This window comes from Mangifera indica, chromosome 18 (genome assembly GCF_011075055.1).
Source record: "Mangifera indica cultivar Alphonso chromosome 18, CATAS_Mindica_2.1, whole genome shotgun sequence".
Classification (NCBI taxonomy): domain Eukaryota; kingdom Viridiplantae; phylum Streptophyta; class Magnoliopsida; order Sapindales; family Anacardiaceae; genus Mangifera; species Mangifera indica.
In genome coordinates this window covers 8,775,203-9,056,776 of record NC_058154.1, presented here as the reverse complement: position 1 = coordinate 9,056,776, position 281,574 = coordinate 8,775,203, and the positions used below count along the sequence as shown (strand labels likewise).

The 281,574-nt window shown below is 32.7% G+C and overlaps 20 protein-coding genes, 3 long non-coding RNA genes, 1 other non-coding gene and 2 pseudogenes across 79 annotated transcripts; 10 read left to right on the top strand and 16 right to left on the bottom strand.

Moving 5' to 3' along the window:
• Nucleotides 1–256: 256 nt before the first annotated feature.
• On the bottom strand, nt 257–3,675 carry LOC123201376 (trifunctional UDP-glucose 4,6-dehydratase/UDP-4-keto-6-deoxy-D-glucose 3,5-epimerase/UDP-4-keto-L-rhamnose-reductase RHM1-like). 2 transcript variants are annotated; one of them, XM_044616854.1, is made up of 3 exons: nt 3,520–3,675; nt 1,118–2,696; nt 257–1,023 (listed from the first exon to the last, which is right to left on the bottom strand). In XM_044616854.1, exons 2-3 carry the CDS (start codon nt 2,681–2,683, stop codon nt 580–582), a joined length of 2,010 nt encoding a protein of 669 aa, XP_044472789.1. In that variant the 5' UTR covers nt 2,684–2,696; nt 3,520–3,675; the 3' UTR covers nt 257–579. The 2 variants fall into 2 exon arrangements, with proteins under 2 accessions (XP_044472789.1, XP_044472788.1); XM_044616853.1 differs by having other exon boundaries at nt 3,516–3,666.
• Nucleotides 3,676–15,962: 12,287 nt separating this feature from the next.
• On the top strand, nt 15,963–18,756 carry LOC123202432 (protein SRG1-like). Its single transcript, XM_044618371.1, has 4 exons — nt 15,963–16,220; nt 16,306–16,553; nt 16,990–17,314; nt 18,375–18,756. The coding sequence occupies exons 1-4, from the start codon at nt 15,984–15,986 to the stop codon at nt 18,636–18,638; spliced, it is 1,074 nt and encodes a 357-aa protein (XP_044474306.1). The 5' UTR covers nt 15,963–15,983; the 3' UTR covers nt 18,639–18,756.
• Nucleotides 18,757–22,141: 3,385 nt separating this feature from the next.
• Nucleotides 22,142–27,131, bottom strand: LOC123202108 (mitogen-activated protein kinase 19). Its single transcript, XM_044617854.1, has 10 exons — nt 26,827–27,131; nt 25,722–26,130; nt 25,304–25,431; nt 25,118–25,177; nt 24,459–24,608; nt 24,171–24,326; nt 23,831–24,042; nt 23,621–23,722; nt 23,230–23,393; nt 22,142–22,755 (listed from the first exon to the last, which is right to left on the bottom strand). Exons 1-10 carry the CDS (start codon nt 26,848–26,850, stop codon nt 22,325–22,327), a joined length of 1,836 nt encoding a protein of 611 aa, XP_044473789.1. The 5' UTR covers nt 26,851–27,131; the 3' UTR covers nt 22,142–22,324.
• A 9,752-nt stretch (nt 27,132–36,883) lies between these two features.
• LOC123202265 lies at nt 36,884–41,516 on the bottom strand. Of its 3 annotated transcripts, XM_044618091.1 has the most exons (9): nt 40,652–41,516; nt 39,855–40,058; nt 39,673–39,745; nt 39,482–39,580; nt 39,101–39,412; nt 38,725–38,997; nt 38,527–38,628; nt 37,836–38,015; nt 36,884–37,759 (listed from the first exon to the last, which is right to left on the bottom strand). In XM_044618091.1, the coding sequence occupies exons 1-9, from the start codon at nt 41,162–41,164 to the stop codon at nt 37,065–37,067; spliced, it is 2,451 nt and encodes an 816-aa protein (XP_044474026.1). In that variant the 5' UTR covers nt 41,165–41,516; the 3' UTR covers nt 36,884–37,064. The 3 variants fall into 3 exon arrangements, with proteins under 3 accessions (XP_044474026.1, XP_044474024.1, XP_044474025.1); XM_044618089.1 differs by having other exon boundaries at nt 39,101–39,580; XM_044618090.1 differs by having other exon boundaries at nt 39,101–39,580; nt 39,909–40,058; nt 40,652–41,514.
• Nucleotides 41,517–48,260: 6,744 nt separating this feature from the next.
• LOC123202297 (receptor-like serine/threonine-protein kinase At1g78530) lies at nt 48,261–50,561 on the top strand. 2 transcript variants are annotated; one of them, XM_044618149.1, is made up of 6 exons: nt 48,261–48,536; nt 48,649–48,790; nt 48,874–49,212; nt 49,371–49,637; nt 49,734–49,867; nt 49,950–50,561. In XM_044618149.1, exons 2-6 carry the CDS (start codon nt 48,655–48,657, stop codon nt 50,148–50,150), a joined length of 1,077 nt encoding a protein of 358 aa, XP_044474084.1. In that variant the 5' UTR covers nt 48,261–48,536; nt 48,649–48,654; the 3' UTR covers nt 50,151–50,561. The 2 variants fall into 2 exon arrangements, with proteins under 2 accessions (XP_044474084.1, XP_044474085.1); XM_044618150.1 differs by having other exon boundaries at nt 48,263–48,536; nt 49,383–49,637.
• Nucleotides 50,562–50,773: 212 nt separating this feature from the next.
• On the bottom strand, nt 50,774–53,479 carry LOC123202298 (fatty-acid-binding protein 3, chloroplastic). Its single transcript, XM_044618151.1, has 5 exons — nt 53,107–53,479; nt 52,071–52,172; nt 51,525–51,680; nt 51,229–51,443; nt 50,774–51,107 (listed from the first exon to the last, which is right to left on the bottom strand). The coding sequence occupies exons 1-5, from the start codon at nt 53,315–53,317 to the stop codon at nt 50,949–50,951; spliced, it is 843 nt and encodes a 280-aa protein (XP_044474086.1). The 5' UTR covers nt 53,318–53,479; the 3' UTR covers nt 50,774–50,948.
• An 8,957-nt stretch (nt 53,480–62,436) lies between these two features.
• LOC123201812 (glucan endo-1,3-beta-D-glucosidase) lies at nt 62,437–64,065 on the top strand. The gene is made up of 4 exons (XM_044617374.1): nt 62,437–62,563; nt 62,703–62,752; nt 62,820–63,054; nt 63,691–64,065. The coding sequence occupies exons 1-4, from the start codon at nt 62,491–62,493 to the stop codon at nt 63,714–63,716; spliced, it is 384 nt and encodes a 127-aa protein (XP_044473309.1). The 5' UTR covers nt 62,437–62,490; the 3' UTR covers nt 63,717–64,065.
• Nucleotides 64,066–78,074: 14,009 nt separating this feature from the next.
• On the top strand, nt 78,075–82,001 carry LOC123201391 (solanesyl diphosphate synthase 1, chloroplastic). The gene is made up of 6 exons (XM_044616874.1): nt 78,075–78,702; nt 78,908–79,032; nt 79,819–79,946; nt 80,030–80,133; nt 80,675–80,802; nt 81,180–82,001. Exons 1-6 carry the CDS (start codon nt 78,474–78,476, stop codon nt 81,726–81,728), a joined length of 1,263 nt encoding a protein of 420 aa, XP_044472809.1. The 5' UTR covers nt 78,075–78,473; the 3' UTR covers nt 81,729–82,001.
• Nucleotides 82,002–82,763: 762 nt separating this feature from the next.
• On the top strand, nt 82,764–86,113 carry LOC123201472 (mitochondrial inner membrane protease subunit 1). Its single transcript, XM_044616990.1, has 5 exons — nt 82,764–82,981; nt 83,058–83,279; nt 84,218–84,328; nt 85,540–85,603; nt 85,847–86,113. Exons 1-4 carry the CDS (start codon nt 82,871–82,873, stop codon nt 85,576–85,578), a joined length of 483 nt encoding a protein of 160 aa, XP_044472925.1. The 5' UTR covers nt 82,764–82,870; the 3' UTR covers nt 85,579–85,603; nt 85,847–86,113.
• A 3,137-nt stretch (nt 86,114–89,250) lies between these two features.
• On the bottom strand, nt 89,251–92,594 carry LOC123201678 (cytochrome P450 CYP72A219-like). The gene is made up of 5 exons (XM_044617262.1): nt 92,318–92,594; nt 91,391–91,608; nt 90,867–91,111; nt 90,048–90,435; nt 89,251–89,679 (listed from the first exon to the last, which is right to left on the bottom strand). The coding sequence occupies exons 1-5, from the start codon at nt 92,592–92,594 to the stop codon at nt 89,251–89,253; spliced, it is 1,557 nt and encodes a 518-aa protein (XP_044473197.1).
• Nucleotides 92,595–93,874: 1,280 nt separating this feature from the next.
• On the bottom strand, nt 93,875–98,170 carry LOC123201843 (cytochrome P450 CYP72A219-like). The gene is made up of 4 exons (XM_044617408.1): nt 97,982–98,170; nt 95,097–95,341; nt 94,426–94,810; nt 93,875–94,343 (listed from the first exon to the last, which is right to left on the bottom strand). Exons 1-4 carry the CDS (start codon nt 98,033–98,035, stop codon nt 93,915–93,917), a joined length of 1,113 nt encoding a protein of 370 aa, XP_044473343.1. The 5' UTR covers nt 98,036–98,170; the 3' UTR covers nt 93,875–93,914.
• A 6,223-nt stretch (nt 98,171–104,393) lies between these two features.
• Nucleotides 104,394–111,368, bottom strand: LOC123201602 (cytochrome P450 72A397-like). Its single transcript, XM_044617176.1, has 5 exons — nt 111,029–111,368; nt 110,286–110,503; nt 105,702–105,946; nt 105,076–105,460; nt 104,394–104,991 (listed from the first exon to the last, which is right to left on the bottom strand). Exons 1-5 carry the CDS (start codon nt 111,306–111,308, stop codon nt 104,563–104,565), a joined length of 1,557 nt encoding a protein of 518 aa, XP_044473111.1. The 5' UTR covers nt 111,309–111,368; the 3' UTR covers nt 104,394–104,562.
• A 7,364-nt stretch (nt 111,369–118,732) lies between these two features.
• On the bottom strand, nt 118,733–121,345 carry LOC123201622 (cytochrome P450 CYP72A219-like). The gene is made up of 5 exons (XM_044617200.1): nt 121,010–121,345; nt 120,284–120,501; nt 119,927–120,171; nt 119,434–119,818; nt 118,733–119,342 (listed from the first exon to the last, which is right to left on the bottom strand). The coding sequence occupies exons 1-5, from the start codon at nt 121,287–121,289 to the stop codon at nt 118,914–118,916; spliced, it is 1,557 nt and encodes a 518-aa protein (XP_044473135.1). The 5' UTR covers nt 121,290–121,345; the 3' UTR covers nt 118,733–118,913.
• A 2,452-nt stretch (nt 121,346–123,797) lies between these two features.
• On the bottom strand, nt 123,798–124,277 carry LOC123201677 (uncharacterized mitochondrial protein AtMg00810-like). Its single transcript, XM_044617261.1, has one exon. The coding sequence runs from the start codon at nt 124,275–124,277 to the stop codon at nt 123,798–123,800; it is 480 nt and encodes a 159-aa protein (XP_044473196.1).
• A 7,147-nt stretch (nt 124,278–131,424) lies between these two features.
• LOC123202387 lies at nt 131,425–134,702 on the top strand. Its single transcript, XR_006498953.1, has 2 exons — nt 131,425–132,052; nt 134,361–134,702. It is a non-coding gene; the product is annotated as an uncharacterized LOC123202387 (long non-coding RNA).
• A 4,992-nt stretch (nt 134,703–139,694) lies between these two features.
• LOC123201450 (cytochrome P450 CYP72A219-like) lies at nt 139,695–143,564 on the bottom strand. The gene is made up of 5 exons (XM_044616962.1): nt 143,203–143,564; nt 141,685–141,902; nt 141,266–141,510; nt 140,446–140,830; nt 139,695–140,244 (listed from the first exon to the last, which is right to left on the bottom strand). The coding sequence occupies exons 1-5, from the start codon at nt 143,480–143,482 to the stop codon at nt 139,816–139,818; spliced, it is 1,557 nt and encodes a 518-aa protein (XP_044472897.1). The 5' UTR covers nt 143,483–143,564; the 3' UTR covers nt 139,695–139,815.
• A 6,397-nt stretch (nt 143,565–149,961) lies between these two features.
• Nucleotides 149,962–151,306, top strand: LOC123201676 (annotated as a pseudogene).
• A 7,679-nt stretch (nt 151,307–158,985) lies between these two features.
• LOC123201357 lies at nt 158,986–163,421 on the bottom strand. Its single transcript, XR_006498808.1, has 2 exons — nt 159,168–163,421; nt 158,986–159,063 (listed from the first exon to the last, which is right to left on the bottom strand). It is a non-coding gene; the product is annotated as an uncharacterized LOC123201357 (long non-coding RNA).
• A 1,323-nt stretch (nt 163,422–164,744) lies between these two features.
• LOC123201959 lies at nt 164,745–167,208 on the bottom strand. 3 transcript variants are annotated; one of them, XR_006498890.1, is made up of 5 exons: nt 167,014–167,208; nt 166,702–166,812; nt 165,148–165,242; nt 164,857–165,017; nt 164,745–164,773 (listed from the first exon to the last, which is right to left on the bottom strand). It is a non-coding gene; the product is annotated as an uncharacterized LOC123201959 (long non-coding RNA). The 3 variants fall into 3 exon arrangements; XR_006498889.1 differs by having other exon boundaries at nt 164,745–165,017; nt 166,692–166,812; XR_006498888.1 differs by having other exon boundaries at nt 164,745–165,017.
• A 6,536-nt stretch (nt 167,209–173,744) lies between these two features.
• Nucleotides 173,745–226,565, bottom strand: LOC123201957 (putative disease resistance protein At3g14460). 9 transcript variants are annotated; one of them, XM_044617632.1, is made up of 6 exons: nt 222,196–226,565; nt 221,628–221,707; nt 220,450–220,491; nt 220,286–220,310; nt 220,034–220,153; nt 219,592–219,924 (listed from the first exon to the last, which is right to left on the bottom strand). In XM_044617632.1, coding segments are annotated over exons 1-2 (4,299 nt in total). In that variant the 5' UTR covers nt 226,494–226,565; the 3' UTR covers nt 219,592–219,924; nt 220,034–220,153; nt 220,286–220,310; nt 220,450–220,491; nt 221,628–221,706. The 9 variants fall into 9 exon arrangements, 8 of the variants coding, with proteins under 8 accessions (XP_044473574.1, XP_044473573.1, XP_044473568.1 ...); XM_044617639.1 differs by lacking the exons at nt 219,592–219,924; nt 220,034–220,153; nt 220,286–220,310; nt 220,450–220,491 and adding exons at nt 173,745–174,413; nt 174,806–174,902; nt 175,334–175,473; XM_044617638.1 differs by lacking the exons at nt 219,592–219,924; nt 220,034–220,153; nt 220,286–220,310; nt 220,450–220,491 and adding exons at nt 173,745–174,413; nt 174,806–174,902; nt 175,355–175,473.
• On the bottom strand, nt 178,913–180,436 carry LOC123201675 (putative disease resistance RPP13-like protein 1). Its single transcript, XM_044617259.1, has one exon. The coding sequence runs from the start codon at nt 180,434–180,436 to the stop codon at nt 178,913–178,915; it is 1,524 nt and encodes a 507-aa protein (XP_044473194.1).
• Nucleotides 187,952–195,174, bottom strand: LOC123201955 (putative disease resistance protein At3g14460). 24 transcript variants are annotated; one of them, XM_044617615.1, is made up of 7 exons: nt 190,725–195,174; nt 190,555–190,604; nt 189,454–190,238; nt 189,022–189,063; nt 188,861–188,926; nt 188,501–188,653; nt 187,952–188,401 (listed from the first exon to the last, which is right to left on the bottom strand). In XM_044617615.1, coding segments are annotated over exons 1-2 (4,347 nt in total). In that variant the 5' UTR covers nt 195,071–195,174; the 3' UTR covers nt 187,952–188,401; nt 188,501–188,653; nt 188,861–188,926; nt 189,022–189,063; nt 189,454–190,238; nt 190,555–190,603. The 24 variants fall into 24 exon arrangements, with proteins under 24 accessions (XP_044473550.1, XP_044473543.1, XP_044473554.1 ...); XM_044617608.1 differs by having other exon boundaries at nt 188,501–188,610; XM_044617619.1 differs by having other exon boundaries at nt 188,501–189,063; nt 189,454–189,550; nt 189,983–190,094; nt 190,159–190,238.
• LOC123201674 lies at nt 214,394–217,683 on the top strand (annotated as a pseudogene).
• On the top strand, nt 214,726–214,832 carry LOC123202508. The gene has a single exon (XR_006498981.1). It is a non-coding gene; the product is annotated as a small nucleolar RNA R71 (small nucleolar RNA).
• Nucleotides 226,566–238,841: 12,276 nt separating the features above from the next.
• Nucleotides 238,842–246,152, bottom strand: LOC123201953 (putative disease resistance protein At3g14460). 18 transcript variants are annotated; one of them, XM_044617590.1, is made up of 10 exons: nt 241,652–246,152; nt 241,502–241,551; nt 241,100–241,179; nt 240,885–241,025; nt 240,354–240,450; nt 240,060–240,117; nt 239,924–239,965; nt 239,763–239,828; nt 239,391–239,511; nt 238,842–239,293 (listed from the first exon to the last, which is right to left on the bottom strand). In XM_044617590.1, the coding sequence occupies exon 1, from the start codon at nt 246,147–246,149 to the stop codon at nt 241,671–241,673; it is 4,479 nt and encodes a 1,492-aa protein (XP_044473525.1). In that variant the 5' UTR covers nt 246,150–246,152; the 3' UTR covers nt 238,842–239,293; nt 239,391–239,511; nt 239,763–239,828; nt 239,924–239,965; nt 240,060–240,117; nt 240,354–240,450; nt 240,885–241,025; nt 241,100–241,179; nt 241,502–241,551; nt 241,652–241,670. The 18 variants fall into 18 exon arrangements, with proteins under 18 accessions (XP_044473525.1, XP_044473523.1, XP_044473522.1 ...); XM_044617588.1 differs by having other exon boundaries at nt 241,502–241,576; nt 241,672–246,152; XM_044617587.1 differs by having other exon boundaries at nt 240,885–241,035; nt 241,672–246,152.
• Nucleotides 246,153–269,905: 23,753 nt separating this feature from the next.
• Nucleotides 269,906–274,444, top strand: LOC123202179 (disease resistance protein RPM1-like). 2 transcript variants are annotated; one of them, XM_044617999.1, is made up of 3 exons: nt 269,906–270,063; nt 270,358–273,197; nt 274,177–274,444. In XM_044617999.1, the coding sequence occupies exon 2, from the start codon at nt 270,382–270,384 to the stop codon at nt 273,187–273,189; it is 2,808 nt and encodes a 935-aa protein (XP_044473934.1). In that variant the 5' UTR covers nt 269,906–270,063; nt 270,358–270,381; the 3' UTR covers nt 273,190–273,197; nt 274,177–274,444. The 2 variants fall into 2 exon arrangements, with proteins under 2 accessions (XP_044473934.1, XP_044473935.1); XM_044618000.1 differs by having other exon boundaries at nt 269,909–270,063; nt 270,297–273,197.
• The last annotated feature ends 7,130 nt before the right edge of the window (nt 274,445–281,574 follow it).

Genomic DNA, 281,574 nt, shown 5'->3' with positions numbered 1-281,574 from the left:
AAAATTCGTATTTAATAAGTTTTGAGTTCAAAATTTTGAAACGATATATTTAAAATGTGAATTAAATGAGGCCACGAACTAAATGTAAATAATTCACTTTTTTATTAACTAAGGCTTCCAGGCAGGCACTGATAGCACAACCATTACCTTCAAAGAGAATGGTCAGAGTACAAGAGCTAAACATAATATTTGTAACAAACCCTATGTGGTTTTCTATCAAACAAAATATTTATTTACACTACAAGAGTACATAAAATTTGAGGAGACTGAAACTGCTTCAATAAATTTATCAAAGTAAAAATCCTACTTCAAAACAAAGGGATGAAACTATAATTTCACGATTTATGGGGAACTGGGTAATAATACCCATCAAACAAAATGTAAAAAAATACATGAAAATATAAGGAACCTATCTAAATCTTCTTATTGAAGGAAAGGGACACTAACCATATTTTGTTATAAAGAAAAATAATTATATCTAGTTAACTAGAAAATAAATTCATGAGCTATGGAGGAATGATGAATAAAACCAATAATCACTACTTAGATACCGGCAAGCCATGCTAAGAAAAATGCTGTTTAAGTTCTCTTGTTAGGCTCGAACACATATTTGATCAATGATTCCTTTATGGATAGCAACTCAGGGAACTCCTTCTTCAACTTGGAGGCGTCCATCTCATTGTTGCTTCGAGGAGCAACAATCACCTTGGCTTGCTCTTCTAGAGTGAAATTGGCCCACTTGAAATTCGGGTTGATGTAAGCCTTGTACATCTCCAGGATTTCATTGTGGCTGACAACACCTGGGTTTGTGAAGTTCCAGATACCCTTTAAATTTCGCTTTGCCATCTCTATCGCAATAGGAATAAGTTCATCCAAGACAGTCATGCTGTTGGGAATGTTGACCACTTTATTATAGCGAGAAATCTTGGTGATGAAGTTTCTTGGATTGTTGAGGTCGGATGAAATTGGCATTCTTACTCTGAGAGTGCAAACATTGTCATATTCTTTCAAGAGCTCTTCAACCTGGTTAACAAGAAAGATAGAAATTACTTAATATTCTCAAAACTAATATTAGCAATGACGATATGAAAAGATTTAAGGTTCAAAGAAAAATTACCATGGCTTTGGTTTTTGAATAGAAAGAACCAGTAAAATTGGGTTTGTCTTCCTCTTTAAACCCAATGCCAGAACCCTCTGGATGATCGACATCATACTCAAATATACACCCTGTAGCAAAATTCAACATTAAGAGCCCATGCTCTCGGGAAACATCTGCTAATGTCAATGTTCCAGTAACATTGGCACGAATGGTTTCAGTTTTATGAGATTCACACCAATCAACATTCGGTCTACCAGTTACACCAGCTGCATTAAGAACATGTGTTGGTTTAACACTCAGAATATCAGTTATGAGAGATGAACGATCCTCCAAACGTCCTTTACCATATTCATAAGCAATGCCCTGCTTCTCGCACAACTTCCCAAGAAGGCCTCCAATCCAGCCAGTTCTACCATAGATCAAAAACTTCAAGGATGGCTTTTGAGAAGAGCTACAGGCTTTGGGAATTGGAACAACCATTCCTGCCTGATTACTATTATTTGAGATGTAAGATGCAGATTTGCACTCATCAGACCCATCAAAATGTCTTCCACCTGGCATCATCAGCATTCTTGGATGAGGAAGCAATGCACCAGAGACATCACCCCACCATTCAGGATTCTGAATGTACCATTCCATAGTTTTCTTCAAACCCTCTTCCCATGTAGTTCGCTCTGACCATCCCAAGTTCTTCAATTTCTCATCATCAAGGAAGTACCTCTGATCATTAAATGGTCTGTTATCTACAAACTTGATGCTTGCTTCTGGGTCCCTTGAGAAGAGTTTGCATATATCTTTTGCCACATCAATCACTCTCCTTTCTTTCTTTGTACCAATATTGTAAACATGACCAACTTCTCCCTTGTGAAGGATTACTTCAAAAGCCTCAGCAACATCCTCGCAGTATAAATAACTTCTAACATTGGAACCATCCCCATGAATTGGAAGAGGCAATCCTCTCATGGCCAAGAGGATAAACTTTGGAATCAACTTTTCAGGGAACTGATTAGGTCCATAAACATTGTTTCCACGGGTTGTTATCACAGGTAGCCCATATGACCTACCATATGCCATAACAAGCATTTCTGCTCCAGCTTTAGTAGCAGAATATGGATTTGTTGGCAGAAGTTGAGAAGCTTCATGGTTCCCCACTACAGCATCCTCATCAGTCTCACCATAGACCTCATCTGTGCTCACATGGATAAACCTCCGGATCTGGCCGGTAACTTTGCAGGCTTCAAGAAGGACATGAGTCCCATAAATATTGTTCTTTGTAAACTCAAAACTGTTTCCAAAAGAGTTATCGACATGAGTTTGGGCTGCAAAGTGCATAATAGTGTCAATGGACTCAGTGATGAGAAGAAAGTTGACAAGGTCAGCACTGCCAATATCTCCCTTAACAAACTTAAAGTTTGCAGATGCTTTCGAGGGAAGAAGGTTTTTCAGATTAGAACAATAATCAAGCTTGTCAAGCACTACAATTTTGTAATCAGGGTAGTTACGAATAAGCCGGTTGCAAACATGGGAGGCAATGAAACCAGCAGCTCCAGTGATGAGGATGTTCTTGGGCTTATAAGTAGACATGGCTCAAGAACTTCTGCACAATTAAAGTACAAAAATAAATATCAGAACTACCGGTATAAAAGATAAATAAACATATAGGAATAAATTTTGCAGCAAGAAACTTATAATAATCATGTTCAACCATAGAAAAATAACTAAACAAAAAGGTTTACAAGAATTCATCACAACACAAACATATTAGATACAAATATAACTGATTAGATCTCATAGCAAATATAGTGCAGCCACGAAAACCTTTAGATCAAAGGACAATATTTATGTGGCAGAGATTGTCCAGCCAAACTAATCAAACAATAATATCAAAGCTTCTGACAAATAACACTTCTATGAATAACGCATTTCATGATATGATGAATAATATCAAAAGCTTCTGATAAACCTTTTGATGATAACTTTTACTTCTATACAAAAGTAAAATTTATCATCAAAACATACTCTACATTGCCAGATCCAAACAAAAATAAAGTAAAAAAACAACAGCATAAATTAGAAATCCTTACATATAATGCACAACTCCATAACCAATTATTGAATAACGCATTTCATAAAAACAAAACACGAACAAGTTATGGTTCCAAAAAATAACTTGGCATTACGATTCGCATAGTACAAGATCTAGATCCACTTACATAACTAAAGCTCTAAAGTAACCACTCAAAACATGACGGCTCTCTCAAATTACCAACAGATCTAAAAAAAATAACACCAACCCAGAACATAAAAAAGCTTAAATCAATGAATGCAAAATAATAATAATAATAATAAAAAAGCCGAAGGGAATGTTACATGATCACAGGCCCATAAAAGAGATAAAGTTAAGTTTTTTACTTACAAACCTGAATCCGATGAAAGGAAGCCAGACGAGAAAAAAGATTTGTGTTTGTGTGCGTAGAATGAGGAGGAGAAAATCGAGGTGACAGCAAATGAAAGGAAGCAAAGACGAAGAAGGAAAGATTTAGAGAATTAGAGGGAAGTTAGGGGAGTCTGCATATTTATACACATATTTGAGAAACAGTTGAAGTTGAAGGAGAACCGTCGTCTACGACTTCAAATGACCAAAATGACCATCACCACATTCTGATAAGCTGTAGCCAGGCCCATGGAACCACATGGCGTGGCGATACACTATTGGTTACAAATTCGAAGGAATATTCAAAGCGTGTTGGAATTTATGTATTATATTATTATATATTAGATTATTACTAAAAATAAAGTAATTAACTAGGATTAAGATAGTTGATAATATCTTTACCGATAATTAAGGAGTTGAAATTTTGGATATTTACAAATTAATGTTGGACTTGTAAACAAAGGAGGCTGGGAAGAAATACCCGTCAAAATGACTTTTCCAATAAGAAGTTGGCCGTCTCCTTCTAATTTTTTCTAAAAAATATTTTGTTTATTAATTAAATTCTTTTTTTTTTTTGGATGTTGTCATAAATAATATTATTGGATAATTGTTCACCATTAGATTAGTTTGTATGATTATGCTAATATATATATATATATATATATGTGTGTGTGTGTGTGTGTGTGTGTGTGTTTATTTTTCTTACATAATTTAAGTATATAGATGATATTATATGATTAAATGTTATTTTATCTTTAATTCAAAATCATCTAATTATATAATAACATACTATCAAAAAATATATAAGCATAGTTTTATTATTATTAACAGGATATGAGTAAAAAGATGACCAAAGGATATATTCCCACCCAAAGTTACCTTGAAAAATTATGATTGGTGATGTCTTTGTCATGATGGCTCAAGCCATGACTGATCTACAGTTGACTGGGTCTTCATCATCAACTCAAGTTGTGGTTGATCTACACTTGCCTGGGTCTTCATCATCGCCTACGCTTGATTGGGGATGAAGAGGAGAGAGCAACCGAGTGTCAAAGACCCAAATGGCTTCAGTTGAAGCAATCAATGACTACACAATTGACATCGAAGACAAATGTTGAAAGTACTGCCAAAGAGGGAGACATCATTGGAAGGGAGAGATAGCATTGGAGAGCTGACTGTTCAGCAAAAAATTATTTTGAAAAATTGAAACTACAAAGGAAAAATATAAGTTTTTAAAGTTTAATTATAAGAGAAAATTAATAATATTTTATTATTTTTAATAAATTACTAGTTAAATAATAATTTTATCTCTGAAACTTAATTTGTTTGGTTAATTTTAACCCTCACAATTGGATATTTGAGTTTTTAATAGTTAACAAATATCAATTTAGGAATACAATGAATTTTGGGTGAGAATAAATCTTTTAGCCTAAGAAGATTGATAAATAAATAATATTTTATTCAACATTTATGGATTTTTATAAAATTTAATATTTATTCTTGTCGTTAATACTAAATGTTTTAATCTACAACTAGACTATAAAATCCATGTGTCCTAGTGCTTATACATTCATATGAAACTTGTCCACATAGTAATCAAAATTTAATAATACTATGTACACAAACAAAGTAAACAAACTATGACATATCTCTATATAATTTGATAATTTTGAATTAAAGATAAAACAATATCAAATTATATGGTAACATATTTTCATTTATACATAAATTTTTTTGATAACTAGAGACTTTGTCCGTGTTTGAGTTTAGTCTGAGTTCATATATCTGATAATTTGAGTTCGGTCAAGATTGACTTAGATGAAGGATGAAACTATTTGAGTTCGGTATGAGTTCATATATTTGATAATTTGATAGCTAGGTTTAGACTCTCCCATGCATGCCGAAATGAGACAAAACAAATATCACATTGGTTTGATTATAACAAATATAAATCTACTAACTAATATTTGGACCCTCACATTTCAAATTTAATTACTTGAACATGTCTTAAAATATCACTAAACTAAAGGAACCAATTATAATAATAACAACAATTATCATGACAAAAATCGATTTCATTATTTTCATAACTATATAAACAAACTAGAAGGTAAGTTTTGATAAGAAAATTTGTACACAAATATGTAGTACGTGAGACTGAGCCTTGTGCAGAAAGATGTTATGATTTAACCCTTTATTTAGGAGTCTATGTCTATTGTTACATTATTTTTACCTCTAGGAAGAATTTTTACAGAGTATTTGAGCCCCTTTACCTCTATAATCTTCATATTTACATGTCAAAGAGATAGAGTTACATGTAAGTGAGCTCTTATTTCTAATACAACAATAAATCTATAGATTTATTTATATTCTAATTTTATATTAAAAGGAAAAAATAATTACGGTAATTACATAATATTGATTTAGTTACAAGTGAAAGTTTTTTTTTTTTATGTAAACACGAGATGAAATAAGAAATAATATTATATCAAATATGTAAATAATTAAACTGTTAAGTTATATCCCCTTTATTGTTTCTAGGTGAAAGGACCTCTTTTCACAATTTTAGTTGATGTGTGGGTAGGTGATACATTTTTTTGTGTTTAGTTGTCTATCAAGTTTTGTTTTAGGTAAATTTGGTTAAGAAGAAGTTTTGTAATATGACAACTCTCCTTACTTTCTAGAATGTGAGTAAGACTTTTGAAACTATTTGACTTTTTGCATGAATGGATGACAAGTGGAAACTCTGGTAGTATGTTGTAATGAAAACATTTGTGCCTTTCATGTGATGGATTCCATGTTAGGTGTTGTGCACTTGTTATGACATTTCAAATGACGGTGACATCTTATTGAACACGTTTCACTTCCTTGGTTAATCAATGATGCATATCATGAATTTGACTTTAACGATAAAGATTATTTTTTGCTCAATATGAATTTGCCTATAACAAATCCGAGAATAAACATACTTAGGTTTCTTTACCCTAAATTTCTCTAAAACTCTTGACATTTACTATCTAACCAACCTTTACCAAAGACAATATAAGAACATTTTATTTTCTAAACCTATTATTCAAAGGGCGAGTTTTTCTCAACTCTATTTGTCTATTTTTGTCATTGAATCGATTGAATGTAGTTTTTAGAGTTTCTTGTGTTTATTAGAGTAGAATCATGTTGTTAGGGTTTTTGAATTGTACTTCCGACTAAGTTTGATTTAGAGGAATTTGTCTATCCAATGGTATCATTTCAGTTGGTCTATTTAGAGCAAACTTCATTGAAATTCCGTGCTCCTCTTACGACAGAATGGCTAGCCAATTTTAAACATTGTCGGTCATTTTGCATTGGCAGTTGCTGATGTTTGGTTCACGCCGGCTGTTTTTGGTCTATTAAGAGTTATTTGCAAATAGGTCTGGATTCAAACCAACCAAGTTTGAGTTCGCTTAAACTCACCTTAAAGTTGTTCAAATTTGGTTTGCTTCAAGGGAGCTGTACTCGAGTTCGATTTGAGTTCAAATTCGAATTAAGTTTTGATATGTGATCAAAATGATATCATTTTAATTGTTTAATATCAAATTTTCAAACTCATAAGTTTGATGAGCTGAACACTCCTAAAGCTTAAGCTCAAGTTTACTTGAACTGAACTCTTTTAAGCCGAATTTGTTTTCAAACTCAAATAAATTCAGTTCAAATCTAACTCTATTTAGAGATGGTTGACACTTTTATGTCATGGCATATTGAGCAGTGCTTCTGTTGGCTTTATCACTGTTTGTGATGGTGAGTTAACTAAATACACCGCCGCTACCTTATATATTCACATATGATTGTCTCCTTGTATTGCAGAATTTCAACCACTTAATTACTGCTTCCATAAGCGTTGCTGTTTCTCTCTCACTTTCGACATTCTTGGTGAGCACATGAGGTCCTTTCTTTTTCTATATGGAATCCTTAACTGGGATGCTTTTTTTTTTTATTTTTTTAATGTAAGCTTCATTTTATAATGTAGATAGGTCAAGCTGTCGGTTCACAATGCACCATTTCCTTACGCTTTTTATTCATTTATTATTTGCTGCTAGGAAAGTACTTTTTATTTCTCTATTTGAAATTCAGGTGCCAAACAGCGTAGGAATTATCCTGGGCATTGGCAATTGGTTTTATATTTGAAGTACAGGGAAGACGTCTGCTTTCACATGCCAAACAGTTGACAAGCCTTCATTCTAAGGAAAGACGTGCCAAGCACTTGACAAACCTTCATTCTAAGGAAAGACACTGCTGATTAAAATTTGATAATACATCATTTTCTTTTTAAAGCAATCTTATACCTACTCAAGCAGTCTACACAATTATTAATATTCTATCATATATGATACGTATTTTACAATAAGATACGATATAGATAAAAAATGATATATATTATTAGATATATAAAATTAATATGATATAATAAATATATTATATGATACGATACATATTATCAATACGAATTGATACGTTTTTTTAGAGAAAATAATAATATAATAAAGGTATATATGAAAAATTTTAAATTTTTATAAGTTTTTATGATATTTTTTTAAAATGATATATCAATTAAAAATTATATAGAGGCATCTCATTGTTTGCGCTAACACGACTTTCCAAAGAAAACTTTCATAGATACTTGCTATTTTCTTTTGATGTGATTGATTCAAATTATATTTCCATTAATAATGTAATGTGAGCACAAATTGTTGCAAAATTTTTGTCAGGTTGGTCGGGGCAAAGATTTTTACATTCAACTCTGTAAGATTAAAATATGATTAGACCGTTGAAATTCTTCTCTCTTTTGCTAATAAAAAAGTTAAAGCAAGTCCTTAAAAGTAGTTCTCACAATAGCAACTTGGTTCAGCCCATGTCCGTCTGTCTCGCCTTTCTTTCGGCCTTCCTCCTTTGGATTGTTGCTGTGGAAAGCCCAATAATCGTTGAGTTGAGTTGTTTTTGAGCTTCCATTAGTCTTCTAAACTTCACAATGCATCCATGGCTATGGCTTCTTTTGGGAAATGAGGTTTGGTTGTAAAAAGAAGGAAAGAATGTTGGAGAGATGGTATATATTATATATAAGTTGGGATTGGGGTACATATTGAGAAAAAGGGGGTTCTCTCTAGATAACAATTATATTCTTACCCGTTTAAAATATTCTATAAATATTCTCATATAACTTGCCTAGTATAAAAATATGAACAATATTGTATATATATATTTTAAGTGTACAAATATATACACACTTATATGTATCATCATGTGATTAAATATTGTTTTATCTCTAATTCAAAATCACTTAATAACATAATGACACACATCAAATATATACCTATTTATATATTCAAAATGAGTACGTATAATTTTATTATAAATATATATTCATTTTCATAACCGGGATGTATCCGATATCTATATAATCGTTTTGCATTCAAATTACACTACAAATATATCCATTATAATTGTAGAAGGATAAGAAATCCTAATCCAACCAAATCTGAATGCATCTAACATGTAGCTTATATGCATACATGTATAGGGAGATAAAAAGCAGGAGAGGGGAAACCACACACACCAAAAACAAATATTAATTGGTAAGCTGTTATTGCTATTTTGTTGTAATACATCTCAATCAATAACAATATCATGTATGTAGGTATTCTAATCATCGAGCCAAATCATGTTAAAATTTTGTGTCTCATTTTTTTATCTTCATTTTACTTTTACATTTTAAGACACCATAATACACATACCAGGGTCTTTTTAGATTCTAATAATTACTATTTTAACGTATTTTATATACAACTCAAAATTATATATATCAGTTGATTAAAAATAATCCTCAAACCTAGAATTATACTTTTGAAGTCAATAGATTAGGGTTAAGTGAAATTCCTCTGTAAATAAATTGATTTTTGACTCATCTTGACCAATTTCAAAACCCACATAGCCTCTGCATGCTAGTTATTGTCATTGTCGTCGATCATCTTGTTGTTGATTTTGATTATTCAAAGTAATTTTTATACACAATGTAAAAAAAATGTTAGTACAATGTTGATATTCATTTTTTCATTGCTTACATTGTAGAGATTTACATGTTTCTGTATTGATAATGAATATGTCACGAAAATGTTTTTGTTTTTAGGGTTTGTTGGGAAAAATACAATTTATCCTAAAAAACAATTGATTATTTAAAGACAGTCGAATGAGTATTTCCTATCGAAACTTTGATGAAGATGTGTCAAAGGGTCATTTGGGTCACAAAACTTGAGCACTAACTCAACCCACAACTTTGTAAGTCCTAACAAGGCTAGCAAACATGGCAAAGGCCACGGACCGGCCTACCTGCTTATTTAAATAAAAAAAGAGAACTAAAGAAAGTTGCCGTTTTGCAACGACTACTCTCCAATAGTAACTTAAGTAGCCGTTGCATAATGACTACTTTACTTTTTAATTTTTGGGAGAAGAACTATTTCCCACCCAACTTTAGATGCGTTTTCAAAATGCCATTCACGACAGATAAAAATTCACTTTTCCCACCCATGAGCCGTTAATATGGATGATTTCTGTTTACATAAGGGTAAAATGTCTATTTTACCCTTGTTAGATGAAATGACAAAAATACCCCTCAATTTAGTCTGTAAAATTCATCCCAAAATTGATGTAAGGGTTTTACCATTCACCCCCCTTAGGTTTTAGAAACTAACATTTCACCTTACCTAAAGTTTTTAAACTTTGAAAACTAACATTTTCACCCTCAAACCTAGGGTTTCCATATTTTTCAAAATACAGCCGTCCCCCATAAATTTCAAAACTAGCAGTTTCACCCTAATTCTTTAACTTCATTTCCCGACATCGTCTCCGGCGTTGTCACCGGCCTCTTTCTCCTGGTGCGACGACGGTGGTGCGATGAAGAGATCTTCATCTCCTCGTCGCACGGTGCGACGAAGAGACAAAGATCTCTTCGTCGAAGATCGCAACACCGTGCGACGAAGAGGTCTCTCTTCGTCGCTCCACCCAGACGACGAAGGACGACTCTTCGCCGTCCTTCATCGCTCGTTGCGTGGTCTAGAGGCTACGACGAAGGACGACGAAGCATTGTCCTTCGTCTGTTCTTCTAGATCTAGACGACGCTTCGTTGTCCAGATCTGAGCGACGAAGGGTCGTCCTTTGTCATCCTTTGTAGTCAGAGATGGGAGATCGATCGATTGCATTGGCCGTCGGTGGTGGCCGGTGAAGGAAGCAAACCCTAGGGATGAAATCTAAACTTTTCAAACTTTGAGGATGGGTTAGTTATTAGTTTTTAAAACCTGGAGGGGAGAAACAGTAAAATTTTAAAGTTTTAAGGTTTTAAATAGTAAATGACGATTTTGCCCCTGTCCCTAACTGAAAAATTGGATGACAGTTTGGCTATGGGTGAGAAAAGTGGATTTTCATCTGCTGTGGGTGATATTTTGAAAACACATCTAAAGTTGAGTGGGAAATAGTCCTTCTCCCTTAATTTTTTTTTCTAAAATTTTCCTGTATTAATCCCTCATATGACACCCCATTATCTTTAATTTTTCACTCAAACTCTAAAGATCACATAATCTCTCTCAATTTCTCAATTATTTTTTATTTGATTTTATTTTAATTTTTATTCAATATAGTTAATTATATTTCTTTCATCAAATTTACTTCAAAATTGATCCAAATTCAAGTTGATTTAATTCCTTTGATTATTTTGATAATAAGAAAAATTCATACATTGAAAAATCATCAAATAAAGAAACACTATCACAGTCGTTACCACTAGAAAAGAAAAAAAATGCAAAAGTCAATTGTTTGAGAATATTATATCAAATATTAACAACAAATTTTTTCCCACAAGATCAAGATCGGTATGTGAATTTTCAACTAGTCCATTCAATATTGTAATGGGCAAAATGTCTAACTTTACATATAGTTAACAAAATATAAAAGACCATATAACCATATACACATTGCAATTGATCAACTTTCTTCATTTAAAGATGATAGTATCTTGAATGGTTTATGTAAAATAGTGTACGACCTACTTTCAGAAGAGTTTCTAGAAATACTTTAAGATTTAATGTTGTTAGAAATTATAAACAAATTAAATTAAAATTTAAAAATGAACTTAATCAATTTAATTGAGTTATATTATCAACTTATGATTTATAAATGTCTAGTAACCAAGATTTCTAATATATTTGTGCAACTTACCATTATATTAATTCTGACTGGCAATTAGAAAAGAAAAATTTTGAATTTTCACATACTAACGTGACAATTTATGGAAAACTAGCTCAAAATTTTCCAGGATATGGAATGACTAAAAAATTTCTATTTATCATATTTGATAATGCATTATCAAGTGATAGAGTTACTAAATGTTGTGATATTTAAATCTACCTTATAAAGCTAAATTATATCATATTAGAGGTGTGTATCGTATAATAAATTTAATTACATAAGATGAAATAAAATTAGTTCAAAAAAAGAAATATCAACAATTAGACATGCAATTATTTTTATTTCATCATCTCCTTCATGTTTATAATAATATCATCCAATGTGCAAACAAGTGAGATTAAAAAAAATTGAAAACTGATGTTAAAACTCGTTGAAATTTCACATATTTAATGTTAAAATTTTGTAAAGATTATGAAAATGTTATTATTTAATATTTTAATATATATAACCAAAAGATTCTAAGGATCTTGTTTTTTTTTTTGGGTTGAAAATTTGGATTTTCTTTAATGAATATTTTTGAACCTTTAAAAATTTTTACTAATCAATGTTTTAATATTTATTATTCTACAACTTGTTTAATTTTGTATTGTATAATAAATATTTGTTTTATTTTTAAATAATATAGATATCATGAAGGTTTTTTTTTTTTTAAACCAATTACAAAAACAATGAAATAAAATTTAAAACATATTGGGAGTTTATGAATATCTAGGTACCTCTTTATTTCAGAATATCTAGATACCCCTTCATCAATAACAGTAGAAATGTTGATGAATTTTTACTCTAAAGGGAAAATGACTATTTCCCATCCAAATTTTAGCCCAATCTCAAACCTATACCCATGAGAGATGAAAAAACCAAACTCTCACTCATAACTAAACTTTTGTTAATTTTTTCTGTTAAAGGGAGGGGTAAAATAGTTATTTTACTGTTTATATTAAAAGTTATAAAGTTTATTACTCTCCCCCCCCCCCTAAAGGTTTTAGAAACTAATATTTTATCTTTACCTAAAGTACTTAAACTTTGAAAAGTAATATTTTCAGCCTCAAACCTAGGGTTTCTGTATTTTTCAAAACTAGCTGCCCCCTATAACTTTCAAAAACAGTCGTTTCACCCCATTCTTCAGCTTCATCTTCCGACGTTGTCTCCAGTCTCCTCCTTCTCCTAGTGTGATGGCAATGGTGCGACGAAGAGATGAAGATCTCTTTGTCGCACAACCCAGATAACGAAGGACGACGCTTCGTCATCCTTCTTCGCTCGTCACGTCACCCACGCGAAGATGAAGGACGACAAAGCGTTGTCTTTCATCTATTCTTCCAGATCTGGGCGACGAAGGTTTGTCCTTTATAGTCAGAGAAAGGAGATCGGTGGAAAGCGTCAGTCGTCGATGGTGGTCAAAGAAGAAAGCAAACCTTAGAAGTGAAATATAAACTTTTCAAACTTTGAGGATGAGTTGAAGTATTAGTTTTTAAAACCTGGAGGGGGGAAATGATAAAATTTTGAAGTTTTAAAAGTTTATAGGTAAAATGATAATTTTACCCCTATCTCTAACTGAAAATTTGCACAACAGTTTGGTCATGGGTGAGAGTTTGAGTTTTTCATCTCTTATAGGTGTAACTTTGAAATTGGGCTAAAATTTGGGTGGGAAATAGTCCTTTTCCCTTACTTTAAATGCATTCAATTTATGGAGTCATATATGGAAAGAGTACAAATACCTCATAAACATGTTTAAGTTGGTCTATTCTCGCTAAAAATAAACTAGTTGGTACAAACTCTTCATTTGGTAAAATATTGATCATTTGTCTGAAATTATGAATGAAAATAATCAATTTGATATTTCTGCATGTTGAAAAACTATCATAACACGTAATTTATTAATGCCTTCAATTTTCTTTGTAGTATCCAGATCAACTTTTATTAGAGGAGGATGTGTATTGGACAATAAAAAATCAAGTTAACATCAGTGTGATTGAAAGTATTATGTGCATACAAATTTGTGTGACAACATATCTCAAGATGCAAAATCCAAGACTCTATCCCATTTCTTTCCATCCACGTATCCTTTCTTTGGCGATATCTTGTACCATCAAAGCCTAATCAACATCATTTATTTCTTCTTTTAAAAGGAAAAAAAGTTATTTAAGGTTTATAAGATTTGAATCCAATTCAAGTTTGGAAGGTTGAAAACCTCCTCTTCATAGCTTAGCTCAATGCTTTAGGCTATCTTATTTATAACAATAAAACTATAAATATTTATCTTAAATACACAAATAAATACATATTTGATGTGTATCATTATGTGATTAGATGATTTTGAATTAAAGATAAAAAATATCAAATTACATAATGATATATATAAATATATATCTATTTATGTATCTTCAAAATGTAAACAAAGGTACTAGTTTTTAATCTTTTTATAAATAAAATGTTTGAAACTATTCAAAATTTTTATCTCTTTACAGTAATAATGCTTGCCATAAACCTTGGCTATAAAGCCAAAGGAGTTAGATGCTTCTTCCAAGTTCAAGATCCTAAGGTATCTTGAGAGAACCTTCCAATGGCTGTCAGAAAACTGGTTAAAAAGTATCAAATTAGAAATGGATTAAATTTTTTTTATTATCAGGTCTCAGGATACATGAATATTCCTTTTTCCTTGGACTAATTCTCCATTCTGGTCAGTATTTTATTCTTTTCTCGGGGTTTCACTGCATCATTATTACGATAAGCCTGCCAAATTTAGTGTTAATGATTGGTTTTGGTATGGCTGATTGCTTTTGTGTTTGTATTTTGGTTAAGAAACAAAAGACATCGGATATTGAAACAATATAATTTTTGCTTTAATATATTATTTGGGTTCATCAACGCCATTGGATATATAGTTAAAATATATAGTTTTAGTATACAAATAATATATTATATTATTGAATATTACTTTATCTTTAATTCAAAATTATCTAATCATATAATAACATATTATTTATATATTCGAATAATATATCCAACTATATACGTATAATTTTATTAATATATTAAAACAAAACAACAGTCAGCTCTAGTTGCTTCTAATTTCTGTTTTAATATATTATTTGGGTTAAAAAATGACATTAACTATTAAAACAAAACACAATCTCAGGTCTAGTTGCATTAAAATTTTTGTTTTAATATCGAATGTCTTTTGTTTCTTACCCAAAACACTAACACAAAACCAATCAGCCGTATCAGAACCAATAATTAACACTAAATTTGGCAGGTTTATCGTGATGATGATGCCGAGAAACCCCGAGGAAAGAATAAAATACTAACCAGCCGTGGAGAATTAGTCCAAGGAAAAACGAATATTCATGTATCCTGAGACCTGACAATAAACAAATTTAATCCATGACCCTATAGATTGGTTTGAGTAGTGAAAACAAAAGACTCTCTTGTAAAATATCAGAGTTCAAATAATATGAGTGAAAAGAGATATCTTATAAAAGAAACATGGATAGATTAGTTTGGGACCGAATAACTCCTATTAAAAAGGGGAACTCTTGACGGTTTTAGTATAGTAATTATACGTTTAATCACTGTGCCTCAAGGTTTATTGGTCTAACAAAGCTAGCCGATTCTCCTGTTATAAAAAAAAAAATTAATCCTTTTCTAATTTGAAACTTTTTAAAGGGTTTTTTGACTGCTAGCTGTTGAAGATTCTCTCAAGATGATCCAAACCGAAGTACTGTTCTGGTGAAGAAGGTGTACAATTAATTATTGGAAAAGATACCCTAGCACCTTGAACTTGGAAGAGGCATCTAACTTCTTTGGCTTTATAACCAAAGTTTAGGGCAAGCATTATTATTATTATAAGAGTAATGTTATGTGTATATATTTTTTATATATAATTTAGGTATACAGATAATATGTCATAATATTGTTGAATATTATTTTATCTTTAATTTAAAATCATCAAATCATAGGATGATACATCATTTGTGTACTTAAATTGTACAAAAAAAAATATGTATGCATAGTTTTATTTTTATTATAAAGGGGCATTTGGTTGAATATATCAGAATTAATTTGGTAATTTATTTTTTTATTGACATAACTTTGTCTGTTTTGTTAAATAATAAAAAGATTCTTACAAAGGAACTCTGCATGATAGAAGCTAGCTAGGGCAAATATTTGTGAGAGAAATTAAAGATGGCAAATTTAGGAAGTTCACTTCCTGTGCCTTGTGTTCAAGAATTGGTAAAAAAGCCCATGGTAACTGTTCCTTCCAGATACGTTCGTCCAGAACGAAACGCACCCATGATTTCTGATGCAGCTTTGATTTCAGAGTTTCCAGTTATTGACATGAAGAAACTGGTGTCTGATAAATCAATGGATTCTGAATTACTCAAGCTCCATTATGCTTGCAAAGACTGGGGTTTCTTCCAGGTAAAAAATTCCTTCAGTTTACTGTAACAGGCATGCATTATTTTTTTAAATTTATTTTAGTTTATTTGTTTCTCTATGATTTCAGTTGGTAAATCATGAGGTGAGCTCATTGTTACTTGAGAAACTAAAGAAAGGGATTCATGAATTCTTCAATCTTGAAATGGAAGAGAAGAAAAAATTTTGGCAGTCACCTGGAGAAGTAGAAGGATTTGGGCAAACCTTCATTGTTTCAGAGGAACAAAAGCTTGACTGGAATGACATGTTCTTAATGATCACCCAACCACCCCATCTCAGGAAACCCCACTTGTTTCCTAAGCTCCCCCTTCCCCTCAGGTTTGAAGAATTATGAATTGGGTTATAAACTAAATGAATTTTATTAACAAAATGTTGTACTATATATAGTATTGCAATCTTAATGGTCTACAAAATTAGTGGAACATTAGAATTTATAAGATGAAGACCTGAGTTCGAGTCTTTATTATACTTGTGAAACTTTTGACTTACTTAATATAGTGATTATAGATCTAATCATTATACTTTAGATTTACCAATTGAACAAATATAGGTTGGGTCTTTGGTTATCAAATACACACACACATATATTCTAATCTAATGACATAGGAAAAACAATGTATACCTCATCTCAGGAAGCCCCACTTATTTCCTAAGCTCCCTCTTTCCCTCAGGTTCTTTGTTTAATGCATTTTCAAAAATTATTTGAGAAGAAAAAGAAAAATATTGTTACAGTTGAATCTTCATTTTGATGCAGGGAGGCTTTGGAAGTTTACTCCACAGAAATAAAAAATCTAGCTATGGCTCTCACATCAAAAATGGCGAAAGCTTTAAACATGAAAGGGGAAGAAATGATAGAGTTTTTTGAAGATGGACTTCAAGCAATGAGGATGAACTATTACCCTCCATGTCCAGAGGCAGAGAAGGTTTTGGGGGTGCGTTCTCATTCTGATTCCACAGGTCTCACAATTCTTCTGCAACTCAATGATGTTGAAGGTCTCCAGATTAAGAAAGATGGCAGCTGGATTCCTGTTACACCGCTCCCTGATGCCTTCATTGTCAACATCGGGGACATGTTGGAGGTAATAATCATCTTACCAATTTTTCAACATTCATATTTTTATGTGGGATGGATAAGAGCCGACTTTGTTCAAGCTTGAAAATAAGCTCGATTCGAATAAGTGCAAAACCAGTTCAATCCAAGCAAATTCAAGCTCAAGCTTTAGGGGTTTTCACTCATCAAGTTTGGAAAATTTTGATATGAATCTACGAAAATGACTTTGTTTAACAAATACACATTCAATCGGTTTTAATTTAGTTATTTTTTGTTTGACTACAATATCAAACTAGGCTCAAATTGAAAATCAAATTGAATTTGAGCTCAACTCTCCTCAAATAAGTTGAATTAGAACAACTTTGAGGAGATCTTAGTGAACTTAATTTGGTAATATAAATTTTTATTCTTAAAACTAACAGATTTTGTTGACTTTAATAATATAGGTAGGATTTTAGATTTTTTAAAATTGATGGGTGGGAGTGGGATATATATCAAACCTTGAGTGAGAATAAGTCTTTTGGCTTTTTTTCAATTGAAAGTAGGGATCTAAGTAATAAATTTTGAAGTTGGTGTGAGAAATTTAATTTCTTGTCTTCTAAAGCTGCAAGTGATGACAATCCTATAATATTTATATATTTTATATATTAACGGAAATATCATTAGATTGATATTTGACTTTTGATAGAAGATTGGAAAATGCCATTTCTGACTTGTAATACTGAAAACTTGTCTTTCTCCCTTTCTGTAAACATATTCTATCAGAAAATCCACATACACCAACATAATATGCAATTTCGGACTCTTACCCAGTGGCAGACGGAGGTCGGGTCAAAAGGAGTCCACTGACCCCCTTGACTTTTAAAAAAATTCAATTTGATACATCAAAATTTCTTGACCCTCCTAAATTTCGAAAAATTTCCAGATTTGCATATATAAAATATTAATATACTTTCATTAAGTCTTTTAAATTTTTTATATTTTTATTGACTTTAATATATTTTATTTTTGTTTAATATTAATCCTTCTTAATTTTATTTCTGGGTTCGCTATTGCTCTTTGCTTGTTGAATCCATGTTGCATGGCAGATGATCACCAATGGAGAATACAGAAGCATTGAGCATCGTGCAATTGTAAACTCTGATCAAGAAAGACTCTCCATAGCCACATTCTGCAACCCCAAATACAATGGTGAAGTAGGCCCTGCACCCAGCTTGATCACCGAAAGAACTCCTCCATTGTTTAGAAGACTGACAGTTGAAGAATTCCTCACTGGCCTATTTACTCAAGAGAATAGCGATAAATGTTATCTCGATACCATGAGAATACACAACGGTGAAGACAAGAACTAATTGTGGGTTTGGTTGATGAAGTGCAAGATTTAATTAGCATGAATCTTTGAAGGAAGGCTATAATCTTTGAAGGAAGAACTATTTTAAGAAGGCTATAATCTTAGAGTAACACTATATACATAAATAATATGTATAATTTTGTGTATAGATAATAATATGTCATTATGTGATTGAATAGTTTTAAATTAGAAATAAAATAACATTCAATCATATACTGACATATCATTATTTGTACGCATAATTTTATTTTTAATCTTGTATTGAGAATCATATTGTAATCTTGCCTTCATGTTTAAATGAATTGCATTTCATTTCAATTCCAACGTTGGCCTTTCTTTGATTGATTAATCATTAATTGAATCAATAAAACAATACATACACATTTTTTTATACACAATTTAGATATACAGATAATATATCATTATATGATTAGATGATCTTGGATTAACAATAAGAAAACACCCAATCAAATGATAATACATCATCTGTTTATTCAAATTATGTATAAAAAATATACACATATAACATTACTCTAATTGAATATATTTTTCTCAAACCCTTCACCAGTGGGCAATTTCAGAGTCTAATTTTCAAGATGGGTACACTATACGGGGTTATAATTGGGCAAAAATTCATTAAATTAGGCACAAATCAAAGGATGAGTTAAGTTGAAATTAAATTAGTCGGTTGTCACTTGAATTAATTAAAAACTAATATCAAGTAGCATATGATAAATGTGAAGTGCTTATCACACGCCCTTCAAAAATATAAAAAAGTAGAAAAGTTAGCAATAAATCACCCAATAAATAAAAGACCCTACTTACATTTTTACTTATTATCCATTTTACCCTTCGCTCATTCCACCTTAGCTTGGTTATCGGAAGTAAACCGTCAAACTCCATACTTTAAAGACATGAAATTTATATTACTCATTTACTTAACTTTGGGATTGCTTTTGACCCCATATATGGTCTCAAAAAATTTTTTTATAACTTAAACTTTTGTGTCGATCAAACTAAATCAAGACAAGAATTCGATATCTTAACTATGTGAGTTAAATATAATACAATCTCTTTTCCCATATACTAAAAAATTAAGTTTAGAAGGTAGCCTCAACTAACAAATGACGTTCCTAACCCTCTTGACAATGAGAAATGAGTCTTATACTTTCACAATTGTCTCTTATAGAGTGTGTGGATTGTGTTAACCAATCAAAATATTTACAAATACCATGTCCCCTAGGAAAAAATTTGCATGTCTTTGTTTATTGTTTGCTCATTTCTTTTTCTTCTAAGGCAACCTTACAGTACCAGCTTGCTCATGCCAAATCTTGGCAACTTTCAATACTACGAGACTTTTTACATTTTAATTCTTCTTAATGGTGTGTAGTGTAAGAGGTCGTTGCCTTATACCATCGCAAATGCGCTTTGATATTAGTAACTTCACTTGGTTTCAAGTTGTATAAAAATTGCATAATATCCAATAAAATTTGCCCAATCTTATTGGTTAGACACTCACATAAAGCATCAAATACAACTCTAGAAATGGATTCACCATCTAGGTTTAACCCTTTTTCTACAAATAAAAATAGATAGAAGATATAGTGTGAATCACGATAGTCAAATCACATATCATATCATGTATCATATTGTAATTTATGTTTTTCAAAAAATAAAATAATTAAATATTTCCCATTTGTGTACTCATTTATTTACCCATTTGTATGATTTTAAACTAAAAATAAAATAATTTCAAATCATATGATGATACACATAAGTGTGTATCTATTTGTGTATATAAAGTGAATACATATAGTATTGCTTTTTTATTTAACTCAACTTCTTCTGACTCTAGAAGTAGCTTGTTGTCACATTGTCTAAAAACACTATGAATTTGGACCCTAACAGATAATGCCTCAAAATTCACAAGCAATGTATGTTGGTGATCATCTCCTTGTCTTGGACTGCATAGTGCCTCTTTGAGTCATTGAATTTTCTAATCTAGAAAGCTTTAGGGTATTTTCCTTGCATTAAAACACCGTTAATGGAAGAATCATATGCATTAGTGTGTACCTCAAAGGGTTCAAAGTAATCTGGTAGAACAAGTAAAAGTTCCCCTATCATCGTTTGCTTCATCTTCTCTAGTTTGGCCAGTATGTGGGATAACTCTTACCAAGTAGCTCTTGATGAATCGACAGTAGTAATTCACAAGCCCAAAGAAAGAATGCAACTCCTTCGCTTTTGTTTACAATTCATCACTCTCGACTATGCTTACTTGATAGTATCTCGACCTCATTTCAAGCTTAGTGAAATATTTAGCCTATCCCAACTGATAAAAAGTTTAGCAATATGCAGTCAAAGTGACTCATCATACTTCTTTTGAAAAAGAACAGGAACTTAATATGGCTTCTTAGATGGTTGGATGATCCTTCAACTTCTCTAGCTAGTCTAATAGTTATATTCATATAATGCATAGAGTATTGGCTAAAATTGTTCAGTCCCTCTCAAATAAGATCATTTTAATTAATTATCCTACGCAAAGTTTATTTTGAAAATAAATCTCAAGTGGAAGACAAACCAAGAAGGCCACGGCAGATTTAGATGGTGATGCTAAAGAGTGGCAGCAAAGAAGACATATGCTTCAAGGTGCCGAAAAAAGGGCGACTAATATGGGCCATTTTCACTGGAGTCTTGGTTTCCATGCTTCGGTGATGGCTGCATGAACATGCCATTGATGAACCATAATTATACCAGTCTGGTAGGGAGCAACAATGGTAGCTTAAAGTTAAAGGATAGTTTTTATGGGACATGGGGTTTGGATGCAGATGGTACTGATGGAGTGTTGCCTAGAAATGGCACTTGTAATTATAGTGTCACCTGGTAGAAGGACATTGTGAAAGGGTGTTGGATTTATCATCATTTGTTGAAGACCACCAAAATATCCATGGCTGATGCTTTACTTGACGGCTGATGCCACCGCACGATTCTCTGGAGGTTACTATTACCAGACAAGGGGAATACTGAAAATATTTTTGAACCTTCTATTTGCCAGAGTTGTTGCATAACATAGAACTATTATTTCAGGCTCCAGAGTTACCCAATTTTAAAGAGCAGTTCAGATTAGGCATACTAGTTCTACCTTGTGGAAATTGGAAGCTGTTGGAAGAACAATAACCAGTCTTTGTCATGGGAATGTGAGATTATCACAGTTCTGGTACAGAATCTGTATAGAGACAGAGTAATACTACTGTATAAATATATTATATAAATTTATTTATATAATCTGATGTAATTAAATCTAATTCGATGAATTTATAATAAAAGAAAAACAAACAATCATATTATCTAATTATAAACTATCACCTTAATTTCTATAGATAAATTTGTTTACATAATTCATTTTACAAGGAATATTGTTATGATATCTAGGATGTCCATCTTAAAAATTGATGATAAAAATCGACAAGTTTTTTCGCTTTGGAGCAAGGGAAATTTCTGAAGAGATGAGAAACGAATTATTTGCATTTCTAAATTCAATGATATCACATAAGTACACAAGGACATAAATACTCTCCTCCAAAGAAGAGAACCCAACAACCCCCAACAATTCCCATTCCCAACCTATGGGGTCCTCATCATCATATTAGGCAATAGCATGAAATATTCTAACATTAACATACTACACAGCTAAGACAATCCATATTGCACGGTTCCCACATTCCGATGTGCAGCTACAGCAACAGCAGCAGCACCGACTGCACCAAACTGGGATTGAGCCTGTAGCAACTTTGCATCAATGGTGATTCGATCGGTCAGTTGATCTACTTTGGCTTGTGGTTGGTGATATGGATTGGTGTTTATGTCAACCGACATGCTTGGAACTGGTTTGGCAGCCATGCTGTATTGTTCGGACTCTGGTTTAACATGGGAAGAACCCATACCTGTCTCAACTCCAGACTTCTCTTGATTCAAGCTGTTTGTCCGCAAGAAACAATGAGGTGAGAAAGCTTGCGGAGGAAGAACTGCATTTCGGTAAACTGTCCTTGCATCGTAGGTATCTTTAACATTTCTGCCATTCTCATATGGTGCAACCGGCCCTACAACTCTCCCTGGTTTTGCTGTAAAAAAGTAGGGAAGCGTTAGTGAGGTAAGAAGTGAGAGCAAAGCACGGAAAATTACGTATCAAGTCCAGTATAAAATGCTACTCCAGTACCAAGCCTCAGCATCCCATAATAAGTTTTATGACCAATGAAAAAGACAAAATCCAAACGAGCGTCCTATAGGGCATATGACTAGTGGTTTTGGGAACCAAACCCAACATTAAATGGATCCCACTCAGAAACCAGCTCCTTGCATATGAACATAATAAGATGGTGAGTGGTGACAGATACCTGATATGGAAGCTTGCTCAATTGATATTAACAGGTTTTCAAGTGCTACAAAACTAACTAGTCCAACAACCCCCAAAATTCCCAGTATGAGCTGTTTACCACAATTAGCCAAGCCTATCTAACTTAAATCTAGAATAAGCTAAAAAGATCATATGCAAAAAGGAAGAAAGCTGAGAGAAAGAAAGAGCAACCTCCTCATACCTGTTGGAACTCTAGGTGGAGGCCGTAAAACCTTGGACTGTGTTCCTGACATCGCATCTGTCACTCTAAAATTTCTAGAAGCTTCGTTAGTCATTTGGTTGTTGTCAGTAGAAGCAATATGCTGCTGTATGTCAGAAGGGATTGTTCTTGAGTGAACCGTAGACCTAGAAACAGCAAACAGGTTAACTAATTGCATCCATTAGAACATAAGTGAAGTTAAACTGTCTCATCATTGGCTTCATGAAATTGATACATAAATGAATAATTTTTTGCACTCCTTTGGCTTCCCCTGCAGCCTTATCCAAAGAGAGTAAGGAAAAATGTAGAAAATCCACATTCAATTGGAAAAGCTAATAACGTAAAGACTGTAATATTTGATTGCTAGTCTTACCGTGGAAGTGAGACATGTTTTCGTTCCGGAGGAATCACTGGGCCACTTCTGCCACTATTTTCCTCAAGATAAGCAAAATGCTTTCTGAATTGGCCGATGGCACTGCAATAATAGATACATTAAATTGTCAATAACATCTAAAACAGAAATAGGAAACAAGAACTAAAAAATAAAGAAACAGATATGACTTTAAGTAGAAAGCAATAGAACCTTGGATAGAGAAAATTTGTGCCTTCAGTTCCATTCAGATAATCTTTGAGCAGCTGAGGATGGTATTCTAGTATCTCCCGGTATATTAGTTCCCGAATGTCCTCCTTTGTCACCCTTCGCCTCTCAAATTCAAATTCCAACTTTGATATTGGCTGACAAGAAGGTTCTCTCTCGATTTTGGACAGGCCTTTAAAGTAGGGATCAGCTAGAGCCTGTTTAGTCAAAAACAAAATGGCTGAAAAACCTAAGTTTAATGCAGAAATAAAAGGTATTTCCCTAAAGGTCCACTTATAAGCAGGTCAAATACACCATTGTGGTGTAAATAGTGAAAAATACAAACCTCTCCAGCAGTGGGTCGATCCTTCGGATCAAATGCTATCAATCTTTGCAATAGCCTAAGTGCTGAAGGATCTACATTTGGGAACTTCTGTGCAAATGGCACAGGAGGTTTCTTCCGCATTTCTGTCAGGTATTTCCGTGCTTTGTCATTTCGAACCTGCATATGTTCAAAAGAAAATTTAGTATCAAGAAATTGGGCAAATAAAAAAAATACAAAAATAGCACCATAACAAACTATAAAGAAAAAAATAGAAAGAGAATAAAAAGAGAAGGAAGAGATGTATCATACTCCAGAAATGGTTTCGGGTGAAGGTGTTCCAAGAAGATCAGTGATCAAATCTAATTGATGGACAACACTTTTACCAGGAAACAATGGCTTCCCAATCAATACCTCAGCAAATATGCAGCCAACACTCCAAATATCAATAGCAGGTGTATACTGCCATGAAGAAAGTAATACAAGTCAATGAGGATTAAAATAAAATCAGAAAATTGACACTGCAAGGAAACCTCTCCAGAGATACGGACATAATGTGACACAATTACCTGAATGACAGACAATTCAACTTCCAGGAGAGTTCATAGTCCTCCCTGAACAACAATTATTTTAATCTAGCATTACTGCTTACTATAAAGCACTCAAGCAGTAGATAGAGAAATAAATCTGTTGCTTCAGTATGATGTCATAGATCATAAGACATGTTAACAATTTCAAATACCTCATGCTAGTTATCACTCATTCAAGTCAAAATAAAAAATGAATCTTGTGTAAATCCAAGAGCTGCTACAAAGATCCATCTTCATATGAGTAAGCAGCAAATTGAACAACAAAACTGTACCGAACTAACACATTATTCAACCATCCAAGCTTCAGTCAATTGCAATAGAATCTAAAGAAGGTAGACAAACGAGAAGATGACACATTTTAGGGCTTGGGGCTAGCAATACCTTTGAAAAGAATGATCCACACAGCTCTGGAGCCCTATACCACCTTGTGGCAACATAATCCTGAGGCACATAAAGAAAATATAAATAGCATAAGAAACAATTTTCATAAACACCCCCATAAACACTGAGTTACATGATATATTGACATACAATTAGATTGGAAATGAATACACTGTAAGTACATACCGTCCAAAAAACTGTAGTTGGAGTGTCACTAAATGCTACTCTTGCAAGTCCAAAATCACAAACTTTGAGTTTGCAATTAGCATTTGCCAATATATTTTTTGGCTTAAGATCCCGGTGGTACACATTAGCTGCAGCCAAACATTAAAGAATCAGAAAAAAGTCTTCAAACACTTTGAGAAACACCCCTCCTGTCCAGGAAATAATTATAGGCATGAAATTGAATAGTCATATCAACCATAATACAAAGAGAGAAATACTGGGGTGGAGTCAGACAGAATTAAAAAAATAGAAAGCAGTGATTGAGCTGCTAACAACAATGAGAAGTTATTAACACATGCATAATGTTGAATTAATTGCAGAATGATGAGAACAAAAAAATAAAAGAACTCAATTAACACAAAAACAGGGAAAAGATAACCTGTATGCATATATTTAAGTGCTCGTAACATCTGATAAAGAAAAAACTGATGGTGTTCTCGGGTCAAATCATCATTAGCTTTGATGACTTGATGAAGATCAGATTCCATGAGCTCAAATACCACATATATGTCTCTAAACTCCCTCTTCGATGGTGGCAACATGATGCGCTTTATTTCAACAATATCAGGATGTCGTAAAAGCCTAAGGAACTTGACTTCACGAAGGATTCTGATGGCATCAGAAATATGCTCAAAAACATCATGTATCTTCTTGATTGCCACTTTCTCTCCAGTATGTGTGTCAATTGCTGCACAAACAACCCCATAGCTTCCCTTCCCAATAACTTCAAGAATTTTGTATCTGTTGGCATCACCATACTCAGTGAAAAAATCCTTGTCTTTCAAGTCCTGAAGCATCAACAGAAAAGAAAACAAAAGGTCAGACTTGAAAATAAACGAACAAGAACACATGCAAGGAAATTTGGACATGGAGAATGAACCAAACCCTAACTGTAGACAAATCCAATCCAACACTGTCCTTCCTAACTTTCTGAAAAATACACGAATCATAGAAGCTTAAAATTTCAGGAACAAATTTAAGTACAAAGAATCATAATAGCTAAACAACATTTGCCATTAAGGAATCAAGCATAGAATTTAACGAACTCAATTCATTTCCTCAAATTACCAGCAGAATTTGAATCACAATAAGACCTCCTATAATAACCATACAAATAATAACAATCGTTGCTCATAGATTTAACACAACATTGCAAATTATGTTGAGAATTATTAGCTGGACTAACTTCATCCAAAATTAACTGTTAATGAACCGTGAAAACAAGACTGAGAAAAAACAACAGAAACGCATTTACAGAGAAACTAAGTATAACAAGAATTTCTAGTTTCAATTTGGTCAAACTTTAGGATCCCAACAAATTAAACAGAAAATTTGTCCATTTAAAATAAAAATTCAGGATAAGTAATAAATTCATGTTTGTTTTTCATCAGCTTCCTCAGATGTCCAACAGGGGAAAACCATTAGCCAGATCTAAATTTTCTCTAACTTTCTCGGCAACCCAACAGACCCAAGAGAGAAAGTACCTTCTTGGGCTGATCTTGCTGCATCTTTTGACCCAAAGATTTCTCCTTACACCCAAATTTCTTCAAGCAGAGACAACAAAATTCTGGGAAAACCGAGAAACCTTCTTTGTAACCAAACAAAGTTGAGGAATTTCGGCAAATTAGCCGCACTTGCCCCAACGAGACCTGCTTCGGATCAAAAGCCCAGAGTCGAATTTCTTTCTTGATACAGCAACAACCTCCTGACTCATTCAATCACACAAAACCCAGAGAAGATATCTCCAAAACAACGGTTAAAAGATTACTAGAAGATAGTGAATTGTACAAGATCTGAATTATATAAAGAAGAAGAGAGGACGAGAAAGCAACTTAAAATTTTATGGGGGTGAAAAAGAATTCATAATATATATAGGAAGTTAATTGTTTTTTCTTTTTTGGTTTTTGTGGTAGTACTACTTTAATGGGCACGGAGACTACAGAAGGAGATACGACTGAGGCCCTTTTTGGTAATTTCACTAAGACCCACAGGTGCTTTCTCGCTTCTACCTAATATTTATAAAATAATTTGATAATTAAATTGATTTGAAGTTAATTAATTAATGAAGATTGACTTAGACTCTTTCATCAAATTGGTAAGTTAAAACATGACTTTCAAATTAAAATTTATATTTAGATTTTACTTTTATTTATTTAATTTGATTTTACTATAAAATAATTAAAATATTTCAAAATAATTTCATAAATGCTTAGGCTATCCAACAATAAAGTTGCAATTGAGTTAAGCTGCATCGATTATTATCGAATAGAACTTAAATTCACAAGCTTAGACTAAGTTTGTGTTAATAAATTGAATTGAAGTCCAAATCATTTTACTAATTTCGATGGTTTTTCTTGATCGGAACTTACGCCAATAATTTATATCTTAAATTCAAACTCAAGCCTATGATTCTTGAACTTGTCTAGTTCGAATTTGAACCATGCATCTATCTATTAAATTGATCTCGAGTTTAATAATACTCAGTTCGATTTTATTCAATTATAATTAGAGTTAAATTTGAACCGAATCAAATTTAAATAAGGTGAAACTCACTTTTTACTCAAGTTTGTCAAACATGGAGAAATATCAATTCATGTTTAACTCGCTTCTCAATTTAAGAGTTCATGTTCAATTCAAGTTTATGTGGATGAGCCAAACTCAACTCAATTTAAGTGTTATTTCTAATTTTTTTTAATAATGCAAGTTATGCTCAGCCCGTAAGCCGAACACGGCTTTTGTTCTAGTTTGGGCTCAAGTTTCTTTTCCCCTACTACTTTCTGACTCGTATCGAATTCATGTTCATTTACCTTATATTCGTATTCAAATTCATTTTAAACTCGAACAAGTTCGCTTCGAATCTAATTCTAATTATAACCCTACTCAACAATATAAAATTAGGGTGAATTCTTTTTTATTATTTTCATTGTTTACTTAAATCTTTGACATATATATATATATATATATATGTTTACTTTGTATTTTCATTTTTTGAAACAAGAAATAAAATTCAAGAAAAAGGAACGTATTTTTACAATTTTAATTTTCAGATAGCAGTTCCAAAATATATTAATGAAAATATATTCAATTCTAAATTTTTATTTTTTTCAAAAAATTAAATACAAAATCCAATAATACCAGAAAATTTTGAATTAAATCATATAGGATATTTAAAAAAAAAAAAAAAAAGCATCAAATTCTACCTTTAAGATTCTGAATAAACGTAACGCATATGTACGTATAAGAATTGTTTGCTTCTTGACCAAAATATCTAAAAAGGTTGATGGGTTATGTGTTTATAAAGTATACCAACTAACCTGTATAGATTCCGAAATTTTATTTTTTTACAAGTGTGTATTAGTAAAAACAATTAAACTATGTGTACTTATTTTAGATACACAAATATGTACACATTTATATATGTCATCATATGATTGAATGATATTAAATTAAGAATAAAACAATAATCAATCATATGATGACACATATAAGTGTGTATATATTTGTGTACTTAAAGTGGGTACACATAGTATTGCTTTAATAAAAAATAGGCCCAAAACGCGTAAATAAACAAAGCTCATCTAAGTTACAAGCAACGAAGACCGCGGGAGAACTAAATCGAAGCACATCATGCCATAGGATAAGTCTATAGGTTACGGTCCGCAATGAAACGAAAAGTTTGTTTCTCTTTTGAGAGCCTATCAAAAGATTACCGAAGATAAGGTTCAAGAGGGAATAAACAGATCAGGGATTTCTTGCAAAAATATAAAATATTGTCTTTCAGATTTGTAGGAAAAGATAGGCCAAAATATATTTTCCACCCATTATTTGCCAAAATGACAAATTTTAAAAGTTTTTATTCGTTAGTAAATTTCGTTAAGTGAAAGGGAGGGATGCCACTTGATATATATTTTTCTTATTTACTCTTTTTCTCTTTTTCCCTTATTTTTGTATTTTTTTCTATTCTCTACTATTGTTTCTATTTCTTTTTTCTCTCTGTCTCTCTCTTTTTATTCCCTTCTGATTGTTGCTCCTCCTTAGTGCCAGTCATTTTTTCTCAATTGATTTACCAAAAGTTGAATTAGCGTATAATCAACTGGATCTCTTCTATTGCCATTAATGATTGCATTTTATCTTGGTTTTTTGTTGTAAAAAAGGACAATTAGATCTATCATCACTAGTAACCCTATCGTCTCCCTCTTTTAAGTGTTGATCGTGTCTTTTTCATCTTTATTGACGACTTTCTTCTACCATAGATAATTCGATTGCTTTCTTATTAACAATTGAAAATTTTAAGATTTAAAAGTATATGTGAACTTTCAAAGTTAATTAAAATTTTAGGGTGGCTAAGTTGAAAAATTATAAAATAGCTATTTTCAAGAAATCAAACGATTGATGTAAAATAAAATTTTAATTTTTTTAATTTAAAAAAAAATCCTATCATTTTTAAAAATTTTGGAAAGATATAGGTGATGAAATGTCGGTATCCCAAACAGCAACGTTGTAACTTGGAATTTGACAACCCAATTGCTCTATTCTACCAAGCCCAATTTAATTAATTAATTAATTTGCTTGATTAAATATTAATATAACATTTTTCTCTTCTTCTTCCACTGTGAATCATGTTATTCGAATTATGTATCAAAAACTTATTTTTTTATATTGTGTGTTAAGTATCGTATCGTATTATATGATACAACTTTTAAAAAATAAAATAATAAAATAATGATAAAATTAATAAAAAATCTATTCGATATGACATCATTTTAAAAAATTATAAACACTTTTAGAAATTTAAAATTTTTTATGTATAACTCTGTTATATTATATTTTAAAAATTATTATTTAAAAAATAATTTAGGGTTTTACAACAAAAAAATTGATAAATAATAAAAAATAAATAAAATTAACTTTTTATAATAGAATAGAATGTGGAAGGAAATTTAAAAGTTAAAACTTAACTACATGTAAGGGGATATATAATAGGCTTTCCCAAAACTTTAGATGAGTTAATGAGGTTGATAATTCTGTAGTTTGGTTATATAAGTAATTTATCTTTTATTATTAATATTATTTTATTTTATTTAAATAATTATAAAAAGTAATAATATTTTATTATAAAGGTTCTGATAATTTTATTATAGATTACTATATTTTTATCTCGTTTACAATTAAAATAAAAAGAAACATGTAATATATTTAAAAATTTATATATTAATAATAACATAACAAACTAAAACAATAAATTCATAATTCAATGATATAAAAAAAGTTAAAAGATTAATTTTCACTCAAGTTTTAATGTAAAAATAAATACATACATGGGTTAAATTAAAAATTCAAACACTTATTTATAAATTAACTTATATTAGAATTTTTAGTTATAGGAAAAGATAAAATCGTCATTTTATCACTAAACCCTAAAATCTTAAAAGTTAATATCATTTTTTCTTTCAAATTTTAAAAACTAACCTTCACCCACATTCTCAAAGTTTGAAAAATTAAAATTTCACTTCTAGGGTTTCATTTCTTCCCCTCCATTCTGTAGCAACTGTTCTTTGACCAACCTCTCATTTGCCAGTGCACCATCTCACATCCCAAATGATGAAGATTAATAGGTAACGCAATGATGAAGCTTTGATTTAGATCTATTGCTACAACGAACACGAATGCACCCTCAATTCAACTAGAAACACGACAGAGATGCTCATGAAACATTTCGATTCAACAAGGAATGCGATGTAGACACTTGGGAGACATTTTTGTTGGCTGAGATTTGTCGCGTGACTGATCTAGACAAAGCATGGTGGATTTGAATGAAAAACCACCATCCATCGAGTTTGTGATAGTTTGTCATTGCACTATTGTCCAAGATGTGGAGGGTATGCCAACAAATGGGAAGTTGGCCAGAGAATAAAGAGGAAGAAATGAAACTCTAGAGGTGAAATATTAACTTTTCAAATTTTGAGAATTAGGGTAAAATGTTAGTTTTTAAAACTTGGGGAAAATGATATTAACTTTTAGAGTTTTAAAATTTAATGATAAAATGATAATTTTACCTTTACTTATAATTAAAAATTCTAACAGAAGTTAGCCCATATATGAATTTTTGGGTTTTTAATCTAATGTAAATGTATATTTCTTTTTTTATTAAAACTTAGGAGAAAAATAGTCCTTCGCCTTGTAAAAAATCCTAATTTATTAGTAACTTAATGTAGATTTTAACATAAAATATATTAATTTAACAAACATAATATTAAAAGAATATTTTAATATTTTATCTCAATATTAAAATAAAATATAATAATTATTTATATATAATAATTTTACATCTATGTTTATATCCTTCCTCATGAAAGATGACGTGATGAATCAGGCGCCCACATTGGAATGAGAATATGCTTGAGTTAGGTGTAAAGTAATTTCCTTTTTATAAAGTTATGCATATATCCTTTTGTTTATACATTTCATTGAGCTACCATTAATTCTGTAAATTCACATCTACACCCTTGTGCATTTATTTATGCTACTATCAAAACTTAGCTAGTAATTTCCAATAAAACTCGATAACCCAATATGACATGGAAAAATTGAGATAGAATTGAGTTTTTTTATATGAAATTAGTTTGGGACTTTACCTACCCTAATATAATTCAAAACTAAAATATTATATTAGGATTAGCACGAAACCAATCTGAACTAACTCAAATTGACCTGAATGTTTATTAAAATGTTACTATAGAATAATTTGTTATAAGGACATTGAATAAATGTTAAATAATAAGTATCAATAGTAATTGAAATATGGTCAAAAAACTTATTTTTATCCAGAGTTTAGTAAATTTTCAAACTCATATTTTGTGAAGTTTTGAAAATTTAAATATGCACTCGTTTATTAAATTTGACTATTACCACCAAGAGTAAAATCGTTATTTATTAAAAATTAAAAAACTAAAATTTATCTTATTTTTATTTTTTAATTTAAAAAAACTTAAAATTTCACCTCAGCCGAGAGTTTATCAACCTGAGAATACAAATACTGAAAAAAGGAAGAATCAGAGTTGAGTTTGCAACTATGAATTGGACAAGTTGATATGAGAATAATTTAATTTTGTGGGGCAACTTTAGTGTAGTCATTATATTCAATTATACCCACATATTTAAAGCACAAATGGCTGAATCTCTTTAATTATTAAAACTCACTTTCCCCTCTTATAAGGCAATTTGCCTTCTTTTTTTTTTTGGGTTTTTTATGGGGTATTCTTCCATTTGCTTCCCTCTATGTTCGTTCATATTTATTTTCAATAGTAAATCATGGCTTTTCTTTAATTTAGAAACTGTCTTAAAGAATAACATTGCACATATGAATTTATTTTACTATATTTATCAATTTAGAAAGGCCAAAGGACTATTTTCCACCCAAGGTATGTTGTAATATCAAGTTTCCACTCTTTATCTTTGATAATACCAAATACCCACATATGAGTAGTTAAAATTAACGGAACTCTAACCTCTTGAAATTTTATCTTTTTTTGCCCCCCTAAACTTTAAAAACTAAAAGTTTTCCCCAGCTTAAGTTTTAAAAAATGACAGTTTCATCCTAGGGTTTCGTTTTAAAATCTCTGACGTCATTTCTGGCTCCATTGTCGGTGGCCTCTCCCTCCCAAAGCATCATCTCCCTCCGACGGTCTCTTTCCTCCTATTTAGATGTTCGATTGACGTTGGAGGAGTGGTAGAAGACGAAGACGACAGCTTCGACTTCGTCTGGGAGGACGAAGAACTTCATCTTTCTCGAAAAAGTTTTTCGTCTTTCATCGTTCTTTCGACGTCGATCGGGTATCCAAATGAGAGGAGAAAGACTGTCGGAGGGAGAGATGCTTCGGGAGGGAGAGGCCGCCGGCAATGGAGCCGGAGATTTCAAAACGAAACCGTAGGATAAAACTGTCATTTTTTAAAACTTAGGCTGAGGGAAACTTTTAATTTTTAAAGTTTAAGGGGGCAAAAAGAGATTATATTTTAGTTTATTTTTAATATTATAAAGAAAATGATTATTTTACCCTTACTACCGTTAATTTTAACTGCTCATAGGTGAGTATTTGGTATTATCAAAAATAAATAGTGAAAACTTGAAGTTACAACATACCTTGGGTGGGAAATAGTCCTTTGGCCATTTAGAAAAATTAATTATGTGACAACTATGTTGTCTTGTCATACTCTTTATATGAATAAACTGCGTATTAAACCTTCCTATTTATAAGAACAAATTTCATTTTATATGTTATTTTGTTGGGATGTGTAAACTTAAGGGTAATGAACATTATAGTCTAATTATAGGGGTTTCTATGATACAAACCCTAACTTCAGGGATAATATAGATATAATCAATAAAATAAGATTGACGAAATTTTCTAAATATATAAAGATGATTTGACCACTGTTGACTCGTTTGAATTTAGCCTACCAAAATCTCTACACGCAAATCTTCAATTTTTTGTACGTTTTTAGTCGAATTACTCTCCAAAATGGGTTATAGTACAAGACTTATTTAGTTGTCAAGGGTTTTTATTAGCAAGTTGGCGTGGATTTTAGAGATATATTATGTTGTTAAGCCGACTACTATCTGTTTAATTTTCTTGCTCTTGCCACCATGTATGATTAACTATTACATCAACTTGATATCAAAAATATTTTTCTTTAGGGGTATCTCACTAAAGAAGTATTCTTGGAGTAGCCTCCCGATTTCATTTACTCTAGCCGATCTTCTCGTAATTGTTGCCTTATTAAGGTTATTTATGACCTTAAATAGACACCTCGTGTATGGTATCATTAGTTGTATTTCTTTTTGCTTGATTATGGATTTTTCAATAGTCGGTCTAATCCCTCACTATTCATTTATCATTATCAGTTGTTATTCTACTTGTTTATGCAGATGATTTAGTTGTGACTGGTTCTAATGCATCAACTATGTGTATCCATCTTATGCGTTACCTTTGCTTGTCGAGACTTAGGTACACATAACTTCTTCCCTAGTATGAAAGTTGTTTGACAGTCTATCACTTTATATATTTCTTAACGTCGCTATATGGTAGATCTACCATGTCACTTCCAACTTAACTCATATGCTCTCTATGCTACAATTTTTTTTTTAATTCCAAAGTATAATCATCTGCCAATGATGTCATACTTCTTGATGCTACGTACACTTTATCGTAGCATGGTTGGTGGCTTTAATATCTTACTCTCACTCGGTCTAATATCACTTTTGTCGTTAATTAGGTCGCCCATTGGCTATTTGCTCCTATTCACCAAGACATGCATGTAGTCAATCACATTTTATGGTATATAAAGGGCACCCTGTTTTATGGTATCACATTTTATAGAGACTTTAGCCTTCATCTCTTGGCCTATCCAGATATTGATTGGGTTGTCGATGTTTCCACTGATGCTCTGTCATTGGTTATTGTGTTTTTCTTAGATGCAACCTTGTTGGTTGATTGCCAAGAAACAAATTGTTGTGTCCCAGTCTAGTGCAGAGTTCGAGTATCATGCCTTCGCACATGTTACTAATGTTTGGTGGTTTTGTTATCTTTTACTTGAGTTAACATTCTTTTACACTCATCTCCACTTTTACTTTGTGACAATCGGTCTACTCTCAACATGGGCATCAATCTTGTGTTTCATGCTCGTATTCAATATATCGACATTAATCTGCATTTCATTTATGAGTTGGTTGCACATGGGGCTCTTCGGTTTCGATATGTTTCTACAATCTCTTAGCTTGCGAATATATTTACTAATGGATTGTCTCGTGAGTGGTTTCTCTCCTGATGTCTCCAATTGTAGTTCTATAAACTCTCACTACGATTGTGGACAGTGTTAAATGAAAAGTATATTCTAATATGATTCTAATTTGATTTGATTTGATTTAATTTAATATAATTTCGATTTATTATATATTATTTTTTAATTTCATATATACATTGTAATACTATATATGGTACACCAATTCATGAGTAATGCTTATTCAATCGATAATTCTAGAAATGTCATATTCAATGAGACCACTTCTCCTTATGCAAAACACAATAAAATTTCATTGCCTTCATCCAACTCTAGTCGACCATCACTTGTTGGTACATTGCTTATTGTTTTTCCGCGTCCATTAGTTCCAACCTCTTCTTCTATTCCTGTTTCCACCAATCCACTATTAAATATGTCCACAATCATTTGTTCACCTCCTTCCTTGAGTTAACAGGTGGAAATAAATGTTGGCGACTTGCCCTTCCTTGAGTTAACAGGTGGAAATAAATGTTGGCGACTTGCAATTGGAAGAATATAAATCACTACTTCATAAATATATCATATACGTGAAAATTGGTTCCACCTCTTGAAGGCAAAAAAATATTGTTGGAAATAAATGGGTTTTTTTCTTTTTGGTATTAAACGAAAACCTGATGGCTTTGTGGATCGATTCAAAGCTTGTTTGGTAGCAAAATTTTTCATTCAGCAACATGGTGTAGATTATGAAGAAAAATGATAAAGTTGTTAACAATCTGCCTTGTTCTAAGCATTGCCGTCACACATGGTTGGCCCATATATAAAGGAGTTTGATGTTTCCAATGCCTTTTTACATGGAGACGTTCAAGTTTATATGAAGAAACCAATATTGGGTTCACAGATCCACGTTTTCCACATCTTGTTTGTCGATTGCAGAAGTCTCTTTATGGTTTGAATCAAGCTCTTCATATATGGTTTTACGAACTTCACCATCTTCTTCTTCAAATCGACTTTGTGGATTCTAAAGCTGATGTCTCTCTCATTATTAAAAGAGGTTATTCTTATGTTATATACCTTCTTTATTAAAAGACATTTTCCAAGTGGATATAAGGTTAGGCAAATGGGGACTTTAACACTTCAAGTGAAGCTATGAGTTATAGGGAGATAAGTTTGTTTCTGTACCTGCGTATGCTCTCATGGCTTCATCCGCTAACATTTTGTCTGTATTTTTTATATATTGTAAGGGTTTTGACTTGAGATTTACTTGGTTTCTTCCATCGTTTGACTTGAATGCATATTTTGTGCAGGAAGTTGTGTGCTTCTTGTTTGAGCTTATCAGAGGTTTGCAAGAGCATTTTCTTTGTGCTCAGTCTTTAATTCTTGTGTTTATTGCGGTTCATCAAATATGGATGCTCAGTTTTCAGAAAATGATCAAAATTGTGATAATAAAGTTGATCTTGTAAGTGGACTCCCTGATTTGATTCTTGCTCACATATTATCTTTTCTTCTATCAAAAGTTGCTGCAAGGACTAGTGTTCTAGTGAATCAGTGGCATTTTTTGCTACTATGAATCATGTACTCAGTCATAGCACCACAGCACAAATAAGAAAATTCAAGCTCTCTTTTTATAGTGCTGGAGTGACCGGGTTGTATCGTGCTCTTTGCTGGGCACAGCAACTGACTTGGCAAGAGGTTCAGGAAATCGATTTTAATGTCGTGGATCCTAAGCCACCATATCAGTGTTCTTAGTTCCATCATGAATAATAATTGCACAACTCAAGGACTATGTACCCAGTTACTGAAAATAATAAGCTAACAAAAGTGCCAATCAAGTTTAGGATTAATCTTGGACCTTATCACGCATTCTAAATTTCAAAAATAGTTTCATCGGAACATCGAACAATCCAAGACAGCAGAATCCAAAAGAGGCATGCAAAATGCAGATCAGTCACCAAGGAGCTGCAGCCAGACTTTCAAAATCAAGCTGAGCATTTTGAGTATTCTGGTTGCAAACATCCAGATTTGATTTCAGTTCAGTGATCTTCAAATCATTTTCCTGCATAAGTAACATAATCTTTCTCTTCTTTCCTTCCAACATTTTGATTTCTTCAACAATTTCAGCAAACTCTGCATTGATTTTTGTTAGCTCATGAGTGTGTTGTAAGATCCGATGTTCAAATTCTTTCATCGCTTCTTGAAGCTGTTCTTGCCTATCTTTCATTAATTGCAGCTCAGTTAGACGATTTCGTATGGGCTGAACATCAAAGCCATGCAATTCTATGTCATGAAGAGTTTCAGAGATGCTATCAAAGACACTTTTTGGGTCATCGACTTGTAACTCAGATGTCCGCTTTACCACTTTGGCAAAAGTTATCATGTAACCAAATGCTAATCCATCACGATACATTTCTTTGCATTGTTTTAAAGGATGGAAGTGAGGCTTCTGCGGCATTGTTTCCAATACTTCTAGAGTCTCAATAAAGGTTTTCCACATTGATGAAGGCTCCATACAAGAGAAGCACTCACTCTCCCCTCTTATTCTATCACTCACTTCATCGTTTGCAGTGGATTCCTTTACAATTTCAATTAGTTTTCCTTTATCATAATTCCTGTGGCTCTGGTTTAAATCCATACCACAGAACTCTGGAAGAAAAACCAAAACCAAATAATAAAGCCAACTATAGTAAGTGATATCGAATAAAAATTCACATCAACTTACTTGAGTCGATCACAATTTTTTGAGAGCATAACCCATCAAAACACACCGATATAGGTTTAGCAATAGTATCCATGTCGCCAGGTACTTCAACAATAGCCATCTCAGCTTCTCTCGTACTGCAAACTGTGTCAGAAGGTTTAGCTGCTTTTTCAGCTGATGCATCTTCAGAACCTGAAAATCCTGTGGAAGGAGTTAGGGGAGAAAAGTCCAAATAAAAGAAGAAACAGACCATCTGCTAAAGAAATGCCATCAGGGATATGTAACATAAGAGTAATCATTCTCAAGATGTGTCAAGCCTCCCACAAATGTTGATTACGAGAAGATAGCATTTCTTTTCACAAATTACAAATGTATTTACATCATATTTGGGGTTAAAGGTGAACATGCTGCACAATAGCCCAGGAAACATGTAAATAGACTAGTGGACTGCTGCAGCTGATATTCAAAGATCTTCCCATAAGATGCAACAAAAATGTTCAATTATACTTAAGAACACCTAGTGTCTAAGTCTAATATTACAAGAAAAAAGGTAAAAGACTAATCAAAATATTTTTCTTTGTAGAATTTTCTACAGCATGCTTGTCAAGTTTGTTGCTGAATGCTGGTACCAACTTTCAGATATGGCAGTTTTTTGCCACTTTTGCTTTATGGTTTATTCAATATCTGCTTTGTCGTATAATAAGCTCAATACCTGTAGACTCTCCAGTAATTTTAGAAGATTCAACACCAGAACTAGCACAATCCTGTGAGTCCATTTTATTAACAGCTACTCCAGCTCCATCACACTTGTTATCTAAGAAATCACAATACTTACATATAAAAAAATGTAAATCTGAAGACATAAATATAGCATCAAGTTATCCCACACCATTAATTTGAGTTTTTTTACCTTTAGACTCAGCTCTGCTTTTACATGATTCAGCATCAAAAATCAAAGGATACTTTAAAGCCATTTTCTCAACAGCAGCTGCAGCTGCAGCTCCATCATGGTTTGTACCTTCAGACTCTTCTGTGTTTTTTGGTGATTCAACATCAACAACAACAATTGCATGCTTTATATGGTTAGATTCTCCAGTATTCACAGGTGATACAGAGTCAGCCATACAAGGATCCTTTAAAACAAATTTATCAGCAGAACCAACAGATTCATTATGCTTTTTACCTACAAAGCACAATTCATCTTTATTAAAAAATAAAATAATGAAAATCTTAAGACATAATTGTAGCATCAACTTATTACATCCCATTCAATTGAGTTCTTTTACCTTTAGATTCTGCTGTGTTTGTCGGTGATGAAGCATCAATAATCACAGAATACTTTAAAACCATGTTATCAGCAGCACCTCCAGCACCATCATTCTTTGTCCCCTCAGAATCTTCTGTGTTTTTAGCAGACTCAGCATCTATTGCATGATCCTTGAAAGTTAACTTATCAAGAGAACCTTCAGCGCCATCATGCTTTCTAACATTATATTTTTCGGTGTTTTCTTTTGATTCAGCATAAAAAATCTCATGATCCTTCAATAGTGATTTATCAACAGCATCTTCAGCTCCATCATGCTTTGTACATTTAGACTCTACAGTGTTTACGGGTGATTTAGCATCAACAATCTCATGATCCTTAAATACCAATTTATCAACATCACCTCTGTTTCCATCATGCTTTGTTTGTTTAAACTTTCCAGTACATATGGGTGAGTCAGTATCAAAACCAAAAAGATCACTCAATTTGTCAAGCTTTTTACCTGCAAGGTAAAGCATGTTTATAAGTATAAAAAGAATTTATAATTCTGAAGACAAAATTGTTACTGTAAGTATAGCACTAGAGTTTGGGTACATTTCACCAAAGTTTTTTGTCCCTCTCCTCTCTTTCTTTTTGAACAGCCAGCTCGACCTTTCTTCTTGGTTATCTGCTTCAAAAGCAAGATAAATAAGGTCAAACAAATTTTCAGGAGAGCAAAATTCCACATTGATCTATAAATGAGACTCTTGGATAAGTAAATCAATGATTGCACCTACCAATTTTAGATTCTTCAAAGGCAAAGAAACTATAGCATCAAGTGAAAGACTCACCTCTTTCATCTTCTTCCCACTTGAGTTTTCAGTGCTTGGAGATGACCAATCCAACCTAAGTTCTCTTGAGCAATTTGCAATAATATCAGTTTCTCCATTGCCACTGTAGGGTGACTGCTCTTCATAATACTCCATGCCATCAAAGGCATCCTGAGCAAACATAGAGCACTATTTTGTTATTCTATTTCTAGGATGGTATTGTTATAGATATTATATATATTAGAATCAATGAACACAAACCCTTGTTGAGTTGAGACAGCTGAATCTATTTCAAAAACTAACACCCCTAAAACATATTAGAGAATGCAGAAGGGCAAGGAAAAATCAAATATAACCATGAGATAATTTTTATTTAATAAATAAAAGCCTAAATATGGTATAGGATGCTTAAAAAGAAAAAACGAGAGAAACCAAACTTCATTTAAACTTACAACTAAAAAGTCATCAGCTTTATCATATCCAAACTTTCAAACTTAGCATAAATTTGAAAAAGCTGGCACCTTCCTATCAGAACTCAAACAAATCAACCACAATACACCGAAACCAACTTCATTTATAAACCTCTCAACAAAAAAAGTTCTCAGCTTTATTATTTTTCATTTCATTCTTCGCATTAAATTTGAGAAAGATGACTCCTTTGACTCAGAACTCAAACAAGTTAAAAGCCATACCCGTAAAAACAAAAGCTTTATGCAACCAGCTTCCATGAAACCCAACAAAACAAACAGAAAGAACTTGAATACCTTCAAAACGCGACAAGCCAAACCACCGACCTTGGGAACCTGCTTTTGGGGTCGAACCCACTTGCCTCCTTCCCAATCCCAGTGAGCCCTCAATTCATAACGCCTAAGATGAAGCAAATCAGGGGGGTTCTCAAAGTACACAGAGTAAACATTTGATTCATGGTTTACTTTCACCACCACACCAATCCACCACCCATCAAGATACATCGCATCTACAACATCATAGACTTGTAAATCATGCTCATCGTTTGGAGGTAAAGGCCTCACAAAAGATGACTCAACGTACTCAGTCAATGGTTTCTCAGAGCCATCATCACAAAGCAAAGATTGGTACTCTATATGGAAAAATCTTTCCTCTCTAGTCCCTTTGTCAGGAGTAGTAGGAGTTAAATGTACTGACGGTGGCTCCAATACTTTAGCCACGTACCAAACACCAGTGAACCCATCTGAATCACTGCTCACTTCCACGAAAGAGCCTTTTTGGAAGAGGGATTTGTCATCACTGCTGAGCATATTTAGTATCAACTATGATAATAACAATGTATGAAGAAGAAATATCATAGTTTCTTGGGCACCAATACAGAATGAGAGGCTTTCCGCTTTGTTTTCCTTGTCCTAAATTGACTGCAACAGTGCAACATGAACAGGCAGTGGAGAGAGTCTGTTCGTTTTCCTATGTAGTTGTGTCAGAGGTTTTATTGCTCCGAAGACTTCTAGTATCTCTCGTAGGACGCAGTTAGAGTTCAAGCTTCAGCTATTGGATTGGCAGATGGTGGGTGAATGAATTGTCATTGAAAGTTGCAACAAAATTAATATAAAAACTGTAGCGCCATAGAAGTAATCTTTGAATTATAATCTCTTCAAAAGCGACTAGATTATGAACATACATTGAAGCGAAAAAGGGATTTTAATTATTTTAATCTTTTTTTAATTTTTTTATATCTTGTTTACTTTCTTTTATTTCACAATTTTAAATCATAATTTAATATTTGTTTTACTCTTGTCATTAATCTTAAAAACTCTAGTTTCTTTAACTTGCTTTCATCTACAATTTCAACTAAAAATCACTTAAATTCAAAGAGGTTTTGAATCAAAATCATCTTACTACAAATAAGTTAATTGTTTGTTATTTTATATTGAAGATTCAAAACTTAAATTGTAAGAGCTCATTTTCATTATGTAATGATAGAATACTTATATTTTAATTTACAAATTGTTGTCTTGAAATCAAAGTAGTTATAGGAATGGTAGATTGATGTTAAACTTGTGCTAGATTGGAAGTAACTAAGTTTTTGTGATCGAATCAATAAAAAACGGAAGTGGGTAGGCGTTTTTAAACTTTTTGGGTAAATTTCAAAATATAAGAGAATTTATAAGACTTTTATGATACTTTAGGAACAAAACTTTCATCTTGTGGATGGTAGTGAATATCTGGAGTTAATGTTGTTTCAACCAAATGTATTTATGTAATCTCAAGAATCTTTCATTTCAATTTTTAAAATGATTAAAATAATATTTATAACAATGAATTTCTAAAGTTGATCACAGTAAGAGATGCAAAGGTGAGGATCAAAGATTATTAATAATTGACACAAAAATTGATTATGAAGGATTGGTTGAGACTTTGAGCTCTCTCTTGAGAGTCAATCAAAGGTGCACTCATGTCCACATATATATGAAAGCTGAAAACCAGTCAATGGATTGTTTTATAAGGTTCAAGATAATCACGATGTCTGATGGCATTATCTCGTAAAAAAAAAAAAAACAACTGACATCTCTTTTTGTGATGGTGAGTCATAAAGAAAGAAAAAACAATTATCAAGAACAACATATTGAGGAACAATATATAGAGGATCCATCCACGACAGCAGACAAGGTTAACTTTTTTACTCTTGTAAATTTTGAGGCACAATCATGGCGTGGTTTAGAAGAAGATGAAAAGGGTAATGTGAACGTTGATATTGCTGACAAAGATTATTGAAGATGGTGTAGACTTGTATGCCAATGTTGAGAAATGGGTTTATGGTAGGAAGGATAGAATACTAACATAGGTGTATTCAATTGAATGGATAAGTGTAGCACTAATAGGCATACTCAAGGGTATTTTTGTCTTTTGTCTTGTTGAATATGTCTATTTATTGTATATGTGATATATGTGATTTTTGAGGTTGCACGACCGTATGGGAAGGTCACACACCCATGTGTGTTTAGCAAGGGCAAAGTAGTTTTTTTTTTTCTATGTGATGCACAAAAATTGGTTAAGTTTGGAAGACATACACACTTGTGTATATGGGAGTACACGCTCGTATATGGTCAACATATTTGAATTTTGGATAAGAATCAGTTTTGCAATAATTTTAAAAACTGCCATTAATAGGTAACAACGTACACACCTGTGTATTGCAATTTTTAATTAAAAATAAAAAGATTTTGTATATGTTTGGCTCACCATTCTGCATAACATTTCAACAAAAATAGAGAGTTGAGAGTTCTTGAAGTCATGGAGATGCAAATAGACTTTTGGGGATTAATCTCGCCATGCGAAGACCTACTGCATTGTCAAAAGAGAGGTAAGTATGGTGTTTCCCCAATTTTGTGGCTACGGATGTTTGGCCATGAATTGATAATTTTTATGAATTTGTGATAGTGATGCTTGATTCTTGAGTTTGCTAATCTGGAATTGTGAGACTAGTTTATATGTTTATTGTATTACGAGACTATACATATGATCATTGATGGATTTTTATCATATGAGTGGTGAATTGATTATTTTATGTTATTGAATCCCTAGAACTAAATGGTTAGTAGCATGTTAGAATGGCCTGATGATGGTTAATGAATTTCATATACGTTTATGTGATGTTTTGCTAATGAACGGATTGTCGTGATTGGTTGATGGAGTATTCAAATGCTAGTGTATTTGATAATGGAAGAGCTATATTGAGTTTGGAAGATCAGAAGTGATGTAGTGTTTTTAGTCATGTAGTTTCACTTTAGGATGATTATGTTAATGGAAAGATGCAAATTTAGAAGTATTAGAGTTGGTTTGGATGGTAAAAATGCAAGGAAACTTAGGTTGTAATTTTGTAGAACACGCTACACACCCATGTGTGATTGTATACACAGTCGTGTATATTTGGGTGCGAATAACCCTTGTGTTAGGTTGAAGCCACGAGCATGTTAATTTAGGAATGAATACACATCTGTGTGGGATAAGATGTACGATTGTGAGTATGATTCTAGGTTGTATGTCCATGTGTGATAGAATTCAAGTCATATAAGTAGGATTCATACACCCTCGTGTATGAAAGGTACACCCCCTTGTATAATTAGGGAATTTGGAAAAGAATGTGTATGAAGTTAATAATAATTATTCATAGTTATAGTAATGACTATTATACCCCTATAAGGGATAAATAAGTGAAAATGAATGTTGAGGCCCTAATAAAAACTAATATAGACATATTGGCCATAACAAAGGCAATGTGAGAGGGAAATATTGTGAAAGTGCCTAATTATGAGTATGACAATACGAGGAAAATCTTGAGATGCCTTACTATGTGGACGACAACATAAACCCAGATTGAAGCAATTCTGAATCAAAAACACAAATGTTGTTTTCTTTCTTGTCATCGAGTTATATACAGTATGACTTACCACCAAGCTATATGCAGTATGGTCTTTCCATCGCGTTATGTGTAGTGTGGCTATGAAAACATCAAGGTTAGTCTATGTGACCTTAGCCCAAAGCCTGAACGATGATAGGTGTATAGGGTACACCATATGAATGACATCTAAGGTGTCTCATCCTTTCACCACACTTTTGGGACGTTGATATACATCATTGATATTAGTCATTGGGATAACATGGGGCGTTAAGATATCTGGATGGGTATATAGGATACTGGTATAATATTTGGGGTACCACAACTAAATTGGATATGGAACGCATTGAATTATATTATTTTTTTATTGTTGTGTACACGGTGTTGAGAGATCACTTTCTTATTGAGTGTATTTCACTCACTGTGTTCCTTTGTAAAGCAACGGGGTGAAGACAAAGTTAGAGGGTCTACTTGAGATGTTGCAAGAGCGACGGACATTTATGTCATTTGCACTTATAAGTTTTATTTATGTTTATACATGTATTATTTTTGGATCTGGATCTTGAGTTTTGTAAACATGGATTTCAGACACACGGTTTGTATTAGGATTATTTATTGTTGTTTTAATTGTTACACATTTTGGGATTGTGGGAGTTGAAATTTAATACTACGCATTTATTACATTGTTGCATGTGTTGGAAAAATTTTAGTCAACACATTTCTTTAAATGCATACTCTTGATAGGGGTATGTATTGGGAGAAGGGTGTTACAATGAGATGGATGATGTTCCGATGGATTATCTTGAGTTGGATGAAACAAAAGACATTGAATGGTAAATGATCATAATGAGAGGATGGATTAGAGTGGGGGATTCAAGTATAGTGTTGGACAAGAAGATTCTATTCATCATGGGGCAACTCCGATAAATATTCGTGCTCTTGATTCATTTCATTTGGGTATGTTACCTATCGTGGATATTCAAAATGAGGGTCTTGATAATGTTATTACACGACACAATGGTAGTTTCAAAGTTCACAGTATTTTTGACAATAAAAAGTGCTACAAGATGCATTTCAAAGGCATTTTTTTAGAAAATGGATATTAGCATAAAGTATTGTATTCTACCAAGTCTCAATAAGGAATCAAATGCTTGTATGAGCAATATTGATAACGAGTATGAACAATTAGGATTGAGGGTTGTGACTTTTTTAAGCTGCATCATTTGGATAATGACCACACTTGTTATCAAAATCAAATAATGTCTCATCATAGATAATTTAAATTATGTTACGAATACTCCGGTTAACTTTGATTGAGCATGTGCATGTTATTGGATTTTCATGCCAATGCACTTGTTCATATTTCTCAAAGATTCAAAATTTAATTCCTTTCTCCATGCCTGTTTGCATCTTAATGGAGAAATGACATGTCATTTCAAGTTAATCCAATATTTTGCTAATGATTTGTTTTTTCTTTGTTCCCACTAATGAAAGGAGTAGGATGTGAAACCTCAACAAGAATTGCTATTGGCACAACCAAAGCTCTCTCCTCTCTTTAAGATATCAACTTGTTTGTGTGTCAATGGTTGTCATAAAATACACTTATTATCTTATTATTTGATACAATTTAGAATTTAATTTTAAAATATTATTATACGAGATTTAAAAATTTATTCTCATATTTAGAATTTCAAACTTTTATTATTCAAACTATTTCATAAAACACCTTAATGTACTACATATGAGATCTTTTTATTATACCAAGTTGGTGAGTAAAGAAATGGCAACACAAATTAATTACTCTCTCTCTCTCTCCCATCTCCAAGACGATCTGATCTTGCCAGAAAAAGTAAACGGTCTCTAGTAACATTGTTAGGGTAAGTTAACGACCTCTTTGCGAGCTCTTTGCTTGACACCTCGGTAACATTAGTGGGAGTTTTTTCAAAATGTTTCACAAGAAGCAAAATCCCAACTGACCTAACTTTGATTAATAGCCTTTGCCAGAATGAAGAACGTAAATTACTGACTAGTAATATAGCTTTACACCTGCACTTATTTTTGGCAAAGAAAATATGGGTCCCGTGAATCTCCTTAGCTTTACAAATTATCAACTGTTTGTTCTACCCAAAGCATCCAGATGGCTAATATTCCATGGGTACAGCTAATACTTTCACGTGATTCAATTGTTCATTATTTATCCTTTATCACTTTCTTTTTGTCTGCTGGCATTTCAACTGTGAGCTTTTGCTGACTGTTGAACAAGTAACATTTATGAAGCTTTATCTCTTGAAACAGCTAGGTTATTTCTGGTGAAGAAATTTAGATAAAGTATTATTATTAAGGCCCAGACATGGTACAGATCTTAAAAGTTGTTTGTATTAATTTAATTTAATTTAAATTTATTTGATTTGATTTTAAAATTTAAATTTAAATATTTATTTTATTTTTAAAATCAAATTAAACTTAACTAAAATATATTAGATTTACGTTTGACTCAAATTTATAATTTAAATTAATAGTTTGAATTCGTAACTCAATTCAATCAAATTTATAGCTTAATCAATTTGAATTCATAGTTTGAATCTATGATTCGATTCAATTTGAATTCATAATTTAAATAAATAATTTTAAATATTATTCAAATAAAATGATATTACTTTATGAATAAATTACGAATTTAAATTATAAATTCAAACTATAAATTTAAATTATCAATTTAGATTAAATTAAACTTTAAATTTAAATAATTAATTTGAGTTATAAAATTAAGTTGAAGACAAATTAAATTAAATTAAATTATTTTTTTATTTAAATTAAACTTAATTTTAACCAATAAATTTGAGATACATTATTTTTGCATTTGAGTTAAACTCAAATGCAGGCGTACTCAGAATCACCGGTTGGTGTTCACCCCTCAATTATTATTCTGGTGTTGATTTGAGTGTCCACTGGCGGCTATCAGCCGGAAATTCAGACCCTTGAAGTAGCTTTCACAACTATGCCACATTTATTTCTTTCCACCGACACGTCAGGAATCAGGATATACATCCCAAACCATATGATTATGATGGGTTTGATTGACTCTTTGAAATTGTTGAGTGTTCCTGCAAGATTAAAATGGTAGTTGCCATTAATAGCACAGGGCAAACGTGATAGTTATTGACTTTTTTTTTTATAAATAATATTTTATATTTAAATAAATTAATATATTATTAATAAATAATTATAAATTAAAAATAAAATTAATAATTTAATTACTTAATTATATAATAATATATTAATTTTATCGTATTTAATAATATATATTAATTTAAATATAATAAAACTAATAGTTATTATGAATATATAATCAAAATATATGATATATATTTTATGATATGATATAATATATATAAAAAAAGATATGTATCATAAAATATATTAAATTAATACGATTCATATTACCGATATGGATTAATATATATTTTTTAAATAATGATCTAATAGAAGTACATATGAAAAATTTTAAATTTTTAAAAATATTTGTGATATTTTCTAATGATAATATGTCAATTAGATTTTTTTATTATTTTACTTTTTAAAATTTATATCATATGATACGATATAATACTCAATATATGATACGATATACGATTTAACTATTATAACTACGAGTATAATTGAAATTTGCTCTCCTTATATATAATATTTGTTCACAAGGTTTTAATGGGAAATTATTAACCAACCTTAACACTATCTAGATTTGATTAAACAATAAAATTATATATATAAATGATAAATATAAATTTGAGTATAAATGATAATATATTACCATATTATTAAGTAATTTTAATTTTAAAATAAAATAAAATCTAATTATATAATCACATATAATCTAAACACTCATATTTATATAAATTATTTATGCATATTCTATTACACTTCAACCGAAACCTAGTGAAAAGATAGATCCATACTTGCATAGCTAGATATGCATGTGAAATGGAAAAATAGGGTAAAAAGCCACAACCCTACATGAGGGGTCCCAGAGTGCCAAGAAAAGTTGGCACTCGAAGAACGCTTTTGTACAATTATATGCTCCTCTGGACAAACTGTCTTCTCCCATGAACAGTTTCTGCTGTAGTTGCTGCTTTCAATCCTTAAGCCTCTTCATTTAGTTCCAATCTTCAGGGGGCACCATTGAAATTCATAACATCTGTTGGTAACTTTAGCTAGCTAACACTTGGTCCTATGGATTAAAATCTTAGGCGCTTTCATTGTCAAAGTGATTCTTTGCGAAGGTAGTTATTTCCTGCTCTTTGAAAAAAAGTTTGTTAACTGGACCTGGAATCTTGTTAAGCTTTTTCATTTCTATGTTATATGTAATTCTCTGAGATTCCATCTGATTTGCAGAACTAAATGGGAAACGTTCGAGTCATCGCGTTCTACATCACAATCTGCTGCATAGCTTTTATTATATCAAAGATTGTTGTTTCAGTCCTACTTTATCGGAGATGGAAAAGAAAGAACATGGTTTCTGCAGACGGACTCTCAGGTATTATTTATAAGATGACTCGAAGGTGGTTTACCAGAAAGGAAATGAAGATTTTACTAATTTGTTGTTGTGGGAAAATACAGATGGGAAGATAGTCATGTTTAGGTCTCCATTCATACAATCTCTACCAGGTGATGTAGTACTGAAGAAGACACTGAAATTGAGCAGCAAAGACATTGTCGGCTCAGGAGGTTTTGGAACAGTTTACAGATTGATGATCAATGACTCAACAACCTTTGCCGTCAAAAGATTACACAGGGGAACTGCAGAGATGGAGAGAGGTTTCGAGAGAGAGTTGGAGGCAATGGGAGATATAAAGCACCGAAATATTGTTACTCTGCATGGATACTGCATTGCCCCTCAACACAATTTTCTCATATATGAGTTCATGCCTAATGGAAGTTTGGATACATTTCTCTATGGTATGCATATAATATATAGCTTCAAGAAAATGTTTGTTCCTTAGTCTCAGCATATAAAATATTGTTCTGAAAATCTTTCTTCTAAAGCACATGAAAATGTTGATAACTTCTCGAACGAGGTCAGAATTTCAAATGATGCATGAATGATTGGAAATTAGCAAATGATGCAGGAAACTCATTAAACAAGAAGCATTTAGATTGGCCAGCAAGATACAAAATAGCAGTAGGAGCTGCAAGAGGTATAGCATACCTTCATCATGACTGCATTCCCCACATAATCCATAGAGATATCAAGTCAAGCAACATCTTGCTAGATCAAAACATGGAGGCTCGAGTGAGTGATTTCGGACTTGCCACATTGATGCAACCTGAAAACTCTCATGTTTCAACATTAGTAGTAGGAACTTTTGGGTACTTAGCACCTGGTAAAAAGCAATATATAGATCAAGTCAAGTCTCTCCCTTTCTTGTGGATGGTTCATCATATGATAATTTAGTAATATAACATTTGTTGTTCTTCAGAATACTTTGATACAGGGAGGGCTACAGCAAAAGGTGATGTTTACAGCTTCGGAGTTGTTTTACTAGAGCTTTTAACCGGAAAGAAACCCATGGATGAAGTATTTCTAGAGGAAGGAACCAAACTTGTGACATGGGTATTTTCGATAGTCCTCCCATATGTTTAATCACACCTAGATGTTATATACATCAACTTACAGTTTGTCGATGTTGAAACAGGTCAAAGCAGTTGTTCAGAACCAGAGGGAAGAGTATGTGCTCGACCCTCGACTGGAAGATTGCCCAACAGATGAGATTAACATTGTATTCAGTATTGCACTAACATGCCTCGAACCAGAACCCTCCAAGAGACCTACCATGGCTGAGGTTGTCAAGATGCTTGAGAAAATTAAGTCAGAAAAAGCTGTCAGAAACAATTAATATTTGCTTAATGACCATGCCTTCCAGAAGCAGAAGTCTATAAAGCGATTCCTAGCTATGTGGAGCTTTTTTGTCTCTTCTTTTCTTTTTCTTTCCGTTGAGGAAATTAGAAAATGTTTCATCAGAATCAAAAGCTAGACAGGAATTAAGCAAGCCTTGAAGAAACTCTGCCCAGTCAAATGCCACTCACACAGACAAAGAAAGGCATGTTTGCTCAGGATATTTATCAAGCTGATCAATCATCAAGCAAAAGGTATTACAAGGACAAGATGTGGCTTAAAGGAATTGAGTAAGAACAACATTACAGGATCAAATGGCAGAAAAGGAGAGCCATCAAAGAACAAAACACATGAAAAGATTCATGGAATGCAGGTTGTACTTATTTCTCAAGAATGAATTTTTCAATTTACATAGTTGTCAGTACAGACAGATAATAAAATTATACAGAAGAATTTAGCAAGGAAGTTACTGATGGAGGAAAGACGTTATTAGTAGAAATGCCTTAATGGATATATATAATTCAATATGACAGATTCTCATGCAAAGTCATGGATGAGCATTTTACGAAGACAAGATAAATTATATTTCTGAATCACAATGAACAACTCTACTAAGCACTATACTTGGTTGAGAAACATGGTTTCTTTTTGGAATTATCTAACCACCTTCAAAGTAGTAGCTCATTGCAAAAAGAACAAAATTTACACCAGATCAGTATCAAGAGAGTACATGTAGAACCACCCACATCATTTACTGAACATTTAAATAAATAGGTACAAAAATTTGGAGAAACTGACTTCACTTGAGGGTTTTGGCCAGCCCAGTGGCAACTGAGGCTTTTAGTGAAGGGCTAACTGAAGCACCTCCAAAAAAGACATCATAAAGTGCAGAAGTGACATTTTCAGACTGAATTGTAGCATCCACAGCAGAAGGCAATCCATCTGATGAGATGCAAACCTGGAATCATAATTGAACAAACCTCTGATCGAAATGTGAAGAAGGTTGGCAAAAGAACAAGAATGCTCGAGAAAGATTTTCTACTATAATATTAAATTTATGTCAACTAAAATAAACATACATGCGTCTCGGACGGGTTCAGCCATGTTAAAAAGATGAAAGTTCCTTTCTTAAGAGGCCGTGCTTGGAAGATGCTACGAAATGTGGACAGTGCAGTTTTATCAACTCCAGTAGGTGCTTTGATTCTTGGGGAGATGGCTTCATCCAGAGCATCCCAGAAAGTTTTTCCATCAATATCTCTGACCAGAACAATCTGTAATGATTTCTCCGAAGGAACTGCAGTATAAACATTTTAAGACTAACAAGATATATTAGAACTTTCAGGAATTGCTGCAATATTTGATATCATTTAATTACCCTGAAAAACTGAGTCAAACAAAGAGGAATCCTCCAGAATCTGAGCTGCTGGTCGTCCTTTCCATGCTGTCAATTTATCTAAGATAGATTGATTGATATATAGTCCTACAGCATAGACCTTAACTCCAATAATAGCAAAAACCTTCTCCCTGTATCCTGAAATTATTTCAGATCATCAAAGTGATTATTCCATGGAGCCATCAAAATAAAACTTCTTCATGCAACACCAGAAACATGTTGTGAAACATTTAATAGAAAGAGCACTGCCTGATTAAGTTAATGTTGTGATGATTCAAGATCAAGAAAAGTATTTGTACTTATTTATGCATACTTGTGTATGTGCAAGATCATTGACCTTATACATGATAACATTCACAATATAATGGTTCAAATGATGGGTCATACCAAGTTCCTAAGTCTTAGTTTTTCCTATACTTTCAAGTGCCACTTCCACATCAATTCACGTGGTGCCTTGAAATTGTTCATGATGATTCTTAAACAAAAAGCATATAATTAATTTTACAACTAAAGTCTAAAGCAACTGACCTGTTCCAAGCAAAGACAATGGACATGAGAAACCTGGCAAACTCAATGATGTCTGAAATTTTACCTTGGTTACAGGTTCCTCAGTGCACTCTGCACTTCCAACTGCACATGGAGAAAAAATAAACATTTATGAATTCACGGTATAAAGTTAATGGCTCTTTTCATTATATTACTGGTAATTCTGAATATCTTCTATAGCACTTTTTATGACTATGCAAAACATAATTTGAACTGGGAGCATCGCCGCTTTAACAACAATTTATTCAGTATGCCCAAGAATCCTGATCATTTCACTCTAGAAACCACTTAGATGAAAGAAGGTACAATTTCCTAGCCTTTTTTCATGCACAATTTGGTCATGTAAATCCTCTCCACAAAGAACAATAAGAGTTGAGGTTCATACTCCAGTTTACCTAAATCTAACACAACCAAAAAAATGTGCTAACCATATCATGGTTTCCAGCAACAAAAATAAATGTTAAAAATTTATGATAGAATGGCCAAAGCAATATACACTTTATAACAATGTTAATCAAGACTGAAAATAAAGCCATTAAAATCATCCTCCGATTCTCATGAAAAACTTGTGCATGCATCATGGTTGAAATTTTAGCTAAATTAAGAACTTCTCCTTTTTCACAAATTTTGAGCTGGCTATGATTCCTAATAAAGCATCAAACTGCAACAAAATAAATACTCTGAATACTATACAATCGCTTAGTTCTTGTTCTACAATGCTTCTAATATTAATATAAACAATAGAAAAAAAAAAAAAGCAAAGTTCTAGAGATTAAACTTCTTTTTTGGCATTATAATCGCGAAACCTAACATAGACAATCCACTCTACACAGAGACACATTTCCAGTCCCATATACGGAATGAATTTAAACCCATTTTCCCACTAAAGAAACCAAAATAAAAACTAAATATTTAGCAACTTTTATCACATGCACATCAACAAATAACCACAACAATCCATACAACAGAAAAACAAAACAATGTGAGAAACATGAAGGGACTCGGAGTAGAGTATAACCTGAAGAAGAAGCATTTACAGAGAAGTAAGTTCGTGCCATTTTAGGAGGAATTGTTGAAAATTGCGAGCAAGATCGACTCTTGCAGGAAAACACAAGTGGGTTCAAAATTTTTACCGACAAAAAACAACTGGGTTTTGAGTTGCAGGTTTTAGCAGGCATCAGTGATGAAAAACAAATTGGTTTCGACAATGTTGCTCCTGCTGTAAGCATTTTCAGAAATTTGATTCTGCTTTCAGGATAGAATTGTGCTTTAGCTCTCAGATTGAAGATGAAAATGGCGGATTATTCAATGCAGTTTCATGATTTCTGAAAGGGGCAGAGTTTTTATAGGGTTAGTTAATGCAGAGCGGTGTTTGCACACAATTAAGATGATCCAAGTTGTTTTTTTTTTTTTTCTTTTTTATTAAAGGGCGAATGACTGTTTCTCATATAAAGTATCATTTTATCTTAAAATTTTATCATTTAACTTTGAACATTTTATTTATTTACTTATGAGTTAAATTTTTTTTTTTTCCCCTTAAATCATAAAAACTAACAATTTCTTCTATAAGCCAAGTTTTAAAAAATAACATTTTCTTCTCTAGGGTTTGATTTTCAAAATCTGACACCATTTCTAACACTACTTTAGCGACATCTCCTTTCACTTCGTCCGGTGGTTGCTCCCTCACCATCTTCCCCTCTAACTAATGATCTTAAACCCAATAAGAGACGATGTTTTATTGGGAAAGATGAAACATTGTTTTCCCGACAAAGACAAGATCTCTCGTCTTTGTCTTCCCTAACAAAGATGAGACTCTTATCTTCGTCGAGGAAGACAAAGTCAACTTCATCTTTTAGACGAAACTTAGTTATTTTCAGTGTCAATCGATGTCGTCCAAGCTTTCAAAAGAGAGAAGTTGGGCTGCCAGAGGTAAAGGAGGTATTGAGAGATATTTGTCATCGACGATGACGTCAAATTTGACGCTAGAGATCTAGAAACTAAAAGGGAGAATTATCATTTTTTAAAACTTGGGTTAGGGGAAACTTTTTAAAGTTTAGGGGAGGAAAAAGAAATTAAATTTTAGTTTATTTTTAATATTATAAATAAAATAACAATTTTGCCCTAAACTCGTTAAAGTTAACCACTCATGAATATATATTTGAGATTTTCAAAATTAAAAGGTAAAAACTTGAGATAAGAGGATAATATGAATGAGAATAAGTCCCTTTAACCTTTATTAAATAGAAGATTATTGACAACAAACCAAAAGAATATGTTCAAATTTCTTTGAATTCTTTCCCTGTTTAATTTCACAAGTAGAAAATCTTCAATATCTTCTCCTCCAACTTTAGTGCAATTTCTCTAAATACATCTTGCAATATATATTTTTTAAGAATAAAACTAATGTTCAATATGAAATATAAAATTAAACCGATTGTAAGATAATAAACACATGTTCTAACATGTTAATTAGAGCACTCACTATCTCTTTATCATACTCAGTCAAAAAAAATTACATTTTCAGGATCTTTTGATGATGTATTAAAATATTATGTTATAGTCATTTCATATTTTTTTACGTAATTTCAATATGAGATATATTGAATTTCATCTAGTTTTAACATCAATTTTTAATTTTTTATGTCTTAAACTCATTTGCCTACACATTTTATGGTATGTTAGACAATGGCGATGGTGGCTACCACTGTCTCCACCTTTAGCCTTGTCATCTCTCTCCTCGACAAATGATGTCAATGGAGATGAGACTCCATTGAGGAAGGCACGGAGACAATTCGTTTTTATCTCTTCCTAGATGAAGATAGAAGACAAAGAATTTTTGTTGTCTTCCATCTTTGTCGACGAAGAGATGGAGGCAAATTGTCTCCGTCTCTGCCTTGATGAAGAGACAAGACGACTCTTGTTTTCATCGACGAAGATGAAGTTTTTCATCTCCATCGACGTTGTTTGCTAAGAAAGGAGACAGTGATGACCACCGTTGCAAAAGAGAAGAGAAAACACTAGGGATTTAGGGGGGAGGGGAGCAACTTTTCAAAGTTGAGGCTGGGGGGTAAAATTCAAGTTTTCAAAAAATGGAGGAAAATAAGATAAAATTATATATTTTTTAATATTATTAGTAAAATGATGATTTTATCCTTAGTCTTAACATAAAATTTTAACAACAGTTGCTTTATAGATAGATGTTAGGTTTTTGAAATGAGAAATAGTCCTTTGGCCAAAATGTTAGTGATGATATGTATGATTGTACTTATGTGATGTTTTGTCAAAATTATATCATATTGTGTTATTAAATTTATAATGTGAAATGCACACCTAACATAAAATAATTTACCATCAAATTGTAAATTCAAATAATATATTATTAACTTAACTACTCTATTATTATTTCAGGCATTATAAAATCCAATTGAAAAAATGGAGTTATTTATTTTATATTTATTAAAAATATTTGATAAATTATGACACTAAAATAACTATATTCTAATACTCTAAATGCAATAACATAACTTTATAATTGTCAATCAGAATTAATATAATAGACAGTTATGCAAATGTATCATAAGTCTTTATTAGTAACTATCCATAAATTAAAAGTAATATAAATATCACCACCAAAATCAAGTAGTTCTTTTTGTAATTTTTAATTTTATCAATTTATAGTTGTTAATGATGTCAAATCTAAGTGTAGAATATGATTTCTTTAAATATTGGTTTAACAATATTTTGTAATATCAATTCTAATATTTCAACTTTAACATAAGTAAAGGGTTGATTAAATGTGATAACATATCAAGTTGTGTAGTCATACATTTTCTATTTACGGTAGGTAAAATTTGTCATTTCTCCCACACCAAAACTTGTCTAGATTACTTGTAGTAGATTCGCCAATTGATCGTGATCTTGTAAAGACAATTTGTTGTTGTCTCCTTAAGTGATGCAGTATTTGTTTACAATATTCATTAATATGGTGATGAAAATAACCAGTGTCACCCACATTGACACATGTTAAACGTGAATCATAGTACTTACATTGTCTGTCGAATTAATTAATCATTAATGGTTTCTTTAATTTGATTGAAATGCTCTCACACTGTTAATTTCTACTTTCTTTTTTAATCCATCGATGGTGTTGCACCTCTACGTGTCTGTGTTCAAGATTCTTCATTTATAATATATTGAGTTTCCTCATTATCAAAACATTCAAAATGATTGAACTCATTTGAACTTAGATCTATTTCTATTGAAAGAAAAGAAAATAATAATTGACAAAACCATAAAAACAAATGAAAATAAAATAGTTGGACAAATTAAAAATTGAAGCCCATAGGTCTAACACAAAACATAATTTTGTAAGTTGTTTCGCCTACAGGTCGACCTAAAAGAGGGAGGCCAAGCCTAGCATTGGTCTACCTGAACGCCCCTCCATCTCTAGGCCTTTAATATTCAATCGAAATACATTATAAAAGGTTGACTATGTTACAAGTAAAATATATAGTTATAATTTTTTTTTTGAGATGTCTAGGAACTTGTATTCAAAGGGTAAAACATCCTAGACATCTCTTACACCTTATAAAGAATCAAGGTGGACTCCCAGATGCCTCTTATAACCCATGCATCAATGAGAAGGATGTCTCAAACGCCTCTTATAACTCATATTCCATCACAATAGACGTCCTAGATACCTTTTATCTAAACCCGATCGGAATAGACATCCTAGACATCTCTTGCATCCCTTAACATCGCATGGAGAGTAGAATGTCTTTTCACTAGCCCTTGGTACGACATACCCTTTTCTTTTCTTTTTTTTTAAATCATGAAAGATAGTTGCTTTGCCCTAGAGGATGGTCGTCCTCTCTTTTGTGAGGGATGATCGTCCTTAAATAGGGTAAGGATGGTCGTTCCCCTCTAACCTCATTCCTATGTGCCTAATCTTATTCACAGTTAAAATTATCAATTTACCTTTAGGCATCCTACCTCATGATAGGACGATTGTCCCTCTCTTGAGGGAACAAGCATCCCTTGCCTTTGTAACTTCTAGAACCTTTTTGTTTTTTACAACGGTTCGACAATCCAATAATCCAAAATTAAACTAGGACTCCCCTAAACTTATTCAATTCACCAAAACCATTCCTAAACACCCATAAACCTAACAATCGATGCAACCCGAAATGAACATAATCCAATTCATGCATATTCTTAGTGTTCCATCATCATCTTGATCATACTCATACGGATCAATCATATATACACAGATATATCTTGCAATCACTACAATTCAACTATTCTATAACAGATTATACAAAATACTAATAGAAAATGGCATTACAAAAGAAAAGAAGGAAAGAAATTCACCTACCTCTCCTCCAATGGTGCTTAGTCTTCGAGTGGCAAGAATCCGATGATGTTCCTCTACTCTAGCGACTCTCCAAGACTTTCAATCCTCACTGCTCTCTCTGTATAAGTGAAAAATAAGGTTAGCAATGCGTACCCTAATCAAAACTCATGGAAGAGTTTTATAACTGCTAAAAAACATGTTTGGGACAATCGTCCCCTCGAATGGGACATGCGTCTACTAAGATGTGCATCGTGAAAATCATGCGAGCATGATTTGAAATTACTAGCTCATAGGGACAAACGTCCCAGAGACAAGGACGGGGGCGCTAGAGGTTTGACTTTTACATTGGCTTTGAAAATTCAACATGTCAAACCTTTTGGAGGACCCAAATCATGCTAAATGACTAACTTACCCTTGAACGTACCTGATGTTGTTACAATTCATTTTAGCTTTCCTAAAACTCCTAAATTAAATATAAATGTATACAAATGAAAAAAAAAATGGTTGGATGTGATACAACTTGAATAGTCAAATTGTATAAAAAAATGTATAATTTGATAAAAAACGCACTAAGTCATATGCAATCTGACAAAACCATACCTTGGCTAGTCACTAATGTGATTCTGAACGATATGTTCAATTTGAATCATTGCATGGCACCAATGCAATCAGGTTGAAATCATATTAGACTCGACACAATTTAATGTGAATTGTAGATCACACCTTAGTTAGTGTAATTTTAGGTTGAATACTGCCAAATCACTAACAATTGATTTCAGGGTAAAAATAGAAAATGTATAAAAGTGAAATAGTTAGAAGTGATATGATAATTGATATGTACAACATTGTGCCAAATTTACATTTTGAATGGATATTTGGAATTTAAGTGTTCAACAGGCACCAACTAGGATTTTAACAAACTTACGGTGAGAAAATAATAAACTAAAATAGTAACTATTAAAACTTGGGAAAAAAAAAAAACTCAAGTATTAGACTTCCAATAAAACTAAATTTAATGAAAAACCATGCCATAAGGCAAAAAAAGAGTTCAATTTATAAGCCTTTATTCTAAGATAATAAGTTAAACTCTACAAGAAAAACACTTAAAATTAGGGTTTGATTTAAGTTGAGTTGACTTAAATTTAATTATAAATTTGGTTTAATTGGGCTTAAAACAAGTATTTATGGCTCAAGTTCAAGTTATGGGTACAAGAAACTATTGAGTTCAAACTCGAACTCAAACCATGAAGGGGCTTGATTCAACTTAATATTGTAGATAAAACCTTTAATAAATAAATGATTATTTTTAAAATTTTGTGATTTTTAATACAAAGATTGTAGAAAAGTTAAATTATGTAAAAAAAAAAAAAGTTTATTTCTAATGTACGAAGTGAATTATAAAATTTCTGTTAGAATTGACTGAGGTGAGTTGTTAAAGAGCATTATTGTGTGTATATTTTTTTAGTATATAATTCAGGGTATACAGATAATATGTCATCATATGATTTAATATTATTTTATTTTTAATTTAAAATTATTCGATCACATAATGATACTTTATTTGTATATCCAAATTATCTAATCAAAAGTATATATGTATAATTTTATTGATTTTTAAAATGTTTTGTTTTAATGTGTAATTTTTGCAAATTTATAAATTTAAGAGTAATGTTGTGTATAATTTTTGTACATAGTTTTGTGTATAAATAACAACGTATCATCTTGTGATTAGATGATTAAAAATTAAAGATAAAATAATACTCAATTATAATGTAATATATCGATATTTATATATAAAAATTGTGTATATAGTTTTATCGTAAATTTAATCTTATAAGGACTAAATTAATGGTTTACCATCAAGTGATTATCTGATGACGTGGACAAAACATTTACGGAAGCTCTGGGTGAACTTAAAATTTCCCAAAATTTGAATGGTTTTCATGAAATCAAATTCATTGAACTGTCGACCAACTAGAGACACGATGGCAAAGCAGCCCAACAATAAAGAAACGATGGACAAAGGTGAAGCCACATAGGACTTGATTTATATTTTTCGTATTTTATTTTAACCCAAAAAATTTACAACCAAGTTTTGATAAACTGACAATTTTACATTTTATGTTCAAAAAGTTTAATTTTTTTATCCATTATCTACTCCCGTCAATAAATTCTGTTAAGTGGAAGAGTAGAAAAGCCATTGTACGTAGATTTTTCAATTTTTCTCATTTATTTCTTTTGATTTTCTCTTTTACCCTATATTCTTTTTATTTTTCTCCTTTCCACGTTAAATCTTCTCTTCTTTTTTTTTTTCCCCTCTTTTTCATCAATGTTGTTCCTCTTTGTTATTAGTCATCTCTTCCCGATCCGACCTCAAATATTTTACCAAAAGTCATATTAGCCTCTATCAACATTGATATTTCTTTTGTTTTCGCTAGTGATCGCGTTTTCATCTCAAAATTTATCATGCTCCAATTGACTAAGATCTATCATTGTTGGTGATTGTGCATCCTTTGTCTTCCTCTTCTCTTGATGATTATGTATGCATCTTCATCAATGATAACCTCCCTCCTAACATGACGGATTCAATTGTTTCTTCATCAATGATTGAAAAATTTTAGACTTCAAGGTAGACCTAGCCACGGGCTAGTTTGGCCCGTGAACTGGACCTAAATCGACCCAGATAAAATCGGAACCGAAATCAGATTGAACCAAAACCAAAACCAAATTTTGACGGTTCGGTTCTGGTTTATATAATTTTAAACCGTAAAACCGCTGGTTTACATCCAGTTTATGAATAGGCGGTTTATATCTTCTGAACTAGTAATTTTATTTTTTTTTGAATTTTTTGAATTTTTTTAAATTTTTAAAAAAAGGAACCAACGATTCCTTACAAATATTCAGGGGATTCAAAATCTTTTGCAGGGGAGGTCCATTGCATATTTTCTAAATTTCGTTTCACCCCCCTTTTTAAAATTTTTCCTATATATATCCATTTAATCTCTCAACTCTCTCACACTAAATCCTTCAAACTCTCTCATTTACTCTCATTCTCATCCTTTCAATTCTTAATACTCTTTCAATCTTTCAATCAAATTTTCTCAAATTTAATTTAATTTTTTCTTTATTTTTTATTAATTTTAATTTATATTTTTATTATACAATTCATAATTAATTATAGAATTTATTCCTATAATTAATTTTATTTATTATTTATTATTATCTTTCATAATTAATAATATAATTTATTTATATAATTAAATTTATTTATTATATAAAAGAGGATAGTGCAAGAGCCAAATTAATTGTTTGATTTAACTATGAATAGTTCGATGACAAAAAATAATAGTCAAAATAGCGGAGGTGAATGATAAGGTAAGAGGGTATTGTCGGCTATTGGATATGCAAAGGTAAGAGAACTATGTAGGTTTTGATTCTTCTAAACCCCAAGAAGATACGTAAGAAGCTTAATTGAAAAATTAAGTTCAAACCTTTCATTTAATTTTCAATTATTGTAATTAATAATTTAAATATTTAATCAAGATCATGTATTGGAATTAACGATTCAATGTCGATTTTGAACCGGGGCCATGAACTGGAATCGTCGGTTTTGAACTGGGGTCATGAACCGGAACCATCGATTTCGAATCGGTTACAAATCGTCCTATTATAGTTTCGGTTCAGGGTCCTTATTTATTCAAACCATGAACCAATGGTTTCAAATCGAAACCTCCGGTTCATGAACTGTGGCTAGGACTATTCAAGGGGTGCATATGTAAATTTTCATTGGAGTTTTGATAATTTTCAAAGACCTAAGGAGACGTTTGGTTTGGGTAATATTTTATTACTTAAATAAAGAGATTACCTTGAAGATAGATTACTGAAAAGATTACTAGGTATAAATAATTACTATGTTTGACAAAATTTAGTAAAAATGGATAATATAAATAATTAATGCGTTTGGTTAATGATATAAATTATTTTATTTAAATGCTCTTGAATATAATTATTTTTAAATATATTTTATATTATTTATTATATTAAATAAAAATAAATTTATTTTTGTCTTAAAAAATTAATAAATAATAATATAATTATAATAAAATTAAAATTATCTTAGTAATATTTTAATACCTAAGATAAAATTGGTAATCAGATTATCATCTATATTACCTGTCACGTCAGCATTAATAATAGAAGATTATTATAATATTTTATTATTAATAAACTAAACAAAGTAATGTAAGCAATAAAAAATAGATTACCAAATTAATATTTAAAACATTCTAAACAAAGGACCCTAAGTGATAACTTTTAATTTTGTAAGTATATATTGTTAAGTTAATATATGTATTAAGTGTGATGGGTATTTTTATAATTTTAACAAAGTGACAAAATAGTCATACCAAACAAAATTCATTGGTAGAAATGGATGATAGTTGGGAAGTTGGACGGTTTAAACTTAAAGGGTAAAAACCTTTAATTACATCAAACAATGGGTGTGACATAGTTAGTTGACTTTTATTTTACTCATGTTACAAATTTTATACAACAAAAAATAACTTTTTAATATACAAAATAACAATAAAATTATATAGATAAATAATAATTTATCATTATATAATTAAATATTATTTTATTTTTAATTTAAAATTATTTTATTTTAAATTTAAAATTATTTTATTATATAATAATATGTTATTATTTATATATAAAATTATATATATATTTTTATATATATTATTGTTAATAAAGTAACTGGGGACCCCATAATTTAAATATTCAATTTGAGGACTAACAAGTAATTTTGAAGTCTGAACAACCTTTTTATCCAAATCGGAAGCAAAAACTAAAGTCGTGGCATTCATTCAAGAAAAAACCCAACGGCACAAGGACAATGATCAGTCAGCATCACGTGAGCGCCTGTCTTTTCACTTGTCCCACTCCCAGCACAAACGGCTCTCCACTCAATGAATTTAGCCGTTGCATCAACCCTTTCCCCTCCCTTTATATCCCACCTCAGTTTCATTCATCATCGCCACTTCAACAATGCCCAAATCATCAGCTTTTTTCTTCCTTTTCTTCTTCTTCTTCTTCTTCTCCTCTTTGTCTTCCATTACAGGTACATTGTTACCTCTTTCTTCTCTGTGATTTCATCAAAAGTTGCTTTTATCCGTACTCTTTCCCTCCTTTTCTGTTTTTTTACCTTTTGCTGGTATTCAGAATGTACTTATAATTTAAATTTCTTTGAATTGTGTTAGGAGGAACTTTAGCGACGACTAACGGGACTAATGGACGGCAACAGCAGCAGGTAAAATCAAACTTATTAACCCTAAGAAAAAGGTTATCAATGAATCTGAAAATAATTTGAATAGCAGAAAACATGGTGTGTGGCGAAGCCTTCGTCGGACCAGGCCGCTCTTCTAGCAAATATCAATTACGCATGCGCTCATGTGGACTGCTGGACTTTGCAGAAAGGTTGCCCGTGCAGTTCCCCTGATAATCTGATGAACCACGCCTCCATCGCCATGAATCTCTACTACCAAGCTTATGGACGGAACCACTGGAATTGTGACTTCAGGAACTCTGCTCTTGTTGTCGTCACAGATCCAAGTAAGTTGAACATATATTCACATTCTGTTTGGGCATGGGCTCACAATTGGGTAGAGAAATTATGTGTTATTGTTTAATTTATTTGGATGTTATTTTATTTATAATTCAAAATCATATAATTATATGATGATAAATTAATTTTATACTTAATTGTGTATTTAAAAATGTATACATATAATTTTATTTAGTATTTTTAAAACCAGCCCATGCCCCACTTTAAAGTATGATTTAATTTTATAGTTTGATTTGATATATATATAAATATTAACTTATTTAAAATTTACTTAAACTCAATAAATTCATTGTACTAGAAAAAACTATTTAAAACCAATAATTTATAATTGAATTTTTTCTTTTATCTATGTAATTGAAGTCAATTATTTAATTAATATATTTAAAATTATATTTTAAATGTTTCAAATGTTATACGTAAAAAATATTATAAATGTTTAATACTATTCATAAAATATATAATAATTTCATAATAGATTGAATCAGTTAAACTGTAAATTAGTAAGATGATCAATTTAGTAAGATAATCATCGATCCGATTTTAAAAACACTAGACTTTTATTATTCATCATGTTTATGTTGAGAATGGGAAGTAAAACAGGGTGTTTTGGCTCATTTATGCAGGTTATGGTAGCTGCATCTATGCTTAGAATTTGGGGTTTCGTTTGTCAGTATGATTGATTCAATCTGGAAGGAACATTCTAATTCAAGTAAGAAATTAAATATTCTTGAAGATAAAAATGTTGGTCCTGTGAAGAAGTAATATGGTTTTAGGGTATTTTAGTTGTTAAATAATTATGAGTTTACATTGTAATCCTTTTACTAGACAAAGAAGCAGGTAAGTCCTTCTAGCCCTTTTGATGCCTCCTCTTTCATTTTCTTCTTAATTTTAGTGAAGTACCAGAATTTATGTTTTCCTTCTTAGATGTACATTTAAGATTCAATACACAAGTGGGATTACATTATTTATACATTTATATAATAAAATTATTTCATATATGTATTTATTTTAATTGAAATTAAATAAATATTTATGTAATAAGATTTTATCAGATGATGTGATAGGTTTGTTTAAAGTTTGACGAGCATATTGTATCATTTATTGATATTTTATAATATATATGTTTTTATTATTATTATTTTTTATTTTGTATGAAATTAAAATTAAAATATATTTATTTCACCTAAGATTTTTTATACAATGAGATATTTATGTAAAAAATCTTAGGGAAATAAACAGAAAATTTTAGGTGAGATCAGCTTTTATTACATCATCTAGGATACTTAGTTATTGAATAAAATTTAATCATACTTATTACATTTATTTCCAAAATATCTAATTAATAAAACTTAGATGAATAAAACTTAAAATAAATATTAGATATCATAAAATAAAATGATGGCCTTATCTATTTTTTGTATACATCATATATTTTAACAAGAAAATTGCAATGCAAATAATAAGATGGAAAGTGTTTATATATTTTATGGTTTTCTGTGTATGAAAATAATAATGTTTGGATGCTGCGTTAATTAATAAAGACAGTGTACATTTAATATTTTGATGGCACATTTATGACATTGACAATGCATTTAAATGTGTCACTTAAAGTATTAAATGCACACCACTCTTAATTAATGTGATATCCAATCTTTTTTATCATTATCATTTGGTGGAAAGCTATCGGAAATATAACACTTACAAATAATTATATTAATTCTATTAAAGAAATGGGATGAAAAACTAAAATAAAAGAATGTGATTATTTAATGTATGTTTAACAAGAAAATTACAATGCTATATGTTAACTAAGGTGGAAAGTGTTGTATATTCAATGACTTTCCACCAAATGAAAACAATAAACATTTGGGTGACGTATAAATTAAAGACCGTACATATTTAATGTTTTGGGTGACACAATTATAACTTTGATAATGCATTTAAATGTGTCACCCAGAGTATTAAATGCACACTACTTTTAATTAATATACTGCCCAAACATTTATTGTTTTCACCACCAAATGAAAGTGTTGTATATTTGATGATTTTTCACCAAATGAAAACAATAAATATTTGGGTGGCATATAAATTAAAGACTGTGTACATTTAATGTTTTGGGCGACACAATTATGACTTTGATAATGCATTTAAATGTGTCACCCAGAGTATTAAATGCACACTGTTTTTAATTAATATGTTGCCCAAACATTTATTGTTTTCATTTGGTGGAAAGCCACCAAATATAAAAACATTTCCTTTTAGATTTTCATCACTTACAAACAATTATATTAACTTTGCTAATGAAAAACTCAGTGGAATAAAAGACCAAAGTGGAGGAATATGACTATTTAATATATCTTATAAAATGGGTAGTTTTATAGTAAAAATAAAACAATATTCAACCATATGATAACATATTATTATTTATATATACAATTTTATTGTTGTTTAAGTGAGATGATCATATTATACATCATGTAATGATATTTTATACTATATATGATGACACATCATATGATGTTTAATTGACTACGAGTATCTATAAATTTATTATTATTTTAATTTCATATGAGATTAAAATTTAAACATATTTATTTCACCTAATTTATTTTTATATAATGAGATACTCATAAAAAATATTTTTGTGTTGTAATATAAAGAGAAAATTTTAGGGGAGATCAACTTTGTTACTTCACCTATGATACTCTTATTCAATAAAATTTAATCATACATATATCTAATAAATATGATTAGATAAGGTAATCAGATTTTATTATATTGGTATATAAATGGTGTGATATGTTGGTCTCATCTAATAATGATTTGTGTATTGGTCTTGTCTAGTCTGAGTAATTAAAAGATAATTGTAATATACATGATCAAAGTACGGAATTTTATGGGGAAATTTTTCTTAATTTTCTTAACTTCTCAAAAAAAAAAAAAAAAGGGGGTGTGTACCCATAAATGAAAGTGGGGTAGGGGCAATTTACAGAATTTGCGTCCTACCTATTTTCCTTTTAAGATTAAAAAGTAATTTTTTTTTTTTTGCCTGAAGAAAAGTCATTATTTATAATAAAATAAAAAATATAATTATTAAAAATCGTATTAAAAAAATCCAATGGGATAATCCTAGTAAAAAAATAGTCTAATAATGTGCCTCGTTTAAATAATTTACTCCTATCAATGAATGTTCTCCACTATTATTCATGTTACAAATAATAGATTTTCTACACGCGAAGAAATTTACCTTTTCATATAATTAAAAGGAGAGACATGTGGCGAAATTCTGTAAGTAACCCACCACCACCCCTCCACTTTAGACCCTTTTATTTTTTAAACGTAAGAGCAATAAGAAAATCTTTCTTCCCATCATACTTGTTATAAATCTAACTAAACAATATGAAAGATAATTTTTGGATTAATTTTTGGAAGCCTTAGGTTCATATATTATCTTATATTTACAAAACTTCTGATTTTGTAATTAGTATTCAAAATATTATAATATGTATTCTAATTATATTTTGGACTTCAAGTTTATATTTTTTATAATTTATGCAAACTTTGCAAATCGTAAAACTTGGGACTTCGGGCCCATATAATTATTGTCACAATTTTACAAATTTCAGATTACAAATCGGATATAATTATCATAATAAAAATAAAGAATTCAAATTAATAAAGATTCAAATAAATAAATATTCAAATTAATAGCATATAATTACTATAATAAAAATAAATATTCAAATAATATTTAGGAGTTCTGGTCTAGATTCATGGTTTTTGTAAACTTTAAGTTACAAATGAAATTTATGACTTCAGATCCAAATTTATGATTTTATAAACTTTGAATTACAAATAATATTCAAGATTTCAGATCGAGATTCATGATATTCAGGATTGTAAGTCCAGATTCATAATTTTGAAACTTTAAGTTACAAATAATATTTAGGACTTCGGGTCTAGATTTATGATATTTCATACTTTAGGTCTAGATTCAATAATTTTGCAAACTTCAAGTTGCAAATGATATTCCAAACTTCAAGTTCAAATTTATGATATTCCGGACTTTAGGTCCAGATTTATGATTTTACAAACTTCGGGTTACAAATAAGATACTGAGATATCATAACTGAGATATCCGTATTTATAATCTATAAGCAACATAATGATATAATGAAAAAATTATGATATACCTGAATTGATCGTATTGATAACGTGTTATAAACTAATTAAATAATATGAAAGATAATTGAAATGAAAGAAAGAATTCAGAGAAAGGTGAGTAATTGAGAGGAGAGAAAGAGATTTTTATAAATTCTAGATCGTTCAAATTACAAAAGGGAGGGTGGTATTTATAGGGAAAATGTTCTTCTACTAGCCTCCATATTAAATGTATTCACACCAATTTTCTAGCCTCCATTTTATTGCCTTCCCATAATATTTTCCAAATTTGCAACATGTGGTGGAAAATCCATCAGACATGCAACACTTTTCGTTAGATTTTCACCACTTATAAATAAGTATATTAACCTTACTAAGGAAAAACTCAATGGGATAAAAAGCAAAACAAAATAATATAATTATTTAATGTTCTGTAAGTTGGTGTTGAACGTGCTTAAACTGTCTCATTAAAAATCTTATTAGAAAAACCCAATAGGAAAAAACCTAGTGAAGGAAAAAAGAGTATAGTGCGCATTTTGTCCAATATATGATAAACTTCAAAAATTTATCTGATAAATGCTCCCCCTGATTAATGCTCCTCCTGATAAGTCACCGCATACCGATGTTATACACTAACTTCTTAAATGTTGATGTCAATAGTGTCTTGGTAAATAAATTTGCAATACTCTCATTGGATTTTATTTGCTTGACATTAATTTTTCTACTTTGCCAGAGCTCATGAGTGCAAAAGAATTTTGGTGAGATATGTTTGGTTTTGTCTCCTTTGATGTATCCACCTCTAATTTGGGTAATACATATTGCATTATCTTCTTATAATATGAAAGAAGTGTTTTTTGTAGAAGAAAGACTGCATATATTTCGGATATGATAGATGATAGACCGTAACTATATGCATTCTCGGCTGCCTTCATGAAGAGCTAGAATCTCTAAATGATTTGAAGACATTGCAACCAAAGTCTGTTTGGTAGAGCACTAGGATATTACTGTGTCATTATAAGTGAAAACATATCTCGTACATAAATAGGCTTTATACGGGTTAGAAAGATAACCAACATTTGCATATCCAACCAAACTAGGATTCTTAGGAGATTTGACAGAATAGAATAATCTCAAATCTCTAGTTTCACATAGGTAACGAAGTATATGTTTGATCCTATTCTAGTGACGATAAGTTGGTATAGAGCTAAATTGGATAAATAAATTAACTGCGAAGGATATATTCGATCAAGTACATTAGGCCAAATATAATAAAGCTCCAATGACATTAAAATACAGTATTTCAGGATTAAATATCTTTTCATCTTCTTTTTTAGGATGAAATAGATTCATTTTTGGATCAAAAGACCGAATAACCATTGGAGTGCTTAAAGGATATGTCTTATCCATATTAAAATATTTTAATAATTTTTCAATATATGCTTATTAATGGATAAGTATTCCATTTGAATTGTGTTTGATCTGTAGACTGAGACAATATTTTGTTTTTTCCAAATTCTTCATTTTAATTCTTTTTTCATATATTCAGTAGTTTTTTTGAGTTCTTCAAGGATCCTAATTAAATTCATATCATCAATATGAACTGCTATAATGGTAAATCTTAATTTTGACCTTTTGATAAAAACACATAGACATAAATGGTCATTCACATAGCTCATTTTTTTCAAATATTTACTGAGGTAATTGTACTATATATGTCTAAATTGTTTTAATCCGTACAATGATCTTTGTAATTTAATTGAGTACATGTCTTTTGAATTGACATTTTTTACTTTAGACAATTTATATCTTTCAGGGAGTTTTATATAAATTTCAATATCTAAGTTTTCATATAAATAAATAGTAACTACTACCATTAGACACATATCCAGTCTTTCAGAGACTATTAAACTGATTAAATAACTGAATGTGATTATATCCATCACAGGTGTATATGGTACAATTGATGAAATTGCTAGACTTTATATCTAGCAATTTCATTTTTCTCATTTCTTTTTCTCACAAATACCCATTTATATCCAACGGGTTATACGTCTTGAGATGTTAGAACTACAGGCCCAAACACTTGACATTTTGCTAGAGAAGCTAATTCTGCTCGAATTGCTTCTTCTCACTTAGGCCAATCATGTCCTTATTTGCACTTAGCCACAATTCGTGTTTCAAAATTATTATCATTCATAATTCTAATAGCTACTGCAAATGAGAATATATAATCAATTGTAACTATTTCACAGTTTCACATCTCTCGTGTATGAGTATAATTTAAAGATATTTTAATATTATGATTTTCCTGTTCTTCAGGATTTTATACCATTTCAAGGAGTTATACCATTTCAGGGGCTTGAGTCTCTTTAGGGACTTTAACCTTTTCTGGAGGAATATTTGAGAGTGTAAATTTTTCATTCATTTTAAGATCATCATAATTGATATTAGTTTTATTATTTACCTTTCTTTTTTGAGAAACAATGTCTTTCAATCTAACAGGTCTACCACGCTTTTGACATATAGTAGATTGATTAGTCACTGCTCAAATTGACTGTTCAGTAGTCACATTAATTCTTATTGGTTCATTAGCAACTGAAACATGTGATCTTGTCACTTTTGTCATTTCTACAAATGCATCAGACATTTGGTTTGCAATAATTTGTAAACGCACTATCATCTGTACTTTAATTTCACTTTGAAATGTGTAAGAATATAAATGAAACATGGTAGGTACATACCAAGTAAGTTTATGCAAATAAGCTTTAATTTTCTTTTCCCTTAATGATGGGAATGTTGTCTCATCAAAGTGATAATCTGTAAATCGTACAGTAAAAAGATCACCTGTTAATGGTTTTAGATACCTGATAATGAATGGTGAATTATATCCAATATAAATTCTCAAACGATGTTGGAGTCCTATTTTTATGCGTTAAGGAGACACAATAAGGATATATATAACACAACTAAATATTCTCAAATGAGATCTATCAGGTTGGTGGTCAATGACTAATTGTAGAGGAGAATATTGATGATAAAAAGAAGGTTGCAAGCAAATTAATGCTACAATATGTAATATAACATGTCCTCACATAGAAGTAGGTAATTGACCTTTTAGTAATAAGGTATGTGTAATTACCTGAAGTCGTTTGATAAAAGACTCAGTTAATCTATTATGTGTGTGGACATGCAGGATGTGATGTTCAACCTCAATCCCCATAGACATGCAATAATCATCAAATATTTTGGATATAAATTCACTAGCATTATCTAATCATATTGACTTGATCGAATAATCTGTGAAATGTGCATTGAATTTTATAATTTGTGCTAACAGTTTAGCAAATGTAACATTTCGAGTAGACAATAAACAAACATGAGATTATGGTGCAAATGTATCAATTAAGACCATAAAATAACAAAATGACCCACTTGGTGGATGAATGGATCCACATATGTCCCTTTGAATCCTTTGTAAGAATAATGAAAATTAAACTCCAATTTTGGAGGGAGATGGTCTTACTACTAATTTACCTTGAGAATAAGTGGTGTAGAATTTTTCATTGGACAATAAAATTTTATAATTCTTTAATGTATGTCTATATGAATTTTCGATAATCTTACGTATCATCGTATATCCTAGGTAGCCTAAACTAGCATGCCAAAGTATAAATGCTTTTGGATTAAAGAATTTTTAGTTCGCTACTATGTAAGTTTCAATTGTCTTTATGATTGTATAATACAATTCAGATGATAAAACAAATAATTTTTCTAGTATAAACCTTCTTCTGGAGGCATTACTACTTATACAGATGAATTCTACACTATTTTCACTCATAGTTTCAATATGATAACTATTTTTTCTTACATCTTTAAAACTAAGTAGATTTTTTCTGGATCTATTTGAATATAATGCATCATTGATGCTTAATTTGGTCCCATTTTTTAACAAAATTGTAGCTCTTTTGGAGCCTTTAATCAAATTGATTAATCTTGATATAATATTTACTTTAACTTCAATCAATACTAAAGTTAAGAAAAAATTATTTTCCTTGAGAATTGTGTGTATTGTTGCACTATCCACCAAACACATGTATCTCTCATCAGTTTTTGAAGTCAACGCTTCAATTTTGGAGTCTATTTCCTTTTGTTTAAAAATTATTTTAGTCATAACATACACAAAATATTGAAAGGAAGAGAATATGATAATAAAATATAAAATAATATTCATGACTCCAAAATAAATATATATGATGGATTTAATTACAAAAATCTTGGGCATCCCTATCACCATTCAAATGACCTTTATTTTTGAAAGAGGTTTTGAAACATTAAAATTCATTAGATCAACAGGATCTAACTTATCAAAATTTAATTATTATAGGTGCTTAATATATATCCACCCACTGTTAGTGTGTACTACAGGTACACTACCAATGACATTTAGAACCACACTTATTGTTTTGTAGTTTACTTTGCATTATAATTTATTTTATTTCAGTCTTAGTCTACTTCTGGTAGTATGATTGATATTTTGTATTATAACCATTTTCGAATTAAAAATTATTTCATTCATGATATTACTCACACCCATGATAAATTGCATTCACTTCCAAGAATGATGTAATATTTATAGGGCAAGTTTGATGGTTTTTCATTAATAAGAAAATATTAATTTAGAATTTCTTTTCCCAATATTGCTACTATAGAAACATAAAATAAAATATAGAGAATATTTTATTTTCCACATTCAGGAAAAGATTCTGAATATCTCAGAGTTATACTAAATTATAGAGGTATTATGAGTATTATTGAATCTGATGTTCAAATCTATCTTTCAAATTTCTCTACAAATTTAATAGATTTATCGTTATATCAATATTTCAGTTTGCAATTCTTCAGGGATATGACACTGAAAAATAATGGCTTTGTATTTGTCATTCTAGGACATTTTATTTAAACAATTTTTCAAGGCTCATATATTCAAAGGTGAAGAGTTATAAAAAACTCATTTAATATTATCCATCTAATTTTAAGAACTTCAGGTTCAACTATTGTTAAATTTACAAAACTTCTGGTTTTGTAGATAATATATATGAATTAATCTTTGAAACTTTAAGTTCAAATATTATTTCATATTTATAAAATAGTTGATTTTATCGGAGAAATATTGGGATTAATTTTTGGAAGCTTCAGATTCATATATTATCTCATATTTACAAAACTTTTGGTTTTGTAATTAATATTCAGAATATTATAATATATATTCTGATTATATTTTGGACTTCAGGTTCATATTTTTCACAATTTATGCAATCTTCAGGTTGCAAATATGATATAGTTAGTATAAAATATAGACTTTGATGAAACTTAGGACTTCTGACCCCATATATATATATATATATATACAAACTTTAGGTTACAAATCGTAAAACTTGGGACTTCGAGCTCATATATATATTGTCACAATTTTACAAACTTTAGATTACAAATTGGATATAATTATCATAATAAAAATAAAGAATTTAAATAAATAAATATTCAAATAAATGGAATACAATTACTATAATAAAAATAAATATTCAAATAATATTCAAGACTTCTAGTTCAAATTCATGGTTTTTGTAAACTTTAGGTTACAAATGAAATTCATGACTTCAGATCCAAATTTATGATTTTGTAAATTTCAGGTTATAAATGATATTCAAGATTTCAGATATAGATTTATGATATTCAGGACTGTAAGTCCAGATTCATAATTTTAAAACTTCAAGTTACAAATAATATTAAGGACTTCAGATCTAGATTTATGATATTCTAGAGTTTAGGTCTAGATTCAAGGTTTTTAGAACTCCAGGTCCAGAGTTATAATTTTGTAAACTTCAAGTTGTAAATGATATTCAGGACTTCAGGTCCAAATTTATGATATTTCGGATTTCAGGTTTAGATTCATGATTTTGTAAATTTCGGGTTGTAAATAAGATACAATTATAATGGAAAAATTAAATAGAAGTATAACAGAAATTAAAAGATAACTAGGACATCATAATTGAGATATCGATATTTATAATCTATAAGCAACATAATGATATAATGAAAAAATTATGATATATTTGAATTGATCGTGTTAATAATGTATTTTAAATCTAATTAAATAATATGAAAGATAATTAAAGTGAAAGAAAGAATTGAGAGAAAGGTGAATGATTGCGAGGAGAGGAAGAGATTTTTATATTTTCTGGATCGATCAAATTACAAAAGGGAGGGTGGCATTTATAGGGAAGATGTTCTTCTAATGTATTCACACCAATTTTGCAGCCTCCATATTTATTACCTTCCCACAATATTTTCCAAATTTGCGGCATGTGGTGGAAAATCCACCGACGTGCAGCAATACTTTGATTCTTCTATTTTATACACAATTTGGTTGTTAACACTCTCTCTCTCTCTCTCTCTCTCTCTCTCTCTCTATGTATGTATATATATTGGTCTTATCTATTTTTTGTGTACATTATATTTTTCAACAAAAAAATTACAATGCACATAGATGTTAAATAAGGTGGAAAATGTAATATATTTGATGGTTTTCCAAGAAATGGAAATAATAAATGTTTGAGTGATGCATGAATTGAAGACGGTATACAATAAAAGTTTGGGTGGTACATTTATGATCTTAATAGTGCATTTAAATGAGTCGCCTAAAGTATTAAACGCATACCGCTGTCCAAGTACTTTTTTTTTTTATTGGTGGAAAGCCATCGGATATATAATCCTTCTCTTTGAATTTTTATTATTTATAAATAATTATATTAATTTTATTAAAAAAAATTGAGTAGAATAAAAAACCAAAATAAAGGAACGTGATTATTTATTATATATTTTGACAAGAAAATTACCATGCACATATATGTTAAATAAGATGAAAAGTGTTATATATTTGGTAATTTTTTGAACTTCCTACCTTCTTAAACTTCCTAATTGGAAGTTTGAGATTTTTGCCAAATAGTTTAGCATCATCTCTTAGATCTGGGTCTAAACATCTTCGTAACAAATTGTTTAGCCTCTTAGCTTTTAATTTTAACACATGCACCCTCAATTCTACTCTGCATATTAAAAGGAGAGATATGTGAAAAAAATTTATAATTAAAGACGGTGTACATTTAATGTTTTGGGTGATACATTCTTCAAAGTTTAGTGTCAATACCTTAAACTCTAAACATTATTCGAAGTTTAGTTTTAATATCTTAAACCCTAAATTTTAGACCTTAAACTCTGAACATTCTTCAGAGCTTAGTGTCAATGCATCAACTCTAATTTCATTCAATCTACTCAAATAACACTCTTAATTGTATTTATCATAAACAAATTCTAATTTTAATCGACTAAATAATCCCAAAATCATGATTTTCAATTATAAACCCTAAAACTCAAACTTCCAAATATAAACTCATAATATCAAAATTAACCAGATGTTTTTAAGCATTAACTTACTGACAAAATGGTAAGATCTTATATTTTTTCCATTATTTTGCTGATATTTACTTGGAAAGCACAAATTCAAGCTTGATGTTGACGACAAAATATAACGGCTCTGATGAACTCTAATGACAACGAAAAATAAATTAAAATAAACTTAGGATAATCACGTTTTCAAGTGTAGAGGTTGAATGAGGGTGGTGTTTTGTTGGAATTGCAACCAAAATTTAAATGGAAAGTTGGCTAGAATTTTCATAAAAGGGCTGAATGCGGGCGGTATTTCGTCAATGTGCATTTTGTTGGCCACAAGGTTAGTCCAAAAATAGTTGGTCGTTCACTTAGCCCCCTCAGAAGCTCGTTATTTTTTAATTCCCCTATGATTTACTTATGTCCATAATAATTCCTTTTACTTCTAGTGCAACCCTCATAGTTCATGAAAATTTAGAATTACTGCACTGATTTTGATTGATGTCTTACTTGAATGGAATTATATTATGTATACTTATAATTAATACTAATTTGTGTATTAATAATATAATAAAATTATATATATAATTTTTATATACAAATAAAGATGTGTCACTGTATGATTAGATGTTGTTTTATCTTTAATTTTTAACTATTCAATCATATGATAACACGTCATTGTTTGTGTACAAAAGTTGTGTATATACCACTACTCTTAATAATAATATATCACCATATGATTGAATAATTTTGAATTAATAATAAAATAGTATTTAATAATATAGTGACACATAATCATCAATACTTAGGGTTGGATTTGAGCTAAACTGAGTCTGAACAAGGTGAAACTCATTTTCAATTTGAGCTTGTTGAGCATGGAGAAACACTAGTTCATGTTTAGCTTGCTTTGCAATTTAAGAGTTCATGTTCAGCTCAGGTTTGTGTAGATGGACCAAACTTAGCTTGGGTTCAAATGAGATGTTTGACTCGACTCGCTTAAACAATGTCGTTTTTTTTAATTTTTTGATAATGCAAGTTATGATCAGCTCCCTCTGTTTAGGTTTGGGTTTGAGTTTGTTTTTTCTCTACTACTCTGTAGCTTGTATTTGCATTTGTGTTCGTTTACCTCATGTTTGTATTCCAACTTATTTGAGCAAAACTCATTTCAAGTTCGAATAAACATGCTTCTAATCCAACCCTATCGATACTTAATTTAATGTTCATTATAAATATATAATATTACTTCTCTTAAATGTATTAATCATAAAACCTTTTAAATTCATCAAACTTTATCATGATTTTATTCTTTTGTGGAAAATTAAAGAATAATTTCAGAAGCTCAAAAATAAGATATTTCAAGAATAAACTAGTGAATGGCTGAAAAATTAACACAAAATTTATAACCAGTTATTTAAAGGCCAAATGACTATTTCCTACCCAAGTTTTAGCCTAATTTCAAAAGTACATTCACAATAATTTAAAAACTCAAACATTTACCTATGATTTAATTATTATTAAATTTTTCTACTAAAGGTAAAGGTAAAATCATTATTTTATCGTTAATATTAAAAATATAAAATTAATTTATTTTCCCCTAGAGTTTAAAAGCCTCCTACTTAAAATTTTCTAACTTTGAAAAGTAACATTCCCCCCCCCCCCCCCCCCCCAAAAAAAAAAGAAAAACTTAGGGTTTATTTTCAATAGCTCTTCAACGACCATCTCTGGCCACCGGTGACTCCCCTTTAAACCCAAAGTTGCTATCATCCCTTCCAAGACCATTTTGTCATCTAGAATGTGTGGACAGTGAAAGCATTATCCAATTTGGATGACGTGATTTGTTTGGACAATGCCTTCATTGTATCATCTAGACGAAGCATTTGGACCAACAAAAGTGGGCGTCGTCACATCATATTGTGCCTCTTCATTGTAGAAGGAGGCTAGATTTCATTGGCTTGTTGCACTTTGTCACACCATTGACTTGGCTCAAGATGGTGGTTGGAGTTTCGTTTATGACTTAAGGGTGATAGCATCATCGTCAGTGGCTAGAGAGGTAAGAAAATAAATCTTAGGTTTTGAGGGAGGAAAATATTACTTTTCAAAATTAAAAAACTTTAGACAGAAGTGAAATTGTTAGTTTTTAAAATTTAAGAGGAAAATATAATAAATTTTATATTTTTTTAATATTAATGATAAAACAATGATTTTACTCTTGTATCTAATAAAAAAGTTAGAAATTAAATTAATTACCCATTTTATCCCTTATTAAGCAAAAATGTCTATTCTATAATTACATCGTAAAACAAGCCTAGAAAAGCGCAAAATCAAGAAACATATGTCAAATTTGAAAGTTACATATTGAAAAATCTTAAAATAAGAAAAATGGATATGAAATTCGAAAACTATATATAAAAAAAACCCTAAGTGTGAAAAATATTAATTTAACCCTTATAAAATTTCTCCTTCCAAATAGGTTCAATATTTTTCTGTTGCCCCCTTATCAATTTTTTAATCCCTTATAGACCCTATAGTTTAAAAAAGTCAATTTCCCCAACCCCCCATTTTCCCCATCTTTCATGGATCACCCCACAAGTTAATGTAAAATTTCCAACTGGCCCCCGTGGATTTTTCCCTCTTCTCTTGGACCCTAATATTTTGAAAAAGCTCAATTTTCTCCTATCTGATGGGCGATCGTCCCAACCTATAGGAGGTTTAATTCAGCCTGGTGGGAAAGGATCTCCAATCAATCTAACCAATTTTTTGGTCAAAAATTGTCATTTCAGCCTCCAATTTCAACACAAATCAAATCTACATATCCTATAACATAATAGCCCTAAAAAATTTCAAGTAAAACTACTAAGAATCAAAATATTTTATGTATTATTCAAAATCAAAACCCTAAACATTCAAACCTTAAAATCTTCATCAAATTTTAATACTCCTAATAATAAATTGATTCAAACAAGATTAGGGATAATGTATTAACCTTCTTTGCTATTTTTGATCGTAAAAAATTATGAAAACTCAATGAGAAAGATGAAAATTACTACGCCCATGGAAGACCCATGGGAGACTTGTGATTTTCTTTGAATTTTATCCGTGTACGAAGGAAAATGTGGGAAGAAATATGTAAAATTCTTGATTTACATATAAGGGTAATTTGGTCCTTTAATAAAAAGAGGGCATTTTCACTTAATCTTTAGTTTTTGGATAATTTTCTTAACCCCCCTTGTTTTCGGTAATTAATTTATTTAAAAAAAAAAAAATTTAATAACAATTGAATTATGAAAAAGTGTTATGAGTTTTTATTAGACTAAAACTTGGGTGGGCCATAATCATTCGGCCTTATTTAAATAAAGGCTGTGGCTTTCATCGAACTTCCTTCAATTTTGACCACCAGCTACAATTTGGCATGGATTTGGCTTTGACCCGCAGATAAGGCCCCGTTCTTTCAGTTGCTTTCTTACACACATTTTACAGACCACAGGAGTCTCTTATGTCCTACACGAAACAACACTCATCGCAACTCACTGATAATAAATGACATGTTTTTATCCTTTGATGTCTTGTGTGGATTTCTTTCTACCACTCAATACGATTACCCCATTTGTGTCCGTTATTAGGAGAAAAACTTAACTGGCAAATCCTCCATTTGGACACTCTTTTTCAGTTTCTGTTCACTACCCAGTTGATGATTAGCTGTTGTTTTTATCGTTAATGGGAGTTTAAGCTCGATTTTCTCTCTGGGTTTTGAAATCTGGTGGCTTTTTTGGCTGCTTGGCTTCTGGGATTGCTGTTGAGAATCATGTCAATGACGTGCCGCAATGTTGATTTTGGAAGAAGTGTGCTTGATTTGGTGGCTTGTGGGTGTTCTTCCAGCGTATCCATTGATAGGTCTTGGGTTAGAAGTTATGCAAAGAGTGTTTCTAGGAGAAGTACTAGACACTTTGGTGCCCAAAGATTGGTCTTTTGCAAGCACAACCTTGCTCGGTGTCGTGTTTATTCCACTAAAACACCTGAAACTTTGCTTAATGGTACTAATTTTTGATGGCTAAGTGTTGTTTTTAATTGTTTACTACTTGGTTTTATCCAATATGTTGTGTTGCTTGTTTCTGTTTTATAGGTGTTTGTTGTTTTACCAACTTGGTAATGGCTGCGTTTGCTCCTAGTATAAGAGAGTTTGAATTTGATTTTAATTATGCAAGTTTTAAAGTTGTTGAGCTTGTGGATTTATTTTAGGAGTGAGTCAAGGTCCTCCACCAGTTCTGGATTTGAAGAAAGAGGCAAGAAGTCCGGTTTCACTGGCAAATTTATTTGAAGTGGTTGCTGATGACCTCCGGACTCTCAATCAAAATCTCCAGTCGGTAATTTTTCTTTGAAAATTTTTTGATATTGTCTAGTTAGAGAATGCTACTTATCTTTTACTTTTGGGATGATCTTATGTATTGTTATTAAGTATGCTTTAATGCCATGCAGAACATTTTTATTTCAAGAATTTGCACATGAGCTGGTTCATGGGATTTTACTTTAGCTTCTTGTGGGATATTGGCTGCTGTCTGCTGAGCTGAATTTCAGTCTGTTCTCTTGTATGAAAGATGAAATTCATTATCGAATAAAATAGAAGAAAGGTCTCATTTGCAATTGAATGCTGTTAACTTCTGGTGGAATTTAGGCTTATTGCCATTGTGTTAGAGATTCTGATAGCACCAAATTTAATTTGTTGATGCTAACATTAATATTGCATAAAATATGGAGCTTTCTTAGGTATTATCTTCATTTCAGTCATACTCCTTGACATATTTTACTTAAATGCTACGTGAGTCGGTTTAGCAAGTCTGCCCGCTAGTGCTTTATGATCGAATCTCCTAGCTGACTAAGACATAATATTTTGTTTCTGATTGATAGGCTCGTGTGTTTTGCAATTTGTTGAACATTTGTCCATGAAAGTAAGATTGGCTCTTAGTACTTGTTTATAGTGTTTACTTATGTAGCTCATTTTTATGTTCCTGTGACTATATTTATGATAGTCCATTTGCAATTCCTTGCTCGACTAGTGCACCATTTGTATTTGAAGCTGAGTTTTTTTTTTTTTTTAAAATTATTTTCTTATGGAATTGTAAATTGCATATCTGATGATGATGCTTTACCAGATTGTTGGTGCAGAAAACCCAGTTCTTATGTCTGCAGCTGAGCAAATCTTTGGTGCTGGTGGTAAGCGGATGAGACCGGCTTTGGTGTTCCTAGTGTCGAGAGCAACAGCAGAAATGGTTGGATTGAAGTAAGCAATATTCAGAACCATTTGCTAACTCCTGAAATTCTGTAAAGCAAATTGGAGATTCATTCTGTACTGATTTCTTTCAGAGAACTTACTGCAGAGCACCGTCGATTAGCCGAGATCATTGAGATGATCCATACTGCAAGCTTAATACACGATGATGTATTAGATGAAAGTGACATGAGAAGAGGTATATTGTACATCAAGATCTCTTATAAAATGTTATATATTCCTTTTTCTGCAATGCCAATCTATATACAGCTAAACAAGAACCAACTTGTATCCACAGCTTTTTTCAATTGGAGTGTCCAGATTCACCTAATATATTGTCTGTAGAAACTAATGTCTTAGCTTCTAGAACCTAATTTTTGGCTTTGCTCCTACTTTAGCTTTATTTTGAAGGATCTTAGAGGAGCAGTGTAAATAAATCACATTAATTATGTTATAATCCCTCTGGGTACTTAAAATCAATTGCTTATGTGTATTGTATTATGATATTGGTCAATAGAGTCGATTGATGGGATAGTTCATTATATGTTGTCTTGTCTTTTCTAGTGACTTGGTTTCTGTTAGTGACACTTGGGCGACTGGTGTAAACTGCCAGTGTATTTCTGTGTCAGTTGCACTGCCACATTTTATATCTCTAACATGTTATGGTTTCTCCCCCTACATTCAAACTTTTACCCCTTCAAAATTCCTTGTTATTTGAACTAATTGCTCTTCATGTTCAGGGAAGGAAACCGTTCACCAACTATATGGCACAAGAGTAGCAGTACTGGCTGGGGACTTCATGTTTGCTCAGTCTTCGTGGTACCTAGCAAATCTTGAAAATATTGAAGTTATTAAGCTCATCAGTCAGGTATGCGACACTCCATCACTTTTTTGTCTTCTAAACTGTTCAGCATCCACTTTTTGATGGTTACCCAGATGTTTATGAAGCTAGTCATTTCTCAAATTAGATCTTGCGGCATCATAGAGCGGGTGCACATTGTGATTTTTTTTTTTTGTTGAATTTGTTGTGTACCTGGCTCCTGCAGACTGCCTTCCTCAGCTGGGTTCCTCTTCTCCAATTCCTAGTGTGTAATTCTGCTATAAGTAATGTGAATAATTGATGAATTGTAAAAGACTCAATTGATTTCATCTCTATCTCTTTTTGTGGTCTTCTATTACTTTCCTTTTGTGATAAACTTTGGTAATGGGTGGCCTATCAATTAGTTTGATGCTTATTTGTAACAGGTTATTAAAGATTTTGCAAGTGGTGAAATAAAGCAAGTGTCTAGTTTGTTTGACTGTGACGTTGAACTCGAAGAGTATCTGCTCAAGAGCTACTGTAAAACAGCCTCCTTAATTGCTGCTAGTACCAAGGGAGCTGCTATTTTTAGTGGGGTTGATGGTAGTTTGTCAAGTCAAATGTATGAATATGGTAAAAATCTCGGTCTGTCCTTCCAAGTAGTTGACGATATATTGGATTTCACTCAGTCAGCAGAACAGCTGGGGAAGCCAGCGGGCGGTGATCTGGCAAAAGGGAACCTGACTGCACCTGTAATTTTTGCTCTAGAGAAAGAGCCAAAACTGAGAGAGATTATTGAATCTGAATTTTGTGAGATGGGTTCTCTTGAAGAAGCCATTGAATTGGTAAAGACCTGTGGAGGCATTGAGAGAGCACAAGAATTAGCAAAAGAGAAGGCTGATCTTGCCATCCAGAATCTGCTGAGTCTTCCTCGAAGTGCCTTTCGATCAGGCCTTGAGGAAATGGTGTTGTTTAATCTCGAACGAATCAATTAGTTTAAAGCATTTTATAGGACAAAGTACCTCCCAATAGAAAGCCATCTCTACTAGTATGAAATGCACTCCTCCTGAACCTCACTGGGTTACATGAAGACGAGCTGCTCATAATATTGTTTGTTCAGGCTCACATTTTTTATTTGGATAAAAGAAAAGTAATTTACAGCCATTGATGTACAATAAAGTTTCCAAGATCATCAATAATGTCATGTTATTCTTCCTGTAAGCATCTGATTTCAGTGAAATAATTTTACACTCTATGGTTCTAGCTCATGCTCCTGCATACTGTCATGTAAATACATCACTGATAGAGCTCATACTGCTGCACATGCCCACCTGGCTCATAAGTTTAGAGGATGAGTAGTTACCTGGTTAGACTCAAGGTTGCTTATTCGATGCTTGAACATGTAAGCTAAATATGGCAAGGCAGTCATTTTGAAAGCTTTATTACTTGATTTGATACATTCATGCTTATTAGTATGGTACAATATATGACACATATTTTACGATACGATACAATACAATAGATATATCGTAAGATAATAGGATATATATTATCAATTCAGATTGATACTTTTTTTAGATAAAATAAAAATATAGTAAAATATATATATGAAACATTTTAAAATTTTATAAATGTTTGTTTCAAAATGATGATGCATTAATTAAAATTTTTTATTATTTTATTTGTTTTGTCAGTTAATAAAAAAATTTAATAATTTTTTATTACGGATGATATCTTAATAAATTAGATATTAAATACCTTAGTTTCAATTAATATGATAAGCATGTTTTAGAGTAATTATAGTTGCAAATATTTAATAATTTTATATTATTTTATTATATTTAATTAAATATAATAATTATTTATATTTATAATGAATAATTTTTTTAAAAATCTATCTTTGTAATAATATTTTATTTATGATACATAAAGGTGAAAAATGTAATTCATTGATAACTCAGGATGAAATCAAGCTGAAATTAAAATTTTATAATATCTTTTTGTCATTTGGAAAATAGTGAAAAAGTTACAGGCCTCCGCCGCCATTAAGCCTTAAGAGCCCAAGCAGAAACGCCGTCGTTCGATTCAAAATATTAACTAGGCAGAAAGCCACCATAACCGGAAGGAGAAGAAAGAGATGCGACAATGGACATCGGTAGGCAAAGAAGCCCTAAATCAAATCTCAACGGTGGCCAGATTTCTCTGTTTACTCCATGTCACCGACAACTACCTCTGCTCCCCTACGCTCGTTCGTAAACCACTTTTTCACTTAAATTGTCTCTTCTTCACAATTATTTTCTCAAAATGTGATCTGGTGTCTGCAGGCGTTCGGTCCAAGCATGCTCCCGACGTTGAACTTAACTGGAGACGTCATATTATCGGAACAGGTGTCCCACCGCTTGGGACGAGTTGGTCCAGGTGACATCGTGCTCGTCCAATCACCTGTGGATCCGGCAAAGATCATCACCAAGCGCATTCTAGGTCTTGAAGGTGATCGAGTCACTTTCCATGATCCTTTGACTGGTGACAGGTTTCGAACTGTCGTGGTGCGTTTGTTTTCTTTCTTAATTGTTTATGCGTGATATGTTAAGCGTAATCGCTAGCTACCGATATGTAAATATGATTGTTTCAATGAGAAAATTGAAATCAAGTATTTCAGAAACGTAATATAAACAAAACAGGGAAATTTATGGAATGTCTTTGAGATATCTCTTTAAGTTGTGTTGAAAATCTGGCGGATGTTTCAAAAGTGAAGAGTAATCTTCTTAGTAATCAGGTTGAATATCTAATTCTTTTGCCTAACGTGTAACTTCTTAAACAAGGCTTAAGTTCCAACTAAAATATAATATGTGGGTATTTTATATTTATTCTTAGTTTATTTTGAACGGCTCAATGACCATTTTAGTAATTCATAATATCTTGTCTTTCTGTAGCTTAGGAGTTAGTGGGGAAATTATTAGGGAAGTTAAGAGGAAGCTAGTAAAGTGGTAATTGAGAGTTTTGAAATAAACTATCTGTAAAATTGAGGGGTATTACTCTAAAGTTGCAAGTTACATGGATTGGTTGGTTGGGTGGGTCTTGGCAAAGAAAATATTCCTGTGGGTGGTGTAGAACCAGATGCTTGAATGGGTTTCTATTGGTAGTGTCTTCTCTCTTATCATGGTTAACAAACATGTGCTGTTTTATGGGGATTGCATACTTGCAAAAAAGTATTGATTTGTTGTTCCCAACTCTAACGTAATTGAGTACAAAAATCGAATAGGTCAAAATGTGATGTTATTTAGCTGGGGAAGCCTCATGTTTTCATGCAATGGATTACTCTCTTCCTTTCTCTCTCCTTCCTAAGTATATAATGGCTTTATGTTTTGTATTAAAAGCAATAGTGTGGATGTTGCAATTCAACCTGCACTCTATTTTTTGTGTCATATTTACATCATTTTTGTAATGACTAAGTTGTTTTATATTTTTGGATTTTGATGGACAGGTCCCAAAGGATCATGTTTGGATTCAAGGGGATAACATATATGCCTCCAATGATTCTCGATATTTTGGGCCTGTTCCCTATGGTCTAATCAAGGGGAAAGCATTTTTCAGGGTACTCTGATCCACTTATTTGCCTTTCTTTTCTCTACATAATTAGGATCATAATTTTATGAGATGAAAATTGTTATGAATTATCATCGCCCTTTTAGAAGTATTGTCCTGGGAAGGGAAAAATCATTATATGTTATAATGATGTAGGGAAAGAAAAATGCTTGCTTTCATTAGTTGTTTGATAACAATTTGATTGTTTAAGGGTAGAAGCTGTGTATTGAATTAGGGACTGGGAATCATTTGAGATCAAGATATATAAAAAAAAAAAAAAAGTCATATGATTATTTTAGACGTGTCAAAACTTTCGAATAATAAAATGAGACAGCTGTTTGTAAACTTACAAAAATCCACCTGTGTTTATGACCTGATATTAGCTAAGACCAATGGTGTATAATATCAAGACTGCCCCATGTTGCATATACAAAAATGTTGCTGAATTTCTTTGATCTCTAATTTTGCTTTTATCTCGAGTTTCTTTTTGTCACTGTTATATGCATTATTTTTGAGTTATTAGGATTGATATGAAGAAAGGAATATTTTGAGCTCAAAGTGATTGACATTTTGCTATTTTACAACCTTTATTAAATTTGTTCCGTACTGGTCACAAAATTAATCTCAATTTGTGAAATAAGTTTGTGATTCTCAGTATGGGAAGAAATTTGTTGTTGTAGTGACTGAATTAAATTGGATGATGTGTTTTTTTTTTTCAAATGAGTTTAAAGATTTTGTAATCACATTAGAATTTTAGTTTCAAGGTTCACAATTTTTTTCTTTTTGGATTTTGGTTATGTATCGTATCATAAAGCCTTATGAAATGGGATATTGAGTCCTTGGCAATGAAAATAATTTAAAGGGTTGCCTTCCCCTTGTCCTTCTTTGTATCTGGAATCGATTCACTCAGGTTACTGGTGATTGAAACTTTAAATGGATTCATTTCCATATCACATCCCTGATTTATGGATGATTTTATAATTTAGCATTCAAAGTTTAACATTATGTTGATAAATGTGACTTGTAATATGAAATTATTGATATATTTGTCAACATATAGACTTTACTTGCATGAATGTAGACCTTTTTGATCTTTTCCCATATTTTAAGTATCCGTGCAGAGTAATGTTTGTATCAGTGAACTTGTTGATTCATGAATCTGGACAGCAGTCTGGAATTTATTCATTTAGATCCTATAATCACGTGTGCCCTGTTCATCAGGTGTGGCCGCCACATAGCTTTGGACAATTGGGGCCTTGAACTGGATAATAATCTCATACTGAAGGTATATATTCATGATTAATTTACAAAATTAGTGCTTGTTGGCATGGTTTCTTTGAAAAAATAACGGATTCAGGTGTTTATAAACTGATAGTGGTTTCTATTTTTATTTTTCCCCCTAAGATCAATTTGTATATGAATATAAAGTGCTCAAGGGGGTTTAGTTAGCCCGATATGTTTAAATAGTTTTGATTTAAACGTGTGCTAATTTTTTGCTTAATTATTATGGTAATTGAACTTTTTTCAGGTACATGAAATTGATTGTTGTAAACCATATATGTCTCTGAGATGTAATGAAGGCATCCAACATAATCCTGAACTCCTGCAACTCTTAGAAAGATAGGAAGATAATCTCCTTTCCTGACAACATGAAAGAATTTTTTTGTTAATTTTCGTAAACAAATTTGAGGTGTGGTATTCAAATTCTTGATGCTGTTAGTTAGTTGAAGATTGGTCAGTCTTCTTGGAAACACATTTCGAAGGTTATTAGAAAAATGACACCGGCTTTTCTTAATTGTCATTTGCCGCATTTTCTTCTATACTTGATTTTGGTTATGAATTATTTTAAGTTATGATTGGACTTTGAGGAATTCTGCTTTAGGATTTAGATGAATGATTGTCAAGGATAATACTAAGGGTGTGTTTGGTTTGGATAAAATTTTATTACCAAAATTGAAATATTATTTTTAAGATAGATTATCTAAAAAATTATTAAATATAAATGATTATTATGTTTGATAAAATTTGATAAATATAAATAATTACTGTTTGGTTAGAGGTAATAAAAAAAAAAATTATTTTACTTAAATATCTTTAAGTATAATTATTTTAAAATATTTTTTATGTTATTTATTATATTAATTGAAGGGAAAATGAGATCATTTTTGTCATAAAAAATTAATAAAAAAAATATGATTATAACAAAATCAAGATTTTTTTAGTAATTTTTTAATACTTGAGGTAAAGATAATAATTAGATTATTTTTTATATTATTTATCATATTACTATTGATAATAAGAGATTACTTGAATATTTTATTACTTTATAATCGAACAAAATAATGCGAATAATGCGAATAATGAAGAGTAGATTAATGAAATAATCTTTTTATATATTGAAGTAAACGCCCCCTCAAGTATGTAAATATTTGATGTACAGCGGTTCGCTAATCTTCCACGTTACATATTAGTTTTAACTTTGATGTGTCTGATAATGTAAGATGGTAGTGTGATTTTAATTGTAACTGCAAACCATTCTTTCTTATCTCTATTTATTCATCTTTTTAGTTTGAAGCAACCGAAGAATGATCAAATATTTACAATGAGGTGGCTTCTGCGTACTAGTTTTGCAGATGAGTTTATTTTGCTCTCTTGAATTCTAAAATGGACAGAGTGACTGTTTTCCAAAAGGATAATTCATCACATGCAATGATGCAAACTGATTTTAAATTGTTAGTAACTTAGATTTCTACAGAAAAAAAAGAAAGAAAGTGATTTATGCATTTAGAACTATGTCTAGGCCACTTTGACCCAAAATGGTAGAGAACCCTTATTTTTATTTTTTCAAATGAGACTGACCAATTCTAACAACAAAATGCCTGTTGAGGCCTTAAACCTCTTTTGTGGCTTGCCCTAGTTTGCATATCAATGTGATTTGGAAAATTGGATTGAACTAGTCGATCTAATCAGTTGAAGTGTCATTTATTAATTAAAATAATTTTAATTTACTTAAAAATTATTTTTGAAATTGATCTGAATTGGATTAATTTGAATAATTCAAACTGTCTGATTGGATTGGGTAAAAGTGTAATTTGATCTTATCAATACAAAAAAATCAATTTTTTAATATAAAATTCATTATTGGGAAATAAAAACCCAAAGGATTATCTATCCATTTTGATAAGGTATACCATACAAATTAAATTTATTTTGATAATAAAATAATTTATATTATATATTTAATAATTAATTATATAAAATTGTTTTAAATATTAATTTTAAATAATTGACTAGTTTGACCACAATCAACCAGTTCGATTGTTGACTAAATTGTATTGCCTCTTTTATTCGATTGACATTTGGACTGGTTTCAAAAATATTGGTGTCAACATTCTTAATTAGAATTTCTCTTCGATAATTAACATTGTTTATAAGAACGGTTTTATAAAATGAAAAAGTAATATTATTTGTATGCATTTTTGATACATAATTTGTATACACAGATGATGTATCATTATGTAATTAGTGTTATTTTATATTTAATTTAAAATTACTTAATAAAATAATAATACATTATTTATGTATCTAAATTGTGTATCAAAAATATGTACACGTAGTTTTATTGTTATAAAAATAATAAAATTATACTATGCAATAATAAATATGAAAATTCGTTTTAAACTAAAAGTATACAATTTCATGTAAAGAGTGTAACAGCCAATGTTCATAGAAATTATAAAAAAGAAAAAAAACACAAATTTTCATTGAAACTAGTAAAATTGTATTAAATAGTCCATATTTTCTCTTATCAATTGAAAGATAACCTCTTTTTAAAAGTTAGGCCAAAAGAGCTATTTCCACCCAAGATTAAGTGTATTCTTACAGTCTCATCCACAAAATTTTAAAAGCCTAAATATCTACCTTTCTACTAAAATTTTTTATACGGTTAAAGGTAAAAATTTTATTTAAATAAAAATATTAAAAAAATAAAATTTTATCAAATTTTCTCTCCTTTAAAAAATCTAACAATTTCTTCTCATTAAAAGTTTTTAAAATTTAAAAAGTGATTATTTCCTCTTTAGGTTTTTTTTTTCATATTCTCTGACAACCATCTCTTTTTTGATAGAGAAAATTTGATAAAATTTTAGTTTTTATAATATTTTTACATAAACGATAATTTTAATTTTAATCCTACCACAAAATTTTAATATATATATGAGTATTTAAACTTTTAAAATTTTGTAGGTGTGCTGAACCTTTGAATTCTTTTGGCCTAAAAGTTGTGCATTCTCTAGCTCCCTTCTCATTTTTGAATAAAATTGCTTTTGTACTTATAAGCTTACACACAATACATTAAACAATGCTCGACACTGCATGGTATTCAGACGCCATAATTTTCAACCTCCAGCTTCTCTTTACTTAAAAAATAACAAAATATTAAGCTATGCATGACATAGGCCATTTATTTAATGCTTCCTTGAAAACTAGGCTACTTTCAATAATTGCCCTTAAAATTAATAATGAAGATGAAATAAATTAATATAAGTTACATCTAAACTTAAATAGTCAACTTATATCAACTGAATTTTGTTAGATTTTTAAAATTGGCATATATCTAAATTCATCGTATTAAGATTTTATGTCAAATTAATTAAAAAAAAATCTATGAAAGTGAATTTGAATCTATAACAAAATGATAAATATGACCCCTTCATATATTACTTCTTTGTTGTCTTTACTATTTGTGACATAGATAAACTTTAGTTATTCAGGGTTTTTTACCCCTTTCCTTTATTTATACATATTTAATCAAAGAAGAAAAAAAGGTCTATCCATATTATGAAACCCATATCAAAATTATTTATTAATGATATGTGTCTAAGAACCAATAAATTTTGCACTGAATTATTGTGACAACTAACTGTTGTAACACTAGATTTTGTGCAAAATAATGTGAGCTCCATGTTGTGGTTGCACAGTTATGCCTAGATTGGGGGCATGCACATATGTTGGAGAAAGATGAAAGGAGAAATTTCGCAGAATCATTGCTAAAGTTAGTTTTGCTTCTAACCATGCAAAGTTCTGCCCAATGCATATTCTAGGTCCCCAACCGAATGGGAAGAATGAAACTTGACCATTTTTTGCTGCCTTTGAAACTCCTTGAGAAAATCTATCTGGGTTGAACTCTTTTACATCTTCTCCCCAATATTCTTCCTCATGATGAATCAGAATTATTGGCAATGAAAGTAAAACCCCAGCTGGGATAGTGAATTCCCCCAATTTGGTCTCTTTTTGACATATCCTTATTAGTAAAGATGCTGGTGAATATAACCTTAATGCTTCATATAGAATTTTGCTTATCTGCAACAAAGTTATTGAAAACAAAATGGATCAAATAAACATTTCACTTAAAAAAATAAACTAGCATTAGTGAGAGAAAAATAATGAATAGATAAATATTTCATCATTATAAATACTATTTTAATAATTTTAGAGACAAATTATATTTTTGTTAAAAATAAGTAAATTTATAATTTCAACAAAAGAAGATGATTGTTAAAAGACTATTTTCTGTTAAAAAATTTTAGTGATAGAAGAAATCCTGTCATCACTTGTTGTTTTAACTTTCACTGTTAAAAGTATTAATAATAGAGATAAAAACATTTTTTCTCTTATTAAAGTCAATTTTTGTTTTAGTGTTTTGTTAAGAGAAATACATGTTTACGTACTTCTTTCAATTGATTTAGCTCAGCAAATTGCGGTTCTTTGTCCCCGAAAACTTCGAAAACTTCTTTTCTTGCTCGTTCTTGCCAATCTTGATGCATGCATAACAAAACAATTGTCCATACAAGCCAAGATGCAGTAGTCTCTTGACCAGCAAGATAGAATAGTTTGCATTCTTCAATCACCTCTTCAATACTCATTCCGCTTCTTTGATTCCCTTGCTCTTCCATTTCTCTGTGATTTGATGCCACTAATATTCCCAATAAATCATCATCAACGCTAGCTTTGCCTGCTTTCAAGGCTTCTTCCTTTTTCTTAATGATCCCTTTTATCAGTGCTCTAATTTGATTGTGATTGCTTTTCATTTTCCTGTTTGTTGTAGTAGGGAGGAACCTGTAAATGTATAAAACAAATCACACAAGTTGGATTTTCTTACTTGCTCCAAGTCTGACACCCTGTAATTTATGTTATCAATTATTCCTTATAAGGGTTTATGTCCACACCTTCAAAATGGGATATTGATAGAACTCTGATATCAAATGATATAAATTTTAGTAAAATTATATCTTAAAAGCTATTTATTTAGATTAGAGAACTCAAAACCATAAAAAACCTATATTTTTCAATTTGAGATCCAAGTCTTACATCTTGTACTTGGATCGCAACAGTTTATTGATACTATGCTCAAACTGGCCATGAGCTCACCAAGCCAAAAAATAGTGAACTTGAGCTGGGTTCAATAATAATCAAACCCTCAACACAAACTGAGATGTGAATAGCGTATGAGGCGCATAAATTTAATTATGATGGTTGAAGATAATTACCGCCATCCGGGGATGTAGACAAACTGCATAACTTGAGTAAAAAGCTTAATCTGTTGGCCAAAGAGTTCAAATATTTTTCTTCCATCTTCATAGCTGCTACCAAAAGCTGTCCGAGAAATAACATCTGCTGTCAAAGTTTGAATGTGAGGCCACACGTCCAACTCGCACGAGTCTTTCTCTGAGACTAAAGCCTTCCATTTCTTCGTCATGTCACTGCAACTCAAATGCATCTTCGATAACATATCCTACAAAATATACATAGAAAAACTCTCATTAAAAATGGTATTCAACGATACTTTATTGCATGAATTAATATGTAACAATATTATGTATACAATAAAGTTATGTGTACATATTTTTGAGTATATAATTAAATATATAAATGATTTATCATTATGTAATTAGGTGATTATGAATAAAGTATAAAGTAACATCAATCAAATGATGATATATAATCTATATAGTTAATTGTATATAAAAAAAAGTGTACGCATAACATTGCTTTTATATATATATGCACAGACCTTCAACTTGTCGAGATGGAATGCTGGAGTGGCAATCTTTCTGGCTTTAACCCATTGTTCACCCTCGTACGCAACCATCCCAGTAGCAACCAACCTGGCTAATGGATTACTTTTGAGTTTTTGAAAAGTTTCCCACTTGGATAAAATTTCCCTTATCAATTTGGGATCACTGATGTTTAGGGTTGGTTTTGGTCCCATCCATATGAATGACTTCTTTCCTACATATCATTCACCATAGCTCAAGTTATTAGTTTGCAGAATATATGTTTGTTTGAGTTACAAAAACTTGATCTCCTCTTAAGGTACTATTTTTCCAGATCACAATAATATTGAATAACAAAAATCCATCTAAGTGCAATAATATGGTATCATTATTAGAAAATAAAATGTGGGATCATAATATTTCAGATCAATAAGGCTTTTAAAACAAATTATATAAACTTATTTATTCAACTTGATGCGATGATATTGATATTGCGATAAGAAAAAAGTAAACAATTATATCACTAAATCATAAGCTGATAACTCAGTTTATCCAAATTAGTTTATATGATTTATTTATTCTTATAGTTTTATTCTTTGAAAGAGGAAGAAAATGCAAATGTTTGCTCTCTCGAAACCACCAGTGTTTTCTTTTCTTCTTCACTATTTTTACATTTACTTTTTCTCGAAATATCATTTATTAATTAATTTAGTCAGTAACATATCAAGCTTGACCTTGTATATATTATTGATGACAATCTATCCTATCTTGAAAAAAAAAAAAACCTAAATTCTTTAGAACACATAAGAAAAAAGTATGAAGAAATTGATATGAACAACTGAACACGAAGTTTTTTGAAAAAAATCCTGAAATAAGTTAAATTGACACTGATTATCATTCACTAATCATGTTAATTAATTTTTCTGGGATCTGTTAAGGCATACCATATTTGTTGATGGCATGGTGGAAGTAGGGCAAAATTCTGGAAGAAATATCATGGGAGAGTTTGAGAGGTTTGGCTCTGGCTTCAACTCTCATCATCGACATCTCCTTCATGTCTCCATGAAATAGCTTGTACGAGTTTCCTGAGAATCCTTGACGTCTTATCAACTTTTCTAGCTTCTTCGGCCTCAACCAAATGGAATTCACCACTGTCCATACACACCACAAAATGGTGGCAAAAGCCATTGAGAAGGCAACGAATGCCACTGTAATCTCCATGAATGAAACTATGACAGAATAAGATAATGTTGATTCTTATATATATATTTTGTTGTTTGGAGCCATGTCCTTATATATATATTTTGTTGTTTGGAGCCATGACTCTTTCCACCTTCTAGAATCTCTTAGTTACCTTTTAATAGCTAAATTTTAATAACAAGGTAATTTGCTACAGCAGGTGATAACATTACCTTATTTTAGGAATTAAAAGATTCTAGGAATTAATTGATTATGAAGGAAATTTTAATTTTATGACCATTTTATCTTTTATTTATTTAATTTAGCAAAATCTAGTTACTGAAATTAAGATAATTCATTGAAATCTTACCCTGCTACTAAATTTTGTTACTAAAATGTAATATGCTTGCCATATTATTTTGTTCGATTTCCTTATTTATAAAAGATTTTGATATTATGCTGTTTCCGACATGAAATGATAGATAATATAATTTTATTCTTATTTATTAAAATTTTAAAATATAAATATTCTTGTTTTCAATTAAAATTAATTTTATAATTTGATAATATAAAAAATATTAATATATTATTAACACGTCAAATAATTTTAAAAAATATACCAAACAAATAGTTCGATGTTAGAAATATTAATTTAACAACACAAAATCCTAATTTATATCCAATAATATTGTAAAGGCAATAAAATAATATTTAATATTATTTTATTAATATTAATCAAACACAAAAATTATTTTTACATGTTAATTTTACAATACATATTAATAATTTATACTTGAATCAAATGTACTATAAGGGGGTGTTTGGTTCAAGTTATCAAAGATTATCTTGATAATCTATCTTTTATTCCCTTGTTTGGTTTGTCAGTAATAAAAGATTACAGTAATATTTTATTACCAATATCGACGTGTCAGGTAATATAGGTGGTAATCTGATTACCACCTTCACCTTAGGTATTTAAAGATTACCAATGTAATTTTGATTTTATTATAATTATATTATTATTTATTAATTTTTTGAGATAAAAATAAATTTATTTTTAATTAATATGACAAATAATATAAAAAAATATTTAAAAATAATTATATTCAAGAACATTTAAGTAAAATAATTTACTAATAATCTTTTATTACCTTTAACCAAACACAATAATTATTTATACCTATCAAATTTTATCAAACATAGTAATCATTTATACTCAATAATATTTTACGTAATTTATCTTCAAGATAATCTTTCTATTTTGGTAATAAAACATTACCCAAACCAAACGCCCTCTAAGAGTATTTTATTTTTGACACTAATAAAGAGGTAATTAAATGAAAAAAAAAGTACAGTACAAAACTAAATTTTGCTTAAGATAATTGGGGCACCATATTGAGGTTTTAGAGTTAAATTACGAGTGGGAGCATGAATATAAGTTGGAGAAAGTTGAAATGAGAAATTTTGCAGAATCATTGCCAAGGCTAGTTTTGCTTCTAGCAATGCGAAATTTTGTCCGATGCATATTCTTGGACCCCAACCAAATGGGAAGAATGAGATTTGATCATTCTTTGATGCTTGGGAAACTCCGTGAGAAAATCTATCAGGATTGAACTCTTTTGCATCAGCTCCCCAATGATCTTCATCATGATGAACTAGAATGATTGGAATTGAAAGTTGAACTCCAGTAGGTATTATGAGTTCTCCCAATTTGGACTCTTTAATAATTGTTCTAGCTAAGAGAAGTGCTGGTGGATACAACCTAAGGGTCTCATGAAGTATTTTATTTACCTGAAAACACGTATATATATATATTAAGGCATTATGCATGGAGATCAATGAAATAGAAATTTATAAATAAAAATATCTTTACTTCTTTCAAATGGTTCAACTCATCAAATTGTGGCACTTTGTTACTGAAAACTTCAAAAACTTCTTCTCTTGCACGTTCTTGCCAATTCGGATGCATACATAATGAAACCATTGCCCATACAATCAATGATTGAGTAGACTCCTGACCAGCAAAATAAAAGAGTTTGCACTCTTCAATCACCTCTTCAAGGCTCATCCCATTTTGTTTATTCCCATGCTCTTCAATTTCTCTGTGGTTTGATTCCACTAATAAACCCAATAAATCATCGTTATTTTCTTTTCCAATCTTCAGGGTCTCCTCTCTTTTTCTTATGATATCTTTTATTAGTTCTCGAAATTCATTATGATTATTTTTCAATTTTCTATTTTCTTTAAAGGGTAAAAACCTGCAAATTTTTATAATAAATCTAATTAGAAATGGAGCCCTCTTATGATAATGATAGAAATTTACTGCAGCTAGCAAGCAAGACTAGTTAAGTTGCCATGTAATCTTTGCAAAGGAAGTAAATGAAAAAAAAAAGTTTTAATTAAGTTTCTTTATATGTTTCCAGTGTTCCCTTTCAAAAATAAATTTAATTTTACTAATAGAGTTGTTTAAAATATAAAATTAAGTTTCTTGTTTTTGTGTTCATCTTCCAAAAAGAATTCCACAAAGTAATACACACAAATTACCTCCATCCTGGTATGTGAAAGAAGGGCAAAACTTGTGTGAGAAGATTAATTTGTTCATTAAGGAGTTGAAATATTTTTCTTCCTTCTTCATAGCTACTGCCAAATGTTGCCCGAGAAATCACATCTGATGTTAAAGCTGTAATGTCAGGGCAAACATCTAACTCACCATATTCTTTGTTTGAGATGGAAGCCTTCCGTTTTTCTATCATCTCATTACAACTCAAATAGAATTTAGGTAACATACCCTATAAACAAACACAAACAAAAAATGTAAATAGAAAAAAATAGTGTTATGTGTACAAACAGTTTGCATAACTTTATGTACAAATAATGACATATTACCATGTGATTGAATAATTAAAAAAAAAAGATAAAACAAAACATAATCACATAGTGACATGTCATTGTTTTAAAGATTGTGCATATAGTTTTATTGAATAGGAAAATAATAATAAAGATGTATTATTTTCGTTCATGTGCATCCATATTTGTTATTAAATATTGGCGCTGTTTATTTAATTTACTAATTGATAGTAAATTAAACTGAAAAGTGGAAACATAAAAAGAACTTTTTAATTTAAGGTTTGGGGTAGGTTTACAAGTGCCAACATGAATTACAAGGTCTGTTTGTCTAATTGGTAATTTATTTACAGCAGACTGAATTGAAATTTTTGAACCAAGGCTAACTGAGGATGAAGCCATATGATTTGTGGCATCAGAATCTATATTTCATGAATTAAGAAAAAGATGAGATACGAATCAAGAAAACAAGCCTGAAACATTTGCTACAGAAGTAACATTACTAGAAGGAATAAGAGCAAGAAGCTAGTGAAATTGCTCCGGAGTGAATGATAAGGTATCATCATGTTTTTCTGAAGAGGATGTAGCAACAACAACAAAAGATGGAGGCTTAGTATTGGAATGCTTGGACAAGTTTCTTTTTGATGGAATTCCTTTTTGATTTATCCTACACCAAGATTCACTGTGGCCATCTATCTCACAATAGTGATAATTGTAGTGAGGTTGGAATTGCACTTGTAGGTCTGATTGGAGGCAACCATGGTTGATTGCTCAATGTTTGTAGAAAATGTTTGGGATATGGTCCTTTGACGTTCTTCTTGTGATAATAAGACATAAGCCTTGTTAACTTATGGAAGTGAATCCATCAAAAGAATTTGGGTGCTAACCACACTATAAGAATCATTGAGACTCATGAGATAATCCATAGAGGTTATCAACAACAACAAGAATACTATGGTCCTTAAGAGCTTCACACTTTCAAGAAGGATATGTCTGATGACCTTTTAAGACAACATAATAAGTGACAATAGAATTTGTTTCTTCTCTATGATTTGAGATAACATGTCATATCTTAAAGAGATGAGGGACATTTTTCTGTGAGAATCCATCTTGTAAGTTACTCAAAACCTCACAAGCTGTGGTTGCATAAATAATGTTGTTGGCAATAGTTGGAGAAACAACATTGATGAGCCAATAGAGAATGATGTTATCTCATTAGATTTAACTGAAAATAAGTTGTGGTAGCCTTAGAAGGTTGAGTAATTAACCCATCAATAAGCCAAGTTTGTTCTTGGCTTCCAATGCCATACGAACAACACAACTCCAAGTTGAGTAGTTATTCCCATTCAACGGTTGAGAGACTAAAAGGGCACCTTGATTGTTAGAATGGTGCAAAAAATATAGAACTATGAAGGTTTACTTGTCGTAGTCATGACTAAGAAAAACAAATTTATGGGAGTAAAAGAAGAAGAGCCTCAAACTCTGATACCATGTTAATAATGGAAAAAAGTGAACTGGATTATTATTTCATTACTAGAAGAGGTGTTTATATACAAACATGGGAGCACAATACAAAAGGAAAATACATAATTTGTGTTAAACTACTACAAAATTAGTGCTATGTATAAGGAGAAAATTAAGTTATTGAATCCAATGATTTGTGTTAATCTAGTGCTAAATTAGTGATATGTACAAAGAAAAAATTAAGCTTTTGAATCCCATGATTTGTGCAGGTTTAACCTATAATAATGGGGAATATTGTCTAATAATATCCTATATACAAAGACAAACAAAAAAGTAAATAAAAAAATCAAAGATTTTTTTTTCATTCATGCGCATACAAATTATTGCATGAGTTATAGAGGATAAAAATGAGACCTTCAACTTTTCAAGATGGAAAGCTGGATTAGCAATCTTTCTGACTTTGAGCCATTGAGCACCCTCATACCTCGCCATCCCATTCACTACCAACAAGGCTAGTGGATTCCTCTTGGGTTTTGGAAAAATTTCAGGGTTTGACATGATATCCCTGATCAATTTGGGGTCTGTGATGTTTATGGTTGGTGTTGTGCCCTCCCATATTAAGGATTTCTTTCATGTAATATTCATGGGAAAAATGATTTTGAAATTCAATATTTGAGTACTATCAGTAATAATTTTATTTTATCATATACGTAACATTTGTATGACATGTACACAATATAGTTTACCCTTTTAATTGATGTTGAAATGACCATTTGACTTATTTAATTATTCTTTTGTTAATTTAAAAACATATAGTGATGAACCAACCAAATTTTTACTTTTGTTTTAATTTTCTATAGTCTTTAATTCAAGTAAACAATGTTGTGCATCCGTAAGGACATACATCACCAGTCACTACATGCTAGAATTTTCTTTGGTATTGTTTCACTTATAAAATTATTTTATAATTTCTTATACCAAGTCAGTCAAGTTCCATGCATCTAAGAAAGACAAATTGACACGGCTCTATTGCTGGATGAAAGTACTTTTCTGGGAAAGCCAAATCTAATGCATCAAGGTAACAATAACTTAGAATCTTAATTGAAAGGAAATTGGCATACCATAATTTTTGATGATATGATGATGAAATGGAACGACTTGAGAGGCAATATCATGGGAAAGGGAGTTGATGGGTCTTGTTTTAGCTTGTTTTGTGATCACAAACATTTCCTTTGTGTCTCCATGGAGAAGTTTGTACGAGTTGCCGGAGAAACCTTGCTGTCGAAGCAACTTCTCTAACCTCCTTGGCTTCAACCAAACCCAGTTTAGCACCTTCCATAGACATGTTATAAGAGCAGTAAAAGCAATAGACAAGGAAAGAGATGTAACTGAAATCTCCATTTTCAGGAAACTTTAAGAGAGAACAATTTGAATAAGGAAATGGAAATAAAGCCTTTTATTTATGTTAATCAGGATGGCCTACTCTTATTGGGAAAAAGTTTTTAAGACTCTTGTGAGTTGGGATGCGGATGGACCCCAAAACTATTTCAATGGGTCAAGGAATCTTTTGGTTTCGGTAGGCATCTTTGATTTTTCTACCACTAAAAAATTTAAAGGTAATCAGTAAAAGAAAAAATATGGAGTTGTTGCATATATAAAATGTTAACATGTAAATTAACATCATCACAATTTTTTTTTTTAAGTTGTTGGCTTGCTTCAGTTTGGGCCTAAGCTCTTTGATGCCATCACGATGAGTGTGTCCCATCTTTCTCTTTGAACTTATAATATTCAATTGTTGGTTTTTTTTTTTCGAAATAATTTTTTGAAACATTTCAGAACTATATCATAGAACATGCCAAAATTAGTTCAGATTACATCCATCCTGGAATGTGAAAGAAGTAAAACACTTGAGTGATAATATTAATTTGTTGGGTTATGTGTTCAAATATATTTCTTCCATCTTCATAACTACTACCAAATGTTGTTTGAGAAATCACATTTAATGTCAAAGCCTTAATGTCACGCCAAACATCTAACTCATGCAACTCTTCATTTGAGATTGAAATCTTCCATTTTCTTATCACGTCATCTTAGGTAAAATGACTTATAAAGAGAAAGATAGAGAAGGAAAATGTTTAAGCTATATATATTAATATAAGAGTGCATGGAAATTAGAATGACTCAAAAAATTTTTCCTATTTAATAAGTTGTTCATGAAGACTTGTGAATTAACTTATATATTATTGATGAAAAGTTGTATAATATATACAGTTGCAATAAAGTCTGAAGAAAAATTCTAATCCTTTACAAATAGAATAAATCATTTACAACTAATTAAGATAAAATATAAACAAATACAATATACATGAATATAATTAAACCATATATTCCCTTTAGCACTCCCTTGCAATTGTAGCAATAACTCACAAAGTTGCAATTTGAGACACAAGGAAAGAAAATGCTCATGACAACTTTTTGGTAAATATATCTGCAAACTAAGAGACCATAGTAACTTGTTGAAGATGAAGAGCCACATGAGCAATCATCACACGGGTGAAGCATAGATCAATGTCAATGTGTCATGTGCGACCATGAAATATAGGATTGGTAGCTATGTGTAAAGTAGACTGATTGCCACAAAGTAGAAGTTGAGATGAACGAAGAGGAATGCCTAGCTCACATTAAAGATAACAAACCTACCGAATGTCAGTAACAACATAAGTGAGGGCATGGTACTTAGACTCTATAGTAGATTAGGACACAACAACCTGTTTCTTGCCAATATAGCAAATAAGGTTAAGACTAAGAAAAACACATCCACTAGTGATAGATCATCATATTAAAACATCGGCGACCCAAACTGAATTAAATGAAACTAAGAGATGAAGGTTGAAGTCACATTGAAAGGTAAGACTAAGAAATAAGGTACCTTTACTATACTGAAAAATACGCTTGACTACTTGCATGTCCTAGTGAGTAGGATTAGCTAATCGCTAGGTGACCTGATTGATAATAAATGGAGTATCAGATTAAGTGAGGGTTAGCTATTGAAGACCACTAATCATATTGCGAAAGAGTGTAACATCAAGAAATTGGACATCTTTGGTAGATAGTAACATCTTGGAAATGATAAAAGACGTATCACTGGGAGCGCACGAGTCAAGTTAGAAACTTTAAAGCAAATTTATCGTGTAGTGACATTGAGAAAGATATAAGATGGTGAACTATCAAACAACTTCCATACCAAAAAAGAATATGAGGGAATCCAAATCCTAACAATCAGAGGCAGAACATACATAGGGTAGATACACAAGTTGTAATAGTTGATGTATCAAAACGAGCCATAACTAAATTATCCATATAAACAAGCATAACCACAACAAAGGATAATTAGGTTTGATGGATAATATGAGGGATTGGGCCAACTATTGACAAATCCATAGTTAAGTTGAAAGAAGTATAACCAATATACCATGCATGAGATGTATGTTTAAGGCTATATATAGCCTTAATAAGACAACAAACATGAGATGGTCATCTAGTGTTAGTGAAACTAGGAGTTTACTCCATGAATACCGCTTTGGTGAAATCCCTTATAAAAAAGCATTTTTGAAATCAGGTTGACTCAATGGCCAACCATACATGATGACAAAAGTAAGAATGATATGGATGGTAGTTGACTTGACAATATGACTAAAGGTATCTCCAAAATTAGCTTATTGATGAAAACCCTTAACAACCACACGAACCTTATAGTGCTCAATATACATGTCGTTTCATCTTGTAAACCCAATAACAAACCAACAAAATTCTACTAAGGAGATGATGAAACAAGAACCTATGTATTATTCCACATTAAGCCATCATGCTCTTCACTCATCACCTAATGCCAATGAGAAAAAGGTAAAGCTTGCTTGAAGGTGGTCAACTCATCTAATATAAGGTTCAAAGCTCTAGTAAAAAGAGCATGAGGTGGTCATGATTTGATTTATGCTTAGATTTTAGGCTAGAGTAGTGATGTTTTAGATTGATCAAACAAAAAGTGCACAAAAGAGACAAAAGCAACTAAAGGTGGTGTAACATCCAAAGGTATGCTTGAGATTATTTTGGTCTTTTTAGTGTTTTCCTATATGAGATTGTGCTTAAGAAGCTATTATGTAAATTGTGGCATGCACGACTGTGTATGAGAGGTTGCATGCTTGAGCATGATGTGGAATGGTCTTTTCACGTATCGTATGATTTGGTTAGAATTGATCAGGATGCATGCCACTTGTAAGTAGGGTACACAATTGTGTTTGTTTAGTGAATTTTGAATTCTAGGATAAGGATACGTTCTGGAAAATTATGCGATGTGGTTTTAATGCTTTATAATTGGTGTACACAGCTGTGTGTTTAACACACATGCTCATATACGTTTGTTTAATGTGAAAATAAAAACAATTGTAAAGCGTACAACAGTTACTTTTTCTCTAAAATTCTTTAAGCTAAATAAGAGAGAATGAAGTATTAGAGAGTGCTAGAACCATGTCTTGCTAGGAGAGGAGCCTTTAAAACCATTTCAAGCCACGAGAAGACTATCATCGTCATCATACCAAAGTAAGTAGCACGATTTCATTTGATATTCTGTATTGAATTACTTTTGATGCTTCCAAATTGATTGTGCACATGATGTTTGATTACTTATTGATGTAAGGATTGATTGAGTTTTTGCATAGTTATTGTTCAATTTATAGTTTAGAATTGTTTGATCTTGGTTCAGTGTTGATTTCCTTTATATATGGGTAATGGGTTGTTTAAATTGATGTTAATGGTTTGTTGGGGTTGATAGAAGGTTAAAATTTCTCCTATATTTATATGTGATGGAATGTACTTTTGCAATGTAATATAGGATAAGATTTGAATATAGGATGTGTTATGCTATGTTGATGATATTTAGATTATCGATTCATGGGTATATTGCGAAATATGACTGTATGGTAAGATGTTGGCTATGAAATATATTTTTCTTAGAAGAGTTTTGGTTTCATATGGAAGCTTGGAAAGTGCCAGAAAACTAGATTCAAAATTCTAGAAATTCTGAGATTTTAGTGACATACGCTTGTGTCTATGACACATGCTGGTTGGCATTTAGGGAAATTCTACCTATGTAAGTGGTATACATATATTGATGTACTTGGATTTGATATGAATCCCTTTTACATGTATTGATGTACTTGGATTTGATAGATAATTATTTTGTATTGATTTGGTTTGGATGTATATTTACATTTAGATGGTTTTATATATGTGATTCAGATAGTGTTTGAATTATCATATCAAATTTTATAATATACTTTTGTGATTGTGGAATTGTTTTCAATGTATTACATTTATTAACTGTGATGACATATTATGGAGATCTGATAGGTCATGTCTTTTAAAGTGTATATTTCGGATGACTAATAAATCTACATGATTCTGTACTGACGATAAGTGTTATAGCATTTGGGATACATGTGTGAAGACGGGAGAGGTCTGGGGTCCCATCATATGAGTAATATTGTCTCAATAGCACAAGCCCGATCGGTATGTGTATGAATTACACATAAGAATGACATTCAAGATATCATAGTTTTTCACACGATGTTTAGGACATCGATGTACATCGTAAGGGTTAGTCATTCGAGATGACACCTCGTTAGGTGAGTGAGGATGCTAGACATTGAGATAATCAAGATGGGTATCTGGGATGTTGGGAAAACATCTGTGGATTTCCTAATGACAGAAATAACATTACCTTATATATTACTTTTGCTACTTACTGAATGTAAATTCACTCACATGTTTGTTGTGTGATTTTGTAAGTAGGGTCCCAAAGTAGTGGGGTGTGGTAAGGAGACTAACGATATGACTTGATAAGACGCATGAGGGTAAGGGCTTGAATGTCTTTATTTATGAACTAGTTATTATATTAATATGAATCCTTTTTATATGTATTGATGCATTTGGATTTAATAGATAATTGTTTTGTATTGATTTGGTATGGACACATATTTACGTTTAGATAGTTTTATATATGTGATTTAGATAGTGTTTGAATCATCATATTAAATTTTATAATACACTTTTATGATTGTGGGATTGTTTTCAATGTATTACATTTAATAATTATGATGACATATTATGGAGGTTTGATAGGTTACATTTTCAGGGTGTATATTTTGAATATGAGTAATTGTCCAAAGAGGGGTGTTACATGTGATATAGAAGAGTCAATAGAAGCTTTGTGGATGAGACAAACGGATTAACTGACGATGAGGTAAAAGAACCTAGAGATTCTGATAATGATTGTAAGTTACAACCAAGCAGTACAAGGTTAGATACCATAACAGAAAGGTCACATAGATATGGGTCTACAAAAATAGAGATATAAATAGTCATGGAAGGAACTAACGATGAGTGAAACCTTGAAAGAGGCTTCAAGGAAGAAGGAATAGTAACATACCCAGGAAAGCTACTTTCATGAAACAAATTAGAGTGAGAGATGTAGAAATGGCCAGTGGGTACATGAAGGCAATGAAACCCATAATAAGAAGCATTATACCCTAAACATAGACAATATAGACAGAGAATAGACAGGGAGAAATTTATGTGCAACAATTAAGGTCAAAAGTATAACAAGCACACTCAAAAGTTTACAAAAAGCCAAAGTTAGGTGGACATCGAAGAAGAACCTTAAAAAGGGCTCTTCTTCTTGAACAATAGTGTGAGAAATATGTTAATAAAAAATACAAAAATAGAAAAAGCCTTCACCTAAAAGGCATGTGGCTTGTAATAAATTATAATGTCTTTTTCCTACCATATCATGGTGTTTTCTTTTAACAACACTATTTTAAGTAGGAGTATAAAGACAAGATAATTAATGTGTAATATTGTGTGACTTAGAAAAGAATGGAACAATTTATTGTCAAATTCACCACCACCATCATAACGAACAATTCAAATAGAATATGAAAGAAATTTTTCTATCATTAGCTTGAGTTTGAAAAAAAAAACAATAATAACATCAGATTTGTTAAACATTAGGTATAATCATGTATACCGACTAAAATCATTAATAATAGACAAATAATATTTAAAAGATGAGAACAAAAAGACAAAAGTAGGACCTCATACATTAAGGTGAAGAAGCTCAAGAGAACCTTGAATGATGTAAGTATGTATGGTAAAATATAGGTGATGACTTTTACCAAGAGGACACATATGGCACACAAATAAGAGATCATGCAAGAGATGAATTAGACCAGATATAAAGGAAAACATAGGATAATGGATGACTAAGACGATGATGCTAGATATCAAGCAAACCACGAAAAGAAGAATAAACAACAATAATAGGAGATAATTCATAGAGGTCATTAAAGCTGCAACTAAATAAGAGTTTTCACACTTTTGTTTAGCTTTAATAACAAGACTAGATGAGTCAAGAGGGCAAACAAAATCAGTATCAAACATGTCTAATAATTTTGTAAAAACATTTAAATAAAAATAATATCTTAATATTCCCTAAGAGTAAAAACATTTAAATTACTTTCAATCAAACACAATAATTATTTATACATACAAACTAATAATTTGTATCGAATCAAACATACCCTAAGATTATTTTATTTTTTGACACTAATAAAGAGGTAATTAAATCAAAAGAAAGTATAGTACAAAACTAAATTTTGCTTAAGATGATTTGGGCACCATATTGAGGTTTTAGAGTTAAATTACGAGTAGGAGCATGAACATAAGTTGGAGAAAGCTGAAATGAGAAATTTTGTAGAATCATTGCCAAGGCTAGTTTTGCTTCTAGCAATGCGAAGTTTTGTCCGATGCATATTCTTGGACCCCAACCAAATGGGAAGAATGAGACTTGATCATTCTTTGATGCTTGGGAAACTCCATGGGAAAATCTATCAGGATTGAACTCTTTTGCATCAGCTCCCCAATTATCTTCGTCATGATGAACTAGAATGATTGGAATTGAAAGTTGAACTCCATGTGGTATTGTGAGTTCTCCTAATTTGGACTCTTTAATAGTTGTTCTAGTTAAGAGATTTGCTGGTGGATACAACCTGAGGGTCTCATGAAGTATTTTATTTACCTACGAACACGTATATATATATATATTAAAACATTATGCATGAAGATCAATGAAATAGAAATTTATAAATAAAAATATCTTTACTTCTTTCAAATGGTTCAACTCATCAAATCGTGGCACTTTGCTACCGAAAACTTCGAAAACTTCTTCTCTTGCATGTTTTTGCCAATTTGGATGCATACATAATGAAACCATTGCCCACACAATCAATGATTGAGTAGTCTTCTGACCTGCAAAATAAAAGAGTTTGCACTCTTCAATCACCTCTTCAAGGCTCATCCCATTTTGTTTGTTCCCATGCTCTTCAATTTCACTGTGGTTTGATTCCACTAATAAACCCAACAAATCATCATTATTTGCTTTTCCAATCATCAGGGCCTCCTCTCTTTTCTTTATGATACCTATTATTAGTTCTCGAATTTCATTATGATTACTTTTCAATTTTCTATTTGCTTTAAAGGGTAAAAACCTGCAAATTTTTAAAATAAATCTAATTAGAAATGGAGTCCTCTTATGATGATGATAGAAATTTAATGCAACTAGCATGCAAGACATAGTTAGGTTACCATGTAATCTTTGCAAAGGAAGTAAATGAAAAAAAAAAAAAGGTTTAATTTTACTAATAGAGTTGTTTAAAATATAAAATTAAGTTTCTTGTTTTCATATTCATCTTCCAAAAAGAATTCCACAAATTAATACACACAAATTACCTCCATCCTGGTATGTGAAAGAAGGGCAAAACTTGTGTGAGAAGATTAATTTGTTCATTGAGGAGTTGAAATATTTTTCTTCCTTCTTCATAGCTGCTGCCAAATGCTGCTCGAGAAATCACATCTGATGTTAAAGCCGTAATGTCAGGGTAAACATCTAACTCACCGTATTCTTTGTTTGAGATGGAAGCCTTCCATTTTTCTATCATCTCATTGCAACTCAAATAGAATTTAGGTAACATATCCTATAAACAAACACAAACCAAAAATGTAAATAGAAAAGAGTAGTGCTATGTGTATAAACAGTTTGCACATTTTTGTGCTCAAATAATGACATATTACCATATGATTGGGTAATTTTAAAATAGAGATAAAACAACATACAATTACATAGTGACATGTCATTGTTTGTAAGATTGTGCACATAGTTTTGTTGAATAGAAAAATAATACGAAAGATGTAATATTTTCATTTATGCGCATACATATTTGTTAAGAATGAAAGAAAGTGAGGTGGATTATCATTTCATTACTAGAAGAGGTATTTATATACAATCATAAGAGTACAATACAAAAGGAAAATAAATAATTTTTGCTAGACTAGTACTAAAATAGTGTTGGATAAGGAGAAAATTAACTTATTGAATCTCATGATTTGTGCTAATGTAGTACTAAATTAGTACTATGTACAAGGAGCAAATTAATCTATTGAATCCCAAGTTTTTACAGGTTTAACCCCATAATCATGAAGAATATTATCTAATACTCCTCTCTAGTTGGAGCATGTAGGTTACAAATGTCTAACTTGTCTTTTTAAAAAATTAAATTGCTTTTTACCCAATGTTTTGGTAAACTAATTAGTTAACTGGTGAGAGGTAGGAACGTGAGAAGTACATGTAAGACCAGTTTGAATTTTGTCTCAAACTACATGATAATCAATTTTGATATTTTCGGTGAGTCCATGGAAGACAAGATTAACGATAATATGCAAGGTTGCTTGATTGTCACAGAAGGGAGGAATGAGAGACGTAGGTGGGACACCAAGATCACAAAGCAAGTAGCTAAACCATATGATTTTCACAAATAGTCACAACTATAGCTCTATACTCTACTTCTGTGAAAGATGAGGATATAGTATTTTGTTTCTTGGTTTTCCAAGAATCATAGGACAATTAACCCAATACGAATTACAATATATAGGCTTGAAGTTATAAGTTAGTATTAGTATAAATGAAAAGATCTTCACTTGGACTTATTTTGAGATATCGAAGCACATGTGTGGTGGTATTCATGTAAGGCTTTTTGGGTTGGTGCATGATAGACTTAAAATATAAACTGTGTGAATAATGTCTGGTCGACTGATAGTAAGATAAGTCTTCAAAATAAATGCTGATAAGATGAAGCCTCATGGAAAATGTCACCATCAGTGTTGTTAAGTATAAGATTTATTTCCACGAGGAAGAGATTGGACGAGCACCAAATAGACTAGAATCTTCAAGGACGTTGAGAACATATTTTTGCTAATTGATAAAATGCCTTGCCTAGAATCAGAAACTTCTAACCCCCAAAAATATTTCAGTTTGCCAAGACCTTTGAGATGAAATATGTGGCTAAGATATGATTTTAAGGTAAGAATGATTGATTCATTAGTTCTTGTAATTACTATGTCATCAACATAGACAAGTACAAAGAGTGAGTAACCATTTTTAAAGCAACAAAATACATAATAATCAGATTTAGGTTGTGTAAAGCCAACATCAAAAAAGGGCTTGAGAGAGTTTGGAAAACTAATTTTGAGATGCTTGTTTAAGACCATAAAGATATTTATTAAGTTGACAAACATGATTCTCCCCATTTTGTTGATACTCAGGTAGAAGTATCATGTATACTTCCTCATCCAAATCTCCATGTAAGAATGTATTATTACTATTAAGCTAATAAAGAGGTTATTATTTAACAATAGCTACAACAAGAAGGACACTAATAGTGGCAAGTCTGGCCCCAAGAGTGAAAGTCTCATGGTAGTTGATTCCTTCTAATTGAGTGTATCATTTTGCTACAAGTCTAGCTTTGTAGTGTTCAATAGACCCATCAAACTTCCTTTTAATCCTAAAAGTCCACTTGCAACCAAACAGTTTCTTGTCACGAGGAAGAAGGACAAGTGTTGTTATTCTCAAGAGCTTGTATTGTAGCCTGCATTGCATCATGCCATTTTGGAACTTGTACAACTTTAACAAATGTTTTAGGTTAATTAATTAAAGACAAAGTAGTAAGGAATGAATTATGAGAATAAGTGAATTTATCATAAGATAAATAATTTTCAATAGGATAAACGATACCTAAACTTTAAGAAGAATTAGCCTGAGTAATAGAACAATGGTAGTCACTTAAGTGTGTTGGATGAAGTTCTTAAGGATGGACAACTGATTATGTAATGGAAGGTTCCAAAAAATTTATGTTGGGGTTATTTTGGACAACAGTTGAATACTCAGTGGATGGCCAAGGCAAGGTGAGAGAGTTAAGAGGGACAAATGGTACTGGACGAGGATATGTTACACCATGATTAGGAATAGGATAGAGGATTATGAAAGACAAAGAATGGTGAAGATTATCTTGGTTATGGAAGGGAAAATAATTCTAAAAAAAAATTCACGGCACAACTAGTGTAAATTTTTTAGTTACTAAATCAAAAATCTTGTATGCTTTTTTAGCATAAGGATAACAATGAAAACACCAGGTTTGGGTTGAAAATCAAATTTGTGATTGATGTCTATGACATTGTGACCATAACAAAGACAACAAAAAACACGCAAATGATAATATGCAGACGGTTTGTTGAAAAGAATTTCATAAGAAGTTTAGTTATTGAATGTAGGTCCTGTATAACACAATGATCAAGAAAAATAAGTTCTTAAATATTGGTGTTGTTTAGTTAATTTACTAATTGATAGTAAATTAAATTGAAAGTGGAAACATAAAAGACACTTTTTGGGGTAGGTTTACAAGTGCTATTTGTCTAATTGGTAATTTAATTAGAGTAGACTGAATTAAAATTTTTGAACCAAGGCTAACTGGGGATGAAGCCATATGATTTATGGCATCAGAATCTATGACTCATGGATCAAGAAAAAGATGAGATAATAATCAAGAAAATAAACCTGCAACATTTGCTACAAAAGTAACATTACTAGAAGGAATGAAAGCAAGAAGCTAGTGAAATTGCTCCAGGGTGAATGATAAGGCATCATCATGTTTTTCTAAAGAGGATGTAGCAACAACAACATAAGATGAAGGCTTAGTATTGGAATGCTTGGATGAGTTTCTTTTTTATGGAATGCCTTTTTGCTTTATCCTACACCAAGATTCACTGTGGCCATCTATCTCTAAATAGTGATAATTGTAGTGAGGTTGGAATTGCACTTGTAGGTTTGACTGGAGGCAACCATGGTTGATTGCTCAATGTTTGTAGAAAAGGTTTGAGATATGGCCCTTTGACATTCTTCTTGTAATAACAAGATACAAGCTTTGTTAACTTATGGAAGTGAATCCATCAAAAGAATTTGGGTGCAAACAACACTATAAGAATCATTAAGACTCATGAGATAATCCATGAGGTTATCAACAAGAACAAGAATACTATGGTCCTTAAGAGCTTCACACTTTCAAGAAGGATATGTCTGATACTACGACAGTTCATCCCAATAACCTTTTAAGACAATATAATAAGTGATAGTAGAATTTGTTTCTTCACTATGGTTTGAGATAACATGTCGTATCTCAAAGATACGAAAGACATTCTTCTGTGAGAATCCATCTTGTAAGTCAGTCGAAACCTTACAAGCTGTGGTTGCATAAATAATGTTGTTGGCAATATTTGGAGAAACAACATTGATGAGCCAATAGAGAATCATGTTATTGCATTAGGTTTAACTAAAAATAAGTTGTGGTAGCCTTAGGAGGTTGAGGAATTAACACATCAATAAAGCAAAGTTTGTTCTTGGCTTCCAATGCAATACAAACAACACAACTAGAAGTTGAGTAGTTAACCCCATTCAACGATTGAGCGACTAAAAGGGCACCAGGATTGTTAGAATGGTGCAAAAAATATTGAACTATGAAGGTTTACTTGTCGTAGTCATGACTAAGAAAAACAAACTTATGGGAGTAAAAGAAGAAGAGACTCAAACCTTGATACCATGTTAATAATGAAAAAAAGTGAACTGGATTATTATTTCATTACTAGAAGAGGTGTTTATATACAAACATGAGAGTACAATATAAAAGGAAAATAGATAATTTGTGTTAAACTAGGACTAAATTAGTGCTACATATAAGGAGAAAATTAAGTTATTGAATCCAATGATTTGTGTTAATCTAGTGCTAAATTAGTGATATGTACAAAGAAAAAATTAAGCTTTTGAATCCTATGATTTGTGCAGGTTTAACCTATAATAATGGGGAATATTGTCTAATAATATCCTATATACAAAGACAAACAAAAAGGCAAATAAAAAAATCAAAGATTTTTTTTTTCATTCATGCGCATACAAATTATTGCATGAGTTATAGAGGATAAAAATGAGACCTTCAACTTTTCAAGATGGAAAGCTGGATTAGCAATCTTTCTGACTTTGAACCATTGAGCACCCTCATACCTCACCATCCCATTCACCACCAACAAGGCTAGTGGATTCCTCTTGGGTTTTTGAAAAATTTCAGGGTTTAACATGATATCCTTGATCAATTTGGGGTCTGTGATGTTTATGGTTGGTGTTGTACCCTCCCATATTATGGATTTCTTTCCTGTAATATTCATGGGAAAAATGATTTTGAAATTCTATATTTGAATACTAGCAGTGATAATTTTATTTTATCATATACGTAACATTTGTATGACATGTACACAATATAGTTTTCCCTTTCTATTAATGTTGAAAAGACCATTTGACTTATTTAAATATTATTTTGTTAAGTGAAAAACATATAGTGATGAACTAACCAACTTTTTACTTTTGTTTTCATTTTCTATAGTCTTTAATTCAAGTGAAAAAATAGTGATAGACTATGAGTATTATATTAGGTGAAAATTTTGTGCATCCGTAAGCACATACATCACCAGTCACTACATGCTAGAATTTTCTTTGGTATTGTTTCACTTATAAAATTTTTTTATAATTTCTTATACCAAGTCAAAGTCAATTTCCATATCTAAGAAAGACAAATTGACACGGCTCTATTGCTGGATAAAAGTACTTTTCTGGGAAAGCCAAATCTAATGCATCAAGGTAACAATAACTTAGAATCTTAATTGAAAGGAACTTGGCATACCATAATTTTTGATGATATGATGATGAAATGGAACGACTTGAGAGGCAATATCATGGGAAAGGGAGTTGATGGGTCTTGTTTTAGCTTGTTTTGTGATCACGAACATTTCCTTTGTGTCTCCATGGAGAAGTTTGTACGAGTTGCCGGAGAAACCTTGCTGTCGAAGCAACTTCTCTAACCTCCTTGGCTTCAACCAAACCCAGTTTAGCACCTTCCATAGACATGTTATAAGAGCAGTAAAAGCAATAGAAAAGGAAAGAGATGTAACTGAAATCTCCATTTTCAGGAAACTTTAAGAGAGAACAACTTGAATAAGGAAATGGAAATAAAGCCTTTTATATATGTTAATCAGGATGGCCTACTCTTATTGGGAAAAGTTTTTAAGACTCTTATGAGTTGGGATGTGGGTGGACCCCAAAACTATTTCAATGGATCAAGGAATCTTTTGGTTTCGGTCGGCATCTTTGATTTTTCTACCAATAAAAAATTTAAAAGTAATGAATAAAAGAAAAAATATAGAGTTGTGTTATGCATGGTGGATTTTTCCACCACATGATTTAGACTTTGGCTAAAAGATAATGTAAAGACATTAAATGCCATGGGAAATTGCTATTTTTGTTGACTGGAGAGGGGGGGGGGGGGGGGGGGGGGGGGGGGGGTGTTGTGGTTGGGGGAAGAATTTCCTATAAATACCCCCTGCAATTCATTCCATTCCATTCCATTTATAACAAGTTGTTGTATATTAAAAATGGTAACATGTAAATTCACATCATCACAATTTTTTTTTTGAAAGTTGTTGGCATGCTTCAGTTTGGGCCCAAGCTCTTTGATGCCGTCACGATGAGTGTGTCCCATCTTTCTCTCCTTGTCGTCTGGCATCTCTCTCTTCCCAAATTACTACATCACGCACGATTGCATTCTCCTCTGGATCATGTGTTGTGATCTTTTCGCCATGATTTCTTCTGAGATCACACATTGCCTGCGTTTTTCTTGCTGACAACAACCTCTCTATCTGTTGTGTTACATCTCTGGCTGCTACTACATCACGTTTTCTGCTCCTGTGTCGTGTCTCCTTTGTTGCATCGCAGTTGAGCCACTCTTCCTCTGCTCCTGCATTGCGTTTCCTCTGTTGCATCCCGGTTGAGCCACTCTTCCTTGCTTTTCTCGTCTCTCTCACAATTAATCCGTTGCTCTTGTCTCTCTCATGATCGGGCCTTTGCTTTGGTCTCTCACAATCGAGCCTTTGCTCATCTCTCTCACAATTGAGTCCCTACTCTCGTGTCTCTCATATTCAAGCCCCTGCACTAGTCTCTCTCTTGTCGGTGGTTTTTCCTCTAATATCGGTAATTCCTTCTCCGCTGTTGCCACCTTGCTACCTCTTCTTTCAGGAACCCTTTTCTTGGTTTTTCGACAATGATGTCACCTCTTTATCCTACCATGATGCTATTGACTTGTCAACTTTTGTCTCCAATTGTAGCTCTGAGAGCTCCTATTGCATTTACGGGAGTGTTAAACATATTTCTATTTGATTCTATTTATTATTTGATATGATTCTCATTAAGTTTGATTTTGATTCGTTATTTATTATTTTTCTTATTTCATAGGATTATGATACTAGCTTACACTACATTATAATACTATGTATTGTAAAATATTTTGTCAATAATATTAATACAAATCATACCCAAATTCATAATGCTGCGTACATTAAATATAAAATTCCAAACTTGAACTACATTGTAATTTTATATATTGTAAATTGACATTACAATCATTGCTTGTGCTAGTTTTGATTCCAACAAATGCAAAGTTATGGACTATAATTATTTACTCCTTGAGAAAATTTACTCCTTTTGCATCAGATCCTCAATATTCTTTACCTTGATGAACTATAATTATTTGTAATGAAACGAAGACTCCAGATGGTATAATGAATTTCCCCCAGTTTGTTCTCCTTGGTAGTTTCTCTTCCTAACAAAGGTGTCGGACATAATATTAGAATCTCATGTTGAATTTTTTTCAATTGCAAAACAAAATTTCCGTGGATTTGATTACATATCCAATGTTAGGGGAAGATTCTTAAAACATTAAAATTCTCCAAAAGTAGAAAGAAATTTAAGAAGCAATATGCAATACTTCTTTCAATTGGTTTAGCTTATCAAATTGCAGTTCTTTGTTCCAGAATGTTTTGACGTAGGCTAATATTAATTATGATTGTGGTTTAATAAAATTAGAGAATTAAATAGTATAATGCCAGTTTACAAATGGTATTAAGTGATCAACAAGGATAAATTTAATACAACTAAAGATTATGATATGGGTAGTTAATATTAGTTTGAGTTTTAAAGTTTATTGGTTCTTTGATTGAAGTCCATTAACCTACTATATATTTGTTAGTTTCCCACTCTGAAACCTTTACTCATTGGAAGTTGTTATTCAGGGTGGTTTCAGAAGTGAAAGACAAATCACTCTGATGCAAATAATTTTAAGAGCTCTATGGATTCATATTACATGGTGGCATTCCATATATTCCTATAATCTTAAAGTTTTCAATTCAATATTTTTATAATTTTATGTAGATCTCATAGGTATTAGGATTGAATTAATTTTATTTAGTTCATTTAAAATAAATCTTACACTGAAAACTTGGAAAAGCTCTTCTCTTGCACGTACTTGCCAGTTTGGATGCAAATATAACAAAATTATTATCCCTATAAATTAAGGTTGCAACTGTCCCTGGCTAGCAAGATAAAAAAGTTTGCACTCATCAACCACCTCTTCAGTGCGCATTCCACTATCTTTATGCCCGGTCTTAAATCATCATTTATTGCTTCTGCAACTTTCATGACCCCTTCCCTTTTCTTTATGGCCTTTTATCTGTTGTCGAATTTCATTGCCATTGCTTTTCAACTTCCTATTTGCTTTAGCGGGCACAAAACTGCAAGGAAGAAACAGGGTTTCATACTAATCCAATATTAATCTCAAATGCACGAGTATAAGATTAAAAACAATAAGGAGTTTCCAAAAGAAATCCATCTCACATAGCGTATACATTATTCAACAACTCAAGTCCTCGTTGATGCATTAAAGCCAACTAATCCAACACAACACTTAGGACGAAAAATTGAAGATATTATTTAAAGTTATAAATTTATTTAGCTTTAATATAATAATAAATAATTGATTGCTATTTTACCCGTTAATGTCAGTTTTTTTTTTTTTTTCAATGTGAGTAATATTATTAAAAAGGAAAAATAATGTAAAGGATATGTGAAAACAAATTGAAGACGCTCTACCATTCTCTCAGTTCATATTTCAAAATAAAAGTCACTATATTGAGTTGTTTAATATTTTCCAATTTGATACAAGTCCTTTTGAATATACGGATTGAGATTAATAGAATATTTGTAAGGAACTATGGTAAGATATTGTTGTACAATCAGAATTCCTCCTAGAATCAACTCACATATACAACTCCGAACAACAACCAACAATCATTGAACAAATATCATTCCAGTTGGTAACCCACAGGAGAAGCCTTGAGCATAATGACTTTTCTTAGAAGCTATGAAACATGTTACGAAGACCAAATTTGCCATGATCTTAATAATCATCTGACATTAAATAAATGTTTTAGTTTCAGAGAATTGTCTTCCTCATTCGACAATCACAATTGAACTACAATTACTCTCTTATCATACCAGAACCATTATAACACTTCTTATACCATTGACTACTGCAATGCACTATCCTAAATTTATGTAACATTAACTCTATTTGCTGTAAATACAGAATTGTGAGAAAGAGAGAGGGATTGTCTTATACTTGCTTAGACACACTTATCAATATGGTTATTTTTTGAGCACTTTGTAATCCCTTATTACCAAGATAATAACAACACCGTGGATGTAAACTACAGATCTTTCCAACCAAACCTTGCAAAAAAATTATTTGTCTTCTATTTACATTATTATGTCTGTTTATATTTTTACATCCAAGTCTCTTGGATTTAGTGTACTTATTGTTGGCGTACACTTTGACACCAACATACCAATCACATGTAAATTTTTCTTTTAAAAATAAAGGGGAAAAACTTCTAGACAAACTTTTTCTTTTCATCTTACTGTTTACAAAATATAATAGCATATGCATTCACAAATCTTGAACTTATAACATTCAATTGTTGGTTTTTTTTTTCGAAATAACTTTTTGAAACATTTCAAAACTATATTATAGAACATGCCAAAATTAGTTCAGATTACCTCCGTCCTGGAATGTGAAAGAAGTAAAACACTCGAGTGATAAGATTAATTTGTTGGGTTATGAGTTCAAATATATTTCTTTCATCTTCATAACTACCACCAAATGTTGTTCGAGAAATCATATTTAATGTTAAAGCCTTAATGTCTGGCCAAACATCTAACTCATGTGACTCTTCATTTGAGATTGAAATCTCCCATTTTCTTATCACGTCATCTTAGGTAAAGTGCCCTATAAAGAGAAAGATAGAGAAGGAAAATGTTTAAGCTATATATTAATATAAGAGTGCATGGAAATTAGAATGACTCAAAAAAAAAATAATTATTCCTATTTAATAAGTTGTTCATGAAGACTTGTGAATTAACTTATATATTTTTGATGAAAAGTTGTATAATATATACAATTATAATAAAGTCTGAAAAAGAATCCTAGTCCTTTGAAAATAGAATAAATCATTTACAATTGATTACGATAAAATATAAACAAATACAATAAACACGAATATGATTAAACCATATATTCCCTTTAGCATTCTCTTGCAATTGTAGCAATAACTCACAAAGTTGCAATTTTAGACACAAGGAAAGAAAACGCTCACGACAACCTTTTGGTAAATATGTCTACAAACCGAGAGACCATAGGAACATGTTGAAGATGAAGAGCCCTATTAGCAATCAACACATGGATGAAGCATAGATTGATGTCAACGTGTCATGTGTGAGCATGAAAAATAGGATTGGTGGCCATGTGTGAAGTAGATTGGTTGTTACAAAGTAGAAGTTGAGATGAATGAAGAGGAATGCCTAGCTCACACAGAAGATAACAAACCTACCGAACACAAAAGACTGATTGTCACAAAGTAAATTCTATAACAGATTAGGACACAATAACCTATTTCTTGCCAATCAATCAAATAAGGTTAAGACTAAGAAAAACATATCCATCAGTGATGGACTATCGTGTTAAAACATCGGTGACGTAGTCTGTATTAAAAAAAACTAGGAGATGAAGGTTGAAGTCATACTGAAAGGTGAGACCAAGAAATAAGGTACTTTTACTATACTAAAAAATACACTTGATTGGTGAGTAGGATCAACTAGTCACTAGGTGACTTGATTGATAATAAATGAAATGTCAGATCGAGTGAGGGTAAGATATTGAAGACCACCAATCATATTGTGAAAGAGTGTAACATCAAGAAATTGGATATCTTCGATAGATAGTGACATCTTGGAAATGATAAAAGGCATAACATAAGGAGCACACAAGTCAAGTTAGAAACATCAAAGCAAATTTATCGTGTAGCAACATTAAGAAAGATACAAGGTGATGAATTATCGAACAACTTTTATACCAAAAAGGACTTCGAGGGAATCCAAGTCCCAACAATCAAAGGCAAAACATAGATAAGGTAAATGCACAATTTGTAACAGGTGATGTATCAAAACTAGCCGTAATTAAATTATCCACATAAACAAGCATAACCACAATAGAGGATAATTAGGTTTGATGGATCATAGTAAAGGATTAGGCCAACTATTGACAAACCCATAGTTAAGTTGAAAGGAGTATAACCTAGGTATCATGCATGAGATGCTTATTTAAGGTTATATATAGCCTTAATAAGACAATAAACATGATATGGTCTTCTACTGTCAATGAAACTGGGAGCTTGCTTCATGAATACCTTTTCGGAGAGATACCTTTATAGAAAAGCATTTTTGAAATCAAGTTGATTCAATGGCCAACCATACATGATGATGGGAGCAAGAATGGTATGAATGGTAGTTGACTTGACAACATGACTAAAGGTATCTCTAAAATTAGGTTAGTGATGAAAACCCTTGACAACCATACAAACCTTATACTGCTAATAGACATGTCGTTTAATCTTGTAAACCCAACAACAAACCAACATAATTCTACTAAAGAGATAATGAAACAATAACCTATGTATTATTCTAAGTTAGGGCATCATGCTCTTCACTTATCACTTAATGTTAAGGAGAAAAAGATAGAGCTTGATTAAAGGTGGTCAACCTAATATAAGATTCAAAGCTCCAATAACAAGAGTATGAGGAAACACATGAAGGTAGGAAGTCATGATTTCATTTATGCTTAGAATTTAAACACAAAGTGCACAAAAAAGACAAAAGTAACTAAAGGTGATATAGAAGAGTCAATAAAAGCTTTGTGGAGGAGACAAAAGAGTAACTGAGGATGAGGTAGGAGAACTTAGAGAATCTGACAATGATTGTAAGCTACAACTAGGCTGCATAGGGTCGAAAACCATAATAGAAGGGCCATATAGATATGGGCCTAAAAGAAAATAGAGATATAAATAGTCATGAAAGGAACTAACAATGAGTGAAACCTTGAAAGAGGCTTCAGGGAAGAAGGAATAGTAACATAACCAAGAAAGCTACTCTCATGAAACAAAACATAGTGAGAGATGTAGAAATGGGTAATAGGTACATAAAGGCAATGAAACCCATGATGAGAAGCATTAACATAGATAGAGAATAGACAGAAGGCAATTTATGTAAACAATTAGGATTAGAAGAATAACAAGCACACCTAAAAGTCTACAAGAAGCCAAAGTTAGGTGGATATCGAAGAAAAACCTTAAAAAGGTCTTTTGTTCTTGAGCAACGGTATGGGAAATGTGTTAATAAAAAAGCACAAAAACTGAAAAAACCTTCACTCAAACGGTATGTGGCTTATTAGCTTGTAATAAATTATAATGTCTTTTTTCCTACCATGTCATGGTGTTTCCTCTTAATAATACTATTTTAGGTAGGAATATAAGGACAAGACAATTCATGTGTGACTCAAGAATAGAAGGAAACAATTTATTGTCAAATTCACCACTATTATCGAAAGGACAATTCAAATAGAACATGAAATAAATTTTTCCATCATTAGCTTGAGTGTGAAAAGAAAAATAGTAGTAACATCAAATTTGTTAAACGTTGGGTATAATCATGTATACCAACTAAAGTCATTAACAATAAACAAATAATATTTAAAAGGTAACAACAACAAGATAAGAGTAGGACCCTATAAATCAAGGTGAAAATGCTCAAGAGGACCTTGAATGGTGTAAGTATGTTTAGTAAAAAGTTTGTGATAATTTTTACCAAGAGGATACATATGGCACACAAAAGAGAGATCATGTAAGAGATGAATTGGACCAGATATAGAGGAAAACATAGTCTTGAGTATCATGGATAATAGATGACTAAGACAATGATGCTAGACATCAAGCAAAACACAAAGAGAAGAATAAGCAACAATAATAGAAGAAGATAATTCATAGAGGCCATTAAAGCTACGACTAAATAAGAGTTCTCACACTTTCGTTTAGCTTTAATAACAAGACTAGATAAGTCAAGAAGGCAAACAAAATCAATATCAAACATGTCTAATAATCTTGTAAGAGCATTTAAATAAAATAATATCTTAATATTCTTTTGTTACTTTAAATCAAATACAATAATTATTCATACATACGAAATTTACAATACAAACTGATAATTTGAATCGAATCAAACGTACCCTAAGAGTATTTTATTTTTGACACTAACAAAGAGGTAATTAAATCAAAAGAAAGTATAGAACAAAACTAAATTTTGCTTAAGATGATTTGGGCACCATGTTGAGGTTTTAGAGTTAAATTACGAATAGGAGCATGAACATAAGTTGGAGAAAGCTGAAGAGAGAAATTTTGCAGAATCATTGCCAAGGCTAGTTTTGCTTCTAGTAGTGCGAAGTTTTGTCCTATGCATATTCTTGGACCCCAGCCAAATGGGAAGAATGAGACTTGATCGTTCTTTGATGCATGGGAAACTCCATGAGAAAATCTATCAGGATTGAACTCTTTTGCATCAGATCCCCAATAATCTTCATCATGATGAACTAGAATAATCGGCACTGAAAGTTGAACTCCGGGTGGTATTGTGAGTTCTCCAATTTTGGACTCTTTAATAGTTGTTCTAGATAAGAAATTTGCTGGTGGATATAACCTTAAGGCCTCATGAAGTATTTTATTTACCTACAACACGCACACACACATATATGTATTAGGGCATCATGGATGCATGAAGATCAATGAAATAAAAGTCTTTGAATAAAAATATTTTTACCTCTTTCAAATGGTTCAACTCATCAAATTGTGGCACATTGTTACCAAAAACATTGAAGACTTCTTCTCTTGCACGTTCTTGCCAATTTGGATGCATACATAACGAAACCATTGCCCATACAATCAATGATTGAGTAGTCTCCTGACCAGCAAAATAAAAGAGTTTGCATTCCTCAATCACCTCTTCAAGGCTCATCCCACTTTGTTTATTCCCATGCTCTTCAATTTCTCTGTGGTTTGATTCCACTAATAAACCCAATAAATCATCGTTATTTGCTTTTCCAATCTTTAGAGCATCCTCTCTTTTCCTGATGATACCTTTTATTAGTTCTCGAATTTCGTTATGATTACTTTTCAATTTTCTATTTGCTTCAAAGGGCAAAAACCTGCAAATAATTAAAAAAAAAAAAAAACTAATAAGATATGGGGTCTTCTTCCACAAATAATTCCACAAATTAAGTAATACACAAGGATCCCAAGTTGATTCAATTTACCTCCATCCTGGTATGTGAAAAAAGGGCATAACTTGAACCATAAGATTATTTTGTTCATTAAGGAGTTGAAATATTTTTCTTCCATCCTTGTAGCTACTGTCAAATGCTGCCCGAGAAATCACATCTGATGTTAAAGTTGTAATATCAGGCCAAACATCTAACTCACCATATTCTTTGTTTGAGATTGAAGCCTTCCATTTTTCTATCATCTCGTTACAGCTCAAATAGAATTTAGGTAACATATCCTATACCCGAAGACAAACAATAAAGTAAATTATAAAAAAAAATCAAAGATGTTTTCTTTTGATTCATAGGTGTACATTTTATTGCATGAGTTATAGAGGACAGAATTGAAACCTTCAACTTTTCAAGATGGAAAGCTGGATTAGCAATCTTTCTGACTCTGAACCATTGAGCACCCTCATACCTGAACATCCCATGCACTATCAACTTGGTCAGTGGATTGCTCTTGGGTTTTCGAAAAATTTCAGGCTTCGACATTATATCCCTGATCAATTTGGGGTCTGTGATGTTTATGGTTGGTTTTGTGCCATCCCATATTATGGATTTCTTTCCTGTAATATTTATGGGGAAAATGCCTTAATTAAATTCATATGATTTTGAAATTCTATGATTGAATATTATCAGTATAAATAATAATCCCTCTTATAATATGCATAACATGTGTATGAGATCTACAAAATATTATTTGGTAAAAGAATACTACTATTAGGTATCCAATTCATATTATAGTGATGGACTAGCCAATTATTTTCTTTTGTTTTCATTTTCTATAGTCTTTAATACATCAGCACATACATCACCACATGTAAAAATTTTCCTTGATATTGTTTCACTTATAAATTTATTTCATAATTTTCTTACGCCAAGTCAAAGTCAAGTCAGAAGCATTTATTGTATTATAATTTGGTGAATAAAATTAGGCTAATAAAGACACATTGACACGGCTCTGTAGCCGGGAAAAATATTTTTCTAGGAAAACCAAATCTAATGCATCAAGGTGACAATAACTCAGAATTTTAATTGAATTATTAAAAGTTTTAAGAAAGGAAATTGGCATACCGTAGTTTTTGATGATAAGATGATGAAATGGAACGACTCGAGGGGCAATATCATGGGAGAGGGGGTTGATGGGTGTTGTTTTAGCTTGTTTTGTGATCATGAACATTTCCTTTGTGTCTCCATGGAGAAGTTTGTATGAGTTGCCTGAGAAACCCTGCTGTCGAAGCAACTTCTCTAACTTCTTCGGCTTCAACCAAACCCAGTTTAGCACCTTCCATAGACATGTTAAAATAACAGTAAAAGCAATAGAAAAGGAAATAGATGTTACTGAAATCTCCATTTTCAGGGAAATTAAAGAGGGAACAATTTGAATAAGGAATTGGTAATAAAGCCTCCTATATATGTTAATCAGGATAGCCTTCTCATAAAGGGACAAAAGTTTTTAAGACTCTGTGAATTGGGATTTCGATGGACCCCAAAGCTGTTTCAATCGGTCAAGAAATCATCTTGTTTCGGTAGTCAAGTTTGATTTTTCGACCACTAAAAAATTCAAGTACGTGTATTGAATGAATATTTAAAAGTAATCAGTTTCGCTCATCCAATGTTAGGGGAAGCTTCTTAAATCATTGAAATTCTCTAAAAGTTAAAAAAAAAAAAAAATTAAGAAGCAATACACTACACTTCTTTCAATCGGTTTAACTCATCAAAATACTATTTTCGTTCTGGAAAACTTGAAAAACCTCCTCTTGCACGTTCTTACCAATTTGGATGTTGACGTCGTTGGAATTTTTATGCAGACATACATTCATTGTGTTTTTATTTGAGGGAAATTGATTAGACATTTACAGTTTAAAAGATTGTTTTATGCAATTTAATTTTGTATAATCTAATACTATTAAATATCCAATTGACATTATAGTGATGGACTAGCCAATTATCATCTTTTATTTTCATTTTTTATAGTCTTTAATTAAAGTGAAAAATGGTGATACACTATGAATGTCATATTAGGTCAGAATGTCGAAAATCCATCAGCACATACGTCACCAGGCATCACATACATCAGCGCTTATACAAGTATTTCATACTTTTCTTACGCTAAGTCAAGTCACATGCATTTATTTTATTTATTAAAATTTGACTAACAAAGGCAAATTAACGCCGCTCTACAGCTGGAGAAAAACACTTTCCTAGGAAAAGCAGATTTAATGCAGTAAGGTGACAATAACTTACGGCTGTTTAGTTTTCAGTAAATAAAATATTATTTTTGATAATTTATTTTTTATTATTTATATTATTTTATTTAATTTATTAAAATAAAAAATTATGATAATTTTTTATTAATAATAATAATAATATGATAAATAATATAAATATTAATTTGATTATTATATTAAAAAATTATTAAAATAACTTTAATTTTATTATAATTATATTCTTATTATTATTATTTTTGATAAAAATAATCATATTTTTAATTAATACAATAAATATAAATTAAAGAATTGAACCGGACCTTGAATTAGTCACTTAAATAGGTTTTATTTTAACAGTAACCACTTTATGCATTATTTCGGTTTGAATAGCAGACGAACCAGCGGTTTGTCTTCGTTCACAATCTGTTACGATTCAGACTGATTTGGTTTTTTAATGTGCCGTTGCAGCTGCGACAACGTTTGTCGACATTTGGCGACGACTGCCAATGATGTTTGACAATGACTGATGTGGACGAATTAAAGAAAGAGGCCGTTTGCTGAGGTTGCGCAGGTTCAAGCCTGCTATGACCGACGTTTCTTCTCCATCAAGCATGGCTTTGCTTCACTGTGAACAAATATTATTTATACTAATATTAAGCTGCCAACTAATATTTAAAGAAAACTTGTCACAATGCAGTCTGCTTAATGTACCTTCCCAAGCATTATAAATTTAAACTATTATTTAATTCATTGCAGCGTAGTAAATTTGTGATTACCCAACCATGGTTCTAAACAATGTTATTTAATAATACTATTTACTGTTTTTAATGCAATATTATTTACCTTTTTCAATGTGTTTAAAAAAACATATGGTAGTTTCGTTTTTATTATTTAATAATATTTGATGCTAACATATAATATTTAGAAATACTGCCTGAATATATGCATTGTTATCTTATATAATATTTAATAATATTCTTTAATATATGTGTGGTTTGATTTTTGTAATAATGACTGTCAAAATCTGAGGGAGTAGAGTTGGTTCAATACAGCAAACCAGAGAAACTTAGAAAAGAAGTGTAAAGAAGAAGAATTATTGTTTTCTATTACTTGTATATACAATCTTTATATGTAATGACTTATATACTGTAAACACTAATCTATCTTTGGTAACATAATATGAATTGTACAAAAAAAGTTGTGCTTTTAATGGTCGAAAATAATCTACTAATCAATGTGATGTATGATTTTCAGGGATGTGATTTCTAATAATCTGGGATATGATTTCCAGGGATAATGTAGGATTTCCAGGGATGTGATATGATATGATTTCTAATACTCCCCCTCAAGCTTGTGGTTTGTAGATGTCATAAACTGCAAGCTTGTTTAAAAGGTAAAAATGTTGTCTTGATCCCAAGGGTTTGGTGAATATATCAGCTAATTGTTCTGTGGTTCGAATATGATAAGGTTTTATGAATCCTTCTTATATCTTGTCTCTCACAAAGTGACAATCGATCTCTATATGCTTAGTTCTTTCATGAAAGACTAGATTGGTAGAGATATCCTTTGCTGCTTTGTTGTCACAATAGAGTCCAATTGGTTTTGAAATTGTCACGCCCAAATCCTCTAACAGACCACAAATCCATATTATTTCACAAGTCGATCTCTATATGCTTAGTTCTTTCATGAACGACTGGATTGATAGAGATATTCTTTGCTGCTTTGTTGCCATAATAGAGTCCAATCGGTTCTGAGATTGTCACGCCTAGATCCTCTAACAGACCACAAATCCATATTATTTTACAAGTAGTTTTTGTCATTGCCCGGTATTCTGCTTCAACTGAAGAGAGAGAGACAGTGGATTGCTTCTTTGTCTTCCATGAGATAAGTGAATCCCTAAGTTTTACACAGAAGCCTGTCAATGATTTCCTTATCATAGGACATGTACCCCAGTCTGAGTCGTAGTAAGCCATTATTATCAGATTTTTATCTTGAGAGAATAATAACCATAGACCCGGACATCCTTTCAGGTATTTAATTACCTTTAAAGCTGTATCCATGTGAGACTGCTTTGGTGCATGCATAAATTGACCAAGAATCTGAACCGCATAACTAATGTCTGATCTGGTCATTGTGAGATAGATCAGTCATCCCACTAGTCGTTGATATTTGAGATGATTCTGTAGTGGTGGGTCTTCTACTGTTTTGCTGTTATGATCATACTCTTGACTGGTGAGTTTGATATTTTGTTCAACTAGGATGATATTTGGTTTACAAGTAGATAATCCAGTGTCTGCTATTAATTCCAAGGCATACTTCCTTTGGCTAAAGATGATTTCATCTACAGATCGGGCAATTTCAATTCCCAGAAAATATTTTGGAGATCCTAAATCTTTTATCCTGAATGATTTATAGAGGTGAGTTTTTAGCTTCTCTATAGTGATGACATCATTCCCAGTTATAAGGATATCATCCACATAAACCACGAGACATATGAATGAATTTCCTTGTCTTCTTGTGAAGAAGGCATAATCGTGTCTTAACAGTTTGAAACCTAGCTTGATCAATTCCTCTGTAATTTTGGTGTTCCATTGTCAAGATGCATGTTTTAGGCCATATAAGGACTTTCACAGATGACATACAAGATTCTCCCCCTATTTGTGAACTCTTGGTGGAACTTCCATATATATTTCTTCATCTAAGTCCCTATAAAGGAAAGTATTATGAACATCCATCTGATGAAGAGACCAGTCATGAGAAGCTGCAATAGCAAGGAGTGTGTGAATAGTAACATGTTTAATGACAGGTAAAAAGGTCTCTTGGTAATCAAGTCCTTTCTACTGAGTAAACCCTTCCAATCGAGCTTTATATCGTTCAATGGAACCATCAGTCTGATGTTTTATCTTGAAGACCCATTTGTAACCTATGGGTTTCCTATGAGATGATCGTGGTACTAAATCCCAGGTTTTGTTAAGGTATAGAGCTTCTAGTTCTTCTACCATCATCTGACGCCACTGAGGTAATTGAACTGTTTCAGAATATGAGTTAGGTTCACGATGTTCAAAGATGTGACTGATGCAAGCTCTGTGCCCTAGAGATAACCTGTCATAATTGATATATTGAGAAATAACATATGATTCAGATAAAACAACACAAACATAATCAATGCTCCAAATGGAAGGTTTTTTGGTTTGTGATGAACGTCTCAAGGGAACCTGTATAGGATCATCAAAAGTAACTAGAACATCCATGGATAATGAAGTGGGATCCAGAATAAGTGAAGGGGAATCAACACCTTGTGTAGAGTTAGATCCTATTGATATACCGCCAATGTTATGAGAAGATGGGATTACATCATACTCTTGTTCAAGGAATTCAGTATGAGTCATTGGAGGTGAACCAGTAGATGTCGTGTCCTTAATCTCATCAACAAAAGGGATAACATCTTCATGAAATATGACATCTCTACTGATGAAGAATTTGTTTGCAGCCATATCATATAGGCGATATCCCTTTTGTAGTAGAGGATATCCCATGAATACACAACGAGTTGCTCGGGTGTCAAATTTGTCTGCTTGCTGCAGTTTGGTGGAGTCACAGAGACACCCAAATACTCTTAAGTTCCTGATGGCTGGTTTCTTGCCAAAGAGAAGTTCATAAGGTGTTTTGTCATCCAGAACCTTAGTTGGCATTCTATTGATCAGATAGGCTGCCATGACCACACAATCTCCCCAGAACTTCGGTGGAATTTTAGATTGGTGTTTGAGGGCACGAGCCATTTCCAATATATGTCTATGTTTTCGTTCTACAGTACTATTCTGTTGTGGTGTGTAAGGGTAGAAGCTTTTCATGAAGAATTCCTTAAGAGTCAAGGTAGGTAGTGGTGGTATGGTTAAAAAAATCTTTTGCATTGTCTATTCAAATTCGCTGAATTTTTGTGTGGAATTGAGTTTGGACCATGGATACAAATTTTAGAAAAAAAGAATGTGTTTAGGTTTTTGAGTTCATGAGGTATAACCACGTGGCACGTGAGAAGTCATCTACTACGGTAAGAAAATATTTGGATCTATCATAATTAGATGTACTATAAGGTCCCCAAATGTCTAAGTGTGTCAATTGGAATGGTTTTGTGGTTGTAGAGGTGCTTATAGGAAAGGTAGTGCGAGTTTGCTTAGCAAGGGGGCAAATGAGACACTTTGGATATGGAATAGTACTCGAATGCCCTAATCTTTGATGGGAAATGAATGACACTTTATTAATTTGATTTGTATTACAATAGGGAGAAGTAATACAATTTTTATTTAATAAAGGAAATGTCTTAGGGTTCGGTGTTCAGTAGTATAGCCCATATTGTTCTTTACCCAAGCCTATCAGATTGCCAGTCGAATGGTCTTGAAATGTGCATATAGTAGGTAAAAAAGTTACTGCACATTTGTTATTTACGCATAGTTTGAAAACTAAGATGAGGTTGAAACGAAATGTAGGTATACAAAGGGCATTTTTTAGTATGAGTTTATCTAATTGGACATCTCTTATTTGTGTAGCTTGAGTTATAGTCTCATTAGGTAATTTAACAGGTGTTGGAGGAAACAAATATTTTGTGTTGGTACAAAATTCTAGGGAACGTATTATATAGTCATTAGCCCTTGAATTTATTATCCAAACATCTAGAGAAATAAAAGTATTTAAGCATGAAATTGTACTTGCATAGGAAGTGGGAATGCCATTGCCCTTTAGTATCTGATTGAGATTGAATCAGTTGATTATATTATTCAGATGAGAGTCTTGTTGTAGGTCATAGACTGGTTGAAGCAGCTTGATTTGTTATGGGCCCTTCTGCTTTTGTTTTGTTAGATCTAGGATAACAATGCAACTTTCAGCAAGTATCCTTGATGTGATTATGTCGTTTGCAATAGTCACGATATAATTTTCCCCTTTGTTTGAGGGGCTGATTGTAATTATTGAAACTGTTTGGGGCTTGATGAAAATTGTTAAAAGTCTGGGTTCCAATCTGATTTTGTGTTGTGGGCAAATATGAGTCGTTGGATCACTTGGCTTCATCCTATCCATTTATCCTACCATATAAATTAAATAGTTGAGATGGCCCTAATTCATTTTTTTCTTCTCCAGCTGCCTGCTTTCTTTGATAAACATTGAGGGTAGCAGCTCTCTTCTCTTCATCATGCCTAATGTTCCTCTGACTTTCATCTTGAACAGCAAGATGATATGCTCATCGTAGTGATAACGCCTCTACAAAGGTAAGTATATGAGTTCTGAAAACGACAAATCCTTTGTTCAACTCCATTAGGAATCGAGTCAGCCTCTCATGTTCCTTTTTGCATTGGATCTGTCTGAGAACGTCTGATGGTGTAACGATTGACTCTTCGATGGCGTCTAACTCATTCCATACAGTGGAGAGTCTAATGAAATAGTTCGTGACACTCTGATTTTCTTTTCGGATCTCGACAAGGGTTTGTTGAATGCTATAGATCTTCACAAGATCTAAAGCTCCATACATATCTTTGATGAATCCCTATAACTCGCTAGCATCTTCTGTAGATGGTAGAGCAGCTACAATTTCCTTAGTCAAACAGTTTCTAATCCAAGCTCGGAAAAGGGTATTACATTATACCTAAAATCGGGCAAGGTCAGGTTCAGACGACATAGGCACAATACCGTTAACGAATCCAATCTTGTCATTTGCGATAAGTGCCCTTCTAAAATCTCTAGCCCATCATGCATAATTCTTGGCTCCAGTTAAAGTTTGTTTTATCAAAATAAGTTTTGGTCCATCTGATGGCAAGGCATAAAGAACATCTCCAGGCTTTGGTTTATTTTTGTTTGTAGGAATCAGGCGAAAAGCTAGCATCTGTGATGTTTCAATAGTGGATTCTGGCAATATAAGATTGACAGATGTTGTTTTGATTGGCTCTGTCTAATCCAGATTTTCTTTTGTGTAGGTTAATAGGACGCAAGTGAGGCTACCTTGTGTTGGAACTGAACAGAAGCTTAAAAGGACAGCAATTCAGAACCTTGCTCTAATACCATGCCAAAATCTGAGAGAGCAGAGTTGGTTCAATACAGCGAACCAGAGAAGCTCAGGAAAGAAGTGTAAAGAAGAAGAATTATTGTTTTCTATTACTTGTATATACAATTTTTACATGTAATGACTTATATACTGTAAGCACTAATCTATCTTTGGTAACATAATATGAATTGTACAAAAAAATCTATGCTTTGAATGGTAGAAAATAATCTGCTAATCAATGTGATGTATGATTTCTAGAGATATGATTTCTAATAATATGGGATATGATTTCCAAGGATAATGTAAGATTTCCAAGGATGTGATATGATATGATTTCCAATAATGACTATATTGTATAATTAATTTGTAATAGTATTTCAATATGTGTTCTGTAAGGTTTGAATTAAAAAATATGTATAAATTTTAATTCAGTGTATAAAAACATGTAATTTGACCAAAAATTTTCATGTTTTCACATAAAATTAAAAATCTAGTTTAACCAATTGATAAAAACAGTCTAATCGATTCGATTAAACTATACCTTAAAACGGTTTTTGGTCTGATCCGGTTTTTAAAACCTTGATAACAAGTAATATAAAATAGACTTTTAAAATAATTATGCTCAAAAACATTTAAGTAAAATAATATACTAGTATTCTTTTATTACTTCTAACCAAACATAATAATTCCTTATACCTACTAAAATTTTATCAAATATAGTAATAATTTATATCCAGCAATTTTATAAGTAAACTATTTTTAAGGTAATTTTTTTAATTTTGATAATAAAATATTAATCAAACCAAATGCCTTCTTAGACTCTTAATCCAATAATTATAAGTTTCAAGAAAGGAAGTTCACATACCGTAGTATTTGATGATATGATGATAAAATGGAATGATTCAAATTAGGGTTATTTGGAAAATGGGGATTTATACAATTAATTTAAGATTCTTAATTTATCTAATTGAACCCTGAAATCAAAGTTTGATTATCGATGATTTATTATTTCAAAGTTCGAATTTTCAGTTTGGTGAGTTTGTTTCTGAATATAACATTGTTTTCCAAAAGAAATTTAAATTGAAAAGTCATTATGTTCAACTACCTTCCTATTGCGATTTTTGGCAAAATTGGAGGCAATTGAGCCATCATCGGCATAAGTTGTGGTTAGGGTAGTATCCTAGAGCCAATTTTCATTGATATAATTCATTATAATTATTATTGTTTTAATTAATAAGACGACAATTTCATTATCTCTTATTGTTCTACAATTTAGATAATTGTCTTACAAATGGTTGAACTATGATGAGAGGCTTAGTGCATAATAATTTATCGTTCTGATATTACCATGACTAAGGGTACGGGTAATAGTGATAAAACATCATAATGTTGAACGAACCCATAAAAAATGGTGACACTTCTCATGCCAAAGTTGTTTATTGACAGTTTAGTATAACACTTAGATGTATATTATAGATAGATTTTGATAAACAAACCCACCAAGAGAATTTCATATGAATGGTTGTTCTAATATTTATAGAATATATCTTTTTAGTGAACGAAAATACATGTGATTCTTAGATTTGAAGTCACTAGACTGTCTTGTACAAAGATTAATATGGTTTGATAATAACCTAACGTAATATGTTTTGAGGATTGTTAGAAATGTGTTAATTGACCATATCGATATATGCATAAAGGTTATGGTGGATTGATAAAAAATTTGTCACTTTCAAGCATGAGGATTGATATTTCAAATAGGCCAACTGCAATCATTACTAGGGGTAGACCTCTACATTTTCCAATGATTTGTTTGGATTACTAGGAGTCCTTCAAGTTTGGAGAACATCTACTGTTAGAGCCAAATGCTTTTTGCAAAAATTTTCCTACCCCTTCTCCAAAGACAAGGGTTCAAGCATGTGAACATGAACTATTAAGAATGATACAAATTAAACCACTATTTTATTCTGTGTCATTAAACTTACTTCATTGTTTTTATTGTTATCAAGTAAAGCGTACTCTACATTTCTCCAAAATTCAAATTTCCACACTTCATTGAACACAATCATGCATGTAACTTTATCCTTTAGGTGTTCCCTGCTCAATATCATTATCAAATACCTCTCTTCCATTTTGTCTATCTCCATAAGTTGTATATAAAGAGAGAGAAAAAAGAAAGAGAAAGGAAAGAGGAGGAGGATCATGATATTATCCTTGTAATATATTACTGACTAGTGAAAACATCGTGGATGTAGACATTTTAATTATTAAGCCAAATCATGTAAAAATCTTAATGCCATTCTTTCTCTTTTGCTCTATTTTCACCATATTAATGTCAAAACATCCATAGTACTTATACAATTCTTTCATACTCTAATAGCTACTATCATATTATATCTTGCCCGCTGTTTTGCTGTCACCATTTTTTAAATAATAAAACAAGATAATTGTATTCTTAAAAAAAAAAAATAATAACGAAAAATATAAAATTTTATTACTTATTGAACTTTCAGTGTCAAAGATTTCTTTTGATATCAGCCATATATATTTAGATAAGTCAACAGAAAACTTGTTTTTGATTGGTTAGAAGGATAATTTTTATCAAGATATCATAATGCTTATGCCTTTGTTTGCTTTAGAATGTAATTTCAATTTAATTGGAGTAGTAGTAAACAAATTGACATTTGGTTATACAAGATTTTGTCACTACTCATGTGGTCTTTGGAATTGGTAAGTTAATTCTTAAGTTTTCTATTATCTATTTACTTTTTCTTGTCTCGGTTAAAACCAATATCAAAACATCAAATTTTGAAAAAAAAAAAAAAAAAATCAAAATTTTAATAAATTTATCTAAAAATAAAATTTTATAACAATTAAAAATATAAATTTTTATAAGTTTAATTGATTTTTTAAATGGTATATTTTCATTTTTTAAAATAAATTCTTCTATTTTTTCTTTATAAAAATTTTAAAAATAATTAAGTAGAATTTTACTTTCTTTTTTTCAGAATTTTAAGAGTTGTGTTTTGAAAATTTTAAGTTTTTCTATTAATTTTTTGGTTTTTTCTTAAGGCAATATTTTTATTAGTGGTCAAAACAAATCAAAAGTTCGTTTGAAAATAGGAACATCAGGGGTTGTATTTTGTATTTTTTTTTTCTATTATGTAGTTATTTGTTTTTCTTGTATATGGTATTACTTATGTATAAATTCATATTTGTCAATATATGGTATACAAAAAAAGTATTCCATTCAATTGTTTTGCATGCTATCAGAGCATTAACATCCGTTTGCACCCCATAAGTTAAAAAAAACAATTTATTTACCCTTAAAAGTAGGGTTGTCATATTTTTCTCCGTTGGAATAACCACCTCTTAGATTTGAGAACTTTCATTTCACCTCCACACAATGGAAGAGACTCTTCCTGACTCCTCTGATTAGTTCTGGCATTATTATCTCAGTTTCCAACCATAAACATGGGCCTTCCTGGTTTTCTGCTCAACAGTTCTCCCTATTCTAGCATTGTCCTCACCAATTCTCCCTTTTTCGGTATTGTTATTGTTTTTCAGCTGATTTTCCTTTCTTTTCAATCGCTCCCTTATTTTCCAATGACCGACGGGTGCATTAGTGGGTTCCTTCTCATCTTCCGGCCACAAACAATCACGTTACTCTTTTTCGGCCAAGAACGGACACTTTCATATCTCCAACAAACGAGTCATGCGTTATATCTTTTAGGGTTTTCTCTTGCGACGAACAAACACTCTCAAATCTCTAACGATCCATCTCCCCAACGACTTGATATTCAAGCTCTCATATCTTTGATGATCTATCTCGCTGGCGATTTGAATTCCTAGCTTGGCTTCCCGGCTTCTGGCAAACCTGTGAGTTATGTTCTTTATTGTTTTTGAGTAATATTTTTGTTGCTGTTTGGGTAATTTTTTGTTAGAATCTTGCTCATTTGGTTATGTTTTGGCTGGTTTCTATTATAATTTGGGTGTAATAAGTTGGACACATCACTATTATGGGAGTATACCCTTTTCTTTGACAAAGTTCCAACAAACATGAGTTTAATCAATCCCATATTGACTGAAGGGATTTTTTTTAACTTAGTATTATATTGAGGCATTCGTTAAACAACTAGTCTTGCCGATTTTTAATCTTGCATACTTTAGTGATTTAATTTGCAATTAATTAAATCTAGCAAGCACTCTACGAAGGAAAATGAATGTGTCAGTACATGACCAAATTAAAAATAAGTCGCTCGAACTTAAAAGGGTTGATAGATTAACCTAAGATCTTTTTATTCAAATCTTTAAGACTTTAAGAATTCTCTATTTCTTCCACTCTATTTTCAAGTATATTACAATTCTTTGACTTACATGATAATAAAATTCATATTTTAATTTTTTATCAATAAAATTTGAAATATTGAATTATATTTGTAGAGAGTATGATAAGAATAGAATGTACATCTAGAATAATAGAGAAAGGAGAATCATACATGTCCTATTGGAAAATTTTACATAGGTTTGAGACTCAGGTACTAGGCACCATGCATATTTGACATATAAAATACAAACGATTAAAATTAATTAAAATTTTAATCATTTACCAATTTGTTAATGAAAATGAATGAATAACTCAAGTTAATGGCCAAGATTAGAGTCATAAATTAAGAAGGTTCTTTAGTATTAATTAGCTTTATTCTCTCCCTATTTTCATCCTTTATTCTCTTCTTAATTATCTTTTATTAACTGTCTATAATTTTATGCTTTATTCTCTCAATTATATTTTCTTACCGATAGAATTATACAACTAGTCATTGTATGATTTTGTATAAGTATCCTTGTAATATCTAATTTTAAAATAAGAGGGATAGAAAATTATATTTTCTATATTCTCCTTATGGTATCAAAACCTAACAAGAGAATACAAGAGAGAGAAATTCTCATGGCCAACTCTAAAAATAACTTTGAGCATCCAATTTTTCCACCAGTGCACTAGTTTCATCTCCATCAAATTAGACACTGATAATTTCTTGCTATGACGATCCCAAGTGCTACCTTTGGTTCGAAGTCTTGGTTTAACGCATCACTTAACCGAAGATAGCAAGCCTAAAAAGTACGATGTAGGTGATGATGGCAAGCAGATAAGTAATCCTCAATACCACATATGACTCAACAATGATGGCCTATTAACCTCATAGTTATTAGGAATCATAACCGAAGAAGTGTTGGTAATGTTAGATGAAGTGGACACGGGATTCCAAGTATGGAATTCATTAGATAATCAACTTCTTCCTATTACAAAGGAAAAAGAAATTGCTCTAACTGAAAATTTGATGACTATTCAAAGAAGGAACTTATCTCTTATGAATATCTTAAAAAATCAAAGGGATATGTGATAGTCTAACTACAGTCAAGAAACCCATTGATGAGGTAACAAAAGTATTTCATTTGGCTAGAGGACTCGGACCCAAATATAAGGATTTTCGAACTGCCATGTTAAGCAAACCACCGTACCCTACTTACCATCAATTTATTGTAGCATTACGATCACATGAACAGATTAAAGCTTCTAAAGAAAGCTCAAATATTATAACCATGAGCAAGCCTCTATTGGACAAAGAGGTCGCAGAGGACGCTTTAACTCTAGAGGAAAGGGTTTCACTCCAATAGTTAGACATGAGGCACCGAACCAAAGAGGGCAAGTTGGAGAATCATCAAATTGGAGGAATAACAACCAACAATCTTATAAAGATTCAAAATTGAATTGTCAGATATGTGGAAAGCCTAATCATTCTGCCCTTGAGTGTTGGAATCAGTTTGATCACTCCTTTCAACCTGAAGATATTCCTAAAGCCTTAGTAGCCATAAACATCAAAGACTCCATTGATCGCACTCTTTATGAAGATTTAGGTGCTGTTACACAAATGCTCAATGATCCAGGTACGATCACAACCATTGAGCCTTATGAAGGAAATAAAACCATATATGTTGGAAATAGTGAGGGGTTAGAAATTCACATGTAGGTGAAGGTAAAATCAAAACTAAAAGTGGAGATTTAAAATTAAATAATGTTTTGATAGCTCTAGAAATTAAAAAGAATCTCATTTCTGTTGGACAACTTACTGTTGATAATTCTTGTTCCATAGAATTCTTTTCTAACAATTTCATGATTAAAAATCAGCTACAAAAGACAATAGCTAAAGGATACAGAAATGAAGGTTTATATGCTACTGAGGAAGCTAGAGACCAAGTTTTCGCTGTTACACAAAATAAAGCTTCCCTAGATATATGACATCAAAGAATGGGACACCCCGATTCCAAGTTTTTAAAGCATTTGCACAACAAACACTTTTTTGATATTTTTAGTTGGAAAAGACCAGAGACATCCTTTTAGCTTGACAAATCAAATTTCAATTTTCCTTTAGATAAAAATCCACTGTGATTTATGAGATCGACCGTTATATCTTCATGTTAAGATTTTAAGTATTACGTTATTTTAATATATGATTGCACTTGTTATTCTTGGGTTTTTCCATTTAAAAGAAAATCAGATTTTTTTTTTGAATATTTTAACAAATTTAAAAACCAAGTAAAAGATTATTTTGAAAGAAAAATTAAAATTTTTTGAAATGATGGTGGCAGAGAGTTTTCCTCTTTAGAATTTGAAAAACATCTTAATAGTTGTGGGATTCACCATTAATTCTTTTGTCCTTGTACACTGGAACAAAACGGAAATAGCTAAAAGAAAATATAGACATATCATAGAAACTAGTCTTACTCCTCTTTCAAGCTAATCTGCCTCTAAAATTTTGGGTAGATGCTTTTCTAACAGTTGTATACTTAATAAATAGGCTTCACTCCATTACTCGTAAAATGGAAACATCATTTTCAAAATTATTTAAAAGAACACCTGATTATAGTTTCTTGAGAGTTTTTGGTTATAGGTGTTTTCCTTGTCTTAAGGATCATGGGAAGAATAAATTTGCCAAGCAGGCATATCCTTGCATTTTTGTTTTTGATTATAGTCCTATACATAAAATATATAGATGTCTTGATCCTAAATCAAATAAGATTTATATATCTAGGTATGTTGTTTTTGATGAAAACATGTTTCCTTGTGCACCTAACTCTAATTCCATGTCACAGGAAACGTTAGAATTAACATCTTTTCTAGAACAAGAGGCATAGGGGAAGAAGAACACCTTTGACAAGAGTGCAATTCCTAAAACGGAAAATAGAGTGTTTGTTGTCAATACAAGATCATAAAAGTCCATTACTTATGAGGATCGTATGGATGACTCATGTGAAAATCAGAATAATATCATAGATAAAAGATTAAAACTACATGAAGACCACATATCAAAAGAAATAAAAGAGGTTACAAAAGAAAATAATTTGCCAAATATAGAAATTGAAGTTGTTGAAGAAAATAGAGAACCACTAATATTATCTGAAAATGAATTAAGTAGTCATATTTTAAACGAACATATAACAACTAACTCATTGCCTTCTCTTGTGGAACAAATTTAGAAGAAAATGAACAAGTAGACAATCAAAGATTCACCAGAAGAAGGTTAAAACAAAATCCACAACTAGATCCAAAACTTTCTGCTAAAATTCAAAGATATAGAGATCAAGGAGGGTTCAAAGGAGTACTCAAGTCTATAGTAGCAATATTAGAGAGCCTAAAAATTCAAGCTGGCATTGACTATCCCTCATTGGCATGAAGCAATGAAAGAAGGACTCAAGGCATTACATGAGAACCAAACATGGACATTAGTTCTCGACCAACCAAGACAAATGTCATAGGATCAAAATGGGTCTTCAAAACAAAGTTAAAAGAAGATGGATAGTGGAACGATTCAAGGCTAGACTTGTAGCACAAGGATACACCCAAGTTAAAAGAGTAAACTATAAAGAAACATTTAGTCCAATAATAAAAGCCACAACAATTTTATTAGTCTTAGCCACTGTAGTTTCATCAAAGTGGAAGATGCAACAACTTGAGGTCAAGAATGCATTCCTACACGTACGTCTTAAAGAAGATGCCTACATAGAGTAACCTCCTGGGTTTGAAAATTCTAAACTCTCTCATTTCATATGCAAATTACATAAATCGCATTATGGGCTTAAACAAACACCCAGCACATGGTTTGATCACTTATCCCAATTTTTATTACATATTGGTTTCATTTGTAATAAATCAAATTCATTTTTATTTATATTGCGAAAAAGAAATTATATTGTGCTAATATTAGTTTATATTGATGATATTATGATTTTAGGAAATAATGAAATTCTTATGGAAGAATTAATCAAAAAACTTGGTCAAGAGTTTGCACTAAAGGACTTGGAGCGGTTTTATCATTTTCTTAGAATTGAAATTAAATATTTTTAAGGAGGAATCATGATGTCATAAGAAAAATATATAAGAGACCTCTTAAATTGTGCTCATATGGTAGAATGTTCACATTTCAACAGTCCAATGACACTTAAAATTCTATCAATGTCTAAAGACTTAAAAAAAGTAAACACTTAAAAAAAGTAAACACTTAAGAATATAGGAGTCTAGTTGGTGCACTACAATATTTAACCTATACTCGACTAGAGATTGTGCAAGCTGTTAGAAACTACAAGAACCAAATGAAGGGGACATGTGAGATGTTAAAAGGATATTACGATACCTCAAGGAAATGATACACTATGATATTAAATTTATATCTCAAACTCCACTTAAATTATATGCTTTTTGTGATGTAGATTGGGTAGGAGATCCTACAACAAGAAGAAGCACAACATGGTATTGTGTATACTTAGGAGCAAACTGCATTTCATGGTCATCAAAGAAACAACCAACCATCTTAAGATCAAGTGCAGAGGTGGACTATAGAGCTATGACAATTACAACAATAAAGATCACATAGATAGCTTTTCTTTTCAAAGATATTGGAATTCAACTCACTCAAGCACCACAATTATTTTGTGACAACATGAGTGCATTTACATATGACAACACAACCTGTGTTCCTTGCAAGAATAAAACACATTAGGATAGACTATCACATTGTGCATGAGAAAGTTGTTATGGGATCACTTATTACTAGATATGTTTCATCAAGTCACCATATAATTGATTGTTTTTAACTAAACCATTGCCCAAGCTACCATTTCAACATTTTCGTGATAAGCTAGGAGTACAAGTAACCATTTCCTCCAACTTGAGAAACAGTGAAAAGGAATGAATAACTCAAGTCAATGGCCAAGATTAGAGTAATAAATTAAGGAGATTCTTTAGTATTAATTAGCTTTATTCTCTCCTTAATTATCTTTCATTAACTCTCCCTAATTTTATGTTTTATTCTCTCCTTAACTATATTTTCTTACAATTAGAATTATACAACTAGCCATTGCATGATTTTGTGTAAATATCTTTCTAATATCTAATTTTAAAATAAGAGGAATGAAAATGATCTTTCCTATATTCTCTTTAGTTAAAATTACATTTTCTACTTTATAATTTTATAGAATTGTAATTAACCTTTAAAGGTCTCGAATATTACAATTTAGTTTTTACCACATGTCAATGTGAAATTGGGTTGCAAATTAACCGCATAACAAATGTTCCATTTCTAGAATAGTCAGATCAAAATTCCATACTTCAACAAAATTCCAAAGAAAGTGTTGGCCATGAGTAACATCACATTGCTTTGATGATGGCCCGATTAGTTGTGATGGAATGGTTGTTCCTAACATACCACTCTTGAAAACATTTATGAACTCAAAATGTTACATATGTAGTCTAAGAGTAATTTTTATAAATGTTAGACAATAAACATTTATCAACAAACTAACACAAGATCAAATTATTGGATATGATATGCATTACCATCTATAGGGTGTTTATGAAACACTTATTTATGTTTGGAGCCTTTTTCACTTCATTTGCAAACGGATGAGTCTTTCGCTTTCCAAGCAAAGTTAGGATCGTGTCAAGCTAATCCAAATGAGATGCACAAAATCTAGTAAGAGATGCTTAAGGAGTTTGCTAGAACACCTTAGATAGTAAGTGATGTATTGAGTGAGTGTATATGGTTTGAAAAACCCTTATAGGTCACAATATCATATGTTTATATATACATAATGGAACGATCTTTGCAAGAAACAAAACATTCATTCTAGTAACAATACAATTAGGTATGCTATATATCAACTCATTACAACGATTATTGTAGAAGTACAGAACAATCGTTCCACTAACACTATTATTGTCTATAATAATGAACAATAAATGCATGATTATTGCTTGTAGATAAGGTAAACTATGGATAAGAAATGATCATTTCAATAACTAGAACATTCTTTCCAATGACCCTAAACTTATCCAAAATTTAAATTATCCTATCCACTGGGGTTAACTCTCATTGATCTTACTCTAGCCCCTCTATTTTTAGGTTATAACAACTTGGTCCCCCAAGTGAGACAACATCTCAATTACGTGAAACAATTTTATAGAGCTCAAAACTGTCATCTCATAATTTGGATGTGACTCACCCTATACAACATAGAGTTTTTAGATACTATGATCAACCCTTTTTGTATGTGATGAATAGGCTCTTCGTCATGTTGCCAATAAGCAAATTCATGAAGAATCTAGAATCCATCAACCATCTTCACATAAACCAAGATTGTCTCTAGTGAGATATCATGACTACCTAAGTGAAAAAGTGTCAACAATAGATAAGAACTTGTTAATGATACGATTAATATGCAATTCGGTCCTTTTATCAACCAACAACTCATTATGGGTAAAGCACAAAGGCTGTGTCTATTTTGGGTTATCCTAAATTTGTATTATCTGATTCTACAGAAATGATTAAATAGCATTGGACTTAGTGACAACCCTATCCTATTATAGCCATAAATTTAAATGGTTGTTAACATCTATTAAAAGGTTTATGAGATATCTACTACTATAGCCGAGAATGATGAATCCTTAATTGATTTACTGTAGCCTTCATACATATTCTAATATAGTCAATCACCACTATTTTGACAATCATATCTCGAAGACTACATTAAACTAGTTTCAAACTATACCAATCAATTTACAAGACAATCTAATGATCATAAGTTGAAGGATCACATGTGCCACCATTTGTTAAGGGATGTGTTTCATAGAAATTAAAATTACTATCTATATAAAATCCTTTTAACAAGTTTAGTAAATATGTCTATTCAATATACACCCCTGTATTGTACTAAATTTATTAATATAAACATAATATAAAAAAATACGAACAACCTATATATAATGCAAATACATCAATTAGATAACTGACTTTAGAGCACTTTCCTTAAAAATATGAAGCTTCCTAGATAAGACAAATGGGCTTTTTCTCTTTCAAGACATTTCCATGAGCTTGTATATGAATTTTTTATTTGTGTTTTGAAACAATTTGGAAACAAACTAACTTTCAAGATTAGAAGGTGAAGTGCTTAGCCTAACAAGATAAAATTGAAGATCAAACTTATTTTATTTCATGTTTTTACCAACTTTGATGTGCATACATAAAATACATATTATTAAGTAAAATTTAGTTCGTAAATTGTATCAAAGCTAGTTATTAAATAAAAGACTAAATTTTGTGTAAAATCATTGGAGCACCATACTGTGGTTTTATAGTTGGGGCACGAACGGGCGCATGGACATAGGTTGGAGAAAGTTGAAAAGAGAAGTTTTGTAGAATCATTGCTAAAGCTAGTTTTGCTTCTAGCAATGCAAAATTTTGTCCTATACATATTCTTGGACCCCAACCAAATGGAAAGAATGAGACCTGATCATTCTTTGATGCCTTTGACACTCCTTGAGAAAATCTATCTGGGTTGAACTCTTTTACATCATCTCCCCAATATTCTTCATCATGATGAACCAAAATTATCGGTACTGAAAGTATAACTCCAGGTGGTATAATGGTTTCTCCTAATTTGCACTCTGTAGTAGTAGCTCTATCAATCTGAGCTGCTGGTGGATATAGCCTTAGAGCCTCTTGAAGAATTTTGTGCAACTATAAAAAACAAAAAATGCAAGGAATTATTTTGTATAATATTAAAACTATGTATACTTAGTTTTGAGTATCTTATTGAATAACTAGATGATGCATGATCATATTATTGAGTGATTTTAAATTAAAGATAAAAAAACTCTCAATTATATGATAACGCATCATTTGGGTATCACTCACGAATTAATACATATATTTACTTACTTCTTTCAATTGGTTCAGCTCATCAAATCGTGGTTCTTTATTCCCAAAAACTTGTAAAACCTCTTCTCTTGCGCGCTCCTGCCAATTTTGATGCATGCATAACAAAATCATTGTCCATACAAACAAAGTTGCAGTAGTCTCCTGGCCAGCGAGATAGAAAAGTTTGCACTCCTCAATCACCTCTTCAAGACTCATTCCACTTTCTTTGTTCCCATGCTCTTGAATTTCTTTGTGATTTGATCCCACTAATAAACCCAATAGATCATCACTACTTGCTTCACCAACTATCAGGGCCTCTTCTCTTTTCTTTATGATGCCTTTGATCAACTCTCGCATTTCATTATAATTACTTTTTAGTTTTCTATTTGCTTTTGTGGGCAAAAACCTGCAAATAATTAATAAACAATTTATGTAATAACTACAAGAGTTTTATGAAAATGTGAACTGTTACGAATGCAATATTAAAATGAAAGTGGAGCTAGGTAAAATGATTTTCAGTCTGCAGAATTTTGAAAACAAGAAAATGCTCTTCTCAAGCGTTTTCACTCTTATTCTTTTTTAAAAACAAATTACTATTTCAATTTTTTTCAAACCCAATTTCTGAAACAATATAACAATAAAGTTATATATATCCACTTTGAGTATATAAATGAGTACATATTTGATATATGTTATTAAATGATTTAGTGGTTTTAAATTAAAAATAAAGTAACATTCAATTTCATGATGACAGATTATGTATATATTCATTTGTGTATTTAAAAGCATGTATATATAACATTGCTCAATGATAGTGTTACACTAAGTTGATTCAGATTACCTCCAGCCTGGAATGAGACTTAAGTGGAAAACTTCAAATAAAAGATCAAGTTGTTCACTTATAAGTTCAAATATTTTTCTCCCATCTTCATAACTACTACCAAATGCTGTCCGAGAAATTACATCTCTTGCTAAATCTTTAATGTGAGGCCACACGTCTAATTCATAGGAGTCTTCATTCAATGTTGAGATTTTCCATTTCCTTATCATGTCGTTGCAACACAAATAAAATTTAGGTATCATTTCCTATAAAGAAAGGGGGAAAAAAAAAGACATGTCAAATATATCAAATTTCTTATCCCGAATAATATGTGAACCATAGAATGATGTGAATTCAGTAATATGTCCAGATGTGTGTGTGTATATATATATATATATATCCTCAATATTATTTATGATTTTTAGTGGAGAGAATGAGACCTTCAACTTGTCAAGATGGAAAGCTGGATTGGCAATCCTTCTGACTTTAACCCATTGTTCACCTTCGTACGTCAACATCCCTGTCACTACCAACTTAGAAATTTGGGTGGTCTTGGGTTTCTGAAAAGTTTCATATTTGGATAAGATTTCTCTTATCAATTTGGGGTCCGTGACGCTTATGGCTGGAGTTGGACCTTGCCATGTCATTGAATTTTTCCCTGAAATATAAAATTATATTTAGACAAGATTTCCCTTACAAATTAGTTGTTAAAACTCATAAAATAAATATAAAAATTATAGAATAGAATCGATTAAGCAGAGAATTTCGGCTCCCATGGCAAGTATATATCTAGTAATCGCTGATAAATTTAATTATGTAATTATAGTTCTATGTAAATGTTTATAAATGCAAAAATGATATATCATCCAGTGAAAAATAGGGACTGTGTATACAAAGGTTAGCTTGATTAAAGCGGATAAAGAATGAGACAATAATTGAATAAAATTATATCAATTTATATTCATGATTTTATATAGAACTATTTAATAAAATAATATGGCGTAGGACAATTAACCTTTGTTAAAGTCAAAATTACTAAAAGAACAATTGAGGCTTATACTACTATGTCATTATCTTGCATAAATCGGAGGCCCTAGAATTTTCCTTCGTGTATGTTTAACTTGCATAAAAAAGAAGGTTAAATTATGGATGAGATTAAGTGTCGTGACAACCAAGTAATGACAATGATCACCCTTATCAATGTTAAATCTTTGTGCGTATCATTTATATATAATCCCGAAGTCAAGCAACATTGTCTTATGATTACAAAGTTCAAAATATTAATGTGGCCGGCAATACTATTACAAGAAAGATAAACTCTCACGACTCTAGAAAAGTTCAACTTACTTTAAAATACTTTTCTCTATGTTTATATGTAATATAATATATGTATATATTTTTTAATAAATAATTTGATATATATATATATATATAAAATATTATTATATAATTAAATATTATTTTATTTTTAATTTAAAATTATTTAATTATATGACGATGATATACTCAATTATATAATTAAAAGTTTATATAAATAGTCATATCATTTTATGAAATAACACTATTAACGATACAACAAAACCATATATATAAATAACGACATATTATCATGTGATTGAGTGTTATTTTATAATTAATTTTTAATTATCTAATAATATAATAATATATTATTGTTTGTGTATAAAATTATACACATAATATTACTTTTAACAATAATAGTTAATTAATTAATTACTTAATCAGATTAATTGCATATGATGACTATTGTAGCAAACCAAAGCCAAAAATCAGAAAATCTATTTTGTCATGGGACGTTAAAGGCTGAAGAGGAAGAAAAGATAAACCAGCAAAGCAAATCACAAAACCTTCAATTTAAGCTATGGTAGCCAGGCCCAAAAAAATAAAAAAAGGCAAACTAATTCAACAAGGATCATTTTCAAGTGGGGCATTAGGCAAACCGTATTTCTTGATAATATGATGGAAGAATGGCAGGACTCGAGGTGCAATATCATCGGAGAGGTTGATGGGTTTGGTTTTCGCTTGTTTTGTCATCATGAACATCTCCTTAGTGTCTCCATAAACAAGTCTGTAGGGGTTGCCGGAGAAACCTTGCTTTCTAAGCATCATCTCTAGCTTCTTTGGCTTGAACCAAATCCGATCCAGCACCATCCAAAGGCATGCTAAAATGGTAGCAAAAGCAAAGGAGAAAATGATAGATGACAGTATAGCAATATCCATCTTTAGGGAAGAAACTGAGAGAGAGACTGAAAATTATAAATGATTTATGTTCTATATAGCGGCTTTTATGCATATAGGAGCAATTTCATTGTTCCACCCAAAGTTTGGTTCAAGAACACTTTTTCACCCCTTAAATGGATAAATCACACTGTCCCACCCAACATCCAGAGCCATAAACGACAAATGCATTATTTTAACTCCCGACAAGTAAAATTACTAGATTATCCCAGTATGATTAATTTGTTTTCTGTTCTCCACCTTTTTTTTTTTTGTTTCTTCCGTTCTCGTTCCCCCTCTCATTCTTCTCCATCACGAATTTTTACCCAGTAATAGTCGCCCTTAGCTGTGCCGTTGTGGAATACCTACCATTCATCTTCTGAATTGTTGTTGTACATCCATGGATATTCAATTGGAATTAGATCAATACAACAATCATATTCTGCCTCTATATTCAACCCTATCTATTGTGTTTAGGTCCATCCATGACCGGTCAATCTAATCCGCTTTGCTTTAACTACCAAGGGTAATTGGTGTAAGGGAGTTATTGATAGTTCAACATCTATTTAAATATCCAAACTGCTCCAAATCAAGTAGAATGCAATGTTTTACAGAAGAGTTTTTTCTCTTCTTTGCCACACACAAAGCCAAAAATTACATAGACATCAAGTCTCCCAAAAGGAATGTAATACGTGGGCAAATGGGGTCGTGAAAATGACTCACATCAATACTTCGCTCCATATTCAAATGGGCTTTGTAGCAAACTTGAAACCAAGTATACAAATTTATGTTTACTATAATTTATAGAATTCAATTTGGCATGTTTAATTATTTCCAACATTAGTATTAGAGCATAGGTTACGAATATATCATATATTCTGTGAATTAAATCATATATTCTGTGCAATCATAATCTAAATTTTTTTATTAAAATTCGTTTTGTGCATGAATTAAATTCGACCAAAGTTGCATAAAATTGGTGACGAGAAACATGTTGGATGGTTGCTTGGAATTGTATTGGATGCATTGAAATTGAAATCAAGTCGAATTAACATCAATGAAAATCAAGCCAAAAACCATGACCCATGATGTGTTCTTCAAGTCGTCGTATCATTGGAATCTGGCGACATTGGAAGTCGTCGTTGGTGTAAGAAGAATGTCCGACTAGTGGGCTACAAAAGCATCATGGTCTCGTCATTGAAAAATGGTGGAAAGATAACCAATTAAACTACCCAAAAGTTAGGCGCATAAAATTCAGGTTGGGAAACCCAATTGTCCGACCCATTGGTCAATGGGTTAGTCAAATCGTCAATCAACAAGTCAACCCACATAGCCAATTAGGTTAACTGAATCGATCAATGTCCATTTGGGTCGGTTGACTGATCAACGATCAAAGGTTAACCATCACTATTGATCGACACATTTAAGCATATGGATGCACATGAGAATCAACTTCCGATTTGTGGCAACACATGTGGCTCAATCTCGATGCACAAATGTGTTGTAGGCTCTGTTTTGGTGCATAGAAGCATGTGCAATGACGGCTCGATGAATGAAGGCGCATAAGACCCTATTTTGGCTTATGATGGCTTGTGAACAACATTTTCTGACCTGTTTAGGTGCGTAAAAACTATTTATGGTGTGAAAGTTGTGTAGAGCTCAGATTTGCATATGGAATGTGTTCCATGGGTTCTACAACAAGCAAAGACATGTAATACCTTATTTTGACTCCCAAAAACACATATTGACGTTTCGAAATACATGTTTCTAATTCATACAAGTTTATTGACTAAGGTTTATCACATTGTGTATATGATGTGATTAGGCACATGTTTAGACTATATATAATCTATTGCACTTTCTTAATTGGAAAAGAAATAATACATAGTCTAATCATATTCATGTATGACTATTAGCCCCATAATTAATGATCTTGTTTGAGATAAGAATTCAAAACTTTTTAGGATTGAGCGGATACATTACAACTTACTAAAGAGCGATACTTAGTAATGTATTAGATAAAATCCACTTCTTTGATGTTATTCTCAAATTAATGAAATACGAGGTGATTGACTTACCGCAACTTTCATAGAGACTTTATCATGGATAAAATGACTTTGAAATCAATACAGGTTGATGAAATGGTCATAGTCATAATAAATGATGAATTTGTTGTATCATATATCTTATTAAATATAGAAATTCTGAGATTGATATAATTTAGTAAAATCCTCATTCAGAATTAATATTGGCACAATTAGATTAAATTTTTAAAATGTCAAACATTTGTGTCATAGAAGATGATTGGGAATATAGTAAACTTATGATTATGTGTCTTTTGTAAAATATTTTAAATTTTAATGTGTAATTGCAATAATTGATGTGTATTTTGGTTGCATTGATTAAGTTGTGTCTAATATATGTCTTTGTGATCTAGTTAACCATAATATCCTAGGACATTATGACTTATTGGAATGAGAATGATGTTAAATAGGGATAATTCTAGCATATGACATTTAAAATGCAGAATATCCTAGATAAGCAAAAACCCTTAGAGGTTGTAAATCAAGTTAAGATAGAGTCATGATTGATGAGGGATATAAACCCAAATGGTGCCTTACACAAACATAATATGGATGCATATCACGCATGTAAGAAGCAAGACTCACTTCGTGCGATATCTTAACTTGTTCCATGAATAACGCTTTCGTATATGAGTACCAATAATACTCAATTACATATGCCATAAGTATGATTTTGATTGAAAGGTTTGGAGGAACTGTAATCTCCAAATAAAGGCAATTGATTGTTAAATTTGATTAAATGTCAAATATGATAATAGAACTAAAGTCAGCTAGGTGCAACCTGAAAAAATGAACAAAAGGTTCATTTAATAGAGTGATATTTTCCTAAAAGTGAGAGCGTATGAAGGTGCATATGACCCATAATAAAAATATAAGAACTTTTGTTAGTAGTTCTATCCATATAGAATTAGAGGACAAATGCCTTTAAGGTAGCTAGACCTAGTACTCATGCATACGTTATAAAGTCAAGTTTCAAAAGTAAGTCTAAATCCAAGTAAGGGAAGGAGGTCGTATAATACTCAAAGATTATGAATAAGGATTTGAAATGGGAGAGTGGCAAAAGTACTTGAAGAAAAGACAAAAATAAGATGAATTATTGCAATAGAAGTAATGAAAGTTATTTTGCTAGTGAATAAATAGAGCTAAAAATGATTGTCTCATTCTATATAAAATGACGAAACTTTATTTTCTAGTACTATGAGATTTACTGAGTATTATCCTACGTGGATTATAGACTCATAAGCCATTGACCAAGTAGCTTATCATAGAAGATCTTTAGTGGATTTCTATCGAATTTCGAAGAAGGTGAATTATATGTATGTAGGCAATACCAAAAAAGCTGTAAAAAGAGGAATAGACACATGCAAATGAGTTTTGTAAGGTGGTTGAATCCTTTACCTATATGAAATCTAATATACTCCAAATATTTGATGAATCTTGGTTAAAGTACTTGTTTTTCTTTAATTAGGATATAATTTGAATTCCTCTGGGTGTTTTGTCAAAATGCAATAAAATTGATTTCTATGGATTTGTTTTGTTGGTTGAATGGTTATATGGTGTTTTCCACCCTTTATTATGATAATGTTAGTTTTTCATTATTTGCTTCTCCTATATGTATATATATGAATGCAAATATATGACATGCTAAATTAGGGCATGTTTGGCCAAGATGGATTGAATAAATTGGCCAATAAAAGTTTATTAGGAATTTTCATATAAATAAAACTACCCATATGTGTGCATTGCCTAGTTAAAAAAACTACTAGAAAACCATTTGACAAAACTATAAAAACTTAACTTCCTTTGCAATTTATATAATTCGGTATATGTTTTCCTATGAATGTAAAGTTTGAGAAGGTATCTCATATTTCATTGCTTGTGTTGATGATAATGTTTGATTTGGTCTTGTCTGCTTAATCTCGCATAAGTCAAAAGCAATAGACTGTTTTAGACATTATATATAATTGAGGTTAAGAACAAATAGACAAAATATATAAGAGTTTTAAAAACTTACCAAAGTCTTGAGTATTTGTTTGAAAAGTTTGAGGAATTAAGTAATGAAAAACAAATAGTATAGCAACTAATAATTCCAAGAATTTCGTAACAAACTGGTATAGCGAAAGAGAGTAATTAAACTTTATTGAAAATGGTTAGGTCAATGATAGTGCAAGCAAAACATCGATATCACTTTCTAATGATATGACATTAACTGCTGTTTATATACTTAATTGAGTGCCTACAAAATTAGTTGCTTCCACTCTCTATGAGTTATGGTTAGGTAGAAAACCTGAGTTAATTAATTGCAACCTTAATGGTTTAGTAATTTTTATCCATAGTTTATCCCATGACTTTGAAAAACTAGGACCAAGAAGAAAAGAATGTATCTTTATCAGATACGCTAAACACTCTAAAGGGTATGTGTCCATTAGGGAGGATTCTACTAGAAGATTAACTGAAATTGTATTAAGAGATACTACATTGATAGAGGATATTTTTCTTAATAGGGATAATGTTGATAAAAGGTTTCATTTGAATGAGATGAGAGAAGAATGATAATAGGTACATCTTAGCGACCATTAGTTAAGTCCTAAGAGATAATACCTACACTTATTCCAGTTGGGAAAGTAATTTAGACCAACTCAAATCAAATTATGGCTATGTTTTCTCACTCCAAAAAAGCCCATATCTTGGAGCGATAAGAAATAGAGATACATAGCCTTATCCATAACGGAGGTTGACTATATAGTTTATTCAGTAATTGTGTAAGAAATTGTTTGATTAAGAAGATTATTTGCAAATTTTAGTAAATAGAACGATATTGTCAGAGCAATAGTTGTTTGTTGAAATAAATGATCCCGAGATTATAAGATAACCAAACATATTGACACTAGATATAATATTTTAAGAGATTTCATCTCCAAGAGAAAAATGAGCATATAATATAATTCTAACAATTGTATGGTCACTAATCCTTTGACCAAGATTGTTCCAAGAAAAGTATATCTTACACATGTTAAATCTTTTAGATTGCATAGACTGTAATTGATAAATTGTTGAGCTTATATATGGTACTGGTTACACAACATCGAAACCCATGAATTCAAGTTTAGTTCATATTTGAATTTGTATCCCGAAATTCTTGGATTTTCATTGCATACACATTGTTTTTAGCTTAACACAATTGTAATGTCATAGAGATTGGCTCCCTCACACGAGCAATTACCTTTGGCGCTAAGAAAGCGAGCAAAAATGAAATATTATTCTTGAGAAAAGTGGTGTTGAGTGAGCATACCAATGAGAGACAAATTTCTCGAGAAAAGATTTATTAAAGATAAAATGTTGCCTTGATAATCGATCAAGATAGGTCATAAAAATATATATTTGAAAATGACTGATTTGGATTCCCTATGTCCAAACAACTTGTGAATGTCAAATGTGAGTTTTTTAGATAAATACCTATAAGTGTGAAGATGATTAAAAAGTCAGTTTAGACATTGGGTGTAGCGACTAAACTAAGATCTATATAGTGTTGAAAATGACATTTAAGAAAATTCACACTATAGCACATGATTCATATCATGTGTGTATAAACAAGACGACCAATTAAAGTAATGAGAGGATGAATTCTTGTTGCCTCATTGTGCGAGTCTTTATAAGGATTACCTTATGTTGGTACCTTTTGACTTTTTGTTATTATTTGATGTTTACTCTTAGTGTTGTTATCTTAATTTAACACCTATAGTCACATACGATTTGATCTATAGAACATGACTAGAAAAATAGCTAAGTTTAAATTAAAAATTTTGAGTAGAAAATGAAGACTTATATATATTATGTGTGTGTATTGGCCAGTTGATCATATCACTCATATAGAAGAATGGACTTGATCATTGATACATAGGAAATAACACAATGATAAATGAGGGATTAAAGGGAGCTAGTGTTATCGAGTAAGTTTGGGGTGGTCTAACGCTTTATTTTTGTTTTATTTAGGTTGAAATAGCTATGTTATTTCTAACAAATGGATAGTATTTAGCACCCAAGTACAAATTGCTTATAAGGTCATATGACACATTTGCAAATATGAAACGTATTGCTATATAGGATTTATGTGGTTAAGTATTTGGTTCAGATCTTTCATTATATGTGAATGAGAGATATTGGGTCTAAGTCCACTTATGACCGGTCAACCAAACCCAGTTTGCTTTAACTGCCAAGGGCAGTTGGTGTAAAGGAGTTATTGACAGTCGAACATCTATTTAAATGTCTAAACTACTTCCTCAAAGCAAGTAGAACACAATATTTTACAAAAGAGTTTTTCTCTTATTTTTTTCCACACACTGAACCAAAAATTATGTAGAAATCAAGTCTCCTAAAAGGAATGCAATACATGGGCAAATGGGGTATATCAACACTTTGTGCCATATTCGAATGGGTTTCATCACAAACTTGAAGCCGGTATACAAATTTATGTTTACTGTAATTTACAAAATTTGATTTAGCAAGTTTAATTATTTCCAACACTGTAAGATATAAGTATGTCTATTCTCTTTCTTCTTCAATTCGGATTGAGAGTTGGAGAAGAATTTTGTTTCTTCTCGACTTTTCTTATCTTACTGGGTTTTTCTTGATCTGAGTTTACTTGAGTTTTGCCATATTTCGATTCCTAAATCATGACACAAGTAGAAAACCAAACACAAAAAGATCAACTTCCAATCACATCTACCTAAACTAAAATCCAAGAAACCCACACTAATCTCTCTCACTTTTCTTATTTATTTTAAGGTCGTCGGAGAAGAGCCAGTAGTTCAAGTAGCATGGCCATTCTTAGCACTTCTCAGCTTCCTCATATTCCCTTTCATTTAGAGTGTCCTTGAAGCTTTTATCATTATTGAGCTTTTCATTGCCTTTCCAGGCGATAACGACATCTTCATTTAGGCTCACCAAGCTTTTAAACCCTTCCTTGGATTATGATGGGCTCCTAAAAATTCCTCAACAAAGTCATAAACATTGCAACCTTTCCAATGCTTTATATAAACTACCTGTAAAAAGTTATCCTCACCTTGGATGCAGACTAGCTTAGAAATCTCACAATTATGGTGTCAACTTGTGTGTTTTCTTTTCTCAACTACACAAGCTTAACAATTGTTGGTTTTGTACTATTTTGCTAGGGATTGTTTTTCTTTCTCCTTTCGTATTAATGTCTCTCATTTACATCCCAAAAATTTGGCCACACAAATGGTTGAGTTTAGGCCAAAAGGGTTAAAAAAATTTGAACTTGTTCTCTAACAACCTCTTTTGGAAATTGAATTTTTGGGATAATGTCAACACTTTAGCTGGAGAAGTAGATTAACCTCCCAAAACATTTCTCAAAACGATTCTAGTGGCAGTGATTTTCACTTGTTAAGCCTATTTTACCTTTTTTCATACCATAACTAGAGTTGTTTCTGTGGATTAAAATCAATGGCCATTCGAGTTCCACGCCACTACAGCTAAAATAATCACTGGAAAATGTTTAAAATACTGGATTAAAGTTGGGGCAGTGTTGTTTGCAATTGGGTTATTTGAGGCTCCATTAAGCAAATGTGCATATCGACTTTTGGGCATGGCGGATTTGGGATCCTTACCAAAATTCTTTGCTTCGAGAGCAAAATGGTTTGACATTCCAAGCGTGGGAATTTTGGTGTCAACATTGCTCGCACTTAGTTTTTTGTTTGGTAGTCTGTGTAAGTTTCTATGTTAAATTTAAGTGTGGTTAGAGTTGTGACGAATCTGTCATTAAGATAGGCTAACAATAGATAGAGAATTTGAGTTCGATAACTACAAAGGAAGAAAGGAAACGAAAAATAAGAAATAGTAAAAAATGATTTTTTTTTTGTTTTTATATTTTAAGAAATGAAAATGACATATTTATCCTCTTATTGTAAATCTTCTATTAACATAGTTAGGTTTTGGGTGTGAAAGTATCGTTTATGCATTCAAAGGATGGAAAAGTGTTTTTAGATCAAAACTTGGATGGGAAAAATATAATTCACTTTGTATATAGTTGGAAGTGCGCCTTTGTAGGAAATCAATCTCTAAAATTAAAGCCAACATTGTTAATTAATGTCACTTTTTTCAGAATTTCAGCATATTACATATGAAGTGGCAAGTTGACCTGTAACATAGAGGGATCATTTACATAATATATAAAACACATAATCAAATATGTTATTCAATTAAAAAAGGGTAATCAGTATGCTTAAACATTTTCATAACCGTCATCTAGCAAAATGCTAACTTTCCCGTAAATATAATATATATATATATATATATATAACTATATCTATTTATATTCAAATAATGGGTCAAAGCCCTAAATGAAAGGAATTCAACCTAGTCAGAATACTATAGATGTAGAGATTGCGATCATCGAGCTAAACTATGTGAAACCTACAATATCACATCTATTTCTCTTACCTTTCACAGTTAGTTTTCTCAAACACTCTTGCATGCTCATGGTAGACTTACCTAAGTCTTCTTGATTCTATTCACTACTACCATAGTCTACCTTACCTAAGACTCTAAATTGCATATATAAATTAGTGACAAAAAATCTCACAAACAATTTGTTGATAGAAGGACACAAACACATCTCACACTCTCTCAATTCTAACAATGGCTCATGGAAGATGGAATCGAAAAGCATAGACAACAAATCTTCAAGCAATTTAAAGAATAGTTTAGAGCCTTTCTCCCAAAGTTCATCTTGATCTTAAATTGATCTCCCCGATGTTGTTCAATCAATGCCAATTTTGTTCGTTTGTTAAATACTATGATAAAATAGCCTAATTTCAAGAGGGAAATGGATGTGAACATATGCACACTACATAAAAATACTATTACTCCTTGTCCTTAATGTAAACAAGAGCAACGAACCAACGATTACCACATTAACTGTATTGGCTCTTATTTATGACCATCCCATCAGACATCAGTTAAAACCAATTTAAAGTACCAAAAACTTCATCAAGCTCTAGCAGGGCAATACTCTCGCAAACATTTATAATCCCCAAGATTTATAAACCTAACAGTGTTTCGGCCTCAACTAATGACAAGGTAAATAGCGAAGACTGTTTAATCCCAAGGACAACAACACATGACTACCTGAATGCTCGTCAACCCTTTCTTAACAAGGTGGTCATAAGCCTCAATGCTTATTCCTCCTCAACTAGCAGGACAAGCTGATAGTTTCCTTAGTTCAATCTATCAATTATTTGTTGTTAGAGTTAATGTTCCAAGGCTAGCCTTGTAATCTCATTTGAATGATGTATCATGTTTAAATAATAATAATGGGCATTTCATCATATTTTCCAACATGTGTGTGTGTGTATGTATAACGCGATTCACTGGGAAGCAAAAAATCAACACAACACCAAGAGGAAAGCAAAAATGGTAGAGATTCACACAAGTAGCTTAAACAGTATTTGTGAATTGTAAATAAAGAAATAGAACTTCAACTTTATTAATCACCTTCATAAAGTTACATAAAAATATCTTATCTTCACTTTTATATAACATTACAACTCAATACAGACTGACAAATCCAATCTACACCTTACATTTGATTAAATTGAAAATGATAGCTAACCTAGAATTCACTATTGATTTGTTTTCTAGTAACTTCATCATCACCATTGACTAAAGGTTGAGTAGAAATTAAAGAGCAAAACAACCTTAGATCACTTTTTTAAGAGAGAACTCGAAAGCTAAAGAGAAAGTGTAGATGTATTGTTAAGAAAAATTTGGACTCTTTGTCTTCTGTCTTTCTGAATTAATGAAATGATGTGTTTTGAAATTAACTCAAGATGCATTGTTTTTTCTCCTCCTTGCTTATACTTCTTAACAATATATGATGAATGTTCTTAGATTAATAGAATTGTTACAAAGTGATCAATATGTAACTTGATTGTGACCCTATAAAATGAATAGTAGCCTATCTAGACACATTTGTAGCCTCAATAATATCCTAACCAAGGGAACAGGTAATGTGGTAAGCTTATTATCATGTTTTATGACCTTACCATAAGATAGCAAAATATCTTACGTGTTGAAGTTGCTTGTGCAACCTGATGCAATACATGTGTGCATGTTGATTGCATGTTCACTATATTACCCCTATAAGATTCCACCTAGATGGTAAGCCTAATATCTATGGAATGGTTTTTTAATGGATTATGGTATAGTGATCCTTAAGCTTGAGACCACCACAACATTTTGTACATTAATCAACCTAGTTTGACATTACCCTAAAACATTTTTTCTTGTTAGAGCTACCAATATGATAGTTGTTCCTTATGTCAAGAATTGTGTGAGGCTATGGTGGATTGACATAGAATTCATTACTCTTAGGTATGAGAGAAGACATTTCATTGTGCTATTTCATAGATGACTACAACAAATTAAAACTATTTCCACATGGGGATTAGCTTAGTGACCAAGTCTAAAAATGCATGGTCGTTGCTCCAAAAGTCAAATTATAAAGTCAAAGGTTATGAGGTGTACATTACTTGTATGTAACATCCTTAATGAGATATTAGTAAGATGAAAGAATTTGATTTTACGATAACCATACCTTTTAAAGGTAAAATTGGTTTAACACTAAGTCATTATTAATTGCTCATGGTCTGTAATAAAAGGATGATTAATTATAGATTGATCATAATTTTACTGACTACCAACTTTATAAAGAACCTATAAGTCACACACAGTAAAAGGTTGTTTGTTTATATTGAAAAAGTTTGGGTTTATTACATCTAGAGTAAATCACCTTAGATTTAGCCAAACACAGTGAATTTAGATCTTTGTTAATAATGTAACTTATTATTTAGAAATAAATACAAGATTCATTCTTGGGCCTAAGTAAGAGAAACTATAAGTGTTGGTGCAAAATTATAATAATTCAAAAATTATGGGTGCAGTGTAATTAGTGTTATTTAAGGTTATAAGAGTGATATAAACTAAGACATATTCTCATAACCTAAGAAAGAGAAACTATAAGTGTTGGGGCCAAATATAATAATTCAAAAGTTAGATGTGTGGAGGTAATTAGTGTTATTTAAGGTTATAAGAGTCTTATATAAATTGAGACATATTCTTATAACCTATAGCCTCCCATCACATGAAAGTGAAGGAATTTTATCTTAATTTCTTAAATCAGTTTTATTCATAGTCAATCCTAATGTCCTAGTACTTTCGGGTAGACAAGTGGCAGTCTTGTTATGTTACTAGGATAGCGGAAAATGAATTTAGGGAAAAATCCTTCTTGGGGGAGCCTCCAAATGCAAGTATTAAACTATTTAATTGTATGTATAATATCTTTCCTAGATCCTAGCAACATTTTTCATCTCAAATTTTTTATATTTTAGCCTAATACCATTGCAAATTTAATTGTAAGGGCATAAAGATCACCTTTCACATGATATCAAAGCCTAAAGGTTCATGATATGATTAATTGTGTGGTCATGCTAGATAATATGTTTTTGTTCAATTTTGTGATTTTGATTGTGGTTTGTTGATATGTAATGTGTACAATCTGAATATTGTTGTGAATGAGTTGAATACTAACCAATCTCATGTTGTCACACGAGATATCATGTTATAGTGTATTTTTTCCCAATAATTGATCAAAAATGTATTTCACGATGACATGAAAAACAGTGAGAAGGTGTTTAATGCCCTTGTGACCGCTTGGATCATGGTATTATGGCCCAAAAATAGGAATTTTTCATAATAGTGAATTCAAAATTTCCTTAATTCAGTCGACTAGCTCATGAATCAGTTGGTTGGTTTAAATGAAAGTAGTTTACTCCATATTTGGACAAATTGGTTGAGACTAGTTTAGCAATGAATCGGTTGACCATGTTTCTACGATATCTAAATTTTCTAAATTTTTTTGTTTGAATGTGCAAAGATTTGAAATGTCATAAGTTGTTGCTTATGTATTAAAAATGCTTGCTATGCATCGTCACACGTGGTTGAAAAACATATTGCCTTAATTTGTATTGTTGTGCAATTATATACAAAAAAAAAAAAAAATTGAACTAGTAGAATTGTACGTGATTGTAAAACAAGTAGTTTTTGACCGTGTATAATTTTGATACTTGAGCCTTGACCAATGGGATGTTTTATTTTACTATTTTGTTTTATTGGAATTGATTTCTTGTAAAAATAAAATAGGGTTTATGTGTCTTGCCTCTCTTATATTATGTAGTATTTCTCTTTTCATCTCATCTCCCATTCCTTGAATGTAACTCGAAGATTTCATAACTATCCTTATAATTTTAAGAATATATTTAATAATTAATGTCAATTTAGGATAGGTGAGATGTCAAATGTTATTGAAGACCAAAAAAAAGGTGTTCAGTGTGTAGAAACTTAGATTGCCCTTGCCACCCTTTAGGGTGCGAGGGAGTCAACATTAGTAAGGTTATGTCCCAATATGTTTAATTTTTGTTTTAGTATGCATGTTTAGGTTTATCAGACTAAAATTAATAAATGCATAAATAATAAATGATGAGACTGTTAAAGAAAATAATAAAAAATCACTTTAATAAAATATTAATTCAAAAATAACAAAAAAGTCTTCCATCACTATGGGCTTAATTAAGCCTATGTTCATTATGGCTTTGCTCATCAAAGCAAAGATAGATTGAGTTAGAGACACAGTATATATAAATGCATAAGACGATATATAGTATATACTCTATTAACACCGAGATTTGTACTCGATGTCATTACATTATCAAGTGTGACAACTTTGACTTGAGTTCAATGACTTGTACAATTTGTTTATTGACCTACTTCATCAACCCTTTTAACTTGTTTGTTTGAGTAAAAGGTGAAAAATGCTAGATATGATCTCAGTTCACTAGGGAATCCATCAAGATTTTACAAGTCTAATAATGAGGCTAGTAGCTTCAATTAGACGTGTTCAAAAACTGGTTAATTGAACTACTTTGACAATTTGATAAACCAAACCAAATTTTCGGTTTAAAAAATCATAAACTAAAGCTAAATCGATTTAAAGATTAATCGATTTTAAACTAAATTGAAAATACTTATTAAGCAAACCGAATTTTTTGTTTAACTGGTTTTAAACCAAATTTCAACGAATTATCCTATTCCTTTTATTTTTTTGAAAATAGACTCAATACTTTATTAATTTCTTATTCAATTTTTTGAAAACCGATTTCATTTGGTTAATTGATTTTAAATAATAAACAAATTGATAACCGAACCAAAAAATTGATTTTTTATATTCTTAAACTAGTATCCAAATCGATTTTTCAAATAACCTATTTCTCAGTTCAATTTTTGGTTCAAAAATTGGTTCAATTACTAGAAAATTTTGAACAACCCTAGCTTGAATAAAATAGTGGGAGTGTTCATAAAGTGAAAGCCCTCTGTTGAATAAACTAACAAAATGATACTATTTAAGTTTAAATTTGCACGTGTAGATTCAACATAACTTCAAATAACATATGATTGTTTAGATGGCAATTTCATAAATTAGCATCGAAATCTTCAAATTGTGCAGCATCAAGAAAAAAAGTTATATGTCACACCAAACCTACTCAACTTGATCCCAATGCCACACAAAATGAATAAGATGCTTATAAAAAATATCTCCATATAGATACAAAATGTTAAAGAGAGCTCAAGTCGGCCCTTATGTGCTCTAGTTGATTGGGTATATTAAGAGGCCTAGTGCTTGCTGGTGGCGTTGGAAAGAATGATCCAAAGGTTTTTTGGTTTAATTGTGGCAAGTCCGACAATTAGGGAAGACACAACAGAACCTTTCTATAAAACAAGAAGAGTATAGAAACTTTTACTTCAGGTATATATAGGATTGAGGTTTAATCTTTATAATGGAGCAATATTATGTGTATCATTTTTAAATACACAAATACATACACATTTACACATATTATCACATTATTAGATGTTATTTTATCTTTAATTCAAAATCACTCAATCACATGATGACAAATATAAGTATGTACATATTTGTGTACCCAAAGTGGGTACACAGTTTTATTATTTATAAGGACTGTTTGTCTTTTATTTTGCATGAATAGATGAAGAATCTTCAGAAAAAATTGCCATTGAAAGTGTTGTTTTATATGATCAGTATGTAATATGGACTATTTGATTGTGGTTACAATTATTTGATAAGGAGCAAGTGAAGAACATGGCTGTGAAAAAACGGTTGGATGATCTTCGAGCTGTGGCTTACCAGTCCAGGCTTAAATGTGAAGTTTAAGATACAAACAATCATTGGCCGTTTGGAAGATCTCGGTGAAGAAAAATCTGATCTTGGATTTAAAAGAGATTGCTGCTGGGGACCCGTTAACTAGAGATTGGGACAGAACACCAAGCACAAGTGTGCCAAAATTCTTGACATGTTATTAAGAGATCAACCTGGAGATGAAAGCATTAGATTTATTGTTATCTGGGGCATGGGAGGTATTGGCAAAACCCGCCTAGCCTGGCCCAGATGGTTTACAATGAAGTGGCAGTGCAAGACTTCAATTTAAAATCATGGGTTTGTGTCTACCATGAATTTGATGTTCTGACAATCTCTATGACAATTCCGGAGTCAGTCACTTGCAAATCTTGTGATCTCAAGCATTTGAATGAAGTGCACGTAACACTGAGTGAGGAAATAGCAAGAAGAAAATTTTTTCTGGTCTTGGATGATGTGTGGTCGATTGATTATTGGTCATGGCAATTTCACAGTTTGAAGCTTCTATCAGATGATGATTGTTGGTCAATATATCTAAAACATGCTGGAGTTAACTGATGGACTTCCAGGATTGGAATCAATCCGTGAAAGAATTGATGAGAGGTGCAAGGGCTTATCATTAGCAGCAAGAACCCTCCGAGCTTGGAGGGCTTCTACATCACAAGCAGAGAGGAGCGAGTGGATGAAAATATTGGAAAGCAAGCTCTGGGCTTTATCAGGGAAATCTGATGTTCTCCCTGCTTTAAAATTGAACCATCTTCATCTTCCATTCCATCTCAAGAGTTGTTTTGTTTACTGTTCATTTTAAGGGCCCTTTTTATCTAAATACTACATCACTGAAATATCCAATTCCTTTGGAGAATTGAGGCTTATAAGGTATCTCAACCTTTCTGAAGGTTAGATGCTTACCAAAGTTACGTTTTTTATACTACTTAGATACGTTGCTTCTAAAAGCTTGTTTTCGTCTCATGAAACTGCCTTTGGAGATTGGTACGTTGATCCATCTTCACCATCTTGATATCACAAATGCATCTTTAAAAAGGGAAACGTCATTGGGTGTGAAAACTTTTAAAAATCCCCAGACGTCTGATTTTGTTGTGGGTAATCATACTGATTCTAGTTTGAAGGAATTCATAGAATTTAAGGTTTCTTCAAGGAAGACTTAGTATTAATGGATTAGAAAATGTGATTACTCTTGTGATGGAAGAGAGACCCTGTTAAGTGATAGAAAAGATAGTGTTGTCGTTAATATGGGGTTCACAGTTTCGGGACTCAGGAAATAAGGTAATTGAAAAGGATATACTTGCCATGCCACTACCTCAGAGAAATATAAAAGCGCTCACTATAAGATGCCTTTTTTTCCAAATTGAGTGTCCTTGTGATTGAAGATTGCAATGTTCTATTATCCTTGCCTGAGGGAATACACTGCAACAATGCAGTTCTTAAACATGAGTAAATCTTATACAGGATACAAAGAATCCAGGTTCAGTCCTCATGGATAATCAAACTAGGACATAAAACCATCAAAGCTAAAGACAGCTACAAACAAGTACAAATGATAAATGCCTCAGCCAAAAGAAAAAAAAAAAAACTCACATGTTACACCAAACAACAAAAATTGTCACCAACAATTACTGAAACATGGACGGAAAGCACTTTTGACTGGCTTGATATTCCTTTTGCAGCTTGTCCCACCAATGTTTCTGTCCTTTGATCAACACTGCACCTTCTTTTGTGTTTGAAGCAAGGATAAGCTACGTCAGGTCCTTCAATCTTGAGTGGGAGCTTATATCAACCAATGAAGGCTTTCAAATTCAGAAGATCTTTGTGTTCTCTGTACTCTTCTTATACAGTCAATATTCAATTCTTCCAAATATTTACAATCCATGATTTTCGATGTGTCAAGACACTTCATATCGGTTGACAAAGCTTTGAGCGACCAAAGAATTGAAGGCATAAAGATTGCACTGAGTTTAGCAATCTTTGAGAGCACAAAAATATTTGTAGAACTTTTGAACTTTATGCTGATGTTCAACAGATGTAAGGACTTCAAAAAATCAATTCCTCTATCAAAAGCTCACTGTTGTTTAATAGAACACTCTCTTTTGCCATTTCACTTGAAGAACCATAATCCAACATTTTCAATACATTCAACATTAAGAACTTATAAATCAACTGTCAGGGAATTTTACAAAGTTGAGATGTATGCTCCAAGTTCAAACTTTAAAGTTGCATCATGACCTTCAACTCTTTCGGCAATTCTTTTAAAACAGTATTTGATAGATCAAAGTGCTAGAATGAAATTAATTTTGAAATTTAAGAAGGTAATTTGGTTAGAGAGAGGGAATCTGATAGGTTAAGAACTTTAAAACAAGATATAAATTGAAAGAACTCATCATCTTTAGCAGATTACTACTAAGAAATAAAGTTAGGAGATGAGGACAAGCAGGGTTCTCTGATAGAATCTCAACTTAATTTTCTATCATGGACATCCTCCTCATTATATTTCAATCTTCAACATGTGGTGTTTCAGTTAAGCCTGCACCTGCACAAACAAAATAACCTTTCGTCTCCTCAACTTCTCTTGCTATCTACAAAGTCATGTCATGAATATCATCATGCATTTTTTCACTATTATCTTTCAAGAAGAATGTCAATAATATAATATCCGTCATTTTGTCTTCCGAAAATTCCTCCTCAACCTATTGATCTATCAGGTCTTTAATAGAATTTCTATGATATTCAAGAATTAAACTACAATATAAGAGACAAGATCTAATTGTATCATTAGCTAAACTATCATAACTGAGCTTTAAAAGTATATACATCTTGTACACCCAAAAATTTAAAGGATGATTTCCTCAAAACCTCAATTGCATATTTCTACTCTTCAGGTGTCTTCTTAGGCGCCATAACCCGACCAATAGTAATTAGAGCTAATGGCAAGCGATCACATTCTTTAATAATGAAAATATGCAATTGAGGTCTTGAAGGAATCATCTTTGAAATTCTTGGGTATAAAAGATAATATATAAGGTTTTTAAAGTTCAGTTATGATAGTTTAGCTAATGATATAATTAGATTTTGTCTCTAATATTATACTTTATTTCCTGAAGATTAGAATTTCTATAAGAACCTGATAGATGAATAGGTTAGAGAAGGATTTTTGAAAAACAAAAGTGGAGTACAAAATGAAGAATATTGCATTATTGGCATTCTTCTTTAAGCATGTTTGTTGGGATAAACAGAAGGCAACTGTGTAAAAATGCATGATATTATTCATAACATGACTTTGTGGATAGCACAATAGGTTGAGAAGGAGAAAGGAAATCATTTGGTTTGTAAAGGTGCAAGATTAATTGAAGCACCAAATGTTGAAGATTGGTATATAGTGAGATTCTGTCAGAGAGCCCTACTTGCACATCTCTTAAATTTATTTCTTAATAGTAATCGATCAAAGATGATTCACGCTTATTTCTTCCAATTTATGTCTTGTCTCAAAATTCTTAACCTATTCCCTAGCCAAATTACCTTCTAAAAATTTCAAATTTGATTTTTCTTCAACACTTTAATCTATCAAAACTGCTATAGAAGAATTGTCAAAATAGTTGAAAACCATGGTGAGACTCAAAAGTTCAAGCTTAGAGCATACATCTCAACTTTGTAAAATTCTCCAACAATTGATTTCTAAGTTTTTAATGTTAAACATATTGAGAACGTTGGAATGTAGTTCTTCAAGTGACGTGTCAAAAGAGAGTGTTCTATTCAACAATGCTGAGTTGTTGATAGATGAAATGATTTGTTTAAAGTCCTTGCATCTATTGAATATAAGCTTAAAAGTTCAGAAGTTCTCTAAAAGTTTTTGAGCTCTAAAAGATTACTAAACACTATGCAATCTCTAAGCCTTCAATTCCTTGGTTGTTCAAAGTCACTTAAAGTTTTGTCCACAGATATAAAGTGTTATGATATATTGAAAATCATTGATTGTAAATGTTTGAAAGACTTAAAGATTGACAGTGTAAGAAGAGTACAAAGAGCACGAAGACATTCTGGACTTGAAAGCCCTCATATGAATTGAAGGACCTGACATGGCTTATCTTTGCTCCAAAACATTTGACCTCTCATAATTAAACTAGTTTTCCCAGCTATTTTTTCAGCATGCTTCAAAATATTATTCTTCCATACCTATCTGGACAACCATTAGAAAACTAGTACACAGCAGATTTATCTAATTCTTCTAAGATATATGGTAGTTTAGCATCACTTAAGTTACTGAGAAATACTTCTAATGCGATCAACATTACCATTGGAGACTGGATGAAAATGTTGAGGAACCTAGGGCAGGGGACATAGAGTGACTACCACTAGCCACAGGGTTAATTGTTTCATTTGGAGAGTCTTCCATGATTAGACAGATTTTAATTGTTTGATGATCTTTTCTTGTTTTTAGTCTTTTATTTTTTTTCCCTTTTTGGAAAATAGGTTTATGAGAAAACCTACTTTAGGGACACAGAAAGAGACTTTAAAACAAAACGATAGACTGCTAAGAATAAGCTGCAGATTTTTTATTTTTAACAAAAGAGAGAATAACAGTACAAACAAATGTAAGAAGTGAATACCAGCAAAAGATTTTTTTTTTTTTTTAAAGGAAACGAGTCAGAGCAAACAGATTATCGGAAAATGAGTATTCAGTAAGTAGAAAGAGACTAGATCGACAATCAAACACAACCAGCAAGAGGTTATACAAGAAGGAATGATTGAATCTTCACAAAACTGCAAGACATGGATTAACACAGATTTACGGTCAGAGAAGCAGATACAGCATTTACAGTGCAATAGTAGTCAGATCTACAACTAAACAGAACAAATCAAGGAATATAACTAGTAAGCTTTCAGATCTTCACCAAAATAAACTGAATCGACAACAGTAACAACAAAGAGTAGAAAGATTAACAATATCCAAGCAATAAAATGACAAAATAAAGCAAAAAAAAACTAAACAGAAACTGCAGGAACTAAAGAAAACAGATGATTCGTAACATTTAGAGTCAAGGACTAAACTTTTGCACTGTAAACTTACTGTGATAGAAAATAGCAACAGGACATGTGACACAGTTCTGTGGCTCTGATACTCAAGCTACAACACTAAGATTTGCAAGAAAAAAAGGCAGAAAATTAAACCCTAAACTACGAGGAAGAACGAAGAAGAGAGAGTGAGGGAGGGAGGGAGGAAGAATTTTCCAGAAGCGAAAAAGACTGTTTTTATCGAAGGCTGAATATTACAAAATAGCCCTTTATATTTTTACGGACTTCAATGAATCCTGCAAATTTCCACGAAGTACTCCACATTTGATTTCCCGCATTTTCACCCATAAACTCCGATAGATCTTCCAATGCTAAACATTTCTGCGAATCATATTTCAAAAATGACAAAAGAGAAATCGAAATTCAAAACCCTAGCACAGAGAAAGCGGGAGAGTGCGTGGTAACAGTCTGAAAGATGAGAGGGAAGAGAGGGGGTTAAATCGATAGTAAAATAATTGTTGGCGCAAATATCAATAGTTTGCAGGGTGAATATGATTCGAGGAAATTCAACAATTCATAACTTTTTCTTTTTAATTTTCAAACTGTCTTTTTTTACGGGAAATCTAATTTTTAAAGTTTGGGGATGGATTAGAATTTTTTGATATTTTAATATATTCTTTACAAATAATAGATATATTTTAACTCAAATTTGATATAATTTAAAAAATAAAATAAATTTTTTATTTGAATTCAATTAAAATTTAAATTAAATAAATTCAAATAAAATCAAAATGAATAAAATAGACTTTTGAGGCCGAATTTACCCGGTTTTGTTTAGCCTATTTTATTTACAGCGCCATAAATCGTTTTTCAAATTATTCAAACCAAATAAAAAGAATCAAACATAATTTTTATATGAATTGGTTTGGTCAGTGAGAATTTTGAAGAATCCATAATTGATAAGCATTTATTATCATTTTGGGACAAACTAAGAATATCCCAAAAAATTGAATATTAAATTTTGATTGACGAAATTAAAATTTCACCTATAAAGTTATTTTAAAATGACATAATTATTTAAAATTATTATTATAGGGCAAAACAAAAAATGTTTTTAAAATTGAATGCAAAACTTTGGAGGATTCGTCTTTTATAATTATTATTCTAGGACAAAAATAAAATTGTGCTTCAAAATTATTATTTTGGGATGAAACTAAAAATCTCCTTAAATGAGATGCTAACCTTTAGTGGATGATATTAAAATTTTGTTCTTTAAAATTATTATTTTGTAACGATAATGAAATCATTCTTTAAAATTATTATTTTTAGGATTAAACTGAAAATATTTTTAAAATTAAAAGCTAAACTTTGGTAGATGAAATTAAATTTTCATATTCTAAAATTATGACAAAAATGAAACCATCCTCTAAAATTATTTAATTTTGGAATAAAACTAAAATTATCTCTAAAATTGAATGTTAAACTTTGATAGATAAATTTAAATTTTCGCCCTTTAAAATTATTATTCTGAGAACAAAAAGAATTTGTCTTCTAAAATTATCATTTTAAAATGAAACTAAAAATATCCTTAAAATTGAATGTTAAACTTTAGGAGACCATTTTGGAATAAAAATGAAATCATTCCTAAAATTGAATACTAAGCCTTATTAGACAAAATAAAATTTCACCTCTACAAGTATTATTTTGAAACGAAACTAAAATCATCCATAATTACTTTATCCCTGAATTGAATATTTGTCCTAATGACAGGTGTGAGCTGATGGCTTAGCGTTCTTTTAGCGTTAGCAAGGTGCTTAGCTTTATCTCTGCTGCCTGTTTTACTGATTCGACTCAAATATCCGCAAGGTCATCAAGTTAAAGGATATCCTGTCAAATAAACTTTTCCAAATAATAACATAGCTCCATTAATGTCTACAGACTGAAATTTGCCAAAGGTTAAAGCTGCAAGCTCTAAACACAACCTACACAACATCTGGTGCCCCAATAGATGGCTGTTGCGGCAAGGAAACTGATATTTTACTGGAGGCACACAAATAAACAGGCTCAAAAAGCTCAGATATTTATCCCAAGTGAAAACCAAGATGAATCAGGCAGATGTTCTACCAGAAGTAAGGCAATAATGCTGAAAACAAAGTAAAAGAATCCATGTAAGCGGCCAATGAGCTTGCAAGTACAGAAAATATAGAAGACTTGGAAGAAAAGAGAGGATGAGGGTGAAGCTCATTACTAGCTTAATGTATCCATAATATTACCATGTTGTTTTCCCAGAACAGGCTACTCCTGCTGTCTCTGTAATCACTTCTAATAACTCAACAGAGTCCCTCCAGGATCAAGGAGCTTTCTAAAGCTGTACCACAACAACATAGAAATATTATGAGACAAACCTGAAAGAAAAAATTTACAACCAAAGCAAGTTAATAAGAGATTGCTGAATTATAACTAAGCATCTGGATGTGTTTTTGTCTCGACAAAGACAAGGATTGGTTCATAACAATGCTAATAACCAAATTTAAGCAGGATAGAAAGGTTTTAGCTCACACCTAATGTAACAACACAAACTTCTGTTTTTTGAGGGAATATGAACACTAATTTACATTCAGTTTAGGTTTTAAAAAAGGGGCATTCAATTTTTTTTTTTTTCCTTTTTATTCAGTTTGTGCAGTCATAATAGAAAATCAGTAACAACACCAATCAGAGTTGTGAAGCAGAAAAGAAATTAGGGATATAGAACATACAAGTCTAAGTGTCGTAGAAATAATATGCTTTTATAAGGATGGGCAAGTAAGCACCAGAAACAAAGGTTTTTAAAGCCGAACCGGACCTGTCGGTTCACCCAGTTGAACTTGAAACCGGATCGGACCAGCTGGTTCACCCAGTTTAACTGAAAACTGACTCCAAATCTGATCCGATTCACATTAAAAACTGAGTTGATTATTGATTCGGTTAAACCCAATTAAAACTAGTAAATTAGCTGAACTAGTTAAAATCAATATAATCAGATTTGACCTATTCTTTTGTAAATTTTAAGCAACTAAAACCGTTTATTCTAATTCTTCTATCCGGAGCAAAAATCTGCCCAATGTTTGTGTACCTCTTCAGGCCCCCAGGCTCTGTTAAATTGTCTCAGAAATTTCATATATTTTGATATATGTAATATTACCCTTATGCTGTAATTATAAATAAGAATTAACAATCGAATGACTGATATATAATATATAGCAGGATTTTTCTAATAGTATTAATTTTTATATTTCTATAATCTATTCACATTTTCTATCATAATGTATAACATTTTTGGAAAATTTTGTTATTCTTAAAATGATGAAGAGTGGCTGGAGCCTTCATCATAGAGAAATTGTTTAATTAAGATATTTAAAATTGTTTCTTTTTTTAATGAACTGAAATTTATAATTCAAAAAAGCAAATATATTTCGCTATTATTGATGATTGTAACAAATTTGCTTTCAATAAACTTCTAACGATTTATGTTTAAAACATATATTAAATTATTGATATTATTTAAAAAATCTATTATAATTTGATAGTAGATTGAACCAATTGGTTAAACCGGTTGAACTATGAACCAGTGAGACAATCTGTGTGATCACTGATATGTTATCAAAAACATTGCTAAAAACAAGACTTTTTTGTATATATTTTTATTCATAAAAAAATTGTAAACTTCAAATACTTCTTTAAATTACCCATCACCCAACATAGCTTATCAATAAATCAATGAGGCGAAGGGACTAACTTCCAGAAGAGAGATGAAAGCTTCATTTTGGAGCATACTTACTGATACATACCCAATTGTTTTCCGGCAATTCTGCTACTGCTGCACTCCCACTGCAACTTTTGTTGATTCTCCAGCCTTCCTCTCAGTCAATTTTTCTCACACACCAGAATTTCCACCTCCACTATAAGCAAGAAGGAGATTAGTTTAGAGACAAAAATGAACCAACCCGAGACTCAACTCTAGCAACAATTCCAGGAAACAGAAATCACAGAAAGGGAAGAAAGTAGTGATGAAACAGTGAGAAAAGAAACAAATCAGCCAAGAGAAGGTACTTTCATTCATCAATTGCATTACTCATCAACACTACAAAGTTCATTATTACCTCGATGTATCCACAATATTGCCACGTTGTTTTCCCAGAACAGGCTACCCTATTGTCTCTGTAATCACTTCTACTCACTCAATAGAGTCCCTCCAGGACCAAGGAGTTATCTAAAGTGGTACCACAAAACAAAGAACTGTTATGAGATGAAGCTGGAATAAAAAATGTAAAACCAAAGCAAGTTAATAAGAGAAGGCTGAATTATACTTAAACATCTAAATGCATTTTTGTCTTGATAAAGACAAGGATTGGTTCATAACAATGCTAACAACTCAGATGGTGAAACATTAAAAACATGGAGGTGTGGGACAATTTGCTAACATTAGGAAAGGAAAATTTATGCCGCTACAATCACAACCTCCTTTCAATAAAGAAAAATTTCCAGTGCCTTATCAATCACATATAGCCACTTTTAGTATATATGTAAATTCATACACATAAAGGTATTCAATGGTCACACTTCAAAGAAGTTCACAAATTTATCTTTCAGACACCTCATTTTAAAGAGAACTGACACAAACCTGATAGGAACCTGGAGATTTCGCGGACGGCACTAGCGGTATTCGGACTCAATGGAGTATGCGGCTGGGGCTCCCAGAGAGTCGAGACTCACTTGCGGGCTGTTATTTGTCTGTTTCCGATGTAACAGTGAACCAACGCAGAAAAAAATTAATGCAGAAAACAGAATGTAAATTGAAATTCTCTGTAATAATTCCATTAAAGAACAAAGACACTCAGTTATGCATTCCTTGGCATTTGGGTTACAAAATCAACTTCACACTCTATGAACTCAGACTAATAATCTCCACACCAACATTAAAACTCAAGTCTCCAAAAGGTTACAAGTAATCAAAAGAAATGCAGCATCAACACAACTAAAACTCTCACACAGCAACATAGCTAAAACCCTCACTGATTACAATGACTCAAGGAATTCCCAGAAAATTCAATGCCTTCCAGCTTTCGAGAGGCTGGAGCTCTCCCCCACTTTCTTTCTATTTCTCCTCTTCCTTCCCCATTTCCTTCTCCAGGTCCCTATTTCTTAATTCCTCCCAACTCCTCTCCCAATCCCTGCATGCCAGCTCAGCTTTCAATGTCTTCATAATTTCTTTCTTTTCCAGCATGTTCCAAAACTTTTTCTGCTGTCTGCTGCTTTTGCTGATTCTGGAGTGCTGCCATCTGGAGCTCCCATAAACTGCTTACTGGAGTCACCACCACTGCTGCCATCTGCATTAAAATTACAGCCCTCTGCCACCATGATTTGCTTTCCAGTCTCTTCCTCCGCTCGTGCCTTTCTTCTTGTCTTCCCTCCTCCTTTCTTCTTCCTCACATATACTCGGGCTCTAACATTGCCCTTCTCATCTAGAGGCACCTTGTCCTCAAGGTGCAAATGAGGGAAAGCATGGATTAAATTTTTATATAGTTCCCAGGAATTCTCGTGATCCTGTAAACCGTCCCATTTAATGAGCAGCTCCAGGTCTCCTTGCTGTGAATAACGAAAATCCAAGACCTCTTCAGGCTGTGCTTCCAGTTCAGCAGCCTCGTTCAAGCAGTTCGGAAGGGGCGTACAGGTTACTGAAGGGCCTATTCTTTTCTTCAGTTGAGAAATGTGGAAGACTGGATGGATTCTAGCTGTCTCTGGAAGTTTGAGTCTGTATGCAACCTATCCAATTTTCTCCTCAACCTCAAAAGGCCCGTAGTAGCATGGACTCAGCTTCTCGTTAGGCCGCGATGCTAACGATCGAAGTCTATAAGGTTGTAGCTTCAGATACACCTGATCTCCCACTGCCAGTTCTACCTCACGCCGGTTTCGATCAGCCAATATTTTCATTCTTTGTTGGGCCTTGTGAAGATTTGATTTCAGCCTATCCAAGATTTCATTTCATTGCTTTATCATGACATCGACATCCTCGACTTTGGAGGGTTCTTCCACAAACTTCAAGAGTGGTGGCGGATCGCGCCCATACACAGCCTTAAACGACATCATTCCTGTTGCCGAATTAAATGTAGTGTTAAACCAATATTCCGCCCAAGGTAGCCAGTTTGGCCATGTACGCTGCTGTTCGAAACAAAAACTCTTAAGATATGTTTCCAAACTCCGATTTACAACCTCCGTTTGTCCGTCGGTTTGAGGATGATAGGCCGAGCTGAATTTAAGGGCTGTTCCAAATGCTCTAAAGAGCTCCGACCAGAATGTACTCATGAAGACGCTATCTTTATCCGAAATAATGGTCAGCGGAAAGCCATGAAGTCTCACAACCTCTCTACTAAAAATTCCAGCGATGTCTTTGGCTGTGTACGACTGACGAACAGCGAGGAAATGCCCATATTTAGTAAAACGATCCACCACTACCAATATTGTATCGTACCCCTTAGCTTTCGGCAACCGCACAACAAAATCCATTGACAAATCTTCCCAAATTTTTGAAGGGACAGGGAGAGGTTGCAGGAGCCCTGCCGGTGACGTCGCTTTGTATTTGGCCCGCTGACACTTCGCACTCTGCCACAAACTTCTTGACATCATTCTTCATCCCCTCCCAATAAAAAATTGCTGAGACTTTCTTGTAAGTGCGGAAGACGCTAGAATGACCGCCGAAGGGTGTAGAGTGAAATTCAGTTATGAATAAGTGAACCAACCTGGAATTTCTAGGCAACACCGTGCATCTTTTGTACAACAAATTCCCTCTCCTCAGCTCATAGCTAGTGTGTGCGGCTGTCCCTTTGGTCAAATCCTGAATGATTCCTCTCAATTTCTCATCCTTCATTACCTCTTCCTGTATTTCTTCTGCGTCCGCTGGAGTGGCAAAGGTGATGGCTTTCAATTCCCCTTCTTCCAATGGTCTCCTAGACAAGGCATTGGCAGCCTTGTTCTCACACCTGGGTTTGTACACAATGTCGAAATCGAATCCCAGCATCTTCACCAGCCATTTTTGCTGCTCGTGGCCTACTGTCTTCTGCTCGGTTAGAAACTTGAGGCTGCGCTGGTCGGTTCTCACCTAAAAGTGGCGACCAAGCAGATAATGTCGTCATTTCTGCAGTGCTAAGATGATGCCCATCAGCTCCCTTTTGTAAACTGGTTTTTCTCTGTTTCGCGGAGACAAGGCTTTACCTAAATAGGCAATGGGTCTTCTGGCTTGCATGAGGACAACACCTAATTCTGAGCCCAAAGTATCTGTTTCCACTACGAATATCTTTGTGAAATCGAGTAGGGCAAGAATGGGGACAGTGGTCATTGCTTCCTTAAAGGCTTCAAATGCAGCTTGCGCCTCCTCATTCCATCTGAAAGCTTTTTTTTTTAACAAATCAGTTAGTGGCTTCGCAATTTTTCTGTATCTGAGCACGAACCTGCGATAATATCCTGTGAGTCCCAAAAACCCTCTCAGGTCACACAAATCCCGCAGTATGGGCCAACTCCGCATATCCTCTATTTTCCGAGGGTCGACTTTACCCCGTGTCTTGACACAATGTGGCCCAAATAGTCTATTTTCTCCCTGCCAAACTGACACTTCTTTTTGTTGACCACTAAGCAATGACTTCTTAATGTTTCCAACACCGTTCGTAAGTGTCGTAAGTGGTCATCGGATCCTTTGCTAAAGACCAAGATGTCGTCGAAGAACACTAGTACAAACTTCCTCAAGAAGGGGCGAAAGATGTCGTTCATCAAACTTTTGAATGTGGCAGGGGCATTCGATAACCCGAACGACATGACTAAGAACTCATGGAAGGCTGTCTTCTCCACGTCTGCCTCTTTAACTTGCATCTGATGGTATCCCAAGCGTAAATCCAATTTACTGAAAATTTCAACTCCTACCAATTCGTCGAGGAGTTCGTCTATCGCTGGAATCGGGAACCTATCAGGTACAATCACACGGTTTAGAGCTCTGTAATCAACACAAAATCTCCAACTCCCATCCTTCTTCCTCACCAACAGAATCGGGCTTGAGAAAGGACTCACGTTGGTTCGGATAACCCCTACCGCCAGCATCTCTTTGATAATTTTCTCTATTTCCATTTTCTGAAAATGTGGATAGCGGTAAGGCCTCAAGTTTGGGGGTTGGCTCCCTTCCACCAACCGAATAGCATGGTCTCTATCACGTTTCGGTAGAAGTCCGTATGGTTCTACAAACAATTCTTCAAACTCCTTTAACAATGGTGTTAACTCTGTTGGTATATCTTCCTCATCCTGCTTCGAAATTTTTCCCTCGTTGTTCGATTTCAAGGTGAACCCATCACTCCCCTACGCCATCAATTTCAAAAGAGTTTCCACGGATGTCTTCAATCTGGTCGACGACACATCCTCCTTCAATTCGACCCTCTGCCCATCCCATTTAAAACGCATGGTCTGTTTTCCCCAATCGGTTTTTACCTCCCCGAGCCGACTCAGCCATTCAATTCCCAATATCACATCTATCCCACCCAATCTGAAAGGAAGGAAGTCTTGAATAATTTTCACCCCCTGCACAACCAACTCAACTCTCTTACATTTCCCAATTCCTCTGACTTTTCTATTATCTCCTAACACAACCGCAATTGTAATTGGCTGGACGGGAATTTGCATTTCGGTTACTAATTGATCGGAGATGAAATTATGCGTCGCCCCACTATCCAAAAGTATCAGCACTTGCCTTTCTCCGACGGCTTCGATAAACTTCATTGTTTTCGTAGAATCCAATCCCACCACCGAGCTTGAGTTGAGGCTGGCTTCCATCTCCCTTACTTCGGCGTCGTCTTCTTCCACCTCTTTTTCCTCGTTTGCTGTGGTGTCTTGCTCACATGCTGTCATTATCCGTAGCTGCCGATACCAGCACCGATGCCCAGGGGTGTATTTCTCGTCGCACTTAAAACATAAGTCTTTCTCGATTTTGGATCGGTATTCGCCATCGGACAACCTTTGGAAGTTGTTGTCTCTTCGTTGGTTAGAGGAAAACACGACTGAGGCGTTCGAGGGTCTTGCTGAAGATGTCGCGTTCGTGTATGAGAAAACGTTTTCTCATCTACCTTGACCAAATGGATGTAGATTTAAGGGGGGACGAGTTGGGTCGGGTGCATGGGTTGGTGCTGGGCCGGGTGTTGGGAGATTGGGTAGTGTATTTAGGTTAGGGTTTGGTTGGATATTGGGTCGGTAATATGTAAGTTGGGGTGGGCAGTTGGACTGTGTGGGTTGGCCTGCGTTTGGGGTAGGGCTGGATTCGAGCCGAGCCGAGCTCGGCTCGCAGCCAGCTCGGGCTCGGTTCGGCTTTTTAAGGGCCGGCTCGAGCTCGACTCGAGCCGAATTCGGCTCGACTCAAGTTCGGCTCGTTTTCAGCTTGGCTCGATAACGGCTCGGCTCGGCTCATTTTTTATATCAAAATGACACCGTTTTGTATATATATATGTATCAAAACGACGCCGTTTTGTATAAAAAAAATTTTAAAAAAATATACCGAGCCAATCCGAGCCAGCTCGGGCTCGATCGAGCCGAGCTGAGCCCGGCTCGTTTCGGGCTCGAACCGAGCCGAGCTGAGCTCGAGCTCGAGCTGGCTCAGCTCGAATCCAACCCTAGTTTGGGGGGGAGGGGTTGGTGGTCAGGTTGGAGCTGTTTGGTCCTCGGGTAATATTTCCTGGGTCGGCTTCCCCCTTTGTTTTCAATCAACGCATTTTTCCTCCCTATCTCCTGCGTTCTCTCCATCGTCTCCTCCAAGGTGGCTGGTCGAAATAGACGCACTTCCTCCCTGAGTTCTTCCGGAAGACCATTCATGAAAATCACCATTAAGGTACCTTCCAACAGCTCTTCAACCTCTGCTGATAGTAGCTCAAATCGGCATCGGTACTCGTGAACAGATTCTATCAAGAGGATAGCAAACAGCTCCTCTTGAGCGGTCCGCTCGTCATCTATTCTGAACCTCCTAAGGGTGGCGCTTCAGAATTCCTCCCATCCAATGAACTGTTGTCGCCTCTATCTCCACCTAAACCAATGAAACGCCGCTCCCTTCATACATACACCCACGGCCGTCAGCCTTTTGCCCTCCACTACTCAGTTTACGTCAAAGTAACGCTCAACCTTTTCTAACCACTCCAAAGCTTGTTCACCAGCAAACAGTGGTAGGTCCAATCGACGGAACTAGATGTCACATCGCCCACCCCCCTGGCAGTCAACTCCTCTCTATCCGATTTCGAACGTTTCTTCCCCACCATCAACATTCTCTTCTCCCCATGGCTGTCGAACGGGGGTAGCCCCAGTAGGTGGGTGCATGTTGGGAGTCGGCTCTCTCCCGTTTGGTGTAGTGCTGCTTTGGCCCCCAGCTGGAGCTGTGGAGGGTCTTGGGTCCATCGGGGACTTACCCTTGTCGCCACCTTCCTTATCGATCATGACCTCCTTAAGGTCTTGGAGATATTCTTTAATGACTTCCATACCGCTCTCCATCCCTTCCAACCTCACCTGCGTGTCGTTGGCCCTTTCCCTTACCTCCTGGTCCAACCTTTCCAAACGATCACCCATTCTTGCCAACCTCTCATGAACCTCAGTTACCTCCTTCTCCAGCCCTTCTACTCGACACTCTGTTCTGGTCATGCTCTGATACCACGTGATAAGAACCTGGAGATTTCGCGGACGGCACTAGCAGTATTCGGACTCGATGGAGTATGCGGTTGGGGCTCCCAGAGAGTCGAGACTCACTTGCGGGCTGTTATTTGTTTGTTTCCGATGTAACAGTGAACCAACGCAGAAAAAAATTAATGCAGAAAACAGAATGTAAATTGAAATTCTTTCTATAATAATTTCATTAAAGAACAAAGACACTCAGTTTTGCATTCCTTGGCATTTGGGTTACAAAATCAACTTCACACTCTATGAACTCAGACTAATAATCTCTACACCAACATTAAAACTCAAGTCTCCAAAAGGTTACAAGTAATCAAAAGAAATGCAGCATCAACACAACTAAAACTCTCACACAGCAACATAGCTAAAACCCTCATTGATTACAATGACTCAAGGAATTCCCAGAAAATTCAATGCCTTCCAGCTTTCGAGAGGCTGGAGCTCTCCCCCACTTTCTTTCTATTTCTCCTCTTCCTTCCCCATTTCCTTCTCCAGGTCCCTATTTCTTAATTCCTCCCAACTCCTCTCCCAATCCCTGCATGCCAGCTCAGCTTTCAATGTCTTCATAATTTCTTTCTTTTCCAGCATATCCCAAAACTTTTGCTGCCTGTCTGCTGCTTTTGCTGATTCTGGAGTGCTGCCATCTGGAGCTCCCATAAACTGCTTACTGGAGTCACCACCACTGCTGCCATCTGCATTAAAATTACAGCCCTCTGCCACCATGATTTGCTTTCCAGTCTCTTCCTCCGCTCGTGCCTTTCTTCTTGCCTTCCCTCCTCCTTTCTTCTTCCTCACATATAATCGGGCTCTAACATTCCAACTGTAATATAAAAAAATAATATAAAATTAGTTGTTGTTCATACACAAGGCATCATTTTACTGAAGCTGATGAAATGAAACAACATTAAATTATCAGTAATTTGAGGAAGCCAGGGTACGATAATCTATTTAGATTATCATACCCAAGCTTCCTCTCATCATTTTCTCCCCTAAAAATCAAACAACACAACACTATAATATCAGCTTTCACATGAACAATGAAAGAAAAAGACAGGAATTGATTTCTCAATACTTCACAAAGCATTGTTGTAGAAATTTCAAACCACATAGGAATACTACTTTTTTATTTTAGACGAAACATATACATATACACATGGAAAATGCACATACACTGTTTTAATAGTATTCAAATTATAAATTTGGGGTCATTACCTGAAAGAATAAAAAGTTTTACACCATAAGTGAGGTTACCAAAAAGACATCATCCACTAGATGTTACTTCCCAAAAGTAACGAATGTAGGGGAAATCCTAAAGAAGACAAATTTATGAGACATTTTATAAAAGGCAAGATTGCTACAAAGCATAGTAATCAAGTCTAATAGGAGGAGAAGGAAGAAGTGTACTTGTGAAAGAAATAAACTTCATTTACAACATGAGACAAAATTGACATATCAATCTACAAATTTTAAGCAGTATAGAAAGTTTTTAGCCCATACAGAATGTAACAACATTAACTTTTGTTTTTTTGGTGGAATATGAACTCTAATTTACATTTAGTTTAGGTAAGAAAAAAGGGCATTCAATTTCCCTTTTTTTCCTGTATTCAGTAACATAAAGTCTTACTGTCTTAGAAATAATATGCTTTCGTAAGGATGGGCAAGTAAGCACCAGAAATAAGATTTTTTTGTATGCACTTTCATTCATAAAATAATTGTTGTTCAAATATTTTTTTACAGTACCTTTCACCAACTACAACTTACATAAAGACCAATCAGGCGAAGTGAGTAACTTCCGGAACAAAGATGAAGCAATGCCTGGGAGAATAACTTCCAGAACAGAGATGACAGCAATGCCACGCATCAATGCCTGTGAACTGGTACTGTGATGTACTAGCAGATATAACATATTATTCCTCAGAGATCTGGATAGTAAGATACTAGTTGTATGAAAAAAAATAATATAAATTTTTATTACCTGACCTCCAATGTGTTTGGCATCCTATCCTGATAGTTAGTGATAGTGGAACCCAGCTTCTCAAACCATCTGTATGTGATCTAGTACAGTAGGGAAAAAAATAAAAATTACAATGAAAAAATTTAAATAAACAAGATATTAAAAATACATCACTAATTATCTACCCCTAGGAGCATCTTCTTGACAACTCAATATATCAAATATTATTATGTAAAATCACCTTAATAAAACGTATGGAAAATTAAATGGGAAAAAAAATTATTGACACTTTGAATTGAAGTACAGCAAACTGATTAATTGACTAAAAAGATCCATATCTAAGCTGCAATTATTTATTTAGTTCAAATCAAATTATGCCACCAAGTATAATTTTGTTAAACACAAAAAAAGAACCTACCCTCTGTTGGTAGATTGCATTAGGAGTTGAACTATTTTCCAGCATATATGACATAAGCAAAACCCTGTTATCATATAAATTTGCATCATTTATTGCTGTTAAAGTAGCTATATGGTTTGTGTGTAAAAAACTAACATACCAGAGAGATAATTTTCTTACTATGTGTCGTAGATGAATTCATAATCTATTCTGACACGAGGAATGTCAGCAATCTTAGACCACTCTTGTCCTTTATTCCTTCTGCACTGCTTTTTCAGCAAACGACAATTAGAAATATACAATTGCAGAAGTGAGGGCGGCAAACTTTTAGGAAAGGATGACAACTCTGGGCAATCACTAATGGAAAGCTCTTCTAGAGAACTAAGGGTCTCAAAACCCCTAGACGATAGACATTTCAGTTTTGGGAAATGACTAATGGTCAGTTGAGTTAGAGAGGTTGGAAGCACCATACTCATTTCCTCGACCGGGAAACAAATTGCATCCCGGCATCCCCTAATCTCAAGGCTTCTTAGACTGGTGAGATTATGCAGACCCCACTCAAACAGTGAATTACATAGCTTGACATCAGCAATTGAAAGTGAGGTTAGGCTGGTGGGAAAGCCTTCCGGGAATCGACATAATATCTGGACACTGCCATATTACTAATCGTCGAAGACAGTGGAGGTTGTGCAGCCCGCTGGGTAAAGCTTTAAGTTTCTTACACCTCTTAATTGATAGCTCACTTGAGTTGGTGTTGGGTAAGTCTTCTGAAGGAAAGGAGATAAGACTAGGACAATCTTGTACATACATTGTATGGAGACTATTCAGAAAATGTATGCCCTCAGGTATGAATTCAAGATTTTTGCAGTTTCTGATCTGGATATATCCAACAGATGTGCCTCTATCGAAGCTCTTTGCTATGGACTTTAACTTTGGACAATCAGCAATGTCTAGGTGTTTAAGTACCTTAGGTAACAAACCTTTAGTGGACAACCTGGTAAGCTCTGAGCAACCTGAAATCTCCAGGTGTTCCAGTGTTGTGGGTAACTGGCCTTGCAATAATAAAGTTCTGAGCCCCAAGCAATCCCGAATATCAAGGTGTTTCAGTGCAACAAATAACTGGTCCTTTGATGATAAAAAAGTGAGAGATGGGCATTGGGAGATATACAAATACTCAAGAAGATTTGTACTGGCATGTGTAACATCCTCATCATGCACCAATGAAGTGGAAGAAGAGCAAGTGTCCTCTTTCTCATCCAACAACCCCTGCAATTTCTTACAATTTATTAGGGAGAGCTGTTTCAGAAATGGAGGTAGGTAACCTCTTGTAAGAAATGTTAGAGAATGACAATCCTCAATTTGCAAGATTTCCACATGTGCATCATTATTCTTCCATCCTTCAAAAACAAATTTTAGAGCACTGCAATTTTTAATCTGCAGTACCTTCAAAACAGAAAGAAAACTTGCCTCTGAAAACGAAACAAGTCTATTACAATTTTCAATACACAGTTTTCTAAGGGAAGTGAAGCTATGCAACCTTTCTACTAGATTCTGACGACAAACACTATTCAGCCATGGATTTATGAGTTCTTCACAATTAACAATCTTTAGATGTTTTACGTCCTCAGACCCTTGAAGAAACCAATTCTTAGATTCTGAAATATTTGAAAGAGTCACAAACCTTACTGAATAAAAGTCAAACTGAGTACTGCACACCATTCTTTCACATCCAACTACTTCTAATTCGCAGAGAATAGGAAAACTTGGGGTTGAAACTACCAAATGTCAGCATCCATGAATCAAAAGTTTTTTCAATGAAGGAAGACAGTTGAATGAAACTACTAATTGCTTGCACTCATGAATAACAAGTTTCTCCAATGAAGAAAGATCGTCAGGTAACTGGCCACAAAGATTTGGGCAATCTAAGATGGAAAGTTGTTGCAAGCAAGGAAATCCTTTGACATGCACATTTCCTTCAATAAGGTCCCAATATTCCCATTCTAGCAAATCCTCAAAACAAAGAGTCTTTAAAGATGGAAAAGGTCTAGAGCAGTTTTCCCCATAAATTTCCAAACCAATCCTATTTAGTCCTACCAAGCCTTTGATGGTGAGTGCTTTAAGCAAGCTTAATTGCCCAAGTGATGGCAACATTGTGCATTTTTCACAATTTTCCAATCTTAGGGCCACCAAGTTGGAGTATGATGGATCTCCTACCCAAGATGGAAATACTAGACCACCATAACATTTGATTGTAAGTTTGCTTAGATTTTTATGGGGCTGCAGCATGTCAAGTACTTCTTTTTCTTTTGCCTTGTCTCGTGAATCATCATGTTGAGATCCCCATTCTAATACCAACAGTTATAGGTGCTTCTTATTAGCTAAAATAGATCCTTCAAAATCAAGAACTACATTCTCTAATCTTGAAATGCAAAGTTCTCCAGAGAGAAATTTCAAATTTTTCAAAACTTTTATACAAGATCCCTTGTCTTTGGCCACAACAAAACTAGATAACACATGAAGATCTTTCAAACTATCCATTCCCAGAGGCATATTTGCTAACTTCACTCCTGTAATATCAAGGTAATAGAGATTGATCAAACTTCCTACATTGGAAGGCAACTTGATAAGTTGGGCACAATGTTTTAATATCAAACATTGCAAGTTAAACAATGAACTTGTTGATTCAGGTACACTTCTTATCTCAGTATTAGATAGGTTAAGGTACCTTAGAAGCTTCAAATCTCCAATTGAATCTGGTAACATGGTAATGTAATAACTTTCCAAAGATAACGCCCTCAATGTTTTTAACTTTGGTAACAAATCAAACAAAACCATATTACTCAAGTATCGAGTATTGTCACCTCTAGCAATTGGCAGAAAAGTCCTTAGGTGAGTCATTCCATGGAGAATTTCAAATTTTTCCATTCGATCATAATTATCACTAATGTAAGAGAAATACTGAATCTTATCAAAATTTTTTGAAGATTATAGAATCCTCTCCCAATTTAAAACTTCTTTTCCCCAAAATCCTCCGGGCCAGACTGTTGAAAAAGCCATGCATTCTAAATTTAGAAGCATTACTGCTTGATGGTTGAAAAATTGACCTTTGCAGTAAAGCCGAAAAAAATTCAGCACCCCAATTTTTCAATGTAATTTGCCTTGTAGATGGTAAAAGGATAAGACCATCTGCAGCCCATAAAAGTACAAGCTCCTTCTCCTCAAATTCATAATCCTTTGGCAAAATTGCACAATAAGCAAAACATGCTTTTAGATCAGAATGAAGATCAAAGTAAGTTGTTTCTAACACACGGATTATTTCAGATTCAAATAAAAAATCGAATGTTTTGTCATTCAATATGCTTTCCCACTCATTCTGGTGCTTAGAGCGTAACATGCTACCAAGAGTACTTGCAGCCAGAGGCAAGCCTTGAATCTTTTCAACAACTTTCTCTCTAATTAGTGGTGAAGTTCGTTGAGGATTAATGCCTCCAATCTCAAATGCATGCTCCTCAAATATAGCCCAGCAGGCATCTTTTGTTAGGAGATTCAAGTTATAACATTTACTTGGCAGAATTGTTCCTAGAACATCAACTATACAAGTAGTAACAATTATTTTACTTCCTGCAGCTCCAGCCTCGAAAGTTGTCCTGAGAAGTTCCCAATCGGAATGTCCCTTAATCCGAACATCATCCAAGACAAACAAGAATTTTTTTCCCATTACAGCGTTTCCAAGCGCAATTAGTATTTCTTCTAATTCATGAAACCCGTCAGATGATAAAATGATCTGCTGGAGAAGTTGCTTGCAAATATGTTGAATATCGGGACCATAAGAGACATCTACCCATGCTCTAATATTGAAACCTTCCAAAGCCTTGTCGTTGTAGACCTCCTGAACTAGCCTTGTTTTGCCAATTCCTCCCATTCCACCAATCCTTATATAACTTGATTCGTCACTTAACACCATTTTAAGTATCTTTTCTTTATCCTCATCTCGCCCGTGAACGCCAGAACGTGTAACTAAAGGTGAGCGCTGTGGTATTGATGCCTCTCCAGGAAATTTATAAATGGAAATGATTTTTTCGACAAGGCGATCGATATCTTTAATATCTTTAATCATGGAAGCCACACTGATATTTGGAGTGGAATAAGTAAAACAAGCAGGGATAAGGTTACGCACCTTGTTAATGCTAAAACAATGTTGGGCAATCAGCTCACGCCCTAACATATAAGTTGCAACTCCGTCCACCATCTCATCCACATCATAAACCAAGTCCAGTAAATCGTCCAGACACAATTTCAGAGCTGTTTCCTCGTAGCAGAGGTGAGGCCCCACTTTAAAGGCGAGGTCTCGTGTACGGAGAAGAGTTGTCGCCAATACGCTCAGCGTTGAAGTTTCCCCGCGCCAACGTGAAAGATACATAAACTCCCTGAACTCCAGTGTGTGAAATATCACTTGTAAAACTTGAGATACACAGGACGCATCTACGGCCATATGGAAGACGATGACGATGAGAGAGCTTCTGAAATGAATAGGAGATTTAAAGATGATTTTTCCAGGTGGAAATTGGCGTTACATACACTCTTTTGGAGGCATTGGGGTAAATTAGTAATAAAACAAAGTGGTGTCATCATGAAATGACAAATTTATCCTTTTAACTTCACACCCTCAAACTCTCGAATCTCCACAATTTTACCCCTGCCCAGTCCTGAGAACGAAATGCACTGCCCACATGGGCACCTTGATTCCTTTACAAATTTAGTTCTCTCCCTTGTACAAAGCAATTTCTAGGAAGTTTTTAAAAGATGAGCTTGAGACAAGTTTGGTTGGCTCAAACTTGGTTAAATTCCATTTTTTACTCTTTAATTGTTAAATTATTCTTTTAATCCTATCATTTACATATTTATTAATTATCCTTTATATTACAAACATAAATAAGATTTTAAAGGTTTAAGTGTTATAATTTAAATTTTTTTGGGTTTATTAATATTTTATTCAAACTGAGTCATGAGCTCATAAGTTTATCAAATCGACTATCTTTAAGCTCGAGCTAAGTTCAAAAGCCAAACTTGAGTGGCTTGAGCTCAAACTCGACATATTTAGGCTCAATTTACACTCATGATTCATATACATATCTTTGTATGAAATATTTCGCATAAACTCTTTATAAGTAAAGGTGGTGCAACACCCTTTTATAAAAGTATTGTCCTTCAAAGAGAAGTATTAGTAATGTTAACTACGAGAGCATTCATTTTTATGAAAGTGAAACGCATACAAATAAATATATTGAATCATAAAGTGAAATGTAACATGGAAATGTAATAACTTTCCAAAGATAATGCCCTTGATGTTTTAGCTGTGACAACTAATAAAAAAGAACTATATTAGTCAAATATCGATTATCACCACTTCTAACAATCGGCCAAAAAGTTTTTAGACAAGTTTTTTTTTATAGAACTTCAAAATTTTCCTTACAATCATAATTACCACAAATGTAAGAAAAATACCGAATAACAATTGGCAATGGCTTCATTGGTTCAGTGCAGACATAAAAATTCATTTTAAAGGAAATTTAGAATTAGAATGGATTCAATAGTTTGAGTGTGTAAAGTGAAAAGGATATATTTGTTATTTCACATTGACATACTTTGCTTGATGACCTCAAACCCTTTCTTTGAGGTGAAAGAGGTGGAATTTGATTAAAGTCAAATTTTAGATTTAGTCATCAATCTTGCAATTATTCAGTAAAATTGATCTTGAAATGTCCCATTGCTCTTTTGGAGATGAGAGAGAGATGGAAATGGGAAATTGGAAACATACACGCTCTTTGGAGATGAGAAGACTAATATTAACAAATAAATTATTCTAAATTTCTGACATAATCAATTCATCAAGATAGAAAGAGTTCAAAATAAGCTGTTACCAAACCAAATATTTTATTATTTTCTCTTCCAGTACGCACCATTGATATCTACATTTTATCTACCACAATTAAATATATGATCAATGGGACCGTCGTCTAGAACTTAGAAAACTAATACTTGCACCAGCATTAACATATAAAATTATATCTCTGGTATGTTAGTCATTTACACATACGCCATATAGCTGCTTTATGTGATACCCTTAGGCGAATCCCACATTGACAAAGCGCGAGAGAGATGTTGGGTCTGTCTATGTATCCTACATTGGTTAGTGGTGGGAGAATTTGATTGGTTAAATAGTCTGTGAGCTCCATAACTGTTAAGACGCGTTTTGGGTTGCAAAGCCCAAAAGTAAACCCATGATAGACTGTGTGTCCAGAGTGGACAATATCTTGACAGTGAGCTGGGTTATTGGACCAGGGATGTTACAAATGGTATCAGAGCAACTTCGCGTGTCCTCTTGAACGATGGTGGGCAAACCTCAGCGAGGACGTTGAGTCCTGTAAGGGGGGGTGTATGTGATACCCTTAGGCGAATCCCACATCGACAAAGCACGAGAGAGATGCTGGGTCTATCTATGTATCCCACATTGGTTAGTGGTGAGAGAATTTGATTGGTTAAATACCCTTTAAGCTCCTTAATTGTTAAGACGTATTTTGGATTGTAAAGCCCATAAGCGAACTTATGATGAACTGTGTGTCCAAAGTGAACAATATCTTGACAGTGGACCAGGGTATTGGACCAGAGATGTGACACTTTATCAGCAATAAATGATGCAAATTTTTTTAATAATAGACTTCTACTTATGTCATATATGCTGGAAAAAAATCTACTCCCCAGGGCCGTATTTTGTAGATAATTAGTCACACACTTTTAATATCTTGTTTGACAAATACAGAGACGACAGCCCTGCTCTGATGAGATGGCGAGGGCTTTTGGGATTCAGCAGGGGTAATAATGATCCTCATTTCATCTCGATGAAATTAATGGACACAAATTTATAACTATCTTATTACTTATTTTATTCTAATCCCACAATTTTCTTGATATCGTTATTAAATAATATTATTTGATAGACTCCACACCTAAGTTTTCCACTACTGTTTCTCAACTTATTCTCTCCGGTTAGTTTTTGTTTTTCTTCGTTGTTTTTTGTTTCCATAAGGTCTACTTTTTAAATTTGTATCAGATGTTTGATTGTGAATGTTGAAAACAATTAAACATGTCAAATCAACATTATGTGAATTATAGTAAACATAAATTCATGTATTCAGATTTAAGTTTTTGACGAAACCCATTCGAATACGGTGCAAGATGTTGACGTGAGTCATTTCCACGACCCAATTTGCCCCATATACTACATCCATTTGGGAGACTTGATCTCTGTGGTTTTTGGTTTTGGAGAGACATAGAAAACTCATATCTTTTTCATGTGTGTGAACGGAAAAAATTATTATTATTATTATTATTGTTAGGAGGAGGCCGTTTTTGGATAATTTATAAGTGTCCAACTATCCTCCAACTTCCTTCTAATAACTGCCTTTGACAATTAAATTAAATCAAATTAGGTCAACCTGTCATGGGTGGATCTAGACCTACTATCTCCTACTCACACATGATAGAAGAGCCAAACCAAATACTTAGCCACAAAAATCTCATACTGCCATACGTTTCATACTTACAAATATGTCGTGTGATCTCGCGAGCAACTAACACTTGGGAGCTAAATACTATGCATCTATTAGGAATAACATAGTTGTTTCAATCCAAATAAAAACAAAATAAAGTTTTAGGCTCGCAGCACCCCAGATTTTCTCGATAACACTAGCTCCCTTTAATCCCTTATTTATCATTGTGTTATTTTCCTATATATCCATGATCAAGTTCATTCTCTCATATGGGTGACATGATCGGTCGATCAATGGACACACGTAATATATATATATATATATATATATATATATAAGTCTTTTTCTTCTACTTGAAATTCTCAATTTAAACGTAACTATTTTTCTAGTCTTGTTCCATAAATCGAATCATGTGTTGTCATAGGTGCCAAGCTAAGCTAACAACACTAAGAGTAAACATTGAACAATAACAAAGAGTCAAAAGGTAGCAACGTGAGGTAATCCTCATACAATCTCACACTGTGAGGGAGAAGGGATTCATCCTCTCACTACTTTAACTGGTTATTTTACTTATACACACATGGTATGAACTATGTGCTATAGTGTGTATTTTCTCAAATGTCATTCATAACACTGTACAAATTTTAGTTTAATTGCTATACTCAGTGTCCAACCTGAGTTTTTAATCATCTTCACACATACAGGTATTTATCCATATTAAAAGCTCACATATGACATTCATAAGTTATTTGGATGTAAGAGATCTAAATCGATCATTTTCAAATGTATTTATCCATGACTTCATCTTGATCAATCATCAAGGCAATATTTTAACTTTGATAAATCTTTTCTTGAGAAATTTGTCTCCCATTGGCATGCTCTCTGAATATCACTTTTTTCAAGAATAATGTCTCATCTTTGCACGCTCTCTTAGTGTCAAAGGCGATTGCTCGTGTGAGTGAGCTAATCTCTAACTTGTGTAACATTACAAGCTTGTTAAGCTAAAAACAATGTGTATGCAATGAAAATCCAAGAATTTTGGACGCAAGTTCAAACATAAAATGAATTTAAATTTATGGTTTCTGATATGCTCAACATAGCTTCCACGCTTTGGAAACAGTTTTCACATTCCCAAACGCATAAGAAAACATTGTTCACGCTTCGTCATAAGCTAAAATAAGGGCTTACGTACCTTCACGAGTTAACTTAATGTTGCACGTGCTTTCACAAGTCGAAATAAAGTCTACAAATGGGTTCATGCACTTAAATTGAGCAACACGTGTCGTCAGTCAATCTTTGATCGTTGACTGATCAACTGACCTAGGTGGCATTGACTAGCTCTGGCTAACCCATTTGAATATACAAGTTGACCAGCTGACCAACAGGTAAACAATCGGGTTTTTTCAACCCGATTCTACACGATAAACCCTAGAATTTTGTCCATCAAATCGGTCATCTTCTGACAATTTTCCAGCGATAGAACACTGGTCGTAGGTTCTTCTTGTACCAACAACAACCTCCAACTTCACTAGATTTTGGCAATACGATGACTTGAAGAACACATCATGGGTCACTATTTTTGGCTCGATTTTTGTCAAATTCGATGTTAATTGGAGTCAATTTTTATTTTAATGCATGCAATACAATTCCACGCAATCATCCAATATGTTTCCCATCACCAATTTCATGCAATTTGGCTGAACTTAATTTCTGCTGAAAATCCGAATTATAATAAAAAATTTCAATCTAAAATCAAAAATTCTAATTCTAATTTCTGCAGAATACATAATTCAATTCACAGAACACATGACATATTCGTAACCTATGCTCTGATACTAATGTTAGAAATAATTAAACATGTCTAATCAACATTTTGTGAATTACAGTAAATAGAAATTTGTGTACCCGGATTCAAATTTTCGATGAAGCCCATTCGAATACAGTGTGAGATGTTGACGTGAGTCATTTCCCCAACCCAATTTGCCCCACGTACTACATTCATTTGGGAGACTTGATCTCTATGCTTTTTGGTTTTAGAGAGAAGTAGAAAACTAATATCTTTTTCATGTGCATAAATGGAAAAATTATTATTATTATTGTTGGGAGGAGACAGTTTTTGGACAATTTATAATTGTCCAACGGCCCTCGAACTCCCTTCTAATGACTGCCCTTGGTAGTTAAATTAAACCAAATTGAGTTAACAAGTCATGGGTGGACTTAGACCCAATAGTGAAAATTGGAATTCGATTGGACTAAGATTTGTTTAGAATTATGTTAATGATATCTATTCAAGTTGTGTTCCTTCTATTAATTATTCTCCCCATTTCTTTTTTTATGAGCACATACTAGTAGCTTTGGAAGGGGTGAATGATGCCCATAATCTTTTAGATGTTTTAGGACAAAGTAACATCTAGAGGACAATGTTGTTTTGGGAACCTTACTTATAATTCTTTTGGTAATGACCTCAAAGGCTGAACTCTTCTAGTGTGCAAAAAACGTTAATCTTTGTGTACAGTTCTGAGCCTTCAAGTGTCTGGTTATTGTTATTCAGTTGTCTTGTGAGAGGAGGTTTCATGAAATTATTAATGTACATTGTTGTTGGACTTGTTTATCAATTTACCTTTGGTCGGGCTGTTCAAGTTAATACCTGCCCTAATCATCACTTCATCAGCAGCCTATCGGCTTACGCCTCAAGGTAGCTCTTATGCTCTTACTATTAGAAGTATTACAAGTGGAGATTAAGATCTTGGTTTATTGATGGACTCCTTGCTATGATGAGATTTTATATTTTCCATCTAGTGGCATCTCATAATAGTTTAATATTGTACCGCAAATATGTTGGCACCTCCTTGGTCCATGAGGTCACTCTCTTGATCGGAACAAAGAAATACAGAGACGACAACCCTGCTCTGATGCAATAACGAGGGCTTTAAGGATTCAACAAGAGTAATAATGATCCTCATTTCTTTTTCCATTGTCCGAGCTTGCATGTTAGTAGTTAACTACTGAAGACGACACCAGGAATGATGGTATGAGCCTAAGAAGACTTTTGTTACGATACCGTTTCTTTTTAAGAAGGGCTGTGACATTTTCACTAGAACCAAAATCTCAAAATATTACATGGAGTTCTTCACTTTCTTGCTGCAGCTTGCATTTTATACATTTCTTTTTTATATTTTATCTCTCATATATTGCTTACATGGCCAAATATTACAAAATAATATTGTTGTTACTGTTTTTTTCTTTAATGTTTGTGTATGTTGACATTACAGTATAATGATGTTTATTTTTAGGGTAAAAATGCTGAGAGGAAGCCCGAGTGTGCTTATCTAGACATATTTCTTCACAATCTTGTTTGAGGCAGTAACTACCAGTGGAATGGGTGATAGTGATCAGTGATCACCATAATGGGAGCACCTAAGGTACTCGACGATTTATTCTAGCTTGCCGTTAGTAGTCCTATTCCTCATCATGAAATATAGGTTATGTTATATTAAACAATGCTATGTGCATCCATGATATGTTGTCATGTGATTGGATGACTCAAAATTGGATCTACATAGTTTAATTATTTTATATTAGCATGCAACATTGCTGGCTGCATAAAGTAGAATAACTTTAATTTTCTCTTTATGTTTTGATGAAGCAGGATTTCTAAGAAAAATTGAATATGAGATAGGAATGCTGACTGGTAGAATTCATGAGAACTGGTCATGTCTGTTGTATGTCCCCTGACAATAGCATTGGCCAGAAGAGAGCCAGCAGAAAGGGATAATGAACCCAACGCAGAAGGCTTTTTGAGCTTTAGTGTATATCTGCTAGTAAATAGCAGTTGCCATTCCACAGGCATTGCTGTGTGGAACTGCCATCATGAATAGGCACTTCTCATCTTTACATTTTGGGAACTGCAGTAAGCTATTCTGGGGTCCTGCACAATTAATGTAGTAGCGTGAACTTGTAAAGCACTTATAATTATTGTACCTGATTCTCCAAAATTGGTTTTATTGAGTGTGCATGACATACGTTGGGTAATTTCATTGTTTTCTGGGACACAGCTTGCGTCCATTACCTCATGTAACTTGTTTCATTATTTGTTAAATCAGAAGCTTCTTATGGGTAGTGCAAGTTTACTTGATAGAAAGGATAAAAGAAAAATGTGGGAGTGTCAAACGCCTTGGATTTGGAATCTAAAACCAGTGTTTTAAATCCAAATCAGACCGGCTGGTGGAATAGGTTCTACCTGGACCGATGGTCAGCCTGGTTGAGAATTGAAAACATTGCTTTCATCTAGTGGTGGATACAAGCAGTATCAAGCCTGAACACCCAACGGTTTAAATTCGGTTCAAACGAAAAATAAGATGGCTCCAATTCAAGCCACCCAACTTGAGTTTGAGTTGAATTCAACATAAATGAGACTGAGTCGAGCCAAACCGGTTTTTGAAAACAAAACAACTTGATTCAAGTCTAACTCTACTTTCATCTTAATATTTAAATATGAAATGGCAATGTTATCCTTCACTTCACACCCATAAATGATATGTATATCTGACATCTCATTTATGTTACATGATTAATTTATCAACAAACATAGCACAACCTTATATGTATGCGACTCATCACTATCATGAGATTAAATTTGCAAATCAAAATCCTGTCATATGAACTTTTCCAAATAATACCGTAGCTCCAATAATCACCATCGACTGAAATTGGCCAAAGATTAATGCTGCGAGCTCTAAACACAGCCTACACAACATCTGGTGCTCCAATGGATGGCCGTTGCAGGCAGGGAAACTGGTATTTTGCCGAGGGGATACAAACAAGCAGGCTCCAAAAGCTCAGATATTCATCCCAAGTAAAAAGCAAGATGAATTGGGTAGATGTTCTACCAAAAGAAGGCACTAATGCTGAAAACAAAGTATAATAATCCATGTGAGTGGCCATGGAACATGCAAGTACGGAAAACATGGAAGAATAAAGAAGAAGAAGGTGAACCTCATTATTACCTCGTTGTATCCATAATATTCCCATGTTATTTTCCCAGAATAGGCTACTCTGTTGTCTCTGTAATTACTTCTACTCACTCAACATTGTCCCTCGAGGACCAAGGAGTTTTCTAAAGTTGTACCACAACAACATAGAACTATTATGAGATGAAGCTGGAAGGAAAAAAGTAAAACCAAAGCAAATTAACAAGAGAAGGCTGAATTATACTTAAATATCTGGATGTTGTCCTGCTAGGTAAGTGGTAGTTTAATATCAACAAGTATTTTTGTCTCGACAAAGACAAGAATGGGTTCACAACCATGCTAATAACTTATATGGTCAAAACTTAAAAGTATGAAGGTGTGGGACAATGTGCTTACGTTAGGAAGGGAAAATTTTATGCCTCTGCAATCACAACCACCTTTCAGTACAGAAAAATCCAGTGCCTTATCAATCACATAAAGCCTCGTTTAATATTTATGTAAATTCATACACATAAAGGTATTCAATAGTCATTCGTCAAAGAAGTTGACAAAATTACCTTTCAGACACCTCATTTCAAAGTGAATTAATGCAAACCCAACTGTATATATAAAAAAATAATATAAAATTAGTTGTTATTCATACAAAAGGCATCATATTACTGAGCCAAATGAAATGAAACAAGAAGAAATTATCAGTAATTTGAGGAAGCCCAGGTACGATAATCTAGATAAATTACCATATCTGGAGCTTCCTGTCATTAATTTTTTTTCCCTAAAAATCAAACAACACAGCATTATAATGTAAGTTTTCACGTGAACATTGAAAGAAAAAGACAGGAATTAACTTCTCAAAATTTCACAAAGCATTGCTGTCAAAATTTCAAACCATATAGGAATACTGCTTTTTTATTTTAGAGGAAACATGTATATATGGAAAATACACATACACTGTTTTAATACCATGCAAATTATAAATTTAAGGTCATTACCTGAAAGAATTAAAAGTTTTACACCATATGTGTGGTTACCAAAAAGACATCATCCACTAGATGTTACTTCCCAAAAGTAATAGATGCAAGGGAAATCCTGAAGAAGAAAAATTTATGAGACATTCTATAGAAGGAATAAGTGTACTCATGAAGGAAATGAACTTCATTTAAAACATGAGACAAAATCGACATATCCATCTACCAATATTAAGCAGTACAGAAAGTTTTTAGCTCATTTAAAATGTAACAACACTAACTTTTTCTTTTTGGTGGAATATGAACACTAATTTACTGTCAGTTTAGGCTAGAAAAAGGGCTATTCAGTTTGTGCGGAGAAAATAGAAAATCAGTAACAACACCAATTAGAGTAGTTAAGCAGCAAGGAAATTAAAGATACAACACATAAAGTCTTACCGTCTTCGAAATAATATGCTTTCGTAAGGATGGGCAAGAAAGCACCAGAAACAAGACTTTTTGTACATACTTTGATTCATAAAAAAATTGTTGTTCAAATATTTCTTTATAGTACCTTTCACCAACTACAGCTTATATAAATATCAATCACGGGAAGCAACTAACTTCCGGAACAGAGATGAAAACAATGCCATGCAGCAAAGCCTGTGAACTGGTACTGCAATGTTCTAACAGATAAAACATATTATTCCTCAGAGATCTGGATAGTAAGATAATATACAGTTTTATTACCTGACCTCAAATGTGTTTGGCATCCTATCCTGATAGTTCATAATATCGGAAGCCAGCTTCTCAAACCATCTGTATGCCATCTATCGTACAGTTGGAAAAAAAAAATCAAAATTACACTGAAAAATTTAAATGAACAAGATATTAAAAATATATCACTAATTATCTACCCCTAGCAGCATCTTCTTGACAATTCAATATATCAAATATTACTCTGTAAAATTACCTTAATAAACCACATGAAAAATAAAATGGAAAAAAAAATTATTGACACTTTCAACTGAAGTACAGCAAACTAATTAAATGACTGAAAAGATCCAAATTTAAGCTGCAATATTTTATTCAGTTCAAATAATTTATGCTGCCAAGTATATTTGCTAAATACACAATACAGCCTACCATCCAGGTATCGGCACTGATAGATTGCGTTGGGGAGTTGAACTTTTATCCTGCATGTATCACATAAGTCAAACTCTGTTACCATAAAAAATTGCATCAATTATTGCTGCTAAAGTAGCTATATGGTTTAGGTGTGAAAAACTAACATACCAAGAAGATAATTTTCTTACTATGTATCGTAGATGAATTCATAATCTATTCTAACACGAGGAATCTCAGCAATCTTAGGCCACTCTTGTCCTTTATTCCTTCTGCACTGCTTTTTCAGCAAAGGACAATTATAAATATACAATCGCAGAAGTGAGGATGGCAAACTTTTTGGAAAGGATGACAACTCCGGGCAATCACTAATGGAAAGTTCTTGGAGAGACCTAAGGGTCTCAAAACCCCTAGATGATAAATATTTTAATTTCAGGAATCTTCCAACAGTCAGCTGAGTTAGAGAGGCCGGAAGCACCATATTCATTTCCTGTATTGGGAAAGAAATTACATCTGGGCATCCCCTAATCTCGAGGCTTCTTAGATGGGTGAGATTATGAAGACCCCACTCAAATAGTGACTTAAACAGATTGGCATCAGCGATTGAAAGTGAGGTTAGGTTGGTAGGAAAGCCTTCCTTGGGAATGGACATAATACCCGGACATTGCCATATAACTAATTCTTCAAGGCAGCTGAGATCGTGCAGGCCAATGGGCAGAGCTTTAAGTTTCTTACACCTCTCAATTGATAACACAGTTGAGTTGGTGTTGGGAAACCCTTCTGCAGGAAAGGAGACAAGACTCGGACAATCTTGTACATACATTGTGTGGAGACTATTCAGATTATGTATACCCTCAGGTATAAATTCAAGATTTTTGCAGTTCTTGATCTGGATATACCCGACAAACATGCCTTTATCGAAGCTCTTTGCTATGGACTTTAACTTCGGACAATCAGCAATGTTCAGGTGTTTAAGTGCCTTAGGTAACAACCCCTTTGTTGACAAGATGGTAAGCTCTGAGCAACCTGAAATCTCCAAGTGTTCAAGTGTTGCAGGTAACTGGCCTTGCAATAATCGGAGTTTCAAGCAATCCCGAATATCAAGGTGCTTCAGGACAACAAATAATTGGTCCCTTGATGATAAGCAAGTGAGAGACGGACATTGGGAGATATACAAACACTCGAGAAGATTTGTACTGACATTTCTATCATCCACCTCGTGCACCAATGACATAGAAGAGGAGCAAGTGTAATTTTTATCATCCAACAACCCCTGCAATTTCTTACAATTTATCAAGGAAAGTTGTTTTAGAAATGGGGGTAGGTGATCTCTCACAAGGAATGTTAGAGAGTGACAATCCTCAATTTGCAAGTTTTCCACGGGTACATCATTATTCTTCATTCCCTCAAAAATGAATTTCAGAGAACTGCAAGTTCTAATCTTAAGTACAGTCAAAGCTGAAAGAAAACTTGCTTCTGGAAATGAAACAAGGCTGCTACAATTTTCAATAGACAGTTCTCTAAGGGAAGTAAGGCTACAAAACCTTTCAGGTAGCTTCTGAAGACAAATGCTATTCAACCACGAATTTATGAGCCATTCACAATTGACAATCTTTAGATGTTCTACTTTCTGAGACCCTTGAACAAACCAGTTCTTAGTTTCTGAAATATTTGAAAGTGTCAAAGACTTTAGTGACTTAAAGTCACATGGACTACAAGACACCATTCTTTTGCATCCAACAACTTCTAGTTCGTGGAGCATATGAAGGCTTGAGATTGAAACTACCAAGTGTCGACATTCATGAATCAAAAGTTTTTTCAATGAAGGGAGATGGTTGAATGAAACTACCAGCCGCTTGCACTCACGAATAACAAGCTTCTCCAATGAAGAAAGATGGTCAGGTAACTGGCCATAGAGCTTTGGGCAATCTAAGATGGAAAGCTCTTGCAAGCAAGTAAATACATTGACATGCTCGTTTTCTTTGATAAGGTCCCAATACTCCCATTCTTGCAAATCCTCAAAACAAAGACTCTCCAAAGATGGAAACGGTCTTGAGCAATTTTCCCCATAAATTTCCAAACCAATCCTCTTTAGTCCTCCCATGCCTTTGATGGTGAGTGCTTTAAGCAAGCTTAATTCCCCAAGTGATGGCATGGTTGTGCATTGTTCACAATCTTCCAATCTTAGGACCACCATGTTGGAGTATGATGGATCTCCTACCCAAGGTGGAAATACCAGACCACCATAACATTTGATTGTAAGTTTGCTTAGATTTTTATGGGGCTGCAACATGTCAAGGACTTCATTTTCTTTTGTCTTGTCTCGTGAATCATCATGTTGAGATCCCCATTCTAACACCAACACTTCTAGGTACTTATCCGCTAAAACAGATCCTCGAAAGTCAAGAACTACATTCTCTAATCTTGAAATACAAAGTTCCCCAGAAAGAAATTTTAAATTTTTCAGAATTTGTATACAAGATTGCTTGTCTTTGCCCACAACAAAATTAGATAACACATGAAGACCTTTCAAATTTTCCATTCCCAGAGGCATCTCTGCTAACTTCACTCCTGTAATGTCAAGGTAATAGAGATTGATCAAACTTCCAACATTAGAAGGCAACTTGATAAGTCGGGAGCAATGTTTTAATATCAAACATTGCAAGTTAAACAATAAACTTGTTGATTCAGGTAAACTTTTGATCTCAGTATTAGAAAGGTTGAGGTACCTTAGAAGTTTCAAATCTCCAATTGAATCTGGTAACATGGTAATGTAATAACTTTCCAAAGATAATGCCCTCAATTTTTTCAGCTTTGGCAACAAATCAAAAAGAACCATGTTACTCAAGTATCGACTATCACCACTTCTAACAATTGGCAGAAAAGTCCTTAGGTGAGTCATTCTATGTAGAACTTTAAAATTTTCTTTTCGATCATAATTGCCACAAATGTAAGAAAAATACCGAATCTTATCAAATCTTTCTGGGATTATAAAATCCTCTTCTAACTTAAAACTTCTTTTCACTGAAATCCTCCTGGCTAGACGGTTGAAAAAGCCATGCATTCTAAATTTAGAAGCATTGCTGCTTGATGGTTGAAATATTGACCTTTTAAGTAAAGCTTGAAAATATTCAACACCCACATCTTTCAATGTTTTTGCGCCTACAGATGGTGGATGGATCAGACCATCTGCCACCCATAAAATTACAAGTTCCTTCTCCTCAAATTCATAATCCTCATGTAAAATTGCACAATAAGCAAAACACTCTTTTAAATACAAAGGAAGACGAGAGTAAGTTATTTCTAACACAGCGACAATTCTAGATTCATATAAATCATTGAATGTTCTGTCATTCAATCTGTTTTCCCACTCACTTCTGTGCTCAAAGCCTAACATGCCACCAAGAGTACTTGCAGCCAGAGGCAAGCCTCGGATCTTTTCAACAACTTTTTCTCGAATTAGTGGTGAAGTTCGTTGTGGATTAATGCCCCCAATTCCAGATGCATGCTCCTCAAATATAGCCAAGCAGGCATCTTTTGTTAGGAGATTCAAGTTATAACATTTACTTGGGCGCATTGTTACTTCAAAATCAACATTACATGCAGTAACAATTATTTTACTTCCTGCTGCTCCATCCTTGAAAGGACCCAAAAAGAAATCCCAATCGTCAGAAGTCCCAATCCAGAAATCATCCAAGACAAACAAGCATTTTTTTCCAATTACAGCTTTTGCCAGTGCAATTCGCATTTCTTGTAATCCATAAGACCTGCAGGATGATAAAGTGATCTGCTGGAGAAGCCGCTCGTGAAGTTCGTCAATAGTGATGCCAGAGGAGACATTTACCCATGCTCTGATATTGAAACCTTCCAAAGCCTTGTCGTTGTAGACCTCTTGAACTAGCCTTGTTTTGCCAATTCCTATCATCCCAACAATGCTTATAACACTAAAATTGAAATCATTTGACTCCTCATTTAACACCATTTCAAGTATCTTTTCTTTATCCTCATCTCGACCGTAAATACCAGATTGTGTAAGTAAAGATTTAGGGTGTGGTACTTTCCGAAAAGGAATTGATATCCCTCGATGATTCGGCGAGTTAAACAGCGGAAAGATGAGTGGTGAAGCACCGCATAATTTTTCAAATTGGCGAGTGATATCTATTAACCTGGTCACCATATGGAGATTTGGAGTCGAATCAGTAAAACAAGCAGGGATAAAGCTACGCGCCTTGCTAATGCTTAAACACCCTTTGGCCATCGGCTCACTCTCTAAAATACAAGTGGGAAGCTCATCCAGTACGTCATCCACATTATAAGCCCACTCCAGTAAATCGTCCAGCCAAAATTTCGAATCCTCGAAGGATTGACACTGGTATATATCGGCGAGGTCTGCTTGAATCTTCCTCAACTTTATTCGCAACTTGTCCAGATGTGAAACTACCCCTTGCCAACGTGAAAGATACAGCAAAACCCTGGACTCCAGTCTGTCAAGTTTCATTAGCAAAAAATCAACTACATAGTCCACTTCCACAGCCATATGGAAATTGCAAAGACGATGACGATGAGAGAGCTTCTGAGATAGAAAGGAGATTTGAAGACTAGAGTTTTCCAGCTGGAAATTGGCACCGGATACACTCTTTTGGAGACGTTGGGGTAACTTAGTCATTAAACAAAGTAGGGTCAAACTGAAATACCAATTTTTTTTGCCCTTTTTACGTAACACTAAAAAACTCTTGAATCCATCAACCTCACCCCTGCCCAGCTGGGCAGATAGTTTAAAACTAAATTTGATAAAGACCAATGTTATATATACATATTTTAAATATATAATTAAAATATATAAATAATATATTATTATATCATTATATATTAATTTATTTTTAATTAAAAATTATTTAATTATATTATTTATATATTTAAATTATATAAAAAAAATGTGTGTGCATATTTTTGTTATTTTTTTTAATAACTTCTTATGTCCTCACCAATGATTTCAAATTATAACACAGAAAATAAGCCAAAATAAGCTGCTACCAGACCAACTTCTTTTGTTATTTTCTCAGCACCTTTACTCCTTTACAAATTTAGTTGTCCCTCCCTTGCACAAAAGCAGTTTCTAGAAAGAAAAGGAGTATTCTTTGAAAGATGAGCCTTTCAGCTGCTCATGACTTAGAAAAATTACTATAACGATGTGCATAGTTTGATATAAATTATATAATTGAATCGAATTATTTAAAAATTATAAATTGGTTTACTCTAGTTTAGGTTAAAAATTTTTCAAACCAATTTTTTAAGTTTGGGTGATTTTCAAACCAAATCAAAGTATAAATCATATTTTTTTAAAATAATATATTTATAACTGTATTTGACATAATTTTTTAATAAGTAAATAGGTATACATTTTATTTATTTTGCCTTTTTTATATGTATATTGTATAAAAAATGTTATTTATACACACTTTTGGTATATAATTTGGATACAAAGATGAAGAGTCATCATATAATTAAAAGTTATTTTATCTTTAATTTAAAATTATTCAATCGCATAATGACACATATTTTATATACCTAGATTATATAACAAAAGTGTGTACGTATAGTTTTATTTTCTTATATATATATGCCTTTTAAATCTAATATAAAGTAAATGATTGAAAACGTTTTTTTTTCAGTTTGATTTTAAAAAAACTCTCAAACCATATCAAATTGAACTATGCACACTCCCAGTACTAGCTACTTGCTTTGTGTTGTTAGATGAAACTGATTCGTCTGGATAATGAAGGTACAAACAAAAATTTTGACTTTTCGTTTGGATTCCACTGAATCTAAGCATCATCAATAGGAGGAAAAGCATCAGAGAAAGAGATATCACTAGGAGGGAGAGAAATTGGTTGTCATTTGCTGGGAAATTGTTGGTGAAATTTGAGATCCTAGGTTGAGGGGAAAATATCACTTTGAAAACTTATTTTTTAAAAGAAATTATTAGTTTTTCAAATTAAAGAGATAAATTGATATAAACTTCTATTTTTCTAAATATTATTATTAGATAAATTATTTATATTTAATCATATTTGAAATATTTAATGAAAATTAATTTATAGATGGCTATTTGAATTATTTAAAATTTGATGGTAAGTCTTTTGGATTTTTTGGCCAAAAAAAATTTCCCAGTAATTAAACGTTTGGGTGGACCCTTCGCAAGCACTTCTCCGTTACATATTATATAATGGCTACAGTCCTCATGTCCATATTATTATTTAATGGGGACAAATGGAGACCAACTCAAACTTGCTTGTTCGATGCATCTCATGGCAGCCATTGCAATTTGAAATGGCTTTAATTATTTTAGTGATATCTCTTTGAAAGTTGAGTTCTTCTTTGGGCATGCAATATAATATATAAATTATATTTAATTTTTTTATGTTGCAGTTGATGGTCTTGAGACTCTTGGACTCTTGAATATGTGTAGAGCCTTTTAAGTTTATTTTTAGATGTGAAAAGAGGCATCACTCAAGTGGGTTTGGTTTTATTTTACAATGTCTTTATTAATATTTTATTTTAAATTGAATATATGCAGAAAATTGTCCATTTGTTTTTTTTTTTTTTATGTTTTCTATATTCTAAAAGTGATTAAATATTTAGTAATGCTTTATATGTGAATAAATATTACTATTTATATACAAAGAATAGCGTGTACTCAATCAAGTCTGAGTAGTGTTTAACTAAAGCTCAATTTGATTATTTTAAGAGAAGCTTGAGCTCTTCAAACTGGTGATATTTTCATTTGCGTTTGAGTTTTAAACAAGTTTGGTTGGCTTAAACTTGGTCAAATTACATTTTTTACTCTTTAATTATTAAATTATTCTTTTAATCTTATAATTTATATATTTATTAAGTACCTCTACATTACAAATATAAATAAGATTTTAAGGGTTTAAGTGTCATAATTTAAACTTTTTTGGGTTTATTAATATTTTATTTAAACTGAGTCATGAACTCATGAGTTTTTTAAGTCGACCATCTTCAAGCTTGGGCTTAGCTCAAAAGCCAAACTTGAGTGGCTCGAGCTCAAACTCGGCTTGTTTAGGCTCAATTTACACTCATGATTCACATATATATCTTTGTATAAAATATTTTGCATAAACTTTTTATAAGTAAAGGTGGTGCAACACCTCTCTATAAAAGTACTGTCCTTCATAGAGAAGTATTACTAATGTTAATTATAAGAACATTCATTTTTATGAAAGTGAAACGTATACAAATAAATAAATTGAATCATAAAGTGAAATGTAACATGTAATGTAATAACTTTCCAAAGATAATACCCTTGATATTTTCAATTGTGACAACTAATAAAAGAGAACTATATTACTCAAATATCGACTATCACCATTTCTAACAATTGGCCAAAAAGTTTTTAGCCGAGTCATTCTTTATAGAACTTCAAAATTTTCTTTAGGATCATAATTACCACAAATGTAAGAAAAATACTGATTAACAATTGGCAATGACTTCATTGGTTCAGCGCAAACATAAAAATTCATTTTAAAGAAAATTTAGAATTAAAATGGATTCAATAGTCTGTGTGTATAAAGTGAAAAGGATATATTTGTCATTTCATATTAACATACTTTGTTTAATGACTACAAACCCTTTCTTTGGGGTGAAAGAGATAGAATTTTATTTCAGTCAAATTTTAGATTTAGTCATCAACCTTACAATTATTCAATAAAATTGATCTTGAAATATCCCATTGCTCTTTTGGAAATGAGAGAGAGATGGAAATGGGAAAGGCAATGAGAGAGCCTCTGAAATGGATCGGAGATTTGAATACAGAGATCTACAGCTGGAAATTGGAAACATATACGCTCTTTGGAGATGTGAAGACTAATATTAACAAATAAATTATTCTAAATTTCTGACATAATCAATTCATCAACATAGAAAGAGTTCAAAATAAGCTGCTACCAAACCAACTATTTTATTATTTTCTCTTCCAATACGCACATTGATAACTACATTTTATCAACCACAATTAAATATCTGAGCAATGGGACCGCCGTCTAGAACTTAGAAAACTAATACTTGCACCTGCATTGACATATAAAATTATATCTCTGGTATGTTAGTCATTTACACATAAGCCATATAGCTGCTTTAACAGCAATAAATGATGCAAATTTTTGTAATATCAAGGTTCTACTTATGTCATATTTGCTGGGAAAAAAATCTACTCCCCAGTCCAATCTATCAACGGTGGAACCTGGATGGTGGGCTGCATTTTGTAGATAATTGGTGATATGTTATCATGCGATTGGGTGACTCAAAATTGGGTCTATATATTTTTATTATTTCATATTAGCATGCAACATTGCTGGTTGCACAAAGTACAATATCTTTAATTTTCTCTTTATGTTTTGCTGAATCAGGATTTCTAAGAAAAATCGAATATGTGAAATAGGAATGCTGAATGGTAGAATTCATGAGAACTGGTCATGTCTGTTGTATGTCCTCTGACAATAGCATTGGCCAGAAGAGAGCCAGCAGAAAGGGATAACGAACACAACACAGAAGGCTTTTTGAGCTTTAGTATATATCTGCTAGTAAATAGCAGTTACCATTCAACAGTTATTGCTGTGTGGAACTGCCACATGAATAGGCACTTCTGATCTTTACATTTTGGGAACTGCAGTAAGCTATTCTGGGGTGGTCCTGCACAATTAATGTAATAGTGTGAACTTGTAAAGCACTTATAATTGTTGTATCTGATTCTCCAAACTTGGTTCTGTTGAGAGGGCATGGCAAATGTGGGGTAATTTCATTGTTTTATGGGACACAGCTTCCGTCCATTATCTCATGTAACTTGTTTCATTATTTGTTAAATCAGATGCTTCTTTTGGGTAGTGCAAGTTTACCTGATAGAAAGGGTAAAAGAAAAATGTGGGAGTGTCAAACCCCTTGGTTTTGGAAACTAAGATGATATCCTCCAATGAAGATACTTCGATGAAGATGATTTTGTTTTTGTCAAAGTTAATCACTTTAATCAATGGGTGGGAAAAAGTCCATAGGGAGAGATAGCACGGGTGAGAGAACGAATGGGGCCAGAGACGGTGAATTTTGCTATCTCTAGTTGTGGTTTTAAAATTCTAAAAGTGAAAGTGTTACTTTTCAAATTTTGAGTAGGTAAAAATGTTATATTTTTAAAATGAGAAGACAAAATATAATAAAACTTTAGTTTTTAAAATTATTTTATTAAGTGATGGATTTACTTTTAACTTTAATTGATAATTTTAATATAATTTTATTTACGGGTAACACCTTAAATTTTTTAAAATTAGAGGTAGGAGTTGGGTTACACCTAACCTGTGGTGGGAACGAGTCTTTTGGCCTTATAATTATTTGAATCGTAGGCGAAAACTAGACTGCAGCGAGCCTTAAATGATAAACTGACAACGCTATGCCTCGCAAGCTGAATGAACATTTCCCACCGCAAATTTGATAACAAAATATTTTCATCTTTTTAAGTTTAAAAATTTCATGACTTTCCTTCCTATCAAATTCGGCAAACATTGGGTGGGAAGTGCCTGATTTTCCACTTCATATTACAGCCATTCTTAAAAAATAAAATAGTGTTCCGTACCCATAGGATTAGAGGCTATTTGCTGAGGTTGAATGGATTCTGCGTCTGCTTCAGCTATTGGATACGTGGGAATACGGTCATTTGCATGTAATGAATTTGTAATGACAGTGTAATTGTAAGCAAGGAAAAGTTATAATGAACAATTATATTTGAATGAGTGATGTTGCTTTATTGAATGAAATATGAAATAACAACAGAGGGTTTATTGTTGATATGCTGAATAAAACAAGAGTTTACAACAAGAGATCTTATTATCGAATGCTTAGAAAACATAAACTTGATACAGAACCAAGTTCCCCATCCTAGACCAAAGGCCACCTAATTCCCACCCAAGACTTCATTCTCTTTTTCTGGATGCCTGAACCTTCGTTCTTCTTCTTCTTTTAAACTACTCCATCTTCAATTTCTGCACTATTTTCGCCTTCTTTTCTTCCTTCAGTTTCTGTATCATTTCAGCCTTCTTTTCTGCCTTCTGCTCTCCCTTGGTTGTTGCCTTATGAGCTGCTTTATTAAAGATAATTAAATTGGTTTGATTCGCTGATTCTGCAAACTGATCCATTGCTTATGTTGATTGGATTACAGCTGGAACTGGTGTTTTCTTCATTTTGCCCTTCTTGTGATATTGTCTAATTATGGGAGGTCTATCACTACTCCCCCCCAAGAGTTTCACCTTGTCCGCAAGGTGAAAAGAGGGAGAGGTAGTGAGGATTGAATCATAAGCTTCCCAAGAACTTTCAGTTGTTAGCAATCCTTCCCATTGAATGAGTACTTCCAAGGGGTCAGGGGGAATCCCACGAACTGCTAACACTTCTTGCGGCTGAACTTGTAGTTCTCCCTCGGTAGATAAACAAGGAGGTAATGGCTTGCTGGTTATGTGGGCTCCTTAAGTTGTGAAACATGGAAGACTGAATGGATTCTAGCATTTGATGGTAAAAGTAACCGATAAGCCACAGTGTCAATTCGTTCGATAATCTGATACGGCCCATAGAATCGAGGGCTGAGTTTCTCATTAGCACAAGAAGCTAAAGAATAAAGTCGATAAGGTTGGAATTTTAAAAAGACCCATTCTCCTTCCTTAAACTGTACTTCTCAACGAGATTGATTGGCGTACCTCCTCATGCGATCTTGTGCCTTAACTAAATTTCCATTGAGCTCATCAAGTATTAAGTTCCTCTCATGTATTTAGGTAGTAAGATCTTCCACAATGGAGTTTCCGTTTTCAAATCGTAGTAGAGTGGGAGGATCTCGCCCATATAAAGGTTTAAATGGTGTCATTCCAGCTGCACCGTGATAAGTAGTGTTGTACCAAAATTCGGCCCAAGCAAGCCACTTCGCCCACTAAGATGGTTTGGAACTAGAAAAGCAACATAAATAAGTCTCAAGGCTTCGTTGACTACCTCTGTTTGCCTATCTGATTGAGGGTGGTAGGCAGAACTAAATTTGAGAGATGTCTCTGCAAGACGAAAAAGTTCAGTCCAAAATGTGCTCATAAATGTACTATCTCTGTCAGAAACTATGGTACGAGGATAGCCATGTAAGCGGACTATTTCCCGAACAAAGGTGTCTGCAACTTGTCTAGCAGTGTAGGGGTGCTTGAGAGCTAAGAAGTGGCTATATTTTGTGAATCTATCTACGACCACTACAATAGTATCATAGCCTCTAGACCTCGGTAATCCCCCAATGAAATCCATTGCGATGTCCTCCCAAACTCGTGTTGGAATGGGTAAGGGTTGGAGCAATCCAGTTGGTCGTAATGCTTCATATTTGTTATGTTGACATACTTCACATGAGGCCACAAAACTTCTGATATCTTGTTTTTGTCCTTCCCAATAAAAAATGCCTAAGATCCTTTTGTAAGTCCTGAAAAATCCTGAATGTCCACCACCTAGAAAGGAATGCATTTTTTTGAGTAGAGATAGGATGAGTGAGGAAGATCTAGGTATTACCAATCGCCTATGATAGAATAAAGCTCCTTGTTTAACTTTATAACCTGGATGTGAGGCAGAATTCTTCAGTATATCTTGAATGATTCCTTGCAGGCGTGTATCTGTAACTACTTCTTCTATTAATTTATCAGTAAAGGAAGATTGAACTGTGGAAATTGTTGAAAGTTCTCCTTGGCGAGATAGGGCATCGGCCGCTCGGTTTTCACACCCTGGTCGATACAAAATCTCAAAATCATATCCAAGTAATTTTACCACCCATTTTTGCTGATCTTCCCCTAAAACTCCTTGTTCCATTAAGTACTTAACACTCCTTTGATCTGTTCGGATAATGAAGCGTCTTCCTAATAGGTAATGTCGCCATTTTTGTACTGCAAGGACTATGGCCATGAGCTCCTGTTCATAAACTGACTTCAAACGATTTCTAGCTGAAAGGGCACGACTGAGGAATGCGATTGGTCTTCTTTCTTGCATCAATACTGCCCCTAGTCCAATTCCAGAAGCATCAATTTCTATTATAAATTCTTTAGAAAAATCTGGCATGGCTAACACTAGTACCTGTGTCATAATCACTTTCAACTGTTCAAATATTGTCTGAGCCTCCTGATTCCATTCGAAGTTGTCTTTTTTTAGGAGTCGAGTCAAAGGTTCCACAATTTTTCCATATCCTTTGACAAACCGTCGATAGTGACCTGTGAGTCTCAAAAATCCTCGTAGGTTTTTAACATCTTTTGGAATTGGCCATTTGAGCATACTATCGATTTTAGCTGGATCAGCTGCTACTCCTTTTGCTGAAATTATGTGGCCTAAATATTCAATCTGTTTACGTCCAAAATTACATTTTTTTCTATTCACAATTAACTGATGAGTGCTTAATAACTAAAGAGTTATATGTAAGTGGGCCAAATGGGTTTCCATATCAGAACTATATATAAGGATGTCATCAAAAAAGACTAGGATGAAATTTTTTGAGATAAGGTCTGAAGATTGCATTCATCAATGCTAGAAATATGGTCGGTGCATTGGACAGTCCGAATGACATGACTAAGAATTCGTAATGTCCGTTATGGGTTCTTAATGTTGTTTTTTCCACATCCTTCTCTACCACCCTTATCTTTTGATACCCTGATTTTAAATCTAATTTTGAAAAAATAGTAGCTCTACCCAATTCATCAAGGAGTTCGTCAATAGCTGGAATGAGAAATTTATCAAGTATGGTGATTTTATTTAGAGCTCGGTAATCCACACAAAATTGTCATCCCCCATCTTTCTTTCTTACTAATAACACAGGGCTTGAATATGGGCTTGTACTTGGTCTGATTATGCCTGACTCCAACATCTCTTCAACAATTTTTTCTACTTCATTTTTTTGGTACTGGGGACAGCCGTATGGTCGTATATTTGGGGGTTTGGCTCCTTCAATTAATTTTATGGTGTGATCATGAGGTCAGTGTGGTGGTAGATTATTTGGGTTTTCAAACAATTGGGGAAATTCCTCAAGTAGTTTACCCACGTCAACATCTAATTAACCCTGCTGGTTATTTTCACTGTCAATTAAATTATTCAGTTCAACCCAATACCCCAATCCTTCATCTTGAACCGTTTTAATAAAGGTTTTTAAGGAAATTTCCAACCTAGTCAAGGTAGGATCTCCCTGCATGTTCACCCATCTGCCTTCTTTTTTAAATTTCAACTTTAACAATTTCCAATTGATTCTAATTTCTCCCAATCCTGACAACCGTTCTATCCCCAAAATAATATCAACATTTCCTAACTTAATTGGCAGCAAGTTTTGGAATAACTCTATCCCCTGTATCATCATTTTAACATTTTAACATTTCTACAGACTCCTACACCTTTAATTTTATATCCGTCCCCCACCATTACTCCGAATTCTTTAGTTGGAATAACAGATAAACCAATTTTTTTCACCAAATCATCAGAAATAAAATTATGTGTTGCTCCACTGTCTATAAGGATGCGTACCTCATGGCCGTCGATGTTTCCAATGACTTTGAAGGTTCGGTAGGAACTGATACTAGCGATAGAGTGGTTCGCTAGTTCGATTTGGTTGATGTCTGACGCAATTTCCTCCACCATAGGTTTTGGAACCATCATCTCTCCTTCGACTGGAATTTCTCCATCATCACCGTCGTCTTGTACCAACAGAAGTTGTAATGATCGTTGTCGGCACTGATGGTTGGGACCGTAAGGTCCGTCACACCTGTAACAAAGCCCTTTCAAGTATTTTTCTTGCTGCTCGGAGTCAGAGAGTCGACGGAATGGTAGTCGTCGGTTGTTATTGTATTGATTGCTAGATTGACACGAAGGCTCTGAACGAATTACTGTCGACGTTATGCGTGCAAGGTTGGGAATGAAGGTGGTGCGGTTTATTCCTGATCCAAGTGTTCAGTTTCTATTATTGTTGGGTGGTTCAGATTGTGTTGCAGGTCTATTGGTGAGGAGAGGTATAGGTTTGTTGGAAGGTGCTGGACCAAGGGCTGGAAATGGAGTTGGGTTGATCCATCGCCGACCAAGAGAAGGCATCAGGTTTGGGCTGATTCTCGTGGAACGACTTCTATCAATTCTCATCTGCTCTAGGACCATGTTTCTTTCTTCTAATCTTTGGGCTAGATTCATTGCTGCACGTATATCTTCTCTTAACCCATGAATAGAAGCTCCAAGCAACGCTGGTTATGAGAGATCTAAGAGCCGCGTCGATAACCATTCAAACCAGTATCTGGACTCAGCCACTAATCCCTCCTGTCGTAGTGACCATAGCTCTTCATACGCCGTTCCTTCTTGACCTGACTGGAATTGCTCCATCAACTCTCTTTTAAATTCGTCCCAATTCCTAAATGACCCCCGATACTCCCTCCATAGAAGCCGTGCTAATGCTGGACCTTCCAAACAGACAGTGGTTGCCTGAACCTTATCCCCTTCTCTAACTCGATTCACTGTGAAATATCGTTCCAACTCTGAAAATCCAACCAACGGGGTCTTCTCCTTGGAAAACAGGTAATTTGATGCTCCGAGAATGGACATCGGCACTCCTGGCTCCAAAGTCTTCTGTATCTTGTCGTGAAGTTCCTGCCTCCCTTCTATCAGGTATCTTTAATTTTATTCCTTCCTCAGTTTTGTGCCCCTCTGTCTCTTCTTGGGCTTCTGCTAAATCTGTCGGAGCCTTCCCTTTTTGGTTTGTCTGATTGTTCAAGGATACCACAGCTAATAAATCCTTGAGTTCTCTGATTTCCTCTCGAAGTCCTGTCATTCCCTTCAATTCTTCCCTAACTGATCGTATTTCATTTTCCAATTCGTTCACTTTACCAGTCACTTCTTTCTCCGATTGATCCCCCTTCGGGTCCGACCGAGTGCTAACCATGTTTCCAAATCGTACCGTGCTGTAACACCAAGTTGTTGCGTACCCACAGGATCAGAGGCTATTTGCTGAGGTTGAAAGGATTCTGCGTCTGCTTCAACTACTGGATACTTGAGAATACGGTCATTTGCATGTAATGAATTTGTAACGACAGTGTAATTGTAAGCAAAGAAAAGTTATAATGAACAATTATATTTGAATGAGTGATATTGCTTTATTGAATGAAATATGAAATAACAGCAGAGGGTTTATTGTTGATATGCTGAATAAAAACAAGAGTTTATAACAAGAGATCTTATTATCGAATGCTTAGAAAACATAAACTTGATACAGAACCAAGTTCCCCATCCTAGACCAAAGGCCACCTAATTCCCACCCAAGACTTCATTCTCTTTTTCTGGATGCCTGAACCTTCGTTCTTCTTCTTCTTTTAAACTACTCCTCTTCAATTTCTGCACTATTTCCGCCTTCTGTTCTTCCTTCAGTTTCTGTATCATTTCAGCCTTCTTTTCCGCCTTCTGCTTTCCCTTGGTTGTTGCCTTATGATCTGCTTTATTAAAGATAATTAAATTGGTTTGATTTGCTGATTCTGCAAACTGATCCATTGCTTCTGCTGATTGGATTACAGCTGGAATTGGTGTTTTCTTCATTTTGCCCTTCCTGTGATATTGTCTAATTATGGGAGGTCTATCAAATAGCACATAGAAAAGTTCCCAAGCAAACACATTAGGTTTTTCCCGGCTTTTCCTATTATACCCCAGGTGCATGCATTTCAGTATTATTATATATAATTTGAGACAAGTGAAAAATAATATATATTTAAAGGTAAATCATAACAAAATATAATATTATACATATCAATCTGTTTTAATAATTGTACTAACTGATACACACTTTTGAAGAAATAATGACATGATAAAAATATAGTTAAGAAATTTCCCCACCTTTGTTTTATTACAATGTCCCCCTGTGGTTTCCCCTTGAGCCTCCACCTTTGATTTGCTACAAATTTTCCCAGTTTTCACACTCAACTAAATACAATAATAGTTTATGTTAAGCAGATTTTAGGGTAATTTATTTTGGTGATGACCTTTAATTATTATTGGTAACCAGACACATCTTAGGTATTATTCATTTTGGGTCTAGTAAACTTTGCATGCCCATTTTTAGTTGAAATTCACAAAAGATACTGATTAGAAATCCTAACCTGATTTGATCATAAATTTACTTTGATATTAATTATAATGTTATATAAAGTCTAAAATGAACAATATATATATATATATATATATATATATATATATATATATATATATATATATTTATATAGATAGAGTATGAATACTAATAATGATGTTTTATTTTATGATTATGTGTTATTTAATGTAAATTTAAAATATATAAATAATTTTATAGATAAAGTATATATTATTTACTTCAAATAATTATAATGTTAGATGTCTATAAAAAAGTATTTGATTTGGGTAATATTTTATTACCAAAAATAAAATATTACTTTGAAGAAAAATTATTTAAATTTCTTTGAATAAAATTATTTTAAAATATTTTTATATTATATTTTTATAGTAAAAAATTAATAAATAAAGATATAATTTTTAAATAATAATTTTATCCTTAACAATAATAATAAAATTTAATAGGTAAGTACATAAATATTTAAATTTTTTATAATTAACTAATAAAAAATTAAATTTACATGAAATCTTCGGTGAAAAATAGTGATTTGGCCTAATATTAAATATTAATTAAGTCAATTTTTACTATTAGTACATCACATTACTTTTGCTTCGTCGGTGACATTATGAAGTGGTAGGCCATGCATGTTCGATTCTCAACGTGGGTGGGTAGACCTGGCCACGGGCCGGTTTGGCCCGTGAATCGAATCGAAACCAGCACAGATAAAACTGGAACTGGAATCGAACTGAACCGAAACCGAAACCGGGGTTCTACAGTTCGGTTCTGGTTTACATAAATTGGAAGCGTAAAACCGCCGGGTCACACCCGGTTTATGAACCGGCGGTTTACTGTACTGAACCAAAAAAATTTGAATATTTTTTGAATTTATTTTGAATTTTTTTTAAAAAGCCAACGGTTCCTTGCGCAAGGAACTGTTGGCTTGAAAGGGAAGAAATTGTCCCTTGCAATTTTCAGAGAAGTTGCAGGAAAGTCCCCTGCAATTTTTAAAATCTCAATTCACCCCCCTATTTTTAATTTTTTCAAAAAAGTTTTTCCTATATATACCCCTTCAAATTTCATTCTTTCAAATTTCAATCTCTCCACTCTCTCACTCAATCCTTCAAACTCTCATTCTCATTTTTTCAACTCTTAATACTCTCTCAATCTTTCAATTCAATCAAATTTTCTTAAATTTAATTAAATTCTTTCTTAATTTTTTATTAATTTCAATTTCAATTTTTATTATACAATTCATAATTAATTATAGAATTTATTTCTATAATTAATTTTATTTATTATGTTTTTATTATTTTTATAATTAATCATATAATTTATTTCTATAATTAATTTTATTTATTATCAAAAAATGACAAGTAGTGAAAATTCTTCCGGTAACAGGAGATTTAATCAATATTCACATATATCAAATGTGAATGAAAATCAACTTATAGATAATTTTTCAACACAAGAAAGTGAAAGCCAATATGAACAGGTGGAGCAACAACAACAACATCAACGTAGGCTTTGATTCTTCTAAACCCCAAGAAGATACGTAGGAAGCTCAATTGAAAAATTAAGTCCAAGCCTTTCTTTTAATTTTCAATTATTGTAATTAATAATTTAAAAATTAAATCAAGATCATGTATTAGAATTGACAGTTCAATATCGGTTTCGAATCGAAATCGTTGGTTCCGAACCGGGGCCATGAATCGGAACCGTCCTGTTACGATTTCGGTTCAGAGTCCTTATGTTTTCGAACCGTGAACCGACGGTTTCAAACCGAAACCGACGGTTCACGAACTGTGGCCAGGTCTATGGGCAGGGAAACTGCAGTCTCACCACGTGTTTAGTTAATTCCAACCCAATTCTATCTATGGCTACTTGATTCAACCTTTATCATTCAAAATGACTATTTACCCCCAATTATACTTACCAATAATATAGATATATTCAAACTGAATTTTAACTTAATTTGATTTGGATTTAATTTAAAAAAATCAAACTTAAAATAAACTTTTCTCAAACTAATTTAAACATAGCTCACCATCAAAAAATTTAAGCTTAAATTCGACTTAAATTTTAAATTTAATTTAATTTGGTTTAAACTATATGGTTTTACGAACCCACTACTTTATTAACCAACAAGTCAACTCTCTAAGAAAACCCTGCAAAAATATTTGCTTCCTTTCCAAATCCATCACTTTTACAAACATATCACTTTCATCCACGCTCGTCTGCCGCCCTTCAGCCTCTTCCTCTTCAGCCCCTATAGCAGCTGGTACGTGTTGTCGTTGACACCCAAATTAAATCCTAAATTCCTGCAACAAAAATGTAGTAAAGGAAAGTAGGGATCGTTCCCTCGAAGAGCTTTGATTAGTATGTCGTCACAAATAATCGAAACAAAGAAATAAAGGGGGGTTTTGAAGTAAATGCAAATTATAATGAAAAACACTAATTAAAAATTCAGTAAAATAATCTAAAAGGAATAAATCGATTTAACAAACCTTGGTCTTCGGTCACATCCACCATTGGAACTACGATTGATCATCGAAACCAAAAATATCAAATTAATTATTCAAGTATTCGTTGTGGTATTAAATTTACCTGTTATTCCTTACGATTAGTTAACCAAAAACATGTATTCCAATTAACCCTTATTGATTAATAATTCAGATACGATCTCGAATTTAATTAAACAATAGCATTACGAATTAGAAAGACCAACGAAGTAAGACAACACAAAAGTACGACGTTGCATTTAATCCAATTGATTATTTTCCTAGGATTTAAAGTTTCTGACGCAACAAACGATAAACCTAGTTGCCACTTCGATTAGATGGATTGAACAATTACGGATTCAGCACCTAAACTAGCAATAGATTATATTAATTGATAAACTAATTGCGCACCTTAAAAATCAACCAACACGTTCATAAAAAATAATCCAGAAAGATAACCAATACTCAAATAATTAAAAGATGCATTAAAGAACAAAAATAAATCTCACAATCATTGTAGTTCCATGGTTTCAGATCCCTTCAACCAAGATAAATTATTCAGCCACTGTAGACCATGTTTTTCTCTCTAATTCTCTAAGTACAATGGTTGATAATTCTCAAATAAAAATAAGAGTATATATATTGTCTTCCTACTAAAATTCTGGAAATTGAGAGTTAATCCTAATCTTCTAATCCAATCAAGCAAAGTAATGCATATCTTCCCAAAAAGAAAGGAAAAGATATGTATTTTTAATGTGTATCCTTCCTCTAAAAATATCTTTCCTTATCCATCTCAATTAATCCTCTTTTCCAACTGGTAATTATCCCTTTTCTAGGAAGCAAATCTTGATATTTAATGGACCCTTGCAACAGATCTGGACGTCCAGATTTTATTTTCGCATTCTGTTTTCGTCTTTCACGTGCCCACGCCTAGTTAGCATCACGAAATTTCCAGTTTAATAGATCTGCTCCAGTTTTTCATCTTTTTGGCCCAACTTATTCCAAAAATGCTCAAAGCTTCCTAAATGCAAAAAGATAAGTAATTCCATTAGATTGAATCAAATTTCCACACAACACAAGGGAATTATAAATCAAAATAGTAACAATTAATGGCCTTATCAAATTCCCCCACACTTATCTTTTGCTCGTCCTCGACTAAAACAAAAACAAAGCAAACACAAAAATGTTCCATCAATCTCTTTTCTCACGATACCGAAAAGTGTGCATACCTTAAGAATCAACCCAACCAAGATTCAAGCATCAACACACATCATTATCAAACTTTACAAGGAAGTATGCACAAAGACAAATCAAGATAATCGCATTTTAAAGCAAGTATAAAGTTTTGGTGAATCTCCTCACGGTTATCACTCATATCACTCATGTGTTTAATGGTTCGGTGTTTCGCTCAAATTCTTCCAATGCAAACATTCTACCATATGCTTGCTTATGCACCAAATCTCCACCACTTAGATTATATACATGCATAAATCAAAAGGACTTTATTTTAGGTTGTAATAAGGCTTTGGGTAAAGGTGAGGATCAATGGATACAAAAGGTTAAAACCATGAATATTAACAAAACATTTAAACACCTAAGGGGAACAAAAATGTAAAGCTAAAGCCACCACATTCACCACATTTCTTTACTACTTGTTATTGCCTTTCTCTTCTCTCTTTTTCAACTTCTCTTTTTTTTTTTCTTTCTTTTCTTTTCTTTTTCTTTTTTCTTTTCTGTTTTCTTTTTCAGCATTTTTTTTTCTTGAATAACTAAAAGAATTGATAATAAAGCTAGCAACATAGGGCAGTAACAATAACAACATAAGGCAATAACTAAGAGAATTTAAATCCCCTTTTCCCCCACACTTAAAATTCTTCAAGATAGCAAATTCACCCAGCAACAAATTTTTAGTTTAAATGCCCTGCTAATTTTCATGGTTGGGTGAGGATTTTTACTTGAAGGCTTGGGTTTGTAATATGGTTTTAGCACAAAGAATCAAGGGTTTTGTAAGGCTCAAAGGGCTAACTAGGGAAATTAAAATAGGTTGGCTTTTTAAGCTAAAGGGTTCGAACAAGAATGCCTTTATCATTTTCATGCATGCATATTTCAATGTGGTCTCAAAACGGTTCAAAGCAAGTTCTAGAGATATATTCACATTGGAGAATATCACTCAACAAAGAAAATATAGATTGATATGAATGTTTCAATCTTTTTCGGCTCAAAACTCACGGGTTAATTAAATTCACCTCAACTTCAAACAAACTTGAGCACTCAATTATCAAAATTTGTTTAAGTGCATACCCCTAATTAATCTAACAAATCAGTGTACAATGCTCTCCTATTGAATCGGCTAAATTCCAAGGCATGCATACAAATTAATTCATTCAAAGTGAGATTAATGGACTGTTTAGCTGACTAAAAACAGGGAAGGATACGCTAGTTGCCATAAAAATCAAACTTTATCCAGCAAGGAGCAGCAACATAGACAGAACGAAGCAAAAAATTTAGGCATAACAGAATACGCCTAACACAAAGAAGACAGAAAAAAAATTGACGAAAAAAAAAACAAAAAAATAGAACAGATAGAATTAAACAAACTGAAAGCAGAACAGAAAGATAAAACATAAGAACAGAGCAGAAAAAAATATATAACTGAAAAACAGAATAGTAAACAATAGAAAAATAAAACACAAATAAACCCTCCCCCACACTTAAATCAAACATTGTCCTCAATGTTTAAACAAAACAGAATAATAATAAAAACTGAAATTTAAAAGAAAAAGGAAAGAAAACTTCTCTGGATTTGGGGAAAAGGAACAGTAGTTTGAATTATGGAGAGTTGCAATTGATAGAGGATTCTTCAGATTTTGATGACAGCTCTGGTGCAGGAGGCCTCTGATGGGTGGATTTGCTGCTCTTTGATGTTGTGAATGGGTTCTGACCATGTTGTTGTAGAATGAAGGAAGGGGCTGTTTTTATTTTAGGTGGAGAGAAATTGTGAAGCGTAGGTTTGGCGAATATGGTATCTGGAAGCAAATAAACCCAACCTTATAATCACACTAAATCATTTGACCCCCTTGAATTTAAGAAAATAGCAAAGCAGAAGCTGAACTTTTGACAGAAGCACATGACCCAGTTCCAGAACACCAAAATGTAGATTGCTCCCCCATGAACATTTACAGACAGCTCACTAGAACCTAGCAGGAGGAAGAAGATGATTGAACAGTAATATAAAAATAAATTAAAATAAACCTAAGTGAAAATCATAAAATAATTGCTAATTAAATATCCAAAAATCATAAAACTAAAATTTAAAACTAAAATTGAAACACATAAACCGAAATTAAAAACAAATGTCTAGAAAATTAAAATTTAAGCATTAATTAAAATAAGATTGAAAGTTTGGGTTACCTTCCAAGTAGCGCCTTTGTTTACAGTCGTCGGCTCGACGTAATGCCTTCATTTATTTATCTGGGATCTTTCAACTCCACTTCTCTGATGTTTTCAGCTGGCACTCATTTGTAAAACAGTTTGAGTCTATGGCCATTAACTTGAAATACTTTTGATGTTGCTAAGCTCTGAATCTCTAACTTCTTCAGAATTTGTACCAGTTTCTCTTCTTGCTGCTCATTTAACTTGCTGGAAATGATCACTGGTAAGGTTTCCCCACAAGGTACACATATTTGAGGTGATTTGGAAGAGATTTCAGCTCCAGCTCTAGTGCCTGCAAAATAGAAGGTAACAATTTTTCATTAGGCACTGGCAGCTCAATATAAAATAAATTATCTGTATTTTTCAGCTCTCTGAGCTCATTCATCTCTGTCCCTGCATTCTGCACATCTGAAATTAATTTAAATTCTTTCCTTCAAAATATTTTTATGGTTAGCCACCTTTAACTCATCATCACCATCAAGTATATCCTGCACTAGAGAATCAATTAAATCAACCGAATACACAGGAAAATCCACATCAGAATATTTCATAGCATCATAAATGTTAAATTGGACAGCTTCACCATCAAACTCCATGGTCAATGTGCCTTTGTAAACATCAATTTTCGTTTTAGCTGTTTTCAAAAAAGGTCTTCCTAGCAAAATAGGTGCAGATTGGTCATTATTTTCCCTGTCAAGAACACAAAAATCAGCTGGAAAAATTAATTTATCATTAACCTGAACAAGAACATCTTCAATTAACCCCTTGAGATATACATTTGATTTATCAGCCAACTGAATAACTGTGCCAGTTTTTTCTAAAGGTCCAAGATTAAGAGCAGAATAAATGGAATATGGCATTACATTAATAGATGCTCCTAAATCTAACATGGCTTTTTCAATTTTTGTGCCTCCTATTGTGCAAGGGATGCAAAACATACCTGGATCTTTGCATTTTTCAGGAAGATTTTTGCGAATTATGGCTGAAACATTTTCTCCTACCTTTATTTTTTCATACCTTTTTAGTTTTTGCTTTCTTTTCAATGTACACAGCTCTTTTAAAAATTTAGCATAGCGAGACACTTATTTTATTGCATCAAACAGTGGAATATTGACTTCACAGTTCTGAAAGGTGTCATATAAATCCGCATTGCTTTCGTACTTCAGTTTTAAAGCTTCAGGAAAAGGAGGAACAGGTTTGTATTCGCTGAGAGGAGGATATTTACTTGTCGCTACCTTTTCAGAAGAATTATTTTCTGCTACCAATTTTTCTTTGTTTTCTATTGGTTGTGTTGGTGCAAGTTGTGCTTTAATTGGCATCTCCAGCTCCTTTCCACTCCTCAACATTATGGCACTAACATTCTCCTTTGGGTTCATCACAGTTTGTGACGATAGTTTGCTTGAATTTTGTGCTTCCAGCCTACTGATTGCAGTAGCCATCTGGCTCACTTGATTTTCTAGATTTTGAATGCTGGTTCTGGTTTCCTGTTGAAATTTCACAGTGTTAGTAGCCAAAGTTTTAACAATATCTTCAAGAGATGTACCTAAATCAGAATTTTGAGTTGGTTGCTGTTGTTTAGGAATATAGGGCTGCTGATACAGTTGAAAATTATTCGAAGGCTGATTCACATTTGCATTCCCATAACGAAAATTAAGATGATCTCTCCAACCGGAGTTGTAGGTATTCGAATAAGGATTATAATTATGATTTCGCTGCTGTTGTCCTAAAAATCCACCTACTGCATTAGCATGTTCAGAGCAGTCATCTTGAAATGTTGGGCACATATCAGTTGGATGTCCTCCTAATGAACAAATTCCGTAAACTTTTGCCACCTCTATTTTTCCTACAGCCATTTGACGTACAAGAGTAGTTAGATTATCAAGTCATCTCTCAAGAGAAGATACATTTACCTCATTGACACGTTGAGACGAATTGTCTAATCTATTCCCAAATTGTTGTGAATTCGACTCCATATTTGCAATTAAATTCCCGGCTGCTTCAGGTGTTTTGTCAGCTAATGCTCCATCACTCGCTGCATCAATCATATTTCTCTCATTTGATAGAAGTCCTTCGTAGAAATATTGAATAAGCAGATGGTCACTAATTTGGTGATGTGGACAACTCGCACAGAGTTTTTTAAAACGCTCCCAGTATTCGTATAAAGACTCTCCACTCTGCTGCCTAATGCCACAAATTTCTTTCCTTATGCTGGCTGCTCTTGATGCTGGAAAAAATTTCTGCAGAAATAATCTTTTCATCTCATGCCAAGTAGTGATACTTCCAGCGGGTAGATAATACAACCAATCTTGCGTATCATCTTTCAAAGAAAACGGAAAAGCCCTCATCTTGATTTGTTCTTCGGTTACTCCATTCGGTTTCATTCCAGTGCACACCACATGAAATTCCTTTAAATGTTTATGAGGATCTTCACCTGCAGAGCCACGAAAAATAGGTAAAAGATGGATTAGTCCAGATTTTAATTCGAAAGTAGTATTAACATCTAAATTCGGAAAAATAATGCAGTGTGGTTGTTGATTTAAATCTGGAGCAGCAAGCTCTCTTAAAGTCTGATTTTCAGCCATGTTTTCCTCTGTTTCGCAAGCAGATCTGTGTGCTTGCAGTCTCCTTTTCGCTTCTTTTCTCAGCCCTTTTGCAGTCTTTTCAATTTCTGGATCAAATTGTAAACTATCTTGTTTCGAATATCGCGTAATGAACATACAAATTAAAAACTCCCCGGCAACGACGCCAAAATTTGGTATGTGCTATCGTTGACACCCAAATTAAATCCTAAATTCCTGCAACAAAAATGTAGTAAAGGAAAGTAGGGATCGTTCCCTCGAAGAGCTTTGATTAGTATGTTGTCACAAATAATCGAAACAAAGAAATAAAGGGCGGTTTTGAAGTGAGTGCAAATTATAATGAAAAACACTAATTAAAAATTCAGTAAAATAATCTAAAAGGAATAAATCGATTTAACAAACCTTGGTCTTCGGTCACATCCACCATTAGAACTACGATTGATCATCGAAACCAAAAATATCAAATTAATTATTCAAATATTCGTTGTGGTATTAAATTTACCTGTCATTCCTTACTATTAGTTAACCAAAAACATGTATTCCAATTAACCCTTATTGATTAATAATTCGGATACGATCTCGAATTTAATTAAACAATAGCATTACGAATTAGAAAGACCAACGAAGTAAGACAACACAAACGTACGACGTTGCATTTAATCCAGTTGATTATTTTCCTAGGATTTAAAGTTTCTGATGCAGCAAACGATAAACCTAGTTGCCACTTCGATTAGATGGATTGAACAATTACGGATTCAGCACCTAAACTAGCAATAGATTATATTAATTGATAAACTAATTGCAAACCTTAGAAATCAACCAACACATTCATGAAAAATAATTCAGAAAGATAACCAATACTCAAATAATTAAAAGATGCATTAAAGAACAAAAATAAATCTCACAATCATTGTAGTTCCATGGTTTCAGATCCCTTCAACCAAGATAAATTATTCAGCCACTGTAGACCATGTTTTTCTCTCTAATTCTCTAAGTACAATGGTTGATAATTCTCAAATAAAAATAAGAGAATATATATTGTCTTCCTACTAAAATTCTGGAAATTGAGAGTCAATCCTAATCTCCTAATCAATCAAGCAAAGTGATGCATATCTTCCCAAAAAGAAAGGAAAAGATATGTATTTTTAATGTATATCCTTCCTCTAAAAATATCCTTCGTTATTCATCTCAATTAATCCTCTTTTCCAACTAGTAATTATCCCTTTTCTAGGAAGCAAAGCTTGATATTTAGTGGACCCTTGCAACAGATCTGGACGTCCAGATTTTATTTCCGCATTCTGTTTTCGTCTTTCACGTGCCCACCCCTAGTTAGCATCACGAAATTTCCAGTTTAATAGATCTACTCCAGTTTTTCATCTTTTTGGCCCAACTTATTCCAAAAATACTCAAAGCTTCCTAAATGCAAAAAGATAAGTAATTTCATTAGATTGAATCAAATTTCCACACAACACAAAGGAATTATAAATCAAAATACTAACAATTAATGACCTTATCAGCAGCTCCGGCCAAAGCTCCAAGACATCATCAAACTCTTCCAGTCCGTGCAAGAGCCCAAAGCCAAGTACGAGCAGCACTTGTTTAACGGAAAGAATCTCAAGCCACTTGATACCCAGTTCAAGACGAGAGAAAAAAAAGGTGGCAGGTTGTGTGTCTCAGGTCTGGCTTAGAGCTTACTTTGATGCGGAGAAGAATGTTGTGTTTGAAGCTGATTCTGACTCTGTTTTGACGAACGGGTTGGCGGCTTTGCTTGTTCAAGGATTGTCTCATCAGCCCGCAGACAAGATTGTTAAGGTTTCTCCTGATTTTGTGGTGTTTCTTGGTTTGCAACAGAGCTTAACTCCTTCTAGGAATAATGGGTTCTTTAATTTGTTGAAGTGGATGCAAAATAAGGCGCTTGAACTGTTTTTAGAGGCTGAGAAGGCTAAAGGGTCTGTTGAGGTTTCGAATTCGGAGGCTAAAATTGAGGGTGGTGGTAAGGATTCAATTTTAATTGATGATAATGTTAAAAATTCAATTTTGGAAGAGAACTTGGAGTTGAATGTTGAAACGAATGAGAAATTGGAGACATTGGAGTGTAGAGGGTGAGAATAAGGGAGAAATTGGAGAAGGAGTTGAGACCTGTTGAGTTAGAAGTGGAAGATATTACATATCAGCATGCTGGGCATGCTGCTGTGAAAGGGAGTGACGGAGAGACACATTTTAATGTAAAGGTTATGTATGAGGAATTTGAAGGGAAGAGCTTGGTGAAAAAACATAGATTAATATATGGTTTGTTGCAAGATGAGTTGCAGTGTGGGCTGCAAGCTTTGTCAATTGCGGCAAAGACTCCATCTGAAGTTGAGGGGAGATGATTTGGTTGTAAAAGTAGAGATTATAGGTTCATTTCTATGTTTTGTATTGATTTATTTGAAACGTGGGATTATTAAAAATAAAGGTTTACGTGTTGTTGAAATATATGAAATGACTTGACTCCACATATTGGTTGTTTTTGTCAAGTCTTGGCCAATCTTTTTTTTATAGACTTGTGATGTGTTCTTCCAGGTATGGTATTGCCAAGTTCAACTTAATTTTCTTGACAATTTCCATTTATAATGCTTTAAACTGCAGAGTTTGGTATTATTTTTGTGTGCTGCTGATTTCAAACTGTTTGGGTTTTGGGCTGCTTCTTAGTATATATAATAGGATGATTTAGTTAATTAATTTGGTCCTCTGAGACTAGATGTGGTTAATATATATGGTAAACTTATGATAGTTGGAAGGGAAAACGTATATAGGTTGCCATGGTTATGGAAGAGTTTTGATGATGATGTCTAGGGCAATTTGTACTTTGTGCTTCATACTGCACATTTTCTTTAGTCTTGAATTGTTGCCTATTTTTCTTGTTTTCTCCTTTGAATGCTAGCTGGCTGTGATCCATGAGGCTACATATGCATGTTCTTTGCTCAGATTTATACTTCAATCCTTTAGCTCATTACTAATTAGCATTTTATCTTCTAACTTGTTCACTGTAATGTCATAAAGGCATCCATCACAAGAGAGCTTTAAATTCTGCTCAAGTCGGTGAACAGTATCTACATATCATTTCTTCTGCATCTTGCTAAGTTCTTCAACTTGCAAGTGTAATACATCTAAAACCCTTCCATGAATTGCATGTATACACATGTTAATTGATGGAAGATCTAGTTATGGCATGCTACTCTGCCTGGATAACCTTTTAACGTTGAAACTTCTGTCATTCCATTTTCCCAGGTTTTGGTTATTAGTTTCATGAACCGCTCTTGTTCTGTCCAAGTCTCCAAGTTTGATCTGATGCAGGATCTAAATATACGACTTCAAGGATATCTTGATAATGATCTAATAAGCAGATTTGGTTCCAGTGCTTGCTTTCATTTACAACTTATTCTTGATATGAACTTATTAATTGGTCAGTGCCATCATAAAGATGTAGCTTGGAGTCAAGAAATCTTTACTTTTTCATCAGCTATTACAAACAAACTGTATTGGACTTAAATTCTGCAGAAACGTGAAATCTTATTTAAGGAAAGCGTCCGATTGGAGAAGAGTCTCAAACAGCTAAGCTGTTTGTATAGTCACTTTGAAGCTTAATTTGAGTACAAATATGCATTAAATGTATGGCTGGAAGGAAATATAAGTTCCACCAGTAATACTTTAAATGATGCAGATCATATCTTCCAATCAACTTCAACAGGCATCAAGCATACAATCATGGCCTGGTTGTGGGGGTCAAGAAATCATGTGTCTGATGTATCATTCAGGTACCTAGTTAAGTATTTGTCTGTGATGTACTGAGTATTCTTAGTAGTAGACATTGTCATTTCTTTTAGCTTTTATAAGGGGTTAGGCTCCTGCTTCATTTGCTTTTTTTTTTTTTTTTCTGAATATATAAATTCATTTATCCAGACACCAAAGATAAAAGAGCTTCCCGCTTTTTGCTCCCTCCCAGATTCTCTTACTGTATCTTTCTGAAATTAGTGATGGTTGCTTTAGCTTCTGAAAATTTTCAAATATATACTGCTGAGGCAATTAAGACTTAAAATTGAGAGTATCGTATCGTTTTAGGCCCATTAAAAATTGGATTCCAATATGGTTCTGATTTTTCTTTTTAAGCTGACAACTTGCTATTGAAAATTCTCAAGAGTTATCAACATGGCCCATGACAAATTTGAATCGAGCCATGCTAACTTTTGAAAACAAACCAATTCGATTCAAATCCAGCCCTACTTTCATCTTAATGGATAAAATATGAAATGACAATTTTATACTTGTCACTTGGCACCTATAAATGATGCCAATTTGTGACATCTCATTTATGTTACATGATTGATTCATCAAGAAACATAGCATAATGTTATATGTATGCTACTCATCACTATCATGTGATTAAATTTGCAAATCAAAATCCAGTCATATAAACTTTTCCAAATGATATTTTCAACTTTTATGAAGGGTCTACCATAGCTCCATTACTGACTATCGACTGAAATTTGCCAAAGATTAATGCTGCAAGCTCTAAACAGATAACCCACACAAAATCTGGTGCTCCAGTGGATGGCTGCTGAAGGCAGGGAAACTGATATTTTACTGGGGGGACACAAACAAGCTGGCTTTGAATGCCCAGGTATTCATCCCAGGTAAAAAGCAAGATGAATCAGGTACATGTTCTATCAAGAAGGCAGTCATGCTGAAAACAAAGTAAAACAATCTATGTAAGCGGCCATGGAAAATGCAAGTATGGAAAACATAGAAGACTTGGAAGAAAAGAGTAACAAGAAAGTGTAACTCATTATTACCTCGTTTTGTCCATAATATTGCCCTGCTATTGTCCCCGAACAGGCTACTCTGCTGTCTCTGTAACAGCTTCTACTCACTCAACAAAGTCCCTCCAAGACCAAGGAGCTTTGGATGTTGTCCTGCTAGGTAAGTGGTAGTTTAGTTTCAACGAGTATTTTCGTCTCAACAAAGACAAGGATCAGTTCATGATGATGCTAATAACTCTGATGGTTAAAGCTTAAAAAGATGAAAGTGTGGGACAATGTGCTTACATTAGGAAGGGAAAATTTTAAGCCTCTGCAATCACAACTTTCTTTCAGAAAAGAAAAATCCAGTGCCTTGTCAATCACATAAAGCTTCCTCTAGTATAAATGTAAATGCATACACATAAAGGTATTCAGTTGTCACACTGCAAAGAAGTGTTTTACAAATTTACCTTTCACACACCTCATTTCAATGAGAATTGATGCAAACCCGACTGTAAGATAAAAAATTAATATTAAATTAGTTGTTATTCATACACAAGGCATCATATTACTGAACCAAATGAAATGAAACAACATGAATTATCATTAATTTGAGGAATCCCGGGTACAATAATCTAGATAAATTATGTTACCCAGGCTTCCTCTCATCATTTTTTTCCCAAAAAATCACACAACACAACACTATAATGTCAGCATTCACATGAACATTGAAAGAAAAAGACAGGAATTGACTTCTTAGTACTTCACAAAGCATTGTTGTAGAAATTTCAAACCATATAGGAATACTAGTTTTTTATTTTAGAGGAAACATGTATATATGGAAGATGCACATACACTGTTTTGATAATATGCAAATTATAAATCTGGGGTCATTACCTGACAGAATTAAAAGTTTTACACCATAAGTGAGGTTACCAAAAAGACATTGTCCACTAGATGTTACTTCCCAAAAGTAACAAAGATGTAAGGGAAATCCTAAAGAATACAAATTTATAAGACATTCTGTAGAAGGTAATCATGCTGCAAAACACAATAAGCAAGTCTTATAGGAGAAGAATGAATAAGTGTACTCATGCAAGAAATGAACTTCAGTTTAGGCTCACATAGAAAGTGTTTAGCTCATACAGAATGTAACAACACGAACTTTTTTATTTTTTTGGTGGAATATGAACAATAATTTACATTCAGTTTAGGCCAGAAAAAAGGGCATTCAATTTCTTTCTCTCTTTTTTTTTTTTTTTTGGCATTCAGTTTGTGCAGTGAAAATAGAAAATCAGTAACAACACCAATTAGAGTTTCAGAAGGATGGGCAAGTAAGCACCAGAAACAAGACTTTTTATACATACTTTGATTCATAAAAAAATTGTTGCTCAAATATTTCTTTATAGTACCTTTCACCAACAACAGCTTATATAAAGATCAATCAGGCAAAGCGACTAACTTCTGGAACAAAGATGAAAGCAATGCCTGGGAGAATAACTTCCAGAACAGAGATGGCAGCAATGCCATGCAGCAATGCATGTGAACTGGTTCTGCTATGTACTAGCAGATATAATACATTATTCCTCAGAGATCTGGATACTAAAGACACTACTTGTATGAAAAAAAAAACATACATTTTTATTACCTGACCTCCAATGTGTTTGGCACCCTATCCTGATAGTTCATAATACTGGAACCCAGCTTCTCAAACCATCAGTATGTGATCTATAGTACAGTATGAAAAGAAATCAAAATTACAAAGAAAAAACTTAAATAAACAAGATATTAAAAACATGCCACTAATTATCTACCCCTAGGAGCATCTTCCTGACAATATAATATATCAAATATTATTCCGTAAAATTACCTTAATAAACCATATGAAAAATTAAATGGAAAAAAAATTATTGAAACTTTCAATTGAAGTACAGAAAACTAAATAAATGATTGAAATGATAAAAATCTATGCTGCAATTATTTATTCAGTTCAAATCATATTATGCTACCAAGTATAATTTTACTAAACAAAAAAATAAAGCCTATCATCCGGGCAGCAGTGTTGATAGATTGCATTAGGGAGTTGAACTTTTTTCCAGCATGTATGACAGAAGCAAAACTCTGTTATCTTAACAATTTGCATCATTTATTGCTGTTAAAGTAGCTATATGGTTTATGTGTATAAAACTATCATGCCAGAGAGATAATTTTCTTACCATGTGTCATAGATGAATTCATAATCTATGCTGACATGAGGAATGTCAGCAATCTTGGACCACTCTTGTCCTTTATTCCTTCTGCAGTGCTTTTTCAGCAAAGGACAATTAGAAATATATAACTGCAGCAGTGAGGATGGCAACCTTGTTGGAAAGGATGACAACTCCATGCAATCACTAATGGAAAGTTTTTCAAGAGAAATAAGGGTCTCGAAACCCTTAGATGATAGATATTTCAATTTTGGGAAACTTCTAATGGTTAGTTGAGTTAGAGAGGTCGGAAGCACCATATTCATGTCCACGATCCGGAAACAAATTGCATCTAAGCATCCCCTTATCTCAAGGCTTCTTAGACTTGTGAGATTATGCAGCCCCCACTCAAACAGTGATTTAAGCAGATTGGCATCATCAATTGAAAGTGAGGTTAGGTTGGTAGGAAAGCCTTCCTTCGGAATGGACATAACACTTGGACACTGCCTTATTACTAATTGTTGAAGGCAGCTGAGATTGTGCAGGCCACTAGGTAGAGCTTTAAGTTTCTTACACCTCTCAATTGATAACACAGTTGAGCTGGTGTCAGGAAAGCCTTCTGAAGGAAACGAGACAAGACTTGGACAATCTTGTACATACATTGTATGGAGACTATTCAGATTATGTATACCCTTGGGTATGAATTCAAGATTTTTACAGTTCTTCATCTGGATAAACCCAACAGACATGCCTTTATCGAAGCTCTTTGCTATGGTCGTTAACTTTGGACAATTAGCAATGTCCAGGTGTTTAAGTGCCTCAGGTAACAAACATTTAGTTGACAACCTGGTAAGCTCTGAGCAACCCGAAACCTCCAAATGTTCGAGTGTTGTTGGTAAATCACCTTGCAATAATAAAGTTCTGAGTTTCAGGCAATCTCGAATATCAAGGTGTTTCAAGACGACAAATAACTGGTCTTTTGATGATAAAAAAGTGAGAGATGGGCATTGGGAGATATACAAATACTCAAGAAGATTTATAGTGGCATTTGTAACATCGTCATTGTGCACCAATGATGTGGAAGAAGAGCAAGTGTCCTCTTTATCATCCAACAACCCCTGCAATTTCTGACAATTTATTAGGGAGAGCTGTTTCAGAAATGGAGGTAGGTGACCTCTCGTAAGAAATGTTAGAGAATGACAATCCTCAATTTGCAAGATCTCCACATGTGCATCACTATTCTTCAATCCCTCATAAACATATTTTAGAGCACTGCAATTTTTAATCTTAAGTACTCTCAAAACAGAAAGAAAACTTGCTTCTGAAAATGAGACAATTCCGTTACAATTTTCAATACACAGTTCTCTAAGGGAAGTGAAGCTATGTGACCATTCTACTAGATTCTGAAGACAAATCCTACTCAGCCATGGGTTTATGAGTTCTTCACAATTGACAATCTTTAGATATTCCACTTTCTGAGACCCTTGAATAAACCAGTTCCCAGATATTGAAATATTTGAAAGAGTCATAGACTTTATTGACTTGAAGTCAAATGGACTATTGCACACCGTGTTTTCGCATCCAATTACTTCAAGTTCGCAGAGCACAGGAAAGCTTGAGACTGAAACTACAAACTGTTGACATTCATGAATCAAAAGTTCTTTCAATGAAGGAAGATGATTGAATGAAACTACCAACCGCTTGCACTCACGAATCACAATCTTCTCCAATGAAGAAAGATGGTCTGGTAACTGGCCATATAGATTTGGGCAATCTATGATGGAAAGCTCTTGCAAGCAAGTAAAACTGTTGACACACTTATTTTCTTTGATATGGTCCCAATACTCCCATTCTAGCAAATCATCAAAACAAAGAGTCTCTAAAGATGGAAAAGGTCTAGAGCAATTTTCCCCATAAATTTCCAATCCAATCCTATTTAGTCCTACCAAGCCTTTGATGGTGAGTGTTTTAAGCAAGCTTAATTGCCCAAGTGGCGGCAACATTGTGCATTTTTCACAATTTTCCAATCTTAGGGCCACCAAGTTGGAGTATGACAGATCTCCTACCCAAGATGGAAATACCAGACCACCATAACATTTGATTGTAAGTTTGCTTAGATTTTTATGAGGTTGAAGTATGTCAAGTACTTTATTTTCTTTTGCCTTGTCTCGTGAATCATCATGTTGACATCCCCATTCTAATACCAACACTTCTAGGCTGTTCTTATCGGCTAAAATAGATCCTTGGAAATCAAGAACTACATTCTCTAATCTTGAAATGCAAAGTTCCCCAGAGAGAAATCTCAAATTTTTCAAAACTTTTATACAAGATCCCTTGTCTTTGCCCACAACAAAATTAGACAACACTTGAAGATATTTCAAATTTTCCATTCCCAAAGGCATCTCTGCTAACTTCACTCCTCTAATGTCAAGGTGATATAGATTGACCAAACTTCCAACATTAGAAGGCAACCTGATAAGCCGGAAACAATGTTTTAATATCAAACATTGCAAGTTAAATAATAAACTTGTTGATTCAGGCACACTTCTGATCTCAATATTAGATAGATTGAGATACCTTAGAAGTTTCAAATCTCCAATTGAATCTGGTAGCATTGTAATGTAATAACTTTCTAGAGATAATGCCCTCAATGTTTTCAACTTTGGTAACAAATAAAAAAGAATCATGTTACTCAAGTATCGAGTATTGTCACCTCTAGCAGTTGACAAGAAAGTCCTTAGGTGAGTCATTCTGTGGAGATCTTTAAATTTTTCTTTTCGATCATAATTATCACAAATGTAAGAAAAATACCGAATCTTATCAAATCTTTTTGAGGTTTTTAAATCCTCTCCCAACTTAAAATTTCTTCCTCCCAAAATCCTTTGCGCTAGACTGAATAAAATGCCATGCATTCTAAACTTAGAAGCATTAGTGCTTGATGGTTGAAAAATTGACCTTTCCAGTAAAGCTTTAAAATATTCACTACCCACATCTTTCAATGTCTTTTGGCCTCCATATGGTGAAAGGATCAGACCATCTGCAGCCCATAAAAGTACAAGTTCCTTTTCCTCAAATTCATAATCCTTTGGTAAAATTGCACAATAAGTAAAACAACCTTTTACATGAGAAGGAAGCCTAGTGTAACTTATTTCTAACACACGGATAATTTCAGATTCATATGAAAAATTGAATCTTTCTTCATTCAATATGTTTTCCCACTCATTTCTTTTCTCACAGCTTAACATGCGACCAAGAGTGCGTGCAGCCAAAGGCAAGCCTTGGATCTTTTCAACAACTTTCTCTCGAATTTGTGGTGAAATTAGTTGTGGATTAATTCCACCAGCCATAAACTCAAATATAGCCCAGCAAGCATCTTTTGTTAGGAGATTCAAGTTATAACAGATGCTGGGCTGCATTGTTAAAGCAGCAGCGACATTACGTGTAGTCACAATTATTTTACTTCCAGCTGCTCCAGCCACAAAAGTTGTCCCAAGGAGTTCCCAATCGTGATCATTCTCAATCCAGACATCATCCAAGACAAACAAGAATTTTTTTCCAATTACAGTGTTTCTCAGCTCAATTAGTGCTTCTTCTAATTCATCAAACGTGCAAGGGGATAAAGTAATCGCCTCGAGAAGTTGCTCGCAAATTCGTTGACTATTGGAGCCATAAGAAACAGTTACCCACGCTCTGATATTGAAACCATCCAAAGCCCTGTCGCTGTAGACCCGCACAACTAGACTTGTTTTGCCAATTCCTCCCATTCCAACAATGCTTATATAATTTGATTCCTCACTTAACACCATTTCAAGTATCTTGGCTTTATCTGCATCTCGGCCGTGAAAGCAAAAATGTGTAGATAAACTTAAGGACGGTTGTAATTTCGGAAAACGTAAGGGCGCAGTTGTTCCAGTGAATTTTTTCAAATGACGAGCGATATCTTCAATCTTGGACACCATGCCGATATTTGGAGTGGAATGAGTAAAACAATCAGGGATAAGGTTACGCACCTTGCTAATGCTAAAATAATGTTGGGCCATCAGCTTACGCCCTAACATATCAGTTGCAAATCCATCCACCATGTCATCCAAATCATAAGCCAAGTCCAGTAAATCGTCCAGCCACAATTTCATAGTTGCTGCCTCGTAGTGGAGTTGATGCCTCTCTAAATCGATGAGGTCTTTTTGAATATATCTAAAATCTGTTTTCAACATGTCAAGCTGTGCAGCTACCCCGTGCCGACGTGAAAGATACATGAAGTCCCTGGACTCCAGACTCTGAAATATCACTTGCAAAACATGAAATACATAGGACCCATCCACGGCCATATGGAAGACGATGACGATGAGAGAGCTTCTGAAATGAATAGGAGATTTGAAGATGAGTTTTCCAGGCGCAAATTGGCGTTACATACACTCTTTTGGAGACATTGGAGTAAATTAGTAATAAAACAACGTGGTGTGAACATGAAATGACAAATTTATCCTTTTCACTTCTCACCCTCAAACTCTTGAATTCTCATCAATTTCACCCCTGCCCAGTCCTGAGAACGAAATGCACTGCCCAGATGGGCAGATCAGAAGATAGATTCTCATGTCAATTCATAACACAGAAAAGAAGTCAAAATAAGCTGCTACCACACCAACTTCTTTTGTTATTTGCTCAGCACCTTGATTCCTTTACAAATTTAGTTGTCTCTCCCTTGTACAAAGCAATTTCCAGGAAGAAAAGGAGTATACTTTAAAAGACAAGTCTTTCAGCTGCTCATCATGACTTAAAAAATTACACCTTTTACGATTTAACTTACCCTGACTAGCACTACCTATCTACTTTCTAACATCAAGTAGACAGAGCGCAGCCTGTTGAAGTCCATCTGTTGATGCTTTACTACACAACTTTCTTGTTTTCCGGTTAAAGTTTATAGCTGTATGTTGAACTAGTTCTGTAGTTGTGCTTAAGCTCATTAGTTTTTATTTTCATTTATTTTTTTTATATTAGATAGTGAGAATGAGATATCTAATTTTTTAAATTATTTATAAATTAGACAAAATATTTATATTGTATCTTCTATTAATGATAGATTAAAATAATTTACGAAAGAAATTCGCACCTTAAAAAGAATAAATGATATTGAATTGTCCGAATATAATTCAAATTAAAATAAAATTAAAAAATTTTGACATAATTATTATTATTATTGTGTTAGAATAGAGGTTTTTTCCTCATAATCATTACTTTTGAACATTTATGCTCTAAATTGTTCACTGTAATGTGATAAAGACATCCATCACAGGAGAGATTTAAATTCCGCTAAAGTCGGTGAACAGTATCCACAATAATTTCTTCTACATCTTGCTGAGTTGTTTAACTTCTTCATCTGCAAAATTTATCTCATTGCAAGCGTTTGATTTGGTTTTTCTTAACTATTATATTGCATATTATATATATAATGGCTAGAGTTTCTCATGTCCATATTATTATTTAATGGGGACAAATGGAAACCAACTCAAATTTGCTTGTTCGATACATCTAATGGCCACCATTGAAATTTGAAATGGCTTTTATTATTTTAGTGATATCACTTTGAAAGCTGAGTTCTTCGTTGGGCATGCGATATAATATATAAATTATATTTGATTTTTTTATGTTGCAGGCGATAGTCTTGAGACTCTTTGGACTCTTGGATATGTGTAGACCCTTTAAGTTTATCTTTAGATGTGAAAAGAGGCATCATTCAAGTGGGTTTGGTTTTATTTTACAATGTCTTTATTAATATTTTATTTTATATTGAATATATGCAGAAAATTGTCCATTCATTTTTTTTTTTTTATGTTTTCTATATTTTAAAAGTGGTTAAATATTTAGTGATCTTTTATATGTGAATAACTATTACTATTTATGTACAAAGAATAGGGTGTACTCAATCAAGTTTGAGTAGTATTTAACTAAAGCTCAATTCGATTATTATAAGAGAAGCTTGAGCTCTTCAAACTGGTGAGATTTTCATTCACGTTTGAGTTTTAAATAAGTTTGGTTAGCTCTAGTTTGAGCTTGAGACAAGTTTGGTTGGCTCAAACTTGGTCAAAATACATTTTTTACTCTTTAATTGTTAAATTATTCTTTTAATCCTAAAATTTACATATTTATTAATTACCCTCTACATTACAAACATAAATAAGATTTTAAGGGTTTAAGTGTCATAATTTAAACTTTTATGGGCTTATTGATATTTTGTTCAAACTGAGCCATGAGCTCATGAGTTTATCAAGTCAACTATCTTCAAGCTCGAGTTCAACTCAAAACCCAAACTTGAGTGGCTTGAGCTCATACTTGACTTGTTTAGGCTCAATTTACACTCATGATTCACATATATAACTTTGTATAAAATATTTCGCATAAACTCTTTATAAGTAGGGGTGATGTAACATCCCTCTCTAGAAATACTGTCTTTTAGAGAGAAATATTACTAATGTTAACTATGAGGGCATTCATTTTTATGAAAGTGAAGTGTATATAAATAAATAAATTGAATCACAAAGTGAAATGTAACATGGAAATGTAGTAACTTTCCAAAGATAATACCCTTAATGTTTTCAGCTCTAAGAGCAAATAAAAAAGAACCATGTTACTCAAGTATCGGCTATCACCACTTCTAAAAATTGGTCAAAAAGTTTTTTGGTGAGTCATTCTTTATAAAACTTCAAAATTTTCCTTATGACTATAATTACCATAAATGTAAGAAAAATACCGAATAACAATTGGCAATGGCTTCATTGGTTTAGTGCAGACATAAAAATTCATTTTAAAGGAAATTTAGAATTAGAATTGATTCAATAGTTTGAGTGTGTAAAGTGAAAAGGATATATTTGTCATTTCATATTGACATACTTTGTTTGATGACCCTAAACCCTTTCTTTGGGGTGAAAGAGATAGAATTTTATTTCAGTCAAATTTTTGATTTAGTCATCAATCCTACAATTATTCAATAAAATTGATCTTGACGCGTTCCATTGCTCTTTTGGAGATGAGAGAGAGATGGAAATGGGAAACGCAATGAGAAAGCCTCTGAAATAGATTGGAGATTTGAATACAGAGATTTTCAGCTGGAAATTGGAAACATATACGCTCTTTGGAGATGTGAAGACTAATATTAACAAATAAATTATTCTAAATTTCTGACATAATCGATTCATCAACATAGAAAGAGTTCAAAATAAGCTGCTACCAAACCAACTATTTTATTATTTTCTCTTCCAATGCGCACCATTGATGTCTACATTTTATCTACCACAATTAAATATATGATCAATGGGACCGTCGTCTAGAACTTAGAAAACTAAAACTTGCACCTGCATTGACATATAAAATTATATCTCTGGTATGTTAGTCATTTATACATAAGCCATATAGCTGCTTTTTCAGCAATAAATGATGCAAATTTTTATAATAATAGAGTTCTACTTATGTCATGTATGCTGGAAAACAATCCATTCCCCAGCGCAGTCTATCAACGCTGGAACCTGGATCGTGGGCCGCATTTTGTAGATAATCAGTGACATACATTTAATATCTTGTTTGACAAATACCAAGTTGACAGCCCTGCTCTGATGAGATGGCGAGGGCATTCAGGATTCAGCAGGGGTAATAATGATTCTTGTTTCATCTCGATGAAATTAATGGACATAAATTTGTATCTATCTTATTACTTATTTTATTCTAATCCCACAATTTTCTTTATATCACTATTAAATAATATTATTTGATGGACTACACACCTAAGTTGTTCACTACTGTTTCTAAACTTATTCTCTCCGATTAGTCTTTCTTTTTCTTCGTTGTTTTTTGTTTCTATAAGGTGTGCTTTTTAAATTTGTATCAGATATTTGATTGTGAATGTTGAAAACAATTAAACATATCAAATCAACATTCTGTGAATTACAATAAATAGAAATTTGTGTATTTGGATTCAAGTTTTTGACAAAAGCCCATTCGAATACGGTGCGAGATATTGACGTGAGTCATTTCCACGACCCAATTTGCCCCACGTACTACATCCATTTGGGAGACTTGATCTCTGTGTTTTTTGGTTTTAGAGAGAAGTAGAAAACTCATATCTTTTTCATGTGTGTGAACGAAAAAATTATTATTATTATTATTGTTGGGAAAAGGCTATTTTTGGACAATTTATAAGTATCCAACTACCCTCCAACTCCCTTCTAATAACTGCCCTTGGCAGTTAAATTAAATCGAATCAAGTTAACATGTCATGGGTGGACATAGACCCAATACCCCTCATTCACACATGATAGAAGACTCAAACCAAATATTTGGCCACAAAAATCTCATACGGTCATACGTTTTATACGTTTCATACTTACAAATATGTCGTATGATCTCATGAGCAACTAACACTTAGGAGCTAAATACTATGCATATATTAGGAATAATATAGCTGCTTCAATCCAAATAAAAACAAAATAAAGTTTTAGGTTCGCAGCACGCCAAACTTACTCGATAACACTAACTCCCTTTTATCCTTTATTTATCATTGTGTTATTTTCCTATGTATCCATGATCAAGTTTATTCTTTCATATGAGTGACATGATCGGTCGATCAATGGACACATGTAATATATATATATAAATCTTCCTTTTCTACTCGAAATTCACAATTTAAACTTAACTGTTTTTCTTGTCATGTTTCATAAGCTGGATTATATGTGGCCATAGGTGTCAAGCTAAGATAGAAACACTAAGAGTAAACATTGAACAACAACAAAGAGTCAAAAGGTAGCAACATGAGATAATCCTCATACAATGTCACACAGTGAGGGAGAATAGATTCATCCTCTCACTACTTTAACTGGTTGTCTTACTTATATACACATGGTATGAACCATGTGCTACAGTGTGTATTTTCTCAAATGTCATAACACTGCACAAATCTTAGTTCAATTGTTATACCTAACGTCTAACCTGAGTTCTTAATCATGTTCACACATACAAGTATTTATCCATATTAAAAGCTCACATTTAACATTCATAAGTTATTTGGATGTGAGGAATCCATTGATCATTTTCAAATGTATCTATCCATAACTTCATCTTGATCAATCATCAAGGCGATATTTTAACTTCGATAAATCTTTTCTTGAGAAATTTGTCTCTCATCGGCATGCTCTCTCAGTATCACTTTTTTTAAGAATAATGTCTCATCTTTGCATGTTCTCTTAGTGTCAAAGACGATTGCTTGTGTGAGTGAGCTAATCTCTAACTTGTGTAACATTACAAGTTTGTTAAGCTAAAAACGATGTGTATGCAATGAAAACCCAAGAATTTCGTACGCAAGTTAAAACATAAAATGAATTTAAATTTATGGTTTCCGATATGCTCAACATAGCTTCCACACTTTGGAAACAGTTTTCATGTTCCCAAATGCATTAGAAAACATTGTTCACACATCGTCATAAGCTAAAATAAGGGCTTATGTACCTTCACGAGTTCACTTAACGTTGCACATGCTTTCACAAGTCGAAATAAAGTTTGCATGTGGGTTCATGCGTCGAAATTGAGCAACACGTGTTGTTGGTCAATCTTTGATTGTTGACTGATCAACTAACCTGGGTGGCATTGACTAGCTCTGGTTAACCTGTTTGACTATACAAGTTGACCAGTTGACCAATAGAAAGACAATCGGGTTTTTTCAACCCAATTTTGACCTAATTCTACATGATAAACCCTAGAATTTTGTCCGTCAAATTGGTCTAATTTCTGGAGAATACATAATTCAATTCACAAAACACATTACATATTTGTAACCTACGCTCTGATACTAATGTTGGAAATAATTAAACATGTCCAATCAATATTTTGTGAATTATAGTAAATAGAAATTTGAGTACCTGGATTCAAATTTTCGACGAAGCCCATTTGAATACAGGGTGAGGTGTTAACGTGAGTCATTTCCCCAACCCATTTTGCCTCACATACTACATTCATTTGGGAGACTTGATCTCTATGCTTTTTGGTTTTAGAGAGAAGTAGAAAACTAATATCTTTTTCATGTGCGTAAATGGAAAAATTATTATTATTATTGTTAGGAGGAGACAGTTTTTGGACAATTTATAAGTGTTCAACTCCCTTATAATAACTGCTCTTAATAGTTAAATTAAACCGAATTGAGTCAACTCGTCATAGGTGGACTTAGGCCCAATAGTGAAAATTGGAATTCGATTGGACTAAGATTTGTTCAGAATTATGTTAATGATATCTATTCAAGTTATGTTCCTTCTATTAATTATTCTCCCCATTTCTTTTTTTATGAACACATACTAGTAGCTTTGGAAGGGGTGAATGATGCCCATAATCTTTTAGATGTTTTAGGACAAAGTAACATCTAGTGGACAATGTTGTTTTGGGAACCTTACTTATAATTCTTTTGGTAATGACCTCAAAGGCTAAACTCTTCTAGTGTACAAAAAACGTTAATCTTTGTGTACAGTTTTGAGCCTTCAAGTGTCTGGTTATTGTTATTCAGTTGTCTTGTGAGAAGAGGTTTCATGAAATTATTAACGTACATTATTGTTGGACTTGTTTACCAATTTACCTTCGACCGGGCTGTTCAGGTTAATACCCGCCCTAATCATCACTTCATTAGCACACTATTGGCTTACGCCTCAAGGTAGCTCTTATGGTCTTACTATTAAAATTATTACAAACGGAGATTGAGATCCTGGTTTACTGAAGGACTCCTTGCTTTGATGTGATTCTATATTTTCCATCTAGTGGCATCTCATAATAGTTTAATATTGTACCGCAAATATGTTGGGCACCTCTTTGGTCCATGAGGTCACTCTCTTGAGGGGAACAAACAAATACAGAGACGATAACCCTACTCTGATGCGACAACGAGGCTTTAAGGACTCAATAAGAGTAATAATGATCCTCATTTCTTTTTCCATTGTTCGAGCTTGCATATTAGTAGTTAACTACTGAAGACAACACCAGGAATGATGGTATGAGCCTAAGAAGACTTTTGTTAAGATACCGTTTCTTTTTAAGAAGAGCCCTAACATTTTCACTAGAACCAAAATCTCAAAATATTACATGGAGTTCTTCACTTTCTTGTTGCAGCTTGCATTTTATACATTTCTTTTTTATATTTTATCTCCCACATATTGCTTACATGGCCAAATATTACAAAATAATATTGATGTTACTGTCTTTTTCTTTAATGTTTGTGTGTATTGACATTATAATATAATGCTGTTTATTTTTAGGGTAAAAATGCTGAGAGAAAGCCCGGGTGTGTTTATCTAGACATATTTCTTCACAATCTTGTTTGAGGCAGTAACTACCAGTGGAATAGGTGATGATGATTAGTGGTCACCATAATGGGAGCACCTAAAGTACTTGACGATTTATTCTAGCTTGCCGTTAGTAAGCCTATTCCTCATCATGAAATATAGGTTATTTTATATTGAACAATGTTATATGCATCCATGATATGTTATCATGTGATTAGACGACTCAAAATTAGGTATACATAGTTTAATTATTTTATATTAGCATGCAACATTGTTGGCTGCATAAAGTAGAATAACTTTAATTTTCTCTTTATGTTTTGATGAATCAGGATTCTAAGAAAAATTGAATATGTGAGATAGGAATGATGAATGGTAGAATTCATGAGAACTGGTCATGTCTGTTGTATGTTCCCTAACAATAACATTGGCCAGAAGAGAGCCAACAGAAAGGGATCATTGTTGAGATGCTGAACCAGAAGATAGAATTCAAATTCAGAAGTAATTTGGCTGAACCGAAAGGAAGAAGAAAAATTGAAGATCAAATTTTTCAGAAGAACACAGAGCATGAAAGAAACTGATGATTACCCTCATTCAATGATGAAGGATTTTTATACATATATATATTTTATATGATACAAGCTTTTACATCATACTTTAATAAATGTTAGCCATACTTAATACAGCAAAAAACTTCCAAAATATCCTTAAAAGCAGGATCATCATATATTTTAAACAAAACACAACTGATTTTTAACTACTACAACTGACTTAGATTATTTAACAAAAAAATACGAACAAGCTCAACTTGCTAACACTCCTCCTTTGAGCTGTTTGGCACAAGTCCAAGTCTCATTCTAAGTAGCTCAAATTGAGCTTTAAGAAGTGCTTTAGTCATGATATCGGCTAATTGTTCTTTAGAGCTGCAATGCATCAAAGTTATTTCTCGAAGTTTCACAACCTCTCGGATTGCGTGATATTTGACATTAATGTGCTTTGTTCTTTCATGAAGAACTGGATTTTTTGTGATAGCAATGGCTGTCTTGCTGTCTACATATATGGTGACACATCCTTACTGATCTTGATTTAAATCAGTAAGTAATTTCATCAACCATTTGGCTTGGTTTGTTACACTACAAGCTGCTACATATTCTGCCTCAGTAAAAGATTGAGCAATGACATCTTGTTTCTTTGAATTCCAGCAAAACACAACACTTCCAAAAGAGAAACAATAGCTTGAAGTACTCTTAAAGTCCTCCAAGCTTCCAGCCCAGTTACTGTTCGAGTATCCCAACAGATTACTGCTTTCTTGTGTTGAATACCAGAGGCCAAAATTTTCAGTTCCCTTTATGTATCTGAGAATTCTTTTAGCAGCACACATGTGATTTTTTCGAGATGATTGCATGAACCTTAATAGAAAAGATGTGGGAAACATGATATTTGGCCTGGTAGAGCATAGGTACAACAAGGAACCAATTAGGCTTCTATATATAGCAGCTTTAGTTTTCACATCTGATTTAGCTTCTTTGAATTTTTCATTCACCACCAGAGTAGAGACAGGTTTACAATGCTCCAAGTGAAACTTTTTAAAAAGATCATGCACATATTTTCTTTGTGAAATGAAAATACCATTTATTTTCTGATCTATCTTCATACCTAAAAAATATTTCATTTTACCCAAGTCAGTCATGTCAACCTCCCTTTTCATGCATTTAGTAAATTTCACTACTAAACTTGAGTCTCCTCCTGTCACTAGGAGGTCATCAACATACAATGAAACAACCAATACCAAGTGATTCCTTTTTTTCATCACATATAGGGTGGATTCATTCAAGCTACACTCAAATCCTTGATCCAACAAATAAGAATGAATTTTGCAATACCAAGCCTTGGGGGCTTGCTTAAGGCCATAAAGGGCCTTATGTAATTTGTATACTTTTCTTTCCTGACCTCGTATTTTAAAGCCATCAGGTTGTTCAACAAAGATGTCTTCATTTAAAACTCTATTTAGGAATGCTGACTTAATGTCCAAGTGATAGATTTTCCATTCCATTTTTGTAGCCAAAACAATTAACATTTTGATTGTATCATACCTGGCCACAGGTGCAAATGTATCAAAGAAATCTATCCCAAGTTGTTAAAGATATCCTTTTATAACTAATCTAGCTTTGAGTTTGTTTATGGAACCATTTGGATTGTACTTAGTTCTATAAATCCATTTTACTCCTATACCATTGTGATTTTCAGGTCTATCAACCAAGCTCCAAGATGCATTCTAGTTAATCATTTCCAGTTCTGATTCCATGGCTGTTTTCCACCCTTCTTGACTCATTGCATCATCAAAACAGGTAGGTTCAACAACTACCACATTGCACCTACTATAGACTTTATTTAAAGATCTCTATCTAGTTGTAGGAATTTCTTCTTCATCACTTGAGAAAAATTCAATTGGTGCAAAATTCCCTCATCCTTGCAGAAGGAATTAAATTCTTTAGAAGTGTACTATGATCCATTGTCAGAGCTGAGTGCCTTCAACTTACAATCTGATTGTTTTTCAACCTTTGCTTTGAACACTTTGAATTTACTTAAAACTTCAGATTTTTGCTTCAGAAAGTAAATCCAGGTGAGCCTTGAATAGTCATCTATGAAAATAAGAAAATACCTGTTTCCATTCAAAGAATGAGTGCTCATAGGGCCACACAAGTCTGAGTGAACTAGCTGAAGTTTCTTAGAGGCTTTAGAGGTACTGCTTGAGAAAGGAAGTTTGGTTTGTTTTCCTAGTTGACAAACTTCACAAATTTTGTCACATTCACTCAAAGCAGGTAAATTTTGAACTATATGCTGAGAATGCATCTTACTCAATGTAGTGTAATTAAAATGGCCAAGTCTTTTGTGCCAAAGAGTAGAATTCACTTCATTGAGTTGGTAAGCATTATAGCCAGTATGTCTCCAATTAATGCTGAAGTTTTTATCATGCATTTCTACAGTCATTAATCTGTTTCCTTCAGGATCAGTTATAACACATGCTTTATTTTCAAAATGCAATGCGTAACCCTTCTCTAACATTTGAGCAACACTTAATAAGTTATTATTAATTTGAGGAACATAAAGAACATCATTGATCACCTTAATGCTTGTTGGAGACTCAATGAGGACTGCATCTTTTCCTTTTACATATAACAGTTCACCATTTTTTATCTTCACTTTGGAGGTATAGGTGCAGTCAAGCTTCACTAATAGATCGCTATCATATGTCATATGATTTGAACATCTGTTATCTATTAGCCAAGTGGTATGTTCTTCTGTTGTGTCACAATTAGACACCACAAACAAATGCTCACTTGTTTCATTTTGCTTCTCTACTTCCTGGACTTGTTGACTTTGCTGAAGTGAGCTATTTTCTTTGCTTTTGCAGACTTTATCAACATGCCCAAATTGGTTACAGATCCTACATTTAGCAATGAGGACATGGCTGATATTTTCCTCTCTTATGTCCAGATTTCTGGCTCTCATTTCCTACTTGTTTCCATTTTTCCTTTTTTTCACCAAAGAATTTTTTGTGAGGACTGTTGCTGGACTTCTTCTCATTTGTTTTAGCACTGAAAGCACCTCCTATGGTTTCTTCTTGCCTTCTCAAATCTCTCCTTTGGTCTTGTGCTTTCAAGGCATTAACCACTTCAGATAAAGTTAACTCTGAAAAATTTTTAGAGTATTCAAGAAAATATATCTTAGCCTCATACCTTTCTGGAATGCTCACCAAGATTTTTTCAACAATCCTTTCATCAGATAATTTTTCTCCCATTAATCTAATCTGATTAACAATCTTCATGGTTCTGTCCGCATATTCTTGTATAGATTCAGTCTCCTTCATCTTAAGTACTTCAAACTCTCTTATGAGATTCAAGAACATCATTTGCCTTGACCTTTCATTACCCTGGGAGTCTTCTTGGAGCTTGTCTGAGGCCTCTTTTGCAGTTTCACAAGCAACAATCTTTGTGAATACTGCATTTGTTACACCCTAATGAAGAATGGACAGTGCTCTAGGAGCTTTAGTTGCCTCCTCTTCATGCAGTCTTATTTGATTTAGAGTAGGATTCGACCCTAAGGGAGGAGGCTACTTTTCCTCTTCAACATACTGCCACAATCTAACTCCTCTAAGGAAGGCTTTCATCTTTACTGCTCAAATATGATAGTTTTCTCCATTGTATACAGGTGGAACCAAGGAAGAAGAGGATGAAGCCATTAAGCAAATCAATCTGAAAAAAAAACTTATCAAGAAATTTAATTTCAGCTAACACAACCCTTTAAGATCTAATAGTGCTCTGATACCATGTTGAGATGCTGATCCAGAAGATAGAATTCAAATTCAGAAGTAATTTGGTTGAACCAAAAGGAAGAAGAAAAATTGAAGATCAAATTTTTCAAAAGAACACAAAGCATGAAAGAAATTGATGATTACCCTCATTCAATGATGAAGGATTTTTATACATATATATATTTTATATGATACAAGCTTTTACACCATGCTTTAATAAATGTCAGCCATACTTGATACAGTAAAAAGTTTCCAAAATATCCTTAAAAGCAGGATCATCATATATTTTAAACAAAACACAACTGATTTTTAACTATTACAGTTGACTTGGATTATTTAACAAAAAAATACAAACAAGCTCAACTTGCTAACAATAATGAACCCAACGTAGAAGGCTTTTTGAGCTTTAGTGTATATCTGCTAGTACATAGCAGTTGCCATTCCACAGGCATTGCTGTGTGAAACTGCCATCATGAATAGGCACTTCTGATTTTTACATTTTGGGAACTGCAGTAAGCTGTTCTGGGGTCCTGCACAATTAATGTAATAGTGTGAACTTGTAAAGCACTTATAATTATTGTATCTGATTCTCCAAACTTGGTTTTATTGAGTGTGCATGACATACGTTGGGTAATTTCATTGTTTTTTGGGACACAGCTTCCGTCCATTACCTCATATAACTTGTTTCATTATTTGTTAAATCAGAAGCTTCTTATGGGTAGTGCCAGTTTACTTGATAGAAAGGACAAAAGAAAATGTGGGAGTGTCGAACGCCTTGGATTTGGAATCTAAAACCAGTGTTTTAAATCCAAATCAGACCGGCTGGTGGAATAGGTTCTACCTGGACCGATGGTCAGCCTGGTTTAGAATTGAAAACATTGCTTTCATCTGGTGGTGTATACAAGCAGTGTCAAGCTTGAACACCCAAAGGTTTAAATTAGGTTCAAATGAAAAATAGGATGGCTCCAATTCAAGCCACCCAACTTGAGTTTGAGTTAAATTCAACAAAAATGAGTTTGAGTTGAGCCAAACCGGCTTTTGAAAACAAGACAACTCGATTCAGGTCCAACTCTACTTTCATTTTAATATTTAAATAAGAAATGACAATTTTATCCTTTTCACTTCACGCCCATAAATGATATGTATATCTGACATCTCATTCATGTTACATGATTAATTCATCAACAAACATAGCACAATCTTATATGTATGCTACTCATCACTATCATGAAATTAAATTTGCAAATCAAAATCCTGTGATACGAACTTTTCCAAATAATACCATAGCTCCATTAATCACCCTTGACTGAAATTTGCCAAAGATTAATGCTGCAAGCTCTAAACACAGCCAACACAACATCTGGTGCCCCAATGGATGGCCGTTGCAGGCAGGGAAACTGATATTTTGCTGAGGGGATACAAACAAACAGGCTCCAAAAGCTCAGATATTCATCCCAAGTAAAAAGCAAGATGAATCGGGTAGATGTTCTACCAAAAGAAGGCATTAATGCTGAAAACAAAGTATAATAATCCATTTAAGCAGCAATGGAACATGCAAGTATGGAAAACATGGAAGACTTGGAAGAATAGAGAAGAAGAAGGTGAACCTCATTATTATCTCGTTGTATCCATAATATTCCCATGCTATTTTCCCAGAATTGGCTGCTCTGTTGTCTCCGTAATTACTTCTACTCACTCAACATTGTCCCTCCAGGACCAACGAGTTTTCTAAAGTTGTACCACAACAACATAGAACTATTATGAGATGAAGCTGGAAAAAAAAAGGTAAAACCAAAGCAAATTAACAAGAGAAGGCTGAATTATACTCAAATATCTGGATGTCGTCCTGCTAGGTAAGTGGCAGTTTAATTTCAACAAGTATTTTTGTCTCGACACAGACAAGGATGGGTTCACAACCATGCTAATAACTTATACGGTCAAAACTAAAAAAGTATGAAGGTGTGGGACAATGTGCTTACGTTAGGAAGGGAAAATTTTGTGCCTCTGCAATTGCAACCTCCTTTCAGTAGAGAAAAATCCAGTGCCTTATCAATCACATAAAGCCTCATTTAGTATATATGTGAATTCATACACATAAAGGTATTCAATGGTCATACCTCAAAGAAGTTCACAAAATTACCTTTCATACACCTCATTTCAAAGGGAATTAATGCAAACCCAACTGTATATATAAAAAAATAATATAAAATTAGTTGTTATTCATACACAAGGCATCATAGTACTGAGCCAAATGAAATGAAACAAGGAGAAATTACCAGTAATTTGAGGAAGCCTAGGTACGATAGTCTAGATCAATTATGTTATCTGGGCTTCCTGTCATTAATTTTTTTCCCGAAAAATAAAACAACACAGCATTATAATGTAAGTTTTCACATGAAAATTGAAAGAAAAAGACAGGAATTAACTTCTCAAAATTTCACAAAGCATTGCTGTCAAAATTTCAAACCATATAGGAGTACAGCTTTTTGATTTTAGAGGAAACATGTATATATGGAAAATACACATACACTGTTTTAATACCTTGCAATTTATAAATTTGAGCTCATTACCTGAAAGAATTAAAAGTTGTACTCCATATGTGTGGTTACCATAAAGACATCATCCACTAGATGTTACTTCCCAAAAGTAATAGATGCAAGGGAAATCCTGAAGAAGAAAAATTTATGAGACATTCTATAGAAGGAATAAATGTACTCATGAAGGAAATGAACCTCATTTAAAACATGGGACAAAATTGACATATCAATCTACCAATATGAAGCAGTATAGAAAGTTTTTAGCTCATTCAGAATGTAACAACACTAACTTTTTCTTTATGGTGGAATATGAACACTAATTTACATTCAGTTTAGGCTAGAAAAAAGGGCCATTCATTTTGTGCAGAGAAAATAGAAAATTAGTAACAACAACAATTAGAGCAGTTAAGCAGAAAAGAAATTGAAGACACAATACATAAAGTCTTACTGTCTTAGCAATAATATGCTTTCGTAAGGATGGGCAAGAAAGCACCAGAAACAAGACTTTTTGGTACATACTTTGATTCATAAAAAAATTGTTGTTCAAATATTTCTTTGTAGTACCTTTCACCAACTACAGCCTACATAAAGATCAATCAGGCGAAGTGGCTAACTTCCGGAACAGAGATGAAAGCAGCGCCTGGGAGAATGCCTTCCAGAACAGAGATGAAAGCAATGCAATGCAGCAAAGCCTGTGAACTGGTACTGCGATGTTCTAACAGATATAACATATCATTCCTCAGAGATCTGGGTAGCAAGATAATATACACTTTTATTACCTGACCTCAAATGTGTTTGGCATCCTATCCTGATAGTTCATAATATTGGAACCCAGCTTCTCAAACCATCTGTATGCCATCTATGGTACAGTTGGAAAAAAAAAAAAAAATCAAAATTACAATGAAAAATTTAAATGAACAAGATATTAAAAATATATCACCAATTATCTACCCCTAGCAGCATCTTCTTGACAATTCAATATATCAAATATTACCCTGTAAAATTACCTTAATAAACCACATGAAAAACAAAATATAAAAAAAAAATTATTGACACTTTCAACTGAAGTACAGCAAACTAATTAAATGACTAAAAAGATCCAAATTTAAGCTGCAATATTTTATTCAGTTCAAATAATTTATGCTGCCAAGTATATTTGCTAAATACACAATACAGCCTACCATCTAGGTATCGGCACTGATAGATTGCATTGGGGAGTTGGCCTTGTATCCTGCACGTATCACATAAGTCAAACTCTGTTACCATAAAAAATTGCATCAATTATTGCTGCTAAAGTAGCTATATGGTTTATGTGTGAAAAACTAACATACCAAGAAGATAATTTTCTTACTATGTATCGTAGATGAATTCATAATCTACTCTAACACGAGGAATGTCAGCAATCTTAGGCCACTCTTGTCCTTTATTCCTTCTGCACTGCTTTTTCAGCAAAGGACAATTATAAATATACAATTGCAGAAGTGAGGATGGCAAACTTTTCGGAAGGGATGACAGCTCCGGGCAATCACTAATGGAAAGTTCTTGAAGTGACCTAAGGGTCTCAAAACCCCTAGATGATAAATATTTTAATTTCGGGAATCTTCTAACAGTCAGATGAGTTAGAGAGGTCGGAAGCACCATATTCATTTCCTCTATTGGGAAAGAAATTACATCTGGGCATCCCCTAATCTCGAGGCTTCTTAGATGGGTGAGATTATGAAGACCCCACTCAAATAGTGACTTAAACAGATTGGCATCAGCAATTGAAAGTGAGGTTAGGTTGGTAGGAAAGCCTTCCTTGGGAATGGACATAATACCTGGGCACTGCCATATTACTAATTGTTGAAGGCAGCTGAGATTGTGCAGGCCAATGGGTAGAGCTTCAAGTTTGTTACACCTCTCGATTGATAACACGGTTGAGTTGGTGTCGGGAAACCCTTCTGCAGGAAAGGAGACAAGACTCGGACAATCTTGTACATACATTGTATGGAGACTATTCAGATTATGTATACCCTCAGGTATGAATTCAAGATTTTTACAGTTCTTGATCTGGATAAACCCAACAAACATGCCTTTATCGAAGCTCTTTGCTATGGACTTTAACTTTGGACAATCAGCAATGTCCAGGTGTTTAAGTGCCTTAGGTAACAACCCCTTTGTTGACAAGATGATAAGCTCTGAGCAACCCGAAATCTCCAAGTGTTCAAGTGTTGCAGGTAACTGGTGTTGCAATAATTGGAGCTTCAAGCAATCCCGAATATCAAGGTGCTTCAGGAAAACAAATAATTGGTCCCTTGATGATAAGCAAGTGAGAGATGGACATTGGGAGACATGCAAATACTCGAGAAGATTTGTACTAACATTTCTATCATCCTCCTTGTGCACCAATGACATAGAAGAGGAGCAAGTGTAATTTTTATCATCCAACAACCCCTGCAATTTCTTACAGTTTATCAAGGAAAGTTGTTTTAGAAACGGGGGTAGGTGACGTCTTGCAAGGAATGTTAGAGAGTGACAATCCTCAATTTGCAAGTTTTCCACGTGTACATCATTATTACTCATTCCCTCAAAAATGAATTTTAGAGAACTGCAAGTTCTAATCTTAAGTACACTCAAAGCAGAAAGAAAACTTGCTTCTGGAAATGAAACAAGGCTGTTACAATTTTCAATAGACAGTTCTGCGAGGGAAGTAAGGCTATGAAACCTTTCTGGTAGCTTCTGAAGACAAATGCTATTCAACCATGAATTTATGAGCCATTCACAGTTGACAATCTTTAGATGTTCTACTTTCTGAGACCCTTGAAGAAACCAGTTCTTAGTTTCTGAAATATTTGAAAGTGTCATAGACTTTAGTGACTTAAAGTCACATGGACTACAAGACACCATTCTTTCGCATCCAACTACTTCCAGTTCGTGGAGCATATGAAGGCTTGAGATTGAAACTACCAAGTGTCGACATTCATGAACCAAAAGTTTTTTCAATGAAGGGAGACAGTTGAATGAAACTACCAGCTGCTTGCACTCACGAATAACAAGCTTCTCCAATGAAGAAAGATGGTCTGGTAACTGGCCATAGAGCTTTGGGCAATCTAAGATGGAAAGCTCTTGTAAGCAAGTAAATACATTGACCTGCTCGTTTTCTTTGATAAGTTCCCAATACTCCCATTCTTGCAAATCCTCAAAACAAAGAGTCTCCAAAGATGGAAACGGTCTTGCGCAATTTTCCCCATAAATTTCCAAACCAATCCTATTTAGTCCTCCCATGCCTTTAATGGCAAGTACTTTAAGAAATCTTAATTGGCCAAGTGACGGCATGGTTGTGCATTGTTCACAATTTTCCAATCTTAGGACCACCATGTTGGAATATGATGGATCTCCTACCCAAGATGGAAATACCAGACCACCATAACATTTGATTGTAAGTTTGCTTAGATTTTTATGGGGCTGCAACATGTCAAGGACTTCTTTTTCTTTTGTCTTGTCTCGTGAATCATCATGTTGAGATCCCCATTCTAATACCAACACTTCTAGGTACTTCTTATCAGCTAAAATAGATCCTCGGAAGTCAAGAAATACATTTTCTAATCTTGAAATGTAAAGTTCCCCAGAGAGAAATTTTAAATTTTTCAGAACTTCTATACAAGATTGCTTGTTTTTGCCCACAACAAAATTAGATAACACATGAAGACCTTTCAAATTTTCCATTCCTAGAGGCATGTTTGCTAACTTCACTCCTGTAATGTCAAGGTAATAGAGATTGATCAAACTTCCAACGTTAGAAGGCAACCTGATAAGTCGGGAACAATGTTTTAATATCAAACTTTGCAAGTTAAATAATAAACTTGTTGATTCAGGTAAACTTTTGATCTCAGTATTAGAAAGATTGAGGTACCGTAGAAATTTCAAATCTCCAATTGAATCTGGTAACATGGTAATATAATAACTTTCCAAAGATAATGCCCTCAATTTTTTCAGCTTTGGCAGCAAATCAAAAAGAACCATATTACTCAAGTAATGACTATTACCACTTTTAACAATTGGCAGAAAAGTCCTTAGGTGAGTCATTCTATGTAGAATTTCAAAATTTTCTTTTCGATCATAATTACCACAAATGTAAGAAAAATACCGAATCTCATCAAATCTTTCTGAGATTAAAAAATCCTCTTCCAACTTAAAACTTCTTTTCACTGAAATACTCCTGGCCAGACGGTTGAAAAAGCCATGCATTCTAAATTTAGAAGCATTGCTGCTTGATGGTTGAAATATTGACCTTTTAAGTAAAGCTTGAAAATATTCAACACCCACATCTTTCAATGTTTTTGTGCCTACAGATGGTGGATGGATCAGACCATCTGCCACCCATAAAATTACAAGTTCCTTCTCCTCAAATTCATAATCCTCACGTAAAATTGCACAATAAGCAAAACACTCTCTTAAATACGAAGGAAGACGAAAGCAAGTTATTTCTAACACAGGGACAATTCTAGATTCATATAAATCATTGAATGTTCTGTCATTCAATCTGTTTTCCCACTCACTTCTGTGCTCAAAGCGTAACATGCCACCAAGAGTACTTGCAGCCAGAGGCAAGCCTCGGATCTTTTCAACAACTTTTTCTCGAATTAGTGGTGAAGTTCGTTGTGGATTAATGGCCCCAATTCCAGATGCATGCTCCTCAAATATAGCCAAGCAGGCATCTTTTGTTAGGAGATTCAAGTTATAACATTTACTCGGGCACATTGTTACTTCAACATCAACATTACATGTAGTAACAATTATTTTACTTCCTGCTGCTGCATCCTTGAAAGGACGAAAAAGGAAATGCCAAGCGAGAGAAGTCTCATTCCAGACATCATCCAAGACAAACAAGAATTTTTTTCCAATTAAAGCTTTTGCCAGGGCAATTCGCCTTTCTTGTCGTGCATAAGACCTGCAGGATGATAAAGTGATCTGCTGGAGAAGCTGCTCGTGAATTCCGTCAATAGTGGTGCGAAAAGAGGCATTTACCCATGCTCTGATATTGAAAGCTTCCAAAGCCTTGTCGTTGTAGACCTCTTGAACTAGCCTTGTTTTGCCAATTCCACTCATTCCAACAATGCTTATAACACTAAAATTGAAATAATTTGACTCCTCATTTAGCACCATTTCAAGTATCTTTTCTTTATCCTCATCTCGGCCGTAAATACTAGACTGTGTAAGCAAAGATGTAGGGAGTGGCATTTTCTCAACAGCAATTGATGTCTCTTCACGAATCGGCCAGTAAAACGGCTCAAAGTTGAGCGATAAACCTTCGGATGACTTTTCAAATCGGCGAGTGATATCTATTAACTTGGTCACCACGTGGAGATTTGGAGTCGAATCAGTAAAACAAGCAGGGATAAAGCTACGTACCTTGCTAATGCTAAAACCCCCTTTGGCCATCAGCTCACTCTCTAAAATACAAGTGGCAAGCTCATCCAGTACGTCATCCACATTATAAGCCAAGTCCAGTAAATCGTCCAGGCAAAAGTTCGGATACCCGTTGGATTGACACGTCTCCGTAACGACGAGGACTGCTTGAATCAGCCTCAAATTTTTTTGCAACTTCTCCAGATGTGAAACTACCCCCTGCCAACGTGAAAGATACTGGAAATCCCTGGACACCAGTCTGTCAATTATCCCTCGCAAAACACCAGTTCCATCGTACACTTCCACGGCCATAACGAAATTGGAAAGACGATGACGATGAGAGAGCTTCTGAAATAGAAAGGAGATTCCAAGACTAGAGTTTTCTGGATGGAAACTGGTGCCAGATACACTGTTTTGGAGGCATTGGGGTAACTTAGTCATTAAACAAAGTAGGGTCAAACTGAAATAACAATTTTTTTACCCTTATTATTTCACGCTAACAAACTCTCGAATCCATCAGTTGCCTGTCATGTTTAAAATCGAAATTTTATAAAGCGTAATATCATGTATGTATATTTTTAATATATAATTAAAATATATAAATAATATATTATTATATAATTATATATTAATTATTTTTAATTAAAAATTATCTAATTATATTACTTATATACTTAAATTATATTAAAAAAATAACTGTACCTTTTTTTGTTAAGTTTTTTCAAATGAATTCTTATGTCCTTATTAGTGATTTCAAATCATAACACAGAAAAGAAGTCAAAATAAGCTGCTGCTAGACCAACTTCTTTTTTTCATTTTCTCAGCACCTTTATTCCTTTACGAATTTCGTCGTCTCTCCCTTGCACAAAAGCAATTTCTAGGAAGAAATGGGGTAGACTTTGAAAGATGAGCCTTTCAGCGGCCCATGACTTCAAAAATCATTAGGGAAGCGCATAGTTTTGTATAAATGATAAAATTGAATAGAGTTATTTAAAAATTATAATTTATTTTATTTTAGTTTAAATTAAAAATTTTTTAAAGCAGTTTTTTTAGTTAAGGGGATTTTCAACCCAAATTAAATTATAAATTATTTATTTTAAAATACATATATATATATATATATATATGATTGTTGTAAATTTAATTTAACAAATATGAAATAAAAAGAAAACAAAGGAGAATTGTAGTAACACAGATGAAGGATAATTAAAGAGAGAAATGATTGGGAGAGTGTTTTTATATATGAACTGGATGTTTATTAAAAATGTGTCAAAAGTGATTAGGGGTGTTCAAAATTATCCGATAACCGAATCGAACTGATTTTTAAACCGAAAACCGAACCTAAAAATAGGTTATTTAAAAAATCGGTTCGGATACCGATTCAAAAATATATGTAAACCAAATTTTCGGTTCGGTTACTGGTTTGCCTAATTTTGAAAATCGGTTAACTGAATCGAATCGGTTTTTAAAAAATTGAATAAAAATTTAATAAAATATTGAATATATTTTCAAAAAATTAGAAAAAAATAATAAAATATGATAATTTTTTGAAATTCGATTCAAAAATCGGTTAACTGAAATTTCGGTTCGATTAATTGATATTTTATGTTTAGTTTAGAATCAGTTAATCTTTAAATCGATTCGATTTCGGTTCATGATTTTTTTTAAACCGAAAATTTGGTTCAGTTCAAAATATTGGTAAAACGATTCGGTTAACCGGTTTTCAACACCCCTAAAAATGATAGAAAAAGGAGAGGTTTATATAGTAGTTTGCCGCCTCCCTTTTTACCTAATACATTGACTGACACCCCTTTTCTTTTCTTCTCCTACGTCAGCCTCAACAATTTCTTCTTGCTATAATAAATTATTTCCTACCACCTTTTTTGAATTGCTTTGGTGGAAAGCCACTTGGATCTGTAACAATGATAAATTTTTTTAATAAATAATTAGATATATAATTTATTTATTATATATATATATTGTATGAGGAATGTTATTTGTACAAAGTTTTGATACATAATTTAAATATAAAGATAATATATTATAATGTGATTAACTATAATTTTATTTTTAATTTAAAATTATCTAGTCACATAAAGACACATATTTTGTGTACTTAAATTATGTATCAAAAATATATATGCATAATTTTATTTTTTATATATTAATAAATTATTTGAAACTGTTTTTTCCAGTTTGATTTTCAAAAACTCTCAAACCGTACCAAATTGAACTATGCATACCTCTAAAAATTACACTTTTTATAATTCAACTTACCCTGACTAGTACTAGTTACCTACTTTGTGTTGTTAGACGAAGCTGATTCATCTGGACAATGAAGGTCTAGACAAAAATTTTGACTCTTCGTCTGAATTTCGTCAAACTTAGACATTATCGATCGGACAAAAAACACCAAAGGAAGAGACATTATTAGAAGGGAGAGAGATCAATCGTCGTTTGCTAGGAAATTGTCAGTGAAATTTGAAACCCTAAGTTATGGGGAAAATGTCACATTTAAAACTTAATTTTAGGGAGAAATAATTAGTTTTTCAAATTAAGGGGGTAGATTGATATTAATTTTTATTTTTTAAATATTATTATTGTATGATGATTTTTTAATTTTATTCAAAATTTTTAACAAAAATTAATTTATGAGTGAATGGTTGAATTTTAAAAAATTGAACGATGACATTTTGAGATTTTTTGGCCTAAAAAATTTCCCAATAATCATATGCTTGGGTGGCCTCTTCGCAAGCAGTTCTCCATTGCATATTATATAATAGCTGCAGTCTCTCATGTCCATATTATTCTTTAACCGGGACAAATGGAAACCAACTCTAATTTGCTTGACCGATGCATCTCATGGCCTCCATTGAAATTTGAAATGGCTTTAATTATTTTGGTGATATCACTTTAAAAGTTGAGTTCTTCATTGGGCATGCAATATAATATATAAATTATATTTGATTTTTTTATGTTGCAGGTGATAGTCTTGAGAGTCTTGACTCTTAAATATGTGTAGAGCCTTCTAAGTTTATCTTTAGGGAAATTAAATTAATTACCCATTTTACTCTTATTAAGCAAAAATATCTACTTTTCCTATTTTTAAACAAAAATACCTTATATGTTTTTTAAAATATCAAAACTACTCTTCACTATATCTATATAAACCCTCTCACTTTCACTCTTATTATATACACTTTTCATGTCACTCAAATATTCACTTTCACTCTCATTTTTTACTTAATATCAATTATTACAAATTCATTCGGAAGCAAGAAGTTCATATTTTTAAATTCAAATTGAAAAAAGTCAATCCGTGAAAAAAATGTATTTATATTAATCTTAACTTAAAACTTACTTTTAATTGTTAAATCTAGTTTGTATGTCATATAAAAAGAACATTTGGATATTTGGTAATAATTTAAGGGTTAAGTGAAATGTTAGAAAAATATAAGGACAATTTGACATTACACAATGTGTGAAGGATTTAAATAAAATATTAGAAATAGATAGATGTATTTCGATACAAAACAACATATAAGGGTGTTAAATGAAATGTTAGATAATTCTAAGGGGTAAAAGAAATGTTAGAAAATTATTGGGGGTATTTTGATATTAAATATCGTGAGAAGGTTTTAAATAAAATATTAGGAATAGATAGATGCATTTTGATACAAGATAACATATAAGAGTGTTAAAAAAAGTTAGATATTTATTAGGGGTTAAATAAAATGTTTAAAATATTGGAGTATTTTGAAATTAAATATTGTAAGACAGCTTTAAATAATATGTTAAAAGTAAATAGATACATTTCCATACAAAACATATTAAGGTGTTAAATAAAATGTTAGAAAATTATAGGGGTTAAATATAATATTGAAAAAATATAGAGACATTTTAATATTAAACTTTTTTAGATGGTTTTAAATGACATGTTAAGAATAGGTAGAGACATTTTGGGAAATCAGAGGTGACATATATATATAACCATATATATAAATGGTTATTGTAGATTTTTTTCTCATTAATGTTTAATTTTTCCCGAAAAATTTGTCATTATAGGATTGATAATTAAAATAGTTGGTCATGCATCTATTCGTTTCCAAGGAGAACGGATTCAATGTGATAACAACAAAATGAAGTATGTTGGAGGATGTAAGCAATTTATTAAATTTCCCTCTAAAACAACATTTGAGAGATTTATTCAACTTTTGAGTAAGCATTGCGATCTCGATCCAATCAGAAACCACCTTCAAGTATCTATGAAACCTAGAAAAATTGAGCTCGATTACCTAGTACAAATCCCAAATGATGAAGATGTCTAAGGTCTTATTGACATGTGTCAATACTTCAAAGAATGTATTCATATTTTTGTTACATGTACCTGATCAAAGGATAGGAAGAAAAAGAAAAATAAATTGAAGTAGTGAAAAAAGAATATGATATGGAAGACGTGATTGATTTCAGTAATGATGCATTGTATATTACAAATGAATAGACTCGTAGAGAGAAAGATAGGGTTCCCGACTAAGATGACTTTGAAGAGAACGAGATAACTAATATTCCTCTTGATGAAACAGAGTCAAATGATATGTCACCTATTACTGGGGGTATAAATAGTTTACAGGTTGAAGATCCTATTATGGGTAGCAGAAATTATTCAAGGCTATTTTTTGACAATGTCCCTATTGATCTATTTAGGTAGCTTTCTGATTTTCCTTTACAACTATCAACATTATCAAGTGGTACAAGATCGACTCGAGAAGCTTGGTGATATTTTCCATAACAAACAACATTTAAAAGATGTTGTGGACCAATTTGCCCTAAAGAAAGGATTTCAATACAAGGTATAGAAGTTTGACATGGGGCGATGGAAGATTAGCTGTTATGATGAAAAATGTTGCTGGTATCTATCGGCCACTGAAGTCAAATCCAGTGAAATCTTCCAAATTGGTAAAATGAATCTAACTTACACATATTCAGCTGATCAAATAATACCACATCACCGACAAGTTGAGGCCCGAGCTTTAGGTCAATTAATGAGGTCAAAGTTTTTGTTGATTCATCAAATTTATCAGCCTAAAGAGATAATTGTCAACATCACCGACCGAAATAAAATTAACATTTTATATTCATAAGCTTGGCGAGCAAGAAATCGAGCTTTAAATTCATTGAAGAGCTCATCAGAAGAATCATTTATGTTTTTATTAAATTATTGCTATAATTTAGAGCGTGCAAATTCAAAAATTGTGACTTCAATTGAAACAGACAATAAACATTGATTTAAGTATTTTTTCGTGGCATTTGGACGTTGTGTTCGTGCATTTAGACAATATCTTTAACCTGCTATTTGTATTGATACTGCTTTCCTTAAAAGTCGATATCTTAGTCATTTATTCCTTGCGGTGGGTCTCAATGATAATAACTAAATATACCCAATTGCTTTTAGTGTAGATAAAAAAGAAAATCACAACACATGGTGTTACTTTCTCAGGAAGGTTAAATAATGCATAAATGAAATCCCTAAGTTAGTGATAATCTCATTTCAACATCATGTTACATACTCTACAATGGCTAAAATCTTTCCAGATGTCTACCATGAGTGTTGTTGCCATCACTTTTTATGTAACATGCTATCAAAGTACAAATACAACTCAAAGGTAAAATTTGTATTTCATTTAAGATTTTATAAATTTTGATAAAGAAGTTCTTATATTATTTATAACTTTGCAGGTTGTGTGTTCATATTGGGAAACCACAAAATCATATATAGAAATAGTTTAAGGCCAAGATGAGATCTCTTGATGAGATGAATCCTCAAACTAAGGCTTACCAACGTGAGGTAATGATGTATCTCTGGCCACTTCAATATTTTCGGCCCCCAAGTTCTTAGTCATGCACCATTCGACCTAAGCTAATGAAGAGAATAAGAACCTTTGCCATCTCCAGTTTGGCCTAACTTTACTTTTGGGTGCACTCTTATTACTTGCGTCCAAGGCCTTAATGAAATGGAAACTTAAATGAGTACAAGAAGCCAATTACAAGCCCACTTTAAAGCCCAAGTAGATGAGGCAGCCATCCATCACTTAAATTAGAGCCCAAGATGTTATGAACCTATTTAGTTGAATTGTAACTAAAGAAGAAACAAGTAACCTTAGTTGGTGGACATAATTCCATTTTTTAAGGAAAAGTTGTTCCCTTTTCGTCATTTTCTTCATTAATATCATATGACATTAGTTTATTTGATTGGCTAAGCTTAAATGAAGGTCATAACTTACTTGTCTAATTAATGGTCTATGAATGCTCATTTTGCCGCCACTTCCTCTTGTATATAAGTGTGGCTTTTTCACTTGTAAACTTTAGACTCATTTGATAGTGAAAATTTCAAGCGAAGCTTTGTAGCTTTTCTTTGTTAGTTTTATTATCCAATTCATCTTGGAGGAAGAATTGGTGGTGGAAGATCCCAAGGTTGGTGGAACTTTCCTTTATACCTTGGTTAATTTTCTTGTTACCCTTGAAATCTAAAGTGTGAAGACATGAATGTATGTTGTATGCCTCGGATACTGTTCACAGTGTATGATTTTGCAATTTCTAATTTTTGCTAGCAAACTTTGAAGCTAGTTTTGAATGTCTTGTTGATTGAGTTGTGATTGATATTATATATCATTAGAAATCTCTTTGAATGTCTTTTCCAATGATATATAATTTGCATGATTTGGAGGTTATTTGATTGGTTAAAATTGAAAGACAAATTGCTACTGTGCTAAATAAACAGTAATTTCTAGAATTGAGTTTATGTGTTATTGCATTGTCTTGATGAAAATGCATCATTTGGTATCAAAACCTAGGGTGTTTGTGTGATTTGTTGACTAATTTCTGCCTCTCGGAGCTACTGTTCACGGCCAAAATTTACTGTTCACTATAAAGTTATTGTTCATAGAACCTTAATTTGCCTTAAACACTTACCAATACTCCCCTCTAACCTTTAAACACTTATAACTATTAGCTTTTACCCACTAGCCATTACCAAAAATATTCTATAAAAGAACTTCATCCTCATCCTCCTCACTTTCTCATCCTTGGGAATTTGCCCACACAACATTAAAAGAAGAGGTAAAAGAAGAACTTAAGGCCATTAGGGACCAAATGAATCAAATGATGCAAATGATGAGAGACTTGACCCTCACTCAAAATCGGTTATCATAACCCCAAACTTCAACACAAAACAAAATACCCCCTCTTCCATCTCACTGAACCCAACTACATCACCCAAGAAGACATTTTAGACCTTCCCCTCCTCCTCCTAAACATACTAGGGAAGAATTGATAATTTATGTGACTCAAGTGAGGAAGAACAAGAAAGGTCACCTAGGAGAGAAAAAGATGGTGATAGGGGTTTAAGGATTGAAATTTTAGAATTCAAAGGGAAAATGAGTCTAGATGATTTTGTTGAATGGTTACATGCTATTGAGAGAGTTTTTGAATATAAATGTTATTTGGATGAGAAGAAATGTAAGCTTGTCATATTGAAATTCAAGGATTATGCATCCTTGTGGTAGGAAAAATTCAAAAAGCAAAAGGAAAGGGACGGTAAAGAAAGAGTGAGATCTTGGGAGAAACTAAAGAAGCTTATAAAGAGAAAATTCCTTCTGGACAACCATAAACAAGATCTTTACCTTAAGCTACACACCCTTAAACAAGGAAATGATGGAGTAGAGCATTACATAAGGGAGTTTGAGAAGCTATTAATGAGGAGTGAGGTGTTGGAAGTGAAAGAGCAAACCATTGCAGGATTCATTGGTGGTTTAGACCAAGACATTACTCATATGGTGGAGTTGTAACCATATTGCACTTTTGAAGATGTTTGTAAGTTGGCTATTAAAGTAAAGAAGCAAAAGAAGGCTATGAAGTCTATGGTTGCAAGCCATTTACCAAAGGGACTTCATTCTCTAAAAGTCCTCATTTCAACAAGGGAACCACTTTTCTAAAGGGTTCTCCATCCAACTATAGGGCTGTCGAAACTGCTTCCAAGGAGAAAGGGAAAGAAAATATGGTTGAACCTAGCAAGAACAAACCAAAGATGGGAAAACTTAATGTCTCCAATAAAAAGTGTTTCAAATGCCAAAGCTATGGATACTTCCAAGACGAATACCCAAATAGAAGAGCTTTGTCATTGATGGAGATTCAAGCTATTGAAGAATTTCTTCAAAAAGATGAAGAAAATGAAGATTATGGCCATGAAAATGAAGTTGCCAAAGAAGAAGAAGAGGAGGTCATAGAAAGGGCTAATGAAGGAAAGATATTAGTGATTAGAAGAGTATTGCATTCCAAGTCTTTTCCACAGGAGGAACAAAGACTCCAAATTTTCCAATCAAAATGTATTATTAGTGGTAAGGTGTGTTTTTTGATTATAGATAGTAAAAGTTGTACAAATATGGCTTCATCTATATTAGAGGAGAAACTTTGATTGTCTACCATACCTCAACCTCAATCTCAACCATATAAGCTCTAATGGTTGAGCAATGAGACCAGCCTTCAAGTAGCCAAACAAGTACTAGTTCCCTTCTCTATTGGCAAACATTGCCAAGATGAGATTATGTGTGATGTAGTTCCTATGGATGCATGTCATTTGTTGCTAGAGAGACCTTGGCAATTTGATAAAGAAGTGACTCATAATGGTAAAAAGAACATTTATTCCTTCAAATTCAAAGGGAAGACCATTACTTTGCTACCTCTTAGCCCCTAAAAAGCTAATAAGGCTATCAAAGGTAAAAAAGCTAGAAGGGAGAGTATGTATATGAATGGGTAACAAGTAAAAAAGGCTCTTTTGAGTTTGTAGTCTGTCTTTGTATTACTTATACTTGAAAGGGAGATCAAACATGAGAAGAAAGAAGTTTATCCCTTAGTTTAACCTCTTTTGGCTAAATTCGAAGATGTGTTCCTACTAGAGCTTTCATCCGACCTCCTTCCTATAAGAGGTATTGAACATCAAATTGATTTAGTTCCAGGTGCACCATTGCCCAATAAGCCAACCTATAGATGCAATCAGATAGAGACTAAAAAGTTACAAAGGCAAGTAGAAAAATTGATTGAAAAAGGCTTTGTAAGGCCTAACATGGGTCCATATTCCATTCCAGTCCTACTTGTTCCTAAGAAAGATGGCTCATATAGGATATGTGTGGATAGTAGAACCATTAACAATATAACCATCAAGTATAGGTATCTCATCCCTAGACTTGATGACATGTTTGATGAGTTACACGGTGCTTGTGTCTTCTCCAAAATTGATCTAAAGAGTGGCTACCATCAGATAAGGATGAAAGAAGAAGATGAATAGAAAACAACTTTCAAAACTAAAGGAAGCTTATATAAATGGTTAGTTATGCCCTTTGGCCTTTCAAATGCTCCAAGCACTTTTATAAGGCTTATAAATAAGGTATTCAAACCTTTCATTGGCTTTTTTGTTGTTGTGTATTTTGATGACATATTAGTGTATAGCAAAACTTGTGATGGTCATGTCTTGCATTTGAGGAGAGTCTTTAATGTGTTGAGAAAAAATAAGTTGTATGCAAAGGAAGAAAAGTGTGAATTCTTTATAGACAAGTTATGTTCCTTGGATATGTAGTTTCCAAAGATGGCATCCAAGTAGATCAATCCAAGACTCTTATTGAAGTAAGAAGCTTCTATGGCCTTGCTTCTTTCTATAGGTGTTTTGTGCCTAATTTTAGCACTCTCATGGCTCTCATCACTAAATGCATGAAAAAGAATGGGTTTGAATGGTCCACAACACCCTTCAAAGGATTTAAGGAGATTAAAAAGAGGTTATGTGGAACCCTTATCTTAGCCTTACCTGACTTTGATAAAGTATTTGAAGTGGAGTGTAATGCTAGTGGAGTTGGCATTGAGGCAATCCTCACTCAAGCTAAAAGACCCATAGTTTATTTTAGTAAGAAGCTTAATGATACAAAAAGGAGATATTCAACCTATGATAAAGAATTTTATGCTACTGTTAGGGCCTTAGATCATTGGGGTCATTACTTAAGGCCTAAACAATTTGTTCTCCATTCAGATCATCAAGCTTTGAAGTTTCTTAGCAACCAACAAAAGATAAGTATAAGGCATGCTAAATGAGTAAAATTCCTTCAATCTTTCTTTTTTGTTTCTTCCTATAAGCAATGAGCTTCTAATGTAGTTGTTGATGCACTCTCAAGGAGACATTATCTATTATCCATACTTGATGCACGGGTCATTGGGTTTTAGCTTATGAAAGATTATTGTCATGAAGATAAAGAGCTTGGAGAGATCTTGAAGAAGTGTTCAATGGGTGCCTATGAAGACTACACTGTCCAAGATGGTTTCCTCTTTAAAGGAGCCAAATTATGTATCCCTAAGGGTTCTTTTAGAGAGCTTCTCATTAAAGAGACACATAGTGGTGGGTTGACAAGTCATTTTGGCATAAATAAAACCTTGGATATACTTAAGGAACATTTCTATTGGCCTAAAATGGTTGGTGATGTCCAAGCCATTATAGCAAGGTGTGACACTTGTCAAAGGTCCAAATCTCATTTCAAAGCTGGTCCTTACATGCCTTTGCCGGTTCTGAAGTAGTTTTAAGAAGATCTTAGCATGGATGTTGTGATATCTCTTCTTAGAACCTAAAGAGGGAAAGATACAATAATGGTGGTGATTGATAGGTTTTCCAAAATGGCTCACTTCCTACCATGCACCAAGACTGAAGATGCAAGCAAAGTGGCTGACTTATTCTTCAAAAAAGTGGTGAGACTTGATAGAATCCCTAGAACCATAGTTTCGAATAGGGATACCAAATTCTTAAGCCATTTTTGGAGAACTTTGTGAAGTAAATAAGGCAGCAAACTCATGTTCAACACCTCTCATCACCTACAAATGGATAACCAAACTGAAGCAACTAATAGAACCTTGGGAGCCATTTTAAGAACCATGGTTAGCAAACACTTGAGAGATTGGGATTTAAAGCTTGCCTAAGTTGAATTTGCATACAATGTGAGTCCAAGCACTACAATCAAATAGTCTCTATTTGAGGTAGTGTATGGTCTCAATCCTTTAACTCTTTTGGATTTAACTTTTTTGCCTCTTGATGTGCAAGTTCATAAGGAAACCAAGGAAAAAGTTATTGCCATGAAGAAACGCCATGAATCCATCAAATTTCATATTATGAAGACCAATGAAGCTATAAGAAAAAGGTCAACAAGCATAGGAAGCCATCCATTTTCAAACCTAGTGACTTGGTTTTGGTGCATTTGAGAAAAAAGAGATTTCCAAGCAAGAGGAGGAGTAAGCTAGCTTCAAGGGTTGATGAACCATTTGAAGTGCTTGAAAGGGTGAATAACAATACATACAAGGTAAATCTTTCGGATGACATAGGAGAAGTCTTGGCCACTTTCAATGTTGAAGATCTTTTATCATACATAGAAGATAGTCACCTTGAGGACTTAAGGGCAAGTTTTTCCCAACCCGAGAGGATGATGTATCTTTGGCCACTTCAACATTTTCGGCCCCCAAGTTCTTAGCCATGCGCCATTTAGCCTAGCTAATGAAGGAAATAAGGGAAAAACTCCATGCAAGCCCAAAGAACCTTTGTCATCTCCAATTTAGCCAAACTTTACTTTTAGGTGCACTCATATTACTTGCATCCAAGGCCTTAATGAAATGGAAGTTTAAATAAGTCCAAGAAGCTAACTACAAGCCCACTTTGAAGCCTAAGTAGATGAGGCAGCCATCCATCACTTAAATTGGAGCTCAAGATACCATTAAGCCCATTTAGTTGAATTACAACTAAAGAGGAAGCAAGTAACTTTAGTTAGTGGACATAGTTCCACTTTTTAAGGAAAAGTTGTTCATTTTTTGTCATTTTCTTTATTAATATAGTATGACATTAGTTTATTTGATTGGCTAAGCTTAAATGAAGGTCATAGCTTACATGTCTAATTAATGGTGTATGAATGCTCATTTTGCCACCACTTTCTCTTGTATATAAGTGTGGCTTTTTTACTTGTAAACTTTAGACTCCTTTGATAGTAAAAATTTCAAACAAAGCTTTGTAGTTTTTCTTTGTTTATTCCTTTATCCAATTCATCTTGGAAGAAGAATGGGTGGTAAAAGATCCCAAGGTTAGTGGAACTTTCCTTTATACCTTGGTTAATTTTCTTGTTACCCTTGAAATCTAAAGTGTGAAGATGTGAATGTATGTTGTATGCCTCAGATACTATTCACAGTGTATGATTTTGCAATTTCCAGTTTTTGCCAGCAAACTTTGAAGCTAGTTTTGAATGTCTTGTTGATTGAGTTGTGATTGATATCATATACTATTAGAAAACTCTTTGAATGTCTTTTCCAATGATATATAATTTGCATGATTTGGAGGTCATTTGATTGGATAAAATTGAAAGACAAATTGCTACTATGCCAAATGAACAGTAATTTCAAGAATTGAGTTTGTATGCTGATGGAAATGCACCAGGTAAGATTCCAATGATAGAGTAAAGCATATTTTCTGGGCATCGGTATAATATAATGATAACTAATATTACGAAGTCATTTAATGCCCTTGTCAGACCTGCATGAGGTCTCCCTATCACGATGCTTCTCAAGTTTATTCGAGGCACATTACAGTGATGGTTTTACGAGTAGAGAAACCATGCAAGTATGTGTCTAGTTATTAATAATAATCTACTTGAGCATGTCTTTCTTCCATTATGCTTGTTATTAATAGATGTGTTCTTGCTTTTTCCAACTTACGGATGAATGCCCTAACTATGTTACCTCATGGATGAAGGAGAAGCTCAATCGTCATGTGTTAAAGTCTATGCACTTAGAAGTTTGGCCAATTATGACTCTTCGATTTCAGGTTGTTGGTTTTGCTGGATACATGGGCATTATGGACTTCAATGAAATGTCTTGTATATTCAGAAAGTTTCAGCTTTCACGTATTCCATGTAAGCATGTCGTTGCTGTTGTAAAACACATGAAGCTCACATATGTCAATACATGGGTTCATCCATTCTTCACTACCAAGTTTTATCATGCAATGTATGTGAAACCTGTCAACCTCCTTGAAAAACAGTTAGAATGGTTGCATGCCCTAGAATAATAATAATAAAAAAATTGGACGAAATTTTTAAAACTACATATCCAAAAACCTTAAAATGACAAAAATTAAAAAAAAACTAAAATTCTCATTCTGTATGTTGAAATACCCTAAAATGTTAATAATAAAAAAATCACTCAAAAATATGAAAAGTAAGAGTCGATATATCCTAAAATGACCAAAAATTAAAAAATGGATCTAAATTTCGAAAATTAAACATTGAAATAGCTTATAAACGAAAAAACCAAAATATCGAACTGAAATTAGAAAATTACATAAGAATATGATCATAGAAAACACAAAAATAATGAAACAGACATGAAATTTAAAAACGACACGTCTAAGAACCCTAAATAAAAAAAAAACGGACATAAAATTTGAAAACTGAACGTTAAATTAGCTTAGTATGACAAAAACCAGAAAATTGATCTAAAATTTCATAATTACATCGTAAAACAAGTCTAAAAAGCACAGAAATAAATAAATAGATATCAAATTCGAAAAACTACATATTGAAAAACCCGAAAACAGGAAAAACCGATATGAAATTCAAAAGCTACACTAAAAAAACCTAATGTGTGAAAAATATCAATTTACCCCTTATAAATTTTCTCTCCTCAATAGGTCCAATATTTTTTCTTAGCCCCTTTATCAATTTTCTAATTTCCTACAAACTTTATGGTTTAAAAAATTCAATTTCTCCTAACCCCCTAGATTCCCCATCTTTTATGGATTACCCTATAAGATAATGTAAAATTACCAACTGACCCCCATGGATTTTCCCCTCTCTTGGGCCAAAATATTTTGAAAAAGTTATTTTTCCCCCATCCTACGGGCAATCATTCTAGCTTGTGGAATGTTTAATTCAATCTTGGGAACCTAAAGGTCCCTTATGATGGATCTCTAACCAATTTAACCGATTTTTCCACCAAAAATCGTCATTTCAACCTTCAATTTCAACACAAATCAAATCTATATATTTTACAACATAATATTTCTCAAAAATTTTAAGCAAAACAACTAAGAATCAAAACATTTTATACATTGTTCAAAATTGAAACCCTAAATATTCAAACCTCAAAATCTTTATCAAGTCTCAATTACCCTAACAATAAATTGATTCAAGCAAGATTAGGGATGATGTACTAACTTTCTTTGTGATTTTTGATCACTGGAAAACATGAAAAGTTGATTGAAACAACAAAAATTGTTACATCTGTACAAGACTTGTAGGAGCCCCGTGGGAGACTCATGATTTTCATTGGATTTCAACAATGCACCAGGGGAAATGTGGGGAGGGATATGCAAAATTTTTTGTTTATATATAAGGCCAATTTGGTCATTTCATAAAAACAGGGCAATTTCGTTTAATCCTTAAATTTTTGGGCAATTTCACTTAACCCCCCTTTGTTTTGGGAAATTAATTTAATTTCCCTTATCTTTATATGTGAAAAGAGGCATCACTCAAGTGGGTTTGGTTTTATTTTACAATGTCATTATTAATATTTTATTTTAAATTGAATATATGCAAAAAAATTGTCCTTTTTTTATGTTTTCTATATTCTAAAAGTGATTAAATATTTAGTGATGTTTTATATGTGAATGACTACTACCATTTATATACAAAGAATAGGGTGTACTCAATCAAGTTTGAGTAGTGTTTAACCCAAGCTTAGTTCAATTATTTTAGGAGAAGCTTGAGCTCTTCAAACTGATGAGATTTTCATTCGTGTTCGAGCTTGAAACAAGTTTGGTTGGCTCAAACTCGGTCAAATTACATTTTTTACCTTTTAATTGTTAAATTATTCTTTTAATCCTGTAATTTACATATATTAATTATCCTCTACATTACAAACATAAATAAGATTTTAAGGGTTTAAGTGTCATAATTTAAACCTTTTTGGGCTTATGATATATTATTCAAGCTGAGCCATGAGCTCATGAGTTTATCAAATCGGCCATCTTCAAACTCGAGCTCAGTTCAAAAGCCAAGCTTGAGTGTCTCGAGCTCAAACTCAACTTGTTTAAGCTCAATTTACACCCATGATTCACATATATAACTTGCATAAAATATTTCACATAAACTCTTTATAAGTAGGGGTGGTGTAACACCTCTCTCTAGAAGTACTATCCTCCATAGAGAAGTATTACTAATGTTAACTATGAGGGCATTCATTTTTATGAAAGTGAAATGTATACAAATAAATAAATTGAATCCTAAAGTGAAATTAACATGGAAATGTAATAACTTTACAAAGATAATACCCTTAATGTTTTCAGCTCTAATAGTAAATAAAAAAGAACCATGTTACTCAAGTATCGACTATCACCACTTCTGACAATTGGCTGAAAAGTTTTTAGGTGAGTTATTCTTTATAGAACTTCAAAATTTTTTTTACGATCATAATTACCACAAATGTAAGAAAAATACCGAATAACAATTGGCAATGGCTTCATTGGTTCATTGCAAACATAAAAATTCATTTTAAAGGAAATTTAGAATTAGAATGGATTCAATAGTTTGAGTGTGTAAAGTGAAAAAGATATATTTGTCATTTCATATTGACTTACCCCAAACCCTTTCTTTGGGGTGAAAGAGATGGAATTTTATTTCAGTCAAATTTTAGATTTAGTCATTAATCCTATAATTTTTCAATAAAATTGATCTTGAAATGTCCCATTGCTCTTTTGGAGATGAGAGAGAGATGGAAATGGGAAAGGCAATGAGAGAGCCTCTGAAATAGATCAGAGATTTGAATACAGAGATCTACAGCTGGAAATTGGAAACATATACGCTCTTTGGAGATGTGAAGACTAATATTAACAAATAAATTATTCTAAATTTCTGACATAATCAATTCATCAACATAGAAAGAGTTCAAAATAAGCTGCTACCAAACCAACTATTTTATTATTTTCTCTTCCAATACGCACCATTGATATCTACATTTTAACTACCGCAATTTAGTATATGATCAGAGACGACAACCCTGCTCTGATGAGATGGTGAGGGCTTTCAGGATTCAGCAGGGGTAATAATGAACCTCATTTCATCTCGATGAAATTAATGGGCATAAATTTATATCTATCTTTTTTTATTCTAATCCCAAAATTTTCTTTACATCATTATTAAATAATATTATTTGATGGACTACACACCTTAGCTTAAATTTTTTTTTTAAAATATATTTAACTTCGAGTTCATACTCGAGTTCATATTTATCAAACTTGAGTTAGGGTTTGTGATTGATTTTCAAATATATTTTAGTTCAGGTTTAGGCTTCAGTTCATATATGTCGAGTTTAGGTTCATATTCATTCAAGCAAAGCTCATATTAAATTCGAGCAAACTTACTCTGAATTCAACCCTACTCTTGAGCATGTGTAGAGCCTTTTAACTTTAAATAATATTATGTGTATCTATTTTGAATATACAATTATGTACATAATTATATATATATATATCATTACATGATTGAGTGTTATTTTATCTTTAATACAAAATTATTCAATCATATGATGACACATATAAGTGTGTATTCAAAATAGGTACGCAGTTTTATTATTTAAGTTTATCTTTATATGTGAAAAGAGGCATCACTCTAGTGGGGTTGGTATTTCTTTTATAGGACTATACCGTGTCTTTATTAATATTTTATTTTAAATTGAATATATACAGAAAATTGTCCATTTATTTATTTTTTGATGTTTTCTATACTCTAAAAGTGATTAAACATTTATTGATGTTTTGTATGTGAATTACTACTATTTATACAAAGACATCTTACAAAGAATAGGGTGTACTCAAACAAGTTTGAGTAGTATTTAACTCAAACTTAATTCGATTATTTTAATAGAAACTTGATCTCTTCAAACTAGTGAGATTTTTGTTCGAGTTTGAGCTTAAAACAAGTTTGGTTGGCTCTAGTTTGAGCTTGAGACAAATTTGGTTAGCTCGAGCTTGGTCAAATTACATTTTTTACTCTTTAATTATTAAATTATTCTTTTAATATCATAATTTACAGATTTATTAATTATCCTCTACATTACAAACATAGATAAGATTTTAAAGGTTTAGCCATCATATTTTAAACATTTTTAGGTTTATTGATATTTTGTTCAAATTGTGCCATGAGCTCATGGGTTTATCGAGTCAACCATCTTCAAGCTTGAGCTCAGCTCGAAAGCCAAACTTGAGCGACACGAGCTCAAACTCTGCTTGGTTTGGCTCAATTTCCACCCATGATTCATATATATAACTTTGTATAAAATATTTTGCATGAACTCTTTGTAAGAAAGAGTAGTGCAACCGTCATCTCTAGAAGTACTATCTTCCAAAGAAAAATATTACTAATATTGATTATAAAATAATTCATTTATATGTAAATGAAATGTATAAAAATAAATAAATTAAATCATAAATAACCAAATAACCCTTTTATTAAAATCAAGTGCCGAAAGCATGTAGAGAATGTCTCTAATTTTATTAAAGTAAAATACTCGTAATTCATAGTAAAATTTCCAATACATGGTTTGTTGAAAATGTAAATACATGAAAATTATAAAATGACATAAATGCCCTCCACAACCCATGTCAGTCGAGACCTCTCACTATTGCCATAATTCAGTCCTATCTCTTGCAAAACAGACAAAACATGATAACGTGAGGGATAAAGACGCAGTAATTAGGAGCATGACGTATAATTCACTAAATTTCTAATTTGCCCTTAAACTCGTTTTACCCTAGACTAGTTATTGAGAGTAAACTATTTTATTCAATTTGATTGACGTAAACCTTTACTTGACTATTTGGATCTCAGAAACTAGCAGGTTGCTCATATCTGCATAACTGACTTAATCCTTGTGTCACATATTAAATGATCCCTTGGGATCCAAATTCACAAACTTAAAAAAAAAACTCATTTTAAAATAATCAAAATAATATCATTTTGATCAATACACATAAAATAATATTAACCGATTGTCTACATCAATGGGTAAAATTGAGCTCCCCTCTTAGTTTGAGAGAAGCTCGTCAAGTAGAATTTATGCTTGAGCTCAACTCCCTCAAATCAAGCCAAATTCAAGTTATTTCAAGCTTGAAGCTTGGCTCTGTTTAAATCCGGCCCTAAGTTTAATTATAAAATTTTTTGAAATCATGAGCAGCTGGAGGACTCATCTTTGTCAGTCTTCCAAGAAATTGCTTTTGTGCAAGAGAGAGACAACTAAATTTGTAAAGAAATAAAGGCGCTGAGAAAATGACAAAGCAGTGGGTCTGGTAGCAGCTTATTTTGAATTCTTGCAATGATGATGAATTGGCAATGGCATCATTGGTCCAGTGCAGAAATAAAAATTCATTTTAAAGAAATTTAGAATTAGAATGGATTCAAGAGTTTGTGTGTGTAAAGTGAAAAGGACATATTCATCATTTCATATTGACATACTTTGTTTAATGTCCCCAAACCCTTTCTTGGGGGTGAAAGAGGTGGAATTTTATTTCAAACAAATTTTAGATTCAGTCAATAATCTTACAATTATTCAATAAATTTGAATCTTGAAATACCTCATTGCTCTTTTGGAGATGAGAGAGATTTGAATAGGTTGGACCAAGGTTTTCAAAACCGGACCGGAATAAAAACCGTTTTAAGTACTGATTTCGGTCGGATCGATCGGACCGTTTGGACCGGTCGGTTGGACCAGAATTATAGTTTTACATAAAAACCTAAAAAAATTATATTTAATTAGTAATTATATATGTTTTACACAATAAATTTTATATTGTGTATACTTTTCAATTTTCACAATTAACAAAACATATGTATTATTGAACATAAATCTAATAAGTAATATACTGTTTCAATACTTTAAATTCAAACAAACTAAAGCATTATTTTTTCAAAACAGTTTATAGATTCAAGTGATAATATACTGTTTAAATACAGTAAATTCAAACAAAGGAAAGCATTGTTTTTTCAAATAGTTTACCATGCTTTGTGATGATATACTGTTTAAACACAGTAAATTCAAACCAACAAAAACATTGGTTTTTCAAACAGTTTACAAAGCCTTGGATACACAGCAGCTTCCCGTCGTTGTTTGAGAAGTCGCCGGTCACAATAGAAACGGAACCTCGTTGTCGTCAGCCGTCGTCTGAGCCTGAGAAGTCGCCGTGAAAGGTTGTCGTATTGCCGTGAAACTGCAGTCTTGTGAGCCTGCAAACCACCATCCCTCAGCAACTTCGTCGTCGTTGGCAGGAGTCTTTAAACCATCGTCGGCAAGAGATGAATCAACGGCGGTTTATTAATACGTGCGGTTGGAGAAATTTGTCGGCTGCAGCAAAACCCATCTGCGTCTGCATGCAATGCAAGGAACATGGTACAGGAGGAAAGAAATAAAACTGTTGCTTTAATAGTTTATAATATGCAGCTTCTAAACCGGGAACCGCCTTGACCGGTTGGACCGCAGTTCAGACACGAACCGGCGGTTTGACCGCGGTCAAACCTGAAATTAACATTATAACGGTTTTATGTTGAACAGTAACCGACTACAGTACCGGTTCACGGTCCCGTCGGTCGGACCGGCCGGTCCGGTCCGGTTTTGAAAACCTTGGATTGAACTTCTGAAATAGATTGGAGATTTGAATACAGAAGTTACAGAAATTGAAATTATACACATTCTTTTGGAGATGTGAAGACTAATTAACAAATAAATTATTCTAAATTTCTGACATAATTAATTCATCAACTTAGAAAGAGTTCAAAATAGGCTGCTACCAAACCAACTTTTTTATTATTTTCTCTTCCAACATGCACCTTTGATATCTACATTTTATCTAACACAATTAATGCTGGAACCTGATGTAAATCCTGAATTATGCCTTAGAGAATGTGGTTGTTGCCGCTGAAATGTTGCTGCTGGAATGATGCTGTTAAAATGTTGTTGATGTTATTTTGCTGCCGTTGCTTTTCATATAGTTGCTGTTAATTCTTAATTATTGTTTGATTGTTTTAACTCAATTTCTTAGTCTTTAACTTTGATCATTTCACATATTTTACTTAGACTGATTGTCTAAACTTCAGCAGTAATTATTTCAATGACATATTAATCTAGTTTGGAAATCGGGTTGGATTTGAATTGTCATGAAATCATTCTGAACTAATTAGAACTGCTCTGATGTTATTGTAGTCAAATTTGCTAGAGGCAAAGTGGAGAACTGTTAAATTATAAGTATCAATATAGCAGCACTTAAACCTTTTACATATAACATATAATTGTATCTTCAAATAGTTTTGTAGTTGTGCTTAATCTTATTAGTTTTGATTTTTATTTATTTTTTTAATTTTAGATAGTTAGAATAAGATATCCAATTTTTTGAATCATTTGTAAATAAAACAAAATATTTATGTTGTGCATTTTGTTAATGGTAGGTTGAAATAATTTGTGGAAGAAATTGGAACCTTAAAATCATTCAGGAGAATGGACGACTTTGAATTGTCTGAATATAGTTTATATTAAGATAGGGTTGAAAAATTTTGACATAATTATTATTGGATTCGGATTAGAGCAGTATCCACATATCATTTCTTCTGCATCTTGCTGAGTTGTTTAACTTCTGAATGTAATATATCTAAAACCCTTCCATGAAATCCTGGAATGTAAAAGTTACAGTTTCCATCTGCAAAATTTAACTCATAGTAAGTGTTTCATTTAATTTTTCTTAACTATTATATTGCATATTATAGTAATGGTTACAGTCTCGCATCTCCATATTATTTAATGGAGACAAATGGAAACCAACTCAAATTTGCAGATCACATCAGATGAATGAATGCAACCATTGAAATTTGAAATGGCTATAATTATTTTAGTGATATCACTTTGTCTTGTACGCATTGGAAGTTGATTGGGCATGCAATATAATATATAAATGGCCAAATAACTTTTTCCCACCCAAGGTTTAGTGTATTTATGCTCCTACCCGTAATATTTCAAAAATTCAAAAACCTATGTTTTTTTTTAAATTCTCTACTAGTATTAAGGGTAAAATTATCATTTAATAAAAAAATTTAAAAAAACTAAAATTTTATCTCATTTCCTACATTATTTTAAAAAATTAACAATTTTTCTTCACTTAAAGTTTAAAAAGTTACATTTTTCTCCTTGGGTTTGATTTTTTTCAACAACCAATCCGGGAAGGTTGTTGACGACCTTTCCACCACCTCTCTCCCTAGTGGTTTCCTGATGTGGAAACTACCAAAAATCTAATCGAAATAATCAGACAATCTGTGCGACATTGTCTGGCCATTTCGGTTGAATTTTTGGTGGTTTCCACCTTGGGAAACAACCAGGGAGGGAGGTGGTGGAAAGGCCGACCAATGGCCTTCTCATATTGGTCACCTAAAAGAGGTTATTTGGACAAAAATAATACCTTGATTGGAGAATATAATTTTTCAAACTTTGGATAGGAGAAAATTATTAGTTTTTTTTAACTATAAAGAAAAATGAGATAAAATTTTAATTTTTTTTATTAAATAATGGTTTTACCTTTAATCCTAATAAAAAATTTTAGAAAAATAATAAGTATTTGTGTTTTTTGAACCTTACACGTGGAAGTTTGCTAATACACCAATCCATGGGTGGGAGACTAAGTCTTTTGGCCTATATATATTATATTTAACTTTTTATGTTGCAGATGATAGTCTTGAGACTCTTGACTCTTAAGCATGTGCCGAGGCTTTTAACTTTATCTTTATGTGTGAAAAGAGGCATCACTCACGTGGGTTTGGTATTATTTTATAGAATCAGAACTATAACGTCTGCTTAAGTCTTTCTTTATTAATATTTATTTTAAATTGAATTTATGCATAAAATTGTTCATTTGTTCATTTTGATGTTTCCAATATTCTAAAAGTGATTAAATGTTTAGTGATGTTTTCTATGTGAATGACAATTACTATTTCAACATAGTCTTATAATTTATATATTTATTAACTATCTTAGATATTATAAACATAAACAAAATTTTAAGTGTTCAGGTATTATATTTTGAATATTTTTAGACTTATTGATATATTGTTTGAACTGAATCATAAGCTCGTGAGTTTATCAAGCCAACCATCTTTAAACTCGAGCTCAATTGAAAGCCAAAGTTGAGTGGCTCGAGCTCACCTTAGTTTGGCTCGATTTACACCCATGATTTAGATACAAAACTTTGTATAAATTATTCCACATAAACTCTTTGTAAGTAGGCGTGGTGTAACACTACTCTCCCTACAAAAAGAAATATTACTAAAATTGACTATAAGAGCATTCATTTTTATGAAAGTGAAAACAATAAAAAAAATAATTGTATCATAAAAAACCAAATTACCCTTTTATTAGGAACAGTGCAAAAAAGCATGCAAAGAGATGTCTCTTATTTTATAAAAGCAAAATACTCATACTTCAATGTAAAAATTTCTAATACATGGTTTGTTGAAAAGGTAAAGCCAAAAGACTTATTCCTACCCAAGGTTTAGTCCATTGCTAAAGTCTCACCCACTAATTTTGAAAAATCTAAATACCCAACTATCTACTGTTACTATTAGTTAGTGATAATGGTATAATAGTCATTGTATTCAAAATTCAAATATCACTACTATTTTTTTCATCAATAGACAAGAAAAGGAGATTTGTGAATGCTTTTGAGAAGCAATCCTTCAAGATCCTTTTGAGACAAGAAGATAATCCAAGAATGGCTTCCATCCAACATCACTAGTCTCATTTTCTTCTTCTTCTGTTAGTTGTACTCATAGTATTTCGAGGAAATTTCCCCATCGTTGTTTTCTTTAACATCATAAGTCCGGTTAGGCTTCTCTGCTCTAATCATCTTGTCCTTATCTATCTTTGCAGTTCCTTCTTGTCCTTCATTATTCGCAGGATCCATTACCGTTATTGCATCTTTGTAACCATTCACAAGTTGTTCATATGCTGTATCGGCCAACAAAAGGGGGTAGAATTGGGCTTTTTTAGGGTAGGCCTAGGCCCACCCTAAGTTCTAAATTTCTTTTGGAAAGTTTAGCAGCCCACCATTGTTTCTTTTAACGGGTCTACCTTTATTCTGATTTTTTTTTTTTAAAGTTTGAGCGGTCCACCTTTGTTTCTTTTATTGGATCTATCCTGATTATGGTTTTTTTTTTTTTTTTGAAAGTTTGAGTAGCCCACCCTTCTTTTGTTTATTGACCTACTCTTATTCTGATTATTTTTTTTAACTATAAACAACCCAAAAACTTCCAAATCTCTAACTTCTATGCCTTAATCGGATTTTTCATCCCACCTTCCTTGATTTTACTTCACTCATTCTCCCTTGTTACCTCATTACTCATTCTCTAAGGATTTGATAAATGTTGCTTCATTGCTTCAAGTTTTCCAAGTGAAATTTTTATTTTTCTAGTGACAATTTTAGGTTGATATGTTGAGTTTGAGTTATGACAAATAAAATGTTGGGTTTTAATCTGCCATTGCTTGTATTTTTTGTTTCTTGTTTTATTTCTGCTTGTGGGTAGTTAACAGGAACATGCCTTTGTAGGCAATTTGCCTTTGTTGGGTTTATGATATAATGTACAAAGATCATTTATAAAAAGATGAAGGACTGTGATTTTTGTCAACATATATCACCACCTATGGGTCTAATCTTTTTGCCAACATCATGTATCTCTTTAAAAAATCATATCTCATATATGCATTTCCTAAATAATGATAATCTATTACAAAATTCAAATTACTACGATATCAAGACGTTTAAATTTCAAAAGCTTATATATTACTAATATGAAAGATATTTTAGAACATACTAAAAAAAAACTTAACATAAGACATGGTATCTTATCCAAATACAATGTCAATTTCGTAATAATAATTTTCCTTTTTTTCAATAAAAATTTACTCAAACGTAACCATTAATTCATTCCTGTGACATTACCTGACGTCCAAACCTCACTTTGCTCTGGACGGGACACTTTTGACTTGGTCAACTTCACGCGGGCTGACCGCAGGCCCAAAGCGTGTGTTGTTTATTTTCACATTAATTTGCTCTGAGAAAACATGTCTGGCATCCACTTTCTATCCTCGATAAGGACAAGGTTGCACAACTAGCTGCTGCCCCAATTTCTGTTATCTCCTGTCTCTCCCTTGATTATCCCTCTTGTGTGAAGAAAGATAGATACAACTGAGATCCTTTCAAATTTTGGTAAGTGCAAGTATTGAATTAGTTTCTCTTCATTTATCTACCATTTCTTTAGAATAAAAATGAACTGTTTTTTTTTTAGCTCAAAACCTCTACAGAGAAATTTGTATATTAATTTATTCATGTATATATAATTGTAAAATTCATGCTAGGATTTAGTGAGATGGGCTAAAATGGCTAGTGCAAACGGATGTGATTTTAAGATTTAATTTCACTCTTTTTTATTTGCCAAATAGATGAATGAAAGGCAACCAATAATTGATTGACTTCAGAGATGTTGATTTGTTATCAATGCAGTGAGTGACAACGAAAAGGTGAGATATGGCAGAGAGTGCAGTGATCTCTGTTATACAAATGTTGATTCCCTTGCTTGGCCAAGAAATCGATTTACTGGGAAGTGCAAAACGAGGAGTTGAGGACATCAAACGTGAACTGGAGAGCATCAGATCTTTACTCAAGGATGCTGATAAAAGAGCTGCACAAGAAGAAGAAGACGGAGGAGCAGGGAGCAATGAATGTGTCAAAACTTGGGTGAAACAATTGAGGGAAGAAGCTTTCAGGATTGAGGATACCATCGATGAGTATATAATGAACGTAGCACGTGGCAGAGGTCTCATTGGTTACATTCATAAAGCAAAACACCGTCGTAAAATTGCTACTGAGATCCAAGATATCAAATTATCACTTTCCAAAATAAAACGTAGGGGAGAATTCTACAACTTTAGGTACATTGATCAAGGTTCAGGCAGTGGAGGGAGAAATGTTATCCCTCATGACTCTAGAGTTAGTTCCTTTTTCATTGAAGATGTTGAGGTTGTGGGTATTGAATCTACTATAGAAGAATTGACTGATTTATTAGTGAATAGAACATTTAATATTCGGTCAGTGATTGCAGTGGTGGGTGAAGGAGGACTTGGCAAGACCACTCTTGTCGGAAAAATTTATAATGAAAATGTGGTGAAGAAGCATTTTGATTGCCAGGCTTGGATCACAATTGGGAGAGAATACTTGAAGAAAGATTTACTGAGGACAATTATACAAGAACTTTATCGTTTAGTAGGGTCTACTCTATTAGAGACACACAAAATGGAAGAGAGGGATTTGATCATGATGTTGAGGGAATACTTAAAGGATAAGTGTTACATGATTGTGTTCGATGATGTGTGGAAAATTGATTTTTGGAGAGACATAGAGCATGCTTTAATTGATAACAACAGAAATAGTAGAGTAATGCTAACGGCACGAAATAAAGCAGTGGTTGAATTCATACCTCTCTCAATAGTTCATGTTCACATGCTTGAAACCTTGTCTTCTGAGAAAGCATGGGAACTTTTTTGCAGAAAGTCATTTGGCTCTAACAATTGTTGTCCTCCAAACTTGAAGGAGTTATCTAAACAAATCATTGGAAAATGTGGAGGTTTACCCCTAGCAATTATTGCAATAGCTGGGCTTCTCTCGAGAAGGAGTAAAATTGCTTCTGAATGGAGAAATATAATTGATAATTTAGGGTCAAAACTAAGCAATGATTCCCATCTTAAAGATTGCAACAAAGTTTTGTCTGAAGGTTATTATGATCTTCCTTTCCATCTCAAGTCATGTCTTTTATACTTTGGTGTGTTTCCACAAGGCTACGAAATTGGATTTGGGAGATTAATTCGCCTCTGGATGGCTGAAGGCTTTGTCCAATGCAACAACAACCTTCTTTCTGAGCATGTTGCACAAGAATACTTAAAAGAGCTTATTGATAGAAGCTTGGTTCAAGTTTCAAAGAGAAAAGCTTCTGGACGAGTTGAAAGTTGTAGAGTTCATGATTTGATGTACGAGATTATTCGTGGAAAGATGAAAGAATGTGATTTTTGTCATTTCTTAAATGAAAGAGACTTGGATCATTTTAGTAAAACTCGACGTATTTCATTACATAAAAGCACAAACGGTGTTTTAGAGAGCATAAAAAACTCAAAGATTCGTTCCATTTATCTTTTCAATGTAGACAAATTGCCGAAATCCTTCATGATTACACTTGTTGAATTCAAGCTTTTAAAGATACTTGATTTTGAAAATGCCCCCATCGATTCTCTTCCAGATGGGGTGGGAAATCTTTTTCATTTGCACTATTTAAGTTTGAAAAATACAAATGTGAAAGAACTTCCCAAGTCCGTAGGCATGCTTCTCAACTTAGAGACTTTGAATTTGAAGTGGACTCCTATGCATGAGTTTTCGGTTGAGATCAAGAATCTGAAAAAATTGCAGAATCTAATATTTCAACGGTTGGACTTTGAAGGTCCTTATCAAGATGCAGTGAAAATACATGAAGGCTTTGGGGCTTTAACGAAGTTGCGGAGGCTACTTAGAGTGCATCTAAATTCTGAAGCACTTAAGGAGCTTATGATGATGACGCAATTGAGAAAGTTGTGTGTTAGTCTTGCAAATAGAGATGCAAAGAATTTGTTTGGTATCGTCGAGAATATGGAAAAACTTGAACAGTTGAGTGTGAGATTGTTGACAACTGGAGAAGAGATTGTTGATCTAGAAACCGTGGCTTCTCCTCCTCAATGTGTTGAGCGGTTGGGCTTGGCCATGTATATCAAGAAGGTACCAGTTTGGATTTGTAAACTTGAAAATCTAATCAAATTAAAGTTGAGATTGGTTGGATCAGCCAATGATTCCATGAGGGTACTTCAAACTCTACCTAATTTATTAGTTTTTAGTGTCCGGGTAAGAGACTCTGATGAAGAATTGCATGTAAAAGAAGGTTGGTTCCCAAAGCTCCAATACTTGAGTCTCTTTGACATCAAAGAATTGAAATGGTTGATGATTGAGAAAGGTGCAATGCCTAGTCTTACAGAGCTGTTAATTGGACCATGCCCATTGTTAAAGGAGATTCCAATTGGCATTGAGCATCTTAGAAACCTAAAGACACTTGTATTTCATATGATGTTGAAGGAAGTTTATTGCATGGTCAAAAATGACAACTGGAAGAAGCTCACTAATCACATTCCCCAAATACGTGCCACTTGTAAACGAATAAGGATTGACCTATATAATTCTTACACAACCAAGTATCTGTCATCTCTTTCGGCTGAAGATTTTGAGAAGCTTCTTGAAGATATTAAGTACAAGGATTACTAAATCAATAGGTCAGTCTCCTAAAATTAAATAAATTCTTTCTCTAGTATTAATTTATTAATTCACTAATGAGATGTGGTTATAAGCTATGATTTTTTTGTTGTTGTACATATGAAAATACACAACATGGAATTTTTCAAATTTAATCCAAGTTTTAAAAATAATTTGAAACTTGACATGATGTCTAAAAATCTTTAAAAATTTTATGATGAATCCTTTCTTTTCTTAAGTTATGCAATCCGAATTTCATAGTCTAATTCTTGTATAAATATTATAAAAATAAATTCTAAAAATCATAGGGAAGACAATCCTCCATGTTGATTTCAATATATGTGACAGCATGTAAACGTTTTTAAAAAATTTCAAGTCTAGGATTACTTAACAATGATAAGCTCAATGAAAGTGAGAGTCAAATGATGAAGAGTATCATTAAATTCCTAGTTGTCATTGATTTTCTCTTGTGTGAGTGTGCAATTCAGTTCAGAGTTTTGAGTGAGTTAATTAATTTTACAACCATTTTGTACATATACTAGGCATGACTTAGCTAACATTTATCTTATAACTTATGTCGTGTAGTGTCACTTATACTCTGGTACAAATCATTTGTCATTTGTTCTCTAAATTCCATGCTATATGCACCTGAGCTTCCAGTAAGCAAACTAGATATTCAAAAATGTACGCAAATAAAAACATTTTAGTTGGACCAAACTTGAAACTTTTAGAGTCTAAAATAGATATTCACATACCACAGACAAAGAGTCAAAATATTATAGAATACTTTGGTAGAATTAAACTAGACATTACAGAATTAACTATTCCAGTATTAAAATAATAGGAGATATATAAGAAAATACACCAACATATCAAAGTATTTTAGTAAATTTTCTAGGCGAAGGAAAGAATTTTTAATTTTCATAATTTTTATTTAAATAAAATTTTCAATTATTCATTTTAACTGAGTATAGTATTTATTTTGTTGCCAAAAAACAGGTGGAAATTTCTTCAAGCTGAGAATGTAGCAGTGAATCATCTTCTCCATTGATAACAAATATATGTGTTTGGCTATTTACATTTGTGTGATCAGTGTGTCATATCAATATCTACTGTTTGAACTGCTTGTGTGAAGCTTACTATTGGTACTGCCTACAGATATTAATTGCTTCCTATGCGATCTTTGTGTTAAAAATAAGGAAGCAGTGTGTATTTGAACTGTATTTCATCAACTATTTGATAATTTCATAAAACTTTGTGTGTGATATCTGCTTCTTGAATTGGTATTTGTTGGGCATATTTATTGAAGAAATTTAAAGATTATGGGTGCTAAGCTTTGTTAATATACAACTTTGTTAAAGTCTGAAAGGCAAGGAAAAGAAGAGGCCTTTGAGAGAGCAAAGAAGTCCTCTGTTTTACCCTGTTTGCATTGAATTGCATTGCTTTGGAGTTTTGAAGCGTTTTTGCTTTTGTTAATAGAATGGTCTCCAGATTTTCATTTGATGATTCTTGCTTTTCTTAAATGTGTAAATTTGGAAGATGTCATTGCGAATACACAGATTGTGCTAGGGATAACTCATCAGACTGAATCAACCATGGCTCTTGAATTCGATTACATTTCAACCATCTAACAAGTGATGGCTCACTGACAGCCAACATTTAAACTTTTATTGTCTCTCTTAAAGAAAAACAATTTCTAGGAAGAAAAGGGAGCAGACTTTGTCAAATTGGGAAAGATGAGCCCTTCAGCTGCTCGTGACTTTGAAAAATTACATCTGCTTTGTGTTGTTGGCCTTGATAATTCCAAAAGGTTATGACCTCCTTATTAGCATCAAGCAGACAGAGCGCAGCTTGTTGAAGTCCCATCTATTGATGATTTACTACACAACCTTTTTGATACTATTATTATTCAGATTAGATTAAAATTGCTGGTTTTTTATTTAAAAATCAGACTTATACATCACGAACACGATCTATTCAATAATATAAATTGTCACGTCTAGTTAAAACTTAAGTGGACCTATGGATTAAACAAAGAGAGTTGGACCCTCTAACATATCATCATTGATGCTTACATAGGTCAAGAGTGCAACAATTGATATTTTCTCAATCAAATGGGTGGCAATTTAATCAGCTAAAGATTGGAAGGACATCCACCCCTTTATGTGGGCCGAGTCTTCTCTTCGCTTGGTCACTAGCAAGTCAACTCTCTCTCCAAAACCCCGCAAAAATATCTCATGCGCCCTCACTTTTACAAAATATCACTTTCATCCACGGTCGTCTGCCACTCTTCAGCCCCTCGAACAGCTCCCTTCAAAGCTCCAAGACATCATAAAACTCTTCCAGTCCGTGCAAGAACGCAAAGCCAAGTACGAGCAGCTCTTGTTTTACGGAAAGAATCTCAAGCCACTTCATACCCAGTTCAAAACGAGGGAAAATAAAGTGGAAGGTTGTGTGTCTCTCAGGTCTGGATTAGAGCCTACTTTGATGAGAAGAAGAATGTTGTGTTTGAAGCTGATTCTGACTCTGTTTTGACCAAGGGTTGGCGGCTTTGCTCGTTCAAGGATTGTCTCATCGGCTTGTAGAAGAGATGGTTAAGGTTTCTCTTGATTTTGTGGTGCTTCTTGGTTTACAACAGAGCTTAGTTCCTTCTAGGAATAATAGGCTCTTAATTATGTTGAAGTTAATGCAAACGAAGGCACTTGAACTGTTTTTAGAGGCTAACAAGGCTAAAGGGTCTGTTCAATTTTGAGGGTAGTGGTAAGGATTCAATTTTGATTGATGGTAATGGTAAAAATTTCCATTTGTAATGCTCTAAACTACCAAGTTTGGTATTATATTTTTGTGCTGCTGATTCAAACTGTGAGGGTTTGGGGCTGCTTCTTATTATATAATTTCTTGTGCATCTTGCTGAGTTCTTCAAGTTCTAAATGTAATACATCTAAAACCCTTGCATGAAAAGCCTGTGTACACATGTTAATTGGCGGAAGATCTAGTTATGGCATGCTACTCTGCCTGGATAGCCTTATCATCGTTAAAACTTGTGTCACTCCATTTTCTCCAGCTATTGGTCATCAGTTTCTTGCACCGCTATTGTTCTGTCCAAGTCTCTAAGTTTGATCTGACGCAGGATGAAAATATACAACTTCAAGGATTTCTTGATAATGAACTAAAAAGCAGATTTGGTTCCGGTTCTTGCTTTCATTCACAACTTATTCTTAATATGAACTTATGTGATTGGCCTGTGCCACCATAAAGATGTAGCTTAGAGTGAAGGAATCTTTTACTTTTTCATTGCTATTACAAACAAACTGTGTTGGACTAAAATCTTAATTAAGAAAAGGCCAAAAGACTATTTCCCACCCAAATTTAAGTGCGTTTTTTAAGTCACATCTATGGGGTTTAAAAAAACCTAAAGTCTCACCTTTGAGTCAACTATTATTAAAATTTTTTGTTAAATGCAATGGCAAAATCATCATTTTATTAACAATATTAAAAAAATATAAAATTTATTCTATTTTTCTCTAAGTTTTAAAAACTAATAACTGTAATCCTACCTAAAGTTTTCAAACTTTCAAAAGTAACATTCCCTCCCCACCCCCCCAAAAAAAAAAACTGAGGGATTATTTTCCAGCCGCTCTTCAACCATCGACAACAACATTTTAACCCACCATCTTTGACCACCGGATCTTTACTCTCTGACACAAGAAGAAACAACAAAGACAGGTCTTCATCGATTTTTATGGAATCGACGAAGACTTCATCTATTCCAGAAGAATTGATAGAGTCAATGAAGACTTTAGGCAGGGTGAGGTTATTAGTTTTTAAAACTGTAGGAGAAAAACATAATGAATTTTATATTTTTTTAATATTATTAATGAAATAATGATTTTACTCTTACCTCTTTTAACAGAAATTAGCACATGAGTAGAGTTTTGAGTTTTTCAAACCCCATGAGTGTGACTTTGAGAATGCACTGAAACTTGAGGGGGGGAAATAGTCCTTTAGCCTGAGGAAAGCGAGCGTGTGATTGAAGAAGAGTCTCAAACTGCAAAACTTTTGGTATGGTTACTTTGAAGCTTCCTTTAAGTGCAAATATGTATCAAATTCATGGCTAGAAAGAAACATAAGGTTACTCCAATAACACTTTAAATGATGCTGATCATATCTTTGTAATTAAGTATCTTCCTGTTGATGTACTGAGTTTTCTTAGTGCTTTATTTGTTTTTTTTCTAAATGAATAACTTCATTTATCCAGACACAAAAGATAGAGAGCTTCCCGCTTTTGATCCCTGCCAGATTTTCTTACTGTATCTTTCTGCAATTAGAGATAATTGCTTTAGCTGCTGAAAAATTTCAAATATATACTGCTGGGGCAATTAAGACTTAAAAATTGAGAGTATTGTATCATTTTAGGCCCAAGAAGGCCATCATACTGAAAACAAAGTAAAATACTCCATTTAACTGGCCATAGAACATGTGAGTATAGAACACATAGAAGACCTGGAAGAAAAGAGTAAGAAGAAAGTGAAACTCATTATTAACTCAGTGTATCCACAAAAGACAACATATTATCATGTGATTGATTGAATTTTAAGTTAAAAACATATTTATATAGTAATATATCATCGTTTATGTATAAGTTTATGTTTTTAATATTTATTAATTAACAATGACAGGAGAATATTTAGCTGTAGAAGAAATTATTTTTTGAGAAGTTTTTATATCTTTTTAACTTGAATATTTTTTTCTGATAAACTATTTATATGTGTTTTTTGTCATTGCCAAATTTTGTAATATTTCAATTTGTATAGAAATTTATAAAATTCATGAAACAAATGTTGTACAGTATAGACATATGTTAGTTAGGTCTAGGGTTGTTCATTTGGGTACTTTTAGAATTTGTGAAATCAGGTTTGAATTGAGGTTTTTCAATGTAATCTAGGCGGATTTCTAAGAGTTGTTGATATAAGTTGAATTCATTGATTGTGGCTAGAATTTGAGTAGGTTTTGCATGGTAGCTTGAAACATATAAAAGTTGTATGAATCTTTGCTCTAAATCAAGGTAAGTAGAAACTATTTGTTTTGTATGCATATGAATGTTTGATTTTTGACCCTATATATTTAGAAATGATAGTCAAATATGAAGATTTTGGTTTCCATAAGTTATAAAATATTTTTATACACGTTTTTTATTAAACCCAAACATTTATACAAATGTTTTCATAATTTATATAAATATTTCATTTTGTTTATATATAAATGTTTTCGTAAGTTAAATGAATAGTTTATTTTGTTTATATATAAATGTTTTTGCAAGTTACATAATATTTCTGTAAACGTTTTTGTTTCACCCAAATTTTAATTGCTTAAACATTGATTTAATAAAGATTACTTATGGTACATTTATGATATGAAATTTTGTATATATATGTGGTATTGACTTATTGTCCACTATCTATGAATATTTGCTCTGAACTTTAAAACTATAAGTTTGGTCTAATTAGATTATCTATTTTGTTGTGCATATTTCTAAATTCTGGCCAGGTCACCAAGATGAGAGGTAATATCTGATTCTAAAATTTTGATCGGGTCATTGGGAGTACAAGTGATACTATGTGATATGAGTCTTAAAATATTTTTGAGATTGATATATGAAAATTTTTGATATATTTTGGTCTTTATACATTGTTTTATATGCGTAAACATTTGATTTGGTTTGACTTTCCTTGTCAATGTTTGAATTAAATGTTTTTGTGTGTATATATCATATTTAGTTTCTTCTTACCAAGTTGACAACTCACCTCCTTATCATTAATTTTTTGCATATTAGATTTTGACATAGTGTGAGTGATTGTTTAACAATTAAGGAATAAGGAGTAAAAAAGGGTTGACTAAATAAAAAAAATTGTATCTATTTAATTGTATGTTTTCTATTGAGGACAATTATTTTTGTTATAATGTTGTAAGTTTGAAAAAAAAAAATTGTATTTAAGACTTTATTTGATTAAGAAATTTCTAAATTTTATTGTACACTTATATTAGTTTTTGGGTATTACAACTTCCACCTTTGGTTTGGATGTGGCATTGTCACCCAAACGACAATAATTCGTCTAGACAACGCTTTTGTTGTCTAGACAAAACCCAAATGAAGAGAAAGGGCTTCAAATGGAGAGAAGACATTAGAGGGAAAGCCATTGCTAGGAGGGAGAGAGCGGTTGCCATTCACTGAGAGATTTGAAGGGGGGGAAATGTCACTTTTTAAAATTTAATTCTAAGGGAAAATTGTTAGTTTTCTAAATCAAGGGAGGAAATCATATAAATTTTTAGGGTTTAGTGGTAAAATAGCAATTTTATCTTTCCTTCTAACGAAAAAAATTTAACAAAAGTTAGTTTATAAATGAATGTTTAGAATTTTTATCTGACATTGGTGTATTTTGGCGATTAGACTAAAACTTGGATGGGAATAGTCCTTTGGCGTATATAATGCTAAAAGACCTGCTTCTACCGAGGTCAATGACAAAACTTTATTCAAGTTTTTTATTCAAAAGAAATAAAAATAAACCATGTTCATTAAGGAATCCAGGGAAGATCAGAATGTTTTAGGCAAGATAACTAGTTGATGCCTCACTCTCTTTACTTGAAAACCAACTCTACTTCCATGGTAATATTTGTTTAACCATTAAAGATCTTCATATTCGTCACCATCTCTCTCTGGCTGATATGTTCTGATTTTATGTATGCAGGCATGGCGTGATGAAGGAGGAGTTTGTGATGGCAATGGCGTGCTTTTTAGTTATTATATCACAAAGTTCGATATATCATTTCTTCTGATTTTTTTTTTTTTTCGGCTGCAGAAAAAGATTATCTCCTTTTGCCTGAAGAAAGATAGACACAACTGAAATCAGTGGAAGAACTGAATTGGTTTCTTTCATTTATCTTCATCCGATTCAGTTGTTTTAGACACAATTGGGATCCTTTGAAAATTTAGCCAGTGAAAGTATTGAATTGGTTTCTTTTTGAATGAACTAAAATAAGAAAGTACCGGGGATTTGTCGTGATTTATCCAAAACAGGGATATGTTGACCAAAGTCAAAATTATTTCAATATTTTCTCATCTCTCTAATTATTATGAATGAATTTGCTGATGAATTGCTGTATCACTTACAGAGTAGAATAATGTGTTTATAAACTAGGATTCATATCTATTTGACAAACCCTGATATTCAATGGGGACTGGGACGCCCACCCTTTGAAATTAATGCAGCAAGACCATGTGTGTATGCACAGCACCTTATAAACGAAGAGATGCCCAATTCCATTGATCTCTCACTTGGGAGTACTTGCACAATGTAAACTAACCTTAGTAGCACACCATATACTTTGCCAAGCTAACTGCTTTTGTCAAGAAATCTACCTTGATTACTACTATGTTGACCGACCTTCTCTTACAAATAGACATGTCAATTGGGCCGGGTTGAATGGAGGCTCGGCCTGAAGCACGAAAAAAAGCCCGGCCCAGTATTGTTGAGTGTCAGGCCGGGCCTTGGGCTTTAATATTAGACTCTTGGGCTGGCTTGGCCCGGTATGATACTGTTTATAATAAAAAAATTATTTTTTTTTCTGGCGCGGCAGAAACAAATTTTTGCTTCTGCCAGCTTCTACAATGTTGAGTGGAATTAGAAGAAATAAAAATATATATTAATCAAAAAATTGAATGAAAATAAATTGCATTAAAAAGCGAGATCATGATAGCAGTTATCTTTTGTTAATATAATTTTAGGCCTGTATTTATTTTTTATATATAATTTATATATTTTATTAAATAATTAAATATTATTTTATTTTTAACTTAAAATTATTCTTTTATCATATATTTAAATTATATTTTTTTTATTGATATATTTTATAATAAATTTATACATATTTATTATTGACATAAAATTGATATATTTTTATATAATTAAATAATTTTAAATAAATAATAACAATTAATTATACAATAATATTTTTTTTATATGAACGAAAATTATGTTAACCCTCACTTTCTAATTCAATATTATTACAAAGGAATGGGAAATCTTATGAAAATTTGATAACTGAAAAATTGTTTTTCTTTTCTTTCCTTTTCAGTGTAAAATATTTTATGTAAAAATTACTAATTTCTTACAAGTTATTAAGTTACATAAGTATCCATTAACCCATAGAATTTTTTTTCCAAACCATTAAATATATTAAATTTCAAGTATAAATCAAGAGGGGAATTAGATTAAGGCCTGGCCCGGCCCATTTAAAGCCCGTTAGTATATGGGCTGGGCTTTGGGTCTTTATATTTTAACAGGTCGGCTCACCTCGAAGGCCAGTTACTGTTTGAGCCTAGGGCCTGGCCCATTAGCC

Bases quoted from the DNA above. Each gene is read 5' to 3' on its own strand.
- LOC123202432 (XM_044618371.1), top strand. From the start codon at position 15,984: ATGGCAAATTTAGGAAGTTCACTTCCTGTGCCTTGTGTTCAAGAATTG. The intron at 16,221-16,305 runs GTAAAAAATTCC...CTATGATTTCAG, and splicing joins AAGACTGGGGTTTCTTCCAG to TTGGTAAATCATGAGGTGAG. The intron at 16,554-16,989 runs GTTTGAAGAATT...ATTTTGATGCAG, and splicing joins AAGCTCCCCCTTCCCCTCAG to GGAGGCTTTGGAAGTTTACT.
- LOC123201376 (XM_044616854.1), bottom strand. From the start codon at position 2,683: ATGTCTACTTATAAGCCCAAGAACATCCTCATCACTGGAGCTGCTGGT. The intron at 1,024-1,117 runs GTAATTTTTCTT...CTTGTTAACCAG, and splicing joins ATTCAAAAACCAAAGCCATG to GTTGAAGAGCTCTTGAAAGA.
- LOC123201953 (XM_044617590.1), bottom strand. From the start codon at position 246,149: ATGACTAAGTTACCCCAATGCCTCCAAAACAGTGTATCTGGCACCAGT.
- LOC123201622 (XM_044617200.1), bottom strand. From the start codon at position 121,289: ATGGAGATTTCAGTAACATCTATTTCCTTTTCTATTGCTTTTACTGTT. The intron at 120,172-120,283 runs GTTTCAATTCTG...CTTCGGGTATAG, and splicing joins TCCATCTTGAAAAGTTGAAG to GATATGTTACCTAAATTCTA. The intron at 119,819-119,926 runs GTAAATTGAATC...AATTATTTGCAG, and splicing joins TTTCACATACCAGGATGGAG to GTTTTTGCCCTTTGAAGCAA.
- LOC123201450 (XM_044616962.1), bottom strand. From the start codon at position 143,482: ATGGATATTGCTATACTGTCATCTATCATTTTCTCCTTTGCTTTTGCT. The intron at 141,511-141,684 runs GTCTCATTCTCT...CTTTCTTTATAG, and splicing joins TCCATCTTGACAAGTTGAAG to GAAATGATACCTAAATTTTA. The intron at 140,831-141,265 runs GTAATCTGAATC...AATTATTTGCAG, and splicing joins AGTCTCATTCCAGGCTGGAG to GTTTTTGCCCACAAAAGCAA.
- LOC123201678 (XM_044617262.1), bottom strand. From the start codon at position 92,594: ATGGAGATTACAGTGGCATTCGTTGCCTTCTCAATGGCTTTTGCCACC. The intron at 91,609-92,317 runs GTATGCCTTAAC...AATGATATGTAG, and splicing joins CCATGCCATCAACAAATATG to GAAAGAAGTCATTCATATGG. The intron at 89,680-90,047 runs GTACGTAAACAT...ACTTTGTTGCAG, and splicing joins AGCTAAATCAATTGAAAGAA to ATAAGCAAAATTCTATATGA.
- LOC123201957 (XM_044617633.1), bottom strand. From the start codon at position 226,493: ATGGCCGTGGATGGGTCCTATGTATTTCATGTTTTGCAAGTGATATTT.
- LOC123201812 (XM_044617374.1), top strand. From the start codon at position 62,491: ATGCCCAAATCATCAGCTTTTTTCTTCCTTTTCTTCTTCTTCTTCTTC. The intron at 62,564-62,702 runs GTACATTGTTAC...GAATTGTGTTAG, and splicing joins CTCTTTGTCTTCCATTACAG to GAGGAACTTTAGCGACGACT. The intron at 63,055-63,690 runs GTAAGTTGAACA...TCATTTATGCAG, and splicing joins TGTTGTCGTCACAGATCCAA to GTTATGGTAGCTGCATCTAT.
- LOC123201955 (XM_044617610.1), bottom strand. From the start codon at position 195,070: ATGGCTGTGGAAGTGGACTATGTAGTTGATTTTTTGCTAATGAAACTT.
- LOC123202297 (XM_044618149.1), top strand. From the start codon at position 48,655: ATGGGAAACGTTCGAGTCATCGCGTTCTACATCACAATCTGCTGCATA. The intron at 49,213-49,370 runs GTATGCATATAA...ATTGGAAATTAG, and splicing joins TTTGGATACATTTCTCTATG to CAAATGATGCAGGAAACTCA. The intron at 49,868-49,949 runs GTATTTTCGATA...ATGTTGAAACAG, and splicing joins GAACCAAACTTGTGACATGG to GTCAAAGCAGTTGTTCAGAA.
- LOC123202265 (XM_044618089.1), bottom strand. From the start codon at position 41,164: ATGCTCAGCAGTGATGACAAATCCCTCTTCCAAAAAGGCTCTTTCGTG. The intron at 39,581-39,672 runs GTACCCAAACTC...TTTACCTTGCAG, and splicing joins ACAAAAAACTTTGGTGAAAT to GTAAAAAGCTTGACAAATTG. The intron at 38,998-39,100 runs GTAAAAGAACTC...TGTGCTTTGTAG, and splicing joins AAACACAGCAGAATCTAAAG to GTAAAAAGCATAATGAATCT.
- LOC123201391 (XM_044616874.1), top strand. From the start codon at position 78,474: ATGTCAATGACGTGCCGCAATGTTGATTTTGGAAGAAGTGTGCTTGAT. The intron at 80,134-80,674 runs GTATATTGTACA...CTTCATGTTCAG, and splicing joins TGAAAGTGACATGAGAAGAG to GGAAGGAAACCGTTCACCAA. The intron at 80,803-81,179 runs GTATGCGACACT...TATTTGTAACAG, and splicing joins TTATTAAGCTCATCAGTCAG to GTTATTAAAGATTTTGCAAG.
- LOC123202108 (XM_044617854.1), bottom strand. From the start codon at position 26,850: ATGCAGCAAGATCAGCCCAAGAAG. The intron at 25,432-25,721 runs GTTATCTTTTCC...GTTTGGCTGCAG, and splicing joins ACTTAAATATATGCATACAG to CTAATGTGTACCACCGGGAT. The intron at 23,723-23,830 runs GTTCTATTGCTT...CTATTATTGCAG, and splicing joins ACAAATTTTCTCTATCCAAG to TGCCATCGGCCAATTCAGAA.
- LOC123202298 (XM_044618151.1), bottom strand. From the start codon at position 53,317: ATGCTTACAGCAGGAGCAACATTGTCGAAACCAATTTGTTTTTCATCA. The intron at 51,681-52,070 runs GTCAGTTGCTTT...AAATAATTTCAG, and splicing joins ATTGTCTTTGCTTGGAACAG to GATACAGGGAGAAGGTTTTT. The intron at 51,444-51,524 runs GTAATTAAATGA...TTTATACTGCAG, and splicing joins GTTTGACTCAGTTTTTCAGG to TTCCTTCGGAGAAATCATTA.
- LOC123201602 (XM_044617176.1), bottom strand. From the start codon at position 111,308: ATGGAGATTTCAGTTACATCTCTTTCCTTTTCTATTGCTTTTACTGCT. The intron at 110,504-111,028 runs GTATGCCAAGTT...TGAATATTACAG, and splicing joins TCATATCATCAAAAATTATG to GAAAGAAATCCATAATATGG. The intron at 105,947-110,285 runs GTCTCATTTTTA...GTTTGTTTATAG, and splicing joins TCCATCTTGAAAAGTTGAAG to GATATGTTACCTAAATTCTA.
- LOC123202179 (XM_044617999.1), top strand. From the start codon at position 270,382: ATGGCAGAGAGTGCAGTGATCTCTGTTATACAAATGTTGATTCCCTTG.
- LOC123201675 (XM_044617259.1), bottom strand. From the start codon at position 180,436: ATGGCCGTAGATGCGTCCTGTGTATCTCAAGTTTTACAAGTGATATTT.
- LOC123201677 (XM_044617261.1), bottom strand. From the start codon at position 124,277: ATGACCAGATCAGACATTAGTTATGCGGTTCAGATTCTTGGTCAATTT.
- LOC123201472 (XM_044616990.1), top strand. From the start codon at position 82,871: ATGCGACAATGGACATCGGTAGGCAAAGAAGCCCTAAATCAAATCTCA. The intron at 82,982-83,057 runs GTTCGTAAACCA...TGGTGTCTGCAG, and splicing joins ACCTCTGCTCCCCTACGCTC to GCGTTCGGTCCAAGCATGCT. The intron at 83,280-84,217 runs GTGCGTTTGTTT...TTTGATGGACAG, and splicing joins ACAGGTTTCGAACTGTCGTG to GTCCCAAAGGATCATGTTTG.
- LOC123201843 (XM_044617408.1), bottom strand. From the start codon at position 98,035: ATGATATTGCCTCTCAAGTCGTTCCATTTCATCATCATATCATCAAAA. The intron at 94,811-95,096 runs GTAATTTGTGTG...AAAAATTTGCAG, and splicing joins TTTCACATACCAGGATGGAG to GTTTTTACCCTTTAAAGAAA. The intron at 94,344-94,425 runs GTAAAGATATTT...ACGTGTTTTCAG, and splicing joins AGTTGAACCATTTGAAAGAA to GTAAATAAAATACTTCATGA.